The sequence below is a fragment of the Spodoptera frugiperda genome, chromosome 15 (genome assembly GCF_023101765.2).
Source record: "Spodoptera frugiperda isolate SF20-4 chromosome 15, AGI-APGP_CSIRO_Sfru_2.0, whole genome shotgun sequence".
Taxonomy (NCBI): domain Eukaryota; kingdom Metazoa; phylum Arthropoda; class Insecta; order Lepidoptera; family Noctuidae; genus Spodoptera; species Spodoptera frugiperda.
The window spans coordinates 10,523,336-10,743,068 of record NC_064226.1 but is presented as its reverse complement, the minus strand read 5'-3'; the positions used below and the strand labels follow the sequence as shown (position 1 = coordinate 10,743,068).

Genomic DNA, 219,733 nt, shown 5'->3' with positions numbered 1-219,733 from the left:
TGGTTGATGGCAGCGGCTTGGTCATTTTTGGGCGTAAGTATTGCTCGCTCACAAAGCCATGAATTGTCTTGACCTATTAATTGGGAAACATCACCATAAACCAAATCAATGAGTTCCTCCACCGAAGCAACAATTTTACATAGGTTGTCGGGTAGAGTTACTGAATTACTTGATTCGGGAAATGAGCCTTCGCCGATTTTTAATAAAACTCCAGAAAATTCCTGCGCACTGGGGTTTCCACCTAAGTGAGCCCTCATGTTCTGCGTCAAGCTCAATTTTTCTATCCGAGGCCAAAGCACGGAGCGTTTTAGACATGCCCCGACCTCATCAGCTCTAGTTCCTCTGGTAATCACGGGTAGAGTCTGACGAAAATCGCCACAAAATAAAACTGTAACCCCTCCCATAACGTGATCATTTCGCCGGATATCTTGTAGAGTGCGATTAACGGCTTCCACGGCCTTTTTGTTCGCCATCGTACACTCGTCCCAAACGATTAGGCTGCACTCTGCAAGAATCTTTGCCTTTTCGCTATTTCGGGATATGGCACAAACTGGTGTTTCATTTATATCTAGGTCCAAAGGTATCTTAAACATGGAATGGGCGGTCTTACCTCCTGGAAGTAAAGTGGCTGCAATACCCGAAGAGGCGACTGCTAGTGCTATTTTTTCTTGTCTTCGCACTTCAGCAAGTAGCAGTCTAGTTAAAAACGTTTTTCCTGTACCACCAGGGGCGTCAAGAAAAATATTCCACCATCCTGTTGACTGACACTTCTCAAAATTCGTTCATACACAGACTTTTGTTCATTTGTGAGGGTGCCAATATTATTGTTCACGATTTCGGCCATCGCGGCACGATCATAATTTGTCTCCGCTGCATACTCTCAACCAACACGCCGAACTCTGCTGAGCCTGTACCAAGCGCAGGTTCGGTCATGTATGGAGTACTGTTCTCACCTTTGGGACGGCTCGGCTAAATGCCAGCTGGATGCGCTCGAACACATTGAAAGGCGTGCCAAGAAGCTCATCAACGATGATGCGCTTGTGGAGGCCCGGCTTCAAAGCCTTGAACACAGGCGCAAGGTCGCAAGCCTTTCCGTTTTTTACCGGATACATTTCGGAGAGTGTGCGGGGGAATTGCACAACTTGATTCCTCCTAGTCCTTTCCATCATCGAACCACAAGACAATCGGCGAGGCGTCACCGATTCATGGTGGATATCCCACCCACACGCACGAAGCGCTTCGCTTCAAGCTTCCTTGTGCGAACTGCTAGGGAGTGGAACTCCTTGCCGGAGTCTGTGTTTCCTGATGGGTATAACCTGGGTGTCTTCAAAGCCCGAGTGAATAGGTTGCTAATGGGCAGACGTGCTCCATCGTAGGCCACATCATCACTTACCATCAGGTGAGATAGCGGCCAAACGTCGTCCCATTTAACAATAAAAAAAAAAAAAAAAACTTCAGTGGTTTCCTGCGGCTCTGGAAGACCATAATGACTCAAAGGATTGCCACCTATTGAAATCACAATATCTTGAAGTGAACAAAGGCAACGATTAATAATACGCTCGTAACGCATCGATTTAGCTTCAAAATTAACGGAGTTTCATGGAAACTTACCCCCCCTTTTTCAGCCCCTATTAGGCATATTTTCCAAAAATCCTCATTGCATCATTCTTAATTTGTAACCAAATAGCCGAATATTAATTTTAATCGAATTAGCTTCAAAACTGACGGAGTTTCATACAAACTTACTCCTCCCCTTTTTACCCCCTTAAAGGGCGAATTTCCAAAAAAAGGATAGCCTATATGTTAGCGAGGACTAATAGCTATATAACAAAAAAAGTTTCATCAAAATCCGTTCAGTAGTTTTTGCGTGAAAAGCGAACAACAAACAGACAGACAGACAGACAAAAATTTTTTAAATCATGTTTTTCGCTTCTATTGGTTGAATAAAGATCCCCCATCTTATTTTTTCTTAAATATCTGTAATGTACAGACATGGAGTTGTTATAATTTTATTATATGTATAGATGCTGCCGTCCTACGAATCGTATATAATAATAAATTATAAAAGGTTTTTGTTATTATTAAATAATATTAAGTAAGTATTAGGATAAAGTTAATGTTAAGTTTATTTTATGTTCATAGATATATTTGGTTTTGGTTTATTTTATTTTGTTAAGTTTATACTGCATTTATCGCATTAGGTGTGCCTGTAATGATAGATGTAATGTAAGGATAAATAAATAAATAAATAAATATTTAATATATAAATTAAAATTATATATATTACAATCCCTATTTCTATCGACATTCTTGGATTGCTAACTACAGTCAAACAATCGTTGTAGTCAATACGTCGAGTCGAAAATACATAGATCAGTTTCAAGATCTGTTCACAGACTTGTTCGTTGTTATTGTTACAGAATTTACAGATCATGAATGGCGATATAATGGGATTAAAGGAAATCGAATTTTTTTCCGATTAATAAATAATCCAATTTTCAAAATCACCAAAAAATAAGCATCAGATAAAATAACTGGCAACATTTATTATGAGTCAACGGTCACGTGACCACTTGACGCTTGGGTTTATTACGATTTGATTGGTGCGTTCAGCGTTCGCTTGCTTTTCGTGAGTTTTACGCTTGGCTGAAGGAGTGGTGTACGCTCGTGTGGAGAATATTTTGTGCTAAGTCTATTTATTGTGACAGAAAAAGAGCATAACAATGTCGTCAAAAACGAAAAAGACTGTAACATCTTCGTCTAATATAAGTGTGGTGTCATCAGTGCAAAGCCCACAGCAGTCGAGCACTCCTGTGGGAAGCCGCCCTTCAAGTTCTGCCGGCCGGCCGAATAGCCCGCTGAGCCCTACAAGACACACCCGTCTTCAAGAGAAAGATGCCCTACAAAATCTCAATGACCGTTTGGCAGCATACATCGATAAAGTCAGGCAGTTGGAAAGTGAGAATTCTGGATTACGCCGCGAAATTCAGACTACACAGGAGGTGGTCACACGCGAGGTTTCTAATATCAAGGGCATGTACGAGCATGAATTGCAAGATGCCCGTAAGCTCTTAGATGACACATCGCGTGAAAAAGCTAAATTAGAAATTGATCTGAAGAGGTTATACGAGGAGAACGATGATTTGAAAAAGCGGTAAGTGTTAAATTGCAATTGCGATATTGGTTATAACTATTTGTTGATAATGTAGTTATAAATAACTTAGTGCATGTGGAGACAAGTTCTTCCGGCTAACCTTAGCATAGCAAGTTTACGTCATCGGCGGAGTTTCTTAGCGGGTGCGGTGTGACGAGCGCGGCCGACCTCGCTTTTACGACATAGTGACATCATAGCCCGATTTAACCAAACTAATCACATTCTTAAGTATAACAATTCTAATACGATGTCTATAACATTTCAATGTCGCAATCTGTACTACGTGATCTTGTTTATAAACAGTACATTTAATTAGTTTCTAAACCTTTAAAGATAAGACTAAGATCTCAGTGTTCTTATCCAATAAGACAAGTGCCAACATTTGTTTTCAAACTATAAACATTGGCAACAAATTGCGATGTAAATTATCAACACTGAAAAGTAGGAACTATAGTTGTAGAAGTCCCAGACAAACTATTATGGTGGTAATTGTTTATAAACAAAAGTTACATAACTAGGTGTCAATAATATGGTAAAAATCTTAGACTACCTTATGAAACTAAGCTACAGTCATGATGCATACTGCTGCTTGGACACATACTGAGTATTGTCAAAAAGTAAATGCTTTGTATGTTTCCTAAGCAAAGTTTAGATTAATATGTTAATCACTAGACAGACGACTGAAGGTCAGGTGTTTTTCAGTAAAGTCAATACTTGCTTGCTAAACAGTCTTGACCTTGCATATGTTGGGAGTAGAAACCCAGATTTTAATAATGTTTAGTAAAAATATTGAATATATTTTCAGTCTTAGGCGCCGGCCTAGATAGCAATCAATTTGTGTCAAGGTGAGAGTGGCTCATCTTCAAAACTACTTTTATATGTGTTTTAATGATACACAAACACCAATGTTCTGACTTTTATAATCAAGGTTACTAATATACCCTTATCTTGTGGCAATTTTGTTTAATATCTATCAGGTGCACTACATGCATACTTAACAGAAATAAGCATTCATTATATAAACAATATTATTATTATATTTTGCACACCTTGTCAATTTTGATATAAAGATTATATCGGATTACTTTTCAATTCCATTAGTTACATGATAAAATAATACCTACAGATAACTGTTACGAAAATTCTTTTATCATATAATTATTCATCCTTCACTGAAATGCAGCACTCATTTACATTGCATTGTGCATGGCTACATCCATATGGTGATAATAAATGTCTTTTAAGTTCACCTTGACTCTGTTTGCCAGTTTCGGCAGACATTCAATGTTAGTATGTATCACATAGAGGTCACTTTATCATTGTAACTTGGTGCATGAAAATGTGAACGTGTTTGCTAGACCTTGAGTGAACCTAGAACTTGATTGTCAATTGTTTAGTGGATTGATTGGTCAATAAAAACTGCATATTTATTTATTAATAGTAGATCAAATAGGCATTGAGTGCTGAATTTAAGCAGTACCTAAATGAAATAGTTAATGATTTATTTATTATTTCCTTATGATTAAACCTACTAATTTACCTTAGTATAATTAGAATAGACTACTACAAAAACCATATCAATGTCCTGTTATTTGCCACTGTTTAAATAAATGTTTGGCATCAATGCTCTGTTGTAAATAATATAGATCCCTAAATATGATAAGACAACCCCAAAAATAACACACTGCCCTCAACAGAGCCTCAAATGACATTGTAGTAATATGGGGGAGGGTAAAACGTCGCAACCTTGATGCACGCGAATATTCCAAACTGGGTCAGGGAGCTATCCATGTTATAATTATGAGCATTTCGTTTGCTTTCGTTGAATCGTCTTTCGACTTCTTATCTAATCGCGGCATTTACAAATATTATAAAAACAGTTAATTCCGAGTTGTTAAGATAAAAAAATTACAATCGAAGGTATTTTTGTTACCAAATAGAGATCTAACTTGACGACACGCGACGTATAAAACATTTTTATTTAATTTATAAAATTCCCATGAATATTGCAAGCGAAAGAGTAGTACAGGAAATTAAATTGTACCTTGGTACTTTGATATACAAGGAATCAAAGGCTATTTAGAGTTCGATCAAGTTTCCGCCTAGGCATAGAGATTAACTTTAAAGGCTACGGCTGTTGACCCTGGCCAGTTTACGTCATCTACACGCTTGTGGCGCGCCGCCCACGCCGCCGTCTAAGCTTAACGCGCTTTTGCTCCGACGTAATCAAGTAAATACGAAGGTTCAGTCATAACAAATTCTCTAGGCGTGAATAGTGGGTTAGTCGTTACAAGCACAATCTAATTGGTTACTTACTTAATATTTTAAGCCCACATCATAGCGTTTCCTGTGTAACAACTTGATCAAAGCTTTGCAATGACGTAACCACTTTATTTACGTAGCTATGACATCAATACAACCTTCTCCGAATGAATTCTTTTAAAAATATCGCTGACGATTTCTTGAAAATATGTCCGTCAATGTTACTGCCAGACTGTTTTTTAGTTTTAGCTTGAAACATCAAGTTTTACCTTAAATTATATTGATTACTCTATTTTCAAAGACCTCCCGCACCGTCATGCTTACTTGCACACATGGGTGCGATTAACGTTAGATAATAGATTACACTCATTATTTCTAAAGTTTTATCGCAATAAATAACTAATTTAAGCATGGCCTGTTTTTCTAAACTAGGTCGCATAAAATCTTATTTTAATATTTACTGAAATAGACGATTGTGAGCGGCGCGTCACGAAATAAAATTATTATACGTACGCTGCTCGTCTATGTACCTATTACATGGTATTATAGAGGTTTAAAAAAAACAAGCAGTAAACTACATTTTTAATTTACTAAAGTTCCACCTGCGGGTATGGTTACATGGTCCAAAGGGTATCAATATCAAATCTTCTATCTCTAGACACATATATCATAGGTATCTTCCATCATTAAAATATTCCGTTATAAATGAAAGACAAACAGTATTTCTTTCATATTTATTTATCAGGTAGGTACGAGATACTATTTAACGATAAAACGTTGCCATGGCATAATTCAATTTCGCAACAAAACATTATAAACCTTAGGTAGGGCCGAGGTTGGGCAGCAAACATGTAATCTTTATTTTGGTAATCGTGTAAACATCATCGGCAGTATCTCAACTATGTTATACTTGAATGACGAGAATGACGACACGGCGTCTTGTCCCTATGTCATCTTTAAATAAAAATATGTCGTCATCCTCAAAAATTCATTTATTTTTGAACTAAAACGGATAGCTGCATTCGTAACTAAACGTATAAAAATGTTATCTGTTGTACACATTTCCGTTGCGCATTTAACAATTACTTTGATATAGCAGGTTATCCTTGTCGAATTTATGAGTCATCTTTTGCTTAACTAAATGGATTTTTGGATTAAGTTAACGTGGTCCACTCCTCTCCCAGCGTAAAACAACATTGTTTCATGAAGAACGGGAAGCATGAGTTACAAAAACCGTCGTAAACGTATATTAATTATACACGTCGGCGCAGCGACAAGAACACGCGGGAACCGGATAGTGGCGTGTTTACAAATACATTCCGTGCGCCTATGCGGTTGCGCAATAACGTGTCGCGCCATCGCGATCGGCACCACATGGAAACACAGCTTTATTTCTGAGGATCACCTCATTTAGGTGTCATGCTTCCGTATATTCAATAACTCGTCATTCTAGTTATGTCAATGGAATGTTTACTTTATTCAAATGATAAATTTAGCTAATTATCGCAAGATGATTATCTCAGAATATCAATGTATGACTTGCATGAAAATATTAAAAATATTAATATATACAAATGTAAATAGAAGTAAAATGTAAATATTTTTTTTATTTTCAGCTTGGACAAAAAGACTAAAGATTGTCAACAAGCCGAAAACTTAGCGCGTCATTATGAGACGCGTTTCACCGAGGAAAGTAACAAGTACAACACAGCTCTGGCTGATAAGAAGAAGGCTCAAGATGAAGCCAGGGTTTGTTTAATACCTTTCTTCATAATATAGTTACAATGATAAAATCTGTTTCAACTTAAACTAACAAGTATTCATTTCCAGGAGCTGGCTAAAGAATTGGAGAAACTGCGTAAGGTGTACGCAGATACACGTAAGACCCTAGAAGAGGAGATGCTGTGCCGCATCGACATGGAGAACACGGTGCAGAGCCTGCGTGAAGAACTGTCCTTCAAGGACCAGGTGTTCCAACAGGAACTGCAGGAGACACGCACCAGGCGCCAGGTCGAGATATCCGAAATTGGTAAGTTTTAACCCTATACTTGACCATGTGCACTGTAATGCACACATTAAAAAAAAATATATAGCGACCAGACACAGCAGTATTTATGTTTTATTTTACTACCACTGTATAGATAAATGTCCTAAAATGTAATAAAAAAGAGTGTCAGTGTTATTTGGCAACACTGGTTGTCAGTCGGCCTCAAAATAGCGGCGCGTGCGCACACGTCGATGACTAACATGGTAAAAATCGATTATAATACTTATTTATAATCGCTTAAACTTACGTTTTATAATGTTAATCTACTCTTGAATGTGTTTCCTTGGATGATTGCTAATATTTCGTAACGATGGGCGTAATTTGATATCGTAATATTTGTTTATTTCTTGATGTGTCTGCAAATGCACATTGCCAGCTTGCTTGCATTTCTACCTTCCCTATTCTGTGTGCATTCAAATGCACATTGCCAGATCACTTAGTAGGTACTTATAATTGTAAATGGAGGAGGCTTACGTTCAGTAGCGGGCTGCAATAGGCTTATTGTATGTAATTCATAATAATGAAAGTCCATAGTAAAATTTTTATTTTCCGTACAAGATCAGAGGACAAAAAATACTAGCGTTAGTCCCCAAAGCAAGAGCAGGATCTGGCGCAGAGAACAGTGATTCCTCAGGAGATGAACTCACGTTTCATCGTAGTATTTCTAATCATGGCCGCAGACGTGACTCCGACACAAGCTCAGGGACTCCATCCTTACCATCTTCATTAGAAAATCTGCATTGTTGTGGAGATGGGATGGCTGGTTGATGAACATGGGTGGTTTTCTGATTCAAAGTTATTGGTCTAGACGGAGACTCTAACGTTGTGGAAACTTCACAGAATTCATTCTCTTCATCTGACAATAAATGCAGATTTTCTAATGAAGATGGTAAGGATGGAGACCCTGAGCTTATGTCGGAGTCACGTCTGCGGCCATGATTAGAAATACTACGCTGAAACGTTAGTTAGTATCCTGAGGAATCAATGTTTAGTTGAAGATCGTAACTGTTTCTTAGATTCTTTTTGCTACACATCAACGACCTGCTTAAGACCGGTATCTTTGGGTATGCAGATAACAGCACAGTTGTTGAAAGGTATGTGTCTCTCTCCCCATCTCTAAGAGAATCAATGGTCGAACGGTTGAACTCGTCCTTGAAGGCGGTCTCCGATTGGGGTGACACCAACTTGGTCAAGTTCAACGCTACCAAAACCCAGGCGTGTCTATTCTCCGCCCAACGGAGTCAATTTCCACTGGCTCCTACTTTCCGAAATGTACCCGTTCCAATATCGGATCATCTTGTGCTTCTGGGCGTAACTCTCTCGCCAATGCTAAATTTCGGCTCTTATATAGAGTCGAAGGCGCATCTGGCTGGTAGGAAGCTGGGTATCCTCTCGAGGGTGAGACGGTACTTCACACCGAAACAACTGCTGAGCCTGTACCAAGCGCAGGTTCGGTCATGTATGGAGTACTGTTCTCACCTTTGGGACGGCTCGGCTAAATACCAGCTGGATGCGCTCGAACACATTGAAAGGCGTGCCAAGAAGCTCATCAATGACGATGCGCTTGTGGAGGCCCGGCTTCAAAGTCTTGAACACAGGCGCAAGGTCGCAAGCTTTTCCGTTTTTTACCGGATACATTTCTGCACAACTTGATTCCTCCTAGTCCTTTCCATCATCGAACCACAAGATAATCGGCGAGGCGTCACCGTTTCATGGTGGATATCCCACCCACTCGCACGAAGCGCTTCGCTTCAAGCTTCCTTGTGCGAACTGCTAGGGAGTGGAACTCCTTGCCGGAGTCTGTGTTTCCTGATGGGGTGGGTGATAACCTGGGTGTCTTCAAAGCCCGAGTGAATAGGTTGCTTATGGGCAGACGGTTTCATCGTAGGCCGCATCATCACTTACCATCAGGCAAGATAGCGGCCAAACGTCGGCCAATTATCACACTAAGTAAAATTATATTTACTTTGTGTGATAATCTCAACAGTTACTATCAGATTTAGTAGTAATTACGCGACTGCGACTCAAATTGTGATCTCAAATATAACTTATGTGATTCTTAAAGACTTGTTAAAGAATTAGTGTTAAGAATATTATTCCTCAAACATTTATTTTTATTATGAACTTGGATTTTTATTTTTCATGTACTAAGCAATGTGCATTCTGGGACACACACACTTTTTTCCATTGTTAATCAGACCCCTTGGCAATGTGCATTTTAAGACACATGCAATATTACAATAACTATAGACGTAGGATTTTTTTTATTATTTTTTACAAGTTACTTGCCCATGTCAAAAACAGGGTAAGAAAATTTTTTTTTAAAAAAAGCACCTAAAATTCTTTGCCAAGTATAGGGTTAATGAGAACTCACGACAGAATTTTCTACAAGGGATGCTAAGCGAAACTCTGTCAATGGTACCTGTCTATTATATAAATATATCAATTAATCCAATTTATAAATAGAGATAAATCCCAGTTGTATAGCTAAGAATTTAAAAACTATTCGAACCATTTCTTTTTTGCAACTGTCTAAGAAACAAAGTAAAACGTTAAATTAATGAAAAAAGTCGTCTAATTTAGAGTAATTTACATTACTACAGATGGTCGCCTGGCCCAACAGTACGAGGCTAAGTTGCAACAAAGCCTGCAAGAGCTGCGTGAACAACAAGAGGCTAATATCAAAGCCAACCGTGATGAAATTGAAGCTCTATATGAGAACAAGGTAATTAAAAGATTTCTTTTTATATATTGAAAATCAATTAAGCTTTAGTTATTTCTCCTGCCTACCTGCTATAAAACTAAAGATGCTTTCAAATGCATTAGCTTATTCTCTATTAACTGAATTCTGTTCTTTATATGAATATGTTTTAATTGTGAATCTTTTGTTTAGATGAAGAATCTGCATAACGCGGCCAACAGAAACAGCACAGCCGCCACCGTTGCCGTAGAGGAGCTACGTACCATGCGCACGCGCATCGACAGCCTCAACGCTACCCTCAACGACCTGGAGAATAAGAATGCGGCACTCAGCGTAAGTAGCAATGTTATTAAACATTTTAAAAGATGTAACAACCAGATCCTAAGAGTTATTCATAAGATTTTAGTTTTAAGGTGTTAAAACTATTTACCTTTGGTATAAATACTACCAGTATGGTTTAATTGGGCCATGAACGGCGTTTACAATAAAATTGATGTACAGAACCGTTGCCGTGAATTGGAGCGTCAGCTGGAGACTGAGCGCGCCCGGCATGCTGAGGACCTCGCCTCGCTGGAGCAGGAACTGGCCAGGCTGCGGGACGAGATGGCGGCGCAACTGCGCGAGTACGCCACGCTCATGGACATCAAGATTTCCCTCGACTATGAAATCGCCACTTACCGTGCGTTGCTTGAAGGCGAGGAGGACAGGTAATTGTTACACCTTTTTAACTTTTTTTTTACCATTATCACACGAATTACCAATGTAAGTGTCGTGTAAAAGCTAGCATGACTTGAATGTTCGATGTTCCACACAGGTTGAACCTGACCAGCCAGTCCCCGGGCCGCGAGTCCCGCGCTTCTGCCAGCGTGTCGATGAGTGCCAGCGGCGCGCGCGGCACCCCGTCCCGCCGCGCCACGCCACTGCGGGCTGCTCGCAAGCGCACGCTGCTCGACGAGACAGAGGAGCGCAGCCTCAACGACTACAGCGTCACCTCTAGCGCCAAGGGTGACCTCGAAGTCGCAGAGGCCTGTCCCGACGGCAGCTTCGTCAAGATCAGGAACAAGGGCAAGAAGGTAATTCATTTATGATGTCAACCATGTACTTTTGAGTTTTTCTTTGACTCTCTTTGACTTCTTATAATACTTATATTTTATTTTGTTCCTAACATAGGAGCTGAGCCTCGGTGGATACCAGATTCTCCGTAAAGCTGGTGATCAGGAGACTATCTTCAAGTTCCACCGCACTGTAAAGCTAGAGCCCGGTGCAGTAGCCACTGTCTGGTCTGCCGACGCCGGAGTGGACCACGACCCTCCACGAGACATCGTCATGAAAGGCCAGAAGTGGTTTGTGGCTGACTCCTTCACCACTGCTTTGTTGAACAACGACCAGGAGGTATATACTTATTTAATTATGTATTCCCCAAGTATTTTTCACTGATTAAGAATAAATCATTTACTCTGAAAAGCAACCTTTTTAAAATAGCAATTTGTGACCCACAGGAGGTAGCAATTTCGGAGAGACAGCGGCGGCAAATAAGCACCAGCGCACAGAGACACCGCGAACTGGCGCATAAATACCCTCGTCGTGAGCAGGTATGGTTTACGTAACAATTAAGTGTTGTGCTATATAACTATGGTCTGCAGTGGATATCTTGTGGCTGATATGATATTGATAATGATTAAGTATTGTTAACTTTGTTTTTAAATAAACCTCATATAAACTAGCAGTCCATTACCTGATAAGATTTGTATCATGCTATTTAATTGCACTGGTATTCCAGCTTGGTGAACTTCGTGAGGGAGAAGAGAACTGTCGTATCATGTAACTAATGGCGCGGAACTGAGTGGGCCCCGCCGCACTCGCCACACGGTGCCTCACGCTTCACCCGGAGCTATGGACTCTGCCTCTGCCCTATGGGCACCCATTACGTAACACAAGTTCACATAATTATGATGGTCTTCATTTCTGCACCGACACAGATACAATGAATATTTAATCGAATTAAATTTTTCTTTACGAAATTTATTATAACTTAAATACAAAATAGCTGTTAATGGTAATTACAGTATTCTAAATCCCTATTTAAACTAAAACATCGGTGGAGTAAGTGACGGGCAACAAGTACCGTCTATTAGGCATATAGCTGTAAAGTATAGGTAATTTGCTAATGCCTGCCAATAAGACATAAAGTAACTATAAAGACTGGATATATATCTAAATGAAATACTTTTTGGTCTAAATATTCACATAGGACTGCAACTTCCGTAATTGAATAGAATTACGATTCTCTAGCTATATGCCTCTTAGACATTACTTAATTTTTTTAAGTTTTCTATTTTGTTTTGTCTCTGGTCAAATTTTATAAGTATAAAGCACTGCCTCTAACGGCTTCTATAATATATTATAGACAGTGAACAAAGTACAAAGAAATCGTTCACTTATTGATGAGATGATTGCAATCCTTCAAAGACGAAACGAGATACAATTCAAAAACAATAAAATCTTAAAAAAGATCATCAGTTTACCTTTGGAGGATTGCAATCCATAGTGGGTAAGTATAGAAATACAGATTTTTTTTGTCACCCCACCCTTTCCTCAGTTTATTATAAGAAATTTTATATTCATTAATAATTTAAAATATCCATCAGATAACGATAAGAATTCGTACATCGTGTAGATTAAATCTACTAATAATATCATTATTCTTAGTGACCTTGGATTAGAAAATCACTACATTAGGTTAAGATTCAGTTGACTATCACAAAAAAGGCGATATACCTAGTTAAGCGTTAGTTCGCACCTATAGTTGTTTAAGATACATATTCACCAAATTGTGGGCGCTTTTTAAAAGATGTTTGTGTGTCATTCAAAATGTAAAATGGTCAAAATTTTTTTATAAATTTAAATTAACATTTGTAATTATTATAATGTTGAAAGAAAGGACATCAAACATATAATGTCATCATTAATTATTATGTACTTGATTTCAGTTAAAAAAAACAATAGGTGCAAGTCTCAAATTAAAGGCTCTCAAGTCAACATATACACTAAGTAAATAATAGCATTTACAATTGCCTCTAAATGAAGTATGTGAAACTTATTGTTAAAAATAAGTTGCTAATTTTAAGTAATAATTCATTTGGTGTTTATTTTTCGTTTTTAATCATTGAGGATAGAATCTGATTCATTGTCATTCTATTTTGTTTTATGAGCAATCATGAGGCGTTTTTAGTTTGGACCCAGTTTATATCTTCCATGTAATAAACCATATACTTGTATTACAATAAAGTTATATTTAAGTTACAAGGCCTTATTTATTTAATCTCCTTTTTATTTCATTTTAAATCCGGTCGTTGATATTTATCCACGGCTGTTTATCAATGGGCTACTAGTATGTATGTATGTGTATAGGGCTAAATAGTGTGGTCCTTCATAGCTAACTATTGATCCGATTTAAACGGTTACCTCAACAATGTCCGACCAAATTGGGTCGAACGCAGCAACTAACCAGACATTGCTCGGTCGGGCACCCAACAGTCAGTGGCCTTTATGCAATGTTGCTATTGTTATGGCCATGGCCGTGATCCACGCTAACTGGACCATTTTGATTAGTCTACGGCAACAAACGTATTGCAGTAGCAAAACCTACGATAGTTTCCCGTACGGTAATTTATCTACTAAGAAAGGAATTAATGAATAACATCGGAAATTAATGTATTATTATTGACTACGGAATGTATTCGACACTATGGAAAAGGTCATTGTATTGTTTTTTAATTGAAAACATGGCGATTTGGTTTTGCTACTGATTTTGGAAACATATTTCCTCAAAAGACACCCCGTTTCACCGTTTGTCGGGTAAGACTAATCAATTCCTGGACATTTCTAAGGCCACGAACGGAATCTGAGTTTTGGTGTCCCATCCGAAACTAAACTGTAAAAGCAGGAATTAATTAGGTATCTAGCTACCTACCTTAACTCATGCAGCGCCACTTGTGTTCAAGTTACAATGTTTGGTATGACTTATGCAGCCATAGTATTGTATTTTTATGAAAAAAAAAACGTGTATTTTTTCATTCCGGGACAGCAAAGTAAAATTACTGGACACGGGCCAGCACACGACATTCAGGACAATCCTGGAAATCCAGGCCTTCTGGCAACCCTAATGTTAGGGCAACTGCTCTACACACGTTGCAATTTGGCACTGGCAGTCGGGCCCAACCAAATTGGAACATGTATTAAGGGCTTATACAAACTCAACTAACTAAAATTACTAGTATCCAATGACGAACATTATTGACAGGATTATTTTTTAAATGGTATGTCATAACAAATAAATGTCACAATTCAAACCTAACCAACAAAGACTAGTAAAGTATTTATTATTTAATAGAAAATATTGTTGTACATGATTATATAAGTAATTAATGTGTATTTTTATTGTAAAGGAGAATAATTTACGATATCTGCTGTCTGAGGTACAATTTTACCACTTGTATAATTAGAAATTGTCCATTTATACAGTTCAGAATATTTACTCTTAATTTGTTACTGTAATACATTATGTGATCCATTTGTCTAACTCTTTGAGGCAGTATAGAGACGCTATCATCATCCCGCCTCATACTTAAGAGATTAGAATCAGGGATAGGCACCTACTTTCTTGAATGAACGTTTTTCATAGTCCCATAATGGAATAACAGATGCTAAGTTCTGAAAACTTACATAACTTAGATACCTACTTACAAAACAATGTTTTACGGTTTATTACTTGCTTAACATGTTGGAGCTCATAGGAAATAATAATATCTTGGATTTTCGTGCAAAAAACATAGATAGATAGATACCCTCATTACTTGAAGGTAGTAGAGAACCTAAAAATAAATTATTTTTTCTAATTTATTTAATTACTTAATTACCTGATTACACCTATAATAAAACAAAACTGAAAAATCTGAGTAGGTACTTATGGCTGATTTAAAATTTTAGACTGAAGTCATTTGAAAAATATTTAATCACTTCTACACATAACCTCTACCTAAACCAAAACTGTTTTTTCATCTGATTTGCAAAGTTTCTAAATCAATTAACAAACCATACTTCTTTTACAAACAAGCACAATTTATGGGTTACACAAAGCATAGTCTGTGTCTGTGCTGTTTGTGTTGCAGCTATACTGCAGATACGCAAGCAATAATGCAGATGAGCAATTGAGCATATCACGACATAACCAATCTAAAGATTGGCCGACACAACAGCTTCCATTAATGACTTACTGGCTAGCTGACTGACAATGATAACACTATGCAACCCACAGAGTTGAAACTTGGCATGCCTTGGGTTAATGAGTTAAGGTCCTATGTCCCCCAGATGGTGACCCACACTTCCTTCTCCTGGGAATTCTACTCCAAGTGTTATTTAGGAATGTGATCTGGACGTATTTGATTTGGCGGTCAGGTGTTGGTAATCCATGAGGCAATATTCTACTCACCCTCCTCCAATTTCGGATACGACGCTCCTGAGGTATGCAGAGTGGTGGACGCTGGACGCGCTCCAATGCCTCTGTGACAATCAGCAACATTGAATTATTCATTACACCTGACGAAACCAGATAGTTGACCATTTCAAAGTATAGAAGGCTTGTTTAAATTCAAGAAATGTGAGGTAAACCTCTCTCTGCCATTCTGATGCATATTCCAATATGATATGAAGAGTGTTGATCTGCATCAAAGCCAGCCTGTTCTCTGTACAGGAGAGAGTCTACGGCTTACCTTTACCAGCCTATCCAGGATAAATTTCTTGCAGAAAACTTTAGCAGGAATCGAGAGCAATGAGATACCTGCCCAATCACACATACTAAAGTGCCCTTTCTTAGGTATACGTACGGTAATAACAAAACCTTTATTCCAGTACCGGTAGTTCTTCAAGTCCAAATTTTCTCGATAAGAGGCGTCAAATCTTTGACGGCGGAGGATTAGTCGGTTTATAGCATCTCCGCTCTGACGAGTCGGGTCCTGGTGCTTTGCCTCTCTTCTGAGAATGGACTGCTTTAGCTGCTCCCAAGGCTAAATGGGTCTACTGCTTTTGTTATTGATTAAAAAAAAACGAAAAGTGTTTACAAATATACAAACAAGTTCACATACACATCACACCCAGTCCTGAAACACCAATTTGTGGATCACACAAACAGTTGTTCCGTGCGAGAATCGAACCCGCTACACATTGCACGGCAGCCGGTTGCGCAGCCACCACATCAAACGTGCAGTCTATTAATGTCGAGAAGCCGGGGTGGTGAGGAATTAATGTGAAGATAATTGTGTCTTCTGACAAGTTGCCTAAGACTTACCGCCACCTGCTAAGAATTTGTCCCGATGACAATTTCTACGTTTGCTTTGAATCTATCTTTTCTTTCAGTATTGCAGATGCTTGAGATGCACACGTTTACCAAAATCATAGGAAGGTACAATGTCTGCCAAAACGAAAATAAATTATCTAAAATCTACCTATGTATGATTTCTTAGCGTTATCCAGGTTAGTTTATTTAATTCCGTTATTCACGGACTGCAGGTATAAATTAACCCGAATCTTCAATAGAGCGCACGCTGTTTATAGTCAAGTTATGTACATACGCGTTATTAATGAACGCGTGCAGGTATCAATGAATGTTTACATCCCTTCGAACGTGGGCGTCTGTTTGTGTATGATGGAAAAAGGATTGTTCACCTTTATTTAAGTACGTAACATAATGTAACAAAAACAGTGTCGCCTGAAGGTATTTAAGCATCCGGGCGGGTCCAGCGAGCTTCCACACCTTGACCCAGGTGGGCGTAACGGCGCAATAGGTCAGGAGGGAGAGGCGCGCGCGGGGGTATGTTTGGGCGGGCGTAGTAGCGTAGTGACGTCAGTGACGCGCGCTATCGACCTCAGCGACTGCCGTCACAACACCCCTCCTCCGCAGCACCCTGCACCCGGTCACCCCGCGCCACCCCGCGCCACCCGGCCGCGCTCAAGCTACCGCGCAACTACGCAGCGCGCCAGCCGGAAGTTTGCCGACGCTAATGGAAAACGCTCATGGCCTGCTTTGATGAGATTCGCACGCCGCAACCCATACCCCAATGAATTCAAATAATTATATGACGCAAAGAAAAGATGGGCTAAGACCAGGCACTTTATTTTGCTTGCTGTGCCTTCTATTTAGTATTATCTATCATGCAATTTCATGATAAACATGTTTGTTACAGGTATACTACATTTTAGATTTAATTTATATTATTATGTTATTCAAGTTTCCGCATTTATTTATCTTTATTGGTACTTATGACTTATTTTTGTGCTACTTATATATTTATTATAAGTCTGTGTATTGGTTGATGATAAATAAAGGTTGGCATCGAACATTAAAAATAAGTATAAAAAACTTAACAAAGTTCCTGCAAAACTAACAAAGGTCGACGTAGTATTTGTCGGAATCTTGAAAACCTTTACAAAAGTTGTATAAAGCTCCTTCTTCTACTTTTTCTACAAGTTACCTACACAATTATTATTATAGAACTTAAAATGCGGCAAATATGCGCCACTGCAAAGTTTCGTTATCGTGGGCACAAAATTTAGCCTTGCAAAAAGTGTCGGATCAAGTGCGCAGTAGCTATGATAGGCAGGGTGGGCCTTCCCTCAAATTTTTCCGTCATTTAACCTTGACCCAAATTGGAAAAATCCTCGAATAGACTAAATAAGTTTAAGAGCGAAAGTCTGTTGTCTCGGTAAGGGAGGGCTCGGTTGTTTACATAAGTGACATTGCGTTTAATATTATGGACCCTGTTTATGTCGTTTGAGTAATAACTAAAATAGGCGTTAACAAACGACAATATCATTGTCGCAGTTTTATGTCGTACATTTATCATAATTTTCGCCTGAAGTTATGAAAGCTAGAAGAGTGTATTTTAGTTTGAAGAACGTAACTTTAATCAATTTATTAATGTACCTGTTTGTTGATTTCGAAAGGCGATAGGCATTTAGTTAATTTTATCGCTTTTGTTCCAGATTGCTCCACAGCAAAATTATGTCAATAAGCCAAGGTAATCGGTTAGCAGATACAGAATGGCAACCCTAAAGAAATTCAAAAAGATTCCCATTTATGTAGTAGAAGAACATAATGATGCATTGCAGTTTATTTATTCAGCTATTGGAGGCAAAAAGTTACCATTGGAGGGAACGACTCTGCTACACTTAGATGCGCATCCTGATATGCTCATTGATCGTAAATTGAAAGGAGAGGAAGCACGTTCTGGGAGACATGTTTTGCCATTATTACAAATAGAAAATTGGATTGTACCGGCAGCGGCAGCTGGCCACATCGGCCGAGTAGTGTGGCTGCGTCCGCCGTGGGCGAGTCAATTCCGAGATGACACGCGACCTATACACGTCGGTGATCACCCGACGTCAGGCGAGTTGCGAGTCGACTGCAAGGAACCGTATTACCTCTCCGATGCATTGTACTCACCGCAGTTAATTAATAAGAGAAAATTTATATTCACATCAGCCGAACTTTCCGATTCTTCATTTTCTACTGATGAAAGTAAACAGAATTTTATTACTAATATTAATGTTGAACATCCTTATGTACTCGATATTGACTTGGATTTCTTCAGCACTGGAAACCCGTTTCTCGGTTTATATAAAAACATCAATGTTTACGATCGACTGCAACCGATATTTGAATTCGAACTTCCTGACGTCGACGAAGCGGACACAATTGATAAAGTTGTCGCAGCGCGGGAGCGACAACTGGGAGAACTCGAGAACTTGTTCCAGCACTTGGAGCAGTATGATAGCTTGGATAACTATGCGGGTGAAAAGTCCAAATTGTACAACATGGTTAGTTTAAAAAGACGCTGATATTTGAAGAAAACCGTTGTAAAGATATCTGTTACAGTCAGAGTGATTAAATAGCAATTATTTATAATGACTGGTCATTATGAATAATTGTATATAAATACCAAATTCACTAGACAATGTAATAAATTAATCACTTTATCTGGACATTATTCATAATAGGAAGTCCAAGTTAGTCAAAGTAATAATACATGTGTAACTCAAAATGTCACAAGACTCTTACTAGTAAGAATAACTTGTAAGAATAAAAATTAGTCTTTAAGATCAAAGAATAATTTGTTTTGGCATAAATCTGAGTCGCATAACGTTAGTAGGCCTAATGACTTCGTACGAAATGGTGGTAGTGAACTTGTAGTGCCCTATACATAATTCCGATCAAACTAATTTGCTATAGTTCCTGTAACAATTAAATAATAATGTCGGTTAAAAATTTAATATGCTTTGCAACAAAAGTTAGTGACAGAACCGAATTGCTACAAAACCGACTCCACGTAGTCTTGTTTGTCCTACCCCTAGAGTGTAATTTAAAATTGCGTAGGCACGTAGGAGCGAGGCGGCCCTCGGGCTAAGGAGGAGGAGGCTGCTAGCGACCCACCGTGGTTGAGGCTGGCCAACAAGCTGAAGCTGCGGTGGTGAGCGAAAGCCGTCTGTGACGATTAGCGCGCGTGGGGCCGCCGGAGGCCCGCAGCGCCGGAGCCATGACAGAAACCCTGCCTGCTACATGCTGCATGTTTGCTTGCATGCTGCTCGTTTTATTACATTATCCAAGTCTTCGAAGATAGTATATAAAATTGCTAGTTAATGTGATTAATTTTGTGTCATTTATCACTTTATCTAAATTGAGTAGTCGTTATATATAATTGCTAGACAGTATATATAATATCAAGATTTATTACTTTGGCTGTAACATATCTATTATTTGATATAATTATTACTTTTATCAGGTTGACGAGCTAGCCACAGCAGTATTAGCCGAAGCCAGCAGATTAAACGAAAAACCAGACTGGTGGGCAGTGTTTGCAGGTGGCTGCACACGTGACCAGGGGGGCCTGCCATACCACATAAGCACAGAACAAGAAATTGAGGATTTAGTAAAGAAAGCTTTAGTGCCGTTACTAAAGAACATACCTCCGCCTGTATTGATCACGATTGCCAGGTCTTCAGATGACGGTTATTGTCCTCCTCATCAGGTATGTACCAGTGAGAATAGGATGCTTTGTTTTAATAATTATACAGGTAAAAATCATGTTATTAACTAGCTACTTTTCATTATTTTCAGGTTGACCACATACAGTCTTTAGTGTTAAATGCTTTAAAAGAAATATACGATACAGATGACCCGGCCTTGTATTATCTGAGTGTAAATACCTGAGAAAATTTGATAAATAAACAAAAAATGATCCTAATAATAATCTATTTATTTTTCTAAGTACATAGTGCCCAAAATGCTCCTACAACGTTCCGCATTGAATCATTTCAAAATTATACTGAAGTATATAGGTATATCTCTAGGTAGTCGGCAAGTCTATGTCTGAGCTTCGCGTCGCAAGACGCAATCTCATTCAACACGAGTGCCAAATGCATCGCCGTAACTCATTTGTAATGTGTTTTAACAAACAGTGTTCACAACAATTACCGAAGCGAAATATTGCCTTTGAACCAGTATTGTGACAGCAACTTGAACAAGTTTATTGCAGTTCCGCGGAGTCTGAACATGCACGCTAAAGATAAATAGAGAATATAAAAATATAACAACTTTATTATGAAGTATTATACTGCACGCTGGTTTAGTGCGATGCGGGCTTGGCTACGGATAAAAAACTTGCTTTATTTTTAGTGAACGTTTTAGTTGGATAGCCATAGAATTAATATATCTATGTGGATAACTAATGAATATCCACTGAAAAGTGCATGCCTTGGCAAACAAGGCGATATTGGTTCATATAACATTGATGTGCAAGCTTGCTACCATTATCTGTTTCTAAGAAAAAAGATGATTTCGTCTTGCAATCTATACATATAAGTCGTAAAACTGTAGAAGTATTAATTCTGTACTGTGAAGCCAAGTGTTTAAAAAGTTTTTGTCTGTCTGTCTGTACGTTCACGCATCACGCAAAAACTACCGCTCCGATTACAACTTGGAATTATTATCCTACTTTAATATCCTGAGCATCACACACCGGGTACTTTTTATCCAGAAAAATAAATATACAAACGTAGCTATAGACTTGGTGCACTGAATGCCACTTGGTATGGCAAATTAGCTCAATAATTTTTGCATTGGCATCAATAAGCGATTTGCTAAAAGTCGAGACGGTCAGTGTCACCTCAAGCGGGTCAATTAGCGATAACAAGGGGATCGACGCCCTAGCAATGTGTGACAGCATCCTTGTACATTCTTCGTAGCAACTCGCATGTGTGATGTATCTACACTACGCCATCCATAATCCAGACCTACTTCTGTAGTATAATTACGAAAATACATTTATATTATCATACTTATAAGATAAAGGACTCTGTCCCTACTTAGCTATACTATAAAACTTGTTCGTTTCCAGTATTTCTCACTTTTCACTTTAACCAGAGACCAGAATCCTACAATCAATTCCTTCATTTTCAGTAGTCCTTTCCCAACCAAAGCCTAGACGTATGGTAACGTAGTTAGCTATTAGATTTTCTCATAAAGCCCTCAGCTGTGAAATATTACAACACTGATGATTTCAACTTTTAAATGACTACAATAATATCATACTATTTTTGAAAGATAATATCACTTGATTGGACAAACAATTTAGTCCTTCGATTGGGGGCGATTGGGGTCAACTGCGCATCGAACACTCGAGTCACATTACTAACAACGCATTACATCATGCGTCGGCCATGCCTGGAAAACTTATGTGCCAATTATGTCCAATAAAAACGCAACTCAGAAATTATTTTATACGCCTCACGTGTGATGTTTTCTACGTTTTTAATACATTGCTCATACGGAGTGAACCACATCCTCGGGACCTTCCTGCAAATCTACAATCAACGCAGGCCATCTAATTAAGTTCTCTCTTTCGGGTAGAGACTACAAATTGATACTAGAAATCGTGCGCCTACTTATCGAAATTCGATCGCACTTTTTTTGTGAAAAACATGTAAAATTTTAAGTGTGCCACATTTTATTATACTTCTCCGGCGACAAGTAATTTTCGGAAAAAGCGGAACAAGGACTTTGCGTCACTTATTAATACCTACAGATAATGTAACTATGGTAGTACGTATTCTGTGACTATAGTGCTAAGACTATTGGAACCTTGAAAATAATTCTCAGTAGGTTACAGGAGCTCAATTAACATGTAGGCCTTGTTGGAGCAAACGTAGGCATATTGTTATTTATTTATGCCAAGAAATTATACATCGAATGGACCAGAGGTGTTTTTTGCACAGGCACACGTAGGGAGTACGGAGTATAATCGTGCGGCACGCTACCTGAATCAACAAACTACAACAGTCTGTATTTTTATATCACTTTGTGTTTTCTGGTAGATGAATTTACGGCGCTTTATGATTTATATCTCTACCTCCAACTCTTGTACACCTGCAGGTACCTGCTTGAAAAGGTCGTATACCTACCTATGTGGGTACCTATACCTATAGGTAGGTACCCATAGACATTTACGATTAAATGTGCATGCGCTACCCACCTTTTTATATCGAGCCAAGAGGAAAGAGACGAAAGTTTTTTTTAATTTTGGTTTCTTGGACTTGGAGTGGTTGTTATTTACAATAATTTGATATAACAATCACTATTATTCACTTAAGTATACATGTTTCTTAGTTTGACATCCCTCCTATCTACCTCGTTATTTATTTTCAATTACTGGCAAAACGTGTACTAATGTATATGTAAAAATATACAATGTAGGTTACTACTCGTATGGATAGACATTAAAATAGTGTTTAAGTACTTGCAAAACGGTACCTAAAAAAACACTTTTTCTGTCCCAATCTAAGGTCCAATCTTTACCTTATTTACCGATTTAAAACAAATCGGACCTTGCAACACCAGCCGGTACGCAGACGGAGAATCCACAGGGCGCCCGGCTCTTCACGAGGACCAGCTTACCCAACTTCCACGATAGTGGGAACTGGCTCCTTTCCAAATATGCTCTGAAGAGACCAATTCTCGAGACCTGTGATTCTCCGAGTCCAGGATCCATGTCTTGCCAGGCGATGTTCTTGGCACCTATCCGGGGCACTGCCACACTCCGGGCACTCAGCTCTGCCTCGGTCACGTCTCATGAATATGTATACAATTGAAAAAGTTTCTACACTGACCCTAATCGTCAAATTACTTACTGACCTAACCGAGGAATAAACGAAATGTTGATTAGCTACATAAGTACATAATATGAATAGGGTCCTCAAAGGTACATTACCTACCTACTCACTTCACACTACGACAGCCGTGGTTGATAAGAAAAACTTGCTTTCATTGATAAATACTGCTTGCGTAAACGATGTTTTTCAATGACGGTGGTGATAAGGCGCCGTCAGCGCCATAGTAATGGCGCCACTTGCAGATAAATAAGTGTGTGCCTAGCCCTAGCTATAGACTAGTACATCATTAAGCTAGCCGGAAAAAAATATTTGTATTAAACAAAACACTTTTGATCATTTTAAAATACTTTTACCTAGGTATTTACTCACCTACTTTTTGGCACTGACGTATTATGTGGACGTAGTTATTCATATCCGAAGTAAACAAGTAAGTATTTCACAGAATTGAGCAACATATCTACTTTGTAATCAGCAAAAAATGCCTTGATTGCACTGGAGTGACAAAGACACCTGCTTTTTGTCTGTCAAAATTGAAAAAAAAACAATATAACTTCATAAGCAGTCCAATGGTGGTGACAAATGTTACAAAAGGAATTGATTTAGGATACTAGACATTTATAAAGCCCAGACACATAATAACTTTGCATTTTCGTTCTTTTATTTTGTTTTTGCTGTATTCTAATGATGCATACCACAGATATTAAATACACAAAATCACTTTACAAGTACGTGAAAACTTCACGGCGAAGTTGCTTATCTTAAGTTACCTATTTCTTTTTTGATTACATTGCGTGCGGGTAGCTTTTTAATAACTTTTTGCTTTTAATGCTAACAATAAAATTGTCAACATCGCTGCATAACCAAAATAACAATTTACCGTCATGGCCGCCTCAAGTGTTAACAGATAATAAGCACCAAACAGATTTCAACTGATCTTTGACCGTTCAGCAATTTGTTGATAATATTTTTGGTCAACAAAAATCTTGATATATTTGTACCTATTAAACTTTGTAGAAAACATTGACATCCTTTGTTAAGAAGGTATTAAACGGTACATTATTTCATTCCTCGTATGTTAAAGTTAAGACAATGACATTACCCGACTGCTGGTTACATAAATTGGTAACTGTATGGTCGTAGGTACTTACTCACTACTCAGTTTAACATTATAAAATGTAACAAAAATGTCTAAGTAGGTATAGGAAAATATTGGGTTTACCTTGAATGATAGATATCAATATCACATTGTTTATCTTGTTTGTAAACTATTGTTTTATATTTATGTAGTTACATTATACGTAGGTTTTTAAGTTCGCGGAATGAGAGGGTTGGGGGGGGAGGATTACGCTCATTAGGTCGTAACGTGTTCAATGACTCATAATTAGTATAAATACGAGATTTAATTGCAATTAAACAATTAGTCTTTGAGTTATCGTCAATCAAGCAACAAAATCGGGAATGAAAAGTGAAATATGGAAAAAATCTAATATCGTACCGTTATAAAGTTCCTTACCAAGCAAGAAAAACCAGTTGCGACCATAATGAATGAGATGTCATTGGTTTACGGTGACTCTTGTCAAGGAAAAACCATGGTGTACAAGTGGCACAATTTATTTAAACAAGGAAGGGAATCCATTGAGGACGACCCGAGGCTGGGCAGGAGTATCGAGGTGACCACGCCAGAACTTATCCAAAAAGTTGAAAAAAATGTACTGGAAGATGCTCGACTAAAGAAGAAACAACTCGCAGAAATGGTTAGAGTATCCGATACAACCATTTTTAAAATTATTCATGATCATCTTGGCATGACTAAGGTCAGTGCAAGATGGGTACCGAGAATGCTCACGCCGCCCGAAAAACAACAGCGCGTAGAGTGTTCACGTGCATTTTTGAACCTCTGTAATGAAGACAAGGATGATGTATTGAGTCGAATTTTTACTGGAGACGAAACTTGGGTTCATCATTATGAACCTGAGTCGAAACAAGATTCCATGCAGTGGCATAAAAAGGGCGCAGCATCCCCTAAGAAGTTTAAGGTGTCACAGTCAGCTGGGAAAATCATTGCAACGGTCTTTTGCGACTCGGAAGGATTATTATTAATCGACTATAAAGATAAAGGTGTTTTTATAACCGGGGAATACTACGCTTCAATATTAAAGTGACTTCAAGAAGCCATTAAGGAGAAAAGACGGGGAAAATTGACGAAAGGTGTGTTGCTTTTGCACGACAACGCGCCCGTTCGCAAGAGCCGCGTTGCGATGGATGCCCTGCATAAGGTGGGCTTCGATATTTTAGAACACCCACCCTACAGCCCAGACCTGACCCCGAGTGATTATTAACCGTTTCTAAAAATGAAAAAAGAGCTACGGGGTAAAAAATTGACCACCGATGATGAAGTCAAGGAGGCAGTTTCGGCGTATTTTATAGACAAAAAGAATTTTTTTTTTTATGATGGTATTAATGAATTAATTGAAAGATCTGAAACATGTATTCGTCTTGCAGGTGAATATATTGAAAAGGAAAAATAATTTAGATTTTTTATTTCCACTCCTTATCCCCCATTCCGCGAATATAAAAACGCCCCCTCGTACATATGACAAAACAACACTATAGTTCACTATATTCGATCCCATTGACCTACAAACAACTCCCACTAGACCCTCAGGATGTTTATAAGCTGATGAAGATGATTTTTCCTAAATACTGAAAAAAAAACTGGCGTAGGAATAGTTATATGTCACAAATTATTTGTTAGTTATTTATATTAAGGATTGTAGGCTGAATGTTAGTATTTTACATAGAACGACTGCCAACTGGCCTCAACAAGAAGTATTTAGGTGTAATATTTTTGTTTTAAACCGACTTCAAAAAAAGGAGGAGGTTCTCAATTCGACTGTATTTTTTTTTATGTTTGTTACCTCGTAACTTGCGACTGGGTGAACCGATTTTCATGATTCTTTTTTTATTTGAAAGCTGGTGCTTCCCTTGTGGTCCCATTATCACCATTTTAATATCTGATGATGGGATCTTGTAGAGATCGGGGGAACTCCTCAAAAATGAACAGAATGTGCTCTGCGTTTGAGTTTAAGTGATGTATATTAGCTTATCTTTCTGAGTAACCATAAAATTCAGGACAGATAGTAGCATATCTGCTATAGAATGATGGGTAGCTTGATGTGCTGTCTGATTTACATGTGTATGTAGGTACCTAATCTGTTTGTGTTGGACAAGCGCATATCTCTGGCAGTTATAGTCCGATTTGAGAAATTATTTTTGTGTTTGAAATAGTACGATGTCATTGTGGTCCCATATTATTGTTTTCAAAATCTGACTATAAGGGTCAATTCACACGTACCACAACCACACCACGTCGCAGCGACATAATGTGGTCAAGCTGTGGTTACGTGTGAATAGTGCCGCAGCGGCTTTTTGCAGTTGCGTTGTGGTACCGACAAAATGTCGATGTGGTTGCGTTGTCGCTGTTGTTGCGACGTGGTAACCACACGTGGTCATGTGCAGTTATACTCCAACTTTAGTAGAGGTAACACGGCTTGACTGAACGTAGTCATGGAGGAAAGATTGTTGTTGCTATCCTTGTTATGGCTTTTATTAATAAGAAGAAGACGACGAAATCAACGAAACGTCATGTCGTGGCGATGTGGCCGCGGTGCAGCCGCCACGCGGCGGCGTTGCCGTCGCCGCGTGACGGCAACGCCGCCGCGATGTGTTTGTATTACACAGGTGGTCGATGACAACGTCTAAATGTGGTACGTGTAAATTGTAATATTCATTTTCAATACAAAATATACGCCCGACCACATGGCGTGGTTGTGGTGTGGATGTGGCTGTGGTGTGGCTGTGGTGTGGTTGTGGTACGTGTGAATTGATGTGGAAATCAATTGATGTGGAAATCAATCAATCGTCGGCGGTATTTCCGAACCGATACGACCTTCAAACCTTCAAGAAAAGAGCATACTCGTTTTTTTTAAAAAAAAAGGCCGGCAACGCACCTGTGACTCCTCTGGTGTTGCGGGTGTCCATGGGCGGCGCTAATCGCTTACCATCAGGTGACTCGTTTGCTCGTTTGCCTCCTATTCCATAAAAAAAAAATACCATTTTGGAATCCTCATGATGAGCTCTTTAATTTGATACCCATATTGTAGCAAATAAAAAAAAAATTTTTTACTCCTATCTAGGGCGCCTCACGGCCGCCATGTTGGTTTTTGTTTTACGTCACATATCTAAGAACACTTGGGTAATTAAGACGAATCCAACGATACTCAAACAAACTCTTTTATAACGCATCATGAATAACCAAACCTCCTTCAATGAAAAACCTCTTTTCATAATAATATGAGACGTGAGAATATCATCGCAATGTCTGTCAATTTTGACGTTTCGAAGAAATGAGGTAATAAAGAATATTAGGCTCATACATACAAGATACGCGCGAAAAACATAACCCTTCCTTGGCAGTCGGGTAAAAATACGCAATTATTTTTGTTACTTTTTAGTGCATATTAATTTGTTTTGGAATATTTATTCTTCGAAGTCGGTTTTTTTTTGTTAAAATTGTTTTTTATTATTTACCTATTATCACAACAAAACATTACAGTTTTACACCAGTGGTAAGTAGGTAGTTAACCACCACTCCGCCCGTGCCGTGCCCGTGCCGTGCTAGTTGTTGGCGTTTCCTAGGCTGACACCGACTCCAAAAATAACAATAATTGTACCTACTTACATTATAATGTGTGTGATGAGTTAGTAAAGTTAGTTGATCTATTAAGTTGTCGAAAAATACGCAATTATTTTTTTTACTTTTTAGTGCATATTAATTTGTTTTGGAATATTAATTTTTTGAAGTCGGTTTTTTTTTATTTCATGTTTTTTTATATTATTTTTTATTTCATGTTATGATTAAAAGTAATTAGTCGAAACTGGAAAACGTACATAATTATGTACCTACCTACTTATCTGTACTTCTTGTACAATGGCACATTCACATGGTATTCTTATTTCTGTATTTTATTTTATTTCCAAAGTAGCTCTTTATATCACCTGTTCAGCATGAACAAAGATGAAAAACAAGGTAATTGAGTGTAAGCAAATGTCACATTCAGTGTACATGATATTTAAATGTTTATAATGACATATTTTTGGTAGGTACGTAGAGTTCGTAAGTACGCGCCAGATTGATAAGGATGGTTATTTTCGCCAATTACGACAATAATCGATAAAGTTCATGTTGTATGGCACGCGGTATATATGTACATCTGTGCTTTGCATAATTTCAATTTAAACAGATACTTATTTATACTGTTTTACTTTATATCTTGAATAAAAACCCCCTTTTTTGAGGGGTGAAAATCATCCAATCGCTTCTCCCGCCTTGAGCGAGGCGAGAGGGAGTGTCAGACTCTTACTGACTAAAAACCACCCCGTTCCTTCTCCTGCTTTTCGAACCGGAGCGCCGGTAAACCCGCTAGGTAGTCCGCAGCTCCGGGAATAAAAATCCCTAAAATTACTTGCGACTAACAATAGTTTAAAACAGTGGTTCCCGAAGTTGTCTGGCCAACGACTAGTGTTGCGAGCCTGATTTGTTTTAAATCGGTACACAAGGTAAAATATATCGGGATTTTGGGCCGTAGATAGAACTTTACTTTAACTTTTTTATACCGTTTCGCAAGTACTAATACTCTTTTTTATCTCTTTTTATTATTTTTATGAGAAAGGATGGATTATTTGATGGTAGGCGATCATCACTGTCCATACTTCTTAATACGCTATTTTCTTGAAGGTATGAAGATTATTTCAATGTAGAAATACCACCGCATCTGAACTGATGCCGGTGGTATTCCATAATTTTCCTCAACTTCCGGGGGGTGTAGAAGATGCTCCTTGAGCATCTTCTACATCACCGTGCAGTGCAGGTGCAGTACCATCACAGTGCAGTACCAATGGGTCTAACCAGTTTGAAAAACCCTGGTAGCCGACGATTCGACACACGACAATAGTATGTGAGGTGCCCTGATCAAAGATGAGGAGTATTCCACATGCGGCCAGACCTGCACCTTACAAAGTAGTAGCTGGCTGTTTGAACATTTCGACACGAACGGCGACAACTCGCACCCAGCTTAGATGCAGGCCATTTTTGCGGAGCTATAGGAACTGGAAAGCTGTCTCACCCTTCTACAAAGCAATTCTGCTAGCTAAGGAGAGAACGAAGCGCGTAAGGCAATGATTCTCCTCTTAAAATTTGGCGACAAAACGTTTCGTGCATCATGCACATTCATGGTTTCCATCGCAAAGTGGCGGTTTTGCCGTTTTTCTGGTGGTGCGATGATGGAAAGGATTTCAAGGAATCAAATTATGCATTTGTCCTGCACACTACTTGATATGTATCCGATACGGTAAGGCTTGTGACTTTACTTCTGTTAGAGGTTAAGAAGTGGAGTCTCTATAAAAGCATTGTCGTTGATGAGCCACGCGTTGGGTACGCCTCTCGACCAAAAATACGTCATGATTGCGCCAAGGCTAATAAAGTAGAAATATGTTCAGCGTTGATACATATAACACAGAATACTACTTATGAGAAAAACTAAATCGAGTAAGTAATTTCAAATAATTAAAAACAATAAAGATAGATAACATAATATGCCTACCTACTCCCAGGTTACTAATATTAAATCAGGTAAGTAAAGTTACTTTTGAACAGTATGCACAGGTGGATACTGTTCAACCATAATCATTTAATATCCGATTTTAAACCAAAATCTTTAGAGTTATCAATTTTTGACATTCCTTATTTCGGTTATTGGGTTACGGGGTTATTTAACTCCGTAAAACTAAATAATAAATACCCAGGTCCAGGAATATAAATCTAATATACAAAATTAGCAATATTCTTATTAGATTTGTATCTATCTAAATTAAATTACCTATTTTAATGAACTCATTCATCTTACTAATATAAATGAGAAAGTTTATGAGATTGTGTTTGTATGTATGTTTGTTACTCCAAGTGGGATGAAATTTGGAATAGGGATAGTTTGTGGTTTGGAATAACACTTAAGTTACTTTTTATCCTACGGGAATGCGAGCGGAGCCGCGGGCAGAAGCTAGTGTCTAATAAAAATTCTCACATTCTCTATGCATATCAATACATACCTACACCTATATACTTATATTCATGCTTTTTGGAATCACGGTTTACATATTATCTACTAAATTTATACTTTCTTATGTTAATTAATTAAACCTAGACTGCCTAGAGGAAGAACGCGCCCTGCCTGAGCGTCCCATTGGACTGAGCAAAAAAATAAGCACGCGAGCTGAACGGGCGAGCCGAGCCGCATTCCTCGACTGGGTCGACGGCACGGCATGCCCCGCGCTCTCCGCTCCCTCTCCCTCAGTCGTTCGCGCGCGTCGTTTGTGATAACTCGTCTGCGCGTTATCCGCTGTTTGCCGCGTATTATGTTTACAATAGTGTTGTTATTGTTTTGGTTATTATAAAAAATACATAATTTGAGTGCTTTGTGTTGTGTTACGAAGTGCAATACAGAATTGAAACAGTTTAATATTAAATTGTGGATCACAAGGAGCAGACAAGTACGGCAAGCACCGAGCTCAGGTAGCGTTTCGTATTTGTTTTGGATGTGAATACAGATGACACAACTAGATTTAGTTATTACAGATTTAAGGGCTAGGTTACAGTATTGTTTTAAATACAGGTTAATTGTAATAACAGAACCACGTGACCATATGAATGCTTAGTGCACACCACGTGGTGTGAGCGGTGGTGTAAACAACTCTGTGCCCTTCTCCGCAACGAACGACGCGGTGGCGGCGGCGCGGCGCAGAGGCGAACGATATGTGCGCGATGGCGGCGGAGAGCGGTGACAACGGTTTGACGGCTGCTTACATGATCGAATTCGTTTTAGTTAAGACGATAGAAATTATTAAAAAATGCGAAAATCTATAACTGAAACCTATTTCCTTGGTCAAAATCTCATGGATACCTAGGTACGTTTAAAGGATAATGGCATAATGTGAACTAAAATGTATTTTCTTGTTGGTGTCTGTCTAGTTAGATCTAAAATTTTTATCTACTGCAGTGGTAGCGTAACCGGAAGGTACATTATAATAAAAACATGATTAATGGTATTTACGTACTTTGCAGGAGTAGGTACCTACTATAAATTAGTACCTACTTAGCATGTATAATTCTAAACAAGTAGAATACACTCCCAATAAAATTATATGAGAAGTACTTTGTAATTGGTCACCCGTATAACCTAATTTTATTGCGATGTATCATATCAATCAATAGCTTTTTGAATTTTGTTTAAATCTAAGATAAAAAAGTAATACCTATCTACCTATAGTAAATAAACGGAAATTATGAATAGTTACTACAACATTTTTAGTATGAATGAAGTAGTTAGTAGTTTGCTATGAAGTTGCTAGCAGATTCACCGAGGTAAGTATAGGTAGGCATAAACCTTGTTATTGAAATATTTCAGTTTCATTATTGTATATTTTGTATTTGTACTAGACATTGGAATATTAAGAATTTGTTATCGATAAGAGAGTGCGCAAGAACATACACCTTGAAGTCTTATCAAAACAATAATCCGAAAACAACGTTTTTTTACAGTTCGCTTGGCCTTGAATTAACTTGTTGATGCGATCTGTTGCATTCTTTGTTCAATGTATGCTCAGTGTAAGAACTAAGATTATAAATTTCTTCTCTTATAAGACCCCCTTCATACTATACCGATACCGGACGGGCTCCTGGAATGTCAAGTATACTATACTACACTCACCTCAGAATGCGAAGAGGGCGACTGATACACCTATATAGGACGCAAATTACACTACACACTACTCATTACGCACAGTGACAAAACACTTGGACCAAAATTGTCGGGAACCCGATATTCCCGACGAAATTTTTGTTTTTTGACATACTTCTGGTTCCAAACTTTTATATTATAAGCAGAGATCGGAATAGGTGTATTGATTTTTGGTACTTGTACCGTAAATGCACATAGAAAGAATGACATGGATAAGCCATTTTCCCGGAAAGTAATTCCGGTATTTCCGGATCCAATTAAATATTGTTAATGTTGGTAGTTATATTATTACTTCTCAATTTAAAATTTAAAGGAGGGTATCAAAACTAAATTTAATATTTATCTGTTGAATAATAAAAACAATCGAATTCATCGGAATTCGATTGTTTAAATAATAAACGCAAACATTAATACATTTCAAATATTTTATTGCTAGCCTTTAGGCTAAGTTCACATGACGGCGCGTTGCCGGATTCCGGAGGAATGTCCATATTAATATATACGTTTTGGATCAGTGACCCCAATTCAATACACCTATTCCGATCTCTGATTATAAGTTACATTAAGCGTGTATTTTCCATTTTTCATAAAGTTACATTAAGTGCCGTTAAATCTGCCGATCGACTGGAATAATGTGAACGGGTCCTTACGCAATTTCTTTTATTTCCATTTTATGATTAAATGCAAAACCTCTTTGCCTATACTTTTAAGGCAGTATGTAAATAAACACCGCTGTGTGCCTCCACAGGGTATTAATTTGTGTTACTACTAAGGATTCGTGTACTTAAACGGCCATCGGACTGTACATTGACTCTTCCACGTTTAACAATAAAAAATTAGATGCCAGCAATACATAAATAAATTTTAAAAGGAAAATAAAATAAAACTTAATATCAAAACTTTTATCTATTCATAGAAATGTAGGTACTTACGAGTAAACGACAGATAAGGTACACAATTACTTATCATTATGTTATGGTGTCGTTATCTAACTATTTTTTATATATTTTACAAAACATGTTTGCGTCAATCGAAATCATTAAAATTTTAAATCGTGTGTGGCGCTACACATTAGTTATTATTATTTTTGTGTATAATTTCACAAAATTCAAAATGACTAAATTAGGTAACAACTCATACAATAAATAATAAATCTGAAACGCGGACAGAAAAGAACGGAAGAAACCCCTACTCCATATGGATAAGATTTTACGTAGGTAGTTCCTTCTTAAGTGCGTTCGCGTTCTTTAGGGGTGGGGGTGCAATGTTTTGGGTACGGAGCCAAGCACGCGCCGCCGCACTGGTCGCGGTCTGATCGATCGTGCTGCGCTGCGCTGTTCTATCTATTATTTATTACCAAAAATATGGCGGCGTGGTGCGGCACGAGGTCGTCGACCTCACTGTCCGCCACGACACGCCGCGTAAACAACAAATGCAGCGCGGGAAAGTCGTCCCCTCCCTATCTGCCAAGGTTTACCCGCGTGCCGTGTGTTGGACCTTGGCGCAGTCATGACGTTTTCTATCTCAGACCAATCAAGAACGTGGTTGTATGTTTATGTTGCACAGGAATATACACCGGAAGCGTCGAATATTTTTGCCCACCTAAAATTAAATAAGTTTTGTTCCACTGCCCTTAACTTGAATAGTTAAATACAACAGCCTTGAAACGTATTATTCATATTATGACATTAACCCAATTAATAAGTTTATTACCGTCGATACTGAGTTTAAAGTTTAGACTAGATTTTGCTGTAGGTCAGCAGGTAACCAGGTACTATGGCATCAGTCTTTAGGGTTATATTAACCTAATTGTTTACAACAATCTTCGCCCAACTTTAATTCTTTAGAAAAATGTTATCAAAAGCAATGTTGTCCGAAAAGCAGTTTTAAACCAAATCTGTTGGTTAACTAAAGTTACTTTTCAAAAAACTTTATTTCAATTTCTCCAATTTTTTTTTTTTCATGTACTTATTATCGTGCTAAAACCTACAGCATCTGGTGTATGGTTCGGTTGTTACGATAACTATTTTGTTTGTACTTTGTATTAAGCTAAAGTAAAGTAGCCATTAACTTTAGATCAATGAGAGAAATCACAGAAGACAGAAAAACAGAAAGCAGCTTTCTAGATTTCGATGACACTCTTATTATAGTAGTTATCACAGGGGATGATTGATGATAGGTAAATAAAATAGTGAGAAAAGTAGATTATTTTATGTTCCAGTATTTGAAAAGTTTCTTCTTTTTGGTGGTATTGGTTATACTTTAGAAGATCCGGGAATATCAACACTACTTTTTTACGTAGTATAACGTGCGTATTTTGGTTTGGTAGGGTCAATAAATGGTGGCGATGTTTTAATTAATATTTATTTCGTTGCGGGATCCATGACTGTCATTCACCCTGGGATCGGACTTCAATGTTTCGGTGTTTTCATGGTTGTATATCTACTGTTGTAGACCCTGGCTTACAGTGCCGCGGTATGGGAGGTTGTGGCGAGCTTGTCCCATAAAAAAATACCTTCTGAAGAAAATTTTAGGCTATCTATTTATAATTAGTATAATTTAATATAAAATTATTTGTAGTCTACATATGAGTTTCGATATCGCCATGCTGATAGTTTTATTCAATAAGAAGAACTTTTTTCCACACTTTGATGTAGGTTACCAAACCAATGTGTGCTAAAAATTCAAAAGGGATGTCCTTATTTCACTTCGTGTTATCAATATTTTGAGCGTGGGCGCTTTGTATTGTATTATTGTACAAATACGCCGCTCTATTAATATCTACCTACTCTCGTAAAAGATACCTAACCACCTACCACTACTTGTATAAAATGACACGAGTACGTCATATTGCAGGAAAAATCTACGCATTAAATAATTATAACTTAGTCCTGGTTAGTAAAATGTAATTTTTCATATAATTGCGGTTATTTTGTTCAATACCTAACGTGTTTCTTAATTAATATTTTCCTGTTACGGGCGTGTCGTGGGAACATCGAAGGCTCCCACGCTAATTACCGCGGTCTTTATACACTCATTGGCCTCTGCGAGCCGACAGTTTGATCAATGAAATTTATATTCATCAATGAAACCACTATTGTTGTAGGTATTACAATAAGGTTGGTAATTTGCGGAGAAGCTATTGTGCGTCACTGTGAGATAATGATTTATTATAATATTAGTGTTTGACGATTTGTTCGCGGAACTCGATCGTTTATCCAACCTATGTAACTTCCTGATATTCAAATAATAACAACCACTGCTGTGTCCTACTGGTGGATATTGACACAAAGGCTAGGAATTTAGTCAAATAAGCTACGTATGTCGGTTCTAATTTTCTAAACCGTGTTAGTTAATTTGTGTTAACCACAACCATGTGACGGACCATTTAGAAAAGTATAAACTAAAAGAAAATCTAGAGTATCAAAATGATAGAAAGTATTAAGTATTTGAAAAACCAATCCTTTCAGACGGATCACCTTGATGGTAAGCCCATCAGCCCGCAACCCCAAGGGTCGATTTTCTATGAGGCTTCGCTCCGGTCTAATCATACAAAAACCGAAAAAATATTAATAAAAATTCCTTACTTCGTACTGAAATCTTAAATTACTTTTCTTATAATTTTTACCTAGACCTAAAGGTGATATTATTGTTCCAGCTCGGGTCATGTGGTCAGCAGGCCAGGGGCGCGGCACGGCGTGATGAGGCGCGCGTGCGACAACTTTGCCTGGCCGGTGGTGGCGTGCGCGCTGCTTATGGCATGCGCGCGCGCCGATGCCGCAGGCGACAACAAACTACCCACGGGAAGTAAGTAATTATGGTTTTCCCCATTTTTTAGTTTTATCAGCAAATACATATGCTCAAGTCCAATTTACTGAAATGGAAGACTCTATGCAAAATCCGTGAATAACAACATTGATAAATAATATTTTTTAAGAAAAATGTTAAAAATTCAATGTTTAATTTATCATTCATGCAAAGTTTTGGCTATCCATAACTAAATCAATCAAACAAACGACCAAATAAACCTATTGAAATTAGAAATTATGTGTTATGTACGGTATGTACAATTTATTGTGTGTAATCTTGCTTGTTGAATGGAATTTCTTGCTTGTACTTCATTTGAATCTACACTTTGGAACGAGCACCAAGCTTCACCGACGGACCAGACTCTTTTATATTTCCTTATTTTTTTGCATTTTTAAAAGTACCTATATTATGGTTTAATTGTAATAAATGGTTTGACTTTGACCTTATGTGTATTTTCAAACATTGATTATACAAAATGCCTAATTTTAGATGTATCACCTGTTTCAACTTAATCGATACACGTAGTCGTCGCCCGGCCATTGTCATATCATACACCTAACGTGTACCATGGACTTGTGAATGGCGAGCGTACCGTTTACGATACACAAACTCTAACTCTACTGTACACGGCAAAAAAAGGAAAAAATACATATTGCGTTTTTATTTTTTACCTATATTGTTTTGTTATTACTCAGACTTGATTGGCACGCGGTCAAGCTGAGGTAAAGCCTAGAGTATGAAATGTATTTATGTATACATAATGAATAACATTGCGAGCGTACGGATTACTCATATCAAAAATGTTAATTTTATTGTCAGCAACTGCGTGTCCGTGTATAGAAGGAAAATAAAATCGCACGGTTTATCATTACTTTAAGACGAGGTGCGCGTCTGCGTCCGCTCACTGCTAGCTGTTGACAAATTCATCTATATCTATCATTTATCCCTCTCTCGTATCTTCAGATTGATATTTATTATTGTTCAAATTACATCATCCTTTCAGCGCGATTGGTTATTCGTTTAATGATAGGTAAATCTCTACTGACCGGTCAACCAATCTAGAAAATGAATTCAGTTTGCTATTTAAAATTTGTATTGTCCACATAGCTTTACGATACACGCATGAGCTACGAGTATGCACGTGCAATCAAATTGAGTACAATCAGTACATAAGTACCCACGACATTTTTATGGCCACCGTGGTACATGTACCGTGCCGTGCCTGATATCAAACCGACGCGACAGACGCGACGTTGTATTTTTTAAATAATGTGAAGGGCGTATTATTAACAACAAAGTAAGTGGATTCTAAAGTTAGTCATTAATGAATTAACTTGTTGACTATGTTATGGCGTACTTTTTGCCAGTGTTTGTAGTTGAGGCGGCCGCGGTGTTGCGCGAGTGGAACGCGTCGCACAGCGAGCATGAGTATCGACTATCGTGCCTGCCGCCGTTTAATCCGCGAGATAACGACTCGCCTCGATGTGTTGTTTGTTTGTAATTCTCTGTTCGACGACCGACGAGCTAGTGAGGCCTCGTTTAGGAGGCGCCCCTGTTATCTTGTGAACCGGACCGAAATTCACTCGCCCGTGTAATATGCGCACTGATATTGGAACATTTGGAACTTGCCAATTTTAAACCACAAATTAACATACTTGCTTTCATTGTTATTGTAGGTACTGGAAACGAGACTTCAGTCAAATGCGGTTATTGTATTTACTGGTTCCTACTCGGAATTCTTTCTAAGTGGGATACTGTTTGGCTACTAGTTAGGAACTCAACGTAGCTCTTGAGTCTTTTAAAACGAATCTGTCTTTTTTAATTTTGTACTCTTACTCAATCTTAATTATTAGGTTCTAACTAGAAATCTAATTAACATTGTTTTAATTAGCAATATTTTGCAATCTTTCGATAGGTAAATGAGCTTGTAGACTGACAAAGTATAAAGGACCAATATTCTTTTTATTAGACCTAGATCTATGTAAATCTTGAAACTATACTGGCTTCTGGCCGCCACTTCCTACGCGCAATTCCATTTTTCCAATTTTTCCAATTAATTCATTAATTCCAATCCATATTGATTTAGCTGTTCTGAGTTATTACTAAATAGTGTAGTGTTTTAGAGTTCCGCAGGAGTCATTTTGAAATTATACGAGATTCTAATAACAAATCGCCCTGTATAGATTTATAATACAATTAAGGCATGGGGACCACTAGATTTAATATTGTTTGAAACCATAGATAATTATATCCTAGGGTTAATTCATTTATCATTATTGGGTAACTTACTTTTTGCAGGGTGAACGTAAAATTCGCCCTTCAAATACTAATCTTTTATTGTATGCCAGATGTTTGGGTCCCTATCGTAACTTAACTTTCCAGCTGTCGGGTTCAATGACCTCAAAGGGCAACCATTTTGTGTAACTTATTATATTAGGTATATCATCATTTTGGTTGGCCTATTTGAGAAGTCATTTTGCATTCTTCCTATTTTACCCATAGATTTTCGAAATAATATTATGTTACAAAATTAAAAGTAGGTGTTTTATTTGTCGATATTTTTAAATATTTATCCATGTGTGATGTAGACATTGTGTTATTATTGATATTTCGAGCATTTTAACGATTTAAGTGGGTACATGATTGTGTAAATATTATTCTAAATATCTAGGTAGGTACTTATTATAAGAACGTAATAGGCCATTTAAAGTTATTACCTTACCAATCACCAATTTAAAAAGAAAATTGTAATCTGTAATAAGTTTATAACTTATAAATTTAAACCTAATAAACAGCATTGGGTACGCAAACAATTCACGTTACTTATTAGAATAGAATTATCGTCTCACTAAGCATTAGTTTCATAATAGTGAAGATATGCAGATTACTATGGATAAATTAATTAGCGTGATGCGTACTCACCTCTTTATCTCATTTACATTACATAGGTTCGTTATCTGTATTGTGTGGTAGTGTGTCGGTAGAAATAGCTTGCCCGCGATACAATGTTTTTGTTTTATCTTAATATAACACTAACAAAGTTATTAAATTGTTCGCTTATCTTTTCTTGGCTATCGCAGATTGGTGACATTGAACGTATCATCGACAAAGTTATTATGTTTCATTCATTTGTCTTATTGTTGATGGGCATTCGCACTATTTAACGCTCGAAATGTGCGAATAGACGTTTTTATTGAAACATTGCTCTACACTAGGGTTTTCTCCTGTATTGTGGGTGCGTTTACAAACACACATGACACCTAGAACCGAAGCAACAATTTGTGGATCACACAAAGAGTTGCTCCGTGCGGGAATCAAACCCGCTACCCGTTTCAAGGCAGCTAGTTCCAGCAAAAGTGTCAACCGTACAATCTAAAATACAGAAAATATATGATATTTTTAAAATACGTAGATCCACACATTTCGTGCGAGTTAAATTCGTGCGAATCAACAATTAGCCAATCATTTGATTGTTGCGTGAACTGAATGCCTACCTACTGAGTATTATTTATATGAATTTTCAATTCAAATAAAATATACGTGGTGTTACTTGACAGATTGTTAGTGAGAATTTAACTCACTAACAATAGCGCCACACTTTATCAATTACCAATAATAATATATTTTTATAATCGGAACAAAACTAGGGCATATCAAAGAAAAAATTCTAAAACCTACGGTAAAAATACTGAAAAATAAGCATGACTCAATTGCAAAACATTTCTTTGAAATATGATTACACGCAAGCACGTACATATTTATTTATCAACACACTTGCCTATGTGTGAATTATGTTGCATAGATTCCGAATCCTGAACATTGATAACAAGGGTTCTCACATACAAACTTCTACGATAACTTAAATCTTTGGCGCCTTGATAACTTTTATCAGTGTTTGTTTATTTATATAATTTAGTTTGTTATTTTCATGCTGACCTGAGAATGAAATGAAAAATAGAATATGTGAGGTGCTTATCTATTTGCTCTCATGGAATGAGTGTACCTATGTGTTTGTAATGATTTACTCTGAGAGTACCATGACTTCATAAGGTTGGCGCCAGATAATACGAGTATCAGCGGCACAAAATATCAGTACTTACCTAATTATTTTTCAGTACTGTAGTTTCGGTTACTCATATACCGGTACTTACCTAATTTAAAGTATACCTAAATTATGAATGGCCAGTTTTCTTTTCTACAGGTAGAAGAATTATGATCTTGAAAGAAATGCTTCAGTCAATTTATTTGATTGGCAAATAAGTTTACTTACGTGTATGGTTATATATTCTTGTCTCAGCGACGTAAAATGTCTATAAAACGTACACGTCTACGTCTACTACGCAAATAAGTAAAAGTATTTTTAGAACATGGAAGATGAAATCATAACAAGTGGAATAATTTCTTAGTTTCGTAGAAAGTGTATTAAAAAGACAGGAATTTTTAAATGAAATTATGAAATAAGTCGTGCTGTTTCAAGATGTTTTAATAATGATTAACGTACCACCGCTATGATGCTGCTATGATAACAAAGTCAATGACTTTTCATTGATGTGTGTACTCATTATGAGAAGGGATATTATCAATCCGCTATAATGTGCGTGAATGTCAATTAAAAACGAACACAACAAGTATAAATAATAAGATAAAGTGGGCAATAGGTACTACCAACCGGATGTTATGATAATGCCCAAATATTTGTTAATAGGTCGCGCCATTAACATATTTTCTACTTAATTATAACTCTAATGGCGATGTTCTTCTATGGTTTATTCATGATAAACCCATAGAGTGTGTTAAAATAAAGCAATTAAAGTTAAAAGTACTTTTCAGTGTGTTTAGGGAATACTTCTCATTTATCGCGGATACCAAGCATGACCAATTATAACGTGTAGTTTTTTGAAGAAGGTATTGTTCCTGTAGGCAGGTAGGAAACTTCGGCGAGGCCTTATTGGTGCATTTGAGTCCTTTAAGTGTGGGAGAGCCATGCTTCGGCACGAATGGGCCGGCTCGACCGGAGTAATACCACGGCCTCACAGAAAACCGACGTGAAACAACGCTTGCGTTGTGTTTTGTTGTGTGAGTGAGGTTACCGGAGGCCCAATTCCCCCTTCCCAATCTTCCCCATCCCCATTCCCGAACAACAACCCTTAAATTCCTAACTCCCAAAAAGCCGGTAACGCACTTGTAAAGCCTCTGGTGTTTCAAGTGTCCATGGGCGGCGGCGATTGCTTACCATCAGGTAATACGTCTGCTACATTACCGGCATGTCCCATAAAAAAAAAAAAAAAAAATTTGAATAAATTAGATATGGTATGGTCAACGACATACTAACACATACTGTATCATTTCATTACAACAGGCGGAATACGAGTCCCTAGTATGGTTGAATTGATACTTTGTGGCAAAGACAATGTTTATGTACCGTATTGAGTTACTACATAACGTAGCACCCGCTCTATTTATGAATATGTTCATTAAACACTAATACGTATTACGTGCAGTACAATTGCATATAAAGAATATTAAAGACACCTTATGCGCACTTAAAAAGAAACGATTATTTTGTGGCCATTCATTTATTTAAAATCTTGTTGGACAGAATCAAATTAGAGTTTCGTCTTCATTGAAATCCATCTGGAGGGACTTTATCATCTAAATATTTATTATTAGCATCTTAAATATCTGGTGTGATATAATTAAAAACTAGTTTTATAACTTTATATTCAAATATGACAAATAATCTAGAATGTTTAGGATATCTAGTTGTATATATTAATACCGAAAACGTAATATTAGAATTAATTTTCATTAATGTAAGTAGGTGGCATACCTACCATGCAGTCATATCTTATCTTCAGATTATTTTGTAAAGACTGCTCTTCACTGCAGTGTATCAAACACATGACCTACCGCACAAGGTAGGACTTATGCCGAACCTATTCGGGCGGTGGCTCGACTGCGATGGCCTCGGACCGCGAGGCCGAAGTGTTCGCTCAAACTCGAGAAATGCGCACTATTTCACTGGTAAATCCAGATGCTATACATAGAATAGATAACAACGCACCCAACGCACAAATAACAAACGGCTGGCGCGTGACGTTTTAATGTATTTCAATTTTAACACTAAATTCATAGATCAGATCTAATTAATTCCTGTGCATTGACATTGAACAGAAATAAAAATTGCGTACGTAACCCATTTTTCCCCTGTTATCGAGGACCTAGGTAAACATGAATGTGAGCTATCTAGCAAAACTGTTATCGCAATGCCGGCAGATCGTTTTTACTACGTTATATAACATTTATTAATAGCTACATTACGTAAAGCTACATAGTTGCATATTATCTGTCGGACATGGTATGCGATGATAAAGTTGCTGCGACTGCGCAGATCGCCGGCAATCGACAAGTATCTGATAGAGCGTGACCTACCACATTCAGTCTGTGAGTAAGTCACTTAATACCTACCACGTGGCTCGGTGAGAGTGAACATGTGGACCCCACTTGTACAAATCGACCATTCGGAAGTCAAACATTGTCATGACTGGTGAAGGCCGTTGCTTGACAGCTATGATCTATGTCTTACATACTAGCAAAGTCGCAAATGAGAATTTTACACACTAGGTAGACAGGAAAAAGTTAGTATAATACATTTGTTTTCTATTGTTGTAACTAATTATTATTCATCTTTGTATTAGTTTTTAAAATTTTATCGTTAAGAATGTTAATCATTTTACAAAATGTGATTTCTGAATAGGGGTAAGTGCTATCTTGAGGAAGAACAAGTGTTACGTTGTAATTTTAAATGAAAACAGGATAATACGCGATAACCTTAAATACGTGGTCAATGAATGTATGTAGTTGAACCATACTCAGTGAACATTTTAAGAACTGTCATTGTACGCTTTGCTTTAACTACAGCCAACCCTAGACATCCTCTGTCTGGCTGGTTATATACTGCTTCACTTATGGAATCATGAAGAGCCAGATTTAAATATCTGGCCAGACAATATTTATTGGGTTTTTCCATTACGAAACCCTCACAAATAGCTCGAAGCATGGAATTCTATCTGGTGTTTGTGTATTAGTAGTTTAAGACTTATTTCCAATGTCAATCTACAAGTTCTGAAAAGATACAGACTTGTTGAGTAACACAAATGAGTTTAGTTTTAATATTTGTTCCTGAAAATTTAACTAGGTGTCATGATTGTTTTTGGTTGTCATTGTAACTGTGTCATTCTTGCTATGTATATCTTTATTATAATAAAATGTTCTTTTTAGATATAAATACTGTGGTTTATTAAGAAATACTCCGTAATCTAACAGGTTATGGGCCCAGGAGGTTCTGTAATTGATATCTAAAAGAAAATAGCAAAGAAAAAGTTACAATCGTATTTTGAGAAATAATCTCAAAATGGAGTCCACGCGATCTATGAACATGGATAAATTTGACGGAAATAACTTCAGACAATGGAAGTTTCAGATAAAATGTGCCCTGAAAGCAAAAGGGATTGATATTTCAGTGCCGAAACCGTCTGAAAATAGTGTTGAATGGACAAAGAATGATGGCATGGCGATGTTCATCATTACATCTTCGATGGAACTCAAGCAAATTACTCTGGTGGAAAATTGTGAAACAGCTCAGGAAATTATGACGAAACTAGAATCAATATATGAACAAAAGAGTGAGTTATGTAAAATGATAATCCATGAAAAATTTTATCAGTACAAAATGTCACCGACTGACAGCGTAGCTCAACATATTTCGAAAGTAGAATCGTTAGCCAAGCAGTTGAAAGAAAGTGGTGAAAATGTCAGTGAAATGGCTGTGATTACAAAAATACTTGGAACACTGCCACAAAAGTACAGATCACTTCGTCAAGCATGGATGTCATTGGATCCAAAACAACAGACTCTTATCAATCTCACTGCACGATTGTTAGATGAAGAAGCTAGTTTGCAATGTGAAGAAGAGCAAGAAACTGCTCTCCTCGTGGCCAACAAAAGTTGGAAGAAGAGCCCTAAACAAAGTGAGCTAAATAAAAATGCTTGTAGTTCGAATCAGAATAATAACACTAAACATAGATTTGAATGTTACAATTGTGGAAAACGAGGACATTTTTCTCGAGAATGTCGTTATCCAAAGAAATCCAAGAACAGAAAACCTCAACAAGAAGGTGCAAATATGTTAGCGTTCAATGTAGAAGAAAGTTTACATGAAGCTGAACAGAATGTTTGGATTTTAGATAGTGGTGCCTCCGCACATATGACCTACAGAAAGGAGTTCTTTGCAGAACTATTTGAATGCAATCAGAAAACATTGACATTAGGAAACAAGCAGTCAGTGGAAGTAGCTGGCATAGGCAAGGTTTTAATAAAGAGATATGTCAATGGACAGTGGGAGACCAGTGAACTACATGATGTATTGTATGTTCCGAATTTGCGACGAAATCTAGTCTCTGAGGGTGTGATTATGCGAAAATCATACACCATTGTTAAGAAAGACTCCAATGCATTCATTTACAAAGATAATAAGTTAGTATTGTATGCAACAATGACTGAAAATAATCTATATCAATTGAAAATAAAAGCTGTAATCTCAGATACATGTAACTTGGTACAAAATGATAAAAGTAACATGAAAATTTGGCACGAAAGATTGGGACATATTAACATACAAAATATCAGGAATATGAGTGCTGAAAATACAGTAGAAGGCTTGAATTTTGACAACAATGATAAAGCTGATTTTGTTTGCGAAGCATGTGCCTATGGAAAGCAGTGCAGATTTAGATTTCACAAATCTGTAAGAGGAGAACTACAGCCAGGTGACCTTATATATAGTGATGTCTGTGGCCCAATGAGTCATACATCTGTTCAAGGTGCAAGATACTTTGTATTGTTCAAGGATGCTGCAACAAGCTTCAGGCATGTATATTTTGTAAAGCATAAAAGTGATGTCATTGATATATTCAAGAAATACAATGCTATTATCAAAAATAAATACATGCATAGTATCAAAATATTGCATACTGATAACGGAAGAGAGTATGTAAATAAATCCTTTAAAGATTATCTAAGCAAAGAAGGTATAGTTCATGAGTGTACTGCATCTTATACACCTGAACAAAATGGGCGTGCTGAAAGAGAGAACCGTACCATTGTAGAGAGTGCACGTTCCATGTTGTATGCAAGAGATGTGTCACTGGAATTATGGGCAGAAGCTGTGAATTGTGCAGTTTATTTATTAAACAGAACTTCTTCCAGCCAGACTCCTAAGAAAACTCCATATGAACTATGGAATGGCATCAAACCTGATGTAGGCCATGTGAAGGTATTTGGAAGCATTGGATATGTTCACATTCCTGATCAACTAAGAACAAAACTTGATAAGAAGAGTGAGAAAATGATACTAGTTGGGTATGATAACAACAATTATAGGATGTTCAATCCAGAAACCAAGAAGATTAAAATATCTAGAAATGTTATTTTTGAAGAACATAATGTTCCAGAGATACGGAAAAATATTACACAAATATATATTGATGATGAAGAGAAGACATTAGAACAAGAAAATCAAATGCAAGAAAACAATCTAGAGAATACTAATTTAGAAATATCATCATCAGAGAATGACAATAGCATGTTGAGTTGTAGTAGTAGTAGTGACCCTACATATGAACCGTCTCAAGAATTAGATGATGATTTAATTCAAAGGAATATAAATTTGAGACCTAGAATTAATAGAAGATTTGAAGCAAATCTTGTTGAACTGTCACTGCCTCAGACATACGCTGAAGCAATGAAGAGTCCACAAAGAAATGAATGGTTGAAAGCTATTGATGAAGAACTGCTTGCGCATGAAGAAAATAATACTTGGACTCCAGTCGAGAGGTCTGGTCAACATACACTTACTACAAAGTGGGTTTTTGCAATTAAAAAGGGAGAAAATGATCAGCTCAATATAAATTAGAAATTCAACAATTTGATGTAAAAACTGTTTTTTTGAATGGGTACTTAGATGAGGATATTTTTATAGAAGTACCAGAAGGAATTACATTTAAAAATGATTGTATTTTAAAACTTAATAAATCATTGTATGGTCTGAAACAGGCATCGCGTTGTTGGAATAGAAGATTCACTGAATTTTTAGTTAAGTATGGTTTTGTGCAATCTCAGGCTGACTGTTGTGTTTATGTAGGTATTTTCAATGGGGTAAAAGTAATTCTAATAATTTATGTTGATGATGTACTTTTAGTTTCTTCCAGTTCCTCAATGATTAGTATAATTATGAAAGATTTGAAACAAGAATTTAAAATAAGGGAACTAAAATTGAAATATTTTGTGGGAATGGAAATAGAGAGAGTAAATAATAGTATCTATATTTGTCAAAGGGATTACATAGAACAAATAATAGAGAAGTTTTGTATGAGTAATTCAAATCCTGTCAATACCCCGGCAGATGTAAATGTTGTTATTTCAAAGAAAGTTGATGAAGATATTGTTAATTTTCCATACAGGGAAGCTATAGGCTCCTTATTGTTTTTAAGTTTTGTTTCAAGGCCTGACATTTCTTTTGCTGTAAATGTTTTGAGCAGATATGTAAACAATCCAAGTCAGCAACATGTAAATGCACTTAAACGTGTTATTAGATACCTAATAAATACCAAGGACTTATGTATAACTTATGGAGGAAGTAGTGATCTTACTGGCTATTCAGATTCAGATTTTGCAGGCGATATTGATACGCGTAAGTCTACTACGGGTTACATTTTCATTTTGAATGGGGGACCAATAACGTGGTGTAGCCAGAAACAAAAGACTACTGCTCTCTCCACGACAGAAGCAGAATTTGTAGCTGCATGTGAGGCTGCAAAGGAGATATTGTGGTTAAAACAATTATTGTTGGATTTAGGTGAAAATATTATATCTGTGCCGTTGTATGTTGATAACCAGAGTGCGATCAAGCTGATCAATAATCCTGTTTATCACAAGAAAACTAAGCACATAGATATAAAGTTTAATTTTATAAGAGAAAAGGTTGAGGTTGGTGTAATTAAGATAAATTATATTCCTAGTAATAGTCAATTGGCTGACATATTGACTAAAGCATTACCAACTCAATCTTTTACCTATTTAAGAGATCAGATTTTGTTTTCTTTTCCCACTGTTTGATATGTGAGTTTCAGTGGGAGATTTATTTTTTATTGTAGTTAAATTTTAGGGGAGTGTTGAGTAACACAAATGAGTTTAGTTTTAATATTTGTTCCTGAAAATTTAACTAGGTGTCATGATTGTTTTTGGTTGTCATTGTAACTGTGTCATTCTTGCTATGTATATCTTTATTATAATAAAAAGTTCTTTTTAGATATAAATACTGTTTTTTATTAAGAAATACTCCATAATCTAACAAGACTTCGTAATAGGTACTTAATAAACATTAAGTTATTCAATATAAATTCGAATAAAAAAATTGTCCCACAGACGGCATTACATGTAATAATACTTTTAATTTCAACATTGATCAACGCGAGACACAGACGGTCAACTAGAAAAGTGATAATTAATTTAATAAGTAGTAGTTATATACATATTACATTATTTATCGCTTTATGTATAACCTGTAAGCTCGATGAACGTAAAATCTTTAGGTTGGACAAACGGATGAGATGCATATCGCACGTCTTATTTTTTATTATCGACACGTTATATCCAAAGACTTGAAGCATAGTACAACCTAAAATAAGAGAATATAGTTGTTTACTATAGAATATATTTATTATCAAGCTTTATAAACGACTTATCTACATGAACTAAATATTGTCCAATATTGTAGAACAAAATACGTGACTTTATTTATGAAAACGTTACATCATTAACATAACTTTTCTTGACAAAATAACAGGTGAGAAATAAAGATAGCCGACTGATTCATGCCAAATTCCTAATAAATAACTGGCGAAATGTTGTCTTTGCTCGCAGCTAAACGGTAGTGGTGGCGCTCTACAACGTGTAACTCATTATTTATGATTCGCTTAAATATACTCGGTATTCCAATGTCGCCTTAAATGCAGTTTCAAGGTTTCCTTTGCTCGACGGTATCGTGCGTAAAGATTATTTTTAAATAACATTGTTTGTGCTCTGATAACCGATAGCGTCGTCTCATAGGTACACTCGCCGTGCGCAACACATGTTATGCCGATGACGTGGTCGTGCTTCTGCCGATATAACAAAATACACCGGCTCCTCTTCCCACGACAGCCAAATTGATATTAATTCTAATGTTGCAACAAATCATGAAAGGAATTTGAGAGCAGACTACGTTCTTTATAGTTCACATAATATTAAGCAAGCAAACGTCACCATCTAAGACGTCTTTTTAGCTTCGTGCAATGAACCTACGAACAACTCGGTAAACTTGCGCCAAATTTTGTAAAACAGTAATGTCTAATATCGTGTTTAATTGTTTACATTGCTGATTTCTGCAGGAAATTCTTAGGTGATAGTCCGTGGTAGGTTAGCTGTCTGGGATCTAAGAACTAGATTTGTATCTTTGGCGTTAATTGTAGATATTTATCCAAAGTTCCATAAAGTCACTATGCCATAAACTATACATCACATACCGAATGTTTATGACTAACTATAGAAATTATAAAATATTTTCGCCAATTCCACGTGTTGGTCATTCTCGTTACAGCGACTATATAAGTACATATTTACACGTTTTGAAAATAATAAGCATAGACTTGGCAGCGGATACGAAGAAGATAGAAATAGAAAACATTAATCGGGACGCGTAGACATAGTATTGATCATATAGAGCTTTTATAGGCAAAACCTAGACTATCCAGACTTGTGCACCATTTGCAAGGCTATTTGTATGCAAAACGTGCGTATATAAATGTCTGCTATGCGTTCTATTTCTGTTCGGAGTACTGTTTACTTTTCTAATTACAAGCCGCGAAATAGACGCCCGAGCTGCTCGCAGTTAAATATATCCCGCCCTATTTTCTACTACAATAATGGATATGGGTCACGGGGTTGCTCATCGCTGGTTGCCATAATCATCTGTGCAATAAGGATGCAAAGGAAACCTGAATTTGACCCATTATAATATTCGTAACCTCAAAGCCGATGACATAACCAGGAAAAAGCATGGTCAGGATCACCAGATATAAGACTATTATTAATTTTAAGCATATGTCGGATATATACACAAGATTATTTGTTACGGAATAAAAATGTCATATTAAAACCAATCATCATCATGACTCAAAGTAACGGTAGAGTAAAGCTCATTGATACCTGTATTGGAGTTAGTTCAATGTGCTTACAAGAAATAAATAGTCAACTAAAAACTTACGCAAGTGCTATGTATTTGCGTAGGTATGTAATTACGTATGTAATTTAGTCTCTTGTGTTTACCACGCAGAAAGCTACGTCTGCCAAAAAAGTCACGCATTTTGTTCTGTCGTAGGTGTAGCTAGTAATAACTTTCGGTCCGCTGCAAAAAAAGGTATTCAATATCGGATTTCTAATTCCGGAACTAGATCCATAGGGAGAAATTACGTACTTTTTGAGAAAAGTCTACACATACACAGAAACATTTTTCTACTGCATTACCAAGTTTAATTTAAGATCCCATTTAATCATTCGATCGCTGATCACACTTTATTTACGAGTAGTTGGACACGTTCAACGCTTTTTCATTATGAGGTTATTGTTCATTAACATAATTAAATTACTTGAAGTAATTATTATAATCTTTTCAAGTACCACTAACTTTAGAGATTACCACTACGGTCGGAATTAAAGTTATACAGCAAAAAAATAATAATATATTGGTTCCGCAAAGATGGAGTTAATAAAATTTGTAACAGTATAGATGCAAAAACTGATTATTTAATGTATGTATGTAATGTAGTATAAACTTATAGTTTAGCAAGACATGCCGACAGTTATTAATGGGATTAGCAGTGCGTGACGGATATAGGGAGCGAGCACTGCATAGCCCCTGGTTATGGCGATCACCGCCGGTGGACTGCCGCGGCACATTGGCTCGAGCAGTTGAATACAACGGCAGGGTTCACCGCCATCGCCACCATGTTAACAACCTGAGAAGATAACTATTTCACTCACAAAGGTACCGCGGTCGACGACCGATGGCGGGTCGTCTTTGCTCGTTCCTATCATTGCGGGTGTTTTAGCGGGCCCCCGATATGGGCCTCTCTTGCCCCATACATGCGCGTAGTTATTAGCAATGCGATTGCTAAAATTGCCCCACATCTGATTACCTGAGCGCATGCGCGAAGTTCGCTCCACTTTGTTTTTGCGTTCAATGTCAGTGTATCGGCTAATTTTATCGCGCTTCGCACACACTACGTAACTATCTTGTTTGACGAGGCCAAATGACGATTTGTTTTGATTTCTCCACCCAAAACATGTGAACATTTAACAAGACTATTATGGAATTTCAAACTCAAGTAAATACCCAATGAATTGCTGAACATTTGATATCGTATTGTTTTGATGATGTCCAATAAAAAAATTGAAAAACTAAGAACAATCGCAAATTAAAAAGATACTTTAAATAGTAAAAAAGTTGTTTATATTTTTTTCTATAATACTTGGAATGAGTAGGTACTATCAGTATATTGTTTTTGTGTCAGAAATACATATTTCAATTGTATCTGAAAAATTGATCTACCGATAGCTGCACGTGGATTTTGTTTTGTTTACCTATGTTCAACTTTATAATTGCGTATGTAGTTGTTTATATTAAAACACTATTTACCTGTTTTCTGAACTGGTGTAGCTACAGCCCACGCTGTGTAACTTCTCATGGGTTTATTTTACCTGGATTAGAAAAATTATAAATGTTATAACATAATACAGAGACAAATTTAATGCAAAACCGGTTAATATTTATGTTTGAAGAATAGTGTAGATGTGGAGTGTAGGATCCACTCGGATTGAGGGTGACATGCGGCTGAGCGAGGTGAACGTGCCGGTATCCGCGTCACGACACGACGAGCAAACGCTTTTCGGCGCTATTTCCGCAACAAGTGTTGTTTTGAAGATAGAGGCCCCAAGCGGGCGAGCGCCAGCGTCATGCCCGCGCGCCGGCCCGTCATTCCATTTCCATATAATTTATCAGCTGATCTTAATAACTTGAAATGACCAATTTCTCGCGAATATATAGCTCTAAATGACTTTATATCATTCAAAATCTTTTTACAATAAGACAAGTCATTTATCACTAATACAATCTTGTCTTGTGCTAGAAATAGATTTTTATGTACGTATCTACTTTAAGTATCGATCGTAAACAGTGTCCAAATAATCTATTATACATTATTTATACCTATTTGAAAAAAATAAAGAGAAAGTATATTTCAAAGAGGATCGAGATTTATCTATTTTCAGGAACTTTTATAGCAATGCGTACTTGTATTTTGTAAATATTTAAATGCCACTTTTATCTAATAAAATTGTTATTAATAGTTTTGATACATAATAATTAAAACATCTGCTTTAAGTTAATACTATCTTATATTTATTTATAAACCAAGAACGAGGTAGCTAGTAGCTATTAGTTTAAAATAATACAAGTTCATTATCATCTAGTAATTCAGGCATACAGATTTCCGTACGAAACGGACTGATTTTATAGATAAAACTGTATTATCATGCAAATCGACACATATCTTATCACCAGTATTATGAGAAGAATAACATGGGTGATATTTTACCATGTACTCGTTTATATTCCGAATTTTGTTTGGGATAGTTGGATGTAGTGGCGCGTGTACTTTAAAAGTAATGGGAAGATTCCGTACTTGCGTAGACCAGACGTCACACAGAGTAAATAAACTTCGTCATGGTAACGTCGCCTCCATTGTTGTCTCTCGGTGATTGTACTCATGTTCAGCCTAATTTGCTTACCCATACGTGTTAGCGAACCTTTTCCGTATCGGGACCACGGAAATATTACTACCTAAGTAGGTAAAAAAGTACACTACCCACATAATCTATTTCCGATTCATCAATCATATAAAATAAGTTATGCGGTAGCTTTGAAAACATCTTCACATATATTTAGGTCACCCTATTGATGTCGAAACGTGTCAAATAAATACTCGGGCGTAAATAGCTCAAGAGCACGATACCTTTGAGACACTCTTAATTAGTAAATAATAAAGAAAATTCTATTTATTGAATAACAAAACAATCGCTTATTAGACAATATTGTTTAATTGCAACGCAATCAGTTTATTTAAATAAACAAGTTCGTACTAAAATTACAAAAACATGTTTTTTTTATATCAACTATTCGGATATCATCTATGTCATGAAAATGTGGTAATTACTGTCCACGTTATGTATAAATAGATTCTACTCTCTCAGTGCCATATGAAATTAATAAAATCAATAATAATAAATATGAGCGTCTTCATTTATTCAACGTCTTCCTATTTGAATAAATAAATATCTACTCACTAGTTATTCTGCCTGTGCGCAGATGAGAGAACAGGCCCGATAAGGTAAGGGTCTCGCCATCGTCTAGGTTTAAAGGTTTAGTACTTAACTCAAATTCTTAGAATGTTGTCATTTAAATGGTATTGGTATAGTAAAGCCGTAATACTTGTTCAAGAACCGGTTGACAGTTCGCAAGTGGCGAGGACAGTGCGCGGGGTAAGAGGCGGCCTGGCTAGCAATCTGCAGCCGCGTGCATTCCGAACGCATTCCACGGTGCGAACCGAGTTACCGACGGACGACCTAGCTGCGGCATTTACCGTCTGATTTGAATGCCATAAACTTTATGAATAAACAACACAATTTATGATCGCCATGGAATGTACAAACTCATTACGCTAACTTCTTAGTGTCGCCCATTAATGTTTTATAGTCTTATTTACCTACCTACACACGACTTAAATGCATTTCCTGTCCTAACTACGACGTAACTTTTGCCTAATGACAAAACAATGGTAAATAGATGACCCTGGCTATGCTTGCTTTTAAGTGTTGCTGTTTTTAATTTAGTGCTCAAAACAAAATTTAACACCCTATTTCATTGCCGCACATAGATTAGGTGCCGCAGTTAATGCACGTGAAAGTCCAACATACGAGTACATTATTCTCACTGACGTTAATTACATTATATTTAAAAATACTAAGAATGCAGCTGAGTATCTTGTTACGATGTTGGAAAAAATAAAGCGATTGAGTCACAAATATGGCCCTGGACATTTTAAATTTGCCTACTCAATTAAGAATGTAGGGAAAATGGAATTCCTAATTGATAATGATTACATAATAATTTTGTTTAATTTGCCGGTTGCTATAAAAAAGTCTAATCGGATACTTATTTTAATCGACGTACACTTAATAAAACTGAGTTTCATCTTAGCAAATTATGAGTTAATAAGTGCTGATAACAATCAATTTATTCAGTGAATGGTTGTCGATTTCTAAACTAATTAGGTAGGTACCACTTACTTAGATTGTTATTATATTTGCTGAAAAGTATGCGTCGTGTGTCCTATGAAAATGATTTCAGCGGTTAACACGACATAATTTACAATAAAATATACTAATTGATTCAGTTTCCTTTTTTTGGAAATAAGTGGTTATTGTAATGATTTAATTTGATAGAATAATTTAAATATTCATCAGTTGAGGTTTTTCGCCTATTAGTTATAAAATAAGGAAAGGCCACGTTCAGTAATCGATGTTTAAGCATCACAGAATGCATCAGATTGTTGCCGTTATCATAATATACTGTTACACAAAACACATTTTTGTACAACTACAATTTCATCATAGAAAAAATAGGCAAGTACCAGTAGATAACTCGTACTAAAAACAGCAAATGTTTGTTATGCAAAACATACTTAAAAACATCATAAATCAACTCATGCGTCATTTCCAGGTCGATGACCGCAGCCTTGACGGACTGCCCTTTCTACATTCAAATCTCACAGTAACCGAACGATAACATGTTGGTACTTGGTACTGCTGCGAATATTGGCTAAAAGATTGGAACGTAGGTACTCGCTATGGTCTTCGATCAAGCGACCGTTAATGAGTCATCCGCAACCGACAGCGGCTGCGACGTAAACAACCGGAGCTCCTCCCCGCGAGGCCACCGAGCGCAAATAAACGTGCCTCACATGGGTGTACCGCCAACTGTTTTGTTTGACGCACCCGAAACATACTCATTTTTTGTTTTTTTCCGCGGCCACATTAAGGATGTAATAAAATATAGATAGTAGTAAAACAAATGGGTTTTATCTACCCGTAATTCCGTACCTTGGCACTCTATTATGAAAATTTGCGATTAATTCGCGCTCATACCATTTTCTATACTTGATTTTGCTTAAATCTTCAACGTCACAAGCCGCAATCGTAAGCACTAAGCAGTTCAGTAGTCCAACTCCCAAATTTTCATCTTAAAATTGGTGATAAAACAATAGCAAAATTTTATTTGGATCTGTAAAATTTTATTTCGATCTATAAATGTTGTTTATTTTGTTGCTTTTTCAGTCATTACACGTTTCAAAGACTTTAAATATTAACATTTTCATAAATATCCGAGTATTGCGTGTAAATGTCGTAATATTGTCACGCAGGGGGTGAAAGATTGGATTAGGTTGCTATTACCGCGGCGCGCGGTATGCGTAAATAAATAGTGTCTATGTGCTAAACGCTGTCGAGTTCAAAGGCAGGTCACGTGTAGGGTCGGGGCCTGCCAACGCACCACTTTTATTACATTCCCCGAATAAATGCTTGCGACCGAAAGCCTATCCTACTGTTGTAAATTATGCGCGTCGGTACAGTTATTTACAAAATAGTCTCGGCTGGTTTTTTAGCTTCTATTATTTCCTAGTCCTATGCTTAATACCTTCTAGAATTATAATTTATACCAAAATTTTAGAAAGATGTAATTTACAGTCGTGCTTTTAACCCCGAATCAAAAGTATATTTCCAGTCTTTTTTTATGGGACAAGCCCACCACAGCCTCCCAAAACCGCTGCAACTCTTATAAGCAAGGTTTTACGGTAGATGCAACCATGAGAAAACCGGAATACTGAAGTTACGTCTCAGGGACATGCATGACTGTCTTGGATCCCGCAACGAAATAAATCAGAAGGTATAATTAGAGGAAAAGAAAAAGAAAACAAAATTAGATACTGAGAATTTTTAAGAAAACGACGAAATTCTGTAGTACTTTTCCCGAACCGGGAATTAAATATAGGACCAACTCCTCCCCCTTCTCCTTGCAATTACATATAATAACACACCCAATCAATTAGTAACTACTGGTTACTAACTTAATATTCTAGTATCAATGTTTCTGTTGGTAATCGGTATCCTGGATCTTATTGAAATCAATTTTGCCCTTTAATAACATCTTACAATAGTAATTTATCTATTTTCACATTCCGATTGTATTTCTTCTATATCCAATTGTAGGAAGGTCTTGTTTCTTACGTAACTTGTTCAACGGAAAATGAAATTAAAAAGACAGGAATGTTTAATGGACTCTATGGAATACTTCTTTTTGTATACAAGTATTCTTTCTAATGAAGTAGTCATACTTTACGATCGTGATCCGAATACTATGTGGTATTTAAAATACTAGTTGTTATTTGATAGCGGCACAATACCACAGTCGTAGTTTGCAGAGCATAGTTTGTAGTGGCGATAATCTACGTTCGTAGCTTTTCCTGACTGTTTCTAGCGCGTAGCTCGTAGCGGATATATAACACGGTAGAGACTTGTAGCGCTTAGTTCGTAGAGCGTAGTACGTAGCGGCTATACTCTACGACCATAGCTTGTAGCGCGCAGTTCGTAGCGCGTAGTTGGTAGCGATGATGTACTACGGTCGTAGCTTTTAGCCGCATTTCGTAGCGGTGATATACTACTGTCGTAGCTTGCCACCTGCAGATTCTAACGGTAATATACTACAGTCGGAGCTTGTAGCGCTCAGTTCGTGGTGCGTAGTACGTACCGGCGATATTCTACGACCGTCATTTGTAGCGCGTAGTACGTAACGGGGATATACTACAGTCGTAGTTTGTAGCCAACAGTTCGTAGCGATGCCATACTACGGTCGTAGCTTGTAGCTTGCAGTTCGTAGCTATGCCATACTACGGTCGTAGCTCGTAGCTTGCAGTTCGTAGCTATGCCATACTACGGTCGTAGCTTGTAGCTTGCAGTTCGTAGCTATGCCATACTACGGTCGTTGCTTGTAGCTGGTTCGAGACACGATATAATACGGTTTTAGCTTGTAGTCTGAAGTTCGTAGCGGTAATTTGCTATCGTCGTAGTTAGTAGCGCATAGTCCGTAACATCGTGTTCGGCGGTGCGTTTTGCACGCCATGAACTCTCTGTCTCGATTTATATAGCAGTGGACGTATTCGGTTACCTAAAACATGCTCAATAATTATGTGTTATGTTACTATATTCCGTACTGTTTAGTAGTAAGCTCTTTTCATATTAAAATAACACTAAAACCGGCTCAAACTGGGTGTGCGGTGTGTGTCTAACTCAGGGACAAAAGGCGTAGTATTATTTTATGGTTTATGATAGGTTAAATTACTTAATTATACCGGTACAAATAACAGGAAAATGAAGTTTTTGTTCGTAAATAATGCAGTGTTTTAGACAATTGTTTTCCTACCACAGCGATAATATTGATATACGACGTCCTTAGTCTATTGGTTTATTTCATCACGCTGGTATAGAAAACGTTGGTCAGTTTGTTAACTTATCGTTAGCTATGGTCAGTCCCTATGTGTTTCTACCACTTGTCTATGTCAGTTCAGTAATAACAAATCTTATACACAAGTATAGCTAGCCACTAGCTATAAAAACATGGAATGTAAAAGCTCCATAGTTTATCTTGAAGAAACATTGTTGCCTGAGTTTATGTATGGATGAATTCTGCTATAACATGACCAATCATTTCTGGTTTTTGCGAAATTGTATTAACTAAGAATTTATTGTTACTTTATAAGTATCAAACAAATTACTTTTATTAAGCAATAACTTAGCAAATATTAATACGTAGTAGGATGTAGAAAGACTAAAGACTATTGACCACCCCCACAAACTCACCATAGTTCACAGGTTGACATGAAACTACAGTCACTAGAGTATTAATGTCCTGTAAGGAACATATGTTTATACGTTTACGGGAAAATAGGTAATCGTTTATAATGCCTACAAATGCAGCAATGACGGTACAGCAAGTTTGAATGAGCTCGTAGTACCCGTACACTGTCATACAGTCATTCAATAAGGCTGCCGAGCCCCGCGCGGTCGCGGTCTGCGGATTGAACGTTGATATCTTCATTCAAAGACCGGAAACATAAATCAAAGTAGAGCTGCTACGCGTCGCTGCGGCCCACGACCGACACACGGACGTCCATATTTTCTGTTTGCAATAACATACACTTAAAGATACAATTGTTTTTATTGTGTCATTCACAGTCGGGCTGATTCAAATCCCATCCAACCAAATCAATTGTAGTTGAGGTAGTTATTTAACTTTAAGGCCTATAATTAGGTACTAATAATATTTTGTGAATATTTTACGAAACTATGTGCTTATATTAAAGCAGAATCATTACAGATGGCACGTACTTGCTATGCATCAAAACATGAAGCAGTTGGATTTAGACGTTATTTACTTCTTTCAAACTAATTAGTTGGTAATCCGTTCATTGGTTTGGAACATTTCCTTGAGAGTTTATTTGAATGTGTATTAATAATCGCAGCTTTACATGTGTGAACTTATCTATTACTTATGATTTAGTTAGTAGACGAGCGGTACTATTTGCAGTGAAAGTGCAGTGAGTCATGTGCGTCGTTAGTTGCGCGACGACGACACACGTCGGAAATAGAGCTGCGCCTGCGCTGATGCTGCGCCTTCGGGCGGCACAGACGGCCGTTCACCGGTCGGTCACATTATTAGTAATTTTTTTAGGACTTTTCCTGTTAGTCTTTAAGTAACTGAGTAAATCATCGAGTTTAAGTTACAACGTGAAAATAATTATCACTTATTCGACAAGATACGAAACTTACTTTTACCATAACGTGTATGTATCGATGTATAGAATATCATTATTTACATAGTTATATACCTAACCTACTACCCCTGAATAAAGAATACGATTTTGTTTTGTCGACAAAAAATGACGTGGCAATATCACAAAGTTTCTACTATAATTAGTTATCTTAAAACATTCATTTAACACTGCGGTAGCGGTTACCTATATCGTAATTAATTAAAAAGGGCCCATCCTTGACAGTTGAAACGCAATGAATATTTGCTTTCAAAGATAGGAAAAGAAACGCCCTCAATGAAATAAATGCAGTTGCACAAGGTCGTACCTCGTTAGGAAGGTCGCCGCAAAGTGAACTTCACGTGACTACAATAATTAGTGTCTGCACTATCTGCAATCTTATGAAAAGATCCCACTTCCTATTCAATAACAGTTGCAGGATTGTATCTTTATTGTGAAGAAATGGTATCGGGATATGAAAGCGTTTCCTTTGTCACTATAGACTGGAACTACTTTTCATTTAACTGTGTCAATGAGTGTTACATGTTCTGATTTGCTCTGATTTGTGTCTGCTGATTATCATGGCTGTAGTAACTACGTGTTTATGTTTTGATGTTCTATTTATACGTACATGCATATAATGCTGTCGTTCAACCGTCCACTTCTCACACCCTATATTATGTGTACTCCTTATATTATTGTTACAAGTCTCAGGCTAGCGTAGTTGTCATGTTTTGTTTTAATAAATTCAAATAATGCATATATCAAATTAGAAAAATAAAATATTGCTAAGGTCATCAACACGGCCTCACTAGGGACTAACCGCATGGCCCATTTACGACTCAACTCGATTCACTCTCACCGAGATGGCGGTAGAGTGCTCAACATTGGAACCATATAACTGATTATGTAAGTACCGCATTCATTCATCGAATTGGTCGAGTACAATCCACGTGTAAGTGGATTACGCGTATCTACGCAATGTACGTACTATTGCAAGCAAAGAATGCACCGACGTGATATGCATCATTGCATTACATTACACGCGTCTTACTACTCAGGCCTTGACAATACGTTGAAATACAACACGTGAATCGACTTGTTTATCCACAATTCGACGCTGAGCTCAATGACTGCATTTTATAAAATTATCGTAAAACGTAAAAGCTGCTTGCAATGTGTTGTCATTACGTAAATAAAACGTTATTTTTAGTAATACTGGGGATTTTAGTATAAACCTTATTCCCTTGTTTTGAGGTTTAATGTCCAAGATGTGAGTAAATGAGATGTGCTAAACCTGTTCGTTGGATGTTATAAAACGCACAGCAACGACTCGCGGCGGCGCGCGGCGCCACTATATGACGGCCAAGGGTGCGAGCGGGAGGAGAGGAGGCTGTAGTAGAGACGTAGTAATCGCGCGGCGTGCTGAGGGGGAGGAGAGAAGCTTTATTATTACCGCGTCAGTACATCCAGTGCAACTATTGTAATAGTGATACCAATGTTATCGATATTTTACCATTCACAATATTTGTATCTTTTTACAATATTTTATAATTATGCACTCGACACAGCGAGCGACCTAATGTGTTTCTTATTGGCGATGTTTCCATCGCTTACCAATTCATTGGCAGCACACGCGTCGTGGTACGAGTCTAGGGGAGATTTTTCAAAACTGGTACCCCTACCCATATATGGTGGTACGTCTGTTGCTGGACTATCCCATAAAGTAAGATTTATGCCCTGGGTATTTAAAAAGCTATTTAAAATGCTGCATTTTATTAGTAGGTATACCTATCTGGATTCATTTGCTGTCACATAATATTTTTTTTAGAAAACACTGGTTTTTACAAAATCCACATGCTCCAAGTGTAGTATGAATATCGAACTATCGGCAAAGCGTGGAGGTACAACACTATTCTTTAAGTTTTACAATAACATTCCTCGCTCTATAAATACTCAGTGAGCTGAGTGACCGAGGTTTGCGGAACGTGAGACAGCAATATGCGTCGAGTTCATTTGCATTGTGTCGTGTCGACTGACGTGTTTTCAGGTTAGATAGATACGTGGGATTGTACCACCCACCACCCCACTGCATCACGCACACCACGGCGAGCCACTCACCGGGCCATTCCCTCCTTCCCGCGTCATTGCGCCATTTCAGCCTATAAGTTCGAACAAGTTTACGATTCGTGGTAGCAATACGAGTTATTATAAAATGGTTATTGATTGACCATTGCGGTGCAAATGTTAGTCGAGCAGTAATAATGGCTTCTTTTTCGATTAAAGAACGATGAATAATGTTACCACAGCATCTGAGGTAGTTTTACTAGTACAATATCGAGCCTCAACTTAGTGAGAAACCGTGGTACAGTGTTATTACGTGCCACAAACCTCATGGCTTACACGCCGTACCCAATGTTTATGCTGCCATCTTGGTTTCCCTCCCGCGCATTTTGTGCACATGCGCAGTCAGCCTTTGACCTTAACTTCCTCGCCCTGAAAGAGTAGCCGAATCACGTGATACGAACTGCGTAATATATTGGCCTTGTACTTGTGTTATTACAATTCTGTCAATTCTTTTGTCGTAGGCTCACAACATAATTAACAAACAAGTAGTCAATTAACTACGGAAGATTAGCGATTGATAAAATGCTGAATAAGTACTAATACTATTACAAATATAAGCTACAACAATAAGGCAGTTTTACCATCACTCAAACTAGAATAGTTAGCACAGATAGTTTTTGGAAGTATGGAAGATCTAAATTAATTTAAGTATTATAAAAACCTTACATTTTAGTTATTAAAAGTCGCACAATACGCGAATTATTTATGAAAACAATAAAATGGTCATACTCTCTTACGCTTAAAATATCATCTAGGGAGGGAATCAAATTCCCTAGTGTGCGTTAATTAGATACAAGTGAGCCTGTGGGGGGTTATTTGTGCCAATAATTGAATTGTTTACGGAAAACAGCAATGACTAATTTGTTGTTTAGTATAACTTGACTGATGGGCGCCTATTAAGTGTGTTAAATAATACCTACCCTACCCAACACCCACACTCATAGCTATATTAAATAGCTATTGGAAGTATCAGTCACAGTTTTAAAAAGATATACCTAACTGGCATATCTTATAACTAATGTGGTAAACAATTAATAGACAAACATGCTTTCAAGTGGCTTAAACACAATTAATATACTTACTTAGGTAACGCAATTATGTATTGACAAGTACTTAAATCGTGTTGCAATGAATGTTACAATGTAGCATTATTAACTTATTGTTTTTATTGTTCTAGTATGCTCGTCGATGGATATACGGAACAAGCCGGAGAGCTTCGCGCAGCTGAAGGGCTGCCGAGTCATCGAAGGCACGCTGAGTATGGTGTTAATGGAACGCGCCACGCCTAAGATCTTCGAGAACATGAGCTTTCCTGAACTGAGAGAGGTCACCGATTATATAGTGATGTATAGGTGATATTAATTAATCAATTAAACACTTTGTACGAAACCCCACATACAAACTTTTACAGGAAGTACAAAAATGTCCAATGATTTTTTTGTAGAATTACCCGAGATACCTTTAAATGAATCCCATTATAAGTAAGTTACAATATTAACAGGTTTTATGCATTGCAGGACGAAAGGTGTACAAAACTTGGGTGACCTTTTTCCCAACCTCACGGTGATACGTGGAATGCAACTCTTCAAGGATTTCGCTCTCGTTATATTCGATAATGAGCACCTGGAAGTGAGTTCCAAGTCCAACATTTTGTTATTATATTGTTCCAAGTACAACGTTGTTTGTGTAGATAGATTGCATTTTGATCTGATGGTACATGCGGTTACCACTTCCCACGGATGTCCGCATTGTCCGCTGTACATGTACTGATTAGGTAATAGGTACATAGTTTGCATTACAATTTCGTACTAGGCGTTCAACTGCGTTCTTTATACATGGCCATTGGTAAACCCTTACTAGAAACTAGGCCGTCGGTCTCCGGTAGTAGAGGTTCCGACTGTTCGTAGCTACCGTGGATATGATAGGATAGGATAGGATGCAAAGTTTAAAGAATTCCTAGAGGTGGTAAATTCGTAATAACATTAATTAGTTTAAGAAATACAGTGTTATTCACCCTATTCATTACAGTTGGTCCACCTCTACCTCACCAGAGGTAATACGAAATACGAACGTGTAGGTACGCTTAGGTATACAATAAAATATCCAAACAAAACTTTAACTTATAGGATAAAAGTAGCGGGCGTTTGGCTGGTATTATTGGGAAGATCTGCTTAACTTAGAATTTCCTAGAATCTTATACAATTTGTTGTATGGACAGGCATCGATTACCGAAAGTCGCAGGCCCCACTAGTTTAGTAATAAACATTTGTAATTCTATCCACAGTCTGTGGGGCTTCGATCTTTGGTGAAGATTGAGAGGGGCGGAGTGCGGATACAACAGAACGACAGGCTTTGTTATGCCAACACTATTGACTGGTCCCTGATCACATCGGAACATGCTGTCAACATCATTAGGGTGAGTTAAATAACATCTGCATTTATTCATAATCTGCTCTTCAATCGACATAATATTTTGATTGAAAAAGAAAAGTTTAATAAACTCGTGTTCCTGTCTGTCTCACCACGCACTATTATGCAATAGATAACACAGCCAAACATGTCCAATAACAGGAGTAAGTGCCCTTTTGTTATTTTTATTCTTTATCAAACTTGTTCTTGTCATGGACCGTGAGTTTACATGTTAGTTCCGCCAAGATTCATGACATATGTACACATGAATTAAGGGTCGATTTATCTCGAACCTATATAAAACTAATAACATGTTTTTACACCTTCAGTTTCATTAATTGCCATCTAAATAAATATTGTACATTTCATAGAATTTCCGAACAACGTTAAGAATTTGAAAATCCATTTGGAATGTTTCGAGAGGATGATATCATTTCTAGTGTTGTGATATTTAATGGATCGTACACATAGTGTTGAAATGAGTAACTCTTAAAATAATGTGGATGACCTCGTCATCTCCCAATTAACATTAATATTGATCTAATGTATTGTTCATTTGTAGTTAAACTACGACACGCGACTGTGTGGGCTGTGCCCATATGCACAGAGTCGAGTGGACGGGGACCATCGACAGTCGCATGCGCAGTGCCCGACTGATGCAACTGGTCGGCTGTTATGTTGGGATGATAAACATTGCCAGAAGGGTGAGTATGTCTCGTAGTCACACTGAAATCATAACTCATTCATACTGACTGCAGAAAGTGCAATTAGTTATTATTATAAGCGCACTTTCGATGTAAACTAATAGATAACAAGTAAGTACGGAATGGACATATTGTTAACAAGAGGAGCAATGTACTTTGAAGACGTGGGGAGCATGGGTCATTATAGTAACGTAGATGATGCAATGATATGACACATACGCTTGATTGTAGTAGTCGTTTGGATTATCAGCCGTTGTTTTACTCACCGATGCTTTTCTATACAATACGATTAGTTCTCATATGAATTTCCTGTACTATACATGCATATAAACTTAAGTTTACGTTTGTACACTAGCTCGCAGAGCATAGATGTATTTATTAATTGTACTATGATTATATACTTTCTGTTTTGCGACATTTTTTAAAGCTTGTATGTTATACAGTTTGTCCAAAGAAATGCGGTGACAGTGGGTGTCTAAGTAATGGCACATGTTGCCATCCGTCCTGCCTAGGCGGTTGCACCGGGCCCACCTCCTGGGACTGCCACGCCTGCCGAAATTTCTCCATCGGGGATGGTCCTGAAAGAAAATGCGTTGAGAAATGCCCCTCTGACCTTTATGAGGTGACTTAATCACTTTATGTTAGTTAAATAGTATAGTTAATTATATGACTAGGTGGAGTAATTTGTTTAGGTTGTTGTTATGTATATATGAATGAATAAAAGTGTGCAATGACGAGGATGTTATACCGCAAGCCTCAATCCATATGCTAGTATGTCTGATTTGCTCGGATTTAGAATAGATGATGGATATAATACTTGTAAATAAACATATATTGAAATGTAAATATTGCCGCTTGGACAGGAAGAGGTGATGTAAAACGAGACAGATCTTGGGAACATTATAACAAAGTGTGAGTGAAATGTGAACATTACATAAAAAGACTGACGACATGGGAATGGAACCTGTTTGTTTACTTGTTAGTCTAGCAGTAGTGGCTCTTGCCATTACTTGAACGTGTTCACCAAAATGCAGCATCTCGTGTTATGTCCAGTTGTTCCACCGCTGCGTGTCGGAGTCTGCGTGCCGCGCCACGAAGCCGCCGACCAACGCGGAGGCCGAGCACCGCGGCGCCGCGCCGCACATCCGCAAGTACAAGATCTTCAACAACAGCTGCGTGTTCACCTGCCGCAGCGGGTACATGGAGGTGCGTATCATGGGAATACAGGGTATAAAGCAATCGATAGATCATAATTCTCACATCAATAACCCATATTAAGTTATTAAATATTATACACCGTCACACTAAGAAATGTTTACATCCTTCTAGACTTGGGACTGAATGAAACTCCATGAATTTTTACGTATTTGATATAAATAGGGACTAAAGTATTTATTGTATTTATTTGTCTATTAAGCCAGACATAACTTTTTCGTTTAACAATACTTCGATAAAATACGAGTTAGGTTTAGGAGTGGGAAATAGTGACCCTATAAAATGTAGTAGATCTTGACGTCATACGATATTTTAAATCAATCTATCGCCGAAAGTATTTAATTTTGTAAGAAAAAAATAATAAACGTGTCTGTTTGACATTGAAACTATTGCTTAGTCCATGATTCACTCCCCAATTATTGGAAAATTAAGGATTTGCGTGTGTTTTAGGTGGGCGATGCTAACAACTTGACGTGCCAACAATGTCCGGCGTCGGGCTGTGTGAAGGAGTGCGCGGGAGGCAAGATCGACTCCGTGGCTGCGGCGGAGCAGTTCCAGGGCTGCACGCATATCAAGGGGAAACTAGAGATCAATATCCGCGCCTCTGGTGGTGAGGTTCATATAATCAAATTACTTTTATTTATCTTCCACCTAACTATTCCACCTTTACGTTTCCTTCCATATTTAGTATCAGAAGTTAACATCGATAATTCAAAATAATAAACTCCCTTTTTAATTTTTCCATACATCAAAGATTTGCCTACATCTTGTAATATAGTGATTAACGTTATATATGTTGTATTTATAGGTAATACTTTAGCAGTATTAGAAAACTCATTGGGCGACATTCGAGAAATAACTGGTACGTTACAAGTGGTGCGCGCGTTTCCACTAGTGTCGTTGATGTTCCTCAAGAAACTGAAGAAAATCACGGGATACTGGGAACCAGGCACTAAAAATCGGTAAGATTTGAATATAAAAGACTATTTACTATTCGTATTTATATTTTAGTATGTTTAAAGTCAAATGTTTTAGTGCTATTTCTATTTTTATTAATTTATGTAATACATTCAACTATACTTACACCATCAGAGTGCGAAAAACCTCTTGTTTAAGTCGCTGTCATTATGCGCATGGCCCCTTAAACTTTACTTTTCCGTTTCATTTCCAAGTCAATTAAAAACAAAGTATGAATACATTCGAGGTCATCGCGTTAGGAAAATTTTATAGGTGTAAAGTAATAGGCTAACAGGTCGGAACCGGCCGCGATGTGAGTACGTGTTTACGTAGCTACGTCTCATGTTATTGTATCATTTGATTATTATTTGTTCATAATATTCATAGAAAGCTACGTTTATGATGGCATACACCTCTGATAGATAATGTGTATATTTCAAAGGGTACATAAACAACATTACTCTTATAAACGCATAAATCACTTAATTTAACGAGCGTTAGGGCGATACGGAGTCACAGTTTTATGAATTACGATATTATTTATTGCTATTTGATTTACTTTATGACTGATAACTTTTCAGTGGTCAAGTGATACATATATTCAACAACCCGAACCTTGAGTTGCTGTGGGACTGGCCGACCCATGGCCCCATCGACATCGTGGGAGGCAGTCTCTACATACATCTGAACCCAAAGCTGTGCTACAGCAATATACTGCCGCTAAAGAACATGACCAGGGACCCGCGCTCTAATTTCACTGAAATAGAAGTATCGGAATATAACAACGGAGACCAGGGTTCCTGTGAGTACATACTATTTAACTAAATAGTTATTAACTTATTATCAAAGTAATTACACAAATCTTACGACTTACAAGATTGTTGTACAGATTAGCCCTGAATGGACAAGATGGTTAACAACAGAATTATCATTGAACAATTATTAAAAGACTAAGTGTTCTTAGTTTGGAATCTAAATCCTGTTCTGGTTGTAATAATGCACCACAGCACATGCTCCATGGCATATGTAACAATGTAACAATGTAACAATAGGCTCGACTAACGTACAATATGATTACAAGTTATTATATTTGTTTTTAAAAATGTCACCTTTAATTGTATGTCAGGTTGGCCGGACAAGCTGCACGTGAAAGCGAGTCAGTTGTATGACAAGGCAGTAGTGCTGTCATGGAACATGTACTGTCCTGAAGACATGCGCAAGTTGCTCGGGTACTCCATCTACTACATCGCGACAGATCTCAATGTTACCCTCTATGAACAGAGGGATGTCTGCTCAGATCGGTTAGTATTCTAATTTATTACTTTTTATCACGTACACAATTCAAATGTCACTTCTTGTAATATCCGAAAAGCAACACACGATCATATACTCTTAACACATAATATATAAACCACCAATATCCATATATTTATTACGATTAAATGAATTTTTCTTGGTATTTCAGATGGAATGTTCTCGATATAACAGCAGACGAAGCGCGTAACTATACCAGGGATGCTCCTGCTGGCAATCAAAATTCAAACTATCTGACGAGTCCGTGTCACGACAGGCAGCCCTTGTTCTGTCCAGTCTCCCATCTGACTCCGTTTACAAGATACGCAGCTTACGTTAAGACATACACTACGACGCAGGAGAAGAAGGGCGCACAGAGTTCCATTATATATTTCGTCACTTTACCAGAACGTACGTTTCCCGCGTCTTTATTTATACGTACTTAATTCAAATTGAATTACGACGTTTGCTTTTGTCACTTACATATTAGTTAGTACCTGTATATTGAATAGAGTGCGTGGCTTGCAGGGCCGAGTCCCCCGGTGGCGCTGTCGGTGGAGATGGTGTCTCCGCACTCCGTGTTCATCAGCTGGTCGCCGCCCACCATGCCCAACGGCACCATCATACTCTACCACGTCGAGGTGCAAGCCAACAGCTACAACAAACCCAAGATATTGGCTGGAAACACTAATTATTGTTCCAATCGTAAGTTCCCCTTAAATATTACCTACATTGCAACGTTTTATTCTATTTTAAGCGATCATTTGCTTAGTTCCTGCATAAACTAACTACTGTTGTTGTTGTTGCAGCGAGTCTACTGACAAACATGATCACAGCACAATCGGAGGAACCTGCGGAAACACAGGAGACAAAGACTACCGGTGACGTCACGAATGGCTCGTGTGCTTGCAAAGAGGAGGATAAACCTATCACTCGGTTCAATTCCCGCGTAGAGGAAGATCGCAGGGAGACTATCGCGTTTGAGAATCAACTGCAGAACACTGTACAGTACTAAGTCAATTTTATCTTATATTAATGTTCCGTTTCAAAATGTAACTAACACATTTTAATTTATATCATACAGGTCTACATAAAGAATGATAATAGACCGAAAGCGAAGAGAGTGAAGCGATCCGTCGACCATACCCTGAACAGTATGCTTGTGAAGCTGACAAAAAACTTTGAGCCCCAGGTTGGACTGAACTACACGAACAGCACGGACGAGGAAGGTAAGTCATGAACCCATAGCAATTGGATTAACAATGTATCATCTATTCACTATCCTGTTAACATTTCATTTACGCCGTAAGACTTGCTTTCTCTGATCGTCCTTCATGGCCTCGCTTGTCACCGCTCACAACCTCATCACGACCATCTAACATTCTCATTTCAGCCAACTGCAGTCGCATCCAGCCTAATGCTTGCGTCGTAAAGGATTCCACAGGTTACAAACATAGAAATATTTGTTTTACATTACACGGGTATTTGGTTGCTGCATGTTGCCGACATCACCTCATTATCATACATTTTCTGTTATTCCTTTATAAGGTCATCGTCAATCGAGTATACGGATTTAATATAGATACTCTTCATTGCATGATGTTTCGTAGTTATTGTGGCACCAGAACGACTCGACTTTGTATTGCATGCAGTAATTTAGATGTAGTTCATTAAATTACATGATAATATACAAGTAATAACCTTTTGGTCGTAAGTACATCTACATAGTTAGTCACAATTTATCTGTAAATTCAACAAATTGTAGGAAAAGAACGAAAATATAATCGAAAATGAAAGCTTAAATGTGTTATAACCTTCAAGGTTATTATTGCAATGATTGAAGAAAACGTACGGTAGTTTATGTTTTATCAAGAAAACCGCAATACCACTAAGCTTGAATTGTTTGTTAACTGAATAGAAGGTAACATATAGTTCATCGCAAGTATCATCAGCAAATTACTATCCAACATTTGAAAACATTTCCGACTTCCGATGTATTGAGCCAGCATCCAGCAATTTATAGAAACAACAAATCTGTTAACTTTGGAATGAAAAAATGTAGAGAGAAGAAGTTTGCACGTAAGCACCAACGCTTGTATAATTGGATAATTAACGTGAATGTCTATTTGTAGGCTACGTGAAGTCGTTATACTTCGAGCTGGGCGGCAAGGTGCAGACGTTGAAGGTGACGAACATGCGCCACTTCACGTGGTACACCGTCAGTATCTGGGCCTGTCGCTCCAGGCACGAGAACGAGTCCGTCGCCGACTACAACGACAAGTGGTGCTCCAACCGATCCTACAACACCTTCCGCACTCCAGAACGAGGTAACCACCCTACACCGGGCTTAATACCAGACTCCGTGCCTTAGCAAACGAGGAGTTTTCGAAATACTCAATAATATTTTGCTTTGACGGTTCTAGAATCGTCTTGCTCGACAGTCATACATCATACAGCTTTTCAACTACAGCATAATGGATTGAATGTTTGCAGTGAACGCGGATATAGTGGATAATTTGCAAGCAGAGGTGGTCGTATCGAACAAAACATTGGGTGAAGTGAACGTCACGTGGAAACCGCCGAAAAATCCCAACGGATTTGTCGTAGCGTACTCCGTGTATTACGCCCGTGTCGACGATAGTTTATCATCGGTAAGTAGTGTTTATTACATAGACATTAGATAGCCTAAATTACAATTTGAAAAAAAACAATAAAAAACTTTAATAAAATATTTTAGTCGGAGTAGAATCTATAAATTTTAAGAATTATGATCTCAATATTAAGCAGTAAAATATAATTTGGTTGTCCCCGGGCAGGCGCCGTCGGGGCTGCAGGGCTGCGTGACGGCGGACGAGTACGAGAGGAACGGGCACAGCTACACGCTGCGCAGCCTGGCGCCCGGCAACTACACCATCGAGGTCACGCCCATCACCGTCGCCGGCGCGGGGAACGTCTCCGCCGTGCACCCGCCCATCTTCATACCGGTAATATTCCTTCTCAGTGATTTTGTAAGGACACAACTTAAAGAGTATCTTATAGAGACGTTATGGTACAAAGATACTAAAATATACTTCGCCACCTATAACAGTTCTTATGTAAATGATTCTTAATGATCGTCCTTAACGAGTGTTGTTTGTATGTGACTGTGTAGGAGAGGACGGCGGAGAATGCGTACGACTGGATCTGGGGCGTGGTGGGCGGGTGCGTGATGATGGGCGTGTTGCTGGGCGGCGGCGTGTGGTACGCGCGGCGCGGCCTGCTGCCGTCGGCCGAGGCCAACAAGCTGTTCGCCAGCGTCAACCCGGAGTACGTGTCCACCATGTACGTGCCCGACGAGTGGGAGGTGCCGCGCGCCTCCGTCGAGTTCATACGGGAGCTGGGCCAGGGCTCCTTCGGAATGGTAATTGCTATATTTATTACTTTCATTTATGAGAAACCACCGATGTAGAGAATGCTTCGATTTAGATACTATACTTTCCTTCAGGTTTACGAAGGTCTTGCCAAAGGTATAGAAAAAGGAAAAGCGGAGACACGGTGTGCCGTTAAAACTGTCAATGAGCATGCCACGGATAGGGAACGTCAAGAATTCTTAAACGAGGCGTCGGTGATGAAGGCCTTCGACACGTTCCACGTGGTGCGCCTGCTGGGCGTGGTCTCCCGCGGCCAGCCCACGCTCGTCATCATGGAGCTCATGGAGTTCGGGGACCTCAAGACCTACCTGCGCTCACACCGACCCGATGCAGATTCATCGCTCCCGCGCAAGGGTGGCAGTAATCCTCCTACATTGGAGAATATACTGCAGGTATGTTACGTTGTGATATTTAGGATATTTTTAAATATCCACAATAATGCCCATAATAAGTTGTTGTAATTATTGTTTATAATTTTCAGATGGCTATAGAAATAGCCGATGGTATGGCTTACCTATCGGCCAAAAAATTCGTGCATCGCGATCTCGCGGCGCGCAACTGTATGGTCGCCGGAGACCTCACCGTGAAGGTCGGGGACTTCGGTATGACCAGAGACATCTACGAGACTGATTATTATAGGAAAGGCACCAAAGGCCTATTGCCGGTGCGCTGGATGAGTCCAGAGAGCCTCAAAGATGGAGTAAGTCGATACGCATACTGTTCTCTCACATCGAATAAACTGGATTCGGTCGAGATCATTAATAACTTTGTGTCTCGCAGGTGTTCTCGAGTAGTAGTGACGTGTGGAGTTACGGCGTCGTCTTATGGGAGATGGCGACGCTAGCCATGCAGCCGTACCAGGTGAGTGGGCCCCGGGTAGCGTTCGCGCGGTAGTATGGCGGCAATGTGACGTCATCATGACACGTCACGTTTGTGTGCAGGGCCTGTCCAACGAGCAGGTGCTGCGCTACGTGGTGGAGGGCGGCGTCATGGAGCGGCCCGAGCACTGCCCGGACCGCCTGTACGAGCTGATGCGCGCGTGCTGGGCGCACCGCGCGCCGGCCCGCCCGTCCTTCCTGCAGCTCGTGGCCGACCTGGCGCCGTCCGCGCACGCGCACTTCCGCCAGCGGAGCTTCTTCCACACGCCGCAGGGACAGGAGATGTACTCGCTGCAGCGCACCACCATGGGTCAGTAGCGAAATGCTACAATATGCCAGGATGATATGCGGATTTCGATAATTCTATAGATTCGATTTGCGATCTTGAAAAGATTTTTAAATTGTCCAATGGATGGCTCCCTCGCGTCCTGGTCTATATCAGCAAATGATAACATTTGTTGCTAGTGCGAATCTGTGTATAATACGAGCCCGCTTTCTTTCCCCCGTTGCATCCGTAGAGACGTGTGCCGAGTCGCCGGCACGGTGTTGAAACGTAAGTAGCGGTACTTGCATGTTGGACGTAACGTTACATGTGGCGGGCACTTTTGTTATCATTTTCTGACTGACCATGAACCATTGTAGTCCAGTATAAATAATTTGCGGACCTGATTTCTATAAAAAAGCTACTTATAGTTTAATAGATATGTCACGGGAACACCCCGCAAGTTTCGAAAAAGTTTAACAATAAGTTAGAGACATGTAACCCACAGCTTTTAGTGTCTGGCTTTAGTAGTCTAGAATACTTAGAAAAAAGGTATTTAGATGGAAATGTCCAAAACTTTACACCAGGAGGAGGCTTGAGTTCACGGAGAAAATAAAATCAAATACGGACTCGTCATGTTTGTTAAATTACGAAACACTAAAGTCGCGATATTTACTTATAATGCTGGTGTGAGGTTCGGGACACGCTTTAGTAAAAGACAAAACATGTTAGTTATCACTGGATTTGGTATGATGTTCAGAATTTCACTGGCTTTGCTATCATATTCCGCACTGCGTCGCTCCCCTTGTCGCTGACTTGGTGTGCGCGGTAGTGCCGGACGTGACCCTGTCCCCCCCACAGAGGACGAGGCGGAGCTGGCCGAGGTGAACGTGGGCGCCGTGGCCACGGGGTCGGGCTCCAACCTGTTCGGCGTGTCGGGGCGCCTGGCGTCGTGGGTGCGCGAGCTGTCGTCGCTGCGCTCGCGCGCCTCCGAGGACGCGGCCGCCGAGCCGCTGCAGCCGCTGCGCGCCGACCCCAAGGGGAACGGCGGCCCGCTGCCGCCCTGCTAGCCCCGCTTGCCGCGCTAGTCCCACTAGTCTCGCTAGCCGCGCTGGCCCCGCTAGCCGCGCTAGCCCCGCTAGCCGCGCTGGCCCCGCTAGCCGCGCTGGCCCCGCTAGCCGCGCTAGCCCCGCTAGCCGCGCTAGCCCCGCCGGACTGCGCTAGCCCCGCTAGCAGCGTGGCCCCGCCGGACTGTGCTACGTGGCGGGGCACGCCCGCATTTATTACGATATCGTGCGCCCGACGGACGGACGCTCGAGTTTTGTTGTTTTTCAAGAGCGCGACGCGAGAGGGCGATGCGTTTGTTTTCGTGTGACGATTCGTTTTCATATCAGGAAAGTAATATTTTTGCTGAGACGATATTAAGTGAGTCGATATGTCTCGACGTGAATCCTATATAGTTTACCTCGACGTTATTATATAGTTATAGATCAATGTCACTTTTGACATAGCCTATTAATGTTAAGTTTACCGTTTAAGATGTAAAGCGTGTATAGTTTTATGTAGGCGAGATCGTGTACAAATTATTTTTATTATTATTAATTTCTTGACGTATAGTTCGGTACCTTGCTACTGTTTCAAAGTGAATAAGTAACAGGTGTCAAATTCGTTGAAGTTGTTATGTTGTTGTGTCAAGTACTTTTATTACAAAGTACTTGCGAAATGAATTTGTCACTTGTCCTAATCAATACAAGTTGCATCTGCTTATAATACTCAACTGTTGGATTTGCCGCTTTAGATATCAGCTATTTTTCTACTTGTATAAAGTATAATTTGAAATATTGAATTAAAATAAAATTAACCACCAAAGATTTGGAAAGTAAACGTCTAAATTTACAAGTCTTTTATGCTGTTACTTATTGTAGCTGTGTTATCAATGTTTGCAAAGATAATTATATAATTGTATTAGAGTAATTATACAGGGTCGTTTCAAATTAGTTGTAACTGGTTTTAGTAGGAACGTGAAGCAACACCCACAGTTTAGTCATAATGCGTAAGTTAACGAGAAAAGACGAAAAACGTGTTACTTAGTGTTGCCGGCCATACGTATCGATATATGTGTAACATGCAGACTGCACGAGGGCTCGCAGCTCGTGCACTTTGCACACCGAGTACTTACTAGTGCCAGTTAAGTGACAACGTTGAATTTAAATGACTATATACCGCAACATTTGTTTAACAACATGTTATTGTGTACGTGAATATAAATGTAGGTCGTAATCATGTTACAGTTATTCTCAAATACAAGTTACGCCGATAACAATGTGTTCCCCATCGACGACTTAAATGCAATAGACAATACCTGCCACTATTGTTAAATAGTTATATTACTAGACTGCATACTATTATTGTTTAACTACGAGTAAATGTTATGTAACCAAAGTATGAGTGCAACTGACAGAGTGCCTATATTTACAGTGGTTCATCGCTTGTATTTAATGGGTTGCAGGACTTTGATACTATCTCAAAACTAAACATGATCGAGACGATTATAAGTGATCTTACTAGTAAGTAAGCACCGATAATGTACATCCTTATCAGTATAAAAGTTGTTTTTTTAAGAACTCAACCATTTCAATATTACGTTGTCTGTCATCTTCTGAACTATCCAGTTCCATACTCATTTCTTCTCAATTGATTTCGTCACAAGTTTTTAAATAATGGTTATGTATTTCGATGACAAATACGTTACTACGTTATTTGGGTAAAAAACTAGAATATATTAATGTACATTTCAAAGTTATTCTGATAGCTAATTCTGCCATAGAAGAAATTTATAACAAAAATACGCCTAATATAATTAAAAAAAATATATAACATATTAGGCATAATATTATATATTTGTTATTTATTTGATGAGTTTTTATAAATAACTGAAATTCTCTGCGCGTCTCTCAGTAATTCTTTAGAACAAGTGATGATCTACTGTAGGAAACAAATAGGTGGAGTGTGGCATAATAAACACAAGCGTTGCGTGGGCCAAGGTATGGAGCAGGATACGGAGCCCACAATAAAAACTGATGCTCATTATGAATTTGATCCAAGTACATAAGTACATGTATACTTTCTATATTATCTTATATGCCGGTCATGTGTGCTAGCCTTTATAACATGCAGAGCCAATCAGTGAACCATCTCCATATATTGTTACAATGTATTCTAGTATCTCATCATAGATAATAACTTAATAAGTTACTGAAATAGCATATTTATAAAATGCGAATATATTTATGTCTATAAGGTTGATAAGTAAAGAAATGTTTAAATGAGAACATGCTTAAAGTCCAACTTTTATTGTGTTCATATATTGTTCCATTTGTATAGTTACAGTTTTGTACTTTAGTCCACTGCAATATATCTGTAGTAACACAACGTAATAGCTAGGTATATTATAACTATGTAGTTCCTTTTTATTATTTTTGTTCACGTTTATTGTGCAGTGATTTTTGGCAGCAAGTTTGTAGATATTATTGACTTTTTTAATTTAATTAATGACATGCCTAGAAATAGATAAGGTCGTGGGGTGAATTTATGATGGTTTGAATATGAATTTACAATTACATTTGATTTACATTTAATTTTGTATGTTATACAACTACATTGATAGCAAGTTTCTAGTTAAATGTAACTAGGAAAATGTTAGCTACATAATTGTAATTAACTGTAATAAAATATAATTATATTAATATACAATCAACCAAAGGTAAACTCCAATAATGTACACCAGCAGTGGACGCCAGACCCCAGCAGTGAGTGCGGCCGGGGTCCGAGGTCCGCTCTAGTAAATAACAACTGTTACGATAATGTGGTTTAAGGGTTTAAACGAGTGCCTTCAGACATCCAGCCTTTATTGCATGCAGGTTTGTTGATTGTGTGAGGTGGACACATACTGCATGCATTCATTACTCTCTATTTCTTTTATATACACGTGTTCGTTTGACAAGTAACGCTAGAATGTCGAGTATACAATTGTTTTCATTTTAACACAATCAAGAAACTGTGCCACGGAAATCAATTCAGCTCGGTTGGCTATGTATATGGGCGATGTGTTACGAATGGCTTACCGATAGTATTTTATCTAAGTCGTTGACCACCTTTATTTGTGAATTTAGTAATAAATCAGGTAAAAAGTAATGTAAGTAATACGTCGGTTGAGAGGGGAAAGGAATGTGACCAGGGCAGACTGGGACTAGTACGTGATCGTACACGTTTGTGTTGTTGGGGGCACAAGGCACGTTGCAACACTGATTCAACCATTTTAGTAGAATTGAAACAATCTTCGTTAAAACCCAAATATTATTTTATGTGTAAAATTTGCATAGTGCCTTTTGCTCAATTATGAGGAATGTCGTAGGTAGGTATCGTTAAGTGTAACCTAAATATATTAGAACTATAACTTAGTTCCATTTTACTATCGCGAATATGCCAGTGCAGTGAAATAAAAGAAAGCCCCACCAAACCAGTAGCACTGCACCGGCGTATTGGCGAACAGTACGTTCATACGTTGCCGAGTGACCGCGACCGCGGCGAGGTCTCGCACAACGTTGCCTCACACAGCGTTCCCTGCGGCCTGTGCCTACTGTCGACCTTTGTTACTTACGCTCTTGTTTTTATCAGTATTTGTTTCATTGTGATTATCACTACAAGGCAGTTACATTACCTCATTTTTAGTGATTATATTATGCATAAATTATTGACTGATAAAGTAATTTCCAAATGATTTATTTCCTTGTGTGAATTGTGTATGTTTTGTATAAGTGTCGGGGTAGCGTTGTGCTATATGCTCAATTTAGATACAATTTCACCAAACGATTGAGATAGTGTACAATTTTATATAATTAATTTAATAAAACCGAGTACCTATTAATAATTTTAATATTTATATTAATAAAAAAGTTATAAAAAATAAGTAAAATATGGTTTTGACTTTGTCCCCTCTATTATTTTAGCTTCATGTGGCTATTTTTATTATCATACTTATTTGTTACAGTTGTAAATAGAAATTACTAACCCAGTTATTAAGTGTTTTAACTGTAGGTAACCCAGCAGACGGATCAGATGATCCGTTGCTTACCACCAGGACCACCTGGTCTTGGTGGTAAGCAATTAGCGCCGTCCACCAAACCTAATGCAAGTTTGTTGTATCTATGCATCAGTGATTGATCATTTACCAGTTCAAAGCATACAACAGAGATGAAAATGTTTATCATCTACCTAATTGATAGGTGATAAACATTTTCAAATGTATTCCTATCCCACTTACATACAGTTTGATAAGGTAAGTTAGGGGGCGGACATAAACACGTGAGGTGTTTGGAGAGGGGAGGGTGTCGAGTCAAATTTCAGCTAATTTTATGTTGAAGAGAGGGGCCTCGCAATTTTTTTTTGGATAGAAACAGAAAAAAAAACTATTTTGGTTACACCTCACGTAATTTATAGGCCTTACCTTTTATTATCTTGAATATGTTTCATCTAGGTATTTACGTAGTTAGTTGGCTCGAGATGCAACAAATATTGACTATTTACAGACCTACATGTTTAGCATTAGCAGCACTAAGATAAGTAGAGGTGGCTGTCAAGGCTCGGATACCGGTTAAATTTTCAAACCGCTATTATTATATTGTACGCAAAACCTTTACATTGGGTTTCGTTCGCGAAACCGGTTTTTTTAAACCGGTATTTTCATAAAGGTATTTTCGGATTAAACGGTTTAGATCAATAAAAACCGGTTAATACGACGCACATCAAAGAAATGCCGCGCGCTGTTCAGATTATATTCAATAATAATATTTCAACGCGTATACCGATATGCCCCTCGTCGAATAAACCGGTTAATTTAGGTTAAAATAAAGTTCTTTAATGTGCACGTTCTTAAGAAAAGTTCGGAGGAAAACCGATATAAACCGGTATTTTTTAAACCGGTTCCGAGCCTTGGTGGCTGTTTACGAAAGTACCTAGGTACGTATATTATTAAATTCATATAAGTATTCCAAGACAGCAAAATGCGTAATTGTTTTATAATTCTCATAAAATCTTCAAAAATTTTATTTAATTCTTTAATTTTCATTTAATTCTTTAAAACGTCAATTTTTTCTTCGACCTTTTTTTCTCTGGTTCTTCTACATTAACCGATCTTATTGGACGTGGAAGCAGCTTCCCTTCCCTATCTGCCTTTAAATTCAGCTTTAGAGGTTTTCGTGGGATGAGGCCAGGTACTCTACATAGGCACGGCTGATTACTTCCATAGCGCACCAATAAGCAGTCAGATCGTATACAGCCTTCATCACCATTGTCTTTAAACTTTCTCAAGAATCTTATATAATACGGTGGTACACCATGTTGCTTAGCGCCAATTATTATGAATTCTTTGTAACCCCATGACGGCCATCGCTCAGCGGGAATGGGGTCTCTGTTACCTCTAGGCAAGGGATAAATTGTTTGCAGGTATGTACGACACCTGAATGTACCCATATATGGAGTAAGAACCTCTACGTATTTTACGAAGTATGTATATGACTCAATACCATTTTGACTGAAACAATTAAACTATAACCTTAATACACAAAACTTGGTAATCCAACTTCGGTTTCACAACTAGATTGTCACAACGTTCTTAGATTCATTTAATTAACATAAAAATTACTGAAAGTATACTTAGGTGCCTACTGATCAAGAGATTCCAGCTCATCTCTATGAAGTCTCCAAATGACACCCCATACATGAGCGTTGGCCGTCGGGACAAGAGTTGCGATAGGACCACCCCAAAACTTGACATATTTATTAAAATCCAGTCTGTAATTCTGTTGACAAAGCAGGTACCGAAGATGAGTAGGTAATATAATAACAAGATGTCGCCAAGTACCTACTTATCAAAGATACAAGTACTTACATCTACTCGAGCAATAGAAACAAATTCTGCTGATGGATTGAACATTTTCATTCTGAACTTTACCATATTGTCAGCATATGCAAAATACAAAAATGTATCAGGTTTGCGAATCTCAGATTTCATCATTTTGATCAGTTTTTTAATTTATCTTAATGATTTGATAGAATACAAAATAATATAGGTATAGGTACAATGACTAAGTGGGCCATTGTATGATAAATGTTTGATAAATTATTGTTTTGACAAGTTTGTACTTAGGCAGTGTTGGACAAGTTTCTTTTGTATAGGTACCTGTCATAAATTGAGTAGTAAGAATCCATAAACCAGACGAAGTATGAGGTCAATTGTGTACAGTACTACCTGTTTAGATATATTAATGTTGTTATTTGTATTTAAATATCTGAATGGCGTGATTGTAACCATTTGGCTATTCGTAATTGTTCAGGGACGACATTTGTTTCTATTGCCTTTTTTTCACACTAATCTTTTAAAACTGGAATATATTCCTAAACTTTACAAAAAAAAAAAAAAAATTAATATAATCCTTTTATTCATATTTAGTCATCACAGCTTATTTTTTGGAAATGTCTTATTGCAGTGAACAAAATGTTTGTGCTATAAGAGTTATGAAGTTTTGTTTAACTTAGCAATCATGCTAGGCGAAGCCTCTTGTCCATTGTTTGGTATTTTTTTGAGTTCTTCAATGTAGTATTCAGGTAATTTGCACTCAATTGCTCCATTTACAATACAATCTAAATATGTAATACAAGGCCTGCGATCTACAGGCAGCTCTTCACCGGGTTTCCTGATTGGAGGATTGATTGTTTGTTGATATGTTCTACACACGGTCTGGGAACCATCTGGTAGCATAATGTCTACATTTTTTGCAAAATACCAATTGTTTTCAACACCTTCTTGCCTAAAAATAAAATAAGGTTTTAGTAATAAATAAAACACAGTTTATTACTTTAAAATGTACAATTTATACTTACTTGTCTAATGCAGGCATGTCATCATTATGTAATCTCCATATTGCTCCCCATACATGGGATCCTGGGTTAGGCACAATAGTAGCCGAGGTCCCCCTCCAATGCTCAGAATATTTGATAAAATCAAGCAGATGATTCTGAAAATGTGAAACAATAATTGTTATTTTCAAAGGAAATTATCAAAATAAAATTACATTATTAAACTTCTAGTAGATACTAGATCTACTAATACCAAAATTAATCAATTCCAAGTAAACATCTTATATTTGCAATATTTTGGTTGTAAATAAGGTAAAGCTGAAGTACTTACGTCTAAACGTCCTATTCCTAAGAATTTTGCTGAGGGGTTATTGATGTGAATCCTTCTTTTAAGCAGATTACTTCCGTAAGCAAAATAAAGAAACGTATCTGCGAACATATTTACAAGACGACGAAAAGAGCGCAAAGACTTCTTTGGACAACAGCGAACTTTTAGAATCTACGTAGAGGTGTGAGATGCTAATAAATGCAAACTCAGTTAGAGTAATACTGATAACAAAGATTTACCTATCTGTGGATAACAATAACATGTTTTTTATCAAAATATTGCATTACCACCTCTCATGATGATGTCATGACAAGTTGATACTTGACATTGACAGTTACAACTTTGACAGATCGTTATTGACATAGTTGACATACGGAAAGTATGGTGTCATATATCATTAATACTAAATGCTGTTATTGCCCTTAAAAAAAACCAAAAACAATCAACCGTTCACTTGCGCCAATTTGAGCGTTTTTTTTAGCTAGCGTTAAGATTTGATTTTGGTGTCTGACTACCAGAATAAACATACTCAAGGTATTAAACCACGAGCTTTTCTATTCCATGGTAGCAGGATTGAAATGGAGCTGGACTGGTCTTATCTGCTGTGTATAGAACGAACCAAAATTGAACTTCTCAATGTCATCATATAAAATTTCGCATAGATAGGAGTGAAAAGAGGGTAGGAAGGTCTTGAAAATAATAACAGTCTTCATTAGCTCTCCAACATCTACACACTTTAAAGTAGAAGAAAAAAGGCTCAATGATTTAAATTCCGTCTATATTTTTAAACACATGTGCACTGCCGTGTTTCCCTATACAATACATTACAGTAGCATAGACCTTTAAAAGTCGTCGTTCTATAGCTCGGTAATGGTCATCAGTGGTCAGCTTTTCTCCTTGGAATGAAGCTAACAATTGTATTGTCTCAGTAAGACTGCCGCCAGACACTAATTCCAGCATTTGCCACGTCTTTGATGAAATTCTGAAATTTTAAAGACAGCATTAAACCAACTATCGTTCATAAGTATAAGTTTTAATTTGTAACATTTCAAGTAGGTATACATATATGTATGTATGTAGGTACATATTATATATATATCATACAAATAATACACATACCTAATATAAGGGTGATATTAAAACTGTCATGATATCATCATCATCATCATCATCATCAGCCGAGAGACGTCCACTGCTGAACAAAGGCCTCCCCCTTGGTCCTCCACGTAGAACGACAAGCCGCCACCTGCATCCACTGGCTCCCCGCCACTCTGACGATGTCGTCGGTCCACCTAGTGGGAGGTCTGCCCACGCTGCGTCTTCCGGTCCGCGGTCGCCACTCAGTCACCTTCCTGGCCCAGCGGCCATCAGTCCTCCGAGCGACGTGGCCTGCCCATTGCCACTTCAGCCTGCATATTTTGAGAGCTATGTCTGTAACTCTTGTTCTTTGGCGAATTTCCATATTTCGGATTTTGTCGCGCAAAGATACTCCGAGCATAGCTCTCTCCATCGCGCGCTGGGCGACTCTGAGCCTTTCTAAAAGGCCAGCAGTTAGGGACCATGTCTCGGTACCGTACGTCATCACTGGCAACACACACTGGTTGTACATCCTGGTCTTCAGACACTGCGGGATTTTTGACGAGAAGACTTCATGCAACTTCCCAAATGCTGCCCATCCGAGTTGGATTCTTCGGGCGACCTCTTTCTCGAAGTTGGACCTACCTAGCTGGATGATCTGACCCAGGTATGTGTAGTGGTCTACAACTTCGAGTATATCGTTCCCAACGACAACCGGTATAGGTGCAACATGGACATTTGACATGATTTTCGTCTTGTCCATGTTCATTTTAAGGCCCACCTGTTGGGAAACGGTATTGAGGTCGCTGAGCATGGTGTTCAGCTCTTCCAGCGACTCTGCCATTACGACTATGTCTTCGGCGAAACGGAGATGAGTGATGTATTCGCCATTAATGTTGATGCCGCGTCCGCTCCAGTCCAAGAGCTTAAAAACGTCCTCCAGTGCGTTCGTGAATAGTTTCGGAGATATAACGTCTCCCTGTCTCACGCCCTTCCGCAACTGGATTGGCCTCGTAGTCTCTTCCTGGAGTCGGATGCGCATGGTGGCGTTGTTATACAAACACTTCAAAACCTCGATGTATCTATAGTCGATGTGGCACCGCTGGAGAGACTGCAGCACCGCCCAGGTTTCGATTGAATCGAAGGCTTTCTCATAGTCCACAAACGCCAAGCATAGTGGCAAGTTATACTCCTCGGTCTTCTGTATAACCTGCCGCAGCGTATGAATGTGGTCTATGGTACTGAAACCTTTTCGGAATCCGGCTTGTTCGGGAGGCTGGAAGTCATCAAGCCTGCGTTCGAGACGGTTCGTGATGACCCTCGAAAACAGCTTATACACATGGCTCAGAAGTGAGATAGGTCTGTAGTTTTTTAGCAGACAGTTGTCGCCTTTTTTAAAGAACAGAACCACCACACTCCGTTGCCATGCTGCCGGCGTGGTTCCCTCGAGTATGACGGAATTGAATAGCTTCTGGAGGACTAAAAGTATCGGTTTTCCACCCGCTCGCAGAAGTTCCGACGTGATTCCGTCATCGCCCGGCGCCTTGTTGTTTTTAAGCTGTTTGAGAGCCATCCTAATCTCGTACAGGCTGATGTCTGGGATATCCTCAGTGTAGTGCCGCGTCAGTTTAGCTCTTGGGTCCCGAGCTGTACCGACGATGGGTTGCCGTGTTGAGGTGTATAACTGTCCGTAAAACCTCTCGAGCTCTCCGAGGATCTCGGACTTCGACGAGATGACGCTGCCATCCTCGGTCTTCAGCCTCGTCATTTGGCTTTGCCCAACAGACGAATTCTTTGCGAAGACTTTTGAGCCCTTGTTTCGCTCAATTAAGTCTCTGACTCTTGCGGCGTTATAGGCCCGCAGGTCACGTCGCATGTATTTCGAGATTCGTCTATTGAGCTTGCCGTATTCAGACATAAGACTGCAGCCTCATCTGAGATGAGGCTGCAGTCTGAAGACTGCAGCCTCATCTCGCTACGATCCTTAAGAAGTTTTAAGGTTCCGTCGGAGAGCTTTTGGGGCCTGTTTCGGCGGGGGGTCTTGAAGAAGTCTGACCCCACTGCTCGGACAGTTTCCACCAACCCATTATTTATCTCGTCCACGTTTCCACAATCAGCTAGACACTGGAAGCGATTTTGCAGTTGGAGTTGGAACTGCTCGGAATTTTGGATCTGGGCACGTCCAGGGCGGAGCGTGGACTTCACCAGGCGTGACCGCTCTAGTTTTACATTGATGTTCAGTGTGCCCCTGACAATACGGTGATCGCTACCGGTTTTCACCTTCGCTATCACAGAGACATCACTGAATATACGTCTTTCGGTCGCCATGATGAAGTCGATCTCATTTTTGGTAGAACCATCAGGGCTTATCCATGTCCACTTCTTGGCCGGTCGCTTCTGGAAGAAGGAGTTTACCAAATAGAGTCTCTCCCTCTCCATAAAGTCGACCAGCCGCTGGCCCCGATGGTTTCGCTGCCCATATCCAAATGGCCCTATTCTCAACTCATCGCTATTCCGTGTGCCCACCTTTGCATTGAAATCCCCCATCACAACGGTGAAGTGTGTTTCGGAGGAGTGTATGGCTTTTGAAATTTCCTCATACAGAGCCTCTACTTCGTCGTCACAATGTGTCGAGGTCGGCGCATATACCTGTATGACCTTCAGCGAATACCGGTTAGATATTCTGAGTATAAGGTACGCTACCCTGTTCGACACACTGTCGACCTCACACACGTTGTTGACGAGAGACTTGCGGACGAGAAATCCGACACCACCCTGGGATTTACGGTCTCCTTCCCGGAAGAAGAGCAAGTTGCCGGAATCTAGGATTATCGTATCCTGACCCTCTCTTCGGATTTCAGATAGTCCCAAGATGTCCCACCGCATTTTGCTCAATTCTTCCTCCAGCTCGACAATCTTCTCATCAGTCCGCAGTGTGCGGATGTTGTGCGTTGCCAGGGCCAAAGTTCGTCGGGGGTGGTAGCGCTTTCTCTGCCGGGGATTCTTAGCACCCCCTGCTCCGCCGTTACCTGATCCGCTACCTAGATCAGGAATAGCGGAGCTGCCGGGGACTGGGGGCCGTATAATTATGTTGTCGCTCATAGTGAAAAGGATGGGGGGGGGGGTTGCCATAATCCCCACGCTTGGCAGGCGGCTTGGGGATCGCAGTTAGGTCACCGATAAATTTTGAGAATGCTGCTGCCCATTTCTCGGTGGCTGGTCGCAGTTTTAGGACGTACCCGGGTCATGATATCATGACAGTTTTAATATCACCCTGATGACTCACATGCAACATTGATAGAGTGGCGCCAATATATCAAGTTCATCCAACATAGGATTACCCAGCCCCTTTCCATTGTCAAGTAGGAGTATTTTATGTTTGTACACTTCATATCTGTGCCGATCTCCGTTTTGTATTAAGAAATCAATAATAGCAATATCAATTAAATTTAATATTCTCTTAGTACTGAGAAGTGATGACACTTTCCTGTAACATACAATAAGTTGCAACATTATAGAAGACTATAATTCCTAATTATTGGACTAAAAATGAGAAGGGATGGAAAATACTTACTTACAATAATCTTTATCATTTTCCCACTCCATTTTCATACTATTGTAAGAGCGTCTCCAAGGTGACTTGTTGACTTTGAAATATTTATCTAAGTAGAGTATGCCTGCTCCCTCAATGTGCCCAGTGCTGTCAGGACAGACAGTCTCATTTATTTTGCAATAATAACACTTTCCGTAAATACAGTCTGAACCTTGACCTGAAATATTTAATTAAGTAATTTAATATAGCTCAGTGTTAGGCAATACATTTAGGAATTATTGACTGTTAATATGTTACTTACTATTTTTTACCATAGTTTTTTTTAATCCAGGCATTGCATGAGATAAAATGTCATACTTCATATTAATCCTCCTTATAACAGAAGGGGCTACCCATTTGTAGTTCAATACCATAGCAAGGTAGTATGTGAACACCTCGGAGTTGTGGCGGTCGTAGCCAGCATATATGTTGCCTCTTATGACATCACTTAAATTATACCTTTTAGGTTTAAAGTACAGTTTTTGATTCCCCTGAAAAATAATATGGTTTTATGATTAATTAATTTATAGCTATGTATTTTGATAAAAGTATTAATTAAAAAAATATTCCCAACTAGAATTTGATAGCAGCCTTATCAAATTATTTTCCACTTGTAAGTAATGGACAAAGCCATTGGAAAAATATACATTTTAATAAACTGTATCAAGTATACACAATTTTGTATTATTTTTCAGCAATATTATAGTTTAGAAAAAAAAACAGTACCTAGTTAATGTAGCTATAGCGTAAACAAACCTTTAACACAAGTAATAACTTCAATTGTGTGCCCTTGGGCGCATTGTCAACAAATGCTACCTGTGAGGTGCGCATAGCTTGCAGTATCTTTCCTGCTGCACCATTCTTATATGGGAACAAGGACTCCTCATCAGCCCACTGTGGAGTTAAGAATTCTTTAAATATTCACGGCAAATTTTACAGCAAACTTCTTCAATATCATTTCACAGTTATATCTTAATGCAATGGTGCAATCTGAAGTTTACAATAAATACTAAATTGATTAAACTAATGAGCATTGTTACCACAAATCTGGCCACCAATAATGTCCAGGTAGGTACTTACATTTTCAACATTTTGCCAAACACTGTCTAAAGTAGCTCCCGAGGAATTAAATGAGCTAATTAAATTTCTTTGTACAGGAGTAAATTTAGAATTTTTGGTGTGGTATTGACTAGGCAAACGATTGAGGTATTCGTTTATTTCTTTGATTATAGGCGGTATGGGTTCTGACTTTACAATGGGCAGCTTAAATGTAGCGGGTCTATGCTCTATACTCAGGTTGTAGAAGAAGTATATGTTGAGCACAACTAGTAACAGAAGAAATAATGAGAACCCGAAGATACAGTTCATCGACATACTTCATTATTTATAATATTATTCTGATGAACACAAATTATTCACTGACTAGATATAACAAAAATTTGTTCACGGTTAGTTACTTTTTGGCTCGCTGCAGTTGTCTTACCCTTGTCTTAGTTATAAAGACTTAAATTTTGGCACTACAATCATACTGTATTTATCTCTCAATGAACATAATCAATTAAACTTCTCTTCAATTTCTAAAATTATCAAAACTAAAAGAAGTCACCTTCGCGTACGTTTACTGTTATTATTCTGTATTTATATAAGCCAAGTCTGTAGTATTACCCTAGTTTTAGAGATTTTGCCAGTCTTATTTATTATTTGATTTGAATTATAAACACAAATCTAGATTTGCAACTTGTAATCGTTCGTACTCGTGCGGGTGGAGTTAAAACGTCATACGTCATGTCATGTGTAGAGGTGTAGCAAACCGTATGTATTCGGTACTGAGTAACGGGTGCGCCCTCTGGTACCGAGTAACGAAACGTTACTCTCGAATGTATTTCGTTACTCGCACGATCTCGTTCCTCGTATTTAACCGAAACTGTGTTACTAAGCATGAGGCTTAGGAATCGATATTATAATTAGGGATGCAGTTTAAAAATATTTTTTGATTTGTTTAACATTGTTTTTATTTAATATGTTTAATTTCATTTTAAGAACAAAAGATATTTGTAGTTTAAAATACATTTTTATTTAATATATCTAATTTCATTTTACGAACAAAATATTGTTATTGTTTAAAATATATTTTCATTTAATATAAAAGATTTTTGTTGTAAAATGTTTTTGTCAATAAATAAGTTAGACACATTTGTTGCTTTTTCATTATAATTTAGATTCCGTGAATTTCAAAAGTTCATTTGCAGTTACTATACGCGTACCAAACGATACGATATACGAATGGATTCGTTTCGTTGGGTAATACTGATGTACCAAAAGTAACGAGTAACGTAACGATACGATAGTAACGAGTACTCATTTTTATAGTAACGAATACATACGGGTTTGCTTTTTCTCGTTACTTTCACACCTCTAGTCATGTGTGTCACTGTTCAGTTGACAATTTCAACTTTGTCAGTGTCATTTCACTTATTTTTAATCTATGTAACGTCCAAGCCACAAAGTGCAAGCACCTGTGCAAACACAACTTTAAATACACTCGCGAGCAACCAAATCGACTCAACTTACATGTGCGCATTCGTAGTTGTTTTCTTAAAAAAATATTGAATTGTTTTTAAATACCGATATACCATTAGAAAGCTTACAACTTCAGCTTTAAATTGGTACCATTATTATAAAAATTGTATCAGCACTTTTTAAAATATTTAACTTAATTCAGCGGACAAGAGTTTTTGCTCACTACGACACCAACAAGTTATAACACAAACTACCCCTATAAAAGCTCCAAATTAAGGTTAACTTTATCTGTGGCTTATCGAAAGTTGATCGTACACATCTCCGTAAAAACGCCTCATTTTATTTCCAAAAATTATGGATAGGACACCAGAAGAAGCCGCTCAACTCGTTGCTCTACTGGAACAAGGACTTAGTCAGCGAAGAGTTGTCTGAACACCTCGATGTAACAATGAACTGGCCAGCGGAATACGAACAATGGACTGGCCAGCGCTTAGCCCGGACATGAATCCAATTGAACACTTGTGCCGTGCAGACACATTCTGCATTCGTCAGTAAATAAGACTGGCCTCCATTGGTCCATGCTCCAATCGAGTTGTTCTCGGGCAAATTGAAGGCGCGCTTGCCGGTGGCGTGTCGTCAATTTCGGGCCTGTGGCAGGCCGTTTAGGGGTGAGGTTGGCTTCCTTCAACCGTCCTCGTACTGTCCACTCGCTGACAGCCACTCCTCGAACTCTTCTGAGTTCCTGTTGAACATCGACACCGGTCAAGTGACGATTTCGTAGTGAAGTTGGAATAATAAAACGGTCGTCTCTCTCCGAGGTGGACCGGTGGCGGCTTATTCTTGGTCTTCGATTGAAGGCACCAATATCTTGATACTTTCTGTACACTATTGATACTGCAGATTGGCTCAAACTCAGCGGAGCAGCAACTCTTCGCTGACTAAGTCCTTGTTCCAGTAGAGCAACGAGTTGAGCGGCTTCTTCTGGTGTCCTATCCATAATTTTTGGAAATAAAATGAGGCATTTTTGCGGAGGTGTGTACGATCAACTTTCGATAAGCCACAGATAAAGTTAACCTTAATTTGGAGCTTTTATAGGGGTAGTTTGTGTTATAACTTGTTGGTGTCGTAGTGAGCAAAAACTCTTGTCCGCTGAATTAAGTTAAATATTTTAAAAAGTGCTGATACAATTTTTATAATAATGGTATCAATTTAAAGCTGAAGTTGTAAGCTTTCTAATGGTATATCGGTATTTAAAAACAATTCAGTATTTTTTTAAGAAAACAACTACGAATGCGCACATGTAGGTTGAGTCGATTTGGTTGCTCGCGAGTGTAGTTACAAGAGTGGCCAACTAAATGTAGAATAATCAAACCCCCATAAAACGTTGACGTGAACCTTCTTCCATAATAACATTCCAACCTAGAATTTAGGTCTGATATAAGATTAATGGATATATACTGAATAAATTATATGAACTATGTTCTACACAAAATGGATAAAAACTTAATAGACTAAACGTTACGACGTAAATAGACTATACCTAATTGTACCTGCCTACCTGTACTTACTATTTATATTTTAATAGGCAAAAAGTTAATGCCTTTTCCAATTTTCGACCTATTCTATAATTCGTTTCTCTGGTTTGTTAAATTGTAGACATTGATATAGCCATAGGTATAAATGAAGCACACTGCACACACACCTTATCATCTGAAAATGAGAAAATTTCTTTTTTTTTCTTTTTTAAAAAAACGTTGCCCCACACTAGGATTTTCTCCTGTGTCGTGGGTGCGTTTACAAACATACAAGTTCACATACACATGACACCCAGACCCGAAACAACAATTTGTGGATCACACAAAGAGTTGCTCCGTGCGGGAATCGAACCCGCTACCCGTTGCGCGGCAGCCAGTTGCCCAGCCACCGCACCAACCGTGCAGTCTTAACCCTTGTTGTGTCTGAACGTAGATCTCTGCGTTCAGGCACCAAAAGCGTATCTACGCTAGACATAATGTATTTCATATCTATTGAGTCTTTTATACCGGCATACAAGCGGTTAGATAGATAGGTAGGTAGGTAGGTAGGATAAAAAATAACGCTATATGATTAAGTAAATTTCTTTTATTTTTTTTAAATACAAAGTAGATTCGATAGCACATCAAGCTCGCTCTGAATGGTACAAAAAGTATTTATGTAGTTGTGCGCTCACATCTGGTGCTTGCGACATTCGAGAAAATGAAGAATCCAAACACACTCATTAGCAGATTTTTAAAACTTGTAACTGAAATCCTCTCAGGACTTCATAATATACTTATTATATTAAGTTTGTCAATTAGTAATCTGATGTGTTAGCGTCTGTGCGTAGACACGTTTTTATAATATTTGGCGCATATCACAGGAATTAATACCTTATAGGTACCTCTATATTTTGTTTTATATTAAAAAGGGTATCCTAACTCTTCTCTTCTAGTTTTGCTAGCCATCTTGCCATTTGTGGGAAATGAGAAAATATAGCCAACGTAATCTGCGGGAAGGTGAGACTCGATTGCACCCAGTGCGATGACCTGTAATATCAAAAAAATAAAAAATTAGTAGACTTTAGACCACAGCACAGAGTAGATATCTTATATACACATAGCGGCTGAATTTCTTCGTAAATGACATACTTATTCTCTTAATTCTCTAGTTTCTTATATCATCAGTTACATAATTTAAAGCTTGAAAAGCATTTTAGTACAGTCAGCGTCAAATATTTAGTAGCACGTAAGTACATATTGAAATGACAATCAAAAAGTAAACAACTGTTTAGCCAATGCCTGAAACTCACCTCAAGGTAGGTATTGGAAGGGCGTCTGCCCATAGGTATATCCGTGCCGTTCTTGACTTTATCAGGATTATTAGTTTCTATGTAGGTGCGGGCTACTAACTGCTGGCCGCTAGGTGTCGTCACAGTCACGTTCTTGGGGTAGTATATACCGAGCGCCACGCCTTCTTGCCTGTTAATAACCAAGTTACATTACCTTTACTAACGAAAAAATAATAAAAATATACATTACATAGGTGCCTACTTCCTTTTTTCCTTAACTCTCAGTAGATAGGTAGGGAAATCATTAGATGGGGAATACCTCATCTTTACTTATGCTTATGTTAAGTTTGAGATTTTACATGACTGGGATGAACATTTAATCCCATCCTAGATTGGAAACCGAAAGTTTTAGATATTTACAATCCACAGAACAATTCAAAACTGCAGTTAATCTTAATAATAAGTATTAAGTTAACAGTATTTTAAGAATATTTGAAATAATGAATCCTTACTCGTCTAGATAATGCAGTTGGTCTGTGTCCATGGTCCACACGGTGCCCCACACGTGGGCATCCTTGTCTTCTACTATAGTAGCCACGGCGCCTTGCCAGGCTTCCACTTGGTAATTAAAATCTAATCTGTAATCCTGAAAAAGAAGTTTCATAGGTAATTAAAGTAGGTTTATTCATTAAAGTCTTGTAAATATTAAGATTGAGAATTAAAAATAACGTTACACGATGGATAAAATAACGTTACCACTTTATTTACACAACTTAAAGAGATAAGTAGACATTTTATGAGAGTTGCATCAATATTTACTGCCTAATAAGGAATAAAATCAATATCGTTTTTATCAGTTTCCATCATCTATGAAATTAAATAATGAAATGGGCTCGTAACTTTAACTTAAGTATCTTCTATTCACCTAAGTACTTTAAACTGAAATGTTATGAACACGTTTAAAATGAAATCATGTTGGCAATGGCATACAGGTAAAAATAAACATTTCCATGAATAAGTTGGGAACCAATTTTATTCTAAAAGATAAACATGTCTTTTATGATTTCAGGAAATGGGTGCTTAACAATTTTCATGATTGCCGCCATTATCTGTCGTTTAGTTTACACTGGTTTACAGGTAGAGAGGTAGGTACGAAATAATGCAGAAGTATTTGGTATTATAAAATCAATTGAGAGAGTATGAACTTTCTTATCCATGCAGGAAACCTAGTACTTTAGACAAAACAGATAAAAAAAGTAAGTATGTATAGACAGAAAAATAATTTAGATACTATCACTTTTATTATAACTTTCGTGAGACACACTAAATTAATTATTATGTTTTCGGCTTACTCACGTAACTGTTTGACAAGGAACTCGACTAATTTCAAGCCATGCTAGAGACTCATATTCATGAGCAGCATTTCCGCAACACACGACGCGGCGATTGAGTAGCAGCGCGACTATCGCCGCGTTGTGTCAAACAGTTACGTGAGTAAGCCGATAACATCATAATTTAAATATTTTCAGTATTTTGTCAAACTACCTTACAAATTAAACTTACCCTAAGTTTGGCGATGCTATAGAAGACCGCCGATGGGTTGTTGAGATGCAAGCGTTTGGTTAACAAATTACTGCCGTACGCGAAATAAAACGTTATTCCCGGAGGAGGAGTTACTTCTGCGCAATAATATAATTTGAATAAACTAATTAACATTAAAGGTAAAACCGTTTTAGAATGCATGGTCGGTGGTCGTGCACTGCGCTCGAAATCAAGATCAGAATTGAATGTTTTACAGTTTCACTGGCACTAGTACAATCGTGTAACCTTTATTGTGCTACGTATATTTTCAGTAACAGGTCAAGCCGCGTAATATTGGCCGTCACTGAGCTACACTACGTTATATACTGGTAGGTATAAGTCATACAACTACGTAGCCGGCGGATGATGTGCAATTAGGAAAAGTGTAATAATGTAATAATTTCTATAATAAGGAAACTATAACATAGTATGCATAATTAGTGGAAACTAAGAGTACTATAAAGAATAAATAAAGGAATAAGAGTCCCGTTGTGATCTGAAACTAGTAGAGCTTTTCTCAGTTATTTGCGTGAGTAAACTATTATTTTCAATTCATAATTATTATATGGCTTGATGTATCCGTAATATATACGACCTGCTCAATGTATACGTGATACCTACATACAATAAGCGATATGGTCAACATGTCATCACGGTTGATGTCTTATGAGGGCGGGTAGGTTGCATATTTTATGAGTCATAATTGCCTACCAATTTACAATAGACATGATCTAAATGCATTAATCCCTTCTTTTCGCATAATATTCTTTGTCCTAATATATTTCAGCATAACTATTTTGATTCAATTTGTTTTGACATAATAATACTTCGGCATAATTTTTTTAGGCATTCATTTAATTTTTGTATAATCACCTTAAAGATTAATTTGTTTTGGCATAAATTTGATTCGCATTAGGTTTGTAGGCCTAATGTCTATAAGCATGACGTTAGTAGGCCTAATGGTAGTAAAATTATAGTGCCCCATACATAATTCTGATCAAATCAATTTGCTATAGTTGCTGTAACAATTAAATAAAAATGTTGGGCAAAACTTTAATATGTTGTGTAACAAAAGTTAGTGACAGAACCGATTTGCTGCCAAACCGATTCCACGTAGTCTTTTTTGTTCTACCCCTAGAGTGTAATTAAAAATCGCGTAGGCGCGTAGGGGTGAGGTGGCCCGCGGACTGAGGAGCAGGCGCCTGCGAGCGAGCTGCCGCAGCTGAATGCTGGCCGGCTAAACCAGCCAACAATCCGAAGCTGCGGTGGTGAATGAAAGCCGTCTGCGACGATTAGTAAGCATGGGGTCGCCAGACCCCGCAGCGCCGGAGCCGTGACCGAAACCCTGTCTGCTGCATGCTTGCTTTATGCCAGCTTGCATGCTGCATTATGTGTAAATAAATTTCCGCGTTAGGATATTATGCTTTAAAAAGTTATGCAATAGAACTTTATGCTTTAGAATATTATATTTAATCATTATTATGGTTAGAGAAATTATGCTTAAAGAATTATGCGTAAGCTGCGTATGCGTAAGCTGTTATGTGTATATTATGCGAAAATATGCCAAACACAGTTATACTGACATATATTTGGTCTTAAAATTTTATGTAAATGGATAGGGAGCCGGTGAAACTACTGAACGGATTATGATGAAATTTGGTATACAGACAGGGTATGAGCAAAAGTCAGCTCATACCCTGTCTGTATACCAAATTTTAATAATATAAATAAATATAAATAATTTTAGCCTACGGGAACGCGGACGAAGCCGCTGGCGAAAGCTAGCTGTTAAAATATACCTACTATCTACGTACTATGTTCATCCAAATGTTTTGCCTATACCAGCAGGTACTCAGGAACTAGGCCGCCTAACTAGAAACATTAGTCCAATAACTAAAAACCGTTGCCGTAATCGTATCGTAAAGTCGTACGCAAATCAAAATACCGGGATCTGAGATGTGGCATAATGTTATCGCAGTTTACAGAACACTAGACCATAGCTACTGCTATTGTTTCATCAATGTTTCTCTTTTCTAATAAGTATGTAGTTATGTAATTGTAAGCCCTAGGTACCCACTGCTGCATTCATCGGGTAACACTAATTTATACTCGCTTTCCGTTCACATGTCTATTGTCTTATTATTTCAGTTTATTTTTGTTCATTTGTATGGAGTTCTGTGATTCGATCTGGGGCAGGAAAAGTACGCGGTAACGGTTTCTTCCATTTTAGGTAATGGTTTACGAGTGGTTTGTGAGTTGTTAACGTATCTCTTAGACTTCCAAAAGTTTAGAAAAGGACTTTGTAAATGGTCCATTTTCACTTAATATGATCCTGTATTAGTATACCTTTAACTTAGGACTTTGTCATGGCCAAAAACTGCATAAACTTGAGACAGTGTACCCAGCGATACCCAGAGAGCTCACCTAAATCATAATGTAGGTACAGTACTTGGGGTCAAAGTGAAGGCGGATTTTATTAAATATACTGAAATATCTAATTGGGTATATTGTTCAAAGTATATAAAAGTTATACATAGGTGTATAGCACGAGCGTGTTATGACACTTGAACATATACATGCAAAGAAAAATTCACACCAAACAAAACAAGCGTCACGAAAATCTGTCAATTTTTGGACAATGACAATGATAATGACAATCAAATGACTTTTCTATTGGTTTTAAAATTTAACCAAGAGTTTTACAAGCTCGTCATGGTTTTTATCCATTGAGTAGAGACAGCTCAACTCATATTCTTGGTTAGAGACAGACATTTTTTAAGTGATCCAAGAATAAGGAGTAGGTTGGAGTAGGTATTACCTGTATCTATTTATACAGTGGAATAGTGAGGGCACTCAATTTAAATATGTAGAATTGTAGATACAACGATAGATATGTTTTGTTATCGGTATCGAATCGTTCGGTGCAAACGAGGTTTCCATATTGTGGTTAACAATATAGTCACTCAATAGATACCTAGGCTTATAAATAGGTAGGTTGCCGGGGCTACGGCTCAAAGTAGGAGAGAGAACGGCTGGTTTTTTAGGGTTCCGTAGCCAAATGGCAAAAACGGAACCCTTATAGATTCGTCATGTCTGTCTGTCCGTCCGTCCGTCCGTCCGTATGTCACAGCCATTTATTTCCGAAACTGTTGGGCCTACATAGTTGAAACTCTGTAGGTTGATGTATTTTGATAACCGCTATTCGAATTTTGAATAAAAATTAATAAATTTAAATATTAAAGGGGGGCACAACATACATGGAACTGATTTAAAAAAAAATTTTTTTGAGCTAACCTATCCTTGATGGGTGTCTATGGATAAGTAAAAAAGGCATTAAGGTTCCTAAAATCATTTTTCGTCAAAATCAACCGTTTGAAAGTTAGACGCTTCCAAAGTGGAAAAATGAGTCCCACTAAAAAAAACACAAACTAAAAAAAATATATGCTGTAGATTTCAATAGAAACTAACAACAAAAATTGGTTTGAACGAGATATCATTATTAGTGTTTTTAAGAAATAATAAATTTTCAAAAAACGCAAATATAACTTTGTCGTTCATACAAACACTATGTAAAACCAAGTTATTTTATAACTTTATATTATGTCATCTACTTGCTGCTACGGAACCCTTCATGGGCGAGTCCGACTCGCACTTGGCCGGTTTTTTTTTTAGTCAGTAAGAGACTGATACTCCCTCTCGCCTCACCCCAAGGCGGAAGAAGTCATTGGATGATTTTCCCCCCTCAAAAAAAAGGTAGGTAGTCAGACAAAGTTTTAAATTAGGTTAGGTACAGTCATCAACACCTATAAATCAGTTTCTAAAAAGCCACATCTTTGGCTTAAGGAAATGTCAGTAAAAAATAGGTAAAAGAGGTGTAAACCGATGTAAGGAAATACATAAATAGGTATTTTGATGAAAAATGCACCTGGGGATTGCCGCTTTGTAATAGTATTCTGACGTCACTGACCTACGTGTAATATTTAAAGTTTTTGCATTGAGGTAAGACATTACAATTGAAAGGAAATTACTTAACTTTCCTTTCCTGTTTGCGTCATTATTTCCCTCTTAACCTTCTCCTCTTTCCTGACTAATATGAATCACACACTACGGGTTTTTTTCCTCGAACGGATATGCAGAAGTCTAATTTTCCTCAGTAAAGTTAAACATGCTATGAACTCCTTATATAGGAATATACGGGATAGGAAGGTACGGATTAAAACTATTGGGAATATCGAACACAATTCTAAAGATAATTTTAGGTTAATCTTTATGACAGGAACTGTTTTAAAAGAATCGAAGGGATTTTAACTTATAGCATACGTACCATAATATTCATTTTATTTTTAACAGATCAATATAAGGTAAGAGTCGTTGATGATAATATAGTTTATTAAAAAAAATGCAGTTTTTGTGGCTATAACCACAGCTAAACTTAACAATGAAGGTATCTAGAGTTAGAGGTAAGAGAAAAATAAATTAAGTTCTAGTATGTACCTAGTAAACTGTACAGTTTATCCTTCAGTACTTATTAGCTTGCTAATAACTATTCGATAGTCGTAAATAATCTCATGTTACATACTTAAATACATTTCACAATCGATTGTTTCCGATAATATTAGCATTTTCAATTAAGATACTATAATGGCATTTCTGATGGAATTATAAACTATGGCACGATGGCAACACAATCGTAACAATGATTAGAATGTGCCCCTTAAGTAGATGTAAAGGCAGTTTAAACAATAATCGAGTGAGGTTGTATGTGTTGTGGAGACAGGCGACAGGGTGCAGGGGGCTGTTTGTCGCCGATACTAACACGATTACGCCCAATCAGCAGCGTCGCCGCCCTAATTGGGCGCAGCCGATGCGAGGGCGGGCTTTTTTAACAGCTTGCGCAAACACGCTCCCCAGTCCCCAGTCTGGGCTCCGGCCCGCATCCACTACCGCGCCACGTCTCCGTCCCAATCCGCGACGAAATACCAAGTGCATGTTATTACTTTATCACGTTATTCCTTTACAAATATTTGGTCGGCATTTGTTTATTTGTTTGCTTAACTAAACAGCTGTAGATGTTACGCTAAAGATGGGGTGAATAAAGTTTAGTAAGACTACCCAGTACTTAACTTTGTATCTAGAGTGCAAGTTTTAGATAGATTTATAGGGCTACGCGGTCAGATTTAAATAAGTTACATAATAAACAGGTGGTTAGGAATTTATGTTATTCATAACATTATCACTAAAATACACAAAGGTTAACTATGAATAGTTAAACAATTTACAGGCGATAGCACGGGCAACCAGCCATGGTGCTAGGGCTGTCATCAATCAGCCGCAAATGTAGAAACAATATCGCTCGCCGCTGGGGATGCACACCCCTAGCCCTGATTTATGGGGGACGTCAAATAACAAACTCATCTGTATCATTGCTCGGTGGTACTCGCTTAGTGATACTCCGAGTCAAAATATTCATTTGTAACAATGAATACTTGAACATTTATTTTGAAGTTTGTGAAGGAACTCTCCATTCGTGCTGCGATAAAAAGATATTACATTGTTCATCTAAATATTTTATTTATAAGTACACAACTATAAACAGAGCGTTGATATTTGAAACCGAACACTTATTTTTATAATATTTACATTTATTATTTGTGATCGGAATTATTAATCTCAATATCTCATAGTAGATACGTATTATAATTATTGATAGTATCTTATCTACATACTTATATTAACTTTGACACATCTGTGGCGTTCGTGCAACCAAATAATTCGTTTAAAATTGCCATTACGTATTACAAAATGTTACTCCGCTCGCACACAAAGCGTATCTTCAGTGTATCGCATAAACAAGTGCAATACATTGACAATACGCTAAGAAGTGCAGTCCAAATGTTTTCATTACACGATTGAGCGATTGATTGTTAATAATATTTTTTATACTATAATGGAACACAAAATCTTAGTGACCACTAGTCAATCGTTTCAGTAAGAGTTTGCTTTACGTTTGAAGTAATCTCTGATTGGTTGGTTTGTTCGAGTCGGCCAATCAGAGCGCCGATCGCGCTGACGTTTCGATTACTTTAAACGTAAAGTAAACTCAAACTAAGGGTACAGTATAAGAACATTATGATACAATTCTCTTTAATTCGATTACTTCAAAAGAATTGAAGAACACAGCCACAGATATGCAACCATTTAAACAATAACTCAAGCTATAATTAAAGAGATCATCGTAATTCCATTCCAACTCGTACACTTATCACAGCTTATTAATTTACAAATATTTCACAGTCCGATTTACTCGTTTGGTCATTTATTTCTAACATACTGTTTCTGTACATGCCTGATACAAGCTGAGATATTATTTCACAAACATGTATTTATCTATTTATTTTAATACATAGGCTCCCACACTGGTTTACTTGAAAACATACAAAACGAACTTTCGTGTCGTTAACAGGTAAAGGTACCTACCGACCGTGAATTTGGACATTCAATAGATTTTTACACACATTAGGGTACCTACATTGGAAAAGAACATACAAAATTAAATGTTCCATTGTAAATTGTACCTCTACCTAACCCATTGGGTATCTAAAGGCGTAGGCGTAGCAATCTACATACCTGTGTATGTGTGTTGAAGTACAAATCTAAGTTTTAGCTACGGTAATTCAGCTAACAGGATAATAAGCCTCACTAGCGCTCACTAGTGAATGCAAAAACGAAAACCGCAACTGCAAACAGTTTTAAGTATCAAATCAACAAAATTTATTTATAACAATAAACTTGTATTTGAATAAACATGGCAACGATTTTAGTTTCTAAGTACTTTTGATTGTGTGTAGGAGCCGGAATCTTAAATCTATGACTATAGGTGACACCCACATAACAAAGTTCAACTAATTATTACATTTTCATGTCTTAGGAACCAACCGAGAGTCCTCAAAGTATAGAGACCTTATACTTATAGTAATACGAAGTAATTGTTAAGAGACTAGAGTATTTGTAAGTTTATAGTTTTCCTTGATAAGGGTTTTCTTAAAGATCAAGTTCTTTCAATATATTTACTTATATATTTTTTTATAATCCAAGTGGACAAGATTCCTACCACATAATTAATCTGTAAATGTATGTAAATCACACTCCACTATATCGAAACAGTCTATATTTTTATTTATATTCGTCATTTACAATTCTGAGACATAGATAAGTATAGGTAATGTCACAATAGACAGAGGGCCTAGTACGACGCTGTTTGACGTTTAACGAGATCGAATCGTTACCACGTTTAGCCCTTGATTGGGTTGTTTATTGGACTAGGCCAATCAGAGCGCTCAACGTCATAAACGTCGATCAAGTTAATAAACGCAAAACAAACTTGTACTAAACCCTCAAATAACTATGTACAAGTTCTAAATTATGAATTGAAATACTACTTTAACCTTTTTAACTGCGTTCATTAAAAATAACGTCACTGTATCCATGTACAGAGACAGAATAGCATTTTAATCAGATTTTTTGCAGATGTGTTCTACAAGTCCCAGTTAGTTGAAGTTTGGAACACAGACTTCATCTGTTACCTAAAGATACAGTAAGATACTGGTGATAAGAGATTGATTTTGTTCGCTAGTATGATCTAAAACATTCTAGTACTTCCTTTTTATTGTGGCTATGTATCTGTGGGAGTGGAAGTAGGTGCGGATGCGACGGGAGGCACGGGCGCCGGCGGCGGGGAGGCTCGCGCGGCCGCCAGCGCCGCCGCGTGGCGCCGCGCCTTCAGCCGCAGGTCCGCGATGGACGACGAGCGACACCGCGCCGCCAGCGCTGCCAGCCCCGCGTACGGGGGACACAGCGCTGCCGCCGCCGCCGCTGCAGCCGCACTCGCGTACTGCGCCACACACAACACATGGACAAATTTGTATGCGGGATTCAAATAACAAAGTAAAATCCAAGAAAATCAACTTAATGACCATTCTCATTCTTGTTCCTTTAATATCGATGATGCTCTTACCTGATGAGCAGCAGCCGAGAGTAAGGCGGAGTCGAAGGGTGCGAATGCTGTGGAAGGTGGTGGATGTGGCGTGAGTGGTGGCAGTTGTGGCGCAGGAGGCGGCCGGGGCACCGCGGATAGTCGCGGCACTGACACGTACGGCGCCACGCGGCACGGCTCCAGTGGCGTACCACCACCACTTACTAATAGTCCTGAAGGTAGACGTGAAGTTTAATCAGTGTATACTTAAAAGTAAATATTTTAATTGAGTATAAGCTGATCGAGATATCAGGGTTTATTTGTACAAATAAAGTTATATTTCAACTAAAATACAAAAATAACCTTTTTAAGCATTCACAAATAAATAATGTACAAGTTAATCTGTCGACGAGCGAGTGACGCGGACGGGCGCATCGATCCACCTCGATTGGCAGAGACAAACGAGCGATCCGGCGCGCGGCGCGCTACACAAATCCACCGAGATCCGTTCCCGAACTCCACTTAATTAAATTGATATTTAAGTAAAGCATAATTTGCTCGTAAATTAAGTGAGATCCGTTGTTTATAGCCCGCCCGTCGGGCGAAGTGGCCAATTAATAAATTAACGCGGATCTTCCCGACTTAAGGTGCTCCATGGGTCTCGTCTGAAAGATTCATTAATTTAATTACTGTTAATAGAAGACCTCGCCATTCGATTATATCAGTCGAGATTCTATTTTATTAAACTTGGATCATCCAAAGGGATTTTTAAATATCAAAGGGTTGACTTTATCACGTTAAGTGACAACTGAATTACTTAAGAAAATTAAATCTAACCAGCCCGGATAACAAAATCTGATAGGCATTTAAAATTTTTCGTGTGTTTTCTTTGTAACAAGGTTAATTGTATAATATCAACCGAATAACTATTACTCATAGAAGTAGTAAAATAAATTCATAGTGTAAAGTTATCGAGGCAAGAATGTAGCATACGTGGGAGTGCGAGAGAGGCGGCGCGGCGCGGCGCTAGGGCGGGCGCGCGAGCTGCTGTAAATCAGAACCTCTCCGGTCGCCGTCGGCATTATCAAAATAGATGTTCCCGGCGCGTATGAGTTATTTCCATATTTGACACCGAATTACTTTCGAGAAGTGCCGACATAAATACCGGCGGCGTGTGCGTCCGGCGCTCGGCGCTCGGCTGGGGCCGCCACTGCTCGGCGCTTCGCCCCCGCCCGACGCCCGACGACCACCGTGCATTTATTTGATTAACTCTGAGTTGTTTAATTTAATCGAGTTAGAAGGTAAGCTGGGGCGCAGCTCCTCTCGCGCTTATTTTAAAGCGCACGAACATCTTTACAGCGGTTTGTGCGCAATAAAATATCGCCACCCTCGCGACGCGCGAATAACTTTACAATTTTATGAACAGGGGAACAATTAAGCGTCGGTGTATTCTTTTATTCTTGAATTTCACGGCTGCTCTGATTGTTTTTATAGCGGGCGCTGGGAATGGCGAAGATTCATGTCTTCGTTAAATATGAATTCTTAATTTTTATGAAGATTCAGCGCCTACGGTTATGATTTAATATGGAGTCGTGTACAATCTATTACCATGTTCAAAGTTTTTTTTATACAGGAACAATGTACCATACTGTACTGTTATTAAAGAATTTTGTAACATACTGGAATAGAATTGTGTAATGAGTGATATGATTTATTGCCAAGTGTTTACTTTACTTGGTGTAGATACCATGTTTACACAATCTAGATACTATAATTACTTACATATAAATTCAATGATGCTTAAATTGACTCAGGTATTAAAAGATTTAATATAAATATTATTTAGGTATTACATTTCAATATCTAGTGTTTGCGTACCTATAATAATGACTAACCACCAGAAGACTAAATAAATAAATTTAAATCAAAAACAACAAAAAAAAGAATATTCTTATTTTAATAAAAACTACGGATCGTAGCCGTAGTCTCTACGCACCGTAGCATTTACGTAGTCTATGCGTAGCAAGTGTCTACGGGAGCTACGGGAATCAATCCAAACATATAATGACCAGCATGTAAATAATGAAATCGCTTCGTAATCTACATAATATATCGAGCAACACTTAAACAAAATTGAATTACGTGACAATGCATCTTCAATCAGTGATATGAGGCCACAAACGATTGCGTGAATCAATAACAACATTGTGAATCTCGTCGCTCCGTTAAAGGGGCATAACATAACAAATAACCGTTTCATTTCACTTTACATGATTATTCTCGTGTTGGCCGGGCGGCAGCGGGGGGCGGCCGCGCGGGGCGGCACATAAGTTAATAAGACATTTAGCAGGGGACGGCGGGATTGCGTCCGAATGGCTCCCGCGGGGAATCATTTTATTCGATTCCGGCGAGCGGCTTTTTTCCGCTTTACGCTCCGTTTAGCGGTTCCTCAATGCTCTCACAATCACGCGATAGTGCGATCTCCTGGAGATTTCCGCGGATAAGTCGCGCAGTCACGTCTCGTTTGTCTTTGTCACATTATGAACGGAGACGGCGCTCGCCGCGGACACCACAATAATCTGATATTTTTGTCCGAGCAATGTGTTTCTGGGAATATGGGACAACCGCCACGTCAAGATGTGTGTACTTAATTGTTGTCTCTGACGATACATTGTTTTGACATTATTGTTGCTCGTATCATTTTTATAATCGTAACGTATTTTATGTGGAACTTGAAATGTAACTACGCTTCAAAACAAATAATTATTATCTGCTTTAAAATTGTGACAATTTTTATTACAGACTTAATTTATAATAGACTTTCATATTACGCCTTTCTTTGTTTACTGCTGTATTTCGATTCATTTAAGTTTCTCCTGCAGTCTGCTTGATAGAGACACAAGTTGAGGGCGTGAGGAATCTCGCGTTATTTATTTATTTCCTCGTTGACCAGCCGGAGGGAGGTCAGTCAGCCGATCGCTAAGTGCGTTGTGCAATTCCCTGAATTTATCGCCTCGCGTGTACCGTTTCCCGGGCTTTTTTACCGCGTTTGCGCGGATTCCCGCCTCGGCCCGCCATTTTAATTATTCATCCGCGTGAGTTATGGTCGAATTAAAAAACTGTTAGAGTCGGACCGGCGCCGGCGGGACTTGTAATCGAGTTAGACGAAGTCATGGAGAATACATAATGCGCTAGTTCTGTACTGACAGTGAGTCGGTGCTCGGTGCTCGGTGTGCATTCCGCGGCGAGTCCCGCTAACTACTCGCGTAGTACTGTGTACGCACGAGTGGATTCATTGCGATTATACAGCGGTGCCAACTCGCCGACAACTAGTTTGCCAGAATCATTTGCAATTTGTAGTTTTCGACTACATTAAACAGGGAAACTGTGTTGAATATAAATTATGGAGTTGAAACATTTGGGCAGAATTAACATAGGACTGTTAGTGGAGATCTGTGAACTCAGTTGTAAAGTATCATTTGATTTGCTACAAATTAAATAATGTTGACTTTAATATAAATAATTTAGTATGAGTAGAAAGAAATTAATGAATATGATTACCTTTGTGCATCTGGCTCTCATGTTTACGACACTTCGCTCTTCGGTTCTGAAACCACACCTGTTTAACAAAAATATCAACTTAAGTAACTCAATATTATACAAATTTGACTGCACGGTTGGTGCGGTGGCTGGGCAACTGGCTGCCGCGCAACGGGTAGCGGGTTCGATTCCCGCACAGAGCAACTCTTTGTGTGATCCACAAATTGTTGTTTCGGGTCTGGGTGTCATGTGTATGTGAACTTGTATGTTTGTAAACGCACCCACGACACAGGAGAAAAACCTAGTGTGGGGCAACGTTTTTAAAAATATATAATATTGCACACCTTCATACACAATTTGTGCTTACGACTGGACAGTCGTAAAAAAATCTCAGTTCAGGGGGAATGGAAAAGAATACCTGCTTTATTTAAAGTAAGTATTCTTTAAAATTATTTATTTACTTTTTATTTATTTAAAAATTCATATATACAACATATGTCATTACGTTACACAGCCAATTTTGTTAAAGAAAAAAAAAAACAATACAATTCTCAGCAAAAGAAAGTATTAAATATAGGTAACATTTAATTATCTTTAACCTATAAAGCATCGTTTAACATTCTTACATAATACTTAATTAAAAGTTCTTGTGTAACCTATTCTTTGTAGTATTGTTACACTTATTTCACTATTACTAATCTTATAAAAAATAAAAATCACTACAACCAAACATGCACAGAACAAGCAAACAGAAACATTTGCATTTAATTCTATTGCAATAACTGACGAAACAAACAGGGGAGGATCCCGTCGCGAGTTTCGGGAAATCACATTACATCGCACACGAGACGGGACTGTAGCTGTGCAAAGTACACTCAGCTCAGTTATTTGGTATGCAGGTAAGAATAAAGATATAAGAAAGGTGGGAATGCTATGATTGCACGGTTGGCATGGTGGCTGGAACAACTCTTTGTGTGATCCACAGATTATTGTTCCAGGTCTGGGCGTGATGTGTATGTGAACTTGTATGTTTGTAAACGCACCCACGACACAGGACAAAATCCTAATGTGGGGCAACGCTTTTTTAAAAAAAGAAAAAAAAATGCGACTGCTTTTGACCGCAGTTGGTTTTTTAACCACGCAACATCTTCATGTACATATGAAAAATTTAACTAGCATTCAATTCCCGCTACCGTTTTGCCCTACTGCGACCGAAACAAAAATATAAGTTTTTAAATCCGTGATCATGGCGTCCGTACATCCGTGATCATGGCTTCATCCGCTTGCAACAGTGCCGAAATATCGGAAACTCATAGACATAAATAAACATGGTAAATATCCCGTCTTTAGTTCTAATATTGAAGCAAAAATAATTCGATTTTTAATGAAATTATATCTCTTGTATACATTGGTCGGCTCAGTAGTCTCTGCTCTACATTCTATAGTCTCTGTACTGAATAAATCTTTATTTTCGTACTTGCAAACCAAATAACCGGGTTGACTGTACGTGGGACGATGGTAGCACATTAGTGATAAATGATAATAAATGATAAATGATATTTATTTTGCAAATAGGTTATAAAATAACACTTTTACACGTCAATCTCTTAAATAACTAGATGAGGCCGGCATTTCCTATCCGACTACTCTGAGAAGAAATGCCGAAACAAACTCAGAGGTCATAGTCTCTTTTAAAGTCCAGACAAAATCAATTAAAGATGTCGGAGAACCGTGCAAGTTGATTCTGTAGTGGTCTTTTGAGGAAAGAACCACAGCAGTTTGAGCGGACCTGTTCAGATGGCAGCACGCATGTGTCAGTTTACAATCAGCTCAGCTGACGGCTGTTGCTGAATGATCCGACGAACAACACCAACCAAAAGAACATTTGGGTAGGCCACACAAATGCTCAAACTGTCAGAATATAATTTACTAAAAATAAAATGACTAGCAAAAGTCTCACACGGTCCTCAAACTAACAATTTTAAAAGGAAATATAAAAATATAAAAGGAAAAAAAATATATAAAAACAATGTCAAATTGTATAAAAAATGTAACTATATGTTACAAACATGTCAGCAAGACCTGTGTGGACATTATAGCAGTTCATTCCCAAGCCTGACTATCCTCCAAGTAGTCTTTTATTTTATAAAAAGCTTTACTACAAAGTTTTTCTTTAATAACATTTTTAAATTTACTTAGGTTTAAACTTTGAATATGGCTGGGAACTTTATTGTAAAAGCGTATACATTGACATCTAAACGAACCGCTTATTTTCTTAAGTCTAGTAGTAGGAACAACATATTTATTTTTATTTCTAGTGTTGATATTGTGTATATCACTGTACTTTTTAAATAATTTTATGTTTTTATGAGCATACACTATATTTTCATAGATATATTGAGAGGCAACAGTCATTATATTAATTTCTTTAAATAGTTCCCTGAGAGAATGCCTCGGACTAAGATTATAAATTGATCGAATGGCTCGCTTCTGCAGCACAAAGACAGACTGAATGTCAGCAGCATTCCCCCACAGGAGAATACCATATGACATGATACTATGGAAATAACTAAAGTATACTAGACGCGCTGTATTTACATCAGTTAAATTTCTAATTTTTTTAACGGCATATGCTGCTGAGCTGAGCCTTTTCGACAACTTATCTATATGTGGGGCCCACTGTAGCTTAGCGTCTAGGGTTATACCTAAAAAGATAGCTGAATCTACAGGGTCCAACTCCCCGCCCTTGATTAGCACGCTGGTTTTGACATGCCTAACATTTGGTGTTGTGAATTTAATGCATTTAGTTTTTGATTCATTAAGTAGCAAGTTATTGGCACTAAACCAGCGTACTATTTTTGAGAGAGCACTATTTACATGATCACTGACTACTTGTCCACGTTTGAGTTTAAATAATAAAGAGGTATCATCAGCAAACAGTACTATCCCATGGTGATCCTTTACAAGGTAAGGTAAGTCATTAATATAAATAAGAAATAAAAACGGACCGAGAATTGACCCCTGCGGAACACCCATCCTAACAACAGACCCGGCAGAAATTTTCCCGTTAATCTCAACTCTCTGAATTCTATTACTCAAGTAAGAGATAAGTAGGTCCAGAGAGCCGCCCCGCATTCCATAATGGGATAGCTTCCTGATCAGTGTTTCATGAAGGACACAATCGAACGCCTTGGATAAGTCACAAAAAATACCCAATGCGTCCCCTGAGTCCTCCCACGCGTCATATATGTGATTAAGAAGTTCAACACCGGCATCAGTTGTTGAACGACCCCTTGTAAATCCAAACTAATTACGGTTACCATGCAATAATTTATTTCTATTAAAAAATCTTTGCATCTGATTTAGAATAATTTTTTCAAAAATTTTACTGAATGTAGGTAGTACTGAAATAGGTCTAAAGTTAGTGGGGTCAGAAGTACTACCCGATTTAAATAACGGAGTTATTTTACTATTCTTCATGAGATCAGGAAACACACCACGATCAATACAGTTATTAAAAATTAAAGCTAATACAGGTGCCACAATAGTTATTACAGAGCTGGTAATGTACACAGAATTACCCCAAAGGTCAGCAGTCTTTTTCTTATTCAAAGTATGGAACGTTTTAATTATATCTGTATAATCTATGTGTTCAAAATTGAAACTTGAATGGCAAGCTACAACATTTTCTTTTAGTAAAGATTCTGCGACAGTGGGTGATGAATTCAAGGACCTGGTAGTGGAAACAGGAATGTCCGAAAAGAAGTTTTCAAATGCGGCTGCAACTTCAGCATCTGATTTAATTACATTATTATCAATTACCAGGTTATATTCACTACTTCTCCTTTTAGATCTTCCTGCTTCACCATTAATAATACTCCAGGTCGCTTTAATTACATTGGAACTGTTTTTTATTTTAGAGCTCAAATATAGTGATTTAGCAATAGAGCAAACTTTTTTAAACAATTTAGAATACTTCTTTACATATTCATGAAATTCAATAGTGTTTATAAATATCCTCTCGTTATAAAGCTCATATAGGCGTTTCCTGCTTTTATAGATGCCAGTAGTTGCCCATTGATTGAAAGGCGCATTGCCATGAGCTGGTATGGTTTTAGGTGTGAAGGTAGATTTAAACTCGGTATGGTAAATATTTAAAAAATCATCACACAAGTTATTTGTATTTTTATTCCTTAATAATAAAGGTAATTTGTCAGAGAGTTTAGATTTGAATGTTTCAATGCGTCTTTCAGTCTTTGGGTTAACAATAATATGTGGTTTCGACACTTTATTTACTTTATTTTCTATTGAAATTAATTGTCCACAATGATCTGAATCGAGTAATGATATAATTTGTTTATTAGTTGGTACAATATCAGTATAAATATTATCTAGACAAGTAGCACTAGTAGGAGTTATCCTAGTGGGCTCCAGAAACAGGTTCGTTAGGTTAAACGAAGCAAATAAACTTACAATTCTAGTACTTAAGCTAGAATTTTCTAACAAATTTATATTAAAATCGCCACAAGTAATGATGAATTTATTTGAACTACTGAGTTTATTTAATACTTCATCTAATACTGTTTCAAAACAGTCATACAAACCAGAAGGTGGTCTATACACACTCAAAAAGTGTTGGTTACAGTTCCAGGTACCAGCGTACCAGCATGTAAACAAACACGATAACCACGTTAGTTGGGACAGCACGAACTCAACTGATTGCATTGAATCTGTTGGCGCACAATTGTGACTCACATTAACAAAAGCACGTAATTGGTAATGGTTACATCTAAATTAATTTAAACTGAGTTAATTGGTTGCAATTGGTTTTGTTTTTGTGTAATTAAATTATTGTGCTACTCGTTTATATATTAATGGCATGTTATTTGCTATATATTTTACTGCTAAGGACTGCACTGTTAACTCTTTGGCTCCAAATAATTATAAAGCGCGAAAGAGCAACAAACATAATATTTCAAATCTTTAGAAAATTGGTCCGAATGAGGAATACACGGTTTGCACACTTATGAGATCAAGAGCGAGAAAACGTTGCAAAGCGCTACGATCTACGCACTATGACTATGAACTACGCGCTACGATCTACGCACTATGAACTACGCGCTACGATCTACGCACTATGAACTACACGCTACGAACTGCGTGCTACAAGTTACGACTATATATTTAGACTCGTTGACATGTTACATTGCTATGTGAAAATACTTTCTTTTTACATTTGTTATACTGTTTACATATACATATATTTTATAATTATAAAAATATAGGAGAAATTACAATTTCTCCTATATTTTTATAATAGGTATCCTGTTGTTCGAAACCGCAGCCTGCGAGTATATCTGTTATTATAAACCTATACTCGAGAAAAAGCTTAAATAACTTTGTGTTACAGAAACCAAATTAATTACAAGCAAATCTACATTGTACATACTGCAGTACCGAGAGCGTACATACATACATTGTTACCGAGTGGCGACCGATACGCTAACTAGGGGCGAATTCATTAGCTCTGATTACATAAGACAATACGACTGAATAACAGACAAACACCAGGCGTTCTTAGGTAAACATACTCTGGTTACATTTGTTTAGCTGCATTCCACATACGTAGGTATACAGCTAAATTAATAAAGCTAGGTGGAAAGCAATACAGAAGTTTGGTCACAGATATGGATATTGAACCTAAACATATAGTGAACGAAATATATTATAAATTAGCAAAACTTAACAAGAATCATTCCACTTTCCTTACTAGATGACTATTAAATATTTATAGATACCACTATAACTACACATTAAAACATAAAAGAAAAAAAATAGAACGTAAAAACGAATCACGGCCATCATACGCTAAGCAACAAATCTTACACAAATGCACACAATAAACGAAATCACTGCAAATAAATATCAATAAGGTCACCGAAGAGGTCGTTTGACACTAGTGAAGACATACAACGTTGTCCGGGGTCAAGGCTTTTATCTATTTATTGTGGGAGTCCCTAAGATCGGCCATCGGCCATCGGCCACTTACGGTACTTAGCGCCGATGGGACGTTAATCGCGATATATAGCCGATAAAGCGTTGCTTGTTGGGCGCTCACAGCTAATTACGTGCATTAGTAATGAGTAAGGGGTCGCGTCACGGCTACACTGTTAAGGGTATGTTTATACAAGATGTGTTATAGCGGAATTTGTATGTAGTAAGCGTGATTTGCGTATAATTTGTATGTGGTCTTGGAGTGTGACCTTAGCTTTACGGCACTGCAAATATGGCGTTTGTTAATGTTAAACATTATAATGATGTATGTGCCAGATTTTAATCAATAAAATATGAAACCGCCTTATAGCTTCCAAGTAAAATAAATCGGTATGTAAGAACACAAATGTCTTTACACTTTTTAGAACTAGGTAATACACTTTATTATCTCAGGAAATCGATTAAAAAAAGGTCCGCTATCCGCATCGCTGTTCTTCCATCCCCACACCCGAAGCACACCGGATTAACAAGCAGGGGTAGGAGATATTGCCGCGTCGTAATTAATATCGCGCGTGATAATATCACGACTATTGCAAGCATTAAGTGTATTCGTATGGAGTAGCTGCTAATTCTGTTAATTGATATTTGTGACGACAACTCATACAACGGTAACTTATGACGTCTTTTGTAAGTATATAACGGGTTTCTTTTGCAGGGACCTTACGTATGAGGATACAGATTTATTGACACTACTCTCCGTCTTATATGATGATTCATTCCATATAAAAACATGTTTATGATATTTTACAAGGATATCAATGTGTTGTGTAATTAGTTAACTTTATAACAGTTCTTGACTAATAAAAGCAAAAAATTAAAAATAAATGTAAAACTTTCTAAATCAAAAACTCATTTCGTAGCATTTTGGACATAAACATAATAATTATGCTGTATGAACGTAATAGTTATTTGCATATTGCAAACAGTAAGACAATTTTTTTGCAAGCAATATACGGTTGCTAGTAAATGATTTAAGTATTGGCGGCAGAGTAATAAATTGCTAGTTACGTACAAGAAATTGCAATACTAGAACAGGAGGCATACTCCGGTTCTCGAATCCGAAGTTTCGTTTAATTTTCGACCGTAGGTTTTATTGATTTACTAATGAAATTACTTAAAATAACGTTTTATTTTTAATTTCAAATCAAAACCTATTTATTTATCTTCATTAAATTCGTTAATTTTTGTTCAGAAAGGTTCGCAATAAATGGAATTGTAGTACGAAATTTGTGAAGTTTCGTCCGAAACTTCGTTTTTCGTTGAATTAGATTAGACCCCCAGGACTGAAACTACTGATGCTAAATTATGTATTTTAAGTGGGCTTCTTTTGTTTATAGTAGCTGAATGTAAATTAGAATCTGATTTGAAAAGATAAGCGTTGTATATTTTGAAATAATAACGTGTAACGCACGCAGACCTTACGATTTAACTGTACAGTTGGACTGTACAGATTTATTGACTTTATTTATGAGGAGGTTGTTGGGTGCAAATTAGAACTTCATAATAGATATTATTCATGTAGTTATTTATAGTTATACACTTCAGCAGTAAGGTTTTAACTAAATCGAATTAAGAATAGTACAGTTAAAACTGCACAGTTAAATTGTAAGATGTGTAGGCTATATGGAACTACGATGATAACACTTACAAAGAGTTATCTTACATGCATCGTTTTTTATACTACATGGTACATGTAGTGTTTTGTGACTTGTGTTGTATACCAGGTTAGATATTTACTTCTACAAGCAGAAAAAAGAAATCTATACTATAAAAACAGTTCTAAGCAAGACCTAATTAACCCTTGGTGTGCCAGAACGCAGATCTACGCGAGATACACTGTATTTTCTATCGTTGTTTTATGTATGAAATAAAATGAAAATTCGAAAGGTTAAAATTGTTGTAATTACCTGAACCCTAGCCTCACTGAGTCCGAGTCGCTGGCTGAGTTCCTCCCTCATGAAGGCGTCGGGGTAGTGGGTCTCGTCAAACAGCCGCTCCAGCTCGCCCAGTTGTTCTAATGTGAAGTTTGTTCTGGAACGTCTCTGCTTACCCCCTCCGTTGTTGTTGCTGCCGTTCGGAGATTTGTCTGTCGCATCTGTTAGAAAACCAATAAAAATGTTAAAAAAAGATAATTAAAACAAATGAGGAATTATTTTGTCTGTCCAGAATGACCCTCATTCTGGACAGACAAAACAAGTTCAACTTTCAAGTCCTTAATAGATTTTCCTTACAAGTGTAGATCAAGTGCTAAAATACTTTTTCCAAAGCATTACTTTATCCTCATATTCAAATTCGGAATTCTTTATGAAGCAATTAGAATAGATTCTATGTGTGTTTTTCACGTCTGTGTTTAGTTAGGTGGTTTATTTTTATTAACATCGGTTAATAAAAATGAGTTGCTCTCTTTACCCTTCTTCCTAGGGAGGTTTACGTTTTAAAAACGTTGCTTTACAATCTACAATAGAGTTAAATAAAAAGTTGTGTTTCTTAAGTGTAAAATAATTTATAAGTTAAGACATGTTACAATATACTAGTGCTACTAACAACGTGAAAGTACTTAAAATATCATACATTATTAAATAAAATATAACTTTTTCAACTGATTGCTAAATAAAATAGAAACAATCTAAATCATATCATAAGTATTAATAGATTACATCAAAAGACAAGTGCCGTTTAAATCAACATTTCATACGAGGCGGAGGGTCGACTCCCTCAGGGACGTGGCGATACCCCAGTACCTCAGAAATACACTAGTATTCGAGATAAAGAGACAATGAAACAGAATTTTACAAAGAAAACAATTGCAATAAAATCCCTAGCCAGGACTCCAATTTACTACATGTCTAACCAGCGAGGCTATATAAAATTAATTTATACTCTCGATTACAAAATAAAATAAATCTAATCGTATTTACAAATTAATTAATGAAACGATTTATTATTAACAGTCATCAAAGAAAGTCACAAATACAGCTGCAACTTGCGATTAGTGGACGAAGGAGTTTGCAGCACTACGTAATTGAATCCGATGAAAACGCAATCCCAATGTTTTATTCAAACGAAAATGTTAAACTGTAATAATACTAACTTTAAATGTGACTACGGGATGTTGTCGTAGCATTTCTCGTAGCGTCGTAGCCTCGTAGCGTCGTAGTCCGCGCGTAATTGAGTTACAGAATAACGGTTCCGCTCCAAGTACAGCTCTACTCAGTTTTACTGCTGTTTGAAATGTCCCGTAATACCAATTTCTTTTATTAATATTTGTTTAGCCTTGTTTGTTTCAATTTATAAACCGAATTAACATTGTTACTGAGATTTTCTGCGCTCTGATTAATCTCTATTAACACACCCTTTACTTACTTCTTGAATTGTGTTGAAAAGTTATAACAGATATTAAGATATCGGTAATGAATAATCAGGATATGTTCGATAAATGCTGGTAGTGGTATGCATGGGCATATACTCACGTATTAATATGGTACGCATGCATCAACAATAATCTGAATCTTATTCCAATTTCTATATCAATTAATAGTCAGTAGTAGGTAGCAAGGTAGGACACAGGTAAAGTGAGCCTTTATTTCGTAGTGTAAAGTGTGAACCAATTAAAGTGATCGCGAAATAAATCAGAGACGTGCTAATACATCGTTAATCGGCCCCTTCTCCGCGAGCAGCTCGGCGCTCGCCTCTCGGGAACAAACCGGCTGTACGTTTAAGATTGTCGTTTGAAGCAATTTAGCAAATTGGGAAGCTCTCCTTTTTATACGGCAATTATGTAAATGGAGGGATTATCCGGCTGTGGGCGGCGCTGTGAGCCACACCCGCTCTCCCCTTTCGTCTCCGGGGCATCCGAACTCCTCAGACATCTAACGACCAGCGAACAGTGATTAATTGTACAGCGCTACCTAACTATAACCCCTGTTACAGTCGTCGAGGGTCTGATTTATTTGATTGAGAACTCTTTCACGGATATCCATTCCGGACTTTCTTCTCTCACTCTGTTCGGCGCTAATACGCGCTTTAATATAATTAATGATCGTTTAAAAATTACGCTTTTAGGTGTAATCAATTACAGACTAGCGAACTTAATTTTACTGAGATATTATTAGAATTACAATTGTGTTCATGTAACAGAGATTAGATATATTAAGGTATGCACAATTTAAGAAATCAACTCTGACAAGTGCTATGTAGTGAGAGGTAAATAAGAATGGTTGCTGTTTATGGCCGATTCCTAAATCATATCGAATAAACATATTTAGAAAAAAGAATCAATAGATTACAAAACACAATAATAAGTATCTCAAGAACTTCCGAAATATCGTGAGACTGCGTAGAGCATTAACGAATCAATGACATCAAGACAAAAATGTTTTTGTAAAATCCACAGCATTATACACAATATCGATCGTAACTGAAACTTACCCAAAAAAAAATGTGATTATATTTTGATATTCTATCTTTCAATATTTCATAATACAAATAATATACAAAATCTATTAACCGATTTTTAAGAATGTTAATTAAGATACATGTCTAACGAAAGTTGTAATACAAATATTTCTATTATGACACTTTTTTAAATTTAATGGTAATACGTAAATAGATCCCAAATTCATCCTTGCATGGGCCATATATTCATACCGGTCATTTACAGATTTTCAAGCTAAAGGACAAAGGCGCTTTCAATTTTAATTTTTTTGTTGTTAAGTCCGTGGTTACTCCCGCAATTTAGAAGTGTTGCAGGGTCTACGTTCTAATAAAGCAATCAAACATCAGGTTAAACTCTTTACCATAGGGGGAAGGCGGCCGGTATTACGTCACAGTTCATGCTTGTATTCTATAAGAGGCCAGTACCGTCCTGGTTGAGTCAGGCCATTTAAGTTACGAGTACAATAAAGTGATTAGGTTCTACAAATGTAGGTACGAAAAGGTTGGAAGCCGCGTAACTACGGGTCATATAGTTTATATACATGTGTGAAAATTAAATGTAGGATCACAATTTTTTATGTCTAGATACGGTGTCTAAGAATGGCCAAAGAGCTAAATCGATTGTGACCGAGTGCAAAATACAGAGGATACGAAGATTTTTTTCGACACAAGTAGTAAACTTAACACCACGTTTTTTTTGTAAAGTCTAACTGAATTATGTTAGCATAATGTATGTAGTTATCTGAATGAATTAATTGTGAATGTAGGTATGCCTACATATTCTACCTAGCCGCTTTACCGGGCTCCGGCTCGGCAAGCAGGAGTAGGAAAGGGGTAGTTTTTAGTCAGTAAGAGTCTGACTTCTCTCGCCTTGCCCTGGCGAGAGAAGTCATTGCATGATTTACCCACTTAAAAAAAATGCCTACATTTTACACGATTAATTAATACGGATATTGATTCATAAGCGTCAGCTTCATTATTATACCCACTTTTTGTCTGTCAGTCATACTAATTCCCAAATTGATTCTATTACACCGATTAACCTTCAACATCTTTATTTATTTTGTCATTTTGTTTGATATTTGCAAATCACGCGTCTTTCTACTGTTTACTGATGTTTATTTTATTTATTTGTTTACTTACTATTAAAGAATTTTCTTAGGGGAAACGGTAACTTTTAACCACTGTATCATGTTAGGTATCGTACAAAGTATATGGAAGTATCATAATAATATCAATATCGATTATATACTATCATATTATCTTCTATTCCTACTTCACCTGGTTGACCGCTGTTACACAATGTGTTAAGTGTAAGTGTAGGTATATGTATGATTTTTCGATCAAAACATTGCGCGTACTATTGTAACTTACGTAATCAATGCACAAATAATAGATACAAATATTTTATGTTAACACGGGTTTAATGTGTATAGTCATCAAGATTAGGAATGTATAGTGTTACCAAATATCAGATCAATCTGTCACCAGGAAGGGTGAAAATTTGACTTGGACTGACTGGATTGAAATTGTAAAAATTAAGATGTGACCCAAACCAACGAATGAGACAAACTAAATAAAACAATAAAAGTTTAATTGATTTGTGATAACCTGTCAAATATGGAGGATTATAACAAATATTTTTTAAAATAAAATCGGCCAAGTGCGAGTCGGACTCGCCCATGAAGGGTTCCGTAGCAGCAAGTAGATGACATAATATAAAGTTATAAAATAACTTGGTTTTACATAGTGTTTGTATGAACGACAAAGTTATATTTGCGGTTTTTAAAAATGTTTTATTTCTTAAAAACTAATAATGATATCTCGTTCAAACCAATTTTCGATTTTCGTTGTTAGTTTCTATTGAAATCTACAGCATATATTTTTTTTTTAGTTTTCTCACTCTCTTATTTTAAAAGTTAGAGGGGGGGGACACTCATTTTTCCACTTTGGAAGCGTCTAACTTTCAAACGGTTGATTTTGACGAAAAATGATTTTAGGAACCTTAATGCCTTTTTTAAAGACCTATCCATAGACACCCATCACGGATAGGTTAGCTGAATTTTCTTTTTTTAAATCAGTTCCATGTATGTTGTGCCCCCCTTTAATATTTAAATTTATTAATTTTTATTCAAAATTCGAGTAACGGTTATCAAAATACATCAACCTACAGAGTTTCAACTATGTAGGCCCAACAGCTTCGGAAATAAATGGCTGTGACATACGGACGGACGGACGGACGGACGGACGGACGGACGGACGGACAGACAGACAGACATGACGAATCTATAAGGGTTCCGTTTTTTGCCATTTGGCTACGGAACCCTAATATAAGGGTTCCGTTTTTTGCCATTTGGCTACGGAACCCTAAAAAGTGGAAGCACCTATTACATCTAATGATGTTATCTTCTATTAGTAGTGTTATCAGTGCATCCCTGTTAATAATACAGTTTAGGTACATCTATCTAGGACCTATAACTTAAATAAGTTGTCCTTAGGTCTTATATGTGGCTGAATTTTGAAATGTTATTTAATCAGTTTGAAGTTGTTCAAGTGTTCATATGCTTGTTCAACTGAGATGCGAATCTGCTCAAACCGTGACCGAGAGGTCATCTTCGTAGGAATAAAAATAGGATAAAAACATTCTCAATTCCAGTGTCAGTATAGTGGAATATTGAGGTACGTGTATATTACGTAGATTATTATGTAGCCTAAAATATTCGTACAATGTGATCTTTACTGATGCAGACATTCGTACTGGTACTATTGTAACAGAACAAAACGTGAAGATATTTTCATAAAACAACAACTTCAAAGTTCACAATTCATTAATTTGTAAGAGCATGGGAAGTTCTATAGTAGAATTGGCATTCTTAGGTATTTCAATTTCAGATAGTGTCTGATTGCAAGTAAACACACCAATTGAGTAATCAACAACGGAGATTATGAAGCAGATAAGCAGATCAGTGTAATACTTACATGCATTGCCTTTTGTATCATTATTTAGTGAGTAATTAAGTAGGCTTTATAATAGCCTGTATATTAGGTAGATACTTACATAGCACACAGATACATTACATAGTTACATATAAGGAAATTACCTAAGAATACCTCGGTAGTTCCAAGTTAATTTACCAAGTACCTAGTGAAGGTATCATTTACGCGGAACACCTTAAAACTAAATTGCAAACTACTTACTCATCATAAAAATACTTAAGAGTAGGGCAGACATGTGCCTTCTTCATGTATAGAATAATCACAACTTCATCCACATTTGATTTATGGATGAGGTAGTGGGCGATTTAGATTAAGTACGTTTTGGTGTAAAAGCTTAGATTGTAGCCACTGTCTTCTCGATGTAGAATGAGTTGGTAACTCACCATGTCTGTGATCATCATCATCGTCGGGCGGTTGCTCCCGCTTGCAGTGGTGCGCGGGCACGGGCGACAGCAGCCAGTTCCGCGGCCGCTTGGGCGGCGGCGCCTTGTCCTCCAGCTCCGTGATGTCCACCTCCACGTCGTCGGCGTCGTCCGCGTCGCCGGGCTCGGGCGGCGGCGCCGGCGCCTCGCCTCCCTCCAGCGACTTGCTCACGAAGTCCGCCAGCCGCTCCATCACCATTACTGCCGCCGACACGCGGCGCCGCGCGCTCGCCTCGCCTGACACGCTCTACGGAATACACACTGCAGCAGTGGAGCTCCCTACGCCCACACTTCCAAACTTAACATCTATTTACATCAAATAACACTTTATTTTTACGATGTAAAGTCCATTATTGTATGCGTGCAGAGTTAGGGCGGCGATTGAAACTCCGCCCAGAAGTCGCGCAGGCGCCCGCCCAACGCGTCGCCGCCGCGATGCACTGACGCACCCGACGGCGGATAATACACGCCTACATTATCGTTACATTGGAAATTAATTTTTAATGGTGTTTTCTAGTATTTGTGTGCATTATTAAATTGTGAGGACAACCTGTGAATGTTTTGTGACATCAAAGTAATAAACGCGCGTCATCTGAATGACCTGCATTAAGCTAGGGGTAAGTTTTAACCCGGTATCAAACAAAATTCAAAATAATAGTTGTACTTGCATCATGAAAAGTATGTATATTGATAAAAATATTTACAAAAACGGGTATAGAAGTCTTGAAGTATATTTAAAAGAAGCTAAAACATTGATGAGCCAAATAAAAAACCAGTCATTTGCAAATAAAACCTATTTACTACAAACAATATAAATATTATAGATAATACCAATATTAAGTAAATATCTATAAGACGTATGTTATAAGTTGTGTTTCGATTAGATTGCTAAAACACATCAAAACATTTAATGTTAAATCTCTCCTACACTAAGGCATTTGTGGTCGAAATCCACTGATCAGTGTAAAGTACAGGCCAGAAAGCACTTCTGTCGAAAAATTGATACAGGCAGAAGTTAAATAATTGTAAGAACCAAATAAAAATACCTAAGCATGTAGGTATTTTTGCCGACATCCATGATGACAATAAAAGACGCTCGAACAATACATTATACATAGACTTATACACCATAACACCACTGGGACCTACATGGCTACAATACATCACAATACGAAACATTTACAAACTTAAGCAGATTTCTCATTACTCGAAAAAGGGCATGGATACAATGAGGTCGCGAGACTACTGCAATAGACCATCCTCAAATTAATGAAACCTCACTATCTCATCGTCGTGTGTTTTCGTCCATCTGTGAAGATGCGACAACGACATAAATATGTGAGTTACATTTAAAAATGATACTTGTTTGATGAGCAGCCGAGAAAGCAGACAGTTTGCGTAGCCCAGTATATCGATACAATGGTTGCTAAGTTCTAAACAATCGCAGCGGTGATTCCAAAGCCGAGCCTGAACTTATCGTTAGGATGGTTGAGAAGTGCTGATATGGCGCAAGCAAGTTGTGCCCTCTTTCCTCCGAGTTTCCTCTGTAGAGTGGCTCCCACTAGTCCGTCCGAGTCTGCTGAGCCTCGCACCGTCCACTCTTCTGTGTGCCACTCATAGGCCAGTGTTGCTACCGCGCGTCGGATTGCGAAACCCACCTGAAAACACAGTATATTCGTTAAAAGTGTTGTTGGTATTAATTCAGTTGTTGCATTTAATAACACAAAGCGATAAATGTTGTCTCTTTTTCCTTAGAAACCCAAAATGGCACTGTCACCATGAAATAGTTATACCTACGAGCGGAAGTGCGTAGGAGCTACGCACTTTTAGCTACGGAAAGATCTAGATTTTCCTTTTTACTAGACTATTTATATTGTTCTATCTCATAATTGTGCATACCTATGTATAAATCGATGCGAACAAACTCACGAGGCCTATTACATATAAGATTTTTCATGATAAATCATTATAGCAATGTCAAGATAACAATTTTCACCTCAAGCATTGCAGCAACTGTGAGGAAGGGTTTGATATTTCTTGCGTAACAAAGGTCCAAGCCCCTGTTGCCGAGTGTTGCACTGATGGAGTGATTCTCGGTGACCCAGCGGCCGGCGCCCGACGCAGAGCTCACCTCCGCGACCTGTCCGCGAGCCACCACCTCCGCGCCCAGAGACAATTGATCAGTTACAGCCTGCAACAATAAACACACGTATTGTGGAGACTCTCTCGTATAGTCATGTATTTAATGACTACTTTCGTACATTTGTCAATTCACTATTTAAATCAAATCAGAAGGGAAAAAAAAATCCTATAAAAAATAAATTTTAAATTACCATATAAGTAGATCGATAGCACATGGGGTACACTTTTTATTTCAAGATCGCGGACGAAGTCACTGGCAGAACCTTAGACTTAGTATTTTCATTAATTTAAATTCTTTTAATTTAAAGTCCATGGAAGTACTCTCATAATGTAGGTAATTGATACAACAACACTAACTACCAACTACCTAAACTAATGAGGTTCTGAATCTGTACTTTACGCAGAAACGTTCTGGTGGATAATGCAAGGTTAAGGTCTAGATTCTTCTTTTGTATGTAGTACCTAGGTAAGTAGAGTACCATATAGTTAAATAAAGCTTACCTGAAGATAATGGAGTGCAATAAACTCTCTGTTCACAGCGATTATAGACGCGGTAAACCTGTTACAGTACGCATCCATGATGCTCTCGAAACTATAGAATTCTCCTTCGGCTATCTGTGCAACCACTGTTGCCCTCGTGCCGTGGGTGGGGCCTACCCGCATCTCGCAGCTCATTTGGCCACCGGGCGCCGCTTCCATTACAAAATATGGCAACGAAGTTGGTTTCTCTTTATCTACGTAAGACAATAACACCTTATATCCTCCTGGCGACACAGAACTGAATGAAAGAGAATGGCCAAACACCCAGTTGGATTTCGAACTATGTTTTACTGATACACTGCCTCCTTCGAAACATTGCGGTAGTCTATATCGAGCTGCGTTGTGAATGTGCCGCAGAAGCCCTGGATTGATTGCACCCGCCGGTAGATTGTCAGATTCCTTCTCACAAGTTCGTCCCGCCCTGGAACCTGTTACTCCTGCTCCAGTTTTCCCTCGGTCACCAGCTGTGTTCTTGCCATCAGGCCCCTTACATTTGCACACTTTGTTGTGGGGTGCATCACCACCGGCAGATTTATCGGCACACGGGTCTTTTTGAACACCCACAGTGGAACATGCAGATGAGGAAGGTTTCCGTGGCGATCCAGAATGCTGCCAATGTTCTTTCCGAGGAGAGTGGATTTCACTAGCGGGACCTTTAGCGTAAATAGTATCAAAAAGACCTAATTTAAATAAATTAAACAACGATAACAAGGAAAACTTTGAGTCACAATCCTTTTTATCCATTTTTATAAAAAAGTAAAGTAAGCAAAGGTAAAATTTTGAGGTAGCGCTGACATTGAGTTCAAATGTCAAATTAGACTTTGTTTTAAAAATGGAATCTAGTCCGTCTCTAACACGATCTCTTTATAATTGGTTTGTCGTCATGTATCAATAGCTTAACAACAGCTGATGTAATCCAAACGCGATATCACGGGACTAACATTTTTGGAAAGGTCTATCGAACATAATCTATTTAATGCGCCCGGTAGAACGAACCTATGTAGGTAGATAGGTATAGCGTCATCAACTTCATATTTTACTATTAAATTACCTATGTAGGTTCCTAAAATTATGTACAAAGTAACGTATTACCACGGAGTGCTATTATTAGTTTAGCATGTGCACTACGTACTACGTCGTACTAACATCTGTGCTACGTCTTCTTCTGGGAACAAAATGGGTTCCTATCCAGGTGGGTATACCTATTATATAGGTAGCTAATCTTTTACTTTCATTTAACTATTTCTTATAAGTAATTTTGATTTCCTTTAATCGATTAACTCAGATCAATAAAAAAATTCGACAGAAAAGGGAAACCCCTTTTTGCATGATGTATCTATCTACGTACATAAACCTGACATTAGTAATATCCTTCCTACTACATACAGTCGGGGAAAAACATGTTATTCATCCAAACAGATGAGATGGAGGTCATCAACACATCTCAAAAAAAAAACATTATTTATACCCAGCGAACCCAGCGAGTGTGAGCGAGATAACAGTATTGATGACATGAATGAGTAATTAACGGTGTGGCCAAAGTAAACGACCGTGTTTATTTTGTTTAGGACGCAAGGTCGCAACTATCAATTAAAATGATAAAATTCAAAAAAAGTAATCAATTTATTACATGATTACTCAGTTAGTTCTTGGCTATTATGATAAAATAAAAAAAAGAATATTTTAATAGTCAAAACGAAAATTTTATAGGAATATTCATAATATAATTGAATGAATGCATTCTAGCAATAGCAACACTGAATACTTCAAAACTTCAAATTTGTTTGTGAAGGACGAAGTGCATAATTTTCGCAAGTTTGCAAATACTTATTTGTTATTAATTATTAAAAAGGTTAATTTACTGTTAATAATTTATTCCGGCAACGATATACAGTGTAATATTCATTGAAAACTTACTTTTAGTGTAAAGTTTCAAGTAAACAAAAGTTAACTTTGATTGAGGACATGAACATCCATGTTTTGTGATAAGGAAAAAATAAAGGTCTTTGTGTTATTATAAATAAATTTAAAATATTTCTTTATAAAACATATTGTAAATATGTCTCCAATAAACTTAAAAGTATCGAAGCTTCTGGAGATGTTTAAGGGGTTGAAATCGGATGCAGTTCCGAGGGCCCCAAGGCCATCAACAGAGACTGCACCACCACCGTCTCAATCTGATGAAAATAATGTGAATGGGGACCATGACGAAGAACAGGAGGAAGAAATAATTATAGAGTCAATATCTGACGACGAAGTAAAAAAAGAAAAGAAGTCTAAAAAGAAAAAAAAGACAAGCAGTTCGAAGAAGCCACTCACAGATGATGAGGAAGAGTATACAAAGGCACAAGAAGAAAAGCGCGGCAGCGCTAGTTCAGTAAATGTTCAAGGTATGTGTGCCCGATGTGTGCTATATTCAGTCATTACAACTACCTACTCATGATAAGTGGCCATTTTATTACTGTTTGAAACGAAATGCGACACAAATTCTTTGATGATTATTGCATGCGTCATTTGTGTCTTGAGAATAAAACATGAGTGTCATAACTAAACAAATAAAATTTTATAGTTTTACCAACAGTTTTATATAATGTAATGTACTATGCGCTTCAGGTATAGTTAGCAAATACTGGCAATTAATAGCTATTATGAATAATTATTAGTCTTGTTTGTTTTCATTACTCATTCTTTTTTTTTTTACAAGATACAACATTGGCAGCTACTAAGCTGTATATCAATGAATAGCAATTTTTAGTACAACCGATTGTTTTTTATTTTAGCTAGTGGAACTGTTTGTTACAACATAGTTAATTCCCGTGGAGTAAGGTTGGGAAATGACTACTATTTTGGTCCAGTTACCACAATGGGCCCCAAAACTGACAAGGAAAAAGAACCTGAAGAGGAACCTATTAAAAAAGATAATAATATTCGCCTGCTTATGGAAGCTACGATACGGGTGAGTGTTTTATTCAACTTAATTGAATGTCCCACATTTTTATACTAAAAGAAAGACTTCATCCTCTGATTGTCAGTATAGAATATACAATAGAAATTACATTGTGTCTCATGAGGATTCGCAATCCGGCACATAACATGTCAATAAGAGTTAACATTTTGCAATTACTTGCAATAACATAGCCTGTTGGTCCTATAGAGAATTTCCTAGTGTCAAAATAGTATTTCCTAGTGTTCAGATACCTACACTGTCACCATCTGGTGAGCACAAAGATGTTATACATCATTGGCTTGATTGGATACTTATTATTTTATGTCGGTACAACAGGTATTTTTTATGACTAATAGTGTGCTAATATCCTGTGTCACTTGGTAACAAGAAAACAAATAGAAATAGCTGCATTTGCAGTTGTTCTTAATGTTGAAAATTGCAAGAGGCATGGCAGGTATTAATATGGTATCTGTGTCTAAAGTACTTTTGCAATCACTGAAAGAACTGTGAACAAGTCAAGGGAATAACACTAGTACAGCTTTAGGCCTAATGAATCAAATATGTTGTACTAAATATTTTATCTAAGAAACTGGTTATGTGCGGCTTGTTGATCTGGTTTAAAGCAGTTTTGGTCAAATACTGATACATATTTGAAAGTTATGATAGCTAGCTGTCTAGCCCTTAACTCCCAAGTAATAATGACTGTTTTCACTTATTTATACAGATAAGATAACTTACATTGCAAAATAACTTGTCAAAATATCAATGATAAACACTTACAACAGTAATACTTACAAATCCCATAATAATAATAATATGGAGTTTGGAAACATTAAAACTGCTGTGATTCATAGTTAATATGGTAAAGACAAATAATAATTATGTATATGCCATATTGTAGTCAGAGCAGAATACATGTATCACTTTCCACTGTCCCACACATTTAACAGACACCTGGCAGTGCTTTCTAATAAACCTTTTAAACTACTATATCTAATTTGATTACCAAGCATTACAACTTATAACAAAGCCTCTTAGGATAGAACAAAATATTTAGAGGAAACTGGTAGCTCAGCGTAAAGTATTTTATAAAAAAATATATATGTTTTCAAAATTAATATTGTAATGTATGTACATTTTATTTTAACAGCCTGACCATGACTATATGGATTACATATCAAAAAACCTTGGCAAATCGTGGAAGAATTTCTTCAGGAAACTTGGTTACACAGAGGGAAGAATTGATACTGCCCAGCTAGACGCTGTACACCGTGGTTACAGCATAAGTGAGGTAAGTACGGAATGAACTAGTTATAAATGAATAAAAACATAATTATTCAAAATAACATAGTTTATTCAATCTATAATGGCTAAAAATAAAATCAAATTGAATTCATAATAAACTAAAGCAATTGCTTATCTTCATCACTTATTAACATCTTATCATATAATAAAATAGAGTAGTAGTAAAGTAATATTTTCATGTATGTTTGTAGCATCAAACTGTACAAAATGCTTGTCTCTCTTTGCCTTTAGGCTGGTCTGAAATATCATAAACATGTACACTGATAACATGTTCTTGAAGTAGATACTAGTTGCTATTTGACATAATCATACTTAAAAGACTTTTATTAGCATAAAAACAATACATTATAAATATCTTAAATATGAAATGACTTTAGTTGATAAAGTAAGTGCTGATAATCAAATTATTTGTGATGAAATTTATCAATACATAATCTCACCATATCTTTACTTTCTGGATGATTCTAGCTGACATGACATGACTCGCCAGTTATTTTATTTTGATTTGAAATATTATAATTGCTATCTGTGTAAAGATGCCTGCCTGATGTGGTATAGATATCTTATTTGCATTTATGTATTTATTACAATAATAATATGTTGATACTTATATTATGTGGTATTGACATTATTTATTATGTCTATCTAAAGGGCATGTAATTGGATTTGTGGTTGTTAACAAAAAGTCTTTAATCATAGCATTTATCTTGTGACAGGCTCGATACAAACTACTATTTGAGTGGGTGAACAACGAGGATGATGCAACGCTGGGACAACTGGCTACTCTATTGTGGCGCGAAGGAGAGCGAAGCATTGTCAAAGACCTGTCCAACATATACAAGAAGAGTAAAAACAAATGAGGTTTAAGCAAAATTCAAAGATATGTTAGAATTGAAATCAAGAGAGATCTGGTGTCATAGATTTGGTAGCTTTATTCTTGTCACTATTGGTATGTAATAGTTACTTCCACTTCAACAAACAACTGGCAGTGATGAACCTTTTTCCAAGCCATTATAATCATTCATTGTGCATTTAACATTTTTGTTGTGCACTGCAAAATAATTTGCATTTTATTTTTTACTATCTATAAGTACTGCTTACTTATATAGATATAATTACCTACTTGATTTCTCTAACATGTCTCTGTATCAAAATGAAACTGATACGCTCAATAGAATTGCTAGTAAAATAACTTCCATAAAAGGCTTACATATAGAGTAAGGTGCTAATTGTAAACTTCAAAAAATATAATTTTATAAAAAACTTGTGAGACATACTAAATTAACTAAAAATAACGGCGCCAGTAGGCTGTGCTACGTTGCCGCGTCTGCGCACGCTGCTCATGATGAAGAGTCCTCTGTGACTCGAAACTAGTAGAGCTTTTCTCAATATATTTACGTGAGCAGGCCGTTGTTTTTAGGTAATTAATAAAATATGACTATTTTCTTATACTACTTTACTCTTATTTCTTGTATAAATGTGTGCCCCACAGATAATATCTGTGGGGCACACTATTGTGTTGTATTAAAATGATAGGTGCTTGATTTTATTACTAAAATTAAGATGCACCTATCCAAACTTGAGATTTTACGACGCAAGTGTGTTATAAGGTATAAATAAATGAACTCCTTCTACTTGGCTGTAAACTGATGACATGTTATATTATAGTTTAACTATAACGATACATCACATTGTGCAATGCGCTAGGTTAGTGTTAAGGATTCATTTACGAACTCGGTATTTTTAAATAGGGTGAGATTGGTAATTAGTAAACGAAATCTAAACTCGTAATGGTACTCATGATTACTAACAACTTTCCCAAAGAAACTTTTTTGTATATTCATTAGTTTTATTTTTATTACAATAACAAAACAACAAACATTTCGCGTGCACTTGCTTGCGCCCAACGAGGGCGCAAGATTAGTAGCTATTTTTGAGTATGCAAAAAAAAAATCTTTGGGAAAGTTGTTTGCAAACATGTGTACAATCACGTGTTTAACCCTTCGTATGTTTGGAACGTGGATCCACGCGAGACACAATGTGTTTTCTATTGTTTTCTTATATAAGGCATACGAAAGGTTAAATATCCTTCACTAATTACCAGTCACCTTATACATATAACTTAGAGTCTGCGTTCAAAAACAGTTCCTTATAAAAGGACCGGAAAAACGCCGCTTCCTGATACCGTACTTAATCATTCATTCAGTGTAGATCGGTATTCTACATTTAGTATCGTTTACCTGCTAAAGCCGTGACCCAACCTTCCCAGTAGGATATCTGTCTTACCTGTGATGACAATGGGCATTCAAAAACTTTCGTTTTTATAAAATGATACGTTTGGGATTCACGGACTCTTCCTCTACGAGTTCATAAATGAATCCTAAGTGATTATTGTGCCTTTCCTTTCAAAAATAGAATGGATAATAGATAAGAAATAGTTTTAAATCATTATGAAGAAACTTCTATAATAACGCATTCCATTTGATTTGTGAAAAAACGCAATTTTAAATTCAGACTGTAAAATGGCTATAAAAATGTGTAAATTTATCAAAAACAATTATATTTTTAAATATTTTTTATTATCATAGGTTTAAGGGAAACAGTAAAAAATACATTTTGTAATATTATTATTGTAAAGAAGCTCAATAATGCATTTGATGCATTTATTAAATAGATAATAAGGAAGGCCAAAATGAATCAAATTATTCTAAAAAATAAACCAATAAACATTTTTAATTAAAACTACTTTTGATCTAGTCACAGAATTGTAAAAACAAAGAGTGTTTATTGTAAAATAGACCTTATGGTATCAAAAATATTGTTGTCTAAAGATTTGTAATAAAATAAATTTAATATACATTTTATGAGACGTTTTTTTGCAGTGTTTTGTTATTTTAGTGTTATTTGTTATCTGTCTGGTAATTTGATAATGATAAGTGGGTATCTAGTTAGAACTCGCTGGTGGTGGCGCCAACTGGTGAAAACAAAAATCTGAATAACAGAAATAAGTAGGTATTCATTAATTGTCAGTAAATAAATTCAACTTAAAATGGTACTACTTACACAGTGAAGGTGTAAACATAATATTAACTTGTTTGCTTTTGTCATGTTTTCGGTTAAATACAATATCAAATATGCATAGTTCGAAGATAATTACATTATGTAACACAACATTAAAACTATTGGTTATCATTTACGACGGCAAGTGAATTTCAACTTTCCTTTGAAACATTTAAAGTTGAAAATCGAGAAGCAAGTCTAAATAAACATACCCCGTTATTTATCTTAAAGAAAACAACATGAATACTGTTCAAGTGATAACTAAATAGCAAGCTGTGGCTGTGTGCGGGGGTTATCCGATCAGTTGACGGTTGTCGCCAGTAGAACTTGGACAAAAAATGCCGGTTCCAGACCGAAGAGGCTTGGAGATTGTGACCATTGACGTAAAGGATGTTAGGTTTCCTACCTCCCTAGGCTCCCACGGATCTGACGCCTTGGTAAGTCAACTTTAGTATTTTAATGACGTCGGTTATAAGAACATTGAGTAAGAATATTTTGTTACTTGTTGGTATATAACTTCGTGTTATAATGCGTGGTAATTTAAAGCTTTTTCTTATATAAGTTGTTTATTGTAAGTACTTTACTATGCAGGTAAAATTAAATTAAGCTTATTTTTTAATATATGTATATCTAGTATAAAAGGCGCGTGGCATTTTTATCTAGGTATATCTATGGAATATTTTTTTCTCCATTGCAGTGTAGGCTTGCAAAAACGTTCAGTATATAAATATTTATATCGTTAGTCAAAATAAGTACATTCATTAGAATCCTTATCAGATTGTCAACCTGCATATTTTCATCAGTGCAAGCGTACCTTAGCTATTTGTTACGCACCAAACGTTAAAATGCAGGTATCTTCATCTTCATATTATAAAAAAGCTATTTGAATATTTTTTCCAGCATACTGACCCGAACTACTCGTGTGCCTACGTCACCACAAGCACAGCCAATGGCAAGCAAGGGTTTGGTTTGACGTTCACTTGTGGGCGGGGCACCGAGATCATAGTGCTGTGCATCAGGTCTATGAAGAAGTTTATCATTGGAAAGAATGCTGCTGATATCTTCGCAGACTTCGCCGGCTTCTGGCGAACTATTACAAATGACTCGCAAATGCGATGGGTAAGTAGCCACCACATAAAATTTACCGATTGAGTTAACTCAGATGGTATTTTATTAAATAACTAATTTTAGTAGTCACTGTATTGACAGTCATTAAAACTGGTGTTACTGGTGGATGATGATACATACAGATATTGGCGACTGTACCTGAGCCTTACATTTTCAACCTTACACTTCTGAAATAAAGTTCGAAACCTATCACGACTTGCAGACCAATTTCTGTCGTTATCATTGTCAAAACTACAGGGCCGTAAGGCGTAAAACCAACTACCATTCTAGATATTCCAAACGTACCTACCTATAGATATGTTATGTCACTTCATTCACACTTAGGTATTTACCTAACTATGGAAACTGATACCAGTGTTTTAATTTTTTCGTCTACTGTTCTTCTACATTTAGATCGGACCTGAGAAGGGCGTGGCACATTTGGCTGCAGCAGCTATCCTGAACTCCTTGTGGGATCTATGGGCTCGCCTGGAAAACAAACCGCTCTGGAGACTTCTAGTCGACATGGAACCAGAGGTTTGTTTAAATATATTTTTTTAATTGAACTTAAGTCTTATACCTACCTGTATAGGTACTTTAATTTTTGTTTTTTCAAGCAAGCTGAGTGCATTGAGCGATGTTACTAATTAACAAATATATAAAAGATTAACTGATTAATGTTTATACTAAATAAAGATTAAGATAAATAAAGTACAGTAATTGTGATTTTTTTCGAAGTGTACATAATCTTGGTAAAGAATTATCTACCAAAGTAGGTAGTAGTACCACAAAGAAGGTAGGACAACCTTATGGGATCGTTTTTCTACAGATCATTTCTTTAGTAATATACAATAATTATATCTTTACATTTTTTATTGACTATGACTTCTAGGAGTTTATTATGGAGGCCTATGTTGAGCAGTGCCCTTGTGACTAACATGATTATACTGACATTACAGGAATTGGTTTCAACCATAGACTTTCGTTACATAACGGACGTGATAACGAAGGAAGAAGCAATCAAAATGTTGAGGGACAAACAGGCTGGCAAACAAGAGAGGGTGCAGTATCTCATGGAGCATGGATACCCCGCGTACACCACACAAGTTGGTAAGAGATTACTATGAATTATTAAGGAATAGTTTGCAAATTAGCTGATTGATCTCCCAGTGCTAAGTTATCATCACCACAAATACAAGGTCTAATTATATAAATATACCCCCCTTGCGCCGTACAGACATTATTAAGGGAATAAATAAACTTAAAGTCCATAGTTCTGTCGGTCCCGACAACGTTCCCCCCTTCATAGTTAAAGACCTAAGAAACATTTTCATTGATCCTTTGCGCCATATCTTCAATTTGGCCTTACAGACTGGTACATATCCAACTGAATGGAAAGTTTCCAGAGTTACTCCTATTCCTAAAACCCAAAACAGGAGTTCTGTTGAAGAATATCGCCCTATAGCAATCCTGTCGACCCCAGCAAAGGTCTTCGAGATTATTCTTCATAAAATTGTTTATCAGCAAGTAAACAAGTATCTCTGTAACGAGCAGCATGGTTTTAGAAGCAAGAGGTCAGTCGATACAAATCTTCTGACTTTAGTGGATTACATCTCGTCTAGTTTGGACCGCGGACGTCAGGTAGATGTGCTTTACTTCGACTTTCGGAAGGCGTTCGACAGGATAAATAATGACACGCTGCTAGAGAAGCTTAGTAAAATAGGGTTTTCACCATCTCTCCTACGTTTCTTTGCTGACTACCTTCGCGATCGCCAACAGTTTGTCAAACTGGGTATGTACGTATCGGGTACCTACCATACGCGTTCTGGTGTAAGCCAGGGCTCGATATTGGGGCCTTTGTTGTTCCTTATCATGGTCAATGATCTTCCCGCAATTCTACAACATGCAAAATGCCTTTTGTATGCGGATGACCTGAAGCTTTACTTAGAAATCAACTCTGAGCGTGATAGCATGGCACTGCAGCAAGATATTGATGCAGTATACAATTGGAGTTTAGATAATAAGATGGTGTAGCAGCAGCGGTGAGTGGCTTTCGTAAGCAAGCTGATGGATGATGAGGTTTGAGGTTTTGGAGTGATGAATGAAAGATGTTGGTTGCGTGAGAGCAAAGAATGTAATGGCCGAATAAAAAATTAACATAGAACTTAAATACTACGGGCGACAAATGCAACGCGATTCGCGGTCCACCGTACGACGTCATCGTTAGTGCAGTCTGGTGATTGGTCGACACGAATGTTAAGCCAGAACATGCCCCCGGCCTTGGAAGCAGTGGCTTTCAACAGTCCTCAGTCGCAGCATCCCGGTCCACCTCCGGCAGTAGAGGGCAAATGTTGGTGAATGCGCGTCTCAGCACGCCCGAGGACGTTTGTATGTCGGCAACACGGGATATGCCATCCTTTCCCGGGACGGTACACAGAACACGTCCCAACTGCCACTTCAACGGCGGTAGGTTACTGTCTTTGATAACCACCAAGGAACCTGGTTGAAGCTCATCCTTATTCTCTCTCCATTTGGTCCGCACCTGCAGCTCAGAGATGTATTCTTTCGCCCACCGAGTCCAAAAGTGTTGGCGAAGTTGCTCCACCCTCTGGTACCGCTGGAGACGACTGGCAGGAACATCGCGCAGGTCATCGCATGCCGGAGCAGCCAGTGGTCGGCCAATAAGGAAATGACCTGGAGTAAGCGGAGAAAGGTCCTGAGGATCAGGAGAGAGGGGAGACAAAGGTCGGGAATTAAGTACGGCTTCTATTTGTGCTAGTACTGTGCTGTATTCCTCGAAAGTAAGGTGAGCATTACCTATCACACGACGTAAATGATATTTACTCGACTTAACTCCTGCCTCCCACAGACCACCAAAATGGGGAGAATAAGGGGGAATAAAATGAAATTTAATGTTTTGACTTTGAGCAAATTCTAAAATATCTGAACTACAATTATTTAAAAATTTTGAAAAATCATTCATTATACCTACGAAGTTACGACCATTGTCGGAATAAATTTCTGCAGGCTTACCGCGACGTGAAATAAAACGTTTTAAAGTTAGTAAATATGCTTCGCTGGAAAGGTCACTGACTAACTCCAGGTGTACTGCGCGTGTAACGAAACAAATAAATAAACAAATATACCCTTTGATAAGTCTAGCACCCTTACCTTTGCGGTTCAGGATGAGCACTGGCCCCGCGTAATCAACCCCACACCTAACGAATGGCAGACTAGGCGTAACTCGCGCCGCAGGTAAGTTGCCCATCATAGGCGTAAGCGTCTTGCCTCGGATACGCGTACAAATGACACAGTTATGTACTATCTGACGAGCGAGGTTCCTACCTCCTACAGGCCACCATGATTCGCGTAAATGAAAGAGTAACGCCTGAGGAGCAGCATGTAAAAGCTGGATGTGCTCATGTCGAAACAACAAAGTAGCAAAGTAATGTTTACTAGAAATTACAATGGGATGTTTTTTACCATAAATAAATTCATTAGAATTAACTAGACGACCACCTACACGCATGATCTTGCAGTCGTCAAGAAATACATTTAATTTAGATAAACAACTTTTATTTTTAATAGACCCGTTATTGCATAATGCCTTACATTCAACTGGATAAGATTCAAATTGGCATAACCGAGCCAATGTCTTATCAGCAAAATGTAGTTCATCAACACTAAGGCTGCCTACATACCTGTTGTTTTTATATCGACTGTTATGAATGAAACGCAACATAAAGGCCGCTGCACGCCTCATACGTTTAAATTGAGAAAACCGGTGAAACGGGAATAAAGACGATTCAGAAGAATCCTGAGCTACGACTGCGGTGACATACGACTTAACTTCGGGTAACTCACGAATTTTAAATGAATCTGGACCTTTGTGATCATCTATTGAAAAATTAGGATTGCAAAGAAATTCAGGACCCTCCCACCATAGTCTAGAGGATGAAAGTTCCTCCAACCTGACGCCCCGCGACGCCAGGTCAGCAGGATTATTTTCACTCCTGACATGACGCCATGGGACCTCTAATGTAAGGTCATGAATTTCCGCGACCCTATTTTGAACGAACGTCTTAAGCTGGTTCGGCCTCATGTGTAGCCAGCCTAAGACGATCGTGGAATCCGTCCAAAATACGATTTTACTAAGACTGCAACGTAGTGCATCGCGCACTTTGTCATACAGACGAGCGCCTAATAAAGCCCCACACAGTTCGAGCCGAGGGATGCTTATAGGCTTTAACGGCGCAACCTTGGATTTAGAAAATAATAACCTAACCGTTACTGTTAGATCATAATTAACTGTGCGAATATAAATACACGCGCCGTACGCTGTCTGAGACGCGTCACTAAAAACATGAAGTTCGATATACTTAGGATGCGCACCTATAACATGGCGAGGAATGCGAATAGTGTTAAGCGCTTGTAATGAAATAACAAACCGGTTCCATACGCGCGCCGTGCTATCAGGCACGTTATCATCCCAACCTATTTTTTGCAGCCATAATTGTTGCAAAAGAACTTTGACAACTATTATAACGGGACTTAACAAACCGAGTGGGTCAAATATTTGTGAAACTTTAGATAAAATAGACCTTTTACTAATCGGTTTATCATTATCAATTTGAATTTGTGTGTTAAAATAAAAGTTATCACTTAGATTGTGCCAGCCTATACCTAACGTTTTAGAACTGATATTATCATCTAAACTTAACGGTTTAAACTGACTAGATGAACGACTACCATCATCACGCCTAAAATTATATATCCATTTCCTGAGTGGGAAACAGCCTAACTGCAACGTTTTCTGAGTTTTGTCACATAAATCAAGTAACAGTAATTTATTATCCGAACCCGTTATAAAATCATCAACATAAAAGTCTTCCCTTATGGCTCGAGCAACGTCAGCATCAGGAGATTCATTAGCTAATTGTTTTAGGCACCTAACGCTAAGAAAAGGCGCGGAGGCGGTTCCGTACGTCACGGTATTTAATTTAAAAATACCTAAAGGCTTCGACGGATGGTCACGCCACAGAATCATCTGCAAGCTACGCTGACCCTCGTCTACTAGGCACTGCCGGTACATCTTCTCCACGTCGGCGCACGCAACGTATTTATGCTGCCGAAAGCGGAGAAGAATGGCAATGAGATCACCCTGTATAGGAGGGCCAACCAGCTGCAAATCATTCAGGGACTTACCGGAGCTTGACGGTGCGCTTGCATCAAACACCACGCGCAACTTGGTGGTGGTGCTGAGCTCGCGGAACACACCATGATGTGGCATAAAATAACACGGGGATTCGTAGGAATCTACCTGTGTCATATGGCCTAAGCTGAGGTACTCCTGCATAAAATTGGAGTAAAGACTTTTATAGTCTGATGAACGCTGCAAGCGTTTTTCTAAGGCTAGAAATCGACGCTCTGCCTGGGTATAAGAGTCTCCCAAGGATTCAGGTGACTGACGGAATGGAATGTGCACACAGAATCTCCCGTCACTACCGCGAGTAGTAGTGCGAACGAAGTGATCCTCGCATTCCCGTTCTTCGTCAGTCTGCACGTCTCTGACCTTGGGTAGGTCCTCAATCTCCCAAAACAGACGAAGTTGCGTATCTAGTGAATTTACAATATTGCAATGAATTGGTGCCTTTTTACGCGTTTGAATAGCGATAGGTCCAGAAATGATCCAGCCAAATTTGGTGTTCTGTAGAAACGGTCCACTAGACAAACGAATTTTTCCGTCTTCTAACAGGTCCCAAAACCTATCAGCACCAATTAAAATATCTATAGTTTTGTAGTCTAAAAATTGTGGATCAGCCAGCTGTATGTTATCTGGAATACAGATATTTGCACTTAATTTACATACGGCAGGCATCGATGCCGTGATCCTAGACAAAACAAAACAATGAATGCGTGTAGAAAATGAATTATTGACGCAGGATTTTACAACGATATCACAAGCTTGCGTACAATGTACTACCGAGTCACCTACGCCGCGAACTTCGTTAGTGGACTGTATAAGTGGTGAATTAAGTAATTGACATAATGATTTAGAAATAAAACAGCGCTGGCTGCCATTGTCTAGGAGGGCTCGCGCTTTATGGTATGTGCCATGTGCATCGGCTACTTCAACAATAGCAGTTGATAATAACACGGATTGCACACCTATGGACTTTGTAGATTCCGTTTGCATGTGTGCTTTGTTTACTTGAATTGAGAGGGCGGAGTCCGCGGCAATAGGTGCGGGCGCGGGGAGATGCGCCGGTGCACCACTCGTACTCGCCTCAGTGTTTGTCGACGTATGGCATGCGACCGAACTATTAGCATTATGCAACAACGAGTTATGTTTTTGGCTACAATGTCTACAAGGCCCAAACTTACACTCAGTTACCAAGTGCCCTGAATTTAAACAATTCTCACATAAGTTGTGATCGCGTACAAGTTTAAGTTTACTGTCTAAATTACTTTCGATAAACTTTTTGCACTTGTATATACGATGATTCGCGTTACATTTTAAACAAGATTTAGAACGGTTATCGTTCGTTTTGTCAGGCTCGCTGGAAACATTGCAGTGTGACGTGTTGTGAGATTTTTTGTGTTGTTTTTTATTCTCAGTGTTATGTACGTCTTTGCCATGTGAACGCTGCAATGAATCCAGTACGTCTGCTGTGTTACGAAGAAAACCAATAATGTCACTAAGCGTTAATCGCGACTTAGAATTGTTTTCATTCAGTTGTGATAATCTAAATTTATGAGCTTGCCATTCTCGTTTGGTAACTTTATCTAACTTGGAAACGATAAGATAAATAGTCAGTGTGTCCCAAGTGTCAGCAGGTTCCCCTAGGATAACTAATGCACGTATATTTTTTAACACATTATCAATTAGTTTTCGAATTAACGAAGGGGACTCTTTAGTTATTGGAGGTATAGAAAACAAAGCATCAAGATGATTATCAATTAATAGATCGGAATTATTGTATCGATTGAGTAATAAGTCCCACGCAACTTGATAATTTTTAGCAGAAAATTCTATTGAATGTATAACTAGTTCTGCATCACCTTTTAGTGAAGATTTGAGATAGTGAAACTTTTGAATGGTAGAAATATCTTTGGAATCGTGAATAAGCGAAGTAAATGTATCTCTGAACTCAAGCCAGTGCTCATATGAACCGTCAAACGTAGGCATAGAAATAACAGGTAATTTAACTGAACTAGGGTTATGATTGCTATTATGACTATGATTTCGACACGACCCGGAGCAGTCAGCGAACTCATCAACGTTCAGGATAGACTCAGCACGTGCTATTGAGTCGTAGTAATCATCTTCAAATATTTCACGTTGCGTTAATTGCGCATCTAACTCACTATCTGCTACTCTTTCTTCTATTTTAGTTTGGATGTGGTTAAATTCAGCAAGTAAACTAGCACATGCTTGAATCCTCAGCTTTAAATCGATGCGTTTTTTACTTGAGATGTCATCATCTTTTAATAAAGATTCTAAATGATTATTGAATTTAGTAAGTCTGCCCTTTACTATTCCACGTTTCCTAACCAATTCGCGAACTAAATCAGCACTTTCTACACTAAGTAACATGGGAGATTTATCACGAGATTTGGCAGATTCAGTGGACATTTTGGTGGTCAGTGAAAAGAGGAGTACTCACGGTTTCTCGAGTCACGATACTGATGCAAGCAACGTCACCAGGTAGTAATAGACTTCGACGGAAATCACGATATTCCGAGAATACACTGCAGTAATTCCACTGAAATTAGAATACAGACACAGTATAGCACCAATAGATTAGGAGGTGAAGGAAAAGAGTAAGGATTGGCCCCACCGATTGCGTGTGATGATCGATGAAATTCCACCAAAACTGCAGTTCCGATATGCGCTTGGCCTCCAAATAGTTCTTTGGGCCCCAGTTGTCCGTCAGGCAGCTTATTTCCTCAAATCTTGTCCCGATTACAGCGTTTTCAACTCGATCCGCCACGTGCAGGGGTCCACGGTCCAAAGGTCGCTCGACGATCTTGTAGCGGTTTGGCGAATGTATAGGCCAAAAAGCAGGATACGGCGTCGTCCAAATTAGTATGCGGTGTCGAAGGATCAAAATGTAGCAGCAGCGGTGAGTGGCTTTCGTAAGCAAGCTGATGGATGATGAGGTTTGAGGTTTTGGAGTGATGAATGAAAGATGTTGGTTGCGTGAGAGCAAAGAATGTAATGGCCGAATAAAAAATTAACATAGAACTTAAATACTACGGGCGACAAATGCAACGCGATTCGCGGTCCACCGTACGACGTCATCGTTAGTGCAGTCTGGTGATTGGTCGACACGAATGTTAAGCCAGAACAATGGAGTTTAATTCATCCAAGTGCTATGCCATGACATTTGGTCGAAAGCGAAACCCAATTGATTTCGAATATAATTTAAATAATAACAGCATTACGAAGTCAACAAACATGAAAGACCTGGGAGTCACATTCGACCAAAAACTTACTTTCCATGACCATATAGCCACGGTAGCGAAGCAATCCTTCCAAAGGTTAGGTTTTGTTTTGCGTAATTGTCGTGATTTCCGCACCGCGCATGCCATTAAGGTTATATTTAATGCTCTGGTTCGTAGCAAGTTGGAAACCAGCTCGTGTGTGTGGAACCCACACGAAACTAGTTATGCCCTAGTCTTGGAGAAAGTCCAAAAGGCTTTCCTTAGGAACCTGTACAAGCGACTGCACGGGTACTATCCTTACCTCTATCCGACAAAATTTTTGTTAGGTTGCCTAGGATACAATTCGCTAGAGGTAAGGAGAGCAAACCAACTTGCAGTAGCCTGTAAAACGCTTCGTGGCTCTATTGACGCTCCGGATCTACTAGAGGCATTATCGCGCTTGTACGTCCCGGATAACTACTGCCGAGGTAAAAAGCACCGACTATTTGCCGTGCCTTCATGTCGTACCGTCGCACGTGCTAAGTCACCGATTCCTCGCACTCTGGCCGCGCTCAATGGTCTCTTGGATGCAAATCCAACAAATGATCTGTTCGTGGATGGATGGAAGGAGATTTTGTCGGAATGCCTGAAGTACTGCGAGGCGAACTTATGAATGCTGTTAATTCCTGTTTGATTATGTTTTAGTTATGTATATAAGTTGCTTTAATTGGTTGTCTACCGTTGTAACTTTTGAATTAAATAAATGGTCGGGTGGTCCTAAGTGCAGCAAGAACTGTCGAAATAGATTCTAGATCCAAGCAAGTGTAGTAGTGTGTGTTAGTATGTCTAGTGTCATGTATCACGGAATGCTGCTCATGGATAGAAGCCTCTAGCATGGTTTGAAATTAGTCGAATTCCTCGTCAAACAGTTACGTGAGTAATTCGATAACATAATAATTAAAGAATGTTAACGGTGTTGACTTTTTTCAGTATTTCGAATGTTTCTTAGGCTATTGCCTATGACAGTGTGCCAGTATGCTAGTAATACGTGGACCTTTTGGTCTATTGGTTGAGACTCATAACATAACGACGATTAAAAACGTGATGTTATGTTATGTATAAGTAGATTAGCAAAACTAATAACTATTTTTTCTAATTCTAGGTTGGCTGGGCTACAGCGATGAGCTCGTGCAATCTTTGTGCGAGAAGTATCTGAAGCTCGGATTTAAATACTTCAAAGTTAAAGTTGGAGTAAACTTCGATGACGATTATAGAAGATGCAGCGCAGTCCGAAAGTGCATTGGGCCTGATAACGTATTGGTGAGTTCAGATCAGATTCGCTATATTAACCATTTACCGAAGTTGGAACTCAATCCGCGCATGTTGCATACATGCCAGAGGTGTTACAAGTGCGTTGCCGGCCTTTTCGGGGGTTAAGAATTATAGGGTTGTTGGGGAATCGGGGATTGGAAAAATTGGGACGGGGGGTAATTCGGCTTCCGATAACCTCACTCACACAACGAAACACAACGCAAGCGTTGTTTCACGTCGGTTTTCAGTGAGGCCTTGGTGTCACTCCTCGGGAGTAATACCACGGCCCAATTCCCCCCTTTCCAATCTTCCCCATCCCCATTCCCGAACAACAACCCTTAAATTCCTAACTCCCAAAAAGCCGGTAACGCACTTGTAAAGCCTCTGGTGTTTCAAGTGTCCATGGGCGGCGGCGATTGTTTACCATCAGGTAATACGCCTGCTCTATTACCGGCATGTCCCATAAAAAAAAACTCCGGCCAAGCCGACCCGTTCATACCGAAGCATGGTTCTCTTACACTTTAATTTAAACCACCACAAATGAAATCCCACACTTAATCCATTATAAGTACTACAATAATACTATGGATTAATTAAATATTTAATTACTAAATAATATATTTTAAAACCGATAATTGTTTTCAGATGGTGGACGCCAATCAAGCGTGGAGTGTGAACGAAGCTATAGAATGGATGAAGAAGCTGGCTCCTTTGAAGCCGATGTGGATCGAGGAGCCCACCTCGCCCGACGATGTACTAGGACACGCTGCCATTTCCAAGGCTTTGGCGTGAGTAACTACTTTTTAGTTAAGCTAGCTTCTGTCAGCAGCTTCGCCCGCTTTCCTGTGAAATAAAAAATATCCTATGTGTTATTTAACACCATGATCTATCTCGGATTACTTTCGAAAGACCGACCTTCCATTTTTAAGCGATTGTTTCGGTGGCTCAGTCCAATTCTCGGGTCGGCAAAGTATTATTGCGGTGTTTTCGGTATTTTTTATAGTCAATATATAAAAACGTTTCAAAATTCTAGTACCCACTTTATTAACACACCATTAAATGGTGTAGACTATTAATTATAACTTTAGCAATTCACTTTATTTCTATCACAGGCCGTATAACATCGGCGTGGCGACAGGCGAGATGTGTGCCAACCGCGTGATGTTCAAGCAGTTCCTGCAGAGCGGCGGCATGCAGTACTGCCAGATAGACTCGGCGCGCATCGGCGGAGTCAATGAAATACTCTCCGTCTACCTCATGGCAGAGAAACTTAAAGGTACGTTACAATAGTTTATAGTATAGTAGTAATTAAGATTATTTAGATTGGACATTTAAATGAAGATAACAAATTATATCTTGATTCCTAAAAAGAGTAGTAAATTGCCTAAGCACCCTAATTGCTAAGTTTCTTTAAAAAAAACCAAAGAAAGTGATTAAGAAATTTCTCGGATACTAGTTTTACCGACTAAGTAGTAAATATATTTGTAATATCTTCTGATAGGTAGATAATAATTGGAAACGTTATATAATTTCAACTGACCCATTTTATCTTAAAAACTTTTTTGAAATTTCTAATGCTTTATTTCTACATCTCTATTCAGTGAAGGTGTGTCCTCACGCGGGAGGAGTGGGTTTGTGTGAGATGGTGCAACACCTGCAGTACTGGGACTTCGCCAGCGTGTCGGCCACCATGCAGGACCGACTCATCGAGTACGTCGACCAACAACACGAACACTTCGTCGACCCCTGCATCGTAGAGAACGCCAAATACCTCGCACCTAAGGTATACTCTCACTAAATGTCTTTATAGAGTGTCATCTACGTCTACTGATTATTATTTTTGCCTTGTAAAATCATCTCTCAAATATCTTAAGCTCTGTTGTTGTTGCATGTATTATGTGCGACAGACATTCCTTTACAAATGGAAAATCATACAAAATAAAATAACATTCATTCATTTTTAGGCATTGAGTTGATGATTAATATTTTTAGGTATCACACACGCCTGTTTTTAACCAGACCAGTGCCTAGTGCGTTAACGTTAATGCGTTTAGGCGTTTAGTGCACTTGGAGCAGGCAATCAGAGCGCCGAACGTCACAAACGTTTCGATCGCGTCAACGAAAACAAACTCGCACTAGGCACTCAGTTCATCAATGTTATGATGCTATTAATGCTTCTTTCTTGTTTTTTTTTCAGCTCCCGGGTTACAGTACAGAATTCCTACCAGGAATATTGGACAAGTTCGCGTATCCAAATGGCAGTGAGTGGCGCCAAATGATCAAAGATGGTCTCTTCCCACAACCTGATGAAGCTGAATTGGTTAACATATAACTTTCATAGTAAATTGTATTGTATTGCATACAATAAAAATATATAAATCTTATTACATAGGTTTTTTTTAAACATTACCCTACAGTCTCGACATTACCTACACGATGTTTTAGTCCATGTGTGAATGATGAGATATACACACATCACAACGACCCAGCCTCGAAACTAAAATTACATAGTGAATCACACAAGGAATCGTTCAGGATTCAAGGCCGTTTCACGCTGTTCATCAGTCAGTCCAGCTACTGCGCAAATAGTACTTTCTTGTTTGTTTTGACATTTTGTGAAGGTATGAGATGGGAGCAATGGACTTTTTAGGACAACAAAGAGTTTAATAAAGCTATTAGATCAAATTAATTATGTTATACATTTTCATTAACTTTACCTTATCGTTCGAATTTAAATTGATTATGGATCGGCTGCAGACAGACGAAGGTGCAATGTCCGGAGAACAATAACTAATTAGTAATTGAGTCGAACTACTTGTATGTAAAGTATATCCTACAAGTATTAGAAAAAAATATTGTCTAGAATATCATAGAATAATTTTAGGTCTCTATGTAACCAACATAAAAGTACTAAGTAATAAAACAGTATTAGGTAAGTTTCCTCATCATAAATGAATGTGAGTAAGTACATAGTATTCGACAAAATTATATCTAAGATTTCACCAATGGGCCATTTCTAGACCAAAAAAAAAAGCCCAGTCACATCCATCATTACTAGCTAGCAAATATTGCCTATGTTAAGAGATGTATAATTTTCGAGTATTTATTAAGGAAGAAAAAAATATTATCTTAAAATTGTAAGAGAGTAACAGGAGCCTTAAAAGGTTACTAATTTAGAATATTGTGCTGTGTTGGTCCGTCACCAATACTACGCATACATTGTGCAATACCAGCTACGTCATAGTCATAATGATGCTATGTTTATGAAAATTGTTGCGTGATGTCATCAAACAATGATACTGGAAAATAGATTATCATTATCATCAAGTATCTGTTTCACGATGACGCGCGACTGTTCAGGTGGGTATGACTTGCAGTTTTAACTCACATGTATTGTATGAGTTATTTTGTTATTGATGAATTCGATATCCTGGTAAGCAGTATCTACTATGGTGGTCTACTAATTTATTTATCTTTATTTATTAGGTGTCGGTCATGTCTTAGTTTTTCTAACATTTTTTTTTTATTTATATCGTCACGCCCTTTATCTCCGAAGGGGTAGGCAGAGGTGCACTGGTGCACATTATGGCACGCAATGCCACTTTTGACAATTTATGTTTTAAGTCTCACATAGGTGGTGAGCCTATTGCCATATACCGCGCACATTTCCAGACTCCGTACTACTACTGTATTTTCTATCATACACACACACACACAACGTCACGCCTTTTATCCCCGAAGGGGTAGGCAGAGGTGCACATTACGGCACGTAATGCCGCTATACAATGTACACCCACTTTTCACCATTTTGTGTTAAAGTCCCATGTAATAGGGGGTGAGCCTATTGCCATATCCTGGACACAATTCCAGACTCCGTGCTATCACTGAGAAATTTTTCGAAAATCCGAAAAAAGCCCAGTAATACTTTGCCCGACCCGGGAATCGAACCCGAGACCCCTTGTTCGGCAGTCGCACTTGCGACCACTCGACCAACGAGGCAGTCTTTTCTATCATCTTGTGTGAAATACATAACCATTTTTGTTTACTTACCGTGTTAGTCATCATAAAGTATTTTAGGCCACAAGATTTATCTGGCTTCTCGCTACCATTACGTGATGGAAACTTATACGTACTTATTAAAAAGAATACTTGCTTATAAACAGTATTTAGTTGTTTTGAAATGTTGAGCACGGCACTTACCTATGTACCTATATTCTATCAATCAGTACAGTTTTATTCGAGTCAATGAGTCAATTTTGTTTTCATAGATAGCAAATATTATGCGATTTAGCATACCTCTTTTTGTTATTAAATATTACCAAAGCTTTATTTATAAATTATTGTGATGGTCGTACTCCTCTTAAAAAAGAAATTTTCCGTTCCGTTAATTAACGTGATACCACAGCCTCAAAGAAAACCAACGTGAAACAATGCTTGCGTTGTGTTTCGTTGTGTGAATGAGGTTACCGGACACACAATTACCGTCTTCCCATTCTTTGCAATTCCCAATTCAACAACAACCCTTAAATTCCTAATCCCCAAAAGGCCGGCAACGCACTTCTAACGCCTCTGGTGTTTCGGATTCCCGATACGAGCAGACGGATCGCCTGATCGTAAGCGATCAGCGCCGCCCTTGGATACTAGCAACACCAGAGGTGTCACAGGTGCGTAGAGGGCCTTAAAAAGGAATAGGTACGCTCTTTTCTTGAAGGTTTGAAAGTCGTATCAGCTCGGAAATACCGCCGACAACAGTTCATTGCACAGTTCTGCTGTGTGAGCCAGAAAGTTCGCTAACCCAATTCCCCAACAACCCTTAAATTCCTAACTTCCAAAAGGCCGGCAACGCACTTGTAACGCCTCTGGTGTTTCGGATGTCCATGGGCGGCGACGATTGCTTACCATCAGGTGATCCGCTTTCAACCGCGACTAATGGCAGTTTCTTATTGGTAAATACGCAAACCTGTCTTAAACTGGACCAGATTAAGTTCACCCCAGAGATCGGTCTGTCTTTTTGTCTATAAACATTCAAAGATACAAATTGGCAAAGGAAGCAACTCAAAGAGAGAGGGAGGCGTCAAGTTCTCTCCCCTCTCGCCGTAATGGCGGCAAATATTGTTTTGCCCAGAGCGGCGAAACAGCTAGATCGGTCCCTAGGAACATAATATACATTTACCTACTGCCCATATTATATTATAATTCTAATTAGCTATTAGTACATATGACTAGATCTAGGCATAGTTGGGGTTACCCAAGATAGCCCATACAAGGAATGCTTATGTCATAAATTATCATTTAAAAGGAGGGAAAAAGTATTTGAACTAATTAGTCGTTATTACAAGGAAGTAAGACTTTTATCATGTTATGTACATTACTATTTGTTATTTCCATGTTTTGCGGAAACTAATAGTTATAAATTGATACAATATAGATGTTATGAGAAAGGAAATGCAGGAATGGTGTTCCTTATTTATTTTCTATGGAAAAGTAGCTATAGGTACAAGTGACTAATTACCTATAGAGCAGTTATGATTTTATTAGAAGGTGTTTTTTTCCACCAGAGATGTGCTATGTTACGTTGCCGTGGATGCGTTTGGCTTCCACCAATCAATGTTCATTGGTACACATAGCTTGGCACTGGTGGAAACGGACTCATCTAAGCTGTTTTTATATGGAAAGATGCGTGCTATGGAAGGCTTCCGTACTATCGATACATTACATACTCGAGCTGCGCATCTTCCTCGCATAGTGACTTTGGGGCGGCGCATCTTCATAGCACATCTTACTCACACAGCTACACAGCTTAGTATCAGTGGAAACGGTCACATAGTATTACATCTTCGTAGCATAGCTACATAGCACATCTCTGGAGGAAAAGCACCCTTATGCTTATAAACGAGCCAGTAACCTGCCCAAGACAATATTATTATGTTTGTACGTAATTCATTTATCTATTGTCATACTTATTTGCGTAGCAAATAGATGTTTTGACCAAAAGGGTCTCGTGGGAACGTAAATGTGCATGCAATTAATTTTATTATTACTTAATATATAGTAATGTTGGCTTATCTTTGCACACATATACCTAGCGGCTGACCCATTACTATCTAACATAAACAAATGAATAAAGTTGTTATTGATAATATTCGAAAATATTGACATTTCGAGGTTTGTTTATATCATAGATACGGCGAACCGTAATCAGTTGTGTGATGTCGCGACTTAATATAGCACTAAATTAAGCGCCACGCTATTACGAGGACAGTCGCCTCTGACCTGTTGCAAAACGCACGTGCATAGCAACGATCTAGTTATATGCTTTAATGAGAACTATAATATGTTGCTAAGCTCCTATCCAACTCTAATATTCAGCTTTTGTAGAACAAGAGTACAAAAGTATAACTAATCCATTCGAAAAACTATAAAATGACGTCATTTAACTGTTGGACTACCCTCACTGATACCTTCTTTGGTTAATGCGTAATAAGTTAAGACCTTGGTTAAGGATGATAGTATTACCGAACAACTAATAAAATCAAGTGCTTCATAAATAAGACCTTTATTCCTAAAATTATAAAATACTTATGTTACATGATTAAAACTGCTTACAAAACTATGATTTCTTTTGAAACGCGAATGCACTGAGTTTTGATTGTTTGGGAGTGTTGGTGACGACACTTTCCGTACCGTTGCTATCTTCATCTAATTTCCTCTTTGGTCCATTCTCCGTATTATTGGTAGCTTTACCCTGGATAGTCTTGAACATTTTGATGCCGTGTCGTGTTAACTCGGATGGACCTAATTCTGGGTTTTGTCTTTCCAGAATAGATTTGTTTCTTGTGAACCAGTCTACGAATGTTTCACCTTCCAGTGGTGTTGAGGGCTGTAGAGGTAATAGCTGAGTTAATACCACAAAGTATGACGAAATTATCTCTTATTAGCTCGACAACTTTCACGAATATGACATTGGTAATACAAACAATGTTTAATATTATCAAGTCCTGCTGTTTATTTCCAAATTATTAATATGTACACACTTGCAAAGCTGATTGAATATACAGGATGTTCAGTAAATAATAGTCTAGCCTGCAAATTTATAATAAATAATTTTTAAAACTGATTCGAAGCAGTCAGTATCGTAATATCGTAGATGATATGATTATAGGACTAAACTAAACATGCTGTATTAAATGATAAATGTAATCGGACTAATAAGCCAATCAGTCATCAAGTTATTTTTCAAACTACATAGGTACTTTTCTACAATGACAAAATCCACTTTATAAACATGTTTTTGAATGTCCTTAAATAATCACATGCGATTAGCATAACAATATAGTATAATCATTATCATCTAGCATAATCAAGTCTCTACAATGCAACAGTTTTACTTGTAATACTTACGTCATTGTTTTCAGAATTTTCAGTAGGTTTATGAACTTCTACTAGAGTCCTTTCAGTTAGACTTAGAGGACTTTGCGCTGCACTAGAGTTTGTAGACTTCTTTTTGAAAATATTTCGCGCTCTACCGGGCGACGATTTTATAGGCTGAAAAGTAAAAAAAAGTATATGAATATACTAACTTCAATAAACCAAGAAAAATAGACGCTTGTTTGTTAAGAACTAGATATCAATTAATACAATAAACTTAAATATATTTGGCTATAATAATAAACAGCAAAAGGTTTAGATTATTATAAAAATTGAATACTTACAACTGGTCTTAGTGAAGTATCAGCATCAACCTTCTTCTCTTTAACTTTCTGCGGTATAATCAAACTGGCGTTCAAATCCTGTGTTTCCGTATTTGTGACGTCATAAGTCTCTTGCGTGTCCAACTCCTGGAAGTGCGACGTTTGGGCAACATTCAGTTTGTCGGCCTCCTTCTCCCAAGTTTCTGCCAGGTTCCCTAACTTGTCCGCCAAGTGCACTCTGCCAAGCCGCGAGGCATACTTGGCCGCTAAAGGCAGTAATCGGTCATCTTTCAACAACTCCATCAGTTCTAATGCGCGTTGCTCGATCTCGCTGCGACACGCAAGCTGGAAATGTTTAACAAATATGTATAACATGTAGTTTCTGTTTACTTGCACTTCATCGTCACATAATGTTATATTACATTGAATATATTGATGTAAATTGCGTAAACATGTTTTGACATTGGGAAGCACACGTGTTTTACGTACTTTTGGTGCATTAATTATATTATCGTTGAATAGTTACTTACTGCAAACAATTTTAGTGCAGTCTCTCGTGCAGTTTTTACGTCAACATCTGCAGTTGTATGTGCCCATCGCACTAGCTGTTCTTCGTATTGACTCTTTTCCGTATCCATTTCACAGAGAGGTATCTAAAATATAGAAAATATTTTAGAAACTGATAATTTGTTTCATTAAAATAAAACATGTTTAGTTTTTTCGTATTCATTTAGGTACATACCTGAATGGCTAATTCTGCAATAATAGGTTTGGGCGCAGTAGCTGGGAATGACGCACCTCTACAAAGTATTGCACGGACTTTTTGTGTCGCTTCACTTACCTGTTAAAGCAAAAATATTAAGTTCTTATGGACCCCAAAGTACACGGGTTACAAGAAGAACAGTAGGTAAGTATAGGCTACTAAAAAAAAACAAGTTCATAAGTTCAATCAAAACATGATTGCTTCTGCTATATTGAGGGCCAATGTTAGGTTGCTTGTGAAAATAAAAATGTTTTTAATAACTGATAGTAGATGGGGTTAAAGTCCTCAAAATGTCAAAACAATAATTAACATTACTCACTGAAACAATGAACCAGGAGTCAGAAGCTCCTCTAGAATGTGTGTTGGTATCGCATAGAGGCATCCACACGCCACTACTGACGTCATACATTCGCAACATTCCTGTGTTGTCGTACGCACAAGGTGATCCAACGTCGCTGGTACCAAGCCACGCGAGTTTAGAACCTGGTGTCAGCGGCACAGGTACTGTTTTGCTTCGGACTTGGCGACCTGAAATAGAGATATTTCTGGTTTACAGATAGGCTTGCCACTCCTGTGATGTTTAAATAAACGGGAAAAATATCCTGGATTGTAAGCGTTAATACAATAATATATCGAAGAGAAATATTGAAAATTGACCTTGACTTACCATTCAAGGCGACGATATCCATGGCCAGATGCTGGTCTGAGGGTCCAGGGTCTGTGCTGTGGTATACGGCCAGTACTGCCGTGTTGAATGCTCCCAGACAAACCACTGGGCCAGCCAGTGATATCACCTGATGATCGAGTTCGTGTTTTAATATAAGATATAGAAAAAAATCGCCATAGATGACTCTTCCTTTTAAATTCTCAGTAAAGTAGGTGTGTGTAGATTATCTATCCCGCACGAATAATTTATCTGTATTTATCAACTCCAAGTTGCATCAAGTATTATGTAGAATGCACGGTATAAATAGCATCTACGTCACTGAGGGTACGAAACAAAAGTATCGTTACAATGATAAGCGTTTTCTTCGTCATCAATGCAATCTAGATAACATTGACAAAACCAAGTCAATGAAGTCGTAACCATGACAGTTCAGTGTGCAATCTAGGATCCGGTTTCCGGGTCAGGCAAAAAGATGATACGACACAATTTATGTTTACTATGAAATGACTTTTTACTATTTGAACATAGATTTTTGGTATGTCTATTTTAGTGATGTATGGGCGAAGTAGCCGCACCTGTCTCTGTGTGCCCATGGGCGTGTAGAGCCTCAGCAGTCGCGCGGTGGTGGCGCAGGCCACGACCTGCGCGCCGGCCGCCACGCACAGCACCTCCTCCGTGTCGGCCATGCTCACACTCCACTCCTTGCTACTGCCCACCAGCGATATACACACCAACTTACTGCCACACACAAAAACAAATTATGTTGAGGTACTTATGATTAAGCTATGCATAACTTACAAAATGTACATCTGGAAAAGATCAAGAAACTTTCGACGTGCGTAAGACAAACTAATTCCTAAAGTATTTATAGAAAATTATCTTTAAAGGTACTCACCTCGGAGTTTCACAGGCTAAAGCTACCACGGTAGAAGACAAACTCGCCATTGTATGGTTCAGGTAGTTATTCAAGTGTATGCCATGGTGCAAGTTCGTGTCGTGAAACTCTACGTCTATTGTCGACTCTCCATTCTCGGCAGTGTGGCAGCGAACTATGCCGATATCGTTCCAACACATGTACCTACAAATACGGAACATATTGAAAACTTATGTCCTAAAGGGTGAAAATAAAACGTAAGATAAACAAGTAAAAAATTACCTATGTTCCAAATGAGTTGGAGTGGACGAGGGTTGAAACGGTGGTTGTAGTGGTACTGTAGATGGCACTGGAGTAGCATTACGTCGTGAGGCTGGCCTAGACTCATCTTGCTCCACAAGCCCCATTGTTTCATTCTTAATCTTTTGCAGAGATATTGCATTGTCATCGTCACTCTCATAATTCTCTATTAAGTCATCTACGATGTCGTCATTGTCTGTAGGAAATTCAGTGTTGTTATTTGGCTGAGAATATTATACATATTATCTATATGTTTCCTCATACTGGGAAACTTCAAGACATAAGTAAGGTAAAACTGACCACAATTCAGGAAAATAGTAATAGTAGAGTACTTGTTTATAGTAACTTTCCCAAAGACAGTACATGCAACTATTCATACATAGGTAGCAGGCATAACTAGGAAACCAAATGATGAAAAACTGAAGGTTAAAAACAGGAAAAGTTACATTAATTACAACGACCGAAGACTCAGTACCTTGACCTGGAGTATACATGCACATGATTAAGAATATAATTAATATTCTGTGTTTATCCTTACCATCCGCCCTCTCAATCATCTCGACATCATCAGTATTGTCTGCGGCGGCACTGCTGTCCTTTCCGTAGCAGTTGACTAACATACCCAACTGACCCATGACATCAACGTATGCCAGTACGCCATTGCCTGCAATGTTTACAGTCATGATAACAGAGGCGTCATACATATACATTATGAGACGTTTCCTTCCTTCGCAGGCATTTCGCAAAATGAAAAGCTCATTAAGCCCACTTTGCATGGCCTGGGAATTAAGATCGAGACTGGCAGTTAAACTGCGTCTACTCCTATACAGTCAGAAGAACGAGTTAATAGATGGTTATGTAACGCATAGATATACATCGTGGCATAGGTAGGTACTTTGATTAATAAACTTAAACCTAGTCCTTACTATTATACCTAGTCTATAATTATTTCACACATCTATTACGTAAGTATAGTGATCGACTCGACGTATGCAAGTAGGAGCGAATGCCATTGGTCTGAATAACGGTTTTGTCACCTTAATTGAAGTGTAAATAATGGACAGTGAATTGATTAATTCATATTCGCAGTTATCCATTTAATGCGTCAAACTGTGAAAGTACAGTTTGAAGATTGATGTGAAATAAAATCTAAGATCTAAGTGTGCTCGGTTTAACTGTATATTCGTATTTTAGTATGCAGTGTATTCGTAGTTCGATGATATATAAGTACGACATAATTGTTATTCATTTCTGTTCTCCTGAATTTAGTTATATTTACAAGAAGAGATTAACCATCTTTTAACCATCTGATTTCTCGTAACAGAAATGATTCAGATATACATAAAACCCAGAACAGGTAATTATAAAAGTTAAATTAAGGCCATATTTGGTTGGCATTATAACTTTATGTAGGTATTTGGTTTTTTTTCTACATTTCTTTATCAATCCATCATGTTTTCGACAAATCGAATCGATTTACTTAAAATGTTAAGGCTTTATAATAAAAAATAATTTATTTCTCAAAGACAACATACACATCTTGCCATTTTATAAGAACATGTTCAGTCTACAGGTGTACCTTTGCTTAGGTTCACTATAATTATGACCCTAATGAGCAATATAATGCCTACACCACACTAGGTAAACACTAGGTTCATTCATCCTTTATTCAGGTCATTGCAAAATAAATGTTGTGTATTGTTTTTTTAGATGTAGCTGTATGTTCATATCCATAAATTGCAGGTTTCCAGTATTTTGATTTGAAAATTATTAATTTCCAGTAAATAAATAATAAGAATAAAAAAGTGTAGTGTGTGTGTGCAATTGTGCATGTGTAGTATATGTGGTATGGTATAGAAGGTTGTATATGAAAATTTAAAATAACTAGTGGTCGCCTAGTTTGCCGAAATTCGACCATATACGATTTAATTTACAATACCACTAACATACGTTCAAGCATAATTTTTATTTAACGAATTGCTATTCGTTTTGTAAAATTCAAATAATATATTGCGGCGCATCATGAATAACCAAACCTCCTTCAATGAGAAACCTCTTTTCATATGAGACGTGAGAATATCATCGCAATGTCTGTCATTTTTGACGTTTTGTCAAATACGATACTATGCATGGTAGTGTGTGTAATGTTTTATTTATTGATTTAATGTACTTAATAAGCATTATTTTTGAAAAATATTAGCGTTCTGGACTTCTCCTACACATATATTATGTACTATAAGTGTACCAAATTTTATGCTCCTACGTCCGCGCAATTTTCGTAAAAAGGGGTCGAAAGTTTTTGCATTACGTATTAATATATAGATTTGGATACTAAATACCTATTTTAGATATCAACATACAATTGTGTATTATAATAAAAAAGCTGAAATATACAGTGAATAATGATGGCTTACCCTTAGGGTTCCATGCCATAGCTGAAACATTGTGTGATGTTGGATGTGTGGTGATATCAATACATGCTCCAGAACCAATCTCCCACACTGCAACCTGTCCTGCAACTGTGCTCCCAGCAAGATATTGCCCGCACGGGGAAAATACACATTGAGATATTGCACATTTTATCTAAAAAGAAAAAACAGTAAAAATTACTATTACATTTGTCATCACCACTAAACACACACTAGACCTTAGTGTAGTACTGTAAAGTTTGAACAGTAGTTTGAAGCTTATGTAAATTATTATAAAATAATTAGAGTACAGAGAGTTAAAATTATGATTATCCAAAACCTAGTGTTTTAAGTGAGAACAACAAAAAAAATAAGATACTTGCTAAATTATGTGTAAATGTCATCCTTTGGCTCCAAGTTTCACAGTCTAACAATATGATTTCTCTATTGTTTGGGTATGCCAGATATTTTCCTTCTGTTGGTTCAAAATCCATACGGCCTGGAAATTAAAACAAATTCACAACTTTTTTATTACTTATAATAGCATGCATCATAAGTATACATGTTTCCTATCATTGTTTGATGTCATCATATGTTATTTCCTTTACAATTACAAAATTTCCCAGTTTTACTAAGCTGTAAAGACAGTGATGATCATTTAGTAATTACAATACAGGAAATTTATTATTTTTCAAAGTAATGACACATGATGCTTATTGTTCAAGAAGTAAATAAAAAGAAATGAATGTTACATACATAAAACTTTGGCAGCATAAAATGTATTTATCTTTGGAACACATGAAATCTCTTTAACAATTTTCTGAGTGTCAATATCCCATATTCTTAGTTTTCCATCTCCACAAGCGGTACTTGAAAACTTCATGTGGGGACAAATAGCAATACTGAGAACTGGCCCTGTATGCTCTGTCATGACAAATAAAGGGGCTCCACCCTCCAAGTTGCAGAGTTTTGCTTCCATGTTCTCAGATGTGCATCCCAAAACCTATTGCAATATTAACAAAAATTACTTTAAAATGCAGACAGGATTAATAAAATAATACAAGAAAACTAATGAGAAGAAAGACCTCTTTATTACCTCAATTTTACTTGAAGACTTGATCTGTGTGACTGGTGCTGTAAACCTAGTGACAATTCCATCTTTGTCAAAAGCTGGGTATGTGTATGCTTGAACAGCATGATTATCAGTGGCCACATAAAGCCTTTTGTCTTTGTAACACACGGCCAGTGCACTTTCTCCAACGCAATGTGAGTTTGGATCATCATCTTCGATATCTACCCATATTCTTACATCACCGTCATTGCCGCAGGTTATTATATGCCTGAACAAAACAGTTGCACCATGTATAGCTGGTTTTTAACATGGAAGAACATACAATCAGAAATAAAATAAGTTTACTTACTGTCCATCTTCAGAATAACATACATCGGTATGCCCTTCAGCATGAGCATATCTTAGTGGTTTGCTATCTATTTTCATAGTAAATTTATATTAGTTGATGTCCACTACCTTATCCTTCTATTTATAATGATTTCCAAGATGTAATCTGTAAATAAAACAACTTTCAACTCGAATCGAAGTGTCTACAAAGTAAATTCTTAATCTTATTTTGACAGCTACTTTTACAAATTGGCGGGAAGCGAAACATTCTGTCAGACTGTCTGCCGGCACAAAATAATCAAGTCTTTTGACTTTTTTACTATAACACTTATAATTGTTTAAAATATAAATAAATTATCCCATTAAAATAATAATACAATTTACAATTGATTATGTGAATATTTCGTCTAAATGGAATTAATTTTTATTTTATTTTATAACGGTTGTTTAACGTTATCATAATAACGATAACTGGTTTGGATAGAGGGTTGGCATTTAATTTTAAGCTAAAACAGCGTTATTTACATTTTATTAAATTTGCTACAAAAAGACGACGAGATAACAATCAGAGGTTATTATTCGACACATGTTGTAAGTCATTATGTGTCCGTGTGTATTCTGCCTAAGCTATTTCATTCGATCGATTCCAATGTGATGTGATTCATACATATTATTGTGCCGGTGCTGTCAGTGTCGTGTGCCGGGTAGTATAAAATGTACATTAAAAAGCCGTTTTGACATCCAAGACAGTTCATTCGGAATTGTAAATCAAGTGTCGGTGGTGGTGTGTAGAAAGGTTAGATAAGAAGTAATATAGCGGCAATTGAAATTAAAAATTAAGGTAAGATACAATTCTTATTGGAATTATATTATACAAAAATACTAAAAAATTGTTTAATACATGCTGACGAAATCCTGCCACATTTTTGTATCATTCTCATTAACCTTGAATTTTAGCGTGCAATTTTTAGGAGAATTATTTTTAGATTTTTATAATCGTTTTGGCATAAGTTTTAACGTGTGGTTTAGAACTACTGCTAAGTAATTTGAACGTTGTAATTTAATATCAATTTAATGGCTTGTTACTACTTACAAAATTAATGATTTCTTAATAAAATAAAAAATATTAATAATGGAATTGAATTTTTAATGGGCTTCGTTTAAAATATAAATCCATTTTGTGACGAATAAATTTAATTATCAATTATAAATAAATAAAATGAACAGCATTTTTTGTATTTGATATACACGTGTCTAATGTTTATTGCTTCTGAAATATTTATTAGATGGCGCACAACGGATTTCTAAAACAAAAGCCTGGGTTCGCCACGATCGCTATACATACTGGTCAAGAACCTGAAAAATGGAATAGCGCGGCCGTAGTACCACCTATTGTTATGTCCACTACTTTCAAACAACCGGCTCCTGCTGAACACACGGTAAGTTAAATGTTAAATACTTCAAATACCCATGAATCTACTATTGAACTTTTGAATTTCGTTTTTCACATTTTTTGATGAAGTACAATTTTAAATTTCATTTATTTAATAATTCCCACTATTTTATAGGGTTTTGAGTATGGACGGTCAGGAAATCCCACTAGAAATACTTTAGAAGAATGCCTTGCGGCATTAGATGGTGGAAAACACGGTTTTACTTTCGCTTCTGGTCTTGGCGCGATGTCAACAGTTGTGATGCTGCTTAGTAAAGGCGATCATATCGTTTCAATTGATGACGTCTATGGTGGCACAAATCGTCTTCTAAGGTAAAGTATCATCCTGTTTTATATTTTTTTTGCCATAGGGATGATATTATGAAAATAAAGTATCTATTAAGTACCTACGTCATTTCAAACACACATCTGTATAATTTGTAGTAATAAAAAAAAATATGCGTCCAATATTACCTAAAGAGATTTTCGCGTCTTCCATATTCCAAAACAAAAATAGGACTAACTAAACTAATATTTTTTCTTAATTACAGACAAGTGGTTTCAAGAATGGGAATCGATTGTACGTTTACAGACACTACCGTCCCTGGAAACTTAGAAAAAGCAATTCAAAAAAATACTAAGGTGAGTTATTAATGCAATTTTTTGTCACGTGGACAAACGATTTTTTTTTATGTACTTAGCCATTTTTGATAATAATTAAGTATTTAATATCTTGACGAGAGCGAATCTTTATTACTTTTGTAAAGTCTAAACATTATCGTAAACTGATGGTGCGTGTTAAGATTAAAATGACGCAAAGTCATAATATTATTACATTTGGACTTAAAATTATGTTCGTAATAATTTAACCACATCAATATTTATCAGAAATGTTATAATTCAAAGTAAATAGGTACAATTTAATACGATAACATTTATTGCATTATTATTTCGTGTTAAGTTGTTATGCACTTTATGGTGGCTATTATCTGTTATCTGTTTTCGTACTTAATGGATGATACTAATCTACATGATTTTGTTTTAGATGCTTTGGTTGGAAACCCCAACAAACCCGAACATGAAAGTTGTAGATATTGCCGCTGCAGTCAAAACGGCAAAGAGTCTCGGTGACATTATTGTCGTTGTAGACAACACATTCCTAACACCTTACCTACAAAAGCCTTTGGACTTTGGAGTTGATATCGTTATATATTCCTTAACAAAATATATGAACGGTCATTCCGATGTAGTTATGGGAGCAGCGGTTGTCAATGATGATGTAATAGCCGAAAAACTTAGATTTTTACAAAATTGTAAGTATTTTTTTGTTTGTCCATTGCATCTAAAAATTAGAAACTTAAAAAAATCGTTATTTCTCGTACAAGGCCCCAAATTAACAAATGACAAAAATTATGTTCTATTTTATTCAGTCTTGGCTGTTACGATACAAAAACCCGACATAGGTAATTAATAATATCTTCAAAGATAATTAAGAGTTTGCCTCTTCGCTGTTGTTTTATTCATGAGGAAATATTCATCAATCATAGCATAGAAATAGTTGTGTATTAGGCGATGACGTAGAGAAACGTTATCAGTTCAATTATTATTATAGTTGTATACAATGACTTGCGGTTTACGTACCGGTATAGCTTAACATGACTCATTTTACTAGTGATGAAATTACAGTAACGTAGTCTTTCTATTTCACACCACAGTAAATTCCATTGAAAATGCACTATTTTTAAATCACATTCAATGGTTTAAAAATAGTTTATATTATTTGAAAAGTTAAACATATGGCATTTGTTCTTCTTAGTAAAAAACTGAGTCGAAAATACAACGTGGAATAAGATACCTACAACAGAGAGACGTGTACGATAACAATTTATCATGCAGATCTTGTTTCGCATTTTGAGACCTCATTGATAATATGTAAATTGCTTGTACTCATTGAACAATCAGCCTCTTATTGGGGAGCAAAGTCCAAACTTACGATTTTACCTATAACAATTTTGTTCTTATATGTTTTAATAATGGTTTCTTGTAATATCTTTTCAGCAATGGGAATAGTTCCATCACCATTTGACAGTTACTTAGTCAACAGAAGTTTGAAAACCTTGGCTTTACGCATGGAACGTCATAAGGAATCTGCACTTGTGGTTGCCAAATGGTTAGAGTCACATCCAAAGGTTATCGAAGTAATGCACCCAGGTACGTTGAACGATATTGCCTTATCTATACAGGACTTATGTATTATAATTGGACGTACTTACGCAACACAGAACCAACCCACACGATGACAGTTTTGAGAAAAAGCAATTTTTGTCTAAATTTTGAATATATTAAAATTGTATGTAATTTTGGATAAAGTTTATATACAATATTGTACCAAATAGTTTATACTATGTATACAAAGCTAATATTGATAAAAATAATTAGTATTTTAAATAATAATCAAAGAAAACTTCGATGGTTCCTTATTGAAAAACTATGAAAAACTATCTGTGTGTGGGTTGGTTCTTTGTTAATTTATTATCATGGTATAAATTTATAATAAAAAATGAAAAACCCCATTTTTTCAATGTATTCATTTATTATTTTAACATAAAACCATTTTAACCATTGAACCAACACACACACAGATAGTTTTTCAATAAGGAACCATCGAAGTTTTCTTCGATTAGATATTATTTAAAATACTAATTATTTTCATCAATATTAGCTTTGTATACACAGAATAAGCTATTTGGTACAATATTGTAAATAAACTTAATCCAAAATTACATTAAATTTTACTGTATACAAAATTTTTCAGGATTGTTGGGTGACTATGGGATATGGATCTTGTTAGTTTATTGAATAATTGCGGTTAATTACCAAATTGTTGGTTGGTATCTTTGTCATAGAATTGTTTTGTTCTGTCAAAGTTGTCAGATCATTTTGATCTTTACAGGGTCGATAGAAGAGTTATTTTTGAAACTTTCTGTGTCCTTATCTTGATTTTGACAATGGTGTGGATTGGTTCCTTGTTGCATAAGTACGTCCAATTATCCTTAATCTATGTATAAATAAATAATATAGCATTCGATAAAATTGTTAACAAATATATTTTTTGGTTTCAGGCATGCCGTCACATAAAAGTTACAATATCACAAAAAAACAAACGAGTGGCCATTCAGGAGTTTTCAGTTTTAAACATTCAGGTGATCTAAAAGAATCAAGGAAGTTTTTAAGTTCGTTGAAAGTATTCACCTTGGCAGAGAGTTTGGGAGGATATGAAAGTCTTGCGGAATTACCGTAAGTTACATAAAATTAATAGTTATAATTTAAGCGTTTTTAAGCGTTGAGTAAAGATCTAACTAGTTGTTATTTGTCTTTTAGTTCGGTGATGACACATGCATCGGTTCCCGAGAAGCAGCGTGAGGAACTTGGCATCACGCATGCACTGATAAGGCTCTCTGTTGGTTTAGAGGATGTTGAAGACCTCTTAGCAGATTTGGACAGTGCGTTCAAAGCAGCATTCGAATGAATTAGCCAGTTTTAAACAAACACAGACAATCTCTTATTCGTTTATATTGTTATATAAATTAGTATTTTACTATTGTTAGACAGGGCGTCTATGAGACGCAGGTTTGATAGTGCAGTACCTACACAAAAATATATCATTTTAATTTTTACGTTAATGTGTTTATTGAATATTAATTTATATTTCATTGTGTATTTATATGATAGGTACATTTTACAATAAATTATGTTTTAGGTATAAGTAATTAAGTCTCATAGATGTCCATAAATGAAACTTCTTGTTTTGTTAATTATTTACTTTTGTTTGTATACGACATTCTCAATAACTAGCATATTCACAGTGATATTTTGTATCTCATAACTTATGGGTTAACAATTTTGTTATAGATTTAAGTCTTGTTAAGCTTCGACATGTGAATTATCATAATGTTATTCAATCATTAAATCTTCACATACTTTCATGCATAAATCTTATTTGACAAACACACAATAGGGTTTACTGGTTGAACTTAACATATCAATAGAAAGGTTAATTGTGTGCATTTGTTTACACTTCGTGGAAATATTGTCGCGACAGTATTTTACTGAACTTACTATTCCCTACCTCATTGTGATTAGTTTTTGAAAGTGCTATTTTGAATGTTTCAATTTTATTTTATTTTCTGATATGATATGATAGGAACACAATATTATTGAAATTGTCTTATATTTAATTTTTTATTTATTAAAATACCGATATTTATTTGAAGAATTTTCAGTTCTGATTATTTTGGTAATATTTTTATGCATTGATATGACAGACAATAAAAAATCAAAGCGATAACGTTTTTAATTTGAATGTTCTTATATGATAGTGACCAACATCTACAAAACGATCAGTAACACATTTAACCTTTTAAAGGATAGTTAATGATTTGATAAGATAATGTATGATCAGATTATTATTGTCATATTCTATAACCATAATACACTACATGAAACGTATGAAATGGTAAAATAGGTATTATACGTACCTACCTACTGTTGTCATGCTGTTTATCCTATAAAAGAAAAAACACAAGTAGATATTAATACACTTGATTGGTGATTTTTATATTAATACAACACGATATACATTCCCGAACATCAGTTTTCTTACTAAGGGGTAAGGTCACTAAATCCGTTTTTTAGCAATAACCGTTATATTTGATATTTCGTTATTTTAAACTTGTCATAATTTGCAACAAGTTTTTGCAGCCTTCAGGATTGTTATTTGACAGTTGTGATATGAATGACATCATGAGTGAGAGTGACGTTGACTTGAACTAAAACTTCAATTTGCAGTTTGCAGAGATTGCAGTTTGCAAGTACAAAGTTATTTTTTTGTTAGGTAATTTATTTTATCAGCTTACATCAATATAGATACTTTATTGTTACTCAACGAGATTCACAAGACATCAAGGTATACTTTTATTTTGACTGCTTCCATTATAAAGATTTTTATTGACGTTATATTAAATATTTTCGGCACAAATAAAAAATAAAAGTAATAAAATGCGGTGGGTAGGTACTTTTTCCACTGTATATTTATACTAGTACTATCGTTTTATATTAAAGTTGGCACAGTTATTGTTATAAACTACATACTTTTATAAAATCCGCCCCGGTTTTGTTTTCTATGTACTCTGAAATGCACTCGGATATCCAATAGCTCTGTTCCTGAGAACTAATAAGTTGTGATTATCACAAGCTTTAATTCCAGCATACAATCGAATCATTGTTCAGCTTGTCCTATAACGGTACGGGTGCATAGTGCACATACTGATTATATATTTATTAAGATTTACCTCTCCCAAACAGTTAGATAACTTGTTGGCAAGGCTATAAAGCATAAATTATATTAATCCATCATAGGTACAGTAAACTTATTCTTCATAGTTCCAATAGCAACATGGGAACATGACTAACTATTTCTATTCATAAATGTACCGATTCAAAGTGGACACAACAGCCTCTCAGTAATGTGGAATAGTATCTGTTTATGTTCAGCAATTGAATGCCAGTAATGAATTCAGAACTCTGTCTCCTCTGAATCCTTTTGTGTTATGCATATCCATCGCTAGGGACTTGAAGCCAGCGATTTGAAGAAGACCGCAAATAAGACTTTATTTTAAAAGTCTTTTTGTTTGTGGCGTGTTTTCTGCACTGCTACTAGCCTACCCTATTTCTGTTCTATTTGGCTATTATAGCTAAAAACTTAATCAACCAGAATCTACCGTTTCATCATACAATCAGTAATAGTAGGATTTTAACTGGGTCACTAACTTATTACATTAAGTAAGGTACTTATCTACTGAACCTGCATTTGGAACCTGCATTAAGTTTGGAAGGTACTAACTATAGTTAATAACTAACTATAATGTATTGGATGCAACTTCAGTCTAGAACCAAAATTATGCAAAAAGTATGCATGTTATCATCTGTTATCATATGCAATGTGGCTCCATGTGGGCCATAGCATAAATCGTCGTGACGCGAATGCCGGTTTATGTAATAGTAATTACCTATGTCTGTATAATAAACTACAAGGACTAAAAGGTTTTGTACTATTGTAAGTGCATGTTAAAAAATATTATTATGTGGGAGAGCCATGCTTCGGAAAGAATGGGCGCGCTCGTCTGGAGTGATATTATGACCTTACAGAAAACCGACGTGAAACAACGCTAGCGTTAACTATGTTTCGTCGTGAAAGTAAAGTTACCGTCGCGGCGGGCCAATTCTCTTCTCCAATATCCTCGATCCTCAAATCCGAACTTTTAAAAGGTCTTTGTACCTAACCCTACATTAGTTTGGTGGTCTGGATGCTGGTTTGTCGATCTATGATAAAAAAATCTGATCTAGACACGCTTGTCGAGATTAGTAAGTAAACTAGTAAAGAATATGTATACTCTTTGCTGATAAACCAGTGAAAAGCGAAATTAAATTCGAAATTAAATTTAAAAAGTCCCTTATTTAGTCCTTTATAGTAGTCCAGTAGTCCTTTATTTAGAGGTACTAATAAAGAGTCTTATCACTCCTAGTTGGTTGGAAAGAGGTACACGGGTACTTGTTTAAGCAAAATGGCTACATACTACAAACCCGTTTAAATTGCACGGTGAGTGCGGCCGGAGTCGCGGTGACCGGTTGTTGCATTGTCGCGACTGCGTTTCCTGGCCGACACAAACAACACAATTCACATCCTGTCCAGGAATAAATTAATAAGCCCAAAGCACCTCTCTATCAATAGATTATACATATTCAATTCTGGGACCTCACGTTATTACCTAGCTGCTGATTGTCTCACAATTGGGGTGCAGATAGTTAAAATCACGAAACACTGGACTACACCGGGACTAGTTTTCTAGGTATTTAAATTTGTATCTACATAAAAACTGTGTATAGGCCTAGATCTAAATTTTGTTCAACTTTTTCCATCACTATCTTGCGTTCCATTCCGATCTCATCCTATCGAACCCTGATCCAGAACAACCAAGTGTGGCAACACGTTGCTTCGCAGTCAGTTTCCCAGCCGCTCTACCGTACAATCTAGTTGAAACTGTTAAAAGGAACCTTTTGTGTATAACACACACGACAGACTTGATAAAATTTTGCTGACTGCACATCGTAAGTACACTCGCGAGCAACCAAATCGACTCAACCTACATGTGCGCACTCGTAGATGATTTCTTAAAAAAATACTGAATTGTTTTTAAAAACCGATATACCATTAGAAAGCTTACAACTTCAGCTTTATATTGGTACCATTATTATAAAAATTGTATTAGCACTTTTTAAAATATTTAACTTAATTCAGCGGACAAGAGTATTTGCTCACTACGACACCAACAAGTTATAACACAAACTACCCCTATAAAACCTCCACATTAAGGTTAACTTTATCTGTAGCTTATCGTAAGTTGATCGTATACATCTCCGCAAAAACGCTTCATTTTATTTCCAAAAATTATGGATAGGACACCAGAAGAAGCCGCTCAACTCGTTGCTCTACTGGAACAAGGATTTAATCAGCGAAGAGTTGCTGCTCCGCTGAGTTTGAGCCAATCTGCAGTATCAAGAGTGTACAGAAGGTATCAAGATACTGGTGCCTTCAATCGAAGACCAAGAATAAGCCGCCACCGGTCCACCTCGGAGAGAGACGACCGTTTTATTATTTCAACTTCACTACGAAATCGTCACTTGACCGGTGTCGATGTTCAATAGGAACTCAGAAGAGTTCGAGGAGTGGCTGTTAGCGAGTGGACAGTACGAAGACGGTTGAAGGAAGCCAACCTCAACCCTAAACGGCCTGCCACAGGCCCGAAATTGACGACTCGCCATCGGCAAGCGCGCCTTCAATTTTCCCGAGAACAACTCGATGTAACAATGAACTTGCCAGCGGAATACGAACAATGGATTGGCCAGCACTTAGCCCGGACATGATTCCAATTGAACACTTGTGGGACGACTACCGTGCAGACACATTCTGCATTCGTCAGTAAATAAGACTGGGCTCCATTGTTCTATGCTCCAATCGAGTTGTTCTCGGGAAAATTGAAGGCGCGCTTGCCGATGGCGAGTCGTCAATTTCGGGCCTGTGGCAGGCCGTTTAGGGTTGAGGTTGGCTTCCTTCAACCGTCTTCGTACTGTCCACTCGCTAACAGCCACTCCTCGAACTCTTCTGAGTTCCTGTTGAACATCGACACCGGTTAAGTGACGATTTCGTAGTGAAGTTGAAATAATAAAACGGTCGTCTCTCTCCGAGGTGGACCGGTGGCGGCTTATTCTTGGTCTTCGATTGAAGGCACCAGTATCTTGATACCTTCTGTACACTCTTGATACTGCAGATTGGCTCAAACTCAGCGGAGCAGCAACTCTTCGCTGATTAAATCCTTGTTCCAGTAGAGCAACGAGTTGAGCGGCTTCTTCTGGTGTCCTATCCATAATTTTTGGAAATAAAATGAAGCGTTTTTGCGGAGATGTATACGATCAACTTACGATAAGCTACAGATAAAGTTAACCTTAATGTGGAGGTTTTATAGGGGTAGTTTGTGTTATAACTTGTTGGTGTCGTAGTGAGCAAATACTCTTGTCCGCTGAATTAAGTTAAATATTTTAAAAAGTGCTAATACAATTTTTATAATAATGGTACCAATATAAAGCTGAAGTTGTAAGCTTTCTAATGGTATATCGGTTTTTAAAAACAATTCAGTATTTTTTTAAGAAATCATCTACGAGTGCGCACATGTACATAGGTTGAGTCGATTTGGTTGCTCGCGAGTGTAGTAGCCGATTCATTGTTATGATCACGTTTTGATAATTATGATATGACGTCAATTTGAAATAACAGAAATGAAAATCATTTTCTATCGTAATACTTTCGACTTCGGTTTAAATTACACTTACAATTAATCAAGGTATTTAACTTCAGCCACGAGAGCTGATACTGCGACCCCTTATCACCTTGTTGTAGATAACCACAAAAATATTGTTGTATTTGAGTTTATCAAATGATAATCATTCAGCTGCTGAACTGCTTTTTCAGTTTATCAATCATTTGCGAGCCTCTACTCGGGAAAGGTGAGTTTTTATTTTTGTATTTATAAAATAAACTTTACGTACTTATTTCTGAATGTAATTGATGTTCTTAAAACTTCAAGATTTTCGAACATTAATTTACTCACTGTGCTTATTTGTGTTATTGTTACTGTTGATTTCTCCGAAATCAGTCACTTACATTTTCCTTAAATACTCTTTATAGTGGTGGGAAAGCGAACCTTTACCTTTACATGAAAGTTGAACCGGTTTGGAATAACGCGTTGGTAAGAGTATCGGTAGCTTTTGCAAGCTATTTAAACATCAAGCCTCTTACTTAAATATTTTAAAGGACGCACAATGCCATTAATGTGTTTCTATTTTTACTGTTTATCGATCAAATAAAAATCGATTAAAATTAAATCATCTCATTACCTTTAAATAACAATAGCCATTAAGAAAAAAATGCTTGTCAACGACAGTGTTCCGATTCTAACTAAATTAGCGAGTTTTATGTTATTTACAATGTGAGAAAGCCATCGGAAACAAATTATCTACCTATCATTATTGCAGATGACTCTACGTTGGGGAATTGTAACAGCTGGCAAGATCAGCAATGACTTCGTCAATGCGTTTAACTCGTACCCTGAGAAGGGCGACCAGGAGATAGTCGCAGTGGCAGCCAGAAATAAGGACAGGGCTGAGGAGTTCGCGAAACTTCACAATATTGCGAAAGTGTTTGATTCATACCAGGCATTAGCTAACAGCAGCGATATAGGTGAGGAAGTGACTGGCGGTTTCACATAAAATAAACGCTTGTCATTTATCAACGTATTTTTATCTGGAGTTAACGCCATGACAAGCGAATACAAAACTTGATAAACTTGTCCCAATTCCTTGTAATTAAGTGATTAAACAATCAATTTGAATTATTCTAGATGTTGTCTACATCGGCGCTCTGAATAATGACCATTATGGACTCTGCAAGATGTTCCTTGAAAATGGAAAACATGTACTTTGTGAGAAACCTTTCTGTTTGAATGCGAAACAAAGTCAGAGCGTGATAAACCTCGCGCGCAAGAAGAACCTGTTCATCATGGAAGCTGTCTGGACTCGTTTCTCTCCGGCTTACATTGACGTTGAGAAGGAGATCGAGGCTGGTGCTCTTGGAGAAATTCGACTCATTGAGGGTAATTTCGGAATTTTCTGCGAAAGCGATAGAGTTTTGTAAGTGTTTCCTTCAATTCAAATCAAAAGTTATCGTATTTCGAGGGGTTTTCACTATCGTTATTTATTTCCAGGAAAAAGGAATATGGCGGTAGTGCTGTGCTCGATATCGGTATTTACTTATTGCAACTATCCCAATATGTTTTCAAAGAAGAACCAAAGAATGTGACAGCTGTTGGTAAACTCAATGGTTCGGGGGTGGATGAAAGCGAGACTATAATTTTGGACTATGGGGATGGTAGGCGAGCTGTGCTCAATACTCAGTCTCGTTTGGTTCTCAAGAACACGGCCACCATTTATGGAACGAAAGGCAGTATTACGGTAAGAAATCTGAAATTAAGATCTTGATAAAATACCAAGTTGGAAGATGCACTACTATTGCGTACATAGTAATAAATAATGTAACTAACAAGTATTGTCTTTCACAGATCGAGGATCCGTTCCACTTTCCTGATAAAGTAACACACGTTGATGGCACACTGAGGACGTATCCGTTACACACTTCCAAGTTGCCGTACGTCTATGGAAACAGCGCTGGGCTCGTCTATCAGGCTCTTGAAGTCGCTCGGTGCATTCGAGCTGGTATGTTTCCACTTCCCTACTACTCTTTCCTAAATGTATTTAAAGCGGAAAATTGTATTCTAGGTAGTTTTAGTTAAACCATTAATTACTTGAAAAACAAAATGTGTCATTTGCAGGATTGATCGAGTCACCCCGAATGTCGCACAAGGAGACTCTAGTACTAGCTAAGTTAATGGACACTGTTAGAAGCCAGCTGGGTGTACACTATGATGCTGATGATCAAGAATATCCTTGAATGGTATCAGAGATACACGACGACTCTTCTAATAGTCCGTCTATATACCTCGGTGCTCATACGACCTTACTAGTTCTTAAAAAGATTCCTATATGCCTATTCGATACTATGTTATGCAGTGTGAAATGTTTATGTAATAGGTTTTAAGTTTAATTAAACGTTTTAATGAAAATGAATGAGTGTTTTAATTACTCACTAGTTACGGTTAACTGACAATACACATTGTAACCACATTAGAGAATGGAGAGATATTAAACTGAAAGGCTAGACACGGAGAAGGCTAGTAGGTACGTGATTATGACTACTAAACACTGCGGTCTCTGTGACTATTTCTACTATGGGTGTAAGTTTATGTACCTACAGTGTGTTCGTGCGCATTGAAATAGATAATATTGTGTTGCTATTGGGTACACAAAAAGTTATTTAAACTGATGTCAGCTTGGAGACGACGCAGTTGCGAAATGAATAGCGCATAAGCGCGGAGGTCAATTTTCGCATAAGTAATTTATAACTAGTGTCTACAGTAAACTTTGTACTGCGTTAAAATTTATTAGATTTTCCATATTATACAGGACTTTTACATTTCGGAGAGTGTGCGGGGGAATTGCACAACTTGATTCCTCCTAGTCCTTTCCATCATCGAACCACAAGACAATCGACGACGCATCACCGTTTCATGGTGGATATCCCACCCACTGGCACGAAGCGCTTCGCTTCAAGCTTCCTTGTGCGAACTACTAGGGAGTGGAACTCCTTGCCGGAGTCTGTGTTTCCTGATGGGTATAACCTGGGTGTCTTCAAAGCCTGAGTGAATAGGTTGCTTACGTGCTCCATCGTAGGCCGCATCATCACTTACCATCAGGCGAGATAGCGGCCAAACGTCGGCCCATTTAACATAAAAAAAAAACTTTCTCTGCACTATGGATAGAATATTGAAGAGGGTGAAATAATCATCTAAAGATTTCTCCCACTTTGAGTGAGGCTAGAGATACTTTTACTTTACTATGTGAGACTTTATCTACTGACTAAAAACCACTCCGTTCCTATTTCTACTTTGAGCCGGAGCCCCAGTAACCCGCTAGGTCGACCGCAGCTTCGTATACTAAACTTCTAAAAACACTACAATAAAAGGCGTCGATTAGATACATACTTGCCTAGTGATACAAATAGAGGGAATCCACTCAGAAATTAATTATAATTCTTAAAAATGTTGATTCCGATTTATGCACAACTTGGTACTGGGTATGGTCTCATTTCTGCAATAATTCCAGATTCCGATATTACGTAGAAACCATTTGAACTCCGAATATAGACTATCTTACACAGTGTGCAAATTATGAATGACATAATTCTGTGAAAAATGATAAAATATGGATAGTCATGGCAAAGATCGAGTTATCAGCGTTAAAAAATGATAAAGCGACCTTGCTCTCAAGCGATTAGAGTGTAGGTACCTATAGTCACGTACATGTCGTGGTGGCTATCGATGTAATATCTGCCAAACTAGGCGGGGGTGACTGACATCACAATCAATTTATCAGTTGCGTCGTCTATAGGTCAAATTAGTTATTGTTAATGAAAAAAATTGTAGAGATGAATAAATTCCCCTAGAGTTCCGTACAGTGAGGTTCTTTTTACCGACTTCACAAAAAGGAGGAGGTACTATGTTCGGTTGTTTGTATGTTTTTTTTTTTTTTTTTGTATGTTTGTTCATCGAATACTCCGTCAATTGTCGACGGATTTTCAAAATTCTTTTTTTGTTCAAAAGTAGATAGTTCTGAGGTGGTCCCATTGTCACCAAGTTAGGATCTGATGATGGAATCTTAGAGAAATCGAGGGAACTCCTCAAATATTATAGGGAACTACATAGTGATTTTGGTATATTCATCTAGAATTGAAGCATTTAAAGTCAAAAAGTAACCTTTGAAGAGGTGGAACTGATGAAGAAGACCAGAAATGGTCAATGGAACTGCCTACTCACATAGAAATTACAATAAAGTTAATTAATACTCCGTCAATTGTCGACGGATTTTCAAAATTCTTTTTTTTGTTCGAAAGTAGATAGTTCTGAGGTGGTCCCATTGTCACCAAGTTAGGATCTGATGATGGAATCTTAAAGAAATCGAGGGAACTCCTCAAATATTATAGGGAACTATATAGTGATTTTGGTATATTCATCTAGAATTGAAGCATTTACAGTCAAAAAGTAACCTTTAAAGAGGTGGAACTGATGAAGAAGACCAGAAATGGCCAATGGAACTTTATACTCACATAGAAATCACAATAAAGTTAATTAAGTGACTGTGACAATACAATACAAGTAGTTATTGAGATAGAGAATTTTAACCGACTTTTTTTGTTTCGATACTGAGTATCGCAACTAAAAAGTGTGAAATAAAATACTTTTTACAAAAAAATAAACCGACTTCACTAAAAAAGTTAAAAATAACTTTAATTTCGGAAGTCGGTGTAGCAAACAAATAATACCGAGAAACACCGACTTCCGAAATTAAAGTTATTTTTAACTTTTTTATTTATCGTAAATTATCGTAGATTATCTAGTAATCTACTTATTCGGATTTTCTCATGTTTCACTTGTGCGTCGCATTACATGTCACGTCGGTATTCTATCAGCCCCTGGTTTGGGTATTGGATGATACCGTCAGGGTCAAAGGTTCTGTAGTAGGACGTCACACACCCAACATCCTCCCCTTTGTTTGTTGTAAAAGAAACGTAATACTCACAGGAAACCGACTAAAAATAAAAACAGGAAGGTAACTAGAATCGGATTACCAAAGGGGTTTCCACACGATACCTACAATTTACATATCTATGAGAAACTTGAAAGAGTTTTTATTCTGTTATCTTAATTTGATAAGAAGCCACGAGTTCAAGCAGCGTTGATTGCGTTCGGATGTGTTTTTTTGCTATAAACTGATTAACTGGTCAAATGTGGATCTGCCAATTATAGTTTGTCCTTAGCCAGAGGCCATCAGTATATAATATTTTTATCATTACATATGTTAAAATGAAGTAAGAAAAACTAGATGTTCGTAATTTGGGTTCATTTTATGGAGCAACTAGGTACTTGTTTCTCGACCAGACAGGTGTTTTATTTCCTTTTGGAGCTCTGCCAAAATTTAAATTAGACTCAAAATGGATATTATTGAACTGCCATAGATATCTATTGTAGGTACTGTATTCATAATATGAATGTTACAGGTCTCTAGGTCTAAGTCTTCGATGCGAAGTATCTTTCAGTTGGGTTATTCGATCTAGGTGACCCAATACGATCCAAGAGGCGCCATAATTATCTCGGCTTTGGCGTAAAAGAAATATAATATCAATATTTAAGAGTCATGGTCGATATGGCATGATTCGAGTATCTTCTTTCGTTGAAGGTGGGTGTAGAAAAACAAAATATAATAGGTATTGATATTTCACATGGCCTATCACCTCATAAAATTCAATAACTTTGACTTTCATACATTTATCAGTTGTTGTGTAGTGAATACGTCTATCTGGATTTACAAAGGTTAGTGGTAGGGTAGACTGGGGGCCAACGTAACACATTTTGTTTGACGGGCTCTGGTGTTAAATCTATTTGTTTTTTATAATTTTTTTTAGTGAATTTAGGGGCACTGGTTATTCATTTAAAGTATTTTTTACTCGTAGTCGACTAATGTAATAAAGGAAACCTAAAAATTGAGTTTTATCGTTAGGAGGGCGATTGTTACAATTGTACCCATCGTGTGGTCAATTGTAACAAAAGATTTTTATGAAATAAAACACAAGTGGGTTAAGTAAGAATACTCAAAGTAATTTTTAATTGCAGTCTTATCAGTTATGAATCAATCTTTAATCACAAAAACAAGATATTTCTTTAATTATTTAAACTGGACACAATTATATTTGAACTAGAAGCACATAGCTATTCTAGCTTTATTCAACAAACAAAAACGATGTTTATTTGACAAATTAATATTAGGAGCCTTACTTTTCGTTTTAAGTTTGGTAATAACTCAGTAACATTTATAAAATACGAAATAAACAACTTTCTTCTGTTTGTATGGTGTTACAATTGTCCACTGTTACAAATATCCCCATCCGCGTAACTCATATTCTTCGGCACAATAAGTTATTACGATCTAGAAATGAACTAGAACTCTGCTAAAACAAACATAACAACTCAAGTTGAAAAAAGTATTGACAAAAGAGAATTTAATAAAAACACTTTCGCAAGTGTGACAGGTATAATTTGCATCTTGTGCTGTACACTCCTCGTGTGCCCACATTTTGCACTGAGGGCGCTGTATCCAGATCTCATACGGTCTGCTGGCGCTGTAAGGTTCTATACAAACAAGACAAAACCACTCTTTGGTAGTGTAGGTCTTCGTCAGATTCAACAATATTTTTAGTTTTCTCTTTTTGGTGCTCTCCTTTTCGTATTTCTTTGACCTTTCCTTTATACTGACCTTTTGTACTATCTGCACTAAAATTAATTTTAATTTGTTTTGCTTTTTTCCTTGTTTCTGCTTCTCTACGTATAGCTTCTTTTTCTGGGGTATCTATATATATTGCAGTCTTCTTTTTCCAATTTCCGAAATTGGACATGTGGACAATTGTGACACGGGGATAATTGTAACGTTTCAATTGTCCCCGTCGTCAGTGGTACAACTGTCCTTAATACACAGTCTATGGAAAAATTAAAATAACTAATACTATACTAAATATTATAAAGTAAGCATTAGGCTACGCAAAATACAATAGCTCAGAAGGCGACTTAATGAAAAATCTCGAGAGAATATAGATAATTTAAGTAGATATTACACAATTAATTAGTACGAAATACTTACTTTGGTGCTGCAGAAATAAAATTTCGTCTTTAACACGTCAGTTTCGCAGCTCGCGCGCTGCTGGCTAGTGAGCAGGTCGGGACGTGTCCTGCGCGTATTCAGGCTCACGCACACATCCGTTAATGGCTTAATAGTCAAAATATCGCCAATGTTACTATTGTCCACTGTTACTACTGCCCCCAGTCTACCCTACAATAATATTATTTTCGTAATACACATAGGTATAGGTATCTGTATTTAAATATAGTTTAAAGGAGGTAAGATATGTTACATAGGTAATTATGTTTTTATTCACGAGCAGTTTTTGTTCGTTCAAAAATTATAGAAACTGGTTTTAGTTATAAAGTGAACTGATCAATCTTGTTTCAAATGTGTAGAATAGTGGTCCGAAATCAAAATTATTTAATTTTGATTTTACCTTACCTTACCTTTACCTAAACTGGCATTCGTTAAGTACTAGATCAGAGTTTTTTTAGTTCAGAGTTCAAGATGTCATCTTGAAGTACATATTAAAATAATATTTTAACTAACAATAATAAGTTTACAGAAGATTTGAAAGGTAAACACCTCAACACACCAGACAATAGAACGCCTTGACACTCATCTGTGTTACATATCTCATTTATCATTATAACATTAATGTGTTATTTATAGAGATTTAAGTACTTATTTACTTTCTCACAGATGACATTGTGTGGGGTATTGTGATAGCTGGAAGGATCAGCTATGATTTTGTCAACACTTTCAACTCGTATCCTAACAAGGACAATCAGGAGATAGTGGCAGTAGCTACCAGGAACAAGAACAGAACCAGCGAATTTGCCAAAACCCATTCCAAAAGTATTTGATTCTTACGAGGATTTGGTCAATGGCCCGATTTCTCTCCTCCCCAATCTCCCTACTCCCTAAATTCCTAACCACCAAACGGCCCGGCAACTCATTTGTAACTCTTCTGGTGTTACCTACGGGTATCGCGATGCCCATGGGAGGCGCAGACTGCTTTAGGTGATCCAACTATACCACAGAAAAAAAACCAATAAACTCTTTCTAGATTATAATCCACGGAAAGGAATGAACGGGACGTTAGTTAGGTCAGCGCAATGAACGACATCCGGGCTAGACGTTTATAAATCTTTATTGAGCTTATTGAGTTCTTAGTCGGTACATAATTTGGTGTAAATACAGACTTTACTTTGAGCAGGTTTAAGACTATACACCATTAAGGAGGGATTAAGTACCAAGTCTAATATAATAATTACCCTTAACCTCCGTAATAAAGAAACTCGTTTGGAAAGTACTTACTGACTAAGAAATTACTTTGTTTGGGACTAAGTGGAACCAAACAAAAATAGACCGTATCAAAAACGATATCAGAGATAAGGGAGATGATAACTGAAATCGATGACTGTACCTAATGAAAGTTGTGTAAACTAAAGTAAATTTTTTAAGAACAGACGAGGAAGATGTGTATGGAAATTCTATTGCCAGAAGTAGGTACCTACTTAAGTACCTACCTATTTAGCTGACAGCTCTGGCAAAAACATGTTGCTTCACGGGTTGAAAAAACAAGATATGTAGATATATTCCTTCCTCAATATGCAATTTCGTATATAATGGTCATTTTACATTTAGAATAGATAAATTTATTAAATCATCTTGCAAAATCTAATGTCATGTGTAGGTACGAATTACTTAACTAAGTTTTGCAAATTATTCAAAATATTTACACAAAAACATTAAGTATTTAAGTGATATGTTCACTAAATGTTTTCAACAATTATTTGATAAAAATGGTTACCTAGGTGCGCACGCACTGAAACTAGTGATAATTATTATCACTATTTTATAAACATTATAATGTTTAGGAATGTAGGTATGTTCTTACAACAATCGATGTAATCTAGATGAACCTGTTACCTCCCTATCTGGTCTCTTAATGACTCATAGCAACTAAACAAAAGGTACATAACAAAAAAAAAACCGACTTCAAAAAATAAATATTCCAAAACAAATTAATATGCACTAAAAAGTAAAAGAAATAATTGCCTATTTTTCTTCAACTTAATAGATCAACTAACTTTACTAACTCATCACACACATTATAATGTAAGTAGGTACAATTATTGTTACTTCTGGAGTCGGTGTCAGCCAACTAAGATAGGTTTGTTATTTACCTATTATCACAACAAATCATTACAGTTTTACACCAATTGTAAGTAGGTACTTAACCACCACTCCGCCCGTGCCGTGCTAGTTGTTGGCGTTTCCCAGGCTGACACCGACTCCAAAAATAACAATAATTGTAGGGGAAGTCAGCTCAAAGCGGCCATAGGAGGCAAAGCGGCCACTCCTAATTTTTCGGTTATTTGAAATGATAGCGCAACATTGCCGTTCTGTACGTATAACCAAACCTCCCGCCCCGCGCCAGTCACTCATTTTCAGGAAGGAGAACGAACGCGTGGTTCTAGTAACGACAAATATGTTTTTGTGCGTTTTGTTAAAATAATACGAGGTAAGTTCAACCTGTTTTGGTCAAAACTATTTATATTAAAATGCTTTTATTGCACGTTTAACTTTACTTATCTATTTTGCCTTTTTTGTGTCGTATTTGCTTCGAAATATAGTAATTAATGTGAGTGAAAATATTTTTTTAAATAAAATGGTTGAAAAAGGCAAAGCGGCTCGGGCAAAGCGGTCAACTGACCGCTTTGCCCTTACTTTCATATTATTGCTGCATAGATATAATTCTTATTTATTTCGTTTAGATGGTCAATAACTACAAGAGAAAAACAGCGCAGGCTTCTTGGGACGAAGCTGCGATGCCCCGAGCCATTAAAGAGGTCACAGAAAAGCGTAAGTCAGTTAAATCTGTGTCAATATAATACGGTATCCCTCGCACAACGCTGAGAAGGCACCTGGATCTGCCATAAAAAAACTTGGCAGATTTACCACAGTGTTTACACCACAACAGGAACAAGGCGTCTTAGAGTACTTGTTTCATATGGACAACCTCTTTTTTGGCCTCACAAAGGAAGATTTTTTGCAGCTTGTGTTTCAATATGCTGAATCAAACCATATTCCACATCCTTTTGAAAATGAAACGGTTGGACACGATTTTTATAAAGGCTTCATCATGCGTCATCCTAATTTAACCTTGCGACAACCAGAACCCACATCCATAGCCAGAGCTCGAGGCTTCAACAAATCCCAAGTATATCGATTTTTATAAATTACTTTTATGACTGACTGTGATTAAAATAGGTAAAATGTTGTTGATTTTTTTTATGTGAATTATATGTGTTGATTTTTGATTTTGCATTTTTATTTTGTCAATCACGGTATTTTCCAACAAAAAACAATTCATTGCTTAAAAACTTTTGGGGTGGCCACGTTGCCCTTACCCCCGTGGCCGCTTTGGGCGACCACTCGGGCAAAGCGGTTTTATGACAAGTTTTCGTAATCTGCAAATCATATGATTATTATTCAACTTACGCAAATTTCAATTGGCCATTTCAAAAATTCGATAAATTCTCGACTAGCTAGAAAAAAATTCTCTTTAAAAATCTTTCGTTCAATGGCTTTTTTTTAAACTCAAATTTAAGGTGGCCGCTTTGAGCTGACTTCCCCTACCTACTTACGTTATAATGTGTGTGATGAGTTAGTAAAGTTAGTTGATCTATTAAGTTGTTGAAAAATACGCAATTATTTCTTTTACTTTTTAGTGCATATTAATTTGTTTTGGAATATTTATTTTTTGAAGTCGGTTTTTTTGTTAAAATTGTTTTTTATTTCTTGATTTTTAGTGAATAACTTATTTGAGTATGGGTCGACCTATTAAACGCGCTGCTCATATGAGACAGCGCCGTTTAAATGAATAATATTAATATCTATCCATATCGACGCATAATTACATTATTTTCAAATGTATATTAACCTGATACCCTTCCTTATGATCTGCTGAGCCGACAGCTAACAGTAACCTGTTCATAAGCTACATACATAGTCAGTTGTCAAAGACACAAACAGATTACATACCCACATAGGTATACAGTCAGGTAACTCAGACAGCACATTAAGCTACCCATCATTCTATACCAAATATGCTACTATCTGTCCTGAATTTTATGGCTACTGAGAAAGATAAGCTAGTATGCATCACTTCAACGTAAACGCAGAGCTCATTCTGCTCATTTTTAAGGAGTTCCCTGGATTATCTTCCATATTTATGGTCAGACTTTAAAAACAATTATATGGAACCACACTGCCATCGTACTCTTTCAAACACAAAAAGAATTTCTCAAATCGGACTATAACTGCCAGAGATATGCATTTGTCAAACACAAACAGATTAGATACCTACATACACATGTAAATCAGACAGCACATCAAGCTACCCATCATTCTATACCAGGTATGCTACTATCTGTCCTGAATTTTATGGTTACTCAGAAAGATAAGCTAATATACATCACTTAAACTCAAACGCAGAGCACATTCTGTTCATTTTTGAGGAGTTCCCTGGATTATCTTCCACATTTATGGTCAGACTTTAAAAAAAATGATATGGGACCACACTGACATCGTACTCTTTCAAACACAAAAATAATTTCTCAAATCGGTCTATAACTGCCGGAGATATCGATTAACATACATAAAAAAAAAAAAAAAATACGGTCGAATTGAGAACCTCCTCCTTTTTTTTGAAGTCGGTTAAAAAGGTCTTTCTTTTTCAGATATAATTGATTTACTGAATTCAGAGCACTATGAACTGTCAAAGCTATTCCTCAAACACGGCAACCACGTGCTCTGTGAGAATCCATTCTGTCTGAATGACAAACAAACATAAATGTGAAGCTAAGACTCGATTTTCTCCAGCTCATGCAAACTTGGAGAGAGATATCCTTGACACAAAATGGAAAAGTTGGCGATGTCTTGTTCATTGAAGATGATGTATTTTTTTAGTAGGTATTAGTCATTTAGGTACCTGCGCAGCGTTTAAATCGTAATTAACTACGCATTACTGCAATATACCGTTGTACACCTAAGTGTGGGTAGCATGCGCGTGACCCCTGCTGACTTTTCTACTTACCTATTTACCTTTTTTTTTATGGAACACACAACACCGGTAAACGAGCAGACGTATCACCTGGTGGTAAGTAATCGCCGCCGCCCATGGCCACTTGAAACACCAGAGGCGTTACAAGTGCGTTGCCGCCTGCCGGCCTTTTGGGGGTTAGGAATTTAATTGTTGGGGGATCGGGGATTGGGAAGATTGGGAAGGGGGAATTGGGCCTCCGATAACCTCATTCACACAACGATACCTACTCATAGGTAGGTATGTATTAAATACCTAGATAGGTATGTACAAAATTGATAACTCATTATGATGAGTTCCATGAAATAGGCCAAGTATGAGTTTTCCTGCTACTTAGGATACCTAGACTCTGGAAACTGAGGACAATTGGCTACATGTCAAACCTCAGATTACCCCTTCTGGGAAAGGGGAAATACAAGCATGACATACAATTGAATTGCCTATAAGCGGGTGTTGTACATAACTAGTTATTCGCATTCACTATGCCGTTTATTTCAAGCTGCCATTGTAACAAAACAATTTCACAATAGGTATGCCTTATGTAATCACTTAGCGGTACTCTAATTTTCACATTTGCCATACATATACATAATAATTGACATTGTTAACTTCTTTAAGACCTGACGCCTTTGTTAAAATATTTCCATTCACTGTAAAGTAACGGATCAATCACTGTCTACTTGTATATGTAACATCACAGAAAAGGCTATAAACTAACACTTTGTATCACCAATTTACTTACGTATGTAGTTACAAAAGCTGATTAGAAAAATAATTTATTTTATTAGCTACTTTCACATGAGACTGAACAATGAAAACGTTTACAAAATAAACAACAGATAATTAGAATAAAATTCGTCACGTTTTGTTTACTTTGTACAGTGCTACGCTACCACACGTCACGGTCACTTTATATTTGTACCTAATGTAGATTATTTTTCACAATTAAAGTAAAAAAGAATTTGGGGAAGGTCTGCCACACTTTGTATGGAAGGAAGAACCAAAGGTGACAGCAGCCGGTAGCCTCTCTTATATTTATTATTTTTCTTTCCAGTTGGAGTAGTCCATTTCCCATTTCCTTCCATTCCCATACACATTATAACATAGATACTAATTGTTCGCTAATCTTCTGATGAGGTACCCAATATGGCGATGAATGTGGTGATATCAATGTACAAGATAAAATAGATACCAGTAATTACCAAAGTCACGAATTACCCACGTTGATAACAAACAACATCCTATACCTAGTATGTAAGGTATCATCAATGGTTTTACCATAATATTTGGACCTAATCATGACTATGTGTAATTTTGTGCTTACCTAGGTTTACCTGACGTAATATTGCACAACTCCACAAACCTATTTAAATATTTATTGATCTCTTATCGTGAGTATTAACACATAACAGATAAACATTAAACTCGTGGATCAAACACTACAATTAGGATAAGTATGGATTAACAAAAATAAGGGCCGACACTTATTATAATAGCATACATTAGTTTAAGCCTTTAATTCGTAGGCTTTACCATAATAAACACGTTAGTAAAGTATCAATACAAAATATATTTGCAGTTTTAAGCTAGGCAGGAGAGGGTAATGTTCAGCAGTGGACGTCTTGTGGTTGATATGATGAAATTAGGCAGATACATACAATCGATCGTACAGTTCCGAACCGGTATTTAACTTATTATATGCGTATAATACACAATACAGCCATGAAAAATTTTTGCAAAATAACTAAAATATGGTGATTGTGCTGCGAAAAATGCTTGTGATTGTTTAGATTAGGTCTAGTCTTGTCTCAGCGGCCGGTAAACTTATTTTTCTATGTCCTACGTTTGTAGGTATTGGTTTATATTCAATGTGTAGAAAATCTTAATAGGTAATAGAAAAGTTAGGACGTAATTCATTCAATGTAGTAACGAGAAACTAATTCACGTTTCACTAGTAAATCATTTATTAACAATATCAATATTAAGTTGGAGAAAATGCACCGTGAAAGCACGTAGCTATGTCATGCACACAATGGAATGTCGTTTGAAGTTAAGATAAGATCTTTGGGTAGTTAAAATGTAATTAAATACCTAATAATTAATCACGTAGTGATTTGTTACCTGTTGTGAAGATCGTAGTGTGACAGTTATGGCACCTACTTGTAAATGATCCATACATATATCAGTAAGCAATTATAAGCATTTACCTAATTACTCCGTAATAAATCCTTGTTCACATTATAAAATATGATTTAAGTGTTTGTTTGTCTTTCTTTTACATAATTGTCGCTACGGAGTGCGGTCATATTTAAGGTTTTTTTGTTACATTATAGTTAAAGAGTGATTTAAGCTAATTTCATAAAGGGAGAATAATGACATATATTTTTTTTTTAATCTTAAAAAAACATTCTCAGATCTTACTGCTGCATTCAGAGTCATTTCATGGTTACTTAACCCGGTCCTTAACAATTGTTTTCAGAACAAAATCGTTATTAAGGAATAGTTTAAGTAATCATTAGGATTAGCTACCTACTTAAACTATTAAAATAAATGTCTTGTAAATGTCTTTGAGAACGGCAATTAGAGTCTCCTTGTATGACACACCAGGAAAGCAATAATTTAGCAATTCTGGAAGATACTCTGCGAAAACACCTAGATGTACCTATACTTCGAAGTTGATGCCAAGGAATACCCCTATTAAGGCAATATTTGACTGATACATTAAAGACTAATAGCAATTGGTTTAACTTAATAAACCTATGTACAGTATTTAATGGTTCGCCACTTATCTTGCTGGGTTGGCTAGTATTTATGTAGATATTAGTTATTCTGTTACATATTAATGCACGAATTTAAATAGGTCTCACCTGCTTATGTACAATGCATATGCGTGTAGAATGCGGGCAATAACTGGAGATTAGTTCACGTATTGTTCGAAATACCTGGTCTGGATTGTAGTTCTTTATTTTCTGTCTCGTTTATTATCTAATAATCTAAATTCTAGTATAGGTATAATGTAATTTTTGTACATAAAATATGTATGATAAAACTGTAGTATTTTTATTTAAATACCACTACTAACGCCATCTAGTTAATATTATCGGAACTATCCAAGGCGATAACAACTGTAATAATGAGTGAAGTAAAACGTTACCGAAGGTATCTGACAGATGGCGTTAATGGTTCCGTAACTAAACGAAACGATTGTATTATTTATTTACCATTTTAACCGACTTCAGAAAAAAGGCGGAGGTTTACAATTCGTCAGCATTTTTCGTTTTTACGTATTACGGTTTTTAACCATTATTAAGGTAGTTCTTTTCAAAAGTTTGCATAGGACCAAAGTTGAAGAAATCCGAAGTCCAGAACGTCTAAACCTGAATGATGGAAAGGATCAGAGTTCTGACTGAGATGAGTTTGGTTACGCCAAGCTACGTGAGGCTACACCGGGCTACGCTAAGTTACGCTAGGCTACGCAATGCTACGCCGGGCTACGCGGTCGGGTAGCCGAACTTACCCTCACTTTATTTTTTCAGTGAAACGATCAAACGATACACATCTACATACATAGGTATTTTACGTTGTGTAGTTGATACTTTGAAGTTAAATTGACTACAAGCAGGTATTACGTACCTAAGTTAATAAATGAGAGCTTAAACTCTCAGACAGACTAATCAATCTAAAGTAGGATTTATGTAATCAGTGCAGCCATACAAATTAGTTGTCGCTATACTTACTTTACTCTTTTACTTATGAACAAGATTTGACACGAAACCACTCATCTGTCGAGTTGAAAGCATCTATGCAATTTTTCAATTATGAAAATGATTGCTTATATAATAAAGTTGTAATTTCATGGAACTTTGTGCTAAGCGTAAGAAAGTAGGTATCTTATTTATTTCTATTCCATAATAATTAGCGCAAACAGTTCTCTGTTTACTTTTTACTCTTGTCCATTTGCTTCAAGTTAAGTGAAGAGAATGCTCATCAATATTTCATGGCACAGCACGAAGTTTTCTCGTGCTCTTCCTCAACTATTAAATGTTTCCTTGAACGCCATCTAATCAATCTAATTGCGGCGCGAAACTTTCTCCGCGTTGTTTTCAAGTAACAATGGCTGCCGTGCATTAGATACGAAGGGACGGAAGAGCAGTCGCGTGACAGACCGTGGCGCATCGTCGCGTCTCATGACACCGTGTCACTCCGCGTGACTATTTTCATACTTCCCTCGTTGCCTAATAAGGACTAAATGCTTGTTACGGAGAAAACTGGCGCACACGCAACTCTTATAATGGAGAGCTGTTCTGCTGTTCATTAAAACAAAGACAAGATAATCATTTCCTCCGTCATAACTGCAAATGGATCTCTATGCTCTGCTTACAAGCGGTTGTAAAATTTAAATTGAAATAAATATTTTAATGTTTATCAAGAACAATAAAGAAATCACAAATTATTGTTTTTTCTGTCACATGACCCTCTCGTTACCCCTTTTCGCATTTGTCTTTAGTTAGTCTAGGCCATGAAAATAGCGTGGCCATGCGTATTATTGTTGGGCTGTTGAAACTACAACTTTTTGAATATTTTTCGTATCCAAAAATTTAAATAATATTTCCTACATTGTGTTGTGGAAGGCAAAAGAAAAGGTAGTCGACATAAATATGTAGGTAGTGCATTTTTCATGTAAGTATACCTACATACCAGCAACCTACTGTAAAATTGGGTTAAAACTCTAGGTGCTTACCGAGGCCAACATAGTTGAAAAAATGCCAAGAAAAATAAGCTAGATAATTAATTATACATGCATCTAGAGGTGAGTTGCCTACCTACTGGTACAAATTATAATATATCATCACGGAAGTACAACTAGATCTATGTTAAGACGTACCTACGTAGTACCTCTTTATACATCTTCAGAAGCGTTTTAGAAATTAGATGTATTATGATACGATTATAATTATCTCAGTATTAAGTATGAGGAGACATTTATAATACATGCTACGTGAATATTTACGCATCTGGCCATTCTTAGAAAATTGAAGAATGCTCTCTTACTGTACTAGACAGGTATGTGCAGCTGTGCATCACGTTACTGCGTAGTAAACTATGCATCATGTAAGGTACTACGTTTACCTAACCGCAGAGGCCACAGCTTTAAATTACAGTTAGGTTAATGTTTGCACAGGCACACGTGTCGACACATTATCTCGAGGCAGCTCCCTTCTCGCCTTACAGCATCACAGGGCGGGACACGGCTTATCAACGTGATGAAACGACTTGTTTGTCTGATATCTTGATAATGCGGGGATAACGCTAATGAATGAGTGTCAACGACTTCTACCATTGTTACTGAAGAAAAGCACGTGTAGACTCTACGTGAGGCGGCGAGGCTTTGGAACAAAGATTTGTTGTATGAATGGAACGAAAAGTGATAACAACGTCTTCAAACAAAGGGTTTCGAAATATGTATTCTTAGAAAATAAACGTTGATACTTTGGTTTAATCCTATCATACCATACTCGTAATATAAATGCGAAAGATTGTATGTTTATTTTATTTGTTTGTTTATTACTCCTTCACGACAAAACGGTCAATGGTGGATTGGACTGAAAATTAGTGTGGAGTAGCTTAGGATCAGGAGACAGGATACAGGATATAGATAACTTTTTATCCATGGAAAAAACGGGATTACGCGTACGAAGTCTCGGGCAGAAGCTATAAAACAAAATTTTACAACAATCTACCACTCAAGAAAATTATTCCACAATGTCGACCTGTGGTGTACACGGCCGCTTTTTCATTTATACATTTTTGAACGGCGCATTTATCAGTCAGTTCGTTTCGTTTTTTCCGAGAAATGCCATTTGTCACAGCTGTTACATTAAGGTTTGGGAACGCGACTGTATTCCTGCAACTTATGGACCGTTGCCCTTCTCCGCGGACCCCGGCCAAGGCGCCCTATTAGTTTGTATGGACACAGGGGACCTATCCCTTTATTAAGATTACGTACGGTCGGGCCTCTGTTACCCCCACGTCCGTGACCGGCCCTACAATTATTTGCGGACAGTGATATTGTTCAGGATACGTGAAAATAAAATGTTTATGTGGTTTCAGGGATAAGACGAATGACCCTTTTTGTATTGGTAGCTTTAGTACGTAAACTAAACTTTGTTTTGCTTAGAATTTAAATAGTAATGTCTCAATTCCCACTTTTATAATCATCAATTTCGAAATAAATCGTAACAAAAGATAAAAAAATCCATCCAAATTAACTTTGGAATAAAAATTCTAAAGAAGCGCTACAACAACGAAATAAAATTAACACCGGCCGTGAAAATTGGATAGAATAGGTCTAAAATCGAAAACGTTTATAGTTGAATGAATTACCAAATAAAGGTTTTTTGGTTTTAAAAACATAGTCGAGGCAAGGTTCCAATGTCTTCGATTACTCACAGTATTTTTTTGCCGCGCCATGATTGATATCCTGGAGGCACGCAGGACCCATCACAGATTGCCACGCATCATTAGACTAGTACGGCTAATCGCCGGCGCTGCGTGCACGCATCACGCTCCGTCAACCTCAGCCTTATTATTGAACTAACAAGTATCAGGTTTGTTCCACCATTGTCTTGTAATGGCGACATCAGTCCGCCATCGTTGCTTAAACTGTAATGGATGATGAGATTACGTAGCTTCGATGTACTTGTGATGATGCTGTTGTTTCTCTAAAATTTTTAGAATTGTAAAATATTACTTGGTATAAGTCAGCACATATCAATTTACTTTCGGATGCTTCGTCTAAGTATTCTTTTTATTCCCATTTTCTGCTCGTAAGCTAGAATTGTGGTTTTAACACGTTCACTGTCCCAGTACAAAGTCATAAAACATATTCGTCGTCCATCGACAAACTCGTTTTATTTTACCCTCTTCATATATAGGAAACTGGCAACATTTTACGGTGGCTCTTTAAAATTTTCCATGAAAATCTTTTTCGTCTTATTCATACGTCCGGTCAATAAAAAAACATCAAATTTACTTTTGGATTATGACTCCAACCGGAGTCATGTGAGTTTGATAAAAATGTGACTCCATTTGGAGTCACTGGACAGTGAACGTGTTAAGTCAGTAAGAGCCTGACACTCCCTCTCGCCTCGCACGAGAGGGAATATATGTATGATTTTCCCGTCTTAAAAAAAGATAACATTTAAGTAGATACGTGACTTTGGAGAATACACCTAATGTTGTTATGAGAAACCGTACCTATGTCATTATTATTAATATATTACTTGATATTTACGTAAAGGGTAAAAGGTGTAACAATATGTAAGTAAACCGCCTTCATGTCCATTATTTGTACAACAAAGGGAATTCCATTAGCTTTATGATTTTGTATTTACGGAGAATACGTTCAAAGTAAAGAAAATGAAAGTACCTAATGGGTTACGTTGGATCATTTGATTTTATGTTCTTTGACTATTCATTTACCTAAGTAGAATATATTTTATTAGGCAAAGTTCTAGTAAGTAAATCTCATTTTAAGTGAAAGTCAAAGTCAAAATTATTTATTTCAAATTTACCGGTAAGGCACTTTTGAACGTCAAAACAATTATTATTATTATTTATTTATCTTTTTTTTATTATTACGATTTGATTAGTCAGACATCAAGTATATCGACCGCATAGTAGATGTTACGTCATGAAGTAGTAAATGGCATGCAAACATTTATAGTTTTTATCTATTCATCAGAATTCATCGGAGGTAGTACTTACTTATTTGGACAAGTATGGTTACTTATACCTACCTACTTATCTACTTATAAGAAAGATCCAAGTTAACAATGATCGTAAGCCATACAGTATTGGCCAAGGGAGTGCAACTAAAAGGGTTCCCGTGTTATGTATGAAGTAATGGCGTAACCAGGGGAATAATATCCTCGGCTTTAATATTAAATATATTCCGCACGGTAAAATTTAGCAACTTATTTTTGGGATAAAGACCGCTATGGAGCTGTAGACATTTAAAAGGCTTTATGTTTTCCAAAGGTAGGGTTTAAATTAATTAAAGAGTACAACCAAGAGCATTATCTAAAGCTCCACCATTTGAAAATGTGCAAAAGTTCTCAAAGAAATTCTTTGCCACAGAATATAGTTTGCATTATATAAACAGTTTCAAATAAAAAAGGTGGTACCTTAACTTTTAAGAAATAATAATTAATGCAGGCTGGTTTTTAACAAAAAAAATGTTTAAACGCCTTTTATCGCAAAAGAAAAATAAAAGAAAGAAAAACAATATGGCATCCTCCAAATTTTTCTTCGCCAAGTGGCCATGTCTTTTTAAAGTTTTTTTTTAAATAACGGAAACTCTATGCTGTTGTAAAGAGGTTCTAATTTTTTTTTCTGAAAATAATAATGTTTTATCATTTAAAATTAGGACAAAATAATTATAAGATTATGGTGATTGTAGATAGTACCTAGAGAAAATCTAAAATCACAAATATCTACCTGCAGCTGCTCTAACAGTGCAGTATAAAAGTAAAACATTTTCGAATTTTCACATTTTCTACATTTTCTCTTTACCGCAAAGTTTTCTTTACCGATTCAGTTGGGAAATGGTTCCGTTTCAATGTTATTATGATTTATGGCAAACGGCTCTCGCTTAGTGAATTTTTCACTGCGCTCACCGAAGCTGGAAACATTATGTAAAGATAAGAGTACTTTCTCCAAACTTCTTTAGCCGTCGAATTTACCGCTCATCGTAAATATATCATTTATGACGTCTTAACATAAATTTATGATGATGTAAAACACCTTTCTCATTTTACGTCGCGTCGTCGTTTCTGTAATTCTACATCTCATCCAATTTTGTTGATTGTTGTCAGTAAGGTTTTATGTGTTTCCTTAATATACCAACCACTTACGTCAGCGAGGGGGCTTGTTTAGTCAATTAATGACCTAAGTTACTGATAAGGAAGAAATGTTAATTTAGAGGAGTATTACTTAGGCTACCTGGCTGCCCATTCAAGGTCCTACAATAAATTCAGCTCGCTGTTTTTATTTTCTAGCATTATACAAACCTCCTTTATAACAAACTTACTGGTAGTGTTCACTACTGGCCGTTTGGCAAAGAAAAACCAAAGGATGCCATATATTTTATATTTTTAATTGTTTTCTTTTTTCTGAATAATGGCGTTTCATTAATTTTTTCGACGAAAATAGCCAGTACGTACAGGAGACGTCAATATAAGTCTAAAAAGGTTTTTTTATATAACCTTTTTTAAATTAATATTTAAAAAATCTACAAAATCTATAGTAGGTAATTTTTAATGGTGTTAATGATTTCACTAAGTTAAAAAGTAATTAATTCATGATGGCGTGTACCTATTAAGTGTGTTATGTATTTAAAATAGACTTCATTCTTGTAGTACATACCTAATGATGTGATAACGTGTAAATTCGCATTTTAATGTCTGCCCGTTGTTATTCTTACCTCGTCATTGAGGCGGCGTTACTTGTGTAATTTATTATTATTGTAATCTTCACTGAAGGGCACATCCTCACTTACCGCCAAATTCTATTAAATTATACACATTACTATTGTTCGGGTGTAAATCACGCGACGGCTGTGAATCAACGAAAATGACATAAGTATAAAATAGGTAGGCGGTAATGGTGGTATCTTCCAGGCACGGTGTTTATTACATACGAATTTGTTCACAACGGACGAACTCTTACTTACTTTGTTATTGTTATCCATATGCTCTACTGAGTAAAGGGATTGTTTTTGCGTAACGTGACCTATTTTTTTTAAATTAAGTTCACAAACAATCGCTTAGGTACAAATCATAGGAACTAGTACAATTAAAATTGATTAAAATTGGTTTCAACAGTGAACGCTGCCATTAGCTTCGTAAAAATGAAATTATAAAATCCTAAACTATTTCAAAATATCAACCAGTCTCTTTTTAAGAAAGATTTAAACAAACAGCCAATAACATTTTAGATAGGTACATATAAAAAAAATAAATAAAAAAAAAACATCAGCGGCCGCGACTTCGTCAAAGCGTAACGTTATCATCAGCATTAAAAAGATGACGTTTCATAACATTATGAAGCAAACAATAGGCCAATCTTCTACGAGCACTCTTGTACTGTACGATAACGAAACACACAGGGACGCTCTGAGGGTGTGATAAGCCATATTACACTTGAAGAGAACTTAAAATCCATTGCCATTTAAATGTGATACCATTTTAATAAGACAAATGTTCCACATGTTTTCGGTCGTAAAAATTATGCTGTTTTCGCTTTTCGCTAACGAATTTGCAGTTATTTGTGTAATTTTTCTAACACCGTTTCTGTTTATGTATTTCGTTTTTGACATTATAAATGCAAATTACCTCATTAAAAGAAATGATTAGAAAAAGTAGACAAAGAGAATTTCTTCACGATGACAGATGAGCCTGGTCTAGAACACAAGAACAGAGACTGAAACCCCACTGAAAATACAAGTTTGACACATAGAAAGAGTCCGCATGACTAAGCATGTTAATAAATCATTCAGTTCAGTTGCAGACACCGCTTTGTTTATTGATGTACAAACGCAAGCACGTCAAACTATCCTGAACTTTAAAACTTCTCTAATAAATTTTAAACTTTACAGCTTTGTAATACAGTCGGAAATGTATTGAAGGAATTTTACTGTTCGGGATAGCTGGGTTCAGACCTGTCCACACCTTACCTCATACATGACATGTGCAATTCGTTGTAAAAGAGTGACTACAGAATAGTGGTCGTGAGTCGCGTGTCGCAATTGTGTGACAACAAAGGGTCGATTTGTCGCAGCATTGTCGCGGCCACAATGGTAACCGGGTCGAGTGGGTACGGAACCACGTTAATGTGCCCGCGAGACATGCCTCGCTTCACTTACAAGCTTTTACTTTGAATTTCGTGACTTCTTGTGAACATCTTCAATTCTTCATGTGTCTCTTAAAACAAGAGGATGATTTAGCATGTTTTCTGATGTCGCCGTCAATTTGTGTTTACCTAATTATCTCCTTATTTATGCTGTATCGTTTTCACGGGCTAAAGACGTTTGAATTTATTTATCCGCACCTTGGGTGGTCAAGAAACGTTGTTTTGTATGTGTAAAGTCCTTTGAAGTCAAATACATCTTCAATTTCCTGTAACTATCGCTGTGTAAAGACAGAAGTATCAATCAACAAAAGATTTTGTACAAAAAATTTATTATATTTAATTACATGTTATGATTTTAAGCTCTTCAGTTTGATTACTTCAGAACAGATTACCTAGTGATAATGTGTTAGTAAAAACTCTCAGTGTTCATTTCCGTATACTACATACACGGAATCAATTTCTTAGAGTTAAATGGTTAATTGAATGTAGGACCAACAAGATGATCTTATGTAAAACCAATTAGTTTAATAAGAGAAGAGTTGTACCTAAGGGCTTTGAACGAGTTTTCATATACGGAAATGAGCATCCTTTCCGACTATCTACATTACTTGGATGTCAATTTAAGTATTCATTTAAAAGAGATAAGTGCACGTATAAACAAGTACGAATCATCAGGATGTGGCTCTTTTGATCTGGCTATAAACTCATGCTAAATGCACCGTCATGTCAGTTACTTTACGTCTCGATTTTATTAGTATAGGACTTGTTTTGAAGAAGGAAATACGTATGGCTACAACTGATGTTAGATATGTAATTTGTTATTATAAGTTTATTACTTAATAGATCTACATTAAAAGGGCTGACTTTAATCGATAAACCTATACCTACCAATTTTAAGTTATATTTACGGCCTGTTTTGTGATACATGTGTCTGGATAACCGCTATGTCCCAGATAAATTTAAATTAAGAACGTAATTTGTATGAACTATCTGTCACATAAGTTTATTGGGTACTTATATGAAGGTGGTAAAACAGTCGCTTAGGGCCAAATAAATCTGACACTGTTATATGTACAACATAGGTATACTGCTAAATTAAGTCTTAATTACAGACAATGAAGGCGGTAACAGCCAAACAATTTTCACTTCAATACCTAAACACCAGCAGTTTGCAATCTAATATCACTTACGCACGAAATTGAATCCTTCGTGATAAACAACGCTCCGTGCCTATTGCAACCTCACAAAATGGATTCCCACGGGAATTAATATCTCATTACATAAAATTAATCTTGATAAGTGACAATGTTGCGCAAACAATGGATTATGGGACAAACACCGGTGGTACATTAGTATTTATAAGCTTAGAGCTTGGAGAATCTTATGAGATACAGAATAATTGTAGTTATATTAAGGTGTACAGCTGTTTGATAACTTACACGACGACATAAAATATTTAAATAAGAACTAAAATTTAATTTAAGTGCTTAGCATTTTTTTTTAAATAAAAGAAACAGCTTTTAATTTTGATTAGGTACACATTATTTACAACTTATAAATACCTAAAAAGGAATAAAAACTAACTTAAAACTAAAATAAAGAAAAAATAAAAATTCTATAGTAACTTAAATATTATGTTTATAAATTTTATTATAATATATTATATATTGATGTAGTGATAAGCATTAATACCAAGAATATTAGCAACAACACCGTAACATTTAATTGTATGTATTTCACCAACGCACTAGAGAATAGAGATGATGTATCTCATTATAAGTTACAACAACTTATGTACTGATCTTATAAGATTAAAATTCTTTAAACCTAAGTTTTGGCCTCCTTGTTTGGTTAATCACAAACAAGGACTCCATAGTCCTTGTATAAGTGTCCATACACTTATAATTTTTTCTAATGCTCCTTTTTTGCTTAACATAACTACACTTTATTCGGTTCGCAAGTGTAGTTGACCCATTTTTCTGGAAAGATGTTATGTACTTGAAACACGAGGCGTGGTCGGTCTATTTACATGTGGGGTGATTTATAATATAAACAGAATTTCAGTTAGGGAAAGTAGTCGTGTTTACACAAAGTTTTGAATTAACAAAAGTACTTACCTGCCATGGAACATGGAAGTATACTGAAATGTGGGTAAATAAATCAATTGCTTGTTACATTAAGACGAGGAAATTACTCGACGAAATATACATAGGTATGTTTTTCCAAGATTTTCCTAGTAAAAATTGTATACAAAAATTAGTATTTTCATCGTTTGAAGGGTACACGTATCATAACAAATTTAAAAACCTTAACTGAACTTGACAAAACTTATGACTGGATTAAGATTAAAAACAGGCTGGCGTTATAAATGTTACAAAAACCAATAGTCAAATTTTACAGCGGGTTGTCTAGTCTCACTCCATCCATTAAGCTAAGCTAGTCTGCGCATAATTTTCTTGGTATCAGTGCGAAATAGGTCCGCAGCAATATTTTTTGCGTTCGCTAATGCATCTGATAGCGAAGGAAGTCGGCTGCGGCAGCCGGAAATTGTATAACATTAGAGGGACATTAGCCGCTAGGAAAGGGACACCTCGCCCTTATTGCATCTGAAGGTTAACAGTTATTTAATGGCGGAGTATTTATCAACAATCAGTTGCACATAAATAATTACATCCACACCAACGGCAGCTATGTTACTTACAGGATATTCAACCTTATTGCGAAAACTATAGATATGAGATCATGACTTCCATATTTTGGATAGAAATACTTAGATACTTAAAGAGCATGTGTGGATTTTTCTGAACTAGCCACGTATTCCTGATAGACATCTAATAATAACGTTAACATAGACCTCGTGTTTGGCAGTCACGATTGTACCAAGTAAGGTCGACCTACTAAGAGATAAAGGGAAGAAATGAAACGGTTAAATGAAGGAAGGTTCCCTTTCGGTCGCGGGTGCCATTAATGCGGTTGTCGTTATAAGGCAAGTTTGTTCGCAAGCCTACGAATTAGTCCCAATTGTACGTACAATGTCGTTTCGCATCATCATCGTCGAAATGGCCTTGGCTTCACAATCCCACGGACAACCGAAAAAATTACAGGAAAAACGTTGAATGACTCAACGGAGAAGATGACTGTTCGCTTTTTTGACAGCCTTTTATGTAACATTTTGGTTTGATGTCTATCTATTTTATTAATAGTTCAGGCAGGTAGATATTATTTAACTGCCATTTATCGAAATAGATAACTAAAAGTAAAGGTCGTTCTTTCAGTAACAATTATAAGCTTTTGCAACATTAATGTCGTAATGGGCATTATACAATATTATTATACATTTAGCCAGGAATGTGAAGCGAGCATTTACCGTACGTCTACCCTTTTCATACGAAACAATGTAGGAATGTTATGTACCTACGCTAATGTAGGAAAACAATTACTTCTTTATGCCCGATTAGGTTTTATTGGATTGTGTAATGTAGTCAATAACAACAAGCTACTTTACGTACAAGTTACGGAGAGAAATGAAAACAAACAACACCTTTACGCTCTACTTCTCCATACGTAACGTACTCCATTAGCTCCAATGCCCAAGAGTCGAATACAATATGTCAGGCTAGGTTCATATCAATAAAGCAGGTTTTATAGCGAATCAATTACACGTGATGAGTCCGGGACCTTGAAGCTGTGTTAGCTTGATTGAACTTTCCTCTGTCCGTCCAGTCTAGCAATCATGTCAATCAGTTGCTCCTAAATTGGCCTATTTGAAGATAGATTTTCTATTATTGGCTATCTAAACAATAAATTGTTTGCTATCAGAAAGCCTTGACACTCGCTGTAGGACCAGTTTCTTATCACTTGGCGAAAAGTGGATTGAATTGGGTCAGCGGTCGGTACATTTGCGAATCCCGTATCGAATCAGGTTGTTAAACCAATTGGCGAGTTTGTTTGAAAATTTCCCTGTTGATATACGCACGGGTTTACTACGTAAATACAAATAAAATTGTATTGCTACCTATCGACGTGTTTACAAAGTTGTTCTCTGTATTGAATACGTTTTATGTGCGGAAAAGATTGGCTCCAATTTGTAATTTGTGTACCTTCATGTTGAGTACTTGTTTACGAAAAAGGATACGTCAGGAGTAGACTGAAATAACGGCAGACATTTTGTAAACCTTAATTACGTATCGAATGTCGACCGCTTCGTTAATTAAAACTATTCGCGATAAGGTTCCGTCGGTTGTAAATATGTTATGTTTGTATTGTATAGTTTTCTAGACGTAGTAGGTAAAAGTTGACTGATCCTTAAACAACAATATGCAGATATACCTGCATAAAGTGAACACGTGTATAGAATTTGGAAAGTAATGATAAGAGCCCGTATTTTTCAAGATTATAATGTGGAAAATAGAAAATATATTCCCGTTTTTTGTGTCGACAAAAACATTCTTATTTCAGTTCAGTTGAAAGTTTACACAAATATGGTATAAGAAACAATAATATGTACCTTCTACAGTGAAATGTTTACATGAAATTAAAATATCCATATGACAAAAAACATTAGCAAATAAAATCGACTTGATGTAAAAATATACTGACATTCAATTTTCCTTACAAAGAAAATTCGCAGAAAAACTCAATTGACGCTTGAGACGAGTATTGATTTTGACTGGTTGTCAACTGGCAAAAGATTGGGGCTCATTGACGACGAGTACCCAAATAAAGAGTCCATAAAAATACGTTTTTGCTTTCGTAAACAAGCTAAAGGAATATTAAACGCACAATAATGTGGAATAGAGTAATTTGTACGTATTTAATCTGGGGCTTACCTAACTGAGACACGCAACGCATGTGTCATAACTAGATGATAGGTATTTCAAAGGAACGTGGAACGTACCAATTACACCACCGATACCAATAACGCGTGCGGCAATCAGTCAACTCATCCGCGACCGTCGGCGGCGATGTTCATAAGTACGTGAGTACGTACACCATGATGCTGCCATGTATTGAGACTGGGATTTCTGTACATGATGTTAATTAAGTATACCTAGAAGATAGCCATTATAAGCTTTATTTAGACTATTGTTTAATGTCTTAACGCCGTCTCTTAAAGTACCTGAACCGGTGAGAAGAAGTATTTTAATTTAGGATTGTAAATATCTCTTTCTAAAATAAATGAATGCTTATACTGAACATCTTTTTACACAAAAATGCATACAATATGTATTATTTTTTAAGTTTTTAAAGAGTACTTATATAACTGAAAAGCTATAAAGGATACAAACGACCCACTTAAGTTATAAATTAGAATGGGTTCCATGGTGAGAGGGTTCTCAGAATGTCCCAAACACCCTGTGGTTTCTCGTAGCATTGACACGAATTATGAAACGAAATAATTAAATAAAATGAATTATGAGTAACCCACTAATTAGATCCTGCCTTACTTAGAACTCGCAAATGAGTGTGGTTTGATAACAAAACAAAACGTGAGGGAACAAAAATAAATTACTCATCGAGGTACTTTGCATCATTTTAAATTGGAACTATTTGATGAAAAAAGCAGACTAGTTTTAACAATTTGGTTTCGTATTACAGACAGTGTTCAGATCGACAACAACACTGATCATAGAGCACATTAGAGTAACGTTTATTTTTTTAATTTGATGGGTCTACTATTGTTGTAATTTGTTTGTTTACAAATATTCTCTATAAAATCTCTAAATCTCTATAAAGTCTCTATAAAATCTATTTGGCCACCTGGTCTCTGATCATGTCCAATAAGTCACGCCCAGCTACCGTCACCAGTACCCACTACACTGTTGGCATGTTCCAAATATCGAAATTTCGAGGAGATTTCAAATATTATTGTAAGTCATCTTTTCATTAAACTCGGCTGCTACAAAAATATTGGCCCAGTAAACACGAACTGTTTGGCCACCGCTCGTAACGCACATGCTTGCACAGTTGTTGTGAAAACAACCGACACACTGCGAATATGGAATCGCACAGAATTCAGACCACTTCATAAATTGCCACTTGACATTACCTAATTGAAGAATGGACATGCGGATTAATTAACCGCTATTAACTTCTTGTTCTATTTTTTTAATTGATAACGCCCGAGGCTGCGTGGAAGCAACCCATCACTCTTGCGAACCAATTAATTTAGTATGCATAGACATATTAAGAACTTGCAAGGATAAATTGTTATGTTATGTAAAATCTATGAAAATAAAAACTCGACTACAATGTTTTTTCCAAGCAGAGAATACCTTACAGATGAATTTATTTGAAAGGGTTCCGTTAACTAAAGGAGCGGAAATGTCTGTTCATGAGCAGACCACTCTGGCACTCTCCAGGGCTGGAATTAGGCATCGCCCATTGTTCGGCAGTTGTCCATACTGTTAATAACTCACTGATGTGCCACTAAATTTAGACAAACCGTAGATCAACCGTATCAGAGCCGGATTACCGCAGTGCAGTTGGCAATTTATGTGAACTAGTTTAGAACACATTTGGTACATAACATCCTCAAATTTTCTGATATACATAAAAGTAAAGAGGTAAGTATTAATTAGATAAAAAATTGTGATTTAATGTGAAAAGTTACTCACGAAATCGATATTTTTCAGCATCAAAGTTTTGTTTTATTACAATGTTGATACAGAACATAATCTTTACCTTAAAGTTTCCACTCCATATCATAACATATAATTGCGATATCGAATGCACAATTAAACATTTACATACATACACATGTATGTAGATTGTGTAGGTACATACAGTTTGTGTTATTACCGTGTCGTTCTCATAATGTACGGTCACGCGTGCCTACCCCACGTGTTATAACGTCACGCTTTTTTCACTTACGGGGTTACCAGACCATCGGTATAAAGTATTAGAACCTTACTAAGTACTGTTTGAGGTAGGTAGGTTGCTTCACATTCGAAGAAAGGCATGCACTGGTTTTATGTATACTACTGAACTGTTTAGCAATCGTACATTTATATTACCAAAATTTTACAGATATCATATTTAAGATTTTTTTTTCATGGTATAGGCTGGTAAAGTAGTAGATGCATCACCTATGGTAAGCGATCGTCGCTGCCCATGGGCAACCGAAACTTTAAGGTACAAGTGCGTTGTCGTCCTTTTGGGGCTAGGAATTTAAGGGTTGTTGGGGAGTCGTTGGAGTAAGGGTCGTCTATTCCGACGACCCGTCGACCATATTATAACAATTCAAATATTTGACCAAACACCATAAAACTTAGGAATATGAAGTTTAATACTTCATGTTCTTTTGTATATACTTTCATAGAAAACTTTCAACTAACGAGTAAGTTCTATACATTCCTTGATTAATCTCGTGTTTTCCAATCCAATTACGTATAGGGTGGTTTGCCGTGAATCCGGTAGTCAAAGATCTACGAGTTCTAGATCAATCAACCGATTAATACAAATCGCCCGGACGGTGTAACAAAGAGAGCATGTCAATGGCGATCCGACTGCGCGCAATTGCAAATGGAAATTGATGAAAAATGTATTCCATTTCTAATCCGTGTCGTATCTAGATCACACTTATCTTTGATGAATATACATACGTACTCGTGCTTTAATTGTTGTAGTATCATTAGAACTTGAGACGGGATATTTACTATGTTTATTTATGTCTATGAGTTTCACTGCACTGTTGTAAGCGCCATAATTACGGATGAACTGACAGTGTTAGCTAAAAACTTATAATTGTTGTAGTATTGAGAGGTAAAACATTTCTAAAAGAGATTAGTACTAATATTTGTTTAGTACTTTTTAGATATTGCACAAAAACAAAAATTATAAAATTCAGGAAAACAATTTTTCCTGTGCTATTCCTATTATACAATTTATATCACATCTTACAGTCGAACAATTATTTCAATAAGTACTTGATTAGTCTACAATGTGTAGGTACACATGCAATGTTAAGCAATTATAATAGACTTTTTTCCACGGTAACCTCCACTGCAAGTTATGTTTTAACCTTGAAACATAAAGCTGGTATTGATAAGGATCTTGGAAATTTACAGAAGACAGCAGGTCAACCTACCCTATTGTGCGAATTGGTTTAATAGATTTTCAAATGTAATCTTTGGGAATAGAGTTCAAAATGTATTGCAGAATAGAAAATTTTATGTTGCACTACTTGTGGTGAGGTGACTGATAACAATCTATGTTGTTATCAATGATTGATTGATTGATTGACGCTATCCTTCATAATTAATGAGTTTTGTTCTGATATCATTTTAGGTCGTTGATTTTCATAGATTATTTGTTTTATTGGGGTCAGTCTTTGTTCTTCATTCGGTATTAGATTAGATCACCCTTTATCAGTTTGTATCATTGACCACAATTTGTGTTGTGGGCTTATTTTGAAATTAACTAACTATCTCATCATTTTCAAGTGAATCAATTAGCAAGTGTATATGTATTAACAATTTCATTGAAAAGTAGTAGTACGGATTCTGGAATTGATGTTATTCTTTCGGGAATAAAACATTGGATATATTGGGTTGTGTTGAGTTTATGTTGACTCTTATTCGAGACAGTTAGCATATAATACAATCAGTTTCTCTAATACAAATAGGAGGCCCTTAAGGCCTATTCCATTAACATAATTATATTCATCAGTTCTTTATAAGAAAGTGGACGTCTGACGTCATCACTAGAATATTTTCGCTCGTAGCAAGGAATGTCATGTCACTCCATAGCTATTGACATGGAATAACAATAGGTTTTGTATGGGTTTGTTCCGTTGTGGACTTGTAAGGGTAAACAACATGGAGTGAAAAGGTAAGGGAGAGTAATGTGAGGAAATAATAATAGGTATTTAATGTAAAGGTAATTGATCGAGTGCTATGGATCGTGTTTTCATAAGGTATAGCCAGAGTTGCTTAGCTGATTTTCTGGTTGAACATTAACATTAAGCTTAACACTTAGCTGACAATACAAATTGTAGATACAGAAATAAATGGTAGGTAACTGTAAAAGGTCAACAAAGAGTGAAAACTAAATTGAGAACTTCCAAAGCTTTCCATTACTGTTCCTTACTTATAAAGAGTACACAAATTAATAATCTAATTCAGTCCTCTTTCAACAGAAATTGCTACAAAAGGGCTACGTTAAATAATAATCAACCCATAAATACCAAATTCAGGTAATAAATCATGGAAAATTATGAATTAGTGGGTAATGCTGGGCTATTCAAGTCACGCCTACGGCTATGGCTTCCGTCAGTGGCCTGATGAAATCAAATGCCTCATAATACGCCGGCGGAATGCGACTATCGACAATGCGCATGGGCACTCAATTATATTACATTACGTGTTGAAATAGCCTCATTAGTTACTCTACAAGTATATTTGTACTTAGATATAGGGTTAGTTGAGAAACGGTTACAGCGGTACGTGGGTCAATAAGGGTAAAGGTGAATAAGTTTTAGAAAATATATATCATCTTGCTCTATTTCGCGTAGCTATTTGTTTAATTCTCAAATAGTATTAATGACACAAAACCAATTTAAAATAACTTTTTAGTACCCTCTTTTACAGTTTCGAGAAGGAACAGTTACAGGGACTTAAATATTTCCGAATTGTTCATTTGAATACGACCAAAGAAATTAGTTTAATTGAATTTAAACTTAACAAGGCTCGCATAATATGAAAAGTTTGGCCATTCTAATCCTGTCTGAATGTCCGTTTGTTTCAAATTAATTTGTATTTCCACCCTCCTCTTCGTTGTTCCCCTTAATTAACGGTTTACACCCGCGCCGCGTCTGTAACAATAAATTTACAAGCGAGATTATACACGTGCGCATCGAAAAAATGTGAACAATTCGTGTTATAAAATTAAAAGCCAACGAACGACCTCAAATTAATATTATCAACGCACAACCGTGTAAAAGCATCTCGGTTTATTGAGTTGGATTTTAGCAAAATACATTTCCACCGAATTAATTCCGAGACCACCCACATTTTACGATTCCGAGTTACCTATCCGGGCTGATCCTTAACGTGATAACACCAGAACCGGATCAATTAACGTCAATGAAACTAAAAATATGCAAATGTACAGAGGTTTTATTGACAATATTAGACATTTTGTTTGTAAAACTTATATTGTTATAATACTGATTTATATCGTTGCATCGGATTCACACATCATTAATAAAGTATGTTAATGTCGTGAAATAATATGATGTTTGCAAATATAACATAAACAATACATAATAACGTATTCTGAGGTCGGCCGCAAACAGTGACCACGCCTTTGCTCACTCCGCTGATATTTTGTTACAAAACCAAACTAACCTTCGGAATGAAGTCACGAAGGGAAACCTAAAATATCATCGATAGCCCGCTTACAGTCGATAACTGAAGTTTCTCAGATACAAGTGTTTGTTTATTTACTTTCTCCGAAGAGATTTACATTATTGCTGTGGATCTTGTATCTGGAGTTACTTTCCATGAGCAGGTTTTGCGTTTACATTTTGTACTCTAAAATAGCGATCAGCGATTTAAGATTTACAACTTGTTACCCATATTAATATTATTTCTACATAAAACGCAAATAAAAGCATAAAATCTTGCGTTAGATCACCTATAAATGCTAACACGCCTCGTGTGTGCGCGTAACTCATAAATAAATTGAAACATTTATTACCGTCTATGAATAAATTGAAGCAATTAATAAATGTATGTATATAGTAATATATGCTGCGTTTGTGATTAAATCTAATTTAATGTCTAGACTAGACAATCCACTCCAGCACGCCTCGGTATGAAGTGACAATTAATGTGTTTCATTACTTTTTAATGAATATTTTTCTAGACACCTCACGCTTGCGCAAAGGCTTTGGCAAGTGATTTCAAATAAATTAAATAGACGTCTAGGTAGGTGTGTACTTACTTATAATAAGCGTACAAGTGTAGTTTAATGTAACATAGAGAGCATAAAAGCTTATCGACCACAGCGCCGTCTGCCAGACAACCTGTTATTGATTCCTCTTTAATCCTCTAATCTACCAGACGTCGCATCCAGACTGTGTAAAGTAGTGTAGAATTACATACATAGATCATAACAATATCTTTTCCAGTCGCACGAAACTGAAGCAATTCACCAGATGTTTATACGTAGTACGTACGAGCGTTAACTCGCAGACATGAAAGTGAAGGTACTAAAGTACTTAAGATCAAGTAAGGCAGTAATTGTGCAGCAATTTTGTATCGATTGTACAGGCCGGTGGGTGAGTGAATGCATCGGATAGTGCATCGGTCGCAAGGGTCGCGGTTACGGAACGGCCGGGCCTCTCACTGCGCTCGCAGACCAAATGTCATCGCCAACTGCGCTCGAACAATGTAATTAAACATAGCTCTCTGTTGTGGGAATTGTAGAACACTGCACAGCTAGTCTTCCTAGAGAAATCGAGAGTGTTCGGCTGCATCTTCCTACGATTGTCGTAGGTGATGCAGTTAATTGAGGTCGTTGCTTGTGGATACATTTAGTAAATGTGGGAAGAGTAACCTGTGTCCGTGTTTCTTTGTGTCGGACTTTCTAGATTATAATATTCGAGTCGTATTGACTATATCTTAAGACGAAGTACAAACTAATTATAAGACCTAGACAATGAACTAAAAGGTTGTGGGGTTGGAGCCGACGATGACGTCAGCATATAGAAATATTTTAACATAGTTTATGAACAAGGGGGTCATGGAAATTGCTCGCAAATCAATGGTCCATGATTACGCGACACTTCCTCACTTTGTGCTGTTGACAATAAACAAAATGTCTGTGCTCAAACAATGAACAGTAACTTTGGGGTCAGCACTGATTGTGTAGCCATTTTGCTTCTATTGTATAAGAAAAGTCATTCAAAGAAAATTACGCAACCTGTAATTGTGATAAACACGACAGGGCTTCAGGAGCGTTATATGTTCTTCCTTAATAGAGGTTGTTTCTAATGATTTTACAATAGCTAAAATGTCTTTGTCTTTGAATTGAATTTCGTCTTTCTCATCGGTCACCAGTATGGCAAGGCGTCATTAATCATTATAAAATCCCAATCGTATTATAATTAATAATATTTCAAAATAAACATTCAATATGCGCATTCAAGTAATTTATTTAATAAAAGCATCGCAATGATCACTGACAATTTGATTATATCATGCGATACGGAATGCAAGGCGACCGCGTCCCGCTGCAGAGATGCGTTGATACCATAAACATATGCAGTTTATTTTGGGATGTCCCTTCTAGCAAAGCATATTTAACGAGCACGAGTCTCGCAGGAAGATATCATTAATAGAATAACATTAACAGATCGTTTATTATACACATTTAAACGGAAATATGAAATTGAACTAATATTTACTTTCTTGATTTGTGTTTGTAACATATTTGGATTTGGAAATACACTGGCAACATGCACGTTTACGAATGTGATCGCATCGACTTCCCCATACAACATAATAGTCGACGCTATTTTAGGAACGCCGGTCTATTTAATTGTTTTGAATTGGTTTGGTCAGCTCCGGAGGTGCGTGGCTTGTAGCAACTTAATTTTGCTAACAGCTATCTTGTAATTATTGTGGAATAATTGAGCATAATGTCCTAAGATTGACCTATAGAGGTAAACAGTGTTCATTCTTTACATAGGATCTAAATTTGGTTTTAATAAATTCAATAAATATCATTGTCATTGAACTTTGTCTACGGATTTTTAAATATTTGGTTAAGGATTTCCCAAAAAAATTAACGATTCAAAAGGGAAAATTAAAGTTCGCAATGCAGGTGTGATCGCAGGTCTGTGCGAAACAATATCAAATTGCAGCTACATATAACTTTACTCCACGAGCCAGACGGAAAAATCTTGATTCCGTCTGCGTTTGCTATGCAAGGAAAATTGGAAACAAAATTAAGAAAGGGTATTTAAGTACTTTAACCAAGCGAGTGTATAAAACTAAGATTTTCGTGAACAAAAAAGTCAGTGTGCCTTGTGTTCAGAAGTAGCGCAGTTTTAATATAAAATGTTGACATTAATTCAAGCCAGAAAAAAGCGTTCGAAACAAAGCAATTTCCATTTCCATCGTTCACAGGAAGAAGAGGCTCTACTTACAAAGCAAGGATTTAAAATACCTTACAACTGCGAGCTTCGTTTCCTTCAATTGCCCCTGTTCGTGTTGATCTTGTTAACTTCCAAAGCACGTTGGTTCCCTTGCGAATATAAAAATGCAAAGTAGAAATGTGGGCAAGTGGTGAATGCAAATTTTATCTTTCTTTACCCCAAGCTGTTTGGGCTGTGTTCGATAATAACATGTTTTTCACCGTCAGATTTAAAACCAAACACAGTTTGTTGTTTACTTTGAAACCACCTTAGTAGAAATTGGTTAAAGTAGATAGATATTTACTTAGTACAATTGATTTAATTTACACAATGTATTTAAGTACTATAAGAGGAAGTATCAACAACGTGCCGTAGAAGGATGTGCCGTCAGCGTGAGCGACGAATAAGGCCATCACTTGTCGATCGTATCTCGGAATCGTATAATCATTAAGTAATAATTCGAATAATTTTATGAGCTTGGAAATTAATCGTAGTTCAATGGTTCTATAAATTGCTTTACCGAGTAACTTAGAGTAATTGTTTAATTATTTCGATAGAACTCTCAATGGCCATATTTATTTTAAACATTACCAATGGCTTGGAGTCGAACAGGTAATTGGGTGTTTCCTTTTTATTGCCACCCGGGTTCGTGTCCCGTCCATATCGGAATGTTTTCCTAGATCGTGAAATGCCACCTCGGACGAGCCGACCACTTACTCACTACTTCTGAATACTTACAGTTTTTACTGTAGCAAGTATCTTGTTTCGTAATTAACTCTACTTGTCAGGAATTTGTTCAATGCACAGTAATAAATAAGTTCATATTTCTGTAATTGATAACTTGATCCTCGGTTTATTTGTCTGTGATATTTTAAATAAGTGGATTTCGTCGAGTTTTTGGTATAAATATTGTATACAGATTCGCAGGTTGTGCAAACTGCCAGCTACATTAAAAGTCCAGTCCCCATTGACATTAAGCCACTCAACGGACCCCTCTATTACTCTTGTCAAGCAGCCACAGTGCCTATTTAAGTCAACAGAATTACAGCTTATGTTATAAAAACGTTCCACAATAAGAGCTACAATATCACAACATTGCAAAACATACCATTTTGTTTCTCATTTAATTGTAAATGGTTACTCCTTACAGATGTCGCTGCGCGGGCTCGCGGGACTGGATGATTGGTTCGTAAACAATGTCGGCGTTATTATTTGTATCGCACTGTATCGGGGGAAATCACTGGAGTTGTAGTACATAGTTGGCTGGCTATTTGCATATATGAGTGTAACTTTATACATTAGTGGCAGTGTAAGTCGTAGTGCGCGTGCTACGAACTCTTCCGCAGTGTCGTCTAACTGTTCCCTGACATCCCCGCGCCGGACGCGCGGGCGCACGTCTATGGTAACATTGTAACAACCAACTCGTATTAGCAGTACCTCCTTGTATTAAAATAATATATCCGGTTATCTGGTAGACCCCTGTTAGATGAACAGCTTCAAGCCTCAGATTGTTCACGGTATGAGAGGCGCATTTTTGCAAGTAATTCTAGACATAACGCGACCGCAATTACTCTTCGAGGCTGTCCAATAAACAACTCATGTCCCCACGTTCATTGCGTCCGCTAAGGTGTTTCATATGAGGCATATTTCAAATAGCTCCGAGGATGATGAACTTCTGAGCGGCGTTTTGCATTCTGCGTCTATTTCAGTATCGTCCGACGCATGCGCAGTTACGCGTCAAGCTATGTTTATAGGACACCGGTGTTAAGTCAATTACTCTTACCAGTGTTACAAATTCCTTTAGCAACATAAAGCTGCAGGCGTTACGCACTGCGCGCAGGAAACGGATAAAATTAACTCGCTCTTGAAGTATGCCAAAGTCTGAAAACAACTAATAAGTACTATACATCAAGTTATGCAGACGAAGGTAGTCTGCTACATTGTCCGACATTTAACTATGTCGAAGTCGAAGCTCGACCGATGTAATTACGGTTTTATTTCGTAAAAATAACAAAACGTTTGATGGATGAATTCCAACGCAAAAACTGTTCTTTTTTTATAAATTGAAACACGAGTAGAACAAACTGGATTTTAATAGTTTATGTGAGTTGTCGCCGAGTGCGTCAAGTAAGTCTTGCTGGAACTATGTACATTAACAATTACGTGCTTACGAATTATGGCGGTTCCTAGAACAATTGCTGTGCGATGTCACAGTCGCGGTAATAAAAGTGTTTCATTAACCTTCGTGAATGCGTGAATGCGTGAGATACACCTGCCGTTGGTTTATGTAGTGCGGCTCTGCAGTCAATATCCTCGAGTAAGTTAGGATACAGCAATAAACGTGTATCTAGTGTAAAGTAGTGTACCGTGTGCTAAGTAACGCGCACCTCCACTTACGCACTGTTTATTGGTTAAAGAGTTAAGGCGACTTATGGTTTCCTACATACACCGTGTCTAGTGAACAAAGATACATGGATACGTACAATTTATGTCCAGGCTCAGTCCACTAACCTTCCTAAATTGGGACGTAAAAATATTATGGCTATTTTTTACGACTGTTACAGTAATTTTATCGCCATCCGACTCGCCTCCACATTTTCGAACCATTTGCGGAACAATGGTATGTTTAGGTTTTTTTTTGATAGCAAGAGTTTTACTATTTGTAGATAGATATTTTATTACCTAAAGTAGGTGTGTTCCAATAAAATGAAATCTCCCATAAATCTTTGGTGACTTAATGATGTATTATCTGTTTAAAGTATGCGTGCAAAGTGAAGAATAAAACAGGAATAGAAGAAACGTGCGCGCGATACATCTATAGTCGGTGAGCATATTTGCTTTATAGAGTTGGCATTGGCATTATAGTTAATCAGATTAATATTAACGAGACCAGTTAGACGGGATCCGTCCGCGGCGAGCTTCGCGAGAGGGTGTAATTACACTCGCGACCAAACAAATAAATAATCAGTTCGCTAAGTGATGACAGGATAGTGCAGTCAGATGTGCGACCAGCGACCAGCGTGCGACCAGTGTGCGACCAGTGTGCAGTCTGCACTACACCGCGACTGCGACTCGTGATATAAGACGAGATAATTAATACTGAGCATTAAGCTTCTAATTACTACTTAACCGCGACGTTTAATGAAATTACTGGAACTGTGCTGCAAGCCTTTAAATGTGTACACTGTACGGACCCATTTATAATTATGTATATTAACGCTAGTAAGGAAAATGTTTGTTGCGCAATATTACGCAGTTAACTACTTAAAGTAACGCTACATAATAGATTTATGTAACATGTCAGTGTTAATGAAGAGTTCTATTTTCTATTCAAACTGTTATCTAGATTGTATACTAGTGTAGTAGTTAAATATAGTAAGTAGAGGAATTAACTGAATAATATGACAATAGTGGCCAGACGTCTAGGACGCAGATGTAAAGATGCCCTTTGTGTCAGTTCAAAAGTTCAGAGCAGAGTTCGTGGAAGGTAATGAAAAGTAAATAATGTAAGGTCGGCGCGGGCGTCGCGTCACGTGGCGTCCCGCGCCGCGCGTCGTGCAGCGTGGAGCAGCGCCGCGTCGCGACGGATCGATGTTGCGCGCCAGTCACCGGCCGCACTCCGCACACCGCAGGGTTGATGCCCGTTTTATTTTACAATTTGCTATTATTATAAAATTAGGCTTCGCTCTCTCTTCTTATCCTTCCCCACAGCTGTGGTCAACTTCGCCGCAAATACATAATACTCGTATATGTATTAAGAAGCACAATTACGAGTCATCATCACATTAGCCTGCAAATAATAATAAAAAATATGAAACCTTGTGTTGGTGACTGTTTAAAATTATATTGTGGTGTAGACTTGCGGTACAATTTCTTCGAATTTAAACACAGTTTCTAACTACTATCTAGTAACTACCTAACTCCATTTATTATCTATTGTATACTATGTTTGTATAATTTTGTTGAATACGGTCATAATGATTTATACGATGAGACATATTTCATCTGTATGTTATAAGACGGTGTCTACGCAAAATTGTATTACACATATATCATGTGTGTAAGTGTGCGCGACAACCCTGTATGTTGAATACCTATATGCTTTTATATTTTATATTTCATCCCTTAACGTGAATCTTCTAAGTTATTGGAAAAGGCCCGGCTGAATATCAAACACAGACATCGCACTTATAATGTTATTTTCGGACTAGCTCTCAAATAAAAAAAATATCAAATTAATTTTATAAAGTTCGCTCTCTTCATATGAAGTGCGTCTGAAGATCGTATTAAAATATAATAGGCAGTTATTAGAAAACATAGAATCAACAAAATGTTGTTCACGGTTGTCTTAACAAAACACTCAAGAATTGTAATAACAATAAATATTTCTCTGAATAGTTTCAACCAATTCGATTCAGACACGCTTTGTACATACTAATGTTTAATACAAAATAATTAAATTCTGACATTAAAGCGTAGTAAACTTTATTTACTTATTTCTTAACGATAATTTCTTTACAATTTGTTGTAGGAAACCGTGATAGTTAATGCAATTAACAGCAATACTAGGTATTACATTAAAAAAATACCAACACTACAATTTCCTTCTCGTTATTAGCACATGTGTGCAGATAAATAAATAAAATAGCAATCTCGGTAATGAATCGTAACTAATAGATACTAACTCGTTAAGTTTATATTACTGCTTAATAAAACGATAGATATTTAGTTATAAAGCTCATTAAATGAACGTAATGAAGTAGAGAAGAGATCGTGGACTTTAACTATTAGTTACTAAACAAATAATGCTGTGGATTACCGTTATTCAAATATAACAATGTACCTACTGTTTAAGTTTATACTTTTTAAAATAGGTACTATATAATGTAGAAAATGAGCAAGTGTTGTTTATAAGCGAGTTCTAATTGGATATCGGGACATCCCTATTACGTAACGTTAAGTAGACGATATCGCAGACATAAAAGTGTTCGCTAAACCGTGTCTCAGGTGCAGCAGCTGAGAGAAGCTTAAAGCCGGTCGTTGATCTTTATTTGCGTGCCCCCAACAGCCGCCCAGCCGCCCAGTCGGCTAGACGCTGAGGCTAATACACGTCTTATCCACCCCCGAGACTTAAGGCTAATGAAAATGTTAACACCGACGAAATGTTCAGAATACGACCCTTTTTATTGCCCTAGCGCAGCGGCTTAAAAGGTTACACGGTTTTGGTAGCAGATGGACACATCGTTACGTTTAGTGCTTTGCTCTTATGAAAGGTAGAACGTGCTGATCATCAAGATATATTCGACATGATGTGTTTATTACTCTCTTCTCTTTGGCTCTATGAGTCAGAAAATAAATAATTATGGAAGCGGTGTGGAATAGTAGACACGCGCACGTGGCGAGTGTAAGTGGGTTTGGCACAATCTAATATCAGAATGGATGTTATTGGTACGCAAAAAGCTAAGTCGGTCCAACGGGAAGTAATACATACGTGACATCCGGCGGCAGGCCGGGGCCGCACGAAGCGACTAAATAAATCGGAAGTGAAGCTCTTCTTGCGGCTTCTACATCTACTCACCAATCGCTTTATATGTGTAAACGTTCTCTGCCACTCGCCGTATTCATTATTGACAGTATATTTTAATGACGTATAAAAAGACAGGACGTTATTTTTTTAATTGGTTCTTTATTAAAAACCATTTTTAAAATCGTTAACGTTGGACTTGGAAAGTACCTAATGAAAGCATTATTTCGTAAGAGTGAAACTCCCGATAGTGTCGTTGTTGAAAGTACTCGAGCCACCGGAGGAGTATAGTCGCTCGGTTACGGCTTGCAATATACTTACAACTTCCATTATTTTTGATAAGACTTTCGTTCGTATTCTCTAAGCCAGGGGTTCACAACCCAAAAGTTGCACGTTTATAAGATTTATGAGCACCCAAAAGTTTGTAACACTGTTTTTATGTCTCTGACGTTGGAATTAGTTTTATACTTTTTCTCAGTGCGCCTTGTGACCTTATTTAATACATTGGAGTAGATCCGGGGGACGTGAGTTGAAACTGGAGGCACCTTATTTATTAAGGAAGCGCGCGAATCTAATAAGGGACCGAACACCACACATTTCAAAAAGTTAGCTTCTAAACTTAAGTGCGGTGTCAGCAACATTTTCTCAATGTTTTATGTAACTAACTGTAACTTTGGAAGCTTCTCAAGTAACAGCTTTTTGTTTGTTCGCTGTAAATTCGATGTTTTTATTGCTAATGACATAATATTTGACTAGCAACTAGGTATCCTGCTAGCGGTGGCCAGTGAATAGATACATTCCGATCTCCAATTTAGGTAGCTTGCTGCATGAAGAAACTAACTTGTATAGCAATAAACATATTTTGTAATGTAAATGCGAATTGAGAATTTCGTTCACAATTTAATTAATAAAATTAGCATAAGTTTAAATATTACCTACATGTAAGCCCACGCTCCTTACACGTTGTTGTGTGTATAGTGTAAAGTAGATAACTTACTGTATAGGAATCTATGAGTATATAATCAAAGAGATTTAACAACGCTTCATCCCATCCGTTGACAAAGACGTTATGCTCAGCACCTGTTCTTGTGATCACTCGATCAACAAACAAAACAGTCTAAGTCTCAGTCTGTCTAACAAATCAGTCGAAACCTCCAATAAACAAAAAGAAGATTATTTGATTACTCAGAGCTACGGAGTGCAAGTGTGACCCGCCATGACGAATCCAAACCGATACAAGGTTGGCAACTCGCTAGCAACCGCATGCTTCGTCCAAGATTCGATTCACTACATTAGGTTTAATGTAGCGAAGGAAGTTTTAATGAACATCGAAACTCACGATCTTCAGATTGAGTATTCTTGACTTGGCTGTGACTTAATCATGCTTAATTTATACGAACCTCCTCGTAACTTATTGGCCTCAATAGTGAGTGAGTATTGACTCCGTAACTCTGTGACGTATGCAGTATTGCTTCAGGAAAATGATATCGGATTGGAAGAGAAAATGTCGTGATAGAATTCAGTATAGTATATCAAAAGTTGATGTTGGAATGAGACTGCCTGGCGCCGACAGAGGCTTGTGGCCGGCATTCATTTATCACATCAATCCATCGGGTATATCGCTGGCAACGATCCACAGTCCACGAGCGAAACCCATTCCATTGTTGACAGACATGCCTGTATCAATAGAACCGATCCAATCAATTTAATAACTCCCGTCGGACGGGAAATCGTATGAAACAAACAAAACTGTATTTGATACAATCGATTGGATTTTAATAACATCAATGTTTCCATTTCGTTGTGGAAATCTCTGAATTTTATTGTTTGTTTACTGAACTTTGTTTGTGTACCTATTATACAGGGTACGTCCTTTGTGGATGTATCGAGTTCATGTTTAATTAAATTGTTGTTCTCATGTATTGTAAGAGTTCGCAATTGGTTTTGGCGTGAGTATTAATTAAACTGTTTGTATATAATATACATACACATTTAGTACAGTTTAAACTATCCTAATTAGTCTGTTTCGTTAAAACAAAATACAAATTTTTTTTCGATACAAGGTGCTGTGTAGTTAAGGTATTATTGGGAAATCTGTATGGTGAATTCCAAAAATGAATACAATTTTTATGCTGACACGTTTTGTTCAAATCTCCTTCAATTAGGTGTTTGAATTAACATCTTAAATAGGTTAAGTGCGCATACCGATGTTTCATTAGTCATACAAGCAATGCTCACTGGTCATAAACCGTACATATGTGCTGGAAGTGGGTTAAAAGGGCGATGGGTCCGCTAAATATCAGTTAGCACTCGTGCACTTATGTGTCACGTTTAACGGGTTAATTCGCTTTGTTAGTTGTGTAGTGTAAAGTGATATTAAGCACTCCAGATTGCAGGAGTGGGTTTAAAGAAACAAATCGGGTCAGCTGTCTGGATGTGCGAATTTAATTAAATGAACCTGATTATTCGTTCGGATTCGCTTGTTAATGCTGATTGATGTGCTATATAGGTAAACATATATGTTATATGGTAAGGGTGCATACGTATGTATGCAGTTCTGTCTGTGGTCGAGCGATGACAAGCGTGACTTGGGTTGGAGTCTCGGATCAATCACATATTTCTTAGATTTTAGCAATTCTTAGTTGTAACATAACATATGGACATTGAAATTGTGACTGCCATCTATAGCAGTCGAGTCCCATGTTTCACTTTTATTTACATGGGAATAGGATATTTAACGTGTGATCATACGAATTACTTTTACCAATTGGTTAAGTAAAAGTAAGTAGTGAAGTAACTTCTGAATAATAAAGAACAACGAGATTTTATGATTTGTTGTGAGTATGAATAAATACTGTCCCTACTTTCACACATTTATAGCATCAAATGTACAATTAAATGTTTATGTACTATGTACTCGTATATGCAAGTGATATAAATAATATGAGTGTAAATACCAATCCTTTATGTCCTCAATTTCGTACTCTATCATAAAAATGTTCATGTTCGTTTCGCCAATAAAGTTGATAACGTCAATTCGGCGAAGTGATGCTTTGCGTCGTTACTTTACAAATGTATCTATGTATATTTTGTATGCTCGATTGTTGCAGTCAAACTCGGATCACAGTTTCCGAATGTGAATCCTCAATTGTAGTTCGTCGACGGATCTCCATTCGTCAATATTGCTGTGAATAAATTGGAAAAGCTTGAAGGCTTGTTTGTTTATGAGGTTCTTGAAGCTCTAAGATAAAACTTGCTAAAAGTTTCGCCAAAGTGAACGTCTATAGTATCGGCATAAGGTTTTTTTATCAGTAGTGTCTAATAAGATTAGGATTAGGGCGTCGTCGCCCGGATCAACACACATCGCGGTTGTATAATTTAATTTTAACTTTTCCAACTCTTGAACAAACAGTAGACTTTCTGAACATTTCCCATGGAACAAGAGTTGCGCAGTAACAGAGAGTCGTAAGTGATATAAACCGGACCATAATCATAACTCAATCTCTCGCCACATAAACGATTTTACATTCGTTTACTTAAGATTTTACGAGAACAAAGTAGTATTAATAAAGTTAATGGCCCTTATAACAGAATAGCCCACAGCCTTGATATGTAACGTAAATGTCAACGACAAAGTAACTCTTTGATAATAATAAATTATATTGAAAGTTCCTCTGAGAATTATTCTCAGTTTTTATATTTTTTCACCTCTATATAATGATGCTTGTTTGTCCTCGAATTTAAATTGGTGTCAGTATTTTACAGCCTAATGTAATTATTCTATAAGTAAACCTACTATTAATAAATAGCGGACATAATCCAGAACAGCAGTTGACAGTCATATTGGCGACTTGAATACAAGGCCTATGAGTCAATTTTAAAACCAGTACCCATGATGTTATTAAAGAAACAAAATTGTCCATAATTATCACTCGAGCAAGTTTAACAAATACTGTCTTTGTCTTAAATCCGTCAACAATTTTAAATACCAAACAGTTTAAATAAACTTTGAAACATTTTAATACTCATAATATCGATCAACTGACTGTGATTAGTGAATAGACTGTCAACATAAAACGTTTACTGACAACAATATGGTCGGTGAACGTTCGACGGCTAGTAATATCAGTATCTATAATTAAATAAACAACAGGTAGTTATGTAAATATACGTACAATTCATTAAAGTGTCGAATCACATCCTGCGTCGGTACTCGGTATCTTATCGAGGAGTGTTTTTGTAATCGAGTGCGACGCTGTACGGCGCGGCGGGGTTCATAGTAACCAGTCGTTCGCTCTCCACACAAGGATATCCCTGGGAATAAATATGGAATCATTTTGAAATATATCCGCATAATTGTTCTGTTCTATGTTCTAATTAAATTAAATGGGGGTATTTTTAAGAGGAAGGTACACGCAATGTTCGACACAATTTCTGATATTTTTTGTCTCATTGTGTTTTGTTTTTTTTACCCTGCAAAATACCTAAAAATTTTATGGTTGGTAACGGTGTCCCACAGAGTCGGGACTTGTGATTATTTGACTTTACCAGTGTAGTTCATTATAGCAACAATTTGGTAGTAGGAGTTAGTTCTGATAACACTAGGGTCATTAGAACCACCAAATACGTTAAGCTCCTAAATCAGAAAATCTAATGTAATAATTCAATGAGAACAAAACTAATTATTATTGTAACTAGCGGTACCCGATATGGCAGGCAAGATTTGATCCACTTGCTATGAGATAAGGGTTATTAAATCAATTATTTCAGTATCTCAAATAAGGAAATGTACAATCGTTTTGTTTGTGTGATAACGCTAATATTTGGAATTACCTATGTATTATAGCTAATGTAATACAATACATACAGACAAAGTCGAATTTGAATATAGAAGTCTATATAAGACTCCATCCACAGAAAGAAACTCGATTAAAACACGATAGATATCGTAATATATTTTGATGGTAGCGAGGTGCAAAATTATGAATTCTACCCTGCAGTCCACTTCACGATTCGCGTGATATTTATATGGAAGTAAATCCTAGTTAAGTGGGATCCCAGGGGACGGCACGGTAAGTCCGACCTCACTTAAAACGTGCCCGTGCCAACACCCATCTCACTTACACAAAATCATATTTATTCAGATCCAAAGTCATTTTACGATGTGATGATAACGTACCTAAGGACCAGAAGATATATCGCTTTTAGATTCCGATTTAAGATATTAGATAATATATTCATGATCTTAGTTATTGCATTATGTATTCAACTTTTATTGCTGTCTAATGACTTTTGAGATATCTTTCCTTTCACTTTATAATCTGTAAAGATGGTACGAGCTTTAAGTTACAAGTTACTACTATTAAAATAAACTTAGATCAATACTAGAAATAAGACATCCCGCTATAATAACTTACGTTTATCCAAACCTTTATCTACCCCACATTGTCAAATACAACCAAAATCGACAATAACCTGTAGCGATGAAACAAAACACTACTAATATTTATTTTTTATGATGTAATAAACGCGAGCTGTTGACGCCGAGCAGCACGCGATCGTTCAAACGTCCTACATCATAATAAACAAGCCCAAAGTAACATTTTGTATGTCAGCGTTAGTCCGCCGACTGCCAAGTATGGCGGGGGTTCCGGGAACTTTAGAGCTTCAACATCTTATGCGGAATATAAAGTACATAACGTAACTCGTCCTTCCGCCTGCGAGCACTCGCACCATGTTCAAATATATCCTTTATAACTTCGCGACAATAACCGTGTACCTTATACCAACATCACATCGTATCAGCTAAATTATTATCTCGTACAATTAAATTAATTGTCTTACCATTCAATAGCACGATTAAGACCGCGTAAATGGTAGCTTTGTGTGATAGAGAGGTTCCTTAATCAAATAGACAAGCAGTTTGTTTAGCTAATTATCTAGGAACATAAACTGACTCACAGATACTAATACTTATGTAAATTAGGGACAGCATTCTTTGATAAATTACGAGAAGATTGTTATTGTCATTGAGGTAGATAATCTAGGCAGGTTCTGATGTCGATTTAGTTAAAGCGATAACTTGCATTCAGTTTGATTTTATGGCATTTAAACAGCAGACAGCAGGTTTAAGTGTGAAAATATCCGAGGATATGAAATGCCGGGAATCAAGTGTGTGTGAAGGTATTTGCAGGGCCTAGCCGCGCCGTACCTTATGCTTTAACTATTAAAGTCCGCGGTTTAATAGTACGGTCACGCTCCACGGCGCGGCCCACGAGTTTACTTTACAATGATGCACACTGCTTCACGTACAGTTACTGTTGAATTAAACGTGTGTTGTGTGGACACTGTGTAGTAATTAGTCACTCGCCTGTAATATTCATCTGTGAAACCTGTGCGATGAGGTAATTTATATTAACCGCCGTATCTCGGAACTGTTATTTTCATGTTTATTTACCACATCTATTGCTTTATGAATTCTAATTGATTATTAACGACTTTTGGGAACGATGATGAAACGCCATGTCTAGCTTTATGCTTCATCAATCAATCTTAATCTTTAATCTATTTATGAAATTGGGAGTTTCGCGGGTAAAGATGTATTAATCGTAATATACTTAGTGTTAGTGTAAACACTGTTTCATGTTTACACACAACGCATCCGATTAGGAAGTAAGGTTGAACCATACCCATAGTTAGTGGTTTCCATTAGTGACGTGCCGAATCGAACAAAGGAAGGACCTAACAGAGATTAAATACATATTTCATTTTTGTATGTAGGCAACGGCCTCGTCCTTGATGTTGCCATAAAAATATTAATTATATTAAATCTGTAGGTGTGTGATACTTACCCAATGCAAATGTAAGAGATCCTATCAATGATAATCTTGATATAAGTATCTGTGGATTAAGCAATAATAAATTTGATTTATGAAAGACCATTTGTGTGCTCGAAACAAATGAATCCGAACAGAGCGGTAGAATACTTTGGCTAATATTCGGTTGCGGATAATAGTATAATGGCGTGTGTAGGTAATTTGCCTCTATAAAAGGCAAACGTATTCATCAAAACAAAAACAATAGAAGCAATAATGAAATTCGCAGTTGTGTTCCCCCGCGTTCCAATTCCGTGACGGCCCTCGCAATCGTTGGGTGAAATAAATGGTGCACGAAAAATTTATGTCGTCTGCGATTCTTTTCGTCCCAGATTTGGTCGGCCCACTTCCTAGCACCCTGCCCTCCCTTTGTCACAGCTATTCCCTAACTAGTTCAACATCCTTTCATATATCAACTCCACGGGTTCAATGTTGAGATTACAATAACTGAATCAGTTTTAGTATATAAGTTTCTTGTATAACTTTTGTCATAACCGAGACACCAACAGCATACAGATCTATTTCTTAACTTATTTTAACCCGACTGCGCCAGAAGGAGGGTTATGTTTTTATAACTATTTCTTTATGTAATCTTTTGAACTTGAGGACATCGTGAAAAAGACGTAGAGTCTCAGCGTTCGTTAACAATAAGTTTCTAAGACATTCTGTAATTAAAAAGTAGTTCAAATATAGCGTGTGTGTGCACTGTCACCGCTGTGTCAATATTGTGTGTGGACGCAGCCCGACTGTTGTTCAAACAGCTAGTACCCAACCTAATTTATAACACACGTACACGTGGAGCCCTCAAATGACTTTATGGTGCGTTTCCATTGCTCCATGAAATCTTGACGCCATTAAAAATCTCTAATGTCATGAAAAAAAATTATGTCTGGAAAGTGTCTAGTTGAACAATTTATAGCTAGGCTATAACCAACAACATGTACACTGACTGCTTTCATCAATTTTCAACTAACAAAAAATGTATTAACCGATATTGGTATATGTTTTTCTCTTGTTTGTGAATGTTGTTTCGTAATGAGCACAGTTTTCATTCAACTATTTTTGTTAATAAATAAATAAAGGTTAACCGTTTTACGCCGAAGAAAACCACACCGTGACCTAAAAACACAGACCGCGATACGAACTAATACAATAAGTACAAAAAATATCTGACCGTCACTAAGAATAGTGCAGTCGACGGTTTATAAAAGAAACAGTTCCCGAATCGTCTCTCGTTTGCAGTTGTGTCACACTGCGCTCGCTGCGTGCACGCATGTTTACCCGTTGCTTTAATTATCCATGAGCCATAAATCTCGAGATGTAGTTCAGCATTACCTTAATGTACATACGACTGATAGTCTAATACGAAGCCACACGCTAACATTATGTCACACAGAGGGTGAAGAAACGACTTGTATCTCTACTACATAATACACAATAACGCTCTGTTACACAGTTACACTACACAAACTGGTTATCGGAATACAAGCATGCCACAAACGACCTGAACTAGTGCATTTTTATCTCGTCCACTGATAAACGGACCGGAGGACATCTGGTGTCGATCAGGGTTTCAAGTGTCGCTGTCGTAACTTCGATATAAAACCTCTCGTGTTATGGCTATAACCTTTAAAACCTTGTGTTCCGATCAATTATCTCATTGGCTACATCGATTAGCGTCGTATAAAATTATGAACAGTTACGGCTTAATTCATGATCATGTGAATATACAAATAGTCATAGCTCGGTGGGCGGCAGTCGTAAGTGTCTGGGCTGAGTCACGAGCGGCACTGCAGTGTCGGTGCTCAGTACTCGTCGGCAGTAAACACGCGGCAATATGCGCATCGCTGACGAGAAGATGGCCCACTCACAGTGCGCCTTGAAGAATCGGTACCAATTAGGAAGTGCTGTGTGCTGGAGCAGGCGGCACGTCGAGGTCGTCGCACGGGCGCTGGCACGGAGCCAACTCGCCACACACTCTTCTATAATTTTAACAATTTGCAGTTAAATCCCACCCCGAGCCGACCCGTACACTAACCAACTGGTTGGAGTCACCCTCGTTACAATTTTGAACTTTCAGGATTGTTTTAAATTATTATTTTGTATAATTCTGCTCCGATACCTAATTGGTACGAGAACTGCCGAGTATTCTTACATGTTTGTTAATTCTTTTTTTGTGTAACGATATGAATAGTTGAAGATTAAATCATACTTTTTATATGTGTACACCTATAAAAATTGCTTAACGAAAGCATAATATAATTGAAACTCGATAGTGTGCTGCATTCGATTAGTGCGAGTGACCGAGCGCCTCTTCGTAATGTTCTCGCCTTACTGTAATAGTAATCCTGCTAAGTCAAGAGCCAGGATCAACTTTGATTAGGTACCGACTTAAGTTGGAATAAGTACCTTCTACTAGCAACAGCATAATACTATATTGATTACCTACATGTGCTCGGTCATTCCTGGTATTTAATCATATTATAAACGTTTGCTAATAGTTTTTGTTTCTAGTACTTCAGTAGTACAGCTACGCCTGTATTTGTACTTATAGCTATAAATATTATGAAACACTACGAATACAACAGCTGTGTTTCGTTAGTAAATAATGCCTTAATTTAGTAAGCAGTAAAAGTTTATTCTATATTTTTTGTTTTATCTTATGTAATAGATATTTAGCACGATTTCTAATCACTGTAATTAATTATTTTATAACTCTTCATCCGTGAAAAGTTATCGGGTTTATTTTATGAGACGTAATTAAGTACTCGCTAATGAACTCTTCGGTGATAAACTTTGAAAACCTAATTATGTGAAGATATTTAGTCACGTCATCATTGAATTTTATTTTACATCACATTACGCAGATTAAGGTCGTGTTTCCTTAACAGCACAATGAGTCGAGTACCGTCGTGTAACAGGAGCTCGACTATTAGCACAGATGACTTGCCAGTTTAGTGGCTCACACACCATCGCGTCACAATCGACCCCACCGAAACTGCATCATAACCGGCCTTAATGCGGCACCAAACGAGACGTCACCGAAATACATAATCGCAGGCCGCCATTGTTACTCTCACATCTCGTAATACTAAGAACCACATTCAATGCGACTATTCAAACTCACTAAAACGTGACATTTAATTTTAAATGAGGCTCTTTTAACACTTGAAGAAGAGTAAAGACTAATAATAATATAAACAAATAAATTCAAGCTGCATAATGGGTTCGGTAATGACTCGTCATTTGAGACGGGCTGGCTTTCGTTACAGACGAAGAACAAAGAGTCTCGCCACGCTCCTGTTAATTCTTCGACACTTTCCCAGTGCAGTGACGTTAAAAAGGAAGTCACGGCCCGAGGGTCGTTGCTCCTCGCGACTTAATAACCCTCGCCGTGAACCCTGCCACGCCACACATGAAAATGAAAGTCTACCACTGCTTAGAAGAAAGTGTGCATGATTATCGTCAGACTTGGAAAAAACAACAGATTCGTTAACCGCATTTTCATGGCTCGTTTGGATATTACCTAAGCGACTATAATAAACTCTTGGAAAGACTTAACCGAACAAGTCGTAATATTTTAATTATTTCGAGGTATTTGAAATAATCACTGCTGGTGGTCCATCTTTAATGGTTCTCTTCAAGATTGCGAACATGAGGTTTGATATCTGAATACAGCAATATGTACAATGTTTATGGAAGCTAAATGACAGTCTCTCCTTGTAGCATACAGATATTTGACGTCCAGTTGAATTTGGTTGAGTTTCCAGTGCCTCAATGGTCAGCGATGATGGGTCATTGAGATAGTAAACAGAATTAATTAACATTTAATATTTGAATCTTAAGGTATATTGGAATTTAAGGGGTTCGCGGTAAAACATGTCTGTAGAACATTTTTATACCTTACAATAACCATAACAATTTACATTCAAGAATTAACTGGAGTTAAAAGGAAGAATTAAAATTTAAATAAATGCAAGTAAATTGTTTCTAAGCGGTCATTACTACTGAATAATGTTATTCAAGTTGTCTATAGGATAATCAAATAATGAATATTGAATATAAATAATCAATTTAAACGTTTATCAATGCATTTATTGCTACTGCATTTAGTTAAAACGTTTAGCTTTCGTTTGTGGTTTAAAATATTGGTGATTTATTTGTGCAATATGAAATTTCACCAATGACAGTTTTAAAAAAATAAACTCTATTTCACATCTACAACATTTATTATACTTATAATTGAGATGCTTACATTATGGTTTATTTATTACCTACAAATTAATTTAATTAAGTACCTAATTCGTTTTGATCCAAACCCCAAAGGCTTAAATTGTGGGTTAACCATATCCGGGCATAATGTTCGTTGCGGGTTAAACTCGACGAGTACGGATTAAAATGATTAAAGTAATCCATCTCTACATGTAAGAACCGTTGCACAGTTTATATTTTTTCAAGTTTAACGTATTTATGTAAAAGTTGGAGTATATTTACTTAATTATAAATTATTATAACACGTAAAACTGTTCATAAATAATTCGGAACTGCGGTAATTGGCTCATTAACTGTATCTCACGGATCGAACTCGCCGGGGAGCCGCGGCCGCGAGGTAGATGTCAAGATAAATACAAATATTTGTGGAATGTCCAACATTTTGTTTTCAGTTTTTAGTATTAAATTAAAGTTTGCTCTAAAAAGTACCATGTGTGAATGTGTGTCAGCAAATTAAAATGGTTGATTATTATTTTGTATTTTAAATGACAACTGGAAAACAAATAGTATTAACAGCTAACAAAAACAACAATTTCTAACATACACACCAATAACATTTGTTCTTCTACTTGGCATTTATTTTAGTTTGAAAAATTAGACATGGACTCGTATACTGAATAAATAGCAAAGTAGAAAAATTAAGAATTTAGGACAGTTCACCCAGTCCAGTTTAATAATGGATTTTACTGAGCATTTATTTCAGCAAGGGGAATACTAACAAAAAACTTTATGCTTGGCTACAGTCGCTATAAGAGGAAATACACTCTACTTAGGTACCTACTTTGTGGATCATCCGCCAGGGAAAACCAAATTCCTACATCACGATTTTTTGCCCGTAAACAACAATTTAAATTGAATATTTGTGGAAATGTAATAAAGTCAATTAATTGTGAAACTGTTAACTTTGCCCATGTGTACATAAAGTGCCATTATTGACATAACGTAATGTGATTTTGGACTTTTTATCGCCACATTTTGTGTTAATGTTTTATTCTGTTAAATCCTCAATATTTATGACTAAATAAATTTTGAAATATGTACCGTGAACTGGAAATTATTTGCGTGGACCATTTGAGTCAATATAGCAGCTACATGTTGGGTACTTAAATACTAAAGTTTAAACAATAAATAATTCTGAGAATAATCATAAAACAATGTTAAACTGACCAGGTTTTTGTTTCGTGCGTAACTTGTAGTAATTTTTAAACTAGTACGGTCCGGTTCCGACTATTTCAGTCCGGCAGATTATATAGGACTAAGTACATGTCGCGGTTAATGCTGTCACAATAATATTATATTAATATAGTATTGTTGTGATATAGTAATAATTTAAAAAATCTAAAAGTCCAGTGTTTGATTAGATTTTTTTTTGCTGTAACCAACTGTTTAGTTATTTAATGTAACCTACTTGTTATTTTACGTGATATTTATCTTGAGGTAACTGTTCATCTGAGGAAATAAAAAACTGTGCTCACTTGTAGTATGCCAATCTTCTTCACGTAGATGTTTAATTAGAAATTCACTTTTTATTAAAGTTTTTATCTCCCATAACACTTTCACTTTTATTCGTAAAAAGTAAGTAATTTTCTCGGGTGCCAATCCATCATACCTATAAAATGACTGTCATCCCAACTTGATCAATTTTGACAATGGACGTAATTTAAAATACAAAAAGGCAACTTTTCTATTATATTTTTGAACGTGAAATCGTTTATGTAAATATGACAAGTTTGTATAAAGGTAGGTTTAAGTTTTAGATTATGTATAAGTTGTGTAACTATAGCTGTATAGGTGTAAATATCAATATAACTTGGACATAATGGTCTTGTTATAAATTATGCCTTTCTCATAAATTAGAATATAAAACCATCAAATACAAAAATGTTTTTATTATCTGATATGTTTAGAGAGAAGTAAAATGTATGTACCGTTCAGTTTTGTGTTATTTATATTAATGAATCCGTATCATTCCCTAATTTTTCTGGGTTAATATATTCGCGGGATAATTTTCTGAACCGATTGTAAAAGTTTCCTTTCAAATTACAAGAAGTAGCTACCAATTCATTAACTAACGCTCACCGCACAATTCGCTCCAGTCACTTATGTAGATACCTATGTTTGGAGCCTTTAAATGCCATGGGAATTAGAGGTGTTGGCGGCCTTGAGAACCGATACAGAAACAGCTCCGAACTAAATCAACAATATTTTCTGAGACACAGGTAGCAAGATCAAAGTCTTTAGTACCAAACTAATAATTAACCAGTAGCGATAAAGCATTTGTTAGCAGCTGTAAGCGATTTAAATTATCCCTTACAATATCGCCGTAGATGGCAACTTGTTTGGCCCACGGCTGTAGTATTTATACTCGGATTATGATGTTAACAATTAATGCTATACTTAGAAAGTCAAGGTCTTCTTGCTCAGTAAAAATATTTATGGGATGGTTTTAAATACATTACTAATATTTATCTAGGGAATGCATTTTAAAAAGTATCATCGATGCTTTGGTTTTTGGCAGGCTATTCTGTGTAGACTGTAGTTGTGTTCACATAAACGTACTATTTGAAAAATAATAGACTCACGTTTTCAATATAAAGTAACTTCAAGAAATAGCAATGTGCGCGATACCTCTCTAATTGTGCAATTCTGAGATTTATGAGCTCCAGAAGTGATACAAGATGATTTATTTATTGCGTAAATAGGAAAATGCAAGCGTCAAATGTAATGAATTTATACGTTTACGTCACATTTTTGAAATATATTTCTAGGTATATATTTTATCGTTTCTCAATCTCTGTTGTATTTACAAAAAAAAGTTACCATGTTTCATATTTCATTGTAATGTAAGACAGAAGTGGCAGAATAAAGTTGAATACTATCTTACCATCAGCAAACCTAGATTATTTTATTGAGCTTAAAATGTGCTTCACGTATGTACCTGCGTCATTAAACAGTTCTTTATTGTGTTTATTTTCATTAATCCAAATAATTGGCTACAATACATTGTAAGTGTAGTGCGCTTCAAGTTAATATTTTTAATCGACTTAACGCAGCGTTTAATAAAAACAGCGACTTCGTAGTACGTTTAAGTACTGTTATGAAAATATTTATAGTCCACTCCAATCAAGCTATGTCGTTTTAAACACCGTCGTGGAAGGGCTCGCCATAGAACGTGAGTAGACAACTCAGGAGGCTCGGAGGAGCTAAACCAGTACCCATTAGTGAGTGCCTAGCCGCAAAAACTACAGGGAACGAATCGGGAATGCGCCCTGGATCAGCCTCCACACGGGTGTTGCTACATACAAACGATTATCCTGTGCTGCTGGAAAATTCCTTAATAAATTATTAATTTCGAATCATGACTCGACTTAGTTTATGGATATTTGATTAAGGTTTAACTTACTTAATTTCCTTCAAAGCAAGGCCGCCTCCTAAACTTTGCGGATCGCTGAAAACTTTTTACCCGGATATCAATTTGCATTTCAGAAGGTACAAACATTGAGCCGGTTAAGTAGGTCATCACTTTGGATTTGGTTTACTGTTGTGTTAATCCAGTTTTGTGTGGTACATTAAGATTCTAAAAATCGAAAACGTATGTTAAGTAAGACCAGTTAAAACTGATATTTACTGGCATTACAAAGTATTGGACATTATTAAAAGAAAAAACCATGGGAACATATTAATTAATTTGATTAAAGATTCATTTGAGATAAGTGGTAGTGCCTATTAAAGAAAAATATAGCTCAGTTTATTGGGACAATAAAACGACCTCAGAGCATGAACAAAAAATCCGCGGGCTAGTATTCGATCGACGATCGCTTTCGGAATGTATGTTTAACAGGAGCCGTAACAGCTACTTAATGGTTATTACACGGCTATAATCTTATCACGTAAGTTGGTGGTACTTACCAGCTGTTAGCGTCCCAGCACACGGCGCACACAACCGAGTCGAGGTTCCCTTCAAACTTATCAGCACAGCTGGGAAGCTAAGTCCAGGGTGTATAAATAATTTTCTAGGCTGGCACCCCGATAACGTTTCCATTAGGTAGTGAAATAGCACACGTCTCCGCAAGGACCTCATTTACGATGAATAGCCATCCGATCATGAACGAGCCGGTTCTATGGTTTAATTACGCGTTCTTGAACGTAAGTTACGCATTGTTTCGTATCTAAATGTACTTGCTGTGAATAATATGGATGTCTTAGAGCGTTCACGGAATATAGAGGTATTGCTTTTTATGATGGACCAGTGCGCACAAAACTGCGGCCACTATGCGTCCACTACTGCATTGCTTTTTAAACGCGCCACGAATAAATGCAGAAAGGCTTTTTTATACGTGCACTCCGGTTTTATCTGTAGGAGCTCGTTCTTAGTACCTTATTGATTAAAAGGATGGAAACACTAGATTTTTTTATCGGATATTCTCGTTTTTTGCACTGTCCGCACTCCGCATATGCCATACCGGATAGTGATCCTAAAGCTTCTTGGTGGTTTTTCTTCGCATTATATTTAAGTGTATCGGTTACGCAACGAATCAGCTAGACTAATCGGAAACGTTCGACTGAATCAAGTTGACGTTCCCATACATCGTGAGATCGCTCAGAATCCAGCGAAGTGAATGACCAATTACATCTGAGGGCGGATGTGCGTCGGCGATTCCACTCGAAATGTAATCTAAAGGCGCCATTACCTTCGCGTGGCTCCGGCTGCCTCATCAGCTACGTAATTCACGTAATAAAAGCAATCTGTTGACACTCGCGGCTCTCTATACTGGACAAATTGTCCGCTGGACCACTCATCGACTTCTTACCGTCAAACTCAATGGAACCAATTGATTTCAATAGCTCACTGTTAAGTCTTTGTATCTTTGCGAATTTATAATGTACCTACTTACTAATAGAGTTTTGGTTTAGTATTTAATTCTAGTCGCAAGTCGAGCCGA

At 37.0% G+C, this 219,733-nt stretch overlaps 16 protein-coding genes and 2 long non-coding RNA genes across 22 annotated transcripts; 9 read left to right on the top strand and 9 right to left on the bottom strand.

The window, feature by feature from the left end:
- The first annotated feature begins 2,551 nt into the window (after nt 1-2,551).
- Nucleotides 2,552-13,470, top strand: LOC118270530 (lamin-C). The gene is made up of 10 exons (XM_050699045.1): nt 2,552-3,154; nt 7,033-7,165; nt 7,247-7,445; nt 10,067-10,188; nt 10,357-10,497; nt 10,666-10,871; nt 10,979-11,237; nt 11,335-11,556; nt 11,664-11,756; nt 11,945-13,470. Exons 1-10 carry the CDS (start codon nt 2,724-2,726, stop codon nt 11,987-11,989), a joined length of 1,851 nt encoding a protein of 616 aa, XP_050555002.1. The 5' UTR covers nt 2,552-2,723; the 3' UTR covers nt 11,990-13,470.
- Nucleotides 13,471-14,480: 1,010 nt separating this feature from the next.
- LOC118276885 (UPF0489 protein C5orf22) lies at nt 14,481-20,468 on the top strand. The gene is made up of 4 exons (XM_035595491.2): nt 14,481-14,642; nt 18,205-19,038; nt 20,001-20,246; nt 20,336-20,468. The coding sequence occupies exons 2-4, from the start codon at nt 18,262-18,264 to the stop codon at nt 20,426-20,428; spliced, it is 1,116 nt and encodes a 371-aa protein (XP_035451384.2). The 5' UTR covers nt 14,481-14,642; nt 18,205-18,261; the 3' UTR covers nt 20,429-20,468.
- A 4,458-nt stretch (nt 20,469-24,926) lies between these two features.
- Nucleotides 24,927-25,547, top strand: LOC126911486 (protein GVQW3-like). Its single transcript, XM_050698783.1, has one exon. The coding sequence runs from the start codon at nt 24,927-24,929 to the stop codon at nt 25,545-25,547; it is 621 nt and encodes a 206-aa protein (XP_050554740.1).
- A 5,239-nt stretch (nt 25,548-30,786) lies between these two features.
- Nucleotides 30,787-76,356, top strand: LOC118270523 (insulin-like receptor). Its single transcript, XM_050698556.1, has 25 exons — nt 30,787-31,015; nt 35,899-36,047; nt 61,431-61,605; nt 61,771-61,882; nt 62,538-62,669; nt 63,225-63,366; nt 63,810-63,988; nt 64,420-64,572; nt 65,032-65,191; nt 65,390-65,543; nt 66,120-66,340; nt 66,665-66,839; nt 67,004-67,242; nt 67,360-67,536; nt 67,641-67,834; nt 67,916-68,060; nt 68,964-69,158; nt 69,325-69,482; nt 69,648-69,815; nt 69,983-70,231; nt 70,316-70,633; nt 70,723-70,941; nt 71,022-71,102; nt 71,183-71,429; nt 72,243-76,356. The coding sequence occupies exons 2-25, from the start codon at nt 35,942-35,944 to the stop codon at nt 72,449-72,451; spliced, it is 4,308 nt and encodes a 1,435-aa protein (XP_050554513.1). The 5' UTR covers nt 30,787-31,015; nt 35,899-35,941; the 3' UTR covers nt 72,452-76,356.
- Nucleotides 76,357-77,444: 1,088 nt separating this feature from the next.
- Nucleotides 77,445-78,837, bottom strand: LOC118275065 (gamma-glutamylcyclotransferase). Its single transcript, XM_035592920.2, has 3 exons — nt 78,331-78,837; nt 78,108-78,241; nt 77,445-77,973 (listed from the first exon to the last, which is right to left on the bottom strand). Exons 1-3 carry the CDS (start codon nt 78,454-78,456, stop codon nt 77,517-77,519), a joined length of 717 nt encoding a protein of 238 aa, XP_035448813.1. The 5' UTR covers nt 78,457-78,837; the 3' UTR covers nt 77,445-77,516.
- Nucleotides 78,838-78,863: 26 nt separating this feature from the next.
- LOC118275073 (gamma-glutamylcyclotransferase) lies at nt 78,864-79,953 on the bottom strand. Its single transcript, XM_035592932.2, has 3 exons — nt 79,630-79,953; nt 79,323-79,456; nt 78,864-79,249 (listed from the first exon to the last, which is right to left on the bottom strand). The coding sequence occupies exons 1-3, from the start codon at nt 79,735-79,737 to the stop codon at nt 78,955-78,957; spliced, it is 537 nt and encodes a 178-aa protein (XP_035448825.1). The 5' UTR covers nt 79,738-79,953; the 3' UTR covers nt 78,864-78,954.
- Nucleotides 79,954-80,387: 434 nt separating this feature from the next.
- On the bottom strand, nt 80,388-86,370 carry LOC118275056 (glycosaminoglycan xylosylkinase homolog). The gene is made up of 6 exons (XM_035592907.2): nt 85,376-86,370; nt 85,052-85,189; nt 84,558-84,786; nt 84,278-84,473; nt 83,990-84,190; nt 80,388-80,608 (listed from the first exon to the last, which is right to left on the bottom strand). Exons 1-6 carry the CDS (start codon nt 85,667-85,669, stop codon nt 80,392-80,394), a joined length of 1,275 nt encoding a protein of 424 aa, XP_035448800.1. The 5' UTR covers nt 85,670-86,370; the 3' UTR covers nt 80,388-80,391.
- A 2,548-nt stretch (nt 86,371-88,918) lies between these two features.
- LOC118274400 (gamma-glutamylcyclotransferase-like) lies at nt 88,919-91,508 on the bottom strand. Its single transcript, XM_035591884.2, has 4 exons — nt 91,185-91,508; nt 90,134-90,267; nt 89,643-89,811; nt 88,919-89,379 (listed from the first exon to the last, which is right to left on the bottom strand). The coding sequence occupies exons 1-4, from the start codon at nt 91,362-91,364 to the stop codon at nt 89,254-89,256; spliced, it is 609 nt and encodes a 202-aa protein (XP_035447777.1). The 5' UTR covers nt 91,365-91,508; the 3' UTR covers nt 88,919-89,253.
- A 4,447-nt stretch (nt 91,509-95,955) lies between these two features.
- LOC118276994 (short stature homeobox protein 2-like) lies at nt 95,956-117,160 on the bottom strand. The gene is made up of 5 exons (XM_035595637.2): nt 116,583-117,160; nt 110,676-110,863; nt 102,736-102,793; nt 99,217-99,407; nt 95,956-99,093 (listed from the first exon to the last, which is right to left on the bottom strand). The coding sequence occupies exons 1-5, from the start codon at nt 116,818-116,820 to the stop codon at nt 98,875-98,877; spliced, it is 894 nt and encodes a 297-aa protein (XP_035451530.2). The 5' UTR covers nt 116,821-117,160; the 3' UTR covers nt 95,956-98,874.
- A 125-nt stretch (nt 117,161-117,285) lies between these two features.
- On the bottom strand, nt 117,286-120,134 carry LOC118276984 (mitochondrial import receptor subunit TOM40 homolog). The gene is made up of 3 exons (XM_035595627.2): nt 119,265-120,134; nt 118,618-118,812; nt 117,286-118,279 (listed from the first exon to the last, which is right to left on the bottom strand). Exons 1-3 carry the CDS (start codon nt 120,045-120,047, stop codon nt 118,055-118,057), a joined length of 1,203 nt encoding a protein of 400 aa, XP_035451520.1. The 5' UTR covers nt 120,048-120,134; the 3' UTR covers nt 117,286-118,054.
- A 933-nt stretch (nt 120,135-121,067) lies between these two features.
- Nucleotides 121,068-126,428, top strand: LOC118270453 (protein immune deficiency). The gene is made up of 4 exons (XM_035586047.2): nt 121,068-121,693; nt 122,084-122,259; nt 123,401-123,541; nt 124,272-126,428. The coding sequence occupies exons 1-4, from the start codon at nt 121,363-121,365 to the stop codon at nt 124,413-124,415; spliced, it is 792 nt and encodes a 263-aa protein (XP_035441940.1). The 5' UTR covers nt 121,068-121,362; the 3' UTR covers nt 124,416-126,428.
- A 453-nt stretch (nt 126,429-126,881) lies between these two features.
- Nucleotides 126,882-139,844, top strand: LOC118270416 (mitochondrial enolase superfamily member 1). Its single transcript, XM_035586000.2, has 9 exons — nt 126,882-127,052; nt 127,516-127,734; nt 128,137-128,259; nt 128,682-128,832; nt 137,312-137,469; nt 138,106-138,248; nt 138,573-138,736; nt 139,062-139,243; nt 139,658-139,844. Exons 1-9 carry the CDS (start codon nt 126,954-126,956, stop codon nt 139,790-139,792), a joined length of 1,374 nt encoding a protein of 457 aa, XP_035441893.1. The 5' UTR covers nt 126,882-126,953; the 3' UTR covers nt 139,793-139,844.
- On the bottom strand, nt 129,838-135,494 carry LOC126911448 (uncharacterized). The gene has a single exon (XM_050698555.1). The coding sequence runs from the start codon at nt 135,356-135,358 to the stop codon at nt 130,019-130,021; it is 5,340 nt and encodes a 1,779-aa protein (XP_050554512.1). The 5' UTR covers nt 135,359-135,494; the 3' UTR covers nt 129,838-130,018.
- Nucleotides 139,845-144,000: 4,156 nt separating the features above from the next.
- LOC118272137 (WD repeat and HMG-box DNA-binding protein 1) lies at nt 144,001-180,624 on the bottom strand. 3 transcript variants are annotated; one of them, XM_035588497.2, is made up of 17 exons: nt 180,515-180,624; nt 151,585-151,728; nt 151,260-151,503; nt 150,920-151,166; nt 150,547-150,662; nt 150,170-150,338; nt 148,294-148,419; nt 147,738-147,951; nt 147,477-147,659; nt 147,157-147,319; nt 146,582-146,708; nt 146,234-146,442; nt 145,894-145,992; nt 145,682-145,804; nt 145,173-145,496; nt 144,862-145,005; nt 144,001-144,340 (listed from the first exon to the last, which is right to left on the bottom strand). In XM_035588497.2, exons 2-17 carry the CDS (start codon nt 151,659-151,661, stop codon nt 144,071-144,073), a joined length of 2,835 nt encoding a protein of 944 aa, XP_035444390.1. In that variant the 5' UTR covers nt 151,662-151,728; nt 180,515-180,624; the 3' UTR covers nt 144,001-144,070. The 3 variants fall into 3 exon arrangements, with proteins under 3 accessions (XP_035444390.1, XP_035444383.1, XP_050554514.1); XM_035588490.2 differs by lacking the exon at nt 180,515-180,624 and adding an exon at nt 157,533-157,551; XM_050698557.1 differs by lacking the exon at nt 180,515-180,624 and having other exon boundaries at nt 151,585-151,796.
- LOC118272150 (cystathionine gamma-lyase) lies at nt 152,202-157,342 on the top strand. The gene is made up of 8 exons (XM_035588504.2): nt 152,202-152,403; nt 152,849-153,001; nt 153,131-153,327; nt 153,546-153,636; nt 154,040-154,307; nt 155,053-155,205; nt 156,117-156,291; nt 156,376-157,342. The coding sequence occupies exons 2-8, from the start codon at nt 152,849-152,851 to the stop codon at nt 156,521-156,523; spliced, it is 1,185 nt and encodes a 394-aa protein (XP_035444397.1). The 5' UTR covers nt 152,202-152,403; the 3' UTR covers nt 156,524-157,342.
- On the top strand, nt 157,804-164,289 carry LOC118272158 (trans-1,2-dihydrobenzene-1,2-diol dehydrogenase). Of its 3 annotated transcripts, XM_035588519.2 has the most exons (7): nt 157,830-157,960; nt 162,080-162,114; nt 162,643-162,847; nt 163,008-163,296; nt 163,371-163,617; nt 163,725-163,878; nt 163,995-164,289. In XM_035588519.2, the coding sequence occupies exons 3-7, from the start codon at nt 162,643-162,645 to the stop codon at nt 164,111-164,113; spliced, it is 1,014 nt and encodes a 337-aa protein (XP_035444412.2). In that variant the 5' UTR covers nt 157,830-157,960; nt 162,080-162,114; the 3' UTR covers nt 164,114-164,289. The 3 variants fall into 3 exon arrangements, with proteins under 3 accessions (XP_035444426.2, XP_035444412.2, XP_035444420.2); XM_035588533.2 differs by lacking the exon at nt 162,080-162,114 and having other exon boundaries at nt 157,804-157,960; XM_035588527.2 differs by lacking the exon at nt 157,830-157,960 and having other exon boundaries at nt 161,966-162,114.
- LOC126911449 (uncharacterized) lies at nt 171,033-172,280 on the top strand. The gene is made up of 2 exons (XR_007705989.1): nt 171,033-171,481; nt 171,735-172,280. It is a non-coding gene; the product is annotated as an uncharacterized LOC126911449 (long non-coding RNA).
- Nucleotides 180,625-194,320: 13,696 nt separating the features above from the next.
- Nucleotides 194,321-219,572, bottom strand: LOC118271624 (uncharacterized). The gene is made up of 3 exons (XR_007705990.1): nt 218,700-219,572; nt 207,819-207,957; nt 194,321-194,789 (listed from the first exon to the last, which is right to left on the bottom strand). It is a non-coding gene; the product is annotated as an uncharacterized LOC118271624 (long non-coding RNA).
- Between the last annotated feature and the right edge of the window lie 161 nt (nt 219,573-219,733).

Bases quoted from the DNA above. Each gene is read 5' to 3' on its own strand.
- LOC118274400 (XM_035591884.2), bottom strand. From the start codon at position 91,364: ATGCATTCTAAAACGGTTTTACCTTTAATGTTAATTAGTTTATTCAAA. The intron at 90,268-91,184 runs GTAAGTTTAATT...CTTCTTTTTCAG, and splicing joins ATAGCATCGCCAAACTTAGG to GATTACAGATTAGATTTTAA. The intron at 89,380-89,642 runs GTGAGTTTCAGG...TTGATATTACAG, and splicing joins CTTCCAATACCTACCTTGAG to GTCATCGCACTGGGTGCAAT.
- LOC118270453 (XM_035586047.2), top strand. From the start codon at position 121,363: ATGTCTCCAATAAACTTAAAAGTATCGAAGCTTCTGGAGATGTTTAAG. The intron at 121,694-122,083 runs GTATGTGTGCCC...TTTTTATTTTAG, and splicing joins TAGTTCAGTAAATGTTCAAG to CTAGTGGAACTGTTTGTTAC. The intron at 123,542-124,271 runs GTAAGTACGGAA...ATCTTGTGACAG, and splicing joins GTGGTTACAGCATAAGTGAG to GCTCGATACAAACTACTATT.
- LOC118270416 (XM_035586000.2), top strand. From the start codon at position 126,954: ATGCCGGTTCCAGACCGAAGAGGCTTGGAGATTGTGACCATTGACGTA. The intron at 138,249-138,572 runs GTGAGTAACTAC...TTTCTATCACAG, and splicing joins GCCATTTCCAAGGCTTTGGC to GCCGTATAACATCGGCGTGG. The intron at 138,737-139,061 runs GTACGTTACAAT...ATCTCTATTCAG, and splicing joins CATGGCAGAGAAACTTAAAG to TGAAGGTGTGTCCTCACGCG.
- LOC118276885 (XM_035595491.2), top strand. From the start codon at position 18,262: ATGGCAACCCTAAAGAAATTCAAAAAGATTCCCATTTATGTAGTAGAA. The intron at 19,039-20,000 runs GTTAGTTTAAAA...TACTTTTATCAG, and splicing joins AGTCCAAATTGTACAACATG to GTTGACGAGCTAGCCACAGC. The intron at 20,247-20,335 runs GTATGTACCAGT...CATTATTTTCAG, and splicing joins GTTATTGTCCTCCTCATCAG to GTTGACCACATACAGTCTTT.
- LOC118275056 (XM_035592907.2), bottom strand. From the start codon at position 85,669: ATGTCGATGAACTGTATCTTCGGGTTCTCATTATTTCTTCTGTTACTA. The intron at 85,190-85,375 runs GTAAGTACCTAC...TTAACTCCACAG, and splicing joins TTTGGCAAAATGTTGAAAAT to TGGGCTGATGAGGAGTCCTT. The intron at 84,191-84,277 runs GTAAGTATTTTC...TGTATGTTACAG, and splicing joins AATGATAAAGATTATTGTAA to GAAAGTGTCATCACTTCTCA.
- LOC118270523 (XM_050698556.1), top strand. From the start codon at position 35,942: ATGAGGCGCGCGTGCGACAACTTTGCCTGGCCGGTGGTGGCGTGCGCG. The intron at 61,606-61,770 runs GTGATATTAATT...TATGCATTGCAG, and splicing joins GATTATATAGTGATGTATAG to GACGAAAGGTGTACAAAACT. The intron at 70,232-70,315 runs GTAATTGCTATA...ACTTTCCTTCAG, and splicing joins GCCAGGGCTCCTTCGGAATG to GTTTACGAAGGTCTTGCCAA.
- LOC118275065 (XM_035592920.2), bottom strand. From the start codon at position 78,456: ATGATGAAATCTGAGATTCGCAAACCTGATACATTTTTGTATTTTGCA. The intron at 78,242-78,330 runs GTAAGTACTTGT...CTTTGTCAACAG, and splicing joins TTTCTATTGCTCGAGTAGAT to AATTACAGACTGGATTTTAA. The intron at 77,974-78,107 runs GTAGGCACCTAA...TAATTGTTTCAG, and splicing joins GAGCTGGAATCTCTTGATCA to TCAAAATGGTATTGAGTCAT.
- LOC118276984 (XM_035595627.2), bottom strand. From the start codon at position 120,047: ATGGATAAAAAGGATTGTGACTCAAAGTTTTCCTTGTTATCGTTGTTT. The intron at 118,813-119,264 runs GTAAGCTTTATT...TTATTGTTGCAG, and splicing joins TTGCACTCCATTATCTTCAG to GCTGTAACTGATCAATTGTC. The intron at 118,280-118,617 runs GTGAAAATTGTT...CTGTGTTTTCAG, and splicing joins CAGTTGCTGCAATGCTTGAG to GTGGGTTTCGCAATCCGACG.
- LOC118270530 (XM_050699045.1), top strand. From the start codon at position 2,724: ATGTCGTCAAAAACGAAAAAGACTGTAACATCTTCGTCTAATATAAGT. The intron at 7,446-10,066 runs GTAAGTTTTAAC...ACATTACTACAG, and splicing joins GGTCGAGATATCCGAAATTG to ATGGTCGCCTGGCCCAACAG. The intron at 11,557-11,663 runs GTATATACTTAT...TGTGACCCACAG, and splicing joins TGTTGAACAACGACCAGGAG to GAGGTAGCAATTTCGGAGAG.
- LOC118272137 (XM_035588497.2), bottom strand. From the start codon at position 151,661: ATGAAAATAGATAGCAAACCACTAAGATATGCTCATGCTGAAGGGCAT. The intron at 150,339-150,546 runs GCAAGTATCTTA...TTTTCTTTTTAG, and splicing joins TGACATTTACACATAATTTA to ATAAAATGTGCAATATCTCA. The intron at 145,805-145,893 runs GTATGTACCTAA...TCTATATTTTAG, and splicing joins TTGCAGAATTAGCCATTCAG to ATACCTCTCTGTGAAATGGA.
- LOC118276994 (XM_035595637.2), bottom strand. From the start codon at position 116,820: ATGGTGATGGAGCGGCTGGCGGACTTCGTGAGCAAGTCGCTGGAGGGA. The intron at 102,794-110,675 runs GTAATTACAACA...TTTGTTAAACAG, and splicing joins TCAGTGAGGCTAGGGTTCAG to GTGTGGTTTCAGAACCGAAG. The intron at 99,094-99,216 runs GTAAGAGCATCA...TGTGTGGCGCAG, and splicing joins TCTCGGCTGCTGCTCATCAG to TACGCGAGTGCGGCTGCAGC.
- LOC118272150 (XM_035588504.2), top strand. From the start codon at position 152,849: ATGGCGCACAACGGATTTCTAAAACAAAAGCCTGGGTTCGCCACGATC. The intron at 153,328-153,545 runs GTAAAGTATCAT...TCTTAATTACAG, and splicing joins GGCACAAATCGTCTTCTAAG to ACAAGTGGTTTCAAGAATGG. The intron at 156,292-156,375 runs GTAAGTTACATA...TTTGTCTTTTAG, and splicing joins GAAAGTCTTGCGGAATTACC to TTCGGTGATGACACATGCAT.
- LOC118272158 (XM_035588533.2), top strand. From the start codon at position 162,643: ATGACTCTACGTTGGGGAATTGTAACAGCTGGCAAGATCAGCAATGAC. The intron at 162,848-163,007 runs GTGAGGAAGTGA...GAATTATTCTAG, and splicing joins AGCTAACAGCAGCGATATAG to ATGTTGTCTACATCGGCGCT. The intron at 163,618-163,724 runs GTAAGAAATCTG...TGTCTTTCACAG, and splicing joins GAACGAAAGGCAGTATTACG to ATCGAGGATCCGTTCCACTT.
- LOC126911486 (XM_050698783.1), top strand. From the start codon at position 24,927: ATGAATGAGATGTCATTGGTTTACGGTGACTCTTGTCAAGGAAAAACC.
- LOC126911448 (XM_050698555.1), bottom strand. From the start codon at position 135,358: ATGTCCACTGAATCTGCCAAATCTCGTGATAAATCTCCCATGTTACTT.
- LOC118275073 (XM_035592932.2), bottom strand. From the start codon at position 79,737: ATGTTCGCAGATACGTTTCTTTATTTTGCTTACGGAAGTAATCTGCTT. The intron at 79,457-79,629 runs GTAAGTACTTCA...TCACATTTTCAG, and splicing joins TAGGAATAGGACGTTTAGAC to AATCATCTGCTTGATTTTAT. The intron at 79,250-79,322 runs GTAAGTATAAAT...TTTTATTTTTAG, and splicing joins GACATGCCTGCATTAGACAA to GCAAGAAGGTGTTGAAAACA.